This window comes from Adiantum capillus-veneris, chromosome 10 (assembly GCF_014529385.1).
Source record: "Adiantum capillus-veneris isolate H3 chromosome 10, ASM1452938v2, whole genome shotgun sequence".
NCBI classification, from domain to species: Eukaryota; Viridiplantae; Streptophyta; class Polypodiopsida; order Polypodiales; family Pteridaceae; genus Adiantum; species Adiantum capillus-veneris.
This window is the reverse complement of record NC_140940.1, coordinates 19,644,059-19,932,416: the sequence shown is the minus strand read 5'-3', so window position 1 is coordinate 19,932,416 and position 288,358 is coordinate 19,644,059. Positions and strand designations below refer to the sequence as shown.

Sequence of the window (288,358 nt, the reverse complement as noted above, 5' to 3'; positions counted from 1 at the left end):
GAGGACCTGACAATGCTATCAAAGGAAGAGAACACTCATGCTTGTTTCATTGGAAGCAAAGTTTGCACATTCACACCATGCAATAAGTGCATAAAAATTTCCAAGATGAGCACAAGAATATGTGTGAATTATGGCGATGTGCAAGGAGCAAGGAAAGAAGCAACCATTTTGTACAAGACTATATGAACTTGGTGGGCTTCTGGTAAAGTGTCCGACTGTAACTTGTCACAAATGGATTGTTGGTTAAGTTGATGGCATGTATGGTACCCTCGCTGGGGAAAACACTTTGTTGGGGTAAACATTGCCAATCAATTTTTTGAGGGAGTCCTATATTTTAGTGCTCGAATGCAATCCCTTAATAAAATATGTTGCAGGAAGTGCATGATCTGTTGTACATTTTGGCTACAAACCTTGCTGAAACAAAGCACACAAGTTGACTTTCTAACGAGGGAAACAAGAGCTTGTAAGATGCATGCATGTCTGATTAATCAAACACTTTGCTACAAAGTGTGAAGATGCTTTCTTTTGTTGAGGGTAAAGATCAAGGAGCTGGACCTTCTGCAAAAAAAACTTGCTCATTGGACACAACAAGACCGAGCACCATGCCAAGCTGCTATTGCTAGAGAGATTGAGGATGGGATCAAAGGTACACCACTCTATCAGCAACCGGCATTGGAGGGAGATAATATTATAGTAGCCAGAAAAGAAAAACCAGGCTGAGATAGTAAGTTTTGAGGAGGAGAATGTTTCACATTGACTTGAGTATCTCACATAAGACATCCCGTGAAATCGTAGAGGTCTCCAAGCAACTACCGGAGTGGCCGGTTAGGTAGTCAAAGAACATGAGGGTGGGCTAGTGGTTGAGGAGACATACATTCATAATACAATGTGGAAAATCTTTTGTATACCAAAGAGAAGCATGGTTCAATGTCAAGGTGGTTAGGATCTAAAGTTGATAAATGCAAAAAGAAAAAGAAGAACACGGGTGCAGGTGCTGTTGCACCATCCTTTTGGGGTATTCGTACACGGGAAAGAGGGGATGATAGTGCTCACAGTAACGATTCAAAGGCACAATTTATGTGGTTCTACAATGATAGTGTGTATCACACATGGAAGATGTGCAATACAATCACTCAATGACCTGCAAGAGTCCTGAGTATATGGCCATTGGAAAAGGGAACAAACATGATGGTTTTAGAGTTGCTAGAATTGGAGACATGCAACTTTTGAAACACAACTTATAACTTGTACATGTTGTCCTATTTTCCTATTGCAAATCTATACATGTTCTATGGTTAACACATTACCATCTGTCTAATTTTCTCAAAATATATTTTACTATGGAAGTTAGGGTCTTAATTGTGATGAGAAGGAGCCTTTTTCCACCACTTTGGTTCCATCACCTTTGTAGACTCCATGCAGAACAAGCATGGAGATTTTGCCATTGCACCCATTCCACAACTATACATACACTTTAGTGTTTTGAGGTCACATGTGAGATGACATTGAAATTGTAAGTCTTCCCTCCCATCCACATCTAGCACCTCTCCTCGATTCATGTCCTCGATTCATTTGTCGGTCAATAATGTCAGGAATAGGGATTTGATTGAAGATCCAAAATAAAATGTCATGGTCCTTTACCTGCAAGATTCATCCTAATGTGATGTGAAATGAAATGCATTATTTTAGCGCAAGAGGAGCTGGAAGAAAATGACTTACCTCAAAAGCATTGAGCCACCGTTTGTTGGTTTTTGACTGAACACTGAAGTATAAAGGATCATTGGTAGGGCATTTTAAAAGTGCCCTATTTATTAATGTGACTGTCAGTCACTCTAGCTTCTTTTCTTTAAGAATCTCCCACTCATCTAGCTTCAAGACAAAATGTAGCACACCGTCATACTCTTCAAATGTGAGAGTGTAGAACTCTACCATTCTAGTTTGCAACAAAGTAAGGTCCATGAAGATATTGTTGTACTCATCATAAGGTGTAGTCATTCCTTAGCCTTTGTAAGTTCTTTGAATATGAAAGGGACATCCAAGGAAGTTGTTCTGTGCGTTGTTGAGCTGAAGTCTTTCTTTTTAGACACTTGCAGTTGCTGGTAGTATATTAAACTTTATTCCCATCTTCTCAAACATTGAGGAGATAGATCGTTGAATATCTCAATACCCTCTCTTGATCAGGCCAACTGAGTCAAGTATGCCTTGTATCTCTATGGTTGGTACTGCATTCTTTGAAATAGAATGGTCCACAACATCGTGTTGCAAAACCTTAAACTTTTTGTCATGGACTACATATTTGGCAAGATTACTACTTATCAAGGGCTTCAACTACTTCCGTACATTGGATGTGGGATCAATGTTTTCCTTGTTCGGATAGATAGCATGTCTAAAAAGAAAACAATACATAAGTCAAACCAATACATAGATGGCATGTCTAGTTAAAATATGGAAGAAATATTGCACTCCTCACCTTAGTGCTTGGATTCTTTTTTTGAGACCACCAAATCCAATCTGCAAGGTTTCAATATTCCGTAGTTTCTTCTTTCACACACGATCACCCAAGCTCATATCTTTCTTTTGTAAGGTCTATATCTTTTCTTGGAGGACCTGTAATTCCTGTTTGTGCTACAATATGGTATTTTGGTCATTACAATGCAAATGAGAGAGTCATATAATCGCTTTTGCTTGAGCATGAAGCATGCATATGTGATTTTCAACTTGGCCAGTTAGAGCTTTGTAATAACCAAGCAATCCATTCTCTCCATCACTAGTAAAGGTCAATAAACCATTAGGATTTGTAGATGCAAGAGAGGCATTAGTCTTAGGATTATTAGGATAGAGTGAACCATGTGTCCAATTGTTTACATGTTTTGCTCCCTTTGCTTTGTGTCACTTGTGAGTTGGTTTTGCTTTGCTTACATAATGGTCATGTTGAGGATCCAAGTCAATGTGCATATGATATTTATAACGTTTGGCCAGGAGATTTGTGGGTGTGGAGCAGACGGCCATTAGTGGTTAGTGCAAGGAAGACATGAAAGCCATTAGTGTTTAGTGCAAGAAATGTTGTGAAGAGAAGAAAGCGGAGTCGTTCAATCTCTCTCTCCAAGATGATGAGGTGCATTAAATGTAATTGAGAAGAGGCATTCCCTCAATCATCACGGCCATTATGATGCTGTGGAAAGAATCTATGTGGAAGTACATTTTTGAACGGTTGTGCTGAGGACACCTTTCATTTTACCACACCTATTTTTTAAAGAGAGAACACCAAAATTTCTATTTTCTTAGAAGGCCCTCCAAATTACCTCTAAACTTTCCTAATGGGAGGTTCAACACAGAGTACAAGTGTTGGATTGCAAATATTTAATGCATGATTGCATGCAATACAATGAAAAGATGTTGGTCATTGTTCTAGTTTTAAACTTTGATGAATCTTTGAAGACAGTGTGCTTTTTTGTGTTGGATGTCAAATGTCAATCTTATATATAATTTTTTTTTGGGGCTAATACGGCTAAGGCTGCAAACCGCCTCAAAAAAAGGGTTGAAGGGATGTTGTGGACAAACCACGTAAAAAAGTAGATTCTAGTAGTCCCTGCAAAAAGAGCCTTTTCAGGCGTCCCACATGGTAAGAGCTTGTGAACATTGAGGCTCGACCAGGAGTACGCTGGGAGGGTGCCATAATGGTTGGATAAGGCAAACAATCAGCTGAGTGTGGTAGTGAGGAGTCCACAAAGAGAGAGAGAGAGAGAGAGAGAGAGAGAGAGAGAGAGAGAGAGAGAGAGAGAGAGAGAGAGAGAGAGAGAGAGAGAGAGAGAGAGAGAGAGAGAGAGAGAGAGAGAGAGAGAGAGAGAGAGAGAGAGAGACCATTGTTGTTGGAAAGCTTTTGTTCATCAAAGAAAGAGCACCTAGCTTGGAAGGAGCAGAGCACATAGTGGCACCTACAACTATCTGTCGAGGTAGCACCTCGCTGGACAAAAAGAGTAGAGTAGCAACACCAAAATCTACCAGGTATTAAGCCTCTCTCTCTCTCTCTCTCTCACACACACACACACACACACACACACACACACATGAACCTAACTCTACGGCTTGCTCTCTTGTGTCTATGCTCTACTGCATGACCCCCCTGGGCAAGGGCTTCCTTGTGGGGGGTGTTAGTCAAAAGCCATGCCCTCATCCCCTAATATACGACCATTGCACGCTTCTTAATGCTCTTGACCTTGTCAAGCGGTGTCCAAAATTTGACATTGGAACTACCACCTATACTCCAGCTGCACACCACGCTGTCCATGCGCTCCATGTGCTCAAGCTCTACCGCCTCTGCTCCAGTGTACTTGATGGCTGTCTTGACAACAACTCTATTGAAGAAGCATGTATTAAAGAAGCTTTCATTAAGCTCATCGAGAAATAGAGGGTCACACAGTGGATTTCTCGACCAACAAGGTGAAGATAATGGAAACCAAGGCAAAGACAATGTCACCAACTGCCAACTTCGATCACCCAGAACTTTATGCTTTGGACTTTGGTTAATGTGCAATCACTTCTTGCTAGCTTCACATGCTGCCCACTACCCTTGCCAACTCCATCGAGCGCCAAAAAACCTCTGGTGGCACACTTTCCAAAGCGAGAAAACTGACATACACTTGGCCCCCGTCACAACTTCAAAGCTTCGTATCTTGATACTTGTGACTCTGATTGTCAATATGAAAACACTAGCATGCTCCGTAATTCAAGCACTACGCACTGGATCTGCTAAAATTGACTTGGTCTACCTGGCACCATCTGCCCTGTCCGTCTTAGATCTGCAATGCATTGCACCTTCAAACTCAAATATCTTGGGCTCTGTAGCTCTGTTTGACGAGCTGTCTTGACTTCCTTATTTAGCACCTCAAGCTCTACATTTCCAAGCAAAAAACCATCCCTTCATAGAGTCTTCACTGGCAACCGAAACAATTCACTTTGAAGCACTTTTGGTCCAAAAAACCACATAAAGCATACATTCTCGTCAATCGGATGCCATAGCAAAATCCAGCCTAAATCATAAGTTTGGAAAAACCTTAAAAATGTAGGCAGATCCTATTCTTTCCCCCCGTGCCTGCAAAGTGGCACGACCATCCACCCCGTCTAACGTGCACATTCTCTGGTATGTGAAGAAAAAACCTGTAAACGTATAAGTAATGCACCAATGTTTACATGCTTTTAAAAAAACTTCCAACATGTGGCTTCATTTGAATATACCCTCCTCCAGGATCATATGGTAAACATAAGAATTTCCCAATAGTAGGACATAATTATGAATTGACCCATAAACCATAACGAACCCTAAATTGATCATATGGCATATAAGTCAACCGCTCTAGATCACAATCATATCGAACTCCATCTGGATAAAATGGCATATCCATCAATTGCCTTGAACCATGCATATGACCCTCTCCTCCTGGATCAAAAGCTAGCAGAAAATCCCCTACATCATAGAGGAACATCACCTCCCATAAAGCATTAGATATCATTAGATATACTGTGACATTCCTCGTGCAACATGCTCATTCAATTGTTGATCACCAATTACGGGTAGGAGCATTGGTAATGAAGCATTATCCCCTCGAGCAGTAGAATTTTGGTCCTACTGATTTGAGTCCGTGAGTGCCCTGGCAAAACTCTCTTCATGTGGATCTCGAGAATCATCAAGAAAAGTTTCCTTTTTGGTACATACCCAAAATCTAGTAGAGCCTCATCCATTAATTGCATAAGGTCCTCATCAGCTGCATCTAAATAAACTTGCTTATGCACGATATCAAATGTTACCATATACATGTGGTAGTGATGTGTGTAAACACACTAGGACCGTCGGGGCATTTTTTCCCTCTTTAGGAGGTTTTTTCCCCCGTGCATTGTATATACGCCCATCACTCTAGGGCTATCTATCTTTCCATTGCACACTAAGTAACACACTCTCTATTGTGTGCCTTGAGCTTCCTTCGTCTTCTCCAAGCTGTGTGTGTTTCTCTGCAACCCTAATTCCAACAATTGGTATCAGAGCAGGTCACGTCCTCCCGGGCTTAGTCGCCAGCTGCTCCAGCACACGCCTGCTTACTTTCTCCGATTTCAGTGAGCTTTGGCGACCGTTCGCAGGTCGACAAAAATTTTGGGAGAGCTCGAAAAGCTTGGTCTACTCAGAATTTTGATTTGGGCTCATTTCGGCCTCCGTTTCCACTACAGGCAGTACTGCACAGGCTATTTCGTCATTTTGTGCAGATTTTTTATGAGTGCCGTTTTTTGCATAGCAGGTGCCTTATAGTCTTCTACGGTTTGTGCTATAGAGCACAGGTTGTTTGCACTCCGTTTCTCCTATTTTCGGGCAGTGTTCACATCAGGTACAACATTTACCATGGCTGACAACAACAACACAGATGTGTTCAAGATGTTTGATGCTGAGGACAGGTTGGATGGGGACAACTACCCTATGTGGGCTTATATGATGCAACATGTTCTTGTGTCAAAGGGTGTCTGGAACATTGTGCAGGGCATTGATGTACGTCCTGGTTCTGAGGATGTAGGCGATGTTGAGGATGTTGCAGGTCTTGCTGCAAGGATTGCAGCTGTTAGAGTTGTTTTGCCTACGGCAAAACAAGCTCGTTGGGATGTTAACGATGCGTAGGCTCATGCATTGATTGCATTGTCTGTGAAGCGCACCATTGTTCCTCACATCCGTTCATCAAAATCTGCAAAACAGGCTTGGGATATTTTAGCAGGTCTTTATGCAAGCCGCAATGAGGCTAAAATTGCTTTGCTATGTAAAGAGCTGGAGTCGAAGATTATGCACGAGGAAGATGATATGGACACTTTCCTTGCTAGTGTCAAGGATATCAATGAGCAGCTTATTTCTGCAGGTGAAGTCATTTCAGACAGTTCCCTTGTGCAGACTGTTCTTGATGCCTTACCAGATTCCTACCAGACTTTTGCTAGTACTTGGAGACTTATGACCCAAGGAAATCCTGAAGTTGTCAAGTTTGATGCATTATGCACATTTCTGTTGAAAGAGTCACTTTCCAGAAAAAACAGGACTAGACAGTGTGAAGTTGAACAGGCTTTTATTGCTTCTCAAAGAAAGGGTGGTAACAGCAATGCAGCCACTTCTTATGGTTCTGCTGCGAGTGACAAAAATTCTGTTCCTAATGCTTGTGCTGGCAGCACTTTGTCTGGCAATTCTTGTGATAAGGGCAAAAAGAAGATGCGTTGCCATTATTGTAAAGCCAATGATCACTTGATCAAGTCCTGTCCTAAGTTGAAGGCCAAAGAGGCTAAGAAGAAAGAGGGTGGCTCCACTGCAAATGCTGGTTCCACTACAAATGCAGCCATTGTCGAGTCTTCTGTGAAAGGAGACTGTGTTGCTGATGTTGATGCAGAATGGGCTTTTAGCGCAGAGTGCACTTACAATCCTACTGTCCATGATGCATGCTTGTCAGTTGCTGCAGATTCACATGTGTGGTATTTCGATAGTGGTGCTACAAAGCACATTACCTCACATCGTGAATTGTTTACCTCTCTTGAGTCTGTCCCTCATGGGAATTCAGTCACTTGTGCCAACAACGCCTCTTATCCAGTTCAGGGAGTTGGAAAGATTGTGCTCACTGCTGCTAATGGCAGTTCCTTTACACTTGTTGATGCACTTTATGTACCTGGGATCAAGAAGAATCTCTTGTCTGTATCTGCACTTGCTAGACTTGGACTTGTAGTCAAATTTGTGGATGACAGATGTACAGTTCATGATCTCAGTTTTGGTGATGAAATTGTTGCATCTGGGCTTTTGTGCCGTGGGCTGTATAAGCTCACTTTGTATGACAAGTGTGGACAAAATTTTGCAAATGCTGTTGCAGATTCAAGGGCTATTTCAGATGCAAAACTTTGGCATGCACGTTTTGGTCATCTGAATTTTGCCAGTTTGCTGCGTTTGCAAAAAGCTGATATGGTTGCTTCTGTGCCGCCTCTTGATGCACCTGTCAAACATGTTTGTGAAGGCTGTATTTTGGGTAAGATGCAGCGTTCTAAATTTTCAAAGGATGGTTCAGTTCGGGCCACATGCAGGTTGCAGCTTGTGCATAGTGATGTTTGTGGGCCCATGCAAACTCCGTCCTTGGGCAATTACCTGTACTTCGTGACTTTCATTGATGATTACTCCAGGCATGCATGGGTATTTCTGCTTAAAGCGAAGTCCGAAGTTTTTATGTGCTTCAAACAATTTATGGCTATGGCTGAAAATGTCTCGAAATGTACTATGGGCACCCTCCGTTCTGATCGAGGGGGGGAGTATATGTCTCATGAATTTAATGCATTTCTGGCTAGTCGTGGGATAAAACACCAATGTACAATGCCTTATACACCTCAACAAAATGGTGTTGCTAAGAGGAAAAACAAGTCACTGACGGAAATGGCACGATGTATGGTCAAAAGTCAAGCTTTGCCGCATTCTTTTTGGCTTAAGGCCATTATGTGTGCCACTTATGTACTTAACAGGTGTCCTACGAAAGCTTTGCAGTCTATTACTCCATATGAAGCATGGCATGATAGAAAGCCTTCTATTGAGCACATGCGTGTTTTTGGCTATTTGGCATATGCTTTGGTGCCACAAGTGCAGCGCAGAAAATTGGATGATAAGGCTGTCAAATGTATTTTTGTTGGTTATAGTGTTGAAAGCAAAGGTTACAGGTTGTATCATCTTCAAACAAAACGTATTCTCGTTTCACGGGATGTAGTGTTTGTGGAAAATTATGTTCAACCCTTGCTGTCATGTACTAGAGACAGTAATGTAAGCTCACAGGACATTTATGACACTTTGTTGCCTCTTTTCAGTGGTTGAAATACGAATGTAAGTTCCAATGAGGCAAATGTACATCCTATGGGGGTTTCTGAAAATGTTTTAGATAAGCCTATTACTGATGTAGATGTACATGATGTACTTGATGAGGAAAGGGCTGAAAATGAGCAAGCTAGAGGTATGCCAAAATGGCTGGTGCACACTTTGCGTGACAGTAAATTGGATGCACCTTTGTCTAGTCGTACTCGTTCAGGCTCTCGCCATGCATCTTATGCATCAGATTGTTATGCTTTGGCTATGTCTAGCTTACATGATGTTGAGGAGCCTCTGACTTTTGCTAAAGCACAAAATTTAGAAAATTGGATGGCTGCCATGCAATCAGAATATCATGCACTTATAGAAAATGACACATGGACTTTATGTGATTTGCCTCCTGGCAAAAAGGCCATTGGTACGAAGTGGGTTTACAAGTTGAAACGCAAGCCCGATGGTGAGATCGATCGCCATAAGGCTCGACTTGTTGCAAAGGGTTATGCACATAAAAAAGGCATAGATTATGAAGAGACTTTTGCTCCCAGTTGTTGTATAACTACTGTACGTTTTCTATGTGCATTGGCAGCTCATTTTGGTTGGGATTTACATCAATCAGACATTGTTACTGCTTTCTTGAATGGTGACATATTTGAGGAAGTATATGTAACGCAGCCTCGCAGTTTTGTCATAAAAGGACAAGAGGACAAATTGTGCAGATGTAAGAAGGCTTTGTATGGGTTGAAGCAATCTCCTCGTGCTTGGTATGAGAAAGATGACACTCATTTGGTTAAACGAGGCTTTCGTAACAGTCCAACAAAAATCACATTGTATGTAAAGCGTGAGGGTGATGTACTTCTCATTGTGGTTCTTTATGTTGATGATTTGCTGATCACTGGACCAAATGCGAGACATATTGCTGAATTTAAGGCTGATTTGAATGCTACTTTCAAGATGAAAGATTTGGGGTTGTTGCATCATTATTTGGGCATACAGTTTAAGCAATGTGATGGTGGTATTGCCTTGTATCAGAAAAGTTACATAGAGACATTGCTATGTAAATTTGGACTTGAGGATTGCAAACCTATTGCCACTCCCATGGAAACAGGTTTGAAATTGAGTCTACATGATGCTAGCGATCCTTCTGATGTCACTCTTTACCAAACTGCTGTTGGATGCCTCATTTATGTATGGAACACGAGGCCGGATATTCAGTTTGCAGTCTCACAGGTCAGCAGATTTATGCATAGCCCAGGGTCTAAGCATTGGCAAGCTGTCAAGAGGATTTTCCGCTACCTTAGTGGCACTTTACATCTTGGCTTGTTTTATCCCAAGGGGGGATCATTGCCGCCAGACTACATGCTTTTTCGGACTCAGATTGGGCTCGTTGTTTTGACATGTGAGTGTCCACAAGTGGTTTTTGTTTCATGCTTGGCAGTTCATGTATATCATGGTTGAGCAAGAAGCAACCTACTATGGCCACTTCGAGTTGTGAGGCTGAGTACAGGGCAGTCTTCACAGCTACGGTAGATTGTGTATGGCTCATACGCCTTATGGCTGATTTGGGTGCTGGACAGGACACTGCCAACACTATCTACACTGACAGTCAGAGCGCATTGGCAGTTGCGAGGAACCCAGTTTTTCATGCTCGCACAAAGCACATTGAGGTGCATTACCACTATGTCAGGGAGAGTCTCTCAGCAGGAGAGATCAGCTTGGCTTATGTGCCAACACAAGACAACCTTGGAGATCTTTTCACAAAGGCATTGTTTCGTGAGAATCTTGAAGCTTTCCGCAAAGCTTTGGGCTTACTCCCCTTTGTGGACTGATCCTGTCCTCAGGGCATGGCACTTCCCATTACTCATGTGCCAGCTCTCGTTCACCGCATCACTCCAGGGGGGATTTGTTACCATATACATGTGGTAGTGATGTGTGTGAACACACTAGGACCGCCGGGGCATTTTTTCCCTCTTTAGGAGGTTTTTTCCCCCGTGCATTGTATATACGCCCATCACTCTAGGGCTATCTATCTTTCTATTGCACACTAAGTAACACACTCTCTATTGTGTGCCTTGAGCTTCCTTCGTCTTCTCCAAGCTGTGTGTGTTTCTCTGCAACCCTTATTCCAACATCAAACTGTTGGGAACCCTTAGCATCCATAAATCCTTCCAAATCTTTGTCCAATAAACACATAAGCTTTGGGTCCACCGCTTCAAAAGAATTTCATACCATGCACATCTCAGGCAGCAAACTTGGATTTGCACATATGGCATGCATAATACTAGCACTACCTACTATAGAATGATCTTGAATTTTCTCTTCCTCCTCCAAATATCTTTTAACTTCTATAGCATAAATCTCAGCATGCTTATGGAAAATAGCATCCACCACCCTATCCATATGATCAGCACAATGAACCCAATCATAGGAAACACCAAGAGATTGCCCTTGATCCTCCATTAACTCTGAATAGGCACCATCAAATTGAGGATCAATCTGCCACATTGTGACCTCTGCATCACCAAAGCTTGATAAAGAAGGAGTCCACACCCCTCTTAATTATCACCTTTTGGATCTTCAAGCACATTCTCTTGCACATTCAAGCCCTCAAAATCTAGTGTACCCAAGCCCTAGATGCTCATGCACATCCACACCCTGTGAACCCTCATGTGTGTACAAACCATGTGAATCCGCATACCTTTCTCGACCCGGTAAGTCTTCAGCTTCAACCTTCGTCATGAAATTTGCAATCCCAAGCTTTGCATAGATTGCCCAAACAACTTCTTCATCATCTTTATCCCTCAAGCAAGCACTCATCAATAGCAGTTTCAAGCTTAGCTTGAGTCTAATTGCAAACCTCCACATAAGTAGACACATTACCATAATCCTCATCATCTTCGTACATGCTTGGATCTCGTTGTTCATGGATAACGACAGCTTTGAACTTGCTCCAACTATGCAGATTTTGCTGTTGAAGCTCTTGGACTCGCTCAATAAAATTGAGGATCACAAACGTGTCAAACTTTAGAATCTGGTTCTCTTTTGGCATGCCATGCAGCTCTAGGTCCTCTTCATAGCACTACAAGTAACCTACAGGATCATAGCCATAAAAAATAATCTGCTGATAAAAAAACTTAGTGTTTGGCATTTTCAATGCTGATTGCTCCACCATCTCTCGCTTCCAACTTTCTTCCTCTTTGAATTCCCTTTTTTCTATTGTTGACTTTGATATTTGAAAAAATTATGTGTTGTTTTACTCTTGAAATCCACCTAGTTCACCTTTCGCAGACTGATGGAATTCCCAGTTCTCTCAATTTTCAAACCGGTACCCAAATTTTGGTTCATAAATTGCACTTGATTTGAATACTATTGCTACAACATAGCAGCCGTTGGCCCCATAATTTACTGCATCTCTTCCTTCTTCGCTTGTGCCATGGCTGGCTCTGTCTACTCGGTCAAGTTTGCATTGGGTTCACCAAATTTGTCAAAGTGCACGGTTCTCCACGATTGATCGGGAAAGCACCGGGCCTCTGGCTGTAGGCAAGAGCTTAATAGACGTTCAAACTAGGATAAACAAGTGTAGATAATCTTAATTAAGGTTTAATACATGTAATAATGGTGATTAGAGAGAGTTTAAGAGAAAACTACAAATAAGAACATTATTAATTGATATGATAATAAGAAACTTAGATTTGAGACTCAAGAGATGCTGTCAACTGACATGTGATACATTTTAAGATTTTTAATTGCTCTTTTACAATTCCATTGCATACGCTCGCTTTAGTATGCCCTTCGAATTGCAACCCTCGGATTCGAAAACTTCCCCGAGTAGCACCGCCATCGAGTCCTTGTAGCTCTTCTTTGGATTTTTCTTGCTACTCTCCAACTGCTCTTAAGAACAACAATTGGCTCTCTTAGTCGATTTCCCAAAAGCCCCTCCCAATAACCCTGAAAATGCCTAAAAAAGAAGTACTTCCAAAATGGCCAAAAAAATACCCTTGTAAATTTGTGTGCATCTCCTTTTATAGGAGTTATTAACCCCCCAAAAGAAAAAAATTGGCTTCCTCCTCTCGTGCAGTTTACTTTGAGCTCCTTTTAGTATTTTCTATGCCATACACACATTTGGCACTTAACATTGGGTAAACTTTTTGCGTGCGCCGCCACCTCGGCAAGTTTTCCCCACTCTCTCTCACTTGAACTACATGTGACCCTCCCCTTGTCCTTTGTTCGGTTCTTGGAATTTCCCTTGACCGCCCTTGTCTAGCTCCTTTGTCTCACTTTGAGTCACCCTTTGATCGGCTCTGATCTGCTTTGCACCTTTCTCATTACCCCTCTGCATTGCACTAGGGAGGTCGCTGGGGGGGGGTGGGGGGTGGGTGGGCTTAGCTTCAAAAAAGTCGACGGCCACTGGCCCGTGGGACAGAGCCCTCATGGGCTACCACATCATCAGTGTGCAACAGTGTCTTCCGACAGCACAACATTGCCTTCAGGCACTCGCCACCTTAACGCGTCACCACCTGGCTTAAAGCCATAGAGCAGTGCCGCTGCAGCACCCACAAGGCCCGCGACCATAGCCATGGAGAGAGCTATCTCTCCCTCTCGATTGATGTCCATGATGGGGCCATGATTTAGGTGATATACCCTTGCCATGTGGCATGCCTGCAAGCAATAGACCTCCAAGTTCAAAAAATGACTCACTAAAAATCCCAAAAAACCTTTTGAGTTTTTTGACTTGTTTGAACACCCTCCATTGCTTGCTTAGTTGCTTGCTCAATGCCCTATAAAATCTCATCAATAGCTTGCATACCAAGCTATGATCCCCTTAATCGGCTCCACATTTTGACACCTTGAGGGACTCTAATGATGAGTATTGAAACGGCAAAAAAGCATCAGATTCCTTACCATCGTCTCACCAACTGCCAACTTTGATCGACCAGAAGTTCATGCTCTAGGCTTCGCTTAATGCGTAGTCATTTCTTGCCAGCTTCACATGCTGTCCACTACCCTTGCCAACTCCACCGAGCTCCAAAAAACTCTGTTGGCACACTTCCCAAAGCGGGAAAACTAACATAGATCTGGCCCCTGACACAGCTTCAAAGCTTCGTATCTTGATACTTGTGACTTTGATTGCCAATCTGAAAAGACCAAGAGGCTCCATAATTGAAGCACTACGCATCTATCCATTGAAACTGGCTCAGAGTTGGCACCATTTGCCCTCTCCGTCTCAGATCTGCAATGCACTACACCTTCAAACTCAAATATCTTGGGCTTTGTAGCTCTGTTTATTGAGCCTTCTAGATCTACTCATTCAATGCCTCAAGCTTTACATTTCCAAGGCAAAAAAATGTCTTCACTTGTCAACCCAAACGGTCCACTTTGAAGCACTTTTGGTCCAAAAACCACATAAAGCATACATTCGTGTCAATTGGATGCCATACCAAAATCCGGGCTAAATCATAAGTTTGATAAAACCTTGAAAATGCAGACAGATCCTCTTCTTTCACCACATGCTCGCAAAGTGGCACGACAATGTGACATTACACCCACCCCCCCCCCCCCCACCCCCCACCCCCCCCACCCCCCACCCCCCCAAGAAGAGTTTTTTTCCTCAAAAACAAACTGAAAAAACATCCTAGCAATCACAATACAACATTCCCATTGCTTCCTTATCCACCTCTATCCATTTAATGAGTACCTCTTGGTACACCATATGTCAGGTTTGTTTATCTTGATACCCTAGAATCCGAAGACATAGGTTATCTTTGGCTAACATGGAAGTCAGGATTTACTTGAGAGCTCTCTGGTAACTCAAGTTTATACTCCATTTCCCCAATCTTCTTAAGGCTTCTGAAATGACCACAATATTTAGGAGAAAGTTTGTCATACTTTCCCATTTTTGCGAGAACCTTAAGGAAAGCAAATACAAAGGTCACTTTTTTGCGTCCTTTGTCTACATAACTTTTAGTGAGATCCCGTGCGCTACAAATGCTCTTGCATCCATTTTTGAGCATATCATTCAAGTGGAAAGATAGACTTGAGAAGGTGCCACTTGGGAAAACATTAGTGTTATTAAGAAGAAATTTCCCAGTTATTTATTGAGGATGAAAATGCTTCTCCGAGGGGGAGTAATGTCAGGTTAGTGGCCAGTCTGAACCAAGCTTAGGGGTGCCTATATAAAGGGTAGAGGTTGGGTAGAGAGATGGGTTCTAGACTTCCGCTAGTCTTAGAAGTATGGCCTATGTGTTGAATTTTTTTTAAATGGCACATCTTATTTAAGAATAAGAATGTGAAAAAAAAACGTTTGACTCTTTGACATCTCTAATGGAAACAACCTTTATGCAGTGACATGAAGAAGCCTTCACAGCATAGATACAAAACTAACATGTACATAGATACAAAACTAACATGCACATAGAGATTAGGTGACATTTGTTATGTCCAAGATAAAACATGTATAATATGAGCCACCCTAGGCCTTTCATAAAATTTTTACGCGTTTTTGATCCACTTGGATGTAAATAAATCATGCTTGTACAAAGTATATAGTGATGGTGTATGCAATTGTCTCTACACACGTGCTCCTATTGTGCCAAAATAAATAGTTTGGCTGTTTTTGCACATAGAAGTGCCGAGACTTCAAAGACTGTTTAACTACTCAAAAAATATGAAGAAAACATAAATTTTTATGATCTTGGGGTCATGAGTGAGCTGGGATTTCAGATGTGAAGAAGGAAGCTTTTGTTACTACAACTTGCGATGCTGCACAAGGGTTGTGTAGTCAAGGTAGTCGTGTGTGTGCGTGAGGGCCTGAAGCCTTGATTGAAGAGTTTATCTCTCATCAAGACCAAAAATAACATGGATGGTGACCTTTGTGCTTCCCCCATCTTCTTGTTTTTTGGTGATGGAACCTGCATGAAGCGGAGCTCCCTTGTACGCGTTGATAGACCGCTTTTGGCGTGTACAAAGTAGCCTTTATATGCATGGTCATATGTACAAAACAATGTAAATACATGCATTTGGGATCTTTCCAAAGTGGTTTCAAGTTCTAAAAAAGATGCAACATGTACACATTGTGAATGGGCAGGTTTGCGTGCTAGCAGTCGGACACATGTACATGCCCGAATAGGGTATCGGGGCCTTGGATATAGTTCTAGGTGGCTTATTTTGGCTCTAGAAAATGTGTTTGAGCTTTCTAGAATGTAAATAATGCAAGAAACAAGTTTGGGTACACTCATCCCGCTCGAGAAGTTTGGGACATGTAGTAACTGTCTCTTTATGGTGCCTGATCTGCGGTGATGCGTGCACCACCCTAGAAGTGGTAAAAAATAGAATGTGGGGATGTGGAAAAGTGATTTGGTTATTGAGGATCAAGAGTACAAAATTTGGTGAATTTTGGAGTCCGTTTGGGGTTTTTCCCGTGAAAAATGCCCGCTGGGGGTCAAAACTGGATAGAAAAGGATCAAAAAATGACCAAAAATGGTGTGAAAAGGCTTCAATTTTCCACATCAGTGATGGTGCCATGAGTGCTTGAGAAAAAGGAGCATTTTGGAAGCCAAGTCTTGGCACTTTCACCTCTCTCTGTGGGGAAAGAAGCCAGATTCCTACAGGTGGTCTAGTGCAGTCCCGTCGCGTTCGCGTCTTGTTTTTGAGTGTGTGGAGGAGTGAATGAGAGCTTTCTCTCTTCAATTTTTCACTTGGGAGAGTCTATGGAAGTTATGATGTTTCCATGGATGTGTGTGTGCAAGGAATTGAGGGAAGAAGGTGCGGTGTTCTGCAAGACTCTGTGACCCTGTATCGGTGCCATTAGGGTTGGCGCTACTCCAAAGTGTCCAACAGAGTGGAGTTTGGTGAAGCTTTTGCAATGGTTTGAGAGAGGCCTTTTGTGGCTGGATCTTTTGAGTTTTTTATGATTTTTCTTGTATATTTGGTTCACCATCAAGTGTGATTTCAAGTTTTGATCAACTCAACTCACCTTGTAGTGTCAGCGGGCAGGCAAGGGCTTGTAGGTCGAGGCGTTTGGAGTTTGAATTGAGCTTGTGGGTAGTATTTTTATTGACGTCTTGAGTGGTGGTGTGTGTGGGTTGGAATTTAAGCAAATTACTTGTGTGGTGTTGAGTTGTATGGGTGTGTGAGTGTGCGCACGACGTATTTTGCTCCATCATCCTTTGGCGATCCCGTTGGGGAGAGGAAATTTGCCGGTTGTGCACCCAGGTGAAGTGGTTTTGCTGTGAAGTTCCAGATTCATTGAAGAAAAGTGGTGGTTTTGATGAGGTGCAAGACTTCAACTTTGTGGGGTTACTCACGCAAGGGAGAAGTGGCTCTGAAGAGATGGCTTATAGTCGGCCAGTGTTCACAGGGAGGGAGGATGTGAAGGACTGGATTGCGGACTTTGAGTGGCATACGCTTGGTATGCACATTGTGAATGATGAAGAAAAGCTTCATGTATTTCCTCTTGCACTCAAAGGAGAAGCTTGCGAGTGGTTTGAAGGTTTAGAGGAAGACAAAAGCAAACATGGGAGCAGGTGAAGCTGGCAATTTTTGACAGATTTGGGAAGAAACTAACCGCAACAAAAGCGTCGACAAAATTCAGAGGTTTGCAGCAAGATGTTCATGCTAACTTTAAAGAGTTTTTGCAACACTTCAAAGGACTTTGGGTTCAATTAGAGGCGGCATCCCAAGTACCTCTAGGGGATTTCTTTAAAGTATGTCAATTTGTGGATTGTCTCCATCCAAGTGTAAGGGAGAAGGTCGATCAAGATGAGCCTGCTACATTCAAAAGAGCTATGGAAATTTCCAAGGCCAAGAGCAAGAAGATCAAGAGAAGGTGGGAGAAAGTCATGACACACGCTGAGCCAGTTGTGGTGCAACTAGTGGTCCCTGTGGCAACAGATGATAGAGTGGAGCGAGTGGTTCAAGGTCCAGATCCCGTTACGGCTCGGGGTTTGCATGATCTTGCCGGTCAATTGCAAGAATTAAGAATTAACATAATGAATAGGAACCAAAGAGAAGAGAGACCAGCTGGGAGAGGTAGGGGACGAAGGCTACAAGGTAGATGCTACAACTATGATGAAGAGGGTCACTATGCCCTTGATTGTCCTTAACCATCAAGAGAGAGAGAGGAGGGATATACCCCTTATATGGACGTGGTCGAGGGAGAATAGAAGAAAATCATCAAGAGATGGCACTAGAAGCACCGCCTCCACAACAACAACCGCAACCATTGCTTGGAAATGGAGAAGGCAGAGCTATTACCATCATTACCCTTGAGCATCAAGATGTGGATGTTTTGTCGAATAAGTGAGCTAGGAATGATAGGGAGAAAGAGACAGAAGAAGAGAGGGAAACAAGAGCAAGGAAAGGAAAGGCTAAGACAGAAGACAAACCAGAAAGTAGCAAGAGGTGGCGAAGAAGGAAAATTGGTCCAAAGGACTACCTTCTTGGCCAAGGTGTTGAAGACTATGATATTGTCGACGAAATACAAAATCAAAAGGCAAATATATCTTCTAGTCAGTTGGTGGCTTTGAATGCTAAATTGAGGAGGCAGTGGACCAAGTGTGTGAGTACGCGGCTTCCTTCCAAGAAGGAAAAGCATCAAAGCATGGTGTCATCCTTGAGGGTTGGTCACCCAGTGGATATGGTGCCAATAGTTGAAGCTATGCTGGGAAAGAAGACAGAAGTGCAAGCATATGTGGATGGTGGTGCCCAGGTGTGTGTCATGACCGAGGCTATCATGAAGGAAGTAGGCGTTAAGATGTCAGTAAATGCTTCGATCCGTATGAGGATGGCCAACCACAAAAAGGCAAGGTGTCTTGGAATAGTTGAAGATGTGAAGATAAAAGTCTTGGGGATTGAGTGCTTTGTTGATTGCTATGTCATGCAAGCGGGTGAGAATGCTTATCCAATCATTTTAGGGAGGCCATGGCTTATAACCCTTGGTGCTAAGTAGGATTGGGGCATGGGCTTGATCACCATCCCGACAAAGACAAAGGAAGGACCATTGTCTACAACATGAAGACACACGAGAGCCGTACACAGCCCCTATTGGAGATGCAGGATATAGATCCGACAAAAACCACGTCATACGATAGTGATGCTTCATCTACATCATCAGAAGAAAGTGTAGAGGAAGGCTTGATGCAATTATGTCCTGATCTTTTTGGGATAAGTGTTGAAAAGGAAGCATTGGTGCATGATGTGAAGGTCAAGGAGGAGGAGGATAGTCCAAAAGCAATTGTAGAGCCTGCCAAAGTGAACACAAGGAGCATGCTAGGAGAGGACTTGACAGAAAAAGAAAAGAAGGAGTATGAAGACATGTTCACGGAGTTTCCAAAGATATTTGCCACTGAACATACAGAGTTTCAAGGAGCTAAAGGAGTCGAGCATAGAATCAATCTAAAAGAAGGTGTCAAACCAAAGGTTCAAAAGCTTAGGAGGTTGGGGGTCATTCATGACTTTTCTAGAGCTTACGATCTTGATGAACCTGAAAGTAACAATGAGGCCGAGTATCTCACGATTTTCCTTGGGTTGAAGCAGTGTGTTGAGTTTGGATTGAAGAGGGTCATTGCAAAAGGGGATGCATTGTTAATCATGAATCAGTTCCTTGGTTTGTCGAATGTTAAGAAAGACAATTTGAAGAAGTGGTTCTATGGAATCAAGAAGATTTTGCATGAGTTTGAGAAGATACAGTTTAATCATGTTCCTCGTGAGCAAAATAAAGAAGCTGATGAGTTGGCTAGGGACAAGTTGGATACCTTGGTAGCTCCTTTAAAGGTCAAGGAATCCTTGTATGCAGGAAGGGAATCATTGCAAGATGTAGAAGTATTTCTTGGTAAAGGGCAATGTCCAGAGGGCATGTCAAAGGTTCGGCGTAAGAGAATAGTTGCAAAAGCAAGAAACTACACATTGGTAGGTGAGGATCTCATGCTTTATGGCAAGGATAGCATTTTGAGAAAAGTGCCGTACAAAGAAGAGATAGGCTTGATTTTGGAGCACTGCCATGAAGAAACAGGCCATCAAGGCAAGGATCAGGTTGTCTTTCGTGTTTTGAGCGTAGGTTACTGTTGGCCCTCTATGATGAGAGATGCTTATTTTTGGTGCAAGTCATGCCATGAATGCCGAGTGTTTGCAAATCGGAAGCTTTCGGCTGAGCCTCAAAAAGCGACAATGTCTTTTGATGCATTTGCAAAATGGGGAGTAGATGCTGTAGGTCCAATGCCAAGAACCAACAATGGAAAAAAGTATATCCTTGTGGCTGTGGACTATTTGACAAAATGGGTGGAGGCAAGAGCAATAAAAGATGTAACAACAGGAAGAGTGACCTCTTTTTTGTATGAACAGCTGTGTTGCAGGTTTGGATCTCCTATGGTTATCATTTCTAATTGTGGACCAGGGTTTAGGGGAAAACTTGTTGTTGCTCTCATGGAGAAATTGAAAATTCAGCATAGGAATTCTTCTCCTTACTACCCACAATGCAATGGATTGGTTGATAACTGCAATGGTCAAATTGTGAAGATGCTATCAAAATATGCTAGAGGTCATCCTAAAGAGTGGGACTTGGACTTGGAAAAGTGTTTCTGGGCTTATAGAACTGCGTATAGAGTGTCAACACAATTTACACCATATGAGCTTGTTTATGGGAAAGAAGCTCTTATGCCCATACAAGTGTAGTTGGATGCCTTGAAATTGTTGTGCAGAATGCAAGGTGAGCATAATGACAAGCTGCAAGAAAGAATTTTTTCTTTAGAGTTGTTGCAAATGAATAGAGAGAAAGCCAGTGATTATTATCTTCAACAAGCAGACACAAGGATGGGGAAAATGAATAAGAGGCTGCCAGAGAAAGAGATCAAAGAGGGAGATCTGGTGATGAAGTATGATTCTCGCTTGGATTTTACTTTTCAAAAGAAGTTGAGGGACAAATGGTTGGGTCCATACAGAGTGAAACATGTATTTCCTAATGGCACCTATGAGTTGGAGAAATTTTCTAGTGAACGTTTGCGCTACAGAATAAATGGGTATCGATTGAAGAAATATTTTGCGAGGGATGTGGTTCTAGATGCAAATAGTCTCTTGGTTGAGCATAAATGCTCTACCTAGAGGGTGGGCAATGATGATAGACCGCTTTTGGCATGTACAAAGTAGCGTTTATATGCATGGTCATATGTACAAAAAGACATAAATACATACATTTGGGAGCTTTGGAAAGTGGTTTCAATTTCTAAAAAAGATGCAACGTGTACACATTGTGAATGGGCAGGTTTGCGTGCTAGCAGTCGGACACATGTACATGCCCGGATAGGGTATCGAGGCCTTGGATATAGTTCTAGGTGTCTTATTTTGGCTCTAGAGAATGTGTTTGAGCTTTCTAGAATGTAAATAATGCAAGTGACAAGTGTGGGTACTCTCATCCTGCTCGAGAAGTTTGGGATATGTAGTAGCTGTCTATTTACGGTGCCTGATCTGTGGTGATGTGTGCACCACCCTAGAAGTGGTAAAAAATAGAATGTGGGGATGTGGAAACGTTCTTTGGATATTGAGGATCAAGTGTAAAAAATGTGGTGAATGTTGGAGTCCGTTTGGGGTTTTTCCCGCGAAAAATGCCCACCGGGGGTCAAAATTGTCCAAAACTGGGTCAAAACAGGTCAAAAAATGACCAAAAATGGTGTGAAAAGGCTTCAATTTGCCACATCAGTGACAGTTCCGTGAGTTCTTGAGAAAAAGGAGCATTTTGGAAGCCAGGTCTTGGCACTTTCACCTCTCTGTGTGGGGAAGGAAGCAGGGTTCCTACAGGTGGTCTGGTGCAGTCCCGTCGCGTTTGCGTCCTGTTTTCGAGTGTGTGGAGGAGTGAATGAGAGCTTTCTCTCTTCAATTTTGCACTTGGGAGAGTCTATGGAAGTTATGATGTTTCCATGGATGTGTGTGTGCAAGGATTTGAGGGAAGAAGGTGCGGCTTTCTGCAAGACTATGTGACCCTGTATCGGTGCCATTAGGATTGGCGCTACTCCAAAGAGTCCAACAGAGTGGAGTTTGGTGAAGCTTTTGCAATGGTTTGAGAGAGGCCTTTTGTGACTGGAGTTTTTGAGTTTTTGATGGTTTTTCTTGTATATTTTGGTCACCATCAAGTGTGATTTCAAGTGTTGATCAACTCGCCTTGTAGTATCTGCGGGTAGGCAAGGGCTTGTAGGTCGAGGTGTTTGGAGTTTGCATTGAGCTTGTGGGTAGTATTTTTATTGAGCTCTTGAGTGGTGGTGTGTGTGGGTCAGAATTTAAGCAAATTCCTTGTGTGATGTTGAGTTGTCTGGGTGTGTGAGTGTGCGCACGGCGTCTTTTGCTCCATCAGCGTGTGCTTGCTACTCAAGTTTTGGCAGTGAAAGCCCTTTGTTGTCATTGTGAATGTGAGAGTTTTTCTCCATGTTCACCATGTTTTTTTTTCTTGGCTAAACATCATGAGATTTTGTATAGATCATGATTGACATGGTTTTTGATGGGTTTATGTGCATGATTTGGAGTGGTTATGTGTCAAATCACAGGGGCCTTGCTATGCGTCGTGTTTGAGGCTACAAACACACAGATTGAATGCAACCAAGCTCAACAGGTGCAATTAGCATGTCACTCACATTTATGTAGCTATCAATGAAGGAATTTCACAATTGCAAAGAGAAAGAAGGTCGTCAATGCTGCTTGATTGCTTCTTCGCTACTATACAACCTCATTGCCAATCATCACGCCCTCTCTCTCAAGCTGATACCCGCATGATCAACTAATGCAATCGATAAGTTTCTGCCAAATCTCAATATCTGTAGCAACTCCTATACCTTGTGCAAACGTGGAAGCATTCACCTTGGGCACATTTACATCCCAAGTAAAAATTATGCCCACTTCTTTCCTTGCGCAACCAATCTTCCATTCTTCTTATGCTCTTTGACAAAAAGACCATCAGAGTTAAACTTGACTTGCAATCTTTGCTCAACCATCTGCACACCAAAAACCAAATTCTTTTTGATGTTGGGTACATGCACTACATCAGTTAGGTACTTTACTTTACCATCTACCATAGAAACAGGCACATTTCTTGTCTGCATAATGGGATGTGTATTATCATCCCCAGTCTCTACATAACCAAGACTTTGCAAAGTCTACATTTCCTTAAACCATTCATCATGACTGGTCATGTGATTTGAAGCACCAAAATCCACATACCAAAAATCATCACTGGATTTTCTCACATTTATAGACATAGTATTCAGCATGTGTTGCATTACAAATAGCCTCTCATGCTCATCTACATTTTTGCTAGTGGTTGCATATATTTTGATACCTCCTATCTGGACAATCACACTAAAAGTTACCATGTCTTCCGCAACTCTAACATACTACATCGTCGTGTTGACCTACATTATTGCACTACACATTTCGACAACCTCTTGGACTCCCCTTGCATCAAAATTTTCCTCCACCTCCTATGTTCTAACCCTAATTGTTGTTTTGTTGTTGTACTTGGTGATTGCCTCTTCTGCAACCTCATCCACCTGCACCACATCCTTTATTTGTGTTTTTGAGAAGAGCATGTTCATAATTGTTTCCACTTTGCGTAGACGAGTCTTCCTCAAGTTAGTTTTCTTTCACAATCAATAAGGACTCCAAATCTGTAAATGAGGGAATGTTCTCTCAAAGATAAATACCACTTTTTAACTGTTTTTATTTTGGACCCAAACCTCTCAGACATACTTCCATTTTATTATCATCATCAACTATAACACTAATTGATGCAAGTGACTCACATATGTTCTTTATCTTAAGTGAATATTCATTGATAGATAGGTTTTTCTTTTGTAGAGTATCCAGCTCAGCCTTCAATTGGAGCTTCCGTGCCTTTGTGTTGGTCACATCCAATGACATTAAAGTGTCCCAAGCCTCCTTAGGGGTATGAGTATCTTGTACGTGCCCAATCCTCGTTTCCTACAAACTCACAGAAAGCTAGTATATCACCTTCAAACTCCTTGGGTCTAATCTTTAAACGTGGTTATCTGTGCAAAACTTGCACCTTCCTATCGTAGCAATGGTGTTGTTAGGAGTTTTTTGGAAGAAGTGATTGTGCATATATACATACACATGCATGGTGCATCAAATAAAGAATTATCCATTTTCTAGAGCCAGGTGGTTACGTGGGGCCCACATGTGTACAGGTAGGACAACGTGTACATAGTACATTGATTTTCATCGTCATCAGTTTCAGTGTGTTTTTCTATAATAATGAGAATTTGGTAGAGCGTAAAATTCTCAAGGAAGCTATCAGCGGGCCGACGCCATGAGGTAAGCATGTGCGTCAAGTGGCATCCAATGGCGTCAGGAGGTCGAATGGGGTCAATCCTTGCATGTGGTAAGCGAGGACACAACGGGAATGTTTTCTTGTGATCAGTTATGCAAAAAGGTCATCATGACAACCTGGGGCAGTCACTTTTTAGAATGTGTATGCTATCACGTGAGTTAATCGGAGAGGATTATTAAAAGATCAAAATGTATCAAAATGTATACATACAGAGGGGGATGGGGGTTTTTTAAATAGGCACGTAGTGTAAATATAGTATGTATATTGAGGTATTATTAATAACCTCTTAAACGCACGTGATATAGGAAGCTTTTGATAAGTGACCGCCCCGGGCATGAGAACTGTATTTGGGGGCCACTTCACGTGATTGCAGTATGCATTATTGGGAAAATTGAGTGCCAGGTGTGCGGATGGATGTAGAAGGGTGACAAAAATGCACTCCATGCAGGCCATTTTTTGGCATGGTCAGGGTCCGTTTGAGTTCAATCAGAAGGCCAAAGGTGCCCAAGGGATAAAGTGAAGTATGGACATTGAAAATTTGAGAAAAAAAACCAGCAAAGTGTGGAGAGAAGAGGAGGAACAACTGCAATTGAGTTTTTGCTATTTTTGGGGCTTGTTTTGGCCATAAAATGCTAATTCGAGGTCGGATTTGAGCACTTTGATATTGTGGACTGGAGTTTTGGGCCGTTTCAAACGCAATGGCAGTGTCCATTTTGCCAAATTCCTCACTGTATTTCTACTATTTTGGCTGTGTAAGTTTCTCTTGTGAGCAAAGTGTCTGCTCAAGTTTGTAATTGTATCTGACATATTTCATCTATATTGTGTGAGCTATTTTCCCCATTGGTGTTGGCCCAAGCTCAATTGTATCTAAACATCAAAAATATTCCTCTTTTGAGCTGAGTTTTTTGGGTGTGTGTGTGTGTCTCTGTGTTGAGTGGGAAAATGGATAGTCTCTCTCCTCTCACTCCATTGGTGTGTTCCTTGTCTCGGCCAGGTGGGTTGTGTAAGCCGAGTGGTGCCCCATAGTGTATGTGTGTATCATCCCAAGAGTGGGTGTCGGGTGATTATAGAGGCGTTGTGTGTGTTTCCATCCCGCTCACATTCTTTTGGCGCCCCCATGGAGGATCTTCTTTGAGTACCTTCAGCTTCGAGGTTACAGGTTGCAGATTACAGGTACAGGTGATTCACACAGGTACATGTAGCTAGAGTAGAGTGATATACAGGCAAGTGGAAGTCACTTGAAATTGTCGTGGGTATGCATCATTTGGCGCATGTTTGAGCGCATTGTCTTGTATTGTATGCTACTTGGGGATACTACCATTATGCGTCCTTGTGGAGCCATACTTGGTTTTATTTGGCAGTCCCAGTCATTTCTGAGAATTGGTTTGGAAGATAGTCATTTTTGAGACTTGACTATACGAGGTTTGCATAAGTTTTCATGAGAGGGTCGATAGCGTGAGGTTTTATTGAGCAGGGGGATTCTCAAATGTGAGATCCTTTCGGTGATTGGAGCACCCTTTTCGTGACCTCGCCATAGGCTAGGTACTAGTGATTCCTACTTGATGCTCGGGTTCTAATGTTGGCAGGTTATGATACATATACAGTCTATATTTTGGGTTCTTACTGCTCTACTTCTGGGGAAACTCTGCCAAAAAATTTCCAAGTTGTGAGGGTTGGTTTTTTGGTCTTTTGAGCCATTTATGTTGTTATGCTGCTGAAATTTTGGCAAAATCATAGGATAAATCAGGTGTGTCTTCTTGGGACCTGCATGATTGGCTTTAATGGATGATCAAAATGGACCTCAATTCACTCCTTTTCATTTAACACAAAGAATCCAGATAAATGTTCATGTGTCCAGGAAGATTTTTTTCTAGCAGTACATAGTGTTTATGTTTGGGCCAAGAAGATTAAGAGAGATAATGGAATCCCCTTTTCCTGTTGTAATTCCGATGATTAACTATAAAAACTCATTTGATGTGCATGTGTTTGTCCTTATCTAAAGATGAGCTCCATTGAAGTTTCTAGGGATTGAGTCAGTAAAAAGTTTGGGTTCTTGCACGTGTGTTAGAAGGGGTTCTCAAAGTATCAAAACTTGGGTAACCATGGCTTTCTCTTATCCGGAATTTCATGGAAGAACTGACGAAGATGTCTTTTTGGAAAGATGGAGGTTGCCTGCATTAGCAATCAGATTCATGATCCGGCACATATGTTATGTCTTCTCCAGATTTGTTTGAAGAATGATGCACGAGTTTGGTGCAAAGCATTTGAAGAGGAGTTGCATGCGGCCGATTCACCTGTGTAATTAAGTTGGGACAATCTACAACATGGATTGGAAGTGGAGTTTGTGAAGACAGAAGATCCTGACAAAGTGTGGCAAGAAGTACAGGGTTTGGTGCAAAGGGAAGGTGAGCCAATAGATGCGTATTTACGTAAGTTTTCAATGGCATGGGAGTGGATGTGCAAGGCCTTAGCACCACAGGTACCCCCACCTGACATGATGAAGAAGGACAGGTTCTTAGCTGGTCTTTGGGAGAATATACGCTAGAGTGGAGCTAAAGAAGCCTAGGACATATGAAGATGCATTAGATGTAGCGAGGAACAAAGAGTGGAAACTGAGAAGAATAAATCAGCTAGGAGTAGAGTCTTTGCCGAGGAGGTCTGACTTTTAGCCTATGGATTCTTTGCAAGGTTGCATGCGAGGGGTTCATCATGAAATAGCGGTTTCTGTTACTCCTCAGATTCTGCCAGCAGTGGTCACTACAACAGTGCAAGATGATGGGCTAAGGCAAGACATGAGGCAAGTGGTAGATTTGATGAAGAATCTCAGCCTAAACATGCTAGGTAATGTGGGAAATAATCAAGGTCGAGGGAGGTTTGCAAATCAGCCAGGAGGTGAAGAAATACCCAGGAATGGTGTTGGACAAAGCAATGGTAGGTTCTGGAGGCAGACGCCCACGTGTTATAATTGTGGAGAGTTGGGCCACATCAGCCCGCAATGTGATAAGCCACCAAGGATAGGGGAGACATGTATCCATCGCCAAGAAAGGTGCTAACTAGGTCAAATGATTATGGCATTGAAATTAAGGGAGAAGAAGGAACCAATGGATTAACCCAAAAGGAAAAGGAAAAGACAAAAGTGATAAGTGTGGTCACCTTGGAGAAGGCAGCAAAGCTGGAGGATACATTAGTGATGCCTATTGGGAAGAGGACCACACAGGATAATGAAGGAAGAAATGCCCCAGGTCCTAGTAAGAAGAAGGGAAAGAGCCATGAAGGCGAGGATCTCAAGGCCATGAGCAAAAGAAGGGCTCGTCGCAAGTTTCATGTTTTAGATTTTCCACTAGGGGATGGGCAATTAAGCTATGACTTGAAGGAGGATTTGACAAGCAGGAAAGCAGATGTTACTTTTGGGCAGCTTATAGAGATGGTGCCTAAGCTAAACAGACAGTGGAAGAGGATGGTTAACCCAATGGAGAAAGAACCAGAGAGATGTTTAGTGAAGGCATTGGCAATGGATGAGCTACCATACATTTTCCCAATAGTAGATGTGTGGCACAAAATAAAAAATCTGGGACAAGGTTATGTTGATGGTGGAGCCCAAGTATGTGTCATAACACACTCATGCATTGAGAAGATGGGTCTTACAGTGATTGGGTGTCAGGCTTTCGGATCAGATTGGCAAACCATCAGAAAGTAAAATGTTTGAGTGTTGTAAAAATCTTAGAGGTGGAGGCATATGATGCAAAGGTGTGGTTGATTTTCATGTGATGCCAACAGGGTTGGGTGCATATCCTATTTTACTGGGCATACCATGGTTACGTCAGTGGGAGCTATTCAAGATTGGAGACATGGTACAATTAGCCTCTTGAAAGACAGGTGCCAAGAAGCTATATAATATGGACACAAGGAAAGTATTGAAGGAGCTTTATGAAGATGAGGATGAGTCTAGTGATGATGACTATTCTACAGTGACTGACAAGTACAGTGATAGTACTACCAGCAGTGACGAGGATCTTGATGTTGCATTTCTTCTGATGGACAAAGAAATCCATGAGTCTGGTTTAGTTGCCTTTGCAAATGAGATTGAAGATGAAAGTGAATGGGCCTAATGAAGTGATTGAAGGGCTGATGCAAACCAAGGTTGAATTGTCTAAGAAGCAGGAACTAATGACACAAATGATCAATGGAGACCTCTCAGCTATGGATAAGGAGATATATTTGCACATGCTGGCTAGTTTTCCTGATTTGTTCATTACTTCATATGAAGAGATTAGAGGGTTCAAGGGAGAAGAGATGCATATAGAGTTGAAGGAAGGTGCTAAGCCAATGCAGAAAAGGCTAAGAAGGATGGGTCAAGAGCAGATGGAAGCCTTGTGGGAAGAGGTGGACAAGTTATTGAAGGCATGGTTCATAGTCCCAGTGGAGACCACAGAATGACTGAGTCCAGTAGTAGTCAGCCCAAAGAAGGATGGAAAGTGGAGGATTTGTATAGATTTTAAACCCTTAAATGCAGCCACTAAGAAGAACCCATATCCTCTTCCATTCATCGAGAAAATATTGGATTCAGTGGCAGGTTATGAGAGGTACAGTGTGTGTGATGGTTTTTCAGGCTATTTTCAATTGAAGATTGCTCTTAAAGACCGAACAAAGACAACTTTCATTACGCCATGGGGTTGTTATTGCTACACGGTATTTCCATTTGGATTTTCAAATAAACCATCTTTCTATCAAGAGAGAGAAAATTGGGTATTGGCACCATTCATTGGTAGTTGTGTTAAAGCTTTTATGGACGACTGTGTCTACAGCAGTAGGGCTAAACACCATGAGAAGCTACAAATGGTATTGGCTCGATATGATGAAGTGGAGGACAACTAAATCCAAAGAAATGTCATCTAGCACAGCCAAGGGTGAAGTTATTGGGCCATATGGTGTCAAAAAATGGCATTGAGGCTGATCCAAACAAGGTTAAGTCTATTATTCTTCTTCCATCACCTATGAGTATGAAGCAATTGGCAACCTTTATACACAAAGTGAAGTACATGGTGTGGTTTATTCATTGTCTTCACAACTCATTTATCCATTACAACAAGTGGCAAAGCATGATCCATTGCAATGGGATGATAAGTGTGAAGAAGTGTTTCAAGAGGTGAAAGAGGTGTTAGGGGGGTTGTCAACCATGTAGGCTCCTGATTGGGAGCAAGTGTTTTATGTAAATCCATCAGTAGGGAATGATGCCATTAGAGCCATTCTATTGCAAAAGGGGAAGGGCAGCCATTATATGAGGCCACTGCATTGTGCAAGCCGAGTGAAGTTCGTAGCAGAGAGAAACTTCTTGGAAATAGAGCTAGTGATGGCCATAATAATATTTGCTTGTCGACAATTTTGTCACTACTTGCTACCATGAACTTTTGTTTTCTTAACAAGTTATGCCTTTTTGCCACAATTAATTAATGGCACTAACAAGTCAAATGTGGTCAAGAAATGGGTAATTGAGCTGCAAGAGTTTGAGTTCTCGTTTTTAGTGGAAGATAGTACAAGGGCTACCCTACCTGATTTGATGACTTACAAGGAGAATCCCCTCCTTGTTAAGGAAGAGGGGGTGAGAAGGGTAGTTGACGAAGTGCCACAGATCAGCAATGCATATGTGTTGTTCTTTGATAGCTCATATAGAAAGAGCCATGATGCGGCTTCAAGGGGTATAGCACTTCATGATCTAGGGGGGAAGCTAGTATGCAAGAGAGGGTTTAAATTGGATGCGCATAGTAACAATGAGGCTGAATATGCTACTTTGGAAGCCGGATTACACGTTTGTTTGAAGCATGGGATTAGAAGGTTGCGCATAAAAGGTGACGCCTTGTTAGTTGTGAAGCAAGTGTTGGGTGTGTGGAAGAGCAAGAACGCCTCATTGAAGGAAATTTGTTTCAGAATTAAAGGCCTAATAAAAAAGTTTGAAGCATGGAGCATCAAGCACATTGAACGTGCTCTAAATGGAGAGGCACATGACGCAGCTGAAAGCATGATTGGGGAGCTATTTGTGTTGAGGACCAATTTACCTCTTTATCATGGCCGGGGAAGTTTTGCTCAAGAAGAGGCGTTTTTGCTAAAAGGAATCATTCCGAAGGACATTCAGAAGTCTAAGAAGTATGGTTATGGTTTTGTGCGTAGAGCATCCAAGTAAAAATTGATTGATGATGTCTTATACATGAAAGGGACTGATTTCGTGTTGAGACGTGTACCTTGGCGGGAGGAGCTCTATAAAGTGTTGGAAGAGAATCATGAAGGCGCGTGTGGCGGGCATTTTTCTCTAAAGATCTCCTTGCATAAGATCTTGCAAGAGGGGTATGTGTGACCTAGTTTGCACAAGGATGTTCACCATTGGTGTAGGTCTTGCAATAGGTGTCAAGCTTTTGGGAAGAGAGTGTTGAAGCCAGAGCTACAAAAAACCATTATGGCATTTGATGTGTTTGAAAAGTGGGGGATTGATGCAATAGGTCCGTTACCTATCACAAGCAGGGGAAAAAGCTATATTTTGACTGTAGTGGACTATCTCTCTAGATGGACAGAGGCTATAGCAGTAAAACAAATCACTGCAAAGGATGTGGCAAAATTTGTGTACGATGAAATATGTTGCAAGTTTGGGGTGCCACTAGAGCTACTTTCGGACAAGGGGCCAGGATTTAGAGCTAAACTATTAGACTTTTAATGCGCAAAGATGAAGATTAGGCACCAGCATACCACTCCTTATTATCCACAATGTAATGGCTTAAATGAAAGATTCAATGATGAGTTGGTACAAATTCTTTTGAAAGTGACAGAGCACCAAGGAAAGAATTGGGATTTGGAATTCCCTAGTGCATTATGGGCTTACCATACTTCGGTAAAGACATGTACAGGGTTTACTCCATTTCATTTGGTATATGGAAAGGAAGCACTATTGCCTATGGAAGTAGAGTTTCCTACGGTCAAGATGTTTGAGAAGTTGCTTGGGTAGTCCAGTGATGCATTCAAAGAGAGGCTCTTACAATTACAAGCGGTTCAACTGGATAGGATGAGCGCGTTGGAGCATTATGGACAGATGCAAGATAAAGCTTTAGCAAAGATAAATGAAAAGGTCAAAAGTAAGGGAATCAAGAAACATGACTTGGTTTTGCGCTACAATAGTAAGCTGGACAAGACATTCCAAAAGAAGTTTCAAATTAAGTGGGAAGGCCCTTTCAAGGTAGTGGAGTGTTTTCCGAATGGAACATATCAGCTAGCTAACCTAGATGGGACTCTATATAAGTCAAGAGTAAATGGATGCGTCTTAAATTATATCATGCTACATCAATGATGGTGGAGCAAGATGAGTTGTTTGCAAAACAAGTAATGTCTGTGAGGGATGAGGAGACCTGTGACGCGGAGAGTCTCATATCTCTTTTTGCTGCTGCTAATCATAAGTGATCTAGCAGGCTAGGGGATGGGCAAATTATGTTAGGATTTTTTTTGGAAGAAGTGATTGTGCATATGTACATACACATGCATGGTGCATAAAATAAAAAAGAGCCAGGTGGTTATGTGTGGCCCACATGTGTACAGGTAGGATAATGTGTACATAGTACATTGATTTTCATCGTCACTAGTACCAGTGTGTTTTTCTATAATAATGAGGAGTTGGTAGAGAGTAAATTTTTTTGAGGAAGCTATCATTGGGCCGACGCCATGAGGTAAGCAAGTGCGTCAAGTGGCATCCAGTGGCGTCTTGAGGTCGAATGGGGTCAATACTTGCACATGGTAAGCGAGTACGCAACGGGAGTGTTTTATTGTGATCAATTATGTAAAAAGGTCATCATGAGAACTGTATTTGGGGGCCACTTCATGTGATTGCGGGATGCATTATTGGGAAAAGTTGAGTGCCAGGTGTGCGGATGGATGTAGAAGGGTGACAAAATGCACTGCGTGGCCATTTTTTGGCCTGTTCGGGGTCCGTTTGAGGTCAATCAAAAGGCCAAAGGTGCCCAAGGGATGAAGTGAAGTGTGGACACTCAAAAACCTGAGAAAAAAAACCAGAAAAGTGTGGAGAGAAGAGGAGGAATAGCCGCAACTGAGTTTTGTGAGGCGAAAACGTTTTTTTTATGGAGTGGGTGAACAAAGGATTAAAAACCATAAAAAGGGTAATGGTTTTATTTTTTTAATGAAGAAAATCGATTGGAGGTGGTCGGCAGTTCTAAACCGCTGCAAGGAGACTGAGAGCGTGGGGTCGCAAGGAGAGAGTACTTGCTAGAGTGTACCGCTAGAGGGTAGTTAGAGAGAGAGAGGGGGGACTAGCTGAGACCAGAGGAGGAGCCCATGAGGGCTGACCTCTGTTCATGAGTGGTCAGAACGGATCTCTCTCTCACACACACACAAAGAGAGAGAGAGAGAGAGAGAGAGAGAGAGAGAGAGAGAGAGAGAGAGAGAGAGAGAGAGAGAGAGAGAGAGAGAGAGAGAGAGAGAGAGAGAGAGAGAGAGAGAGAGAGAGAGAGAGAGAGAGAGAGAGAGAGAGAGAGAGAGAGAGAGAGAGTCCTTATTTGCCTGTGGTGTAGAAACTAGAGAGTACTCGCTAGGGAGTGTGAGGGTGTGCAAGCAAGGGGGAACCTGCTTGTGGGCTTGTAGCATGAATGAAGAGAGGGAGAGAGTAGCGTCGTAGGTGGCGAGCAAGAGACCAGGAGATTATGGGAGAGCGTCGTTGGGAGAACCCAAGAACAAGGGAGAGAGACAGAGAGGTTGTAGAGACTGCAGCTTTGAAATGCCGTGACCAAGAAGAAGAAGAATGAGTGCATGAGAGCCGGGGAGAGGCTGCACCTGTGTGTGTTTGTTGATTGCATAGAGATAGTATGTATATGTGCATGTATGAGAGAGAGAGAGAGAGAGAGAGAGAGAGAGAGAGAGAGAGAGAGAGAGAGAGAGAGAGAGCATTAGTGAGAGAAGAAGGGCTAGAGATTGAACACAGGAGAAAGCAAGGATAGTGTGTGTCATAAATGAGTAGAGAGAGAAAGATAGTATGTATGTATCCATGTAAGCAAGAAGAAGAGAGAGAAAGTAAGTTCTAGAGAGGGAGAACCTTATCATGTTTAGTCGAGAGTGAGGAGGAGGAATTAATGAGAGAGAATAGGCAAAAAAGTGTGAGAGTTTAGGTCTGCATCGTATGCATAAGTGAACATGAGAGTGGATGAGATCACAAGACTGATCCAAAACAAATCGTAAAGAAAAGATTCAAAGCAGTAAAAGGTTGGTCTATATTTTGAAATATAAAATAAATATGAACATACAATTATCCAATAAACAAAGAAATTTGAATGTTAAGCATGAAATTTGAAGCATAAATGGACTTCCACATGTTTATGATTCTGCATTATTTTGAATGCTTGCTAGAGATTCAAGCTAAGAAAATAATGCATATTAGAAGCATTGGGATTGGGGAGATTTACCAAGACTAGAACATTTGAATAAATAAATTACAATATTCACATATTTATTGTGTCAAGAGCAAGTGTATTGGGCAAGTGCGAATGAATTTTTTGTACAAAGTAAAAACATAATTTTTATTCATTATTGAGTTCATATGTTAGTTTGAAAGTGCAATCTAATGTGTATGATTGTTGTGTAAAGAAATGTTTCTGAAATTAGACATTCAAATAGAAATACATATGTGATTTTTCTGGTGCATATGTGAGAAGGAAATGCTTGTAAAAGTAGAGTTTCCACGGACTTCTTGTGTGTTTTGCACTTAGTTTTGATAGATTTGAGAACGCATATTGGGTTTTAGAGTATATATTAGTTATAATTGGATTACGTTAGTAAGACTTTGAAGGCTTAGTCACCAGGGAGGCATATCCAAAAGTGGTGGGTGCTTGAGATGCAAGAGTTTGAGTTTGAGTTCAAAATCGATCATACAAGAAAGTCGCATTGGGTAGGAATTCTAGTGAGCAAAGAGGCAAATCTACTAAAGTATCCAAAGAGGAAGTCGGAGAGGAGCCTGATTTGGAAAAAGCCTTCACTATGTGGTTCAACGGAGCTTACAAGAGGATAGTGCAGAAAGGGGGAGGAGGTTTGGTTATATGGGACCCACAACGTAAGGTGACATTTCTAGAGTTTATAACTTGGAACGTGTTTACACAAACAAGAAAGCAGAGTCCTTGACTCTTCATTTGGGACTAAAGTAGTGCATGGAGTTTGGGATCCCCATGCTTGTGATTAAAGGTGATGCTCCCTTAGTCATTAAGCAACACTTGGGTCAATGGCACATAAAGAGGGATTCTCTCAGGAACTAGTTTTTTCCATAAAGAAGATGTTCAAGTTTTTTGAAGCAGTGCAGTTTAAGCATGTTAGAAGGGAGAAGAATCAAGAAGCTTGTTGATTGGCTAGTAGTAATGTGCAGGGTCCGAGTAGCAAGATTATATGTTGCACCCACCACACATGCAGGTAGAAGATTGATGATTTTTTGAGCATAGATCAATATTCATAGGGCTTGTCTAAGCTATGAAAGAGGATGATTGTTTAAAAGGATTTCAAATGCACTTTGGTTAGCAAAGATTTGATGGTGTATGGTCGAGACGGAGTGCTACAGACAGTTCTCTACAAAGAGGAAATTGGTATGTTCTTAGAGTAGTGTCACAAGGAGAGTGGACATCAAGGCAAGGATCATGTAATTTTCCATGTTCTCAAGATGTGCACTATTGGTGCAAGACGTCCATGGGTATCAAATGATGGGTGAAAGATGACGGGTAGCCGCCAAAACACAAGGGGCTACCATAGCTTAGAATGCATTTGAGAAGTGGGGTTTGGATGCTATTGGTCCACTGCACAAAACGACAAGCCTCAAGAAGTACATGGTGGTGGCTATTGACTATCTTATCAGGTGGGTGGAAGCTAAAGCAATCAAGGAGGTAAATGCTCATAGTTTAGCTCAATTTGTCTTTGAGTGCACCTATTTGTTGGTTTACAGTGCCTTGGGTGCTCATACATGATCGTGGCCAAGGATTTTGGAGCAAGCTGGTGGGTGCACTACTGGTGTTGAAAGGTCAACCTTTCAACAACGCTTCCACAAAGATTCCATAAAGATCCCTCAAAGATTCTCTAAAGATTCCAAATAAAGATGCTGATGAAGTGATGAAGACGAAGATGGATGTTGTAATGTGAAGATACAAGCTCATGGACATCATCAAATATCCTGTTATTATCATTTTGAGCCATTACGGCCACTTTTGTAATGTTTACGGGAACTTCATATTTTAAGTCAGCAATTGTATTGAGGCCACAAATGCTTGTTGGATGAGCAAAGCCAGCTGACGGTGTTGTAATTAAGCTCTATAGATGCCTAGGGACAAATAAGGTCATTTTGGTCGGACATTAGGTTTTCTAAGGCTTAGTATATAAGCCAAAACCTAAAGCTTTGTAAGGAGACTTCTAATAAATCTGATCTTCTGTGTCGTTGGGAGACTGCGAGAGAGTGAGAGTGTGTGTGTGTGTGCTACAGGAGCTACGATGGTCGGAATCGCAAACGGAGAGCAACAGTGTGTTTCCCACGAGGAGAGCTATGCGTTGATGCTTACATCACGCACGTTCGTCTGTGTTTTGGTAGATTCACCCGCGAGCTACTTTTGGAGTTTCGGTGAGTAACTGTTGTCCATTTTTGCATTTGAGCATATCCACGCGATCAGAGCGAGTAGAGCTACACGTTAGGCACTTTAGTTTTTGGAAACGTCGACTTGCAACAACCGGCCAGACATCCTATGTGTTTTCTGCACGGAGGGTATTGAGTAGGTTTTCTTTGGTCACGGACCTTAGGGAGAGTGGCCTATTGGTGTTGATAGGATATCCCTCAAGTTTCGTCACGTTTCGAGAACGTCTAATGGGCTTTTGTCTTGCGGTAGCATCATAGGAGACTCTCACATTCACAGAACCGATGGCATGTAGATTTGATATCTCTGTAGGAAGTAGTCATTAGTCGGTCGAGTAGAGGTTGACACCCTTTGCTTGCTTCCACGCGCCTGCGGGTCGAGCTTCGTCCTCAGTTGACATTATATGTTAGGTGAGTTCTCGCTATGCTAACGTCCGTCACGGCGTATCCGTCCAACATTGGTGCCGCTGCAAGGGACGAGGGCCCTAAGTAGGTGATCGAGACTAGTCCTTGAGGATAGAGGTCCCTCTGGCTTGCCAAAGTATATTCATTCTTTTAGATAGGATCGGAGAGTGGTGGACTCTTTTGGTCTTAGAGGGAGTCTAGGGAGTGTGTGTCTGGCCTAGATCCTTCGTCTTAGGTAGTAGTTGGTTGTGGTGTAGAGAGTAGGAGTTGGAGTGGTAGATGTGGTGGTAGGTTGACTTGAGAGTCCGTGTGAGGCCAGGAAGCAACCAAGACATCAAAATCACCATCTCACATTGATGAGTAGGAGTAGGGTAAGTAGGATATCTTGATTGCTGATCTAGAGTACTTTATGCATGTCTTATTTGCTGTTAGGCTCATCAAAAAAGTGGAAAACGCTAAGTAGGAAAGACGGTAAATTGTGTTTGGAAGCTAATTTGAAGTCCAAAAGTTTCTGTGATTATTGCTGAGAGCTCTAGAGAGCATAGGGAATACTACTGTCAGAAAAAAATTGCATTTTAAGACAGTAGACATCCTACGCGTAGGATGTCTCTAGGGCACTTTTGGCAGGGAATTTGGGAAAACTGAGGTTACCAGTGTGTTTAGAAGGGGGGGTTTACCCTAAGTATTCATTGAAACTAAAGTTTTGACCAACTCTTGACACCCAAAAGACCAAAGACGGAGTGTCAAAAACGTGAAAACAAGAAACTTAAGATTCTGAGCACAATTTTGCATAAAAGCTGGTAGGAATGCTTGAAAAGTAGTACTCAAGACTTGGGGATGCCTGTGGATGAATTCTGCCACAAATTTCATTAGTAGACATCCTACGCGTAGGATGTCTAGAGAGTGATTCTGGAAGCAAAAATCAAGTTTTGGCATCATACCCATATTCTGCATGTTGTGTTGGACACACACACCAAAGCTCATGTCATTTGGACATATAGACTGAGAGTTAAGGGGATGTTCCTCTTTCAGAGAAATATTTTCCCAAAAGTGGTGATTCTGAGCAATTTTGACATCCAAAATTTGCTGTGATCACATATTCTTGTTATATGCATCAAGAAGCACCTTGGGTAGAAACAGAATTCCATTCTGAGAAAAAAAGACATCCTACGCGTAGGATGTCTACAGGGTGATCTGGTGGAAATTTTGAAATTCTGAATTGACCAGTGTGTTCAGAAGGTAGGTTTTACCCTATTTTCACCTGGAAGGGGGAACTTGACCATATCTTGACAGGATAAGGCCAGATAGACTGAAATTGCCAGACATCCTACCCAAATTGTGCCAAGGCATTATTCCAAGACCAAAACCATAGGATGGCTGCAGGAGCATGATCTGCATGATATATTGAGTGACTGAGAGAGTTTTCATCTCATTTGGGGAAGAAAAGGGGGGTCCTAAGCAGACTTTAGCACTTTTGACTGAAAAAGACTAGAACAGCTAAAATTGGGATCTTTTGAAATCCAAACCAAAATCTGAGCATAGCATTGGGTTGCTGACATCAAGGGGAAGCTGTGGGACAAGTCTGGGGTCAAACAGGCCAAAAAGACATCCTACGCGTAGGATGTCTTCTGTGTGATTTTGGACTCTAAACAAAATTCTGAGCATACCATAGTGATCAACACCTTAAGGAGAGTCTGTGGTTCAAATTTGGGTTCATTCTGAGCAAAAAGACATCCTACGCGTAGGATGTCTAATGCATGATTCTGAGACCAAAATTCTTCTGTGACCATACCATGCTATCATATAGCCTTAGATAAGCCTCCTAGGCAAATTTGGTCCAATTTGGAGTTGATTTGACTTGGGAATTCATCAGAACAGACATCAGGCTTTTGGAACAGATTCTTGATCATTTGACCAACCTATAGGTGTCAGAATCAAAAAAGTAAAAAGAGCTGTGAGTTTAGCACATCAAGGGGAAGCTCCAGTGCAAGTTTGAGTTGAAACAGAGCAAAAAGACATCCTACGCGTAGGATGTCTCGAGGGTCATAAAGTGGTCAAAATTCTACTTTGGCCATATAGGGAGGTTCCCAGTGTCTCAAGGATTCCAGAACTTCTTTCAAAAGTGAATTTGGACCTTGTTTGGTCTATTTACCAAGCAAAGACAAGAATTGTCAGACATGCTACTCTTGGAATGCACTAGAAGCTTATGCAGCCCAAATCTTGACCTATCGGCATTCAAATTCAAATCCAAGCATACCATTGGGTTGCTGAGCCCTAGGAGAATCTTGGGATCAAGTTTGGACAAAATCTGAGCACTTAGACATCATACGCGTAGTATGTCTTCAGCTTGATTTAGGACTCCAAACCAATTTATGAGCACACCACTGTGATGAGCACATCAAGGAGAAGCTGGGGTGAAAATTTCAAGTCATTCTGAGCAAAAAGACATCCTACGCGTAGGATGTCTCAAGGCCATTTTTAGGTCCAAATGAAATTCTGAGCATACCATTGTGTTGCTGGACTTAAGGGGAGTCTCTGGACCAAATTTTGTTAAATTCTGAGCATATAGACATCCTACGCGTAGGATGTCTCTAGGCTAGATTTAGGTTCCAGCTGTAATTTTGACCATACAGGAGTGTTCATAGTGTCACAAAGATCCCAAATCTTCTTTTCATTTTTGACCATTCTAAACTGCAATTCATTGTTTTGGCCATAACTTTCACAAATGGTATCAGATCGGAAAAGTTTTTATATCAAAACGTAGCCTGAGAGCGACTCTACAGATCTTAGAGCAGAACTTGAACTAAATGCATGCCAACGACAACCTTATAGTTCAACTTCGAAAAAAAACATCGTTTAAGGCCTCAAAATGCATCCGGAAGTAAGGGGTGTCTAAAACAGACAGTTCGAAAGAATTGTGAGAAAACGGTCACGGTTTTTGAAGACTGCTAAGTTAGCAGATTGAAATTATCTTTTGGGAAAACCATTGGTCACCCCGCTAGAAGGTGCTCAAGGAACAAGTGTGGCCGTTAAAGGTACATCAAGGATTTCTGCATTCATTGTGAAAAAGTTTTCCAGCTAAATAGAATTTTGTAGATTGTGTGCTAAAGTGAACACAGGTTAGCTCGACTCAAGAATCGCTACAAAGGGAGCAGTCGTTGCAGTATAGTGGTAAGTTGCATAACTTATCACAGTGCTTCCACTAGATCGAGGCCTGCTAAAAAGCTCTAGGAAAAGCAAGCAGCCAGACAAGACAGTATCACTCTTGGCAAGCAAGGGAGCTAAGAAGTTCAAGCAGTGCAAGCAAAGCCCAATTCAGAAAACTCAGAGATTAAGGCATCCACAAAAGCTGAAGGACGTCAAGCGAAAAAGACTGACACAAGGGTGCTAATAATTTTTATTAGCATTGAGGCAAGCAATTAGAGCTATCACTAAACAGGTACAACAAGGGAGTCAAGACGAAAGCAATGGCGTCTCAAAGGAATTAGACTAGTCAGGAAGAAGCTTCAAGTACATCCACAGATATTACAAGAGAGAAAATTCGGATCTATCTGATTGGATACTACAAAGGACTGCCATGCTATGAGGATGTCAATCGGAATTTGTACATCAAGACAAAGAAAGATACAGAGGAAACTCGGACATCTCAATATGTGGAAGTTGAAACAACGAAGAATGTACTACACCCACATCCAAATTTCATGGAAGACTGTCTGGGATCAATTTACATGAGGCACGGAAAATATATCGACAATGAGATAGAAATGTTGTAAAAGGATCAACTTACAGAACTCTACGCATATCCTCCAAGTATTTTTCTGTACAAAGCACAAGATGGAAAACAGAAATTTGGTACCCTCTATGGAGATGAAGACGATCGATACTACAGGGCTGTCACAAGTCATGAAGTTACTGTAGGAAACAATCATTACTTTATAGCAGAAGCGTTTGGCTCAAGAGGAGAAGACTACATGTCTAAACGTGGTAATGTATACCATCTCGTCATGGGTTTACCTCTAACTACGCACTTGGAAGAACTGACACCTACGGCTGTCACTACACAAATGAGTGACACACCACATGACACACAACAAGGCACAACACAAGACACCACACGGAAAGACACGACACAAGTCTCGTGCACCGCACCAGCACAAGACAAAGCTCAAACACACCAAATTGCACAAACAGGGAATACGCCGAAAGTATCACCTATGAAGATAGCACAACTTCAAAAAGAACTAGCTCGGTCTCAAGAGCTACTTAACAAAGCACAAGAAGTCATATCATCAGGCATTGAACAGATGCTAACATCAGATATGGAACACTCTCGGATGGGGGGAGTTCAAACTCAACAAAGAGACCCTATATCTTCAAGAGTGGGATTAAGAAGTCCAGTTTTACAAGAAGCAGTGTCCTTTTCAGGAGTCCAAGTGGAATTTCAAGAAGCATTGGAAGATGCCGAGCCGGAGGAGAGACCACTAGAAATTCACAATGCCCAATGTAGAAGGTCAGGTCAAGATGTCATTGTGGTCGACAAATACGATAGGCACTATGAAATAGCCGATGTGAAAAATATGGATGAGTTTAGCAATTGTGGACAACCTGTAAGTCACATACTTGGACCCCGTCCAAAAGCACCATCAAGGGAAACGGAAAACAAAGATTCAGTTCAATCTTCACCCTCGGTGCAGAACTCGCCAAAATCAACTCGGAAACATAGCCCTAAGGCTATGCAGAAGCCCACGTCAAAGACCATATACTGATGGAAGAATTAGCATCACAACTGCTAGAAAGCATGGATAGTGATTTGATCTTGTATGCAAGCAATAATGGAAGCTATTTTCAGCTTCTCAAGGACAAGTCGACGATGAAAGATAAAGAGACAAAGCCAGTGGATACACCTAAGTCAGTCGTAATCTACAGGTTTATGCATGCAAAGAAGAGGTCATATCTGTATCTAGATACCACAGGAAACCATTATCAGCAGTATTATGGAAAGCTTCCTCGTCCAAAGGGTGCACATGTTGAGATAACAACATATTGCAACCAATGTGCCATTGGTCATTTAGTGAAGGACTGCCCAGTAAATCTCTACATGGAAAAGAAGAAGCAACAAGCCAAAAGCAAAGTTCAGACAGTGACAACAAGGGAACGGAAGAAAGAATCCCCAACAAGATCTCCGAAAAAGAAGCAGATCTTGTCGCAGAGCACAAAAGATAGGCTCAAGACAGTTGCTTGAAGTCAAGGGTGTCAACGACATTATCATAGAGAATCAGGCTTTCAAAAAAGATCAATTGAATCAGCTGATTCAAGATTGTTTAAGGAACCTTAGTGAGGACAAGTCAAAGCATCCACAAGGTGATGAAGATGAAGCTCGTAGTTCAAGGTTCGAGAGCAAAAGAAGCCAAGATTCTGACGATAGTGAGCCAACGCAAGAAGAGGTGGCAAAGGCAACAAAAAATCTTAGTGCCACATCACAAGTGGAAGACATGCATATAGAGTCAATGGATGAAGCTGAAAGTCTACCAAATAAATTTTCTATTGTGGACTCTTCATTGGTGATTGAACAAATCAAAGAGTATGAGAAGCTAAAAGAAGATGTAAGTGAATGCACTCACCTCCCTGCGCTTGTCGCCGTGAAGGATTCCTCGCCGCAAAGAAGAGGGAGCCGCCGCCGTACTGTGCTGAACCGCCTCGCCGCCGCCGCAGGTGCCGTCGCAATGCTCGATCACACATACACACTCTCTCCCTCTCTCCCTCAAGCGCACACACACACACACACACACACACACACACACACACACACACACACACACACACACACACACACACACACCTGTGAGCACACAATGGAGATGGGGATGGAGATAGGACAACAGCACTTCTTCTATTGCACACTGAGAGAATAGGTCAATTTTAGGTTTAGGTGACTTTTATATGAGCTCACCCCATTCACATTTGGGCGCCCATGCTTAGCCAACTAACCCTTGCGTGTTCCAGTTAGAGTGCGCCTCTCATCAGCGATCACTCTACCCTTTTCCTATTGGACCGGCAAGCCCGGTGCTTGACTCTACTAAATAAATAATACGACGTCCGTCGTAGGTGATAGGGTGTCTGTGAGCCACGAGGGTTAACAGTATTCTACTTACATGATATTTGTCGGTGCATGGGTCAAGGGCAACTTGGATGCTTTGTATTATAATATGACAAAGGAGGGGCTCAGTCTTGGATGCATTGTACAAATTCAACAAAGGAGGGGGCCACTAAAAGACTTTTGCAGGCATAAAAAACAGGCTTTTTGGTGAGAATTTTGGCACCTATCTCCACTTCAAATTTGGAGCGGTGGTCAAAAGAGAAAATGTAGCCCACGCTCTGAATAATCACCTCAAATTTTTTCATGATTTTTGGAGCTACCAGCGGTGAGCTATGATTTTTTGAGTGGACCCCAGTCTGCCCACTTTTCTCACAAGTAGCCCTTAGTCTTCTCTCACCCTTCCACACACCTACTCACTCTTACACATCCCTCCCTCTCCTTCCCTCACTCAAACCTGCAATTTCCATGGCTTCTCCCACCCTCCTCACCATTACCCTTCTCTCTCATCCCTATAGTTCTTTTATGAACCTCTACATACATACACCCTCTCCATGTGTCTCTCTATTGCTTCTATGTTACAATTTCATTTACCTCTCCTAAAAATATCTAAAATTCAGCATCTTAACCATGATAACTTCTGCAAATTGAGGATTTTTCATCAACAAATCCTCTTTTCATCGTGGTGGTCAACCGTGGCGGCGGCGTAAAGAAGCGAAGAAGAAGAAGAAGACCAGCGGTCATTTTTTCCACAATCTACACAAGGGTGAGTTCAAGCTTCTTCAAAGATTCACCACCTCAATGATTCTCTTTTAATTCACCCCTCTTCCTTCATCAAATCAACTCACTCTACCCATTGTAAATGTAACATTAACTTTCTAGTGATTACTAACGACTAACATACTAACACAAAATAGCATTGACCTAACCATAAAAGACACCTCACCTCAAGACATGTGTATAGTAACACTCTCTCTCTCTCTCCTTACTTACTTTCACCTTATCTACCATCAATAATGCTCTCTTTTGAGCCCACACCCATGACTCAAGCAGACAAAGAAGGCCCGCAATGTTTTGATATTCAAAAAAATCATAATCCTGATTTGTTAGCTTGTAAATTAGGATTTCCAATAATCTTTATGAGGGGTCTCCAACCTATAAATAGACCCCTCTCCTTCTTGTAAAACAATCTCCAACATCTCACATAGCACCCCAACACTCTATGCGTGAGGAGAGACTTAGGTGTAGCAACCACTTGTGAGCTTCACTCTTGGTGTGAGAGAAGCCTTCAAGCTACACATTGCAAGTGAGATAGAGAGCATGAGTTCCACAAATCTCAAAACCACTATTGTACATGCTCCTTCATCATCAATAAATTGAGGTTTGGTGCATCAAAGACGTGATTCGACGTTCAAATCTTTGTCCTTCCATTTGTGCAATACGGTTTGGTGAATTTAAGGTGACTTGTGTATTTTGAGTTTTTATCGGTTGATCTTGATTTTAGAAAGTGTTTTAGTGTGTTTTTCATTGTCAGTTTTGTGCCCATTGTAAGAGGGTATTGTGGTGAGAGGTCTCCCACACCCTAAGACAGTGTGTGTGTGTTTTGGCAATGATTAGCAATCACTAAGCATTGAGTGAGTTTTTGTACAAGCTCTACGATAGCATCATAACAAACCATCTCTATTTGCAAGTCACAAATAAGGGATTACGCAAGATCCTTTTCTCTCTCTCTTCCCTTTGCTCTAGCTCTCTCTGGTCCATTTTGTGTGTGTCTTGGTGTGAGGTTGCTTGTGTGTGTTGTGTGGTGCATCTTCTTGGTTGTACCAAAATCTCTCTTGCGTCCTAGTTCGCATACCATAACTAGGTGGTGCCCCTATCTTGTTTGGGTTTGGTTGTGGGTTTGCTGTTTTGTTGTGCTTGTGGTTGCCCCAGCCCCAATTGAGCAGCACGGGAGCCTTGAGGGGTGTTTAGAGGTCGCCTCTCTTGTTGCCCACCCCGGACCGCCTCAATTTTGGTGCCCCCACGGAGGAACAGGCTTGTGTATGTTTTGTGAAGGCTCAACCTTTAGCATAATCAAGTAGCTTGCATGAATCGCGAGAATTTGTATGATCCCTTCATTCCCATTGCAAGGCAAAAGGTACACATAATTGTTAGTACTAAGTTGCAAATTTCAGCGAGTAATTCATAGAATTTTAGGTCCTCTTAGGTTGGTAGAGATAGACGCATCAGTAAATCCTTTTATTTTGCCTCTCATTAGGTACGACCTTAGTTTGGACGTCTATATTTTTGTTTTGTTTTAAGAATTAGGTCATGCATAGACCATGGATAATGGCCCAGGAATACAGGTTTTTCCCTTTCATTTCACTCCACACATTAGAGTAAACCTTGCAATCAGTAGAAAGATCCATTTTCAACAACGTATGGTATTCATGTTTGGTGCCCAAAGAGTAGGAGAAATTCTCGCGTCACCAAACCCTGTCATTCTACCTCTTATTGATTATCATAGGTCATTTGATGTGAATATTTTTATTTTGTTGTAGAATAGATTGCAATTTAGAAAATATTATTGTGTAAATCTTTTAAAGAAAGAAAAAACAAAAACGCGTCACTTTGAAATCAATTCAATGGAGAGCCAACGCCAAATGTCTGGATATCCTCTTTTCTTTGGAGAGCCTGGAGAGGATGCAGAATTATTTCTAGCGAATTTCAAGATGTCTTGCCGTATCAAGAGGATAGTAACTGATCAAGAACGTGTAGAAATGTTTGAGGTGGTCCTTAGGAAAGATGCTAGCACTTGGTTTGACTCTTTGCCTGAGGAAGTTAAAGGGAATTACACGGAAGTTTTGAATCGTTTCAAGAAATACTTCTTTGATCCCCAAAACACTCAGAAATTATGGCAAGACATTGTTTCTCATAAGCAAAAAGACTTAGATGACTACTACTTGTACAAGCAAGAGTTCCTACGTCTTTGGGCTCTATGGATACGAAATGTTGCTAACCTTGGTGATGGTGCAGAATTTCTAAAGAAGGAGAGGTTCATAGCCGGACTCTTTCCTGACCTTAAGGTAAAAGTTGAGGCGGGTGCACCTGCTACCTTTGATGCAGCTGAAACTAGGGCTGCTGAGAAATATAGGAAACTCAAGTTCTTAAGGGGGGAGGTTCCAATAGAAGGTCTTAGACCCAAAGGTAAGTCACAAGCATCAACATCTAAGGAGCTTCCTGAGGTAACGGCGGAAGTGATTGAGAAGTTAAATGAATCTTTAAGCAGCTTGTCAATTCACCTTGCACAAGCCGTAGGTCCAAAGGGACAAGCAAAGAAGTCTGAAGAGCAAGACCCACGACCTAGGAGAGTCTTGCAATGTTGGAATTGCGGTGAGTCTGGACATGGGATGTATAATTGTCCTTGGCCCCGTGGGGAACCAGGGAGACCTAACTTGAATTACCCAGTGATGAATGCAGGTGAAGGAACTAGTCAGCAACCACGGCTTATACAAAGGCCAAATGGAGCAAGACCACCTCCACAAGGAGTGGAAGGAGTTCCACCTTTGCCAGACCCAAACGTGCATGTGATAGAGGTGACAAATTCAAGAGAGGTTGACATGGAAGCAAATGGCATTAAGCGTGGCCGAGGGAAGGTAAGGAGAAAGAAGGAGTTACATCACAAAGTGACCATGGACGAGAAAAGAAGGCAAAGGAGACCAAGGAAGCTAAGAGGACTCGACATCATATCAACCTCCAAGACTTTCCTCTTGGACATGGAATGGCTCCATACAACCTGTTGGAAGACATGAGAGGTAAGGGTCCTGATATCTCATGGCCTCAATTTCTTGCATTATGTCCACAAGTTAGGAGGGATTTAACAAGGGCAGTTAGCACTAGGAGAAAGGTAAAAGAGAGTGTGTCTGTTGTAAAAATTGCACAAGCTGAAATGAATGAGGACATTACAACTGTGCTAGATTGTTACATAAAAGGGAGATTGGTTAGGAAAGGTCTAGTGGATGGGGGTGCACAAATTTGCATCATGACAGAGGGACTCATGCAAAAACTAGGCATGCACATCCATGAGACACCTGGAATTAAGGTCAAGATGGCAAACAATAGCAAGGCTAGGTGCGTAGGCATTTGTAAAAATGTTTTTGTGGAGGCCTTTGGCATTAAGAAGGCAGTGGATTTCTATGTCATGTCTACCAAAGGAAATGGTTAGATCCCAGTTTGCCCACACTTTCACATAGAGGAGTCATCCTAGTTTCTTTCACTCCTTACACACTTCCATATACACACACTCTCTCATCCTCTCCATCCCTCACTCAAATGTGAAAATTTAATTTTCCTTCTCACCTCCTTCACCATTCCCCTCCCCTCCTCACTTCCATAGCTTCCAAATTAGTGTCTTTACACACATAAAGACTCACATATCTCTTTACAACAACTTTCATATTACCATTCTCTCTTCATCCATTCCAAAACCACAAAAAAAAGATTGACAGAGTTAATCTCTACAAAGAGAGGATTTTCAACACTGAGCACTCCAAATTTTTTACTTGAACGGGACTTCAATGTCGTAACTATGTATGAGTTATCTACACTTACCGCTTCATCGACCGTTGTATAAATAAAAAATTTCCCAGTTTTTCATAGCTTTCACACACTACACCTGATTGCTCATCCCTCTTCAAGATTGACCCATTGTATATTCCCATGTAATGCACTTTTCGTGCATATCTTAGTTATCTCTCAAGCTACTAACCTACTAACACAAATATCCATTGACATAACATTAAAAGGCACCTGACCTCAAGAAGTGTACAAAGTGAAAATGCATCTCTCTTTCTCTCATTATCTCTCTAATTTATCTTTTTCTACCTTCAACATTTCCCTTCTCTTGAGCCTACATCCATGACTCAAGCAACCAAAAGATGCCTGCCAAATTTTGATATTCAAAAAATACTAATATTGGTTTATAAGATTGTAAACTAGGATTATCAATGACCTTAACGTTAGTTGGGTAATCTAACAAGACATTGATAGCCGTTTTTCGGCTCTCCGTAATTGCCATAGTGAGTTAACCCACCCTACCAAAATCATCCAAACACTATGGCTATCCCTACCATTTCACTGTATATAGGTGTGTGTGAGTTAGAGGACTTTTCCCATATCTTCTTAAAAACCCTTAATTAGCTAGTCACTGGGCTAGTTGAGCCAAAAAAATAAAAAATATAAGTATATTATGGCCCATTTGTGTGTAAATATTTCATTGTATATAGGGCCTAAATAAAAGGATTTTTCATAATTATTTTGGTATTTATTTAAATATTTCTACCTATGGTGTGTTATTTATGCTATGTACATTGACTCACCATTACCATATTTTTTCTTACCATTTTGCATACTCTTTATTCCATATAAAAATAATTTCATGCAAGCTTCCCTTATTTTTGGTGTAACTCCATCCCAACAAAAATCCAAAAAACCTAGTTCTATTTATGTGTATATTTTTTCACTATTGTGATTTTTTTCTTCCTACATCTATTCTCTATTACTCTCATAAATTAGACCACCAAAAATATTCATCTTTTTATGGTAGACTTATAATGAGAGAGATTTATTTTGACCCCTTTATATTTTTTCCACCTATATTATTTATATTTGACATGTACATATTTTTTTAAACCCCTCAATATTTGATTTTCTTAGTTGTACTATTCACTTATATCATGATCTCAACAATATCTTCAATGATAGACCTATCAAATAAGGTCAAGGGTATGTGGCATGCATGCATGCACCATGGGGAGCTCACTCTTGGAGGTATTCAAAAGAATCATCCAAAGAAAGACCTCACAAGAATTTTGTACAGTGGAAAAAATAGTCGATTTTGCTGAATTTTTAAAGATCACATGCTCCCCGAATTTGAAAAGGTGATACAAACAAAAGTTGTAGCTCGTGAGCTGAACTTTTACCTCAAATTTTTTCATATTTTTTTGAGCTACGAGCCGTGAGCTATGATTTTATTGGTGGACCCCAGTTTGCCCATGCTATGCAGCCACACTCTCTCTTCCACTTTATCATTTTCCTCTTTCACACACACACTTCTCCACTCATCATCCCTACCTCTCTCACCACTCCTCTCTGCACCCTACTCACCTTCTTCTCAACCTTGAAGAATAAGAGAAACCATGGTGAACTCATGTCTCCTATACACACTTTCATTCCAAAATTGACCACCTAGTCTCATTTTACATCATCCATATTACCCGTATCTATAAAAAAAACCACAAAATTCAGCCTCTTCTCTTGAAAGACAGCATCATGGTGATTGATTACTCATGTTCACTTACCTTGGCTTCCAAGGAAGGTCAAGAGTGGAGAAAAAACGTACCGTCAAAGATAGTGGACCGTCAACAAGCGTCAAAATTGACCCTACTCAAGACACTTGGAGCATCAACATTGTAAGAAATCCATGTTTTCTTACCTATTAAGAGTTTTTTCTTCCTTATTTGTATCCTACATGGATACTCCCATTGCAAATATCCAATTCCATTTGTAAATCAATAAAAATACTAACTCTACTAATTTACTAACGCTAACCTACTATGAAAAGTCCTATCACCTCCACTTCTCTCCTCTCTCTCTTCTTCATCTATCCACACCAACTTCTTGATAATTCCAAGAAAAAGAAATTAGATAAGTGCTGAAAATCTAACCCAACCATGGTTAGAGGAGTAATCCTAGCCTTCAAAATTGCTATAAAAGGAAGGTGTAGCTAGCACAAAAGGGGGGAGCCATAAGCAAGAGCACTATGCTATAGCTTGAGAAGCCAAGCTCAACCTCTCTAGAAGGAGCTCTTGAGTGGAAGCTCATTGTCTTATGCATATGCATGTGTTGTATTAGGGGTGATTAGCAAGGGAACTCTATGCCATTGTAAGAGAGAGTGATCATTCAATTGAGAGTAGGAAATCTATCATTTCTCCTACTACTGTAAGCCCAACATTTGTTGAATCAAGGAGGGTGGATTTGGACTAAGCTTAGATACTTTGTCTCTCTTCCAACGTGAAGTAATGGACATCAATGATGTGTACGTGTCTTGGTGTTTTTTGTAAAGTTCTTGATAGCTTGTCTCTGGGTGTTGTCATCAATTTAGCCATAAATTGATGTTTGGCGTAGCTCTAAGAGCTGTCTCCATATCTCCTCTGGAGGCTCATGGCGGCGAAATTCTTCGATGAAGGCCATCTTTAAGGACTCCCAGTCTCTTCTTTCTTCAGGTGCCAAAGTTTGATACCATAATTTTGCACCTTCCCTCAAGACCAAAGGAAAGGCCCTTAACTTAGTAGCTTCGTCATCCCTTCCCGATACCAGAAAGGCCATTTCCAAATTATCCAAAAAGTCTGGAGCAACCTCCCCAGGCTTACCATAAAAATTAGGGAAGGCCATAAGTGAGAGAGTAAACAGCTCCAATTTATTTTAAAATAGAGTATGGTAATTACAATTTGGAGCTTTAGCACAACTTAGCTCAAAATAGGATGAAGATCGACACATCAAAGGAATGGTAATAGTCTAGTAAGGGTAGAATGACAGGATGAGGAGAGTGCAAGATTTCCCCAAGTCTCTCGGCTCCAAACAACAGGGCTATTCTTTGCTAATAAAAGATTTTTCTATCAATACAAATATTCACACTGATATGACGCACAAAATGGAAAGGAAACATGTGGGGATCATCATTCTCATTATTGGCATCCATACTTACACACAAGAGCTTAGCTTAGTTGCACCACCTTGGGACCAATGAGCTTGATCAGCCACAGAAGGTCAGCACCTCGGATCACTTCGACTCTTCCTGATGCATCTGTGAAGACGTAAGGCGTGATGGCAACACTTTGTACAATGCTGAGCCTTTTAGCAAGCAACAATTGGATGCTATTACCATAATCAGCATGACAAATGAAAGTGACACCATTAATGTGTAGCACATCATCAACTAAGATAGTTTCCTTAGATTGAGATAACTTCTTGAAAATTAGCAGCAAAGGTAGGGCAGGGAGGCTTTTCACCCGGTCTCCAAAGCACTTTGGACAATATCCAAAGTGATCTTCACGCGGACAGGAGGTTGGCTTGGGATTGGTGGTGTCTGGATTCACAAAGTGCACTGGGAGCACTCGCAGACGGGCGGCAATCTTGTAGGCAAGCCTTCGCCTCTTTGCTTCAGGAGGATTTAGGGGTGAGAGTCGTGGTTGCAAGTTGGAGGTTGAAGTTGGTTGCTCACTAGCCTTTTTCTTGCCTGTAGTGGTCATGTAATCCCTTATTAATGAGATTAAGCCAAATGTTACCTTACGCTTGAGCACGCGCTGCGGCCTTGGGCCACTTAGGTGTAGAGGTGATCTTCCTCCTCTTAGTCGGCTCCTCAGGAAAGAGAGGTCTGGTGATGCTTTCTCTTCCCTTAATGTGTGTCACAGTACCTTCGTGTATGTTGATGTAGAATATTTCAAGCTCGTGTGCGTTGGAGGTTTCTGCAGCACTCATAGGTTGAGAGGAGAGGTATATCAAGCTCTTCTTCTTACTCTCCTTCGTTGGCGACGATCACGAACAAGGCATGTAGAAGAACTTACTTCTTGAATTTCAATGACACTGCAACCTAGTAACAAGACCTCGATGAAAGCTTTTAAGGCCTCTAAAGCCTCCTCCTCTTCTGTTCTCCAATTTGCAAACTCCTCACGCCATTCGTCCATGTTGTAGATTGCACATCTTCATTGCTTGTGGACTGAAGGTCTGTGTAACCGTCCTCAGTGGGGGCACCAAAATGATAGCGGGAAAAAGAGCAGTGCAATTGGGTGGCCTCTGTACTCGTGCACACTCCACAAACCACGCCTCATGCAAACAAGCAAAGAACAAAACAAAGGGGGCACCACCCTAAATTAAGAGGTTTAGGGACCTCACACATAGTGCACATAGGCAAGTGAGACTTCTGGCATTATGATGGCATCAAAACATATGGAAAAACACATAGAAACGAAGCTTAGGGACCTTATGTAGCATATATATACACAAGAAATCAGCTTAACAATACAACGGCATCTGATCATACATAACAAGGATATAGAGAAGCAAGCCAAGGATGGCATAATCCCTTGTCAAAAACAATCAACCCAGCAAGTAGGTACTGGGCCTCCTAGCAACACATCAATACCTTAGAGAATGATGGCGAGGATGGTGGCCATGGAGCATGAGAGAAGACTCCTTATTTAGGTTTTAGGGCTAGTAATGTAGCATACTAGAGGGAGAGAGAGAGAGGGAGAGAGAGTAGAGCTCCATCCATAGCTCCTCGTTGTGAGCAATGTCGTCATAGCTTCATTGCTTGGTGAAGGGGGTGAAGTGTTGGTTTTGAGTGAGAGAAGGCCTCCTTATATAGGTTTTTGAGAGGGTTTAGCATTAGGGATAAACATGCTTAAATCCGCTGATTGGGGTTACTTTTTGCTTAGGGTGGTCAACAGATTGAGGTCACCTGATATGTCACCATCAAGATATTCTCTAGAGTGATGTGAGAGGGGAGGGTGAATGCTGATTTTTTTGATTGTGACACATGGGGATAAGGCCTTGACCAGCATTTAAGAGCAGGTAAGGTGGCTGTTGAAACTGGAGGTTCTGCACATGTCAGGGGGGGACCTGTTGGGTCCTCCTGAATATCAAATTCTCAAAAAATCCTCAACCATGGCTTCTTTTGACATGTGTTCTTTGAAAAAATCAGCATGTCTCTTTTCAACTCAAAAGTCTTTATCCCTGTTGACTCACCTTTACCATAAGATTTTCCCATTTTCTCCTCCTGTAACTGCATTGTTGATGCCCAATCACTGCTTCTAGTAACAGTGAACTGTTACCTACCAAATACTTATGGTGCAGTAAAATATATTTACCATGGGTAAAAAAAGTTACTGTAGGTAAAAAGTGATTTGTATTTACCATGTAGGTGAAAAATATTTACTGTAGGTAAAAAATATTTACTGTCGGTAAAAAAGTGAAAACGGAGTATGTTGTGCTGTGAGTCCACACGAACATCCTCGTGTAAATTTCACTAGAAATTCACACCTAGAATGGGCTATTCTGTAAGATATAGGTTGTAGGCATGCAGAAGAGCTCGTTCCCACGTATCTTCTGTCCATGGCACTTTTTACTCTTTGGTGCTTGTGAAGTAGATTTTTCTTCTTTTTCGAGATCCCTTGGACTAGAGTATCCTCATCTCCCCAACAACTGATTGTGCCTTTATTGCATCTTCAGAAGGGGTCCTAAAAACCATGCATCAGCACCCATAAATATTCATGAAGAATCCTTCTAGCATGAATCACACTTGTAATTAGGAGAAACCAAGGACATAAATATGTAGCTTGTCTCAAGTAGATGTCTGTAGAGCATCCATATGCTAAAACTAGATAAAAGATGAGAGAGATATGGTTATTCAAACTTGGGAGTGTACTCTCTTATGCTAAAAAATGAGCTCTCTCTAAAGTTTGCAAGTGTTGCGGAGAATTGCTGTCTTTTATCCCAAGAGGTATTTTTTCTCTCCTCAACCAATAGGGCCCTCTTTGAAGGCTTCATTTAATTGGTCTATTTTTTGCTATATTTGGGTATGAAAATGGAAGTCAGTGTCTTTTGGCCCAAGGGAAGGGGCAAGGCTTGTGTCCAGGGGACCAAAAAGTAGGGGAATCACTTGGCCAGCCCGGTGTGAACTCCAAAATGCGGCCCCATCTCCCAAGAGTCCACGAGCCCAACAAGCCAAGCTCCCCTCAAGCGATACAACTTAAATGGGCTCCCAATTTTCCGTATATACCCCCTATTTCCTCCTCACCCCTTCCCATGTGGGATTTGATCTCAGTGCCACATGCCACAAGCTATAAAGCACGGCTAAAAATACTTATTGAAAATCATCTTTTGGGGACTCAAACAGCCCTAAGCTCCAGTAAAAAAGTCCGAAAAAATCAAACCTTTGTACATGAATTTTTACTTGGTCACTCCCAAGACTTGAAGCATTGTGTACACATATATACATGAGGCTAGTTAGCAAGCTTCTTGGCATGATTTACTGGATTTATGCTCATCCAAAAAATGCCTAACAATGTGGATTGGCCAAACCCCTCAATCAACACTTGATGCACAACTGGCACCAACTTCCTTTCAAAATAGAGCTGAAAACACACACCATTCACCCTTTATTGTAGAAGTTGGTCATTCATCCTCATCAACAGGTAAATACCGTTGGGAAAAGCTTGATGTACCTTGTACATCCCTATTCACTTCTCCTTGAACTTCTATTGGAATGTGAAGTCATGGTATCTCTCATACTTCATCACCTAATCACCTTTCTCTATTTGCTTCTTTGGCAAGTGCTGATTGAACTTTTAACTCCTTCTCTCTCTGCTTCACATAGAAATCTGTTGTTGCTTCTCTATCCATCTTTAAGGATTTAAGGTTGGTGATCTTGTTGTACAAACATCTCAATGAGTTCTATCAATTGGTCACATACCTTTCAATGCATCGAACTGAACATGTACAAGCAACACCGCCTCTTTTCCATAGACCAACTCATATGGGGTAAAGTTGGTAGCAACCTTGTAAGAAGTTATGTTAGCCTATAAACACTTGTCAAGATTAACTTCCCACTCTTCTAGCTGTTTGCACACGTATTTGGTGAGCATCTTGATTATCTGTCAATCAGTGCTCTCAACTAAGCTGCAAAGAAAACATGTACTGAATACCCAATTTCTTCAGTTGTTGGACGGATACGCCGCGACGGACGTCAGCATAGCGAGAACTCCCCTAACATATAATGTCAACTGAGGACAAAGCTCGACCCGTAGGCGCATGGAAGCAAGCGAAGGGTGTCAACCTCTACTCGACCGACTAATGACTACTTCCTACAGAGATATCAAATCTACATGCCATCGGTTCTGTGAATGTGAGAGTCTCCTATGATGCTACCGCAAGCCAAAAGCCCATTAGACGTTCTCGAAACGTGACGAAACTTGAGGGATATCCTATCAACACCAATAGGCCACTCTCCCTAAGGTCCGTGACCAAAAAAAACCTACTCAATACCCTCCGTACAGAAAACGTGTAGGATGTCTGGCCGGTTTTTGCAGGTCAACGTTTCCGAAAACTAAAGTGCCTAATGTGTAGCTCTACTCGCTCTAATCGCGTGGATATGCTGAAATGCAAAAACGGACAACAGTTACTCACTGAAACTCCAAAAGTAGCTCGTGGGTGAATCTACCAAAACACATACGAGCGCGTGTGATGTAAGCATCAACGCGTAGCTCTCCTCGTGGGCAACACATTGCTGCTCTCCGTTTGCGATTCCGACCACCGTAGTTCCTGTAGCACACACACACACTCTCTCACTCTCTCGCAGTCTCCCAACGACACAGAAGATCAGATTTATTAGAAGTCTTCTTACAAAGCTTTAGGTTTTGGCTTATATACTAAGCCTTAGAAAACCTAATGTCCGACCAAAATGACCTTATTTGTCCCTAGGCTTCTATAGAGTTTAATTACAACACCGTGAGTTGGCTTTGCTCATCCAACAAGCATATGTGGCCTGAATACAATTGCTGACTTAAAATATGAAGTTCCCATAAACATTACAAAAGTGACCGTAATGGCTCAAAATGATAATAACGAGATATTTGATGATGTCCATGAGCTTGTATCTTCACATTACAACATCCATCTTCGTCTTCATCACTTCATCAGCATCTTTATTTGGAATCTTTAGAGAATCTTTGAGGGATCTTTATGGAAGCGTTGTTGAAAGGTTGACCTTTCAAGACTCTCCCCCTCCGAAGTCTTGTCGTCCCCGACAAGACCCTATGTCTGCAGTGGCCTTGGCGAGTGGTCCATGTTTTGGTGTTGGTTGAATCTTTTGTTGTTGCAGTTGCTTCTACCAGATACTTTGTATGTTGTAGAGTTACCTTTTTCTTGTACATGTAGTGTAGTTGAAGCCATAGCTCTCCCCCTCCGATTGGTTGTTGTAGGGTGAATAGGTTGAGTGAGGTTTGTTGTTGCAGTAAGTCTTTATCTTGGGAGCTCTGCATTGTTTGTTCTTTGGGTGTCATCCTGCATGTGTACCTGTAATCTTGAAGCCTTTTTGAATTGTTTCTGGGCCGCTCCCCTTGGATCCTATAGATGATGAGCATGTAGTTGTTTAGGGATGTCGTTGGTCTGCTTTTCTGTGTTTTTATAAGAAAATTAAAATATTAAAAATAATATGTGGCGTATATTACAAAATGAAGGTCTTGGATACCTGGATACGATTAGAGGGAAAAACCCAGTGGGAAAGAAATGCCTTTAGTCACCATTAAATGTGAGGCTATATGTACTTATGTTTGATGTAACTATTGAATTAAAGTACTTATGGCCGTATGGCTACTATTACTGGATATATAGTGGATAAGTGTTAGTAGCTTGAAGTCAGAGTCATTGTTGTTGAGCAAATGCTTATGAAAACTGTTACCACTTCGTCATCGTCATTTTGTTGTGTAAGTGCATGGGCGGAACACAAATCGTGTCAAATGCAAATGTCCAATGATGGGACATTATATATGCTTGCACAGATAGATGCATGGGAAACAATATGTGGTGCGAGAGGAGTTTGAATGGGTGCTTCTAGGAGTGAACGTAGCTAGAGAGGCAAAAAAATATATTTGACTTCAAGAGCTGCCGTTACTCACAAGAAGGGTTTTTGTCGACGAGGTTTTTTCCACTCTCCTCACTGTGTTCATGTGTGTGAGTGTTTTTTGGACTACTCCGCCACTCCACCATTTAAAATAGTAGACTTTGACTCTTATGCTCACCTCTTCCAGCATGAGTGACATGACTTTATGTATGCTCAACTCTCCAGCTTGAGCTTTAATCTAAATATCTAGACTCATAGACCACAAAGAATATCAAGACATGAAGCTTGGGTTTGACGCTTGCTCATTTCGTGGCTTAGCTGCTCGACTCTTAACTCTTATGCTGAGGCGGTCCGGGGCGGGCAACAAGAGAGGCGACCTCTAAACACCCCTCAAGGCTCCCGTGCTGCTCAATTTAGGGCTGGGGCAACCACAAGCACAACAAAACAGCAAACCCACAGCCAAACCCAAACAAGATAGGGGCACCACCTAGTTATGGTATGCGAACTAGGACGCAAGAGAGATTTTGGTACAACCAAGAAGATGCACCACACAACACACACAAGCAACCTCACACCAAGACACACACAAAATGGACCAGAGAGAGCTAGAGCAAAGGGAAGAGAGAGAGAAAAGGATCTTGCGTAATACCTTATTTGTGACTTGCAAATAGAGATGGTTTGTTATGATGCTATCGTAGAGCTTGTACAAAAACTCACTCAATGCTTAGTGATTGCTAATCATTGCCAAAACACACACACACTGTCTTAGGGTGTGGGAGACCTCTCACTACAATACCCTCTTACAATGGGCACAAAACTGACAATGAAAAACACACTAAAACACTTTCTAAAATCAAGATCAACCGATAAAAACTCAAAATACACAAGTCACCTTAAATTCACCAAACCGTATTGCACAAATGGAAGGACAAAAATTTGAACGTCGAATCACGTCTTTGATGCACCAAACCTCAATTTATTGATGATGAAGGAGCATGTAAAATAGTGGTTTTGAGATTTGTGGAACTCACGCTCTCTATCTCACTTGCAATGTGTAGCTTGAAGGCTTCTCTCACACCAAGAGTGAAGCTCACAAGTGGTTGCTACACCTAAGTCTCTCCTCACGCATAGAGTGTTGGGGTGCTATGTGAGATGTTGGAGATTGTTTTACAAGAAGGAGAGGGGTCTATTTATAGGTTGGAGACCCCTCATAAAGATTATTGGAAATCCTAATTTACAAGCTAACAAATCAGGATTATGATTTTTTTGAATATCAAAACATTGCGGGCCTTCTTTGTCTGCTTGAGTCATGGGTGTGGGCTCAAAAGAGAGCATTATTGATGGTAGATAAGGTGAAAGTAAGTAAGGAGAGAGAGAGAGAGAGAGTGTTACTATACACATGTCTTGAGGTGAGGTGTCTTTTATGGTTAGGTCAATGCTATTTTGTGTTAGTATGTTAGTCGTTAGTAATCACTAGAAAGTTAATGTTACATTTACAATGGGTAGAGTGAGTTGATTTGATGAAGGAAGAGGAGTGAATTAAAAGAGAATCATTGAGGTGGTGAAGCTTTGAAGAAGCTTGAACTCACCCTTGTGTAGATTGTGGAAAAAATGACCGCTGGTCTTCTTCTTCTTCTTCGCTTCTTTACGCCGCCGCCACGGTTGACCACCACGATGAAAAGAGGATTTGTTGATGAAAAATCCTCAATTTGCAGAAGTTATCATGGTTAAGATGCTGAATTTTAGATATTTTTAGGAGAGGTAAATGAAATTGTAACATAGAAGCAATAGAGAGACACATGGAGAGGGTGTATGTATGTAGAGGTTCATAAAAGAACTATAGAGATGAGAGAGAAGGGTAATGGTGAAGAGGGTGGGAGAAGCCATGGAAATTGCAGGTTTGAGTGAGGGAAGGAGAGGGAGGGATGTGTAAGAGTGAGTAGGTGTGTGGAAGGGTGAGAGAAGACTAAGGGCTACTTGTGAGAAAAGTGGGTAGACTGGGGTCCACTCAAAAAATCATAGCTCACCGCTGGTAGCTCCAAAAATCATGAAAAAATTTGAGGTGATTATTCAGAGCGTGGGATACATTTTCTCTTTTGACCACCGCTCCAAATTTGAAGTGGAGATAGGAGCCAAAATTCTCACCAAAAAGCCTGTTTTTTATGCCTGCAAAAGTCTTTTAGTGGCCCCCTCCTTTGTTGAATTTGTACAATGCATCCAAGAGTGAGCCTCTCCTTTGTCATATTATAATACAAAGCATCCAAGTTGCCCTTGATCCATGCATGGAGGAGGATTATTGGTGAATAAAGAAATATATACATGGTGGGACTAGTGTATGGACTATTCATGGACTTTAGCTCAATGAGCACATGGTGTTAGAATAATGAGTAAAAATAATAATAAAAATATGGAGGAGTTATGGATATGGAAAGGTATTGGAATCATATGATATGGTCCCTCCTTGAATTATTTTGGGTGAAAGAGGAAAAGGTATGCAAGTAAATAATATAATAAACGTAACCAATGAGTAGAAATCAATTTTTTGTTTTCACGAGGATGAGGGTGAAAATGTGGGAGTGATTTGTATAAAGGAAAAACATGAGGTTAGAGTATGTACATATTGGCAAAAAATATAATTATGGTGTAAGAGGATAAAAGAAGGTGTACATAGGTATAATAAAACACACACCTAAGTAGAAATATTTAAATAAAATACCAAAATAATTATAAAAAATCCCTATATTTAGGCCATATATGCAATGAAATATTTACACACAAAGAGGCCATAATATACTTTTATTTTTTTATTATTTTTATTTTTTTGGCTCAACTAGCCCAGTGACTAGCTAGCTGAGGGTTTTTAAGAAGATATGGGAAAAGCCCCCTAACTCACACACGCCTATGTACAGTGAAATAGTAGGGATAGCCATAGCGTTTGGGTGAATTTGGTAGGGTGGAGTAACTTAGTATGGCAATTATGGAGAGCCGAAAAATGGCTATCATTAGCCCTCCCCCCAGGATGATGGTATATTCATGTACCATCATAGAGCATCTTTTCCAAAGAGAGTGCTTCAGAGTCCTTGGCGAGATCTTCATTGTTTGGCCCCTCAGAATTTTGGTTGGAGTTACACTCATGCTTCATGTAACAATACTTACATGAGACCGCGGCCTTTGGGCGGATCTTTGGTAGATCCTTTGGTAGAAGGCGACTCAAATAGGGCTTCAAGCGATACCCGTTTACCTTCCTGGAGTGCTCTTTACCATTCAAGTCCATAAGCTGATAGTAACTAGAATTGAAAGCCTTCTTGACTATGTATGGCCCTTGCCATCTAGTTTCAAACTTGGCATCAAAACGATTGTCAAGTCGATTGTCATACCTTAGCACAAGCTCTCCTTCCTTGATGCCTTTGTCCTTCAGTTTCTTGTCGTGTGTTTCTTTCGCTTGTGTGGCTTTCCTCTTGTAGCACTCGTATGCTGCTTCTCTTTTCCACTCAAGCTCCACTAACGTAAGAAGTCGATCCATCCATACCTCTTGATCATCTTGTGCTCCTTTGCCATGAAGTCGCATTGTTGGAATGTTGAGCTCGATAGGCTGCAAAGCCTCTTGACCATAGACCAAGTGAAATGGTGTGAACTCCGTGGCTTCCCTATATGTGGTTCGATATGCCCACAAGGCACCATCCAAGAAGTCATCCCATAATTTTGTCTTGTTTTGCACCATCTTTCTAATGATTCCTGCAATGACACCATTAGCCTTCTCCACCAAACCATTTGACTGTGGGTAGTATGGTGTGCTATGACGATGTAGAATGTGAAGCTCTTCACAAACTTCTGTGAGCAAGCCCTTCCTAAACCCTGGACCATTATCAGAAACAATCTCCAAAGGTGTGCCAAATCTGCAACAAATGTGAGTGTACACAAACTTGCTAACTGTCCTCTCATTCACTCTTGCCACACTTTGAGCTTCCACCCACCTAGTCATATAGTCTACAGCCACTAGAATGTAGAGTTTACCATTTTTTGTCCTAGGCAGAGGACCCATAGCATCAATGCCCCACTTTTCAAAGGGTCCATTTGCAAGCACTATTTGCCTCGGGCCATGCACCAACCTTCTATTTCCATTTATCTGACAATTGTGACAGCTTTTACACCAATGTTGAACATCCACATGCAAGCTTGGCCAAACATACCCCGCAAGCAAAATCTTCTTCACAGTTGATTCTTGGGCAAAATGACCACCACATGCCTCTTCATGCAAACCTTTTAGAATGGCTGGAATTTCCTCGATAGTTGGTACTCTTCTGCACACTTGATCTTTCCCTCTTTGATAGAGGGAGCCTTCTAGGAAGAGATAGAAACTTGCCTTCTTCATGAGTTTCCTCTTCTGAGCCTTCGTGAAGTCTTGTGGAAACTCACCCTCCAAAATGTAGCCAATAATGGGAGCCAATGACTCCAATCCCTGGTATCTCGGTTGCTTGACAGCTGCTGCCACCATGATGACCTGCACTTCTCTCTCAACACATGTAACTGCTTGTTGTGCAAGTAAATCGGCATCTTCATTTTGTTTCCTCGGAATATGATATAGTTGCACTTCTTCAAACTGATTAAACATCCTATGAATGGCATGAACTTTTGTCCTTAAGCTTTCATTTTTGCATGCCCAAATGCCTAAAATCTGTTTAACAATGAGAAGTGCATCTCCTTTTACCATGAGACGTTTTATCCCTTGGCCAATGCACATCTTCAAACCATGAAGTAGTGTGTCGTATTCTGCTTCATTGTTGCTAGTTGAACCTGGTAGATTGACCTTCTCTTTCATGACCACCTCTCCACTTGGGTTGAGCAACACTAGCCCTCCCCCTGCTTTCCCTGTGGCTCGTCGAAAAGCTCCATCAAAGAACAAGGTAAAAGCATTGGGAATACTTTTTGGTGGTGGCAATGGTAGGGTATTTACTTGAGGCACCTTAATTTCCTTCTCATGTACCCTATAAGTGAGAATCCCTGCCAATTGTGCACGCACACTATCTTCTACCTTGAAAGAGTATTGGAACTCTTGCAACTCCATAATCCACTTTGAGATCCTAGTACTAAGATTCATTTGAGATGACACCCAAGGGAACAAATTTTCTGCAGTGAGAATTACAAAAGGTTTTGGTAGTAGGTAGGATCTAAACTTTCTCACCGCAAACATGAGAGAAAGCATCATGAGTTCTGCTTCTGTGTAGTCTCTCTCCAAAGCATTCATGACCCTACTAGCAAAGTAGATGGGTCGCATCCTTGTACTGTGGGGATCTTGTTGTAGCAACACAGCACCAATTGTTTCTCTTCCAACACTAGAGCTAACAAAGAATGTGTACTCCCAACAAGGAGGCATGAGTGCTGGTAGCTCTGACAAAATGACTTTAATGTTACAAAAATACTCTTCAAGCTCACCAGACCATGCAAATTCTACTTGTTGTGTCAACTTTTGCAAAGGATGAAGCAACTCCGAGGCTAAGTGAATGAAGCGTGACATATACTTCACCTTCTGAATGAAAGAGATGACCTCCTTAAGACTCTTCGGTGATGGGAGCTCAATAAGAGCCTTTGGTTTTGAAGGATCCACCTCAATGCCTTTATAGGAAACCTTGTGACCGAGCAAGATCACTTCATCCTCACCTATGTGGCACTTGTCGGGGTTGAGTTGACCTCCCATGTCGTAGAGCTTCTTTAAACCTTCTTCTACCCTTTGTAGATGCAATGATTTTGAGCTATAAATGCAGAAATCATCAATGAACACCCTAATTGACTTTCCAAAGAATGCTTGAAACACCATGTTCATGAAACGTTGGAATGTTGCAGGAGCATTTGTCAGACCAAATGGCATGACTCTAAAAGCATAACAACCCCAAGGAGTGATAAAGGTTATTTTCAATTGATCTTCCAATGCGATACCTATTTGAAAGTAGCCTGAGTAGCCATCACACACAATGTACTTCTCATGACCAGCTACCTCATTTAGTATCTCATCCTGAAATGGGAGGGAAAAGTGATCTCTTTTTGTTGCCTCATTGAGTGGACGGTAATCCACACACACCCTCCACTTTCCGTTTTTCTTAGGAGTAACAACAACGGGAGAGACCCACTCTGAATTCTCCACTGGATAAATGAAACCTGCTGCTAGAAGCTTTCTTACCTCCTTGAGTAAAGCCTGCTCCTTGATGACTCCTAGCCTTCGTAGCTTTTGAGCCTTAGGTGTGGCCTCTGGCTTCAACTCAATTTTGTGTTGAACAACATCTACTCCACGCACAAGGGAGAAGGATAGGAAGTTAAAATTCCAAGTTCAACTACAAGGGGGAATGGAGCCTCCACCGCTAGCTCAACCTATGGCAAGGGTAGTAGCAGGGACAGGAGCAACAGACCAAGAGTCCTCTCAACAAGAATTACTTCAACAAATCACCAATCAACTAGAGAGCCTGTCCATCAATCTGGTTCAAGGTGTAAGGGCTCCCCAGCCAGGAAATGAACGAAATAGACAAGAAGGACAAAGGCAGCACGTGAGTACATTTGCTACAACTGTGGAGAGGTAGGTCACGGCATGTATTATTGCCCCCATCCACGACGCTATCAAGGAAATGGTAATCAAAGACGGCCTCCTTGCCAGCAAGTCACTCCTCTTCGAGCTAGGCCACTAAATGGACAAAATACACACGTGGCTCCACCAATCCAAATATTGAGACCCCCTCCTCCACCACCACAAGCACCAACAGAGATCCCTCCACTACCATCGGGAGGGGAGGACAGGGCTTTCTCTGTCATAAGTCTTGACAATGGTAAGTATAAAGGGAAAGAAAAAATGGAGGAAGCTGTTGCCATGTCAATAAAGAGAGTTAGGAGACAAAGAACTGATGAAATGGAAGCTTCAGAGCCGGATAAAGGGAATGAGGGTTCCTCCCAAGTGATAGGAGACAAGAAAAGGAAGAGTAGGTCAAGGAGGCACATAGGAGTAGAAGACTTTCCACTTGGGGTAGGATCCATACCTTACGACCTGGTAGCAGATGTGAGTAAGAAAGGACCAAAGATTTCATGGCAGCAACTCCTCCACCTTTCCCCAAAGATGCGTAGAACCTGGTCTAAGATGGTCAGCACCAGGAGGGCTAAGGCAAAGGCAGTTGGATCTATTAGTGCAAGAGGCATGAAGGATATCGTGCCAGTCATTGATGCAGAGATTAAGAGTCAGCGAGTCTCCAATGTGTACGTAGATGGTGGAGCTGAGATTTGTGTTATGACAGAGAAATTAATGCACAGGTTGGGTTTGGAAGTAAACGAGCAAACTTCCTTACAAGCTAAGATGGCAAATAATGTAAGGGTGGCTTGTGTGGGAAAGGTTAATGGAGTGAAGGTTTCAGCTTTTGGTGTGGCAATCTCAATTGATGCTTATGTGATCCCAACTAAGGGGGAGGGCTATCTGCTAATCCTTGGAAGACCTTGGCTTATGGCTATGAAAGCTAGGCAAGATTGGGAGACAGGTTCCCTTGAGTTACGACCAAATCATAAGGTAGGTGGCAAGCAACAAAAAATTGTGTATGACATGAAGCAGGGTAGACAACAAGACCTAGAGATGGAGACTTCTATGGATGAATGGAGCACAAGCAGCTGCTCTTCATCTGAGAATGAGTCATCTGAGGAGGATGCTAGCTCTTTGGAAGTCATGGGTATAATACTGCGAAACCTAGAAGGAGAAGGTGGTCAAGACTCTCTAAACGAGGAAGAAGCCACAGGCTTAGAGGAGATGCTAGCTAAGGACCTACTAGAAGAAGAGAGAGAACCCTATTTGCAGGTACTAAAGAAGCATGCTGGCCTCTTTATAACTGCTTACGAGCACATTAAAGGAGTGACGGTAACCCAACACCATATCCAATTAAAGGAAGGTGCCAAACCAGTGGTGCAAAGGCTAAGGAGATTAGGGCTAGTGCAACAAGATGCACTCTTAAAAGAAGTAAAAAGATTACTCAAGGCAGGATTTATCTACCCAGTGGAAGATTCTGAGTGGGTGTCTCCAGTTGTGGTAGCACCAAAGAAAAATGGGAAGTGGAGGGTATGTGTGGATTACAAGCCTCTAAACCCAGCCACAAAAAGGGACCATTTTCCTTTGCCTTTTCAAGATGAAATACTAAATGAAGTGGCTGGTCATGAAAGGTACACAGTGTGTGATGGGTACTCAGGCTACTTCCAAATCAGAATTGCAGATGAAGACCAAAGAAAGACTACCTTGATAACACCTTGGGGGTGTTTTGCTTATAGAGTTATGCCTTTTGGTTTAACTAATGCCCCAGCTACTTTCCAGAGGTTTATGAACTTGGTGTTTCAACCTTACTTTGGTAAGTCCATACGAGTCTTCATTGATGATTTTTGCATGTACAGCTCTAGGGAAGTACATCTGTCCAAGGTTGATGAAGGTTTCACCCGTCTGGCCCAATTGGGTGGGCAATTGAATAAAGACAAGTGCCACATAGGTGAGAGCAAGGTCACTCTACTAGGCCATGTTGTGTCTCAAGATGGTATTGAGGCTGACCGTGAAAAGGTAAAGACATTGTTAGCTTTACCTACTCCTTCAAACGTGAAGCAACTAGTCTCCTTCATTCAAAAGGTTCGCTACATGGGACGATTCATACATCTCCTTTCTCAGGCAATCTATCCTTTGTAGCAGCTCACTAAACACACTACATTGACATGGAGTGAGGAGGGTGAAAGGTGCTTTCAAGAAGTTAAAACCATTTTGAGCTCATTGCCTGTCGTCCTACAACCCACATGGGGTGAATTATTCTATGTAAATCCTAGTGTAGGTCCAGAAGCTCTAGGAGCTGTCTTGATGCAAAAAGACCCAAAGACATCTCTCATGAGACCAGTCTACTTCTCTAGTAGAGTGATGACAGCTGCTGAAAAGGGTTTCAGCGCAACTGAGCTATTGGTGCTAGCTCTTAAGTTTGCAGTGGAGAAGTTTCAGGCTTACTTACTTCCGAGACAATTTGTGGTGATCACAACTGAGGAGGTTTTTCCATATGCCCTACAACACATGGAATTGTCTCAAAGAATAGCAAAGTGGGTGGTGCAGCTTCAAGAGTTTGACTACACACTACAAGTAGAGTATTCCACCCGTGCTTGTTTGGCAGATGTCCTCACACAAAGGTGTTATGAGAAGGCGAAGAAAGAGGCACCTAGTAAGGTACCGCCTATCCCGGAGCCTGAAGTTCTACTGGGAGCACACAGTCTGTATTTTGATGGGGCTTACAAGAGGACCAAAGACAAGGCATCAGCAGGCATAGTAATATTAGGTCCAGAGAAGGAGAAGATCTTTGCAAAAGGGTTTCATCTAAAAGAGGTTCATTCTAACAATGAGGCAGAGTACCATGCCCTTGTTTTAGGGTTGCAATGTTGTCTTTCTCAGGGCATCACAAAGCTAAATGTTTTTGGTGACTCCATGTTGATTGTTAAGAAAATGGTTGGTGTATGGGCTTGTAAAAATGACAAATTGTCTGTTAAGATGAGGGAAGCAAAGGCCTTGTTGAAGGGTTTTAAAGAAGTTCGAGTGCACTTTGTACCTAGAGATCAAAATCGAGAAGCAGATGCCTTAGCAGGTGAAGAACTACAAACTCTCATAGTAGGTGCTATCTTTGTGAAAAGTCCTTTATACCAGGGAAAGGAGGAGCTGCATGATTTACTTTACTTTCTTGAGCATTGTGAAGCACCCTCTGGTATGAGTAAAAGTGAACGTAGGTGGTTGGCAAAAAAGGCTACTAGCTATAGCTTAGTGAATGAGGACTTGTATTGTAGAGGGAAAGATGCTGTCTTAAGGAGAGTTCCTGCATCCCAAGAGATAAAGGATATTTTGTTTAGTTGTCATGAAGGTGTGTGTGGTGGCCACTTTGCACAAGAGATTACTAGCAGAAAGATTTTACAAGCAGGGTTCACGTGGCCAAGCCTCCATCGAGATGTACAACATTGGTGCCGCACATGTGAGGTTTGCCAAAAAGCTGGACCAAGGCGTCTTACCCATGAAAATCAGCATCCAATCAAAACCTATGGGCCATTTGAAAAATGGGGGATAGATGCAATAGGGCCACTACCTTGCACTCAATCAGGGAAGGAATACATCATTATGGGGGTGGAGTACATGACCAGATGGGCAGAAGCTCGTCCCTCAAAGCGCATCACAGCCAAGGACGTGAGTGATTTCATTTTTGAATGCCTTTGTTGCCGTTTAGGCACACCTTTGGAGATTCTCTCGGATAGGGGACCGGGATTTCAAGCTGATTTAGTCGGGCAATTGATGAGCAAGTTAAAAATCAAGCGCAGGCACTCTACACCATACTACCCTCAATGCAATGGTCTTGTGGAAAAGGTAAATGGTCTTATATGTAAAATCATCACTAAGCAAGTGCATTTACATCCTAAGGCATGGGACAAACACCTAGATGCAGCACTTTGGGCCTACAAAACATCCTTGGGGTATACACCTTTTCACTTGGTTTATGGGCAAGAGGCACTATTGCCTATAGAAGTGGAGCTAGCGAGCCTCCGAGTTCTAAAAGCACATCAAGAGGATAGTCAAGAGAAGCAGGTGGAAGGAAGAATGATCGATTTGGAGAGGTTAGGGCTAGATCGAGAGTCAGCAGTGAAGTACTATGCAGCCCAGGCAGAGAAGAAACGAAAGAAGTTCAATCGCAACCTTGTCAAGAAAGGTATCAAGGAAGGTTCTTTAGTGCTCAGATACGACAATCGCTTTGATCGCAGGAAGGATGGTAAGTTCTTGATTAAGTGGGAAGGCCCTTTTGTAGTGATACAGAGGTTCTCAAATGGTAGTTACCAACTAGGTGACCTAGATGGTAAGGTACATCAGACCCCGGTAAATGGTTGGCGATTGAAGGCCTACCAATGTCGTCTTTCACAGCCATATGTTGGTGAAATCAATGCTAAGGATGGTTCAGAGGAGAGCTCATCATATTCGAGCTCCAACTAAGGTAACAATCATGTACATAGTCGTTTCAAAAAAAAAAAAAAAGAGAAGACAAAAAGAAAAATGAAAAAAGAAAAAGGTAAAAAAGAGAAGAAAAAAAGAAAAAAAGAGAATGCTACCAGTGAAAGCAGATATTGACAATGGATGGGGTATGGCTTCAAGGGTCTAGGAGACCAGTTGTTAGTCATGGATGGATACAATTATTCATCAGAAAGGACTAAACAGGGTGCATCAGCCAAGAAAGCAGTAACATGGCAAATTCAATTGGTACCAAGTGGGTAAGTATTCAAGAGAACCCTATTGTAGCACAACCTACAGCTAGAGGCATCAAATACCTCTAGCTTAAGGGGGAGGGCTATATGATGCATGGTTTTTAGGACCCCTTCTAAAGATGCAATAAAGGCACAGTCAGTTGTTGGCGAGATGAGGATACTCTAGTCCAAGGGATCTCGAAAGAGAAGAAAAATCTACTTCACAAGCACCAAAGAGTAAAAAGTGCCATGGACAGAAGATGGACAGAAGATACATGGGAACGAGCTCTTATGCATGCCTACAACCTATATCTTACAGAATAGCCCATTCTAGGTGTGAATTTCTAGTGAAAGTTACACGAGGATGTTCGTGTGGACTCACAGCACAACATACTCCGTTTTCACTTTTTTACCGACGATAAATATTTTTTACCTACAGTAAATATTTTTCACCTACATGGTAAATACAAATCACTTTTTACCTACAGTAACTTTTTTTTACCCATGGTAAATATATTTTACTGCACCATAAGTATCTGGTAGGTAACAGTTCACTGTTACTAGAAGCAGTGATTGGGCATCAACAATGCAGTTACAGGAGGAGAAAAGGGGAAAATCTTATGGTAAAGGTGAGTCAACAGGGATAAAGACTTTTGAGTTGAAAAGAGACATGCTGATTTTTTCAAAGAACACATGTCAAAAGAAGCCATGGTTGAGGATTTTTTGAGAATTTGATATTCAGGAGGACCCAACAGGTCCCCCCCTGACATGTGCAGAACCTCCAGTTTCAACAGCCACCTTACCTGCTCTTAAATGCTGGTCAAGGCCTTATCCCCATGTGTCACAATCAAAAAAATCAGCATTCACCCTCCCCTCTCACATCACTCTAGAGAATATCTTGATGGTGACATATCAGGTGACCTCAATGTGTTGACCACCCTAAGCAAAAAGTAACCCCAATCAGCGGATTTAAGCATGTTTATCCCTAATCCTAAACCCTATCAGAAACCTATATAAGGAGGCCTTCTCTCACTCAAAACCAACACTTCACCCCCTTCACCAAGCAATGAAGCTATGACGACATTGCTCACAACGAGGAGCTATGGATGGAGCTCTACTCTCTCTCCCTCTCTCTCTCTCCCTCTAGTATGCTACATTACTAGCCCTAAAACCTAAATAAGGAGTCTTCTCTCATGCTCCATGGCCACCATCCTCGCCATCATTATCTAAGGTATTGATGTGTTGCTAGTAGGCGCAGTACCTACTTGCTGGGTTGATTGTTTTTGACAAGGGATTATGCCATCCTTGGCTTGCTTCTATATATCCTTGTTATGTATGATCAGATGCCGTTGTATTGTTAAGCTGATGTCTTGTGTATATATATGCTACATAAGGTCCCTAAGCTTCGTTTCTATGTGTTTTGCCATATGTTTTGATGCCATCATAATGCCAGAAGTCTCACTTGCCTATGTGCACTATGTGTGAGGTCCCTAAACCTCTTAATTTAGGGTGGTGCCCCCTTTGTTTTGTTCTTTGCTTATTTGCATGAGGCGTGGTTTGTGGAGTGTGCACGAGCACAGAGGCCACCCGATTGCACTGCTCTTTTTCCCGCTATCAGGTGCTTATCACAGGTGGTTTCGACGGTGCAATATTTCTTCTTTTCGATTATGTGACTCGTGAAAGGCTATACAGGCACTTGTTTTTCTTGTGGTTTGCACGCTAACATCATTTTGGTGCCCCCATAGAGGGGCAAGTGCTCACGTGCTCCAATTCTTGTGAAATATGTCTATTTGGCAGATAGAGAATGTAAAGGAGATGTGGGTCCTTATGGACAACTGCCTATGTATGTGCAAATTGTGGACAACACTTGAAGCAGTCGTGCAATTGGATTGCACCCTTTGGAGGGTCATGAGGTTTTGAGAAGACAAGCACTGGGGGCTGGGTTACCCAATTTGAGGTGGATTAGGTACTGGAGCAATCCATCGACGATCCCTTGAACTTAGGACATCACATGTAAGCGCTTTTTTTTAGCAATCAAACATGGCGGACGAGTTCCCACAATTTCATGGATTGCCTAATGAGAATGCATGGTCTTTTATTGAGAAATTGGAAGTTAATTTTTTAATTTTGGAATATACTAGATCAAGCTATATTAATGTGGTTACTGCAATATAGTTTACAGGATGAGGCAAAAGTTTGGCTACAAAATTATGAAGAGGTGGTACAGGCACAAACTCCAAGGGTGCATTTGGAGTACAATTATGTGAAGCAAGCTATTCTGGCACCATACAGATCCATTGAAGTACATGATGAAGTTCGACATGAGATTTTGGGGTACACTTAGAAGGCTAATCAAAGTGTTGATGATTTTGTCATGCAGTTTACTCGTTTATGGGATAAGTGGGCCCGAGCTTTAGGAAATGAAATTCCTCCAGCCATGTTAAAAAAGGACCGTTTTGTGGCAAAATTAAAGGAAAGTTTGAAGTTCAAAGTTGAGCTGAAAAGACCCGCTACTTTCGAGGAAGTAGTCACCATCGTCAGGGAGAAAGAATGGAAAGCTCAAAGAATTAATGAGTATGGGAGAGCGGTCCATGTGCAGGGTATTGGTGGACAAAATGAGGAAAATCAGGCAGAGGATGAAGCCCAACCTGCTCAAAGGGTTGCAAACACTGAATAGTTACAACAAAATATGTAAGACATGATGACCATGATGCAGGAATTATGGCTAAATGTTCTTGGAGGTGGTCGTGGTCGTGGTAGAGAAATGGCCCAGCCATATGAAGGTCAACTTAATGCTAATGTGGGTCTTGGAAAAGGTGTCTTTGAGCCACAAAGGAGGTTCATCCCTACCTGTTATAATTGTGGTGAACTTGGTCATATATGAACTTAGTGTCCAAGGTCAATAAACATGGGAGGTGTTATGTTTCCACTTCCTCAACAGATTCCTAAGAGGGTTAATGATTATGCATTGGATATATGGGTAGATCAGGGTATTGAACATGAAAATCAAGCTTCAACCTTTGATAGTCATGTGGGTATTTTGCGAGTTGAAAGGAAAGATCCAGATATGATGCCCTTAGGCAAAAGAGAGAGGGAAGGCTATGCGGCTCTAGGTCTCAATAAGAAGAAAGAGAAAGAGAAAGAGAAAGAGAAAGAGGGCGAAGATGCGAAAGTTAAGAGAAAGAGAAGACCTCGTAGATGGTTTGAAGTGACAAATTTACCTTTGGGAGAAGGTCAAACAGCTTACAGTTTAAAGGAAGACTTGATTGGGAGGAAAGTAGATTGTACTTTTGGATAGTTGATGAATATGGTGCCCAAACTTAAGAGGAAGTAGAAGTCATCAGTGAATTCAGAGAAAGAGCCGAAGCATGGACACATCAGAGTGTTGGCCATGGGAGAGGGAGAGTTACCTGACATTTGTCATGTGGCAAATGCTTGGCACATAGGTGTGGACATGGGAGAGGCCTACATTGATGGAGGTGCTCAAGTTTGTGTAACCACACAGTCATGTTGAGAGATTGGGTCTAATTATATTGTACATGCGGAAGCTCAGGGTTCAGGATTCAACTAGCAAACCATGCCAAAGTGAAGTGTTTGGGGTTGATTAAGAATTTTGAGGTTGAGGTCTTTAACGTGAAGGTTATGGTAAACTTTCATGTTATGCCAGTAGGGCTGGGAGCTTTTTCCCTCATTTTGAGAAGGCCTTGGTTGAGAGCTGTTGGTGTTGTGCAAGATTGGGGCATGGACACAATCTATGTGTATGGCAAGAAGGGTGAAAAGAGGGTGTTTGATATGACTACCAAGCAACCTTTGGCACTAGAAGATGTGAGTGAAAATGATGAATCCGAGGTTACTAGTGAAGACAGTTTTGAAGATTCAGAAAGTAGCACTACTTCTAGTTCCAGTGATGAGGGTGAAGTGTCATTGTTATTGTTGGACGAGGAGAAGAGAGAAATTGGTGAAGTATTGCAAGTGTTAAGGGATATAAATGCTTCAAGCCATTTAGAACAACGTGAGGAGTTGATGCAACCTAAATAGGAATTGTCAGTGAAGAAGGGGTTGATTCAAAACATGCCGAGTACTGATTTGACACAAGGAGAAAGAAGGGAGTACTTAAGAATGTTGGATAGGTTTTTAAATCTTTTAATCACTTCATATCAAGAAATAAGGGGTATTGTTGGAGACCCTGTGAAGATTGAACTAATTGAAGGGATACAACCAATAATACAAAAATTAAGAAGGATGGGTAAGGAGAAAATGGATGCTTTAAAGGAAGAATTGGATAAACTTTTGGATGTAGGGTTCATTGTGCCAGTTGATAATGATGGATGGGTGAGCCCTGTAGTGGTCACTCCAAAGAAAGATGGGTATTGTGGTTCATTGTGCCAATTATAATGTTGAATGAGTGAGCCCTGTAGTGGTCACTCCAAAGAAAGATGGGCGTTGGAGAGTTTGCATTGATTATAAGCCATTAAATGAACTGACAAAAAAAGGTCCTTATCCCTTACCTTTTATTGATCAACTTTTGGATGCAGTGGTAGGCTTTGAAAGATACAATGTTTGTGATGGCTATTCAGGGTATTTCCAACTTATCCTTGCTTCTGAAGATCAAAAGAAGACTACTTTTATCACTCCATGGGGTTGTTTTTTCTTTTGATGCCTTCCTTTTGGGTTAACAAATGGGTCTGGAGCTTTTGAAAGAAGAGTGGATTGGGTCCTTACACCATTTCTTGAGAAGTTTGTCAAAGGGTTTATAAATGATTTTTGTGTATAGAGTTCACGAAAAGAACATGTTCATAATTTTGAAATGACTTTTGCAAGGTACGATGAATGTGGGGTTCAGTTGAACCCTAAGAAATGTCATTCGGCACAACCAAGAGTGAAGCTTCTTGAGCATGTAATTTCTAAAAATGGGATTGAGGCAGATCCAGAGAAAGTGGGAACTCTGTTATTGTTGTCATCTCAAAAGGATACAAGATAGTTGGCCACTTTCATATAGAAGGTTAAATATTTGTCTCGATTTATACCTTTAGAATCACAATTCTTGTATCCCTTGTAGCAAGCGGTTAAGAATGATCCATTGGAGTGGACACATAACTGTGAAGATTTTTTTGACAGGGTTAGAGAAGTTTTGAGTACACTACCTATTATACAAGCTCCTGATTGGAAAAAGGGATTCTATATCAACCCATTTGTTGGAGACAATGCCATTGGGGCTATGTTATTGCAAAGAGGGAAGGAATATCAGTATATGAAACCTGTTCATTATGCTAGTAGGGTGAAGACTCCTCATGAAAGAGATTACTCAAAAGTTGAATTGGTGATGACCAGTACGGTTCATGCTTGCAGATGATTCAAACATTATTTGCTACAAAAGTCTTTCATTTTTCTCACCAGTTATTCATTACTTCCTTAGTTGTTTAATAACTCAAATATATAAAAAACAATGACGAAACGGGTTATCAAACTGCACGAGTTTCAATCCACTTTCTGATGGAAGAGAGTACTCGGGCTACCCTCGCAGATTTACTCACTTATAGAGAGACTCTTGTTTTGGTTAAGGAAGAGGTGGTACAAAAGAAGAAGGTGGAACCTCTTGCCATATCCAATGCTTCAATGTTATATTTTGATGGCTCTTATCAAAGAAGTCATCATGCTGCCTCTGGAGGAATTGTGATCTATGATGCACAAGATAAACTTGTAAGGAAACAAGGGCTGAAACTTGATGCAAAAAGTAACAATGAAGCAGAGTACATGGCTCTTGAAGGTGGCTTGCACATTTGTTTACACTTGGTAATTAGACGGCTACAAATCAAAGGAGATGCCTTGTTGGTTGTGAAGCAAGTATTGGGAGTATGGAAGAATAAGAATCCTAAACTGAAATTTTTTTGCTTCAAGGTGAAATTATTACTCAAAAAGTTTAAAGCATGGAGTTTGTAGTATACTGAAAGGCTCAAAATGAAGAATCTCATGAGGCTGCTCAAGAAAATCACTTGTGTGTTTGTGCTGAAGGCTAATGCCCCTTTATATCATGGAAGGGAAATGTTATCAAAGGAGGTGGATTTTATGTTGACAGGTGTTTTACCTGAGGGTCTACCATCATCCAAAAGTATGCTCTTATGAGAAAAGCCAAAAGGTACAAAATGCTTGATGATGTGCTTTACATGAAGGGAAGTGATCTGGTATTGCGCAGTGTACCTTGGAAGGAGGAAATCTATAAGATTTTTGGAAGAAAATCATGAGGGATCTTGTGGAGGCCATTTCATCATGAAGATTATGTTACATAAGATTTTGCAAGAAGGCTATGTGTGGCCAAATATTCAGCAGGATGTTAACCAATGGTGCAGATCTTGTTTATCTTGTCAGAAAATGTGGAAATTTTTTTTGAAGCCTGAATTATGAAAGACAATTCTAGCTTTTGATGTGTTTGAAAAATGGGGTCTTGATGTTGTTGGACCATTACCCATGACTGGTAAAAGAAATGCTTACATTTTGACATGAGTGGATTATTTGTCACATTGGACATAAACTAAAGTTGTCAAACAGATTACCAGTAAGGAAATGGGAAAATTTGTATATGAACATATATGCTGCAAATTTGGTGTGCCATTGGAACTACTTTCTGATAGGGGACCGGGATTTAAAGGAGAGATGTTTGATTTCCTGAGCAAAAAGCTCAATATGTAGCACATGTACATGTCTCCTTATTATCCACAATGCAATGGTCTTAATGAAAGGTTCAATGGAGAGTTAGTGAGAATCTTAACAAAGATGACCCAGACACATGGAAAAACTTGTGATTTAGAGTTGCCTTGTGCAGACGGCTATCAAAACGAGCACATGGTTTTCTCCATACCACTTGGTTTATGGCAAGGAAGCTTTGTTACCAATTGAAGTGGATATTCCTGCATTTAAATTGTTGTCATTGGGGGATGAAGAGCAAAGAGATACTTGGTAGAAAAGGTTGTTGGATTTACAATGTTTGCAATTGAACAGAGTCTTGGCTTTGAGATACTATGAAGAAGTGTCAAAGAAATCTTAGATAAAGGCTAATAAGTGTGTGAAGGATAAGGGAATTGAAAAAGGTGATCTTGTTTTGTAATACAATAGTAAGTTGGACAATACTTTTTAGAAAAAGTTTCAAATTAAGTGGGAAGGTCCTTTTACTGTTGTGAACAAGTTTGACAGTGGAACGTACCAGTTAGCATATTTGGGTGGTGCAAAGCATAAGTATCTTGTGAATGGCTATAGACTAAAGAAATATCTAGCACGTTTGATGACAATTTGATAAATGAGATGCTATCAATGGAAGAAGAAAATGCGAAGATATCTGAAGATGTGAATGAGGTTTCTGGGAATGAGCTACATTAATTGTTCACCCTAGAGACCTCTGCTTGTCATGAATGATCAAGTAGACTAGAGGGGGTTGGCAAGCTGTATCAAGCATTTTTTGGATGAGCATAAAGCCAGTAAATCATACCAAGAAGCTTGCTAACTAGCTTCATGTATATATGTGTACACAATGCTTCGAGTCTTGGGTGTGACCATGTAAAAAATCATGTACAAAGGATTGATTTTGCTGGGATTTTTAATCATATTTTTGAGCTATTTGAGTCCCCAAAAGATGGTTTTCAATAAGCATTTTCAGCCGTGCTTTATAGCTTGTGAATCGGACTTGTACATCATGAGTTATGTGTGTTCGAAGTGGGCGGTCTCAACTTAGAAAGTGGTTGCAGATGCATGCGACAAAGGCAATTGGGCCAACTTGATAATTTAAAATAGAAATGCTGAAATTTTAAATTTTTGGAAGTAGCTGAAGTAATGGGCTCTGAGTCGTGCTTTACGGCGTGGCATTTGGTGGCCGGAGCAGTGCACTATGCTCCTGGGAAGTTGGTCCTAAAAGGAGGTTGAGCTGAGAATTCTCTGTGGGGAGAGAAGGAGGTTGGAGAAGTGTGGGAGGAGGATGCCATGTGGCACTGAGAAATCTCACATGTGAAGGGGTGAGGAGGAAATGGGGGGTATATAGGGCAAGTTGGGAGCCCATTTGAGTTGTATCACTTGAGGGGAGCTTGGCTTGTTCGGATCGTGGACTCTTGGGAGATGGGGGTGCATTTTTTGAGTTCATACTGGGCTGGCCAAGCACTTCCTCTCCTTTTTGGTCCCCTGGACACAAGCCCCGCCCCTTCCCTTGGGCCAAAAGGCAGCAACTTCCCATTTCATACCCAAATAGAGCCAAAAATAGACCAATTTAATGAAGCCTTCAAAGAGAGACCTGTCGGTTGAGGAGAGAGAAAATACCTCTTAAAAATAAAAGATAGAAATAGGCCCCATGTTTATAGCTGCAATTCTCTGCAACACCTGCAAAATTTCCAGAGAGCTCATTTTTTAGCATAAGAGAGTACACCCCCAAGTTCGAATGGCCATATCTCTCTCATCTTTTATTTGTTTTTAGCATATGGATGCTCTATGGATATTTTCTCAAGATGAGCTACATATTTATGTCATTGGTTTCTCCTAATTACAAGTGTGCTTCATGATAGAAGGGTTCTTCATAAATCTTTATGGGTGCTTATCACAGGTGGTTTCGACGGTGCAATAATTCTTCTTTCCGACGATGTGACTCGTGCAAGGCTATAGAGGAACTCATTTTTCTTGTGGTTTGCACGCTAACAACATGAACATAAGTTAGTTACTTCAAAAATAAAACCTTGTACATACAGTAGTGGTTTTTTGCTTAGCTCATAGTGTTTCCTAGTTTTACAGTGTTGGACATGTTTTTGGTTGAGCATAAATGTTCAACAAGGGGGGTGCAACAATGATTGTGCAACTAAAGCCGGTTGATTCCACAAAGTGTGCAAGGCAAAGCTTTGTGTGTTTACAGGTACATGCTAAAGAGGAAAAGTAGGTATGAAAGTCAAGGGTAGACAAAGGGCAGTGAATGTGTATGCTCTATGTGGTTTTTTGGCTGATGTACCTTGCCAAGGTACCTTTCGGTGGTGGCTAGTTGAAAGGTGCAAACTGAAAAAATGAAATTCCTAGAGGTGGTTCTCAAAGTGTTCTTTGAGTTGGTCTATAAGAAAGCTCCTCATTCGGAGCTACGGGGTGCAATTTATGGCTGTTTGAAGGAAAAAGGGATTTGTAGATCCCTGTTGGATTGGATAGTTACAAACAGTTGGTCAGAGGCGGTTTGAGTGCATGGGCCTAAAGTCCTCAATCTATGGTGCATAGCAATCCTTTTGGATTGACAATTGGAGTTTGGATGGCCGAGTTATGGGCAGTTGAAGTTTATCGAGGGACAGTTATATGTGAGTTTGGCTGCCTCAATAAATGTGCTATTAGGTGGTGTTTTTGGGCTTGCTTGGGTTTGGAAAAATGGGGTACAATACACAAAGCCAACTAGAAGTGATGGCTCACTAATCAAAGTCCTCAGCGCCAAGATATACCCATTCAAAGTTGACATATGCAACCATTGTGCAAGAGAAACATATGGTTTTTTTCCAAGTTGGGGGCACGTAGTTTGAGGCCAAGGAGGAACCAAAATACATAGCAAGAGGGTGGAATTGGAGCTCCGATGATAGCTTTTGGTAGCACTTTATCGTCTGAGCTTTGGATCAATGAGGACTTGGGAGCAAATGGTAGGTGGTCAAAGGAGGGACAATTTTTTTTTGGAATTAAGTTGGGAGGGAATTTGGAGCTGGGTTCTTTGGAGCCACCACATGGCAAGCAAATATCCCATATGTGAGATGGAAAGCTAGTTGGCCATGGTATATATAAATAGAAGTGATACAATTTCTTCTGCATCAAAGAGAGAGAGAGAGAGAGAGAGAGAGAGAGAGAGAGAGAGAGAGAGAGAGAGAGAGAGAGAGAGAGAGAAGATCTCCCTCTACGTGGCTATGGTGGTGCCATCGTCTCCCTCACGCTCGGTGCTACTGATGCTATTCGATGGTGCTCTCGCATCCGTGGGTAGCATCTGTGTGATGTTAGTGTTGATGGTTGTGCCATTAGGCATTGTAGGATGGCGTTGATGATATGGCATTGCGGTTGGTTGACCGGACGGGTGCCCACAAAGCCCTCCCCTTTTTGTTAGAGATAAGAGGGTGTTTCCTTGAGGCCCAAGCTATCGTAAACCACCCTCCCAAAATAGGAGGCCCTACCTACCTGCAACATTACCCACCTGCAGCGATAAGAAAAGTCGAGATCTAAAAGCAGAGGTTCATGTGCAACATGCAAAGAATTGGATGCGTGTTTGGAGGAGAAGAGAAGTCCTAAAAGAGGGATTTTTTTCCTCCTATAAGGGGCCCCACTTTTGCCATTTTGGAGAAGCAGCTGTGCAAGTACAAGGGATGAGAAAAAAAAACATTGTACATATTGCTTTGGTGGAGAAATAAATTACTAGTTGCTCCTATTGTCAATCTACCCATCCCCCTTTTTCCTCTTTACTATCTATGTGCTTTGTGTTGGTTTCACAATGTGTGTGTGTGGTTCCCAAACTATGTGTAGTGGTATAGAGAGGGAGAGAAGTGTGTTGAGCGACGATGGTGTGTTTGTGGTATAGAGAGGGAGAGAAGTGTGTTGAGCGATGATGGTGTTATTGTGGGTATTGTGCAAGTGTGGATCTCTCAAGGGGTGTTTATGCTTGTTAATGTGTAGCATAAGGTGTGTATTTTGAAAAAACGTGTCGTTCCAGAGGTGTTATTGAGTGGATTGGGGTGTTGTGATTATCTTGGGCCATAGAGAGGCAACCATTGAGTGTTTCTAGTTGTATTTGCATTTCCCCTCTCCAACATGGTTTTTAGACCAGTCATGCACCATTTTTGCTTCCCTCAGATCATCCCCATATGACATGGGATGCTTGGAAAAATCCATAACAATGAAGGTATGCCTTACCTTGTGCCCAAGGACTTTGATCTTGAGATCTTTTAGCATTCCAATATATTTTACAATAGTTCCATTGGCCATTTCTACCACTATGTTGGTGACTTTGAGGTGAGGTCTTCCCATACATTCCCAAACACCACCATCAAGTTTTCTCTTCACTGTCAATCCTTTAATAGTGATTGATAGGGTTGTATTCAATTCATTATGTTCAAAGTATTGACCCAAATTGCTAACATATTTCAACAATATAGCTTTTATTGGTTTGGTTTGTGTATCTAAGGGTTCCTCCTTAGTTGGAACTTGATTGGGCATATCTATTCGTGAAAGTTGTGGTAACCCAACTTTCAGTTTTCCATTGAGAAATTCCCAAAGAGAGAGAAATAACTCAAGATCTTTGTAAAACTTAGACATGACATTGGTTCTTACTTCAGAATCCATGAAATTGGCTAATTTGGCAATAGTCAATGTCACTTTTTCAAGTTCTAGCATGTCACCCAAGGCTGGTGAACATGGGATCTCTACCTATTCAAGTCAAGCATTCCCTTGCTAAACACTCTCTCAAATAGATAATGTGTATGCCCAGTTTGGAATGTCTTACACTTAGTTTCTTCTTGAATGATATCGATACTGGGTATGGCTAATGGTTTATGGTCTTTGAGAGGTTGAGATTGCGTGAGAAACACTGTGTTTGTAATCCCAATTCCTGGCTCTAGCTCCCTTTGGGTCTTCTCTACTAGGTTCCTTAAGTGCTTGACATGCTTAATATCCTCTATAGGGTTTGGGTAGGTCCCAGATTCCTCATGTTTTCCTTGGGTTTTTGCCACCCTCGTGGAGGAGTTATAGGTATAACTCTTGTATGGGGAGGTTGAGGTCTCAACACTGGAAGTGACAATCGTGTGGTCTAGAGAATTTTTGGCTCTAGGGACTAGGTGTTGCAATGGTTGCTCAACAGCTAAGATACATTTTTCTCTTTACCGATAGGCTCTATTGTCATCAAGTCATGCTTAAATTCTTTTGAGCTAGTAGACTTTAGTTCAAAACACATTCTTTTTCTTGCAATCATTAAACTGTCTTCTAATTGGATTGCATTGATTTCCAAAAGTTGTTAAAGAAAATTGTAAACAAATCCAAATTAACAGCAAATAGAATAATAATTTATAGTAATAGATTTGTGAAAACTAGAATTGCCAACAAACAAAACAAGAACTACCGCATAACCAATTCCAACAGGTAAAAACAATAGATCTGAACTTCCCACCCCACAGATATGTGAAAACCACAATAAAAAATGACAGATATGTGCTTTTGACCATAGATTTGTGTAGACAAAAAAAATGCAAATCAAACATGAACACAAAGATGTACAGTATCAAAAGCTAAATACAATGCAAGCCTCTTAAATCTATAGCTATTCAATTGCAATACAAACATTGAACACTTTACCTCTTCCAAGAGTAGGTATTAAATTTGAACATTGTTCAATTTAGACCAATCCATATTGTGACCTACATTGCTGAAATGCAATGGAGTCAAGTTTTCCAAGCCATTGACTAGAAAATTACAAACAAAAATTATGGAGGTACTAGTACCAGTTTCTAATGTTGTTGAATATATTAGAAGTTGCTAAAACAAGAGATGATTAATAAAGCATCCTTCTAATTTCAAAACGAAGGAGCCCCAATAAGTCATTCATGGGAAAAATACACTAACCACATATGCTTTGCAAGATTTGACACTTATCTCAGGATCCTTTGCCAACATTGAAAATTTGTGACCCTTGATAAGCCTTACCTACACCCATTGCATTGACACCATGTACAATAAATTTCTACTCCATTGTAATCCTTTGGTAGCTATGATCAAACAAACCATGTAAATAGATCTTTATATTGTAATCTTTTGGTATCTATGAGCCTTACATACAACCCTTGCATTGACACCATATACAACTATAGATGGAAATGGTGCAAAATGCTCTCTAGTGGTGGGATGCTCTAGATGCAGTATGCATGTGCATGCACAAGCTAGCTCAAGCAACCGACAATGTGAAACCATGAAAATTGAAACACTGCGACCAACTTTGCCTAGTCCACAACTACCACAACAAGGTACCATGGGGAAGTAGAGACTGAGGTGCAATGAAGAGTGCAGTGAGCAACTTGAAATATCTAGACAAGGCAACCCATGGAAACTGGAAGCCCCTGGTGAGTATGGTCACTAGCTGCCTGGACGGACACCGGTGGATAGCCACTAGTCCTAGCACATACTACTCTTGGTCCAACCAAAGGACTGATGTCTGGTAGCTCTTGAATGCTTTGAAAAGGGTGGCCATATGGGAGCACGTCCACCAAGATGGCCATGCAAGTTGAGCCATGTGTAGCCTATAGCTCAACTACATTTGCCCGCCACTATTTCACTCATCATCCCCATGAGTGGCTCGTTGAGCCGGATAGCATGGGAAGAACCTCTAAAAAGAGCTGCTACAAAGTAGAACTACACTGGACTAGAAAAGAAAACCACTGCAAAGATGAATGGGCAAAGTAGAGACTGAACCTGAGAATGAAGCAATTGCAAAGTGGTATGTACATTGGGCCTAAAAAGGGTGGTGAGGTCATAAGTGTGTTGTTGTGGGTGATTGAAGAACTGTGAGGATGAGGGGCCTGAAGTTGATCTCGTAGTGGGTACATGGAGTATGGCGGAAAAGGGTATGGTGGTGGAAAATGGAGAGGGTACGATGGAAAATATATAGGGTAATCAGTAGGCAAAATTGGGTAGTAGGAGGGTATTGAGGATGGTGTGGGTGAACCGTATGGACGGTAAGCCAGAGGAAAAGGTTCTATACATTGATACAAGTTGTAAAAACTTGACCCACACATGCTACCTCAAGAAAAATGAAATATGGAATTTCCATCAAATCACCTAAACCAAGCATGCATCCACAAATCTGTACTACAACATTGTCAATTTTGGACGAATGTTGCTAGCTACAAGTGCCCCCACAATTTTATCTTCACTGTCAGAGAGAGAGAGAGAGAGAGAGAGAGAGAGAGAGAGAGAGAGAGAGAGTTTGCCACAAAAGAAAGGAAACCATAGTTCACCACAAGATTAAGAGAACGGAAAGTAAAGTACACCCCATGAGTTTGAGGAAACAAGGAGAGAGATGACTGAACAAGAGATGAGCAAAAATTAAGAGAGAAGGAGAGGGGGAGAAAGAACCATAAGTCTCCTCCATCATAGAGATACTTGAGAAAGAGAGATAGAGAAAGAACTCGGGAGGTCACTACAATGGAAAAATTCCTAACATTGTTCTTGACGATTGCTTCTTTGAGAGTGTCCTCGTTGGTGCACCATGGTGCATGAAGTCCTCCATTCCTGACCTTAAGGCTAAGCGATTCTTTTAGTCTCCATTCTTGGAAAGCTACTTGTACCTTGTTGTCAATCTTTTTATCTGTCGCTTTTTGGACTTCCTTCATTGCCTTGACAGTTTTGGTAAGGGAGGCTTTGACACCTTAGGCTTTTGCGAGGAAAGCTTGGCTGTCTTATTTCTTCATCTCCTCTTGCTTAAGCATGCATTGCTTGAGTTTCTCATTCTCTCCCATGAGTTCTTGGATCTGAGCCTCGAGGGCGAAAATCTTTGCTTCTTAGCTCCCAGAGGGATCTTTTCTTGGTGCAGCTGCCACCGAGGAAATGTGAGAGTGAGAGAACCACATATCCCTGCACACAACAAAGATAAATTATATATATATATATAGAGAGAGAGAGAGAGAGAGAGAGAGAGAGAGAACAACATGAATGTGAGTGTTGTCGTGTCGTAGGTGTAATGGCGAGTGTTTTCTTTCAGTAGGTGTGGAATCCACCACTCCCAGCCATCAAATTGATGCGGCACACATTTTTGGCTTTCCCAAAACTACCACAACCTAGAAACGGTAAACTGATCTACAACCAGCTAGAAAGCTTTGTGTTGGTTGTTAAAGACCTTGCAATATGGCAATCATGCAATCGTTTTGCCGCGGATGTAGTGCTTCCTACCACACGTTAGTGCTAGGTGCCAAAAGCCGCAAGTAGTGTAAGTGCAATATTTAAGGAGTGGCAACACAAGCTGTCGGGGTACAATACTACAAGGTCTCACAAGGCGTGTGAAGTGGATAGTGGAATTTTATGGAAGGTCTGGCTGATGGAGCACTCGCCAAGGAAAGCGCCCATGCAAAGCTCAATGATGGAAGGAGGAGATGCTAGGCCGCTGTAATAGCTTCTAACCAGTTGCTGAAGGGAGGAGAATCCAGGCCCCATCCACTGATACTTAACTGTAGCTCTCGCTCCAGCTTTTACATGTGGCCCTATCCACCGGCCGATTGTGATACAATCCGATGCATACAAGGCCCTTGGCATTTATGCCCATGACAATGAGCACCTGCGCATCTCTAAGACTACATCCACCCGCTAGATAATTGTATCCACCTTGCATCAGCCCCATAAATTGACCATCGTAAATTCATGGGAAGCAAAGAGAGAGAGAGGGAGGGAGGGATGGGAAGTTGGGAAGCATGATGGGTGCGGGCAAGTGAGGTTTGCAACAAGGGCTAGGGAGGGAAGGAATATTTGGGGAGTACAAGGTGAGAGGGCATGGGTAGGGTAGCAGTGAATGAAAGAATGGGGAGCGGGTGAGGACGAGAGTAGGAACGGGTCAAGAGAGGAGATGGCTCGATGATGGGTGCACATGGATGGAGCTAGGTATGGACTCGGGGGGATGCATTTTGTAATCATGTTAATGTACCACGTGAGTTCAAAAGGAAGGGTTTTAAAATGCAAAAAATTTAGGCAATTTAGCAGAGATACATTAAAATAAAAGGTTTTTATATTCAATTTTGATCAAACATGTAAAAAAAGAAATTATTCATTCAAACATGTAAAAAAAGAAATTATTTGATTACCTCGTGAACACACGTTATATAGGGGGTAGTAAAGGTGGCGAGCGGTAGAGGGTTAGAGGGGAGGGTGGAGGGTTGGTGAGTGTAGGTCAGCTGGGCATGCTAGAAGCACTTCAGAGTGATTGGGCGATCGGGTGAGCAGGGCCTTGAGAGCAGTGCAAGGGAGACTACTGGGAGAGCGGGCAAGATCGCGAGGCAATGAGGTGCAGTGAGCCATGCAACCAGCGAGCAGGTCATGCAGACGATGGTGAGAGAATTGGCGATAGGAGAGTTTGAAGAGAGAGAGAGAGAGAGAGAGAGAGAGAGAGAGAGAGAGAGAGAGAGAGAGAGGCTGGCAAGGATTGGTGTCGGGCGAGCAATGATGTGGCTAGGTTGGTTGAAGGGGTGATAGGACGAGGCGAGTAAGAAGCAAGCGAAGGTAAGAAAGGGTGAAGAGCGATGGGCAAGGGTGTGGACGGAAGGCGAGAGGAGGAGGATGACATGGTCAAGGTTAGGTGAAAGGGATAGGGATTTGGCAAGGGTGAGTGCGGGTTAACAATGGCTACTCGCTAGAGCAATAGCAAGGCCAAAAGATAAGAGGGCAAGTGCTTGGCAGGTTGGCAAACAGGGTAGGGGCCGGGCGCGGCAAGCAACATGCATGTGCATGGGAGAATAACACAAAGTGAGAGAGAGGGTTGGGTTAGGCAAGATGTATTGAGAGGGTGAGAGGCAGTGTTAGGCAAGGGTGATCCGACGAGTACCTCACAGGGCAAGTGCTACAACAAGGGTTGAGAGAGGGGAGGATGGTGGAGATAGGGGAGGTGGTTAAGAGGATAAGGGTTTGGTGGGCTAGGAGCGAGTGGGGTGAGGGAGACAAGGCAAGAGAAGGAGAGAGGGGGTAGGGAAGGGGGCTGGTGGGTGAACACGCGCGCGCTCGCGCACACACACACACACACACACACACACACACACACACACACACACACACACACACACACAGAGAGAGAGAGAGAGAAGAGAGAGAGAGAGAGAGAGAGAGAGAGAGAGAGAGAGAGAGGTATGGAAGCGAAACGAGTGTGGGTGGGTGATCAATAGGGGGGGGGGGGAGAGAGAGAGAGAGAGAGAGAGAGAGAGAGAGAGAGAGAGAGAGAGGGAGAGAGAGAGAGAGAGAGAGGGAGGGAGAGGTATGGAAGCGAAACGAGTGTGGGTGGGTGATCAATAGGGGGAGAGAGAGAGAGAGAGAGAGAGAGAGAGAGAGAGAGAGAGGGAGGGAGGGAGAGGTATGGAAGCGAAACGAGTGTGGGTGGGTGATCAATAGGGGGGGGGAGAGAGAGAGAGAGAGAGAGAAAGAGAGAGAGAGAGAGAGAGAGAGAGAGAGAGAGAGAGAGAGAGAGAGAGAGAGAGAGAGAGAGAGAGAGAGAGAGAGGGAGGGAGGGAGAGGTATGGAAGCGAAACGAGTGTGGGTGGGTGATCAATAGAGAGAGAGAGAGAGAGAGAGAGAGAGAGAGAGAGAGAGAGGGGGGGGGGGGGGGGGGGGGGGGGGGGGGGGGGGGGGGACCGAGGGCAGGCAAGTCTAGGGGAAAGAGAGCGTATGGGCGAGCACTAGGAGAGAGAGAGTACATGGAAGGAAGTGGGTGATTGAGCCATAGTAGAGAGAGAAGGAATGGACGGGCATGTACAGGGGAGATATGGTAGGGTGGTGAGGCAACAAAATGTGTCAACTAGGAGTCCAGGTGGAGGGGAAGGGTTTAGAGAGAGTAGACGGGGTTAGATACCCTAAATTGAGATGATAGAGTTAGGGTGGGGTGAGGGGATGAGATATAGCACAATTAAGTGAGAGATAGTTGAATGGGCAAGAGGATGGGCGAGCGGTTGAGATAGGGAGGCGAGTAAGAGGCAGGGTGAAGCAAAGCATGGGTAGGTATTAGCAAGCGATATGTAGGGGTTGCTAGAGGCAAGGGACGTGGCTAGGATGGTGTGAGAGCGATTAGCAAGAAAACCAAAAAGAAAGAGATAGAGGTGCAAGAGTGAGATACCAATGCGATAGAGAGATAGAAAGAAGGGCATGAGAGAGAGCTAGAATATGAAAAATCAACTGAGGCGAGACCGGTAATAGAAGTGTCATTTAAGGGAACCAAAAAAAGAGAGACAAGAGAATGCATTCCATAGACAAAGTCAAAATGGAAATGCAAAGCCACTGCTCAAAGGCTTGGAAAATCTTGGTGAAAATTAAAAGCAGATGCAAACTATATGCTAGGAAAAGATGATGCAACAGTAAAACTGGGTTGGGTTCTTCTTCAGTACCTAGGTTGACTTTTTTAACTAGATCTTGATAGTTGTTTGGGTTCCACTGCTCAACTACATCCTGCCCAACTTTAGTCAATGCTTCCATATCATGAGTAGGATTTTGATCAATGGGAATTCTTGTGCTTGCTCTTGTAACCATCCTCGAGGAAGTTCATCCACATGAAATCCTTGGAGTTGGTCTACTGATTCACTGGTGGGGCGGGATCAGACCTAGCCTTGCCCACCTTGGACTGGGAAGAATCATTTATGTCTGCTTCATGCTGTGAATCCTCTTCTTGTTGCACCTATAGGGAAAACTTCTTACCACACCTGTGATAAGTGATGGGCTCACCCAGACCAAGATACACTACTTCTTCATTTCTTGGTGTTGGCTTCTCCACGCTTGTGTCTTTGTCAATTCCTATGAGGATTGCAAAATAGTGAGGGTCAGGTGCTACTTCTATCCATTTGAGGAGCTCACTTTCTTTAGTGGCCACTATGGGCAAGACCACTTCCTCCTGGGGGGACTTGTTCAGATTCTTTAGCTTCTTCCTTCTGGTCGTCATGCTGTGCAATGCTGAGGGAAGACCTTCTATTGGATGGGTTGGCTCCACTCTCTAGTTGGATATGTCTATGCCATGTGCCTGCTGTGGTGATCCACATGGTATCATTACCCCAATCATGAAGCGTGAGGGTATGTTGTAGCCAAGGCCTACCAATAGGCAGAGGGAAGCCGCCATCCACTTTTGGTACATGTACCACCACAAAATCTAGCTAGAAAGTGAAGTCTTGTACCACCATTGGTACTTGTTCCACCACTCCTACTAGGTGAACTTTGTGTTGGTCGGCCAAAGTGACAGTAAAATTGGCGGTCTTTGTGGGCACCAAGCCAAGTTTTCGCATGGTGAGCTATGGCATGAGGTTAATACCTAAGCCACCATCCACGATGACACTTGTAAACTGCTAATCATAAATGGACAATGTCAGATGAGGGATTTTATAGTCAGTAAGTGGGGATGGTGGGTAGAAAATCATGTATGACTCTTAAGAGGTAAGAGCGGGCAAGTGCCCACCACTATTTGGGCATGAGGGGTAGAGAGCTTGGACTACCCTGAGAAGGTCACCCCTAAAGTCCCTAAAGTTGAGCTCTATTTGGAGAAGTTCGTACAGGAAGACGCTTTTGTAGATGGTCTTTAAAATCTGCTCAATTGGCAATGTTGTTAGTATGTGTAGTCTTGTTGGGTGTACCATTGTAGCATAGCGCCAATGACCAACAATAATGGTCAATCTAGAGAGATGAGTTACCCAGCTAGGGCATGGAAACACTCACCAATTAGTGAGCTAATCATGGCAACACGAATGGGTTTTTAAGCCCCATCCTTTCCAAAAAAAATTCATCTAGCTCCATAGATGCGGTCTAATCTACAAAAGTTCTAAGAGAGTGATGGTACACCGTAAAGGAGACGCTGGGGGGGTTCACCTCTTGGACATGTAAGTTAACACGTGAGTTCAAATGAATGGGTATATTAATTGCCAAAATTGTATAATTTTAACAAGATTATATTAAGAGAAGGGGTTTTTTAATCTATTTTAGAGAAAAACCCGTAAGTTTTTGAAGAAAAAGGGGTCATTTTATTACCTTAATCATGTAATTAAAGGGGTTTTTTTAATGCCCTTTGAACAGACATTATATGAATAATTTCTAAAAGGTGTACACCCTGAGAGGAGACGACATCAATTCATGGAGGCTCTTTGTAGGCATCATCTTTGGAACTGGATTCCATTGAGAGGCCTGTTTCGTGCTCCCCTATAAAAGAAGATAAACCTTTAATGTTTGAGCCTTGCTCTCTATAGATACTTTATCATATAATGATTGTATTTCCCTCCGATAAAACTCATGATCCATGTTAATTTTTGTGATAGGTGCAGACTTACCATCTTTGTAGTTTTTGATTGTCTCCCACAAGGATTGTGGCCATGGCTCTTCCACTTCTGGAATGAGCATCACTCCTTGTGACTTGGCATCGCCCACTTTGTTTGCAAATACCCTTGTATCCAATGGTTTTTTATTTCCAAGTATCATTAGATCAATAGTTTTGTTCTCATTGTGCTCATTTTTCCTATCATTTTGATGCGTCATAACTTCCTATTTGGGAATATTTGTATTTTCTAGTTGCATTAGAGCTTGAGTGGTCTCTATGAGCCATTTGCACATTTCCAATCTTTTTTGTTTCAAATTCAGGATGTGAGTACATCAACCATAGTTTCTCTAAATTCTGGTTGTTTTTCAGTCTTGCCTTGTAAGCTTGCAACAAAGCTTGAGTGGTCTCTATGAGCCGTTTGCATTAGAGCTCGAGTGGTCTTTTGTCACGTTATATAGGGGGGTACTGAATGGTGAACCCCCCGAGCCTTTGTCATAGATTTCCTAGATTGAATAAAGATACTAATTTCTCTTTTAGATTTTAAGGATACAGATAGGCCAACAACATTTTGTGGAATGACTCTATGAAAATATGTGCATTGAATTGGATTTTTTAAAGAATTGAACATGTTCTTTCATGTGTGTATGTTAGAGTATGTGTTGGAAAGATGAAATGTTTGCAACGTTTTATCTCATGAATGATTTGCATCTAGAAAACTATTACAGATCAATGATCAATGAGATTTGGATATGATGCCTAAGTAAATAAATAAGAAATGTCACTCTAGCGCATCAAGGTTTCTATCTTGATGAGATGATTGGATATTGTTGTGAGTGCATCAAGAGTTCTTGACTAGATAAACTGTCTAGATTGAATGATTGAAACATGGTGTTCAGTGTGAACTAAGTGTATGATTCTATGAATTCCATGCTGAGTGAATGTAATGTCTTGTGGGGGTGGTCAAGGGCGTGGTTTGCTTGAAATGGAAAAAGAAAGAATATGAAGCTGATAGTAACAACGAGATTTAGTTCATCAAGACATCCGTGAGAAAAAATCGGCGCAGCCTTGATTTGATTGCTAAATATATTACAAGGATCATGATCCGTATCTGAGACCCTCGACATAAATTCAATTTCATGAGTGACTAACATCTTTGTAAAAGTGCTTTTATGGAGTCTAGTGCATGGGTACATAAGAGTCAGTGTCTGCTAAAGAAAGTTTATGTCCTTTGGTCGTTTGGTAGGTGTAATTGAGGGCAATTACAATTCTCTTAAGAGGGGGGTATGCCACAAAGTGATGATGTGATGTGCCCAACTAGAAGGAACTGGCCAAGAAGTCAAGAAGAATAGAACTCAGAAGGTGTGACAGAGGGGCCTAGTCACAAGGGGTTACAAATTTTAAATAAAAAATTAACCTAGCCAACTTATGGGCTGGGGGTCCAAAACCATAGAAAGATAGAGAGCAAGGGCTGAGGCTGATTTTCATGATTTGTGCTAACATGCTGATGTGGCAAGCTATATGGATTTTTGCGATTTGAGGCTTGCTATTTTGGCCTTTTTTTTGCAAGCTTTTGGAAGAAAACTCTTTTGATGCCAAGTGCTTTTAGAACTGATTCTTTTGGGGCTCTGCTTTTGGGCATCCCTTGTACTGCTTATAAGGATCCTTGGAGCCTCACTTTGGAGAGCATCTAGACACAGCCTCGAAGAAGAGGACCCTCGATGATTGTACCTTTGCGAAGCACTAACAAAAAAATGCCGGAAGGGGTTTCGGTCTTTGGAGACAGTGCATCTAGGGACAGACCTCTATCATTCCGTGTTGACTCTCCTCCTCCTTCTCGTCCACCTCCTCTCTCTCTCTCTCTCTCTCTCTCTCTCTCTCTCTCTCTCTATTTGAGTTCACTTATTTGCAAATTTTGTTCACATGTTGCTATTAATTTCTCGCTTTGAGTGTCCAAGCCTGTAAAAATTTAATCCACCTTCGTAGGTGCTTATTTGTACAAAAAGCAAAGTAGATCACCATGTCTATGCATTTCCCTTCAAATAAGATGCCGCCCTTTTTACCTTGGAGCGTTTTGAGAAACAAACTCCCGAGAAGGAGATGACAAGCTGCTGTATGAATTCAAGGGCTATATGGGTGACCTGATAGCCTAAAAATGTGTCAAACTTGACTGCTTGACCTTCCATCCTTGAACTCCTTGGTATTCTTTCTCTCTTTCTCACTATTTATACCGTAATAGGACGAGATCTCCTCCTCTAAACTCCTAGATTTCTTTTTGTGCATTGTAGACTTTTTCTTAGATCTGCTTTTCTTGCTTTTTTTCTCCTTCTTTTGCTTTTTCTCATCCTCACTAGACCTAGATGAACACGAGCTAGTGGAACTCTTAGAAGAGGAAAAAAAATTTGGGTCATCCGTAAAACGAACACGCTTCTTGGATCTTCTTGTCACCTCGAAAGTCGATTTCTTGCTCAAAGAATTGAGGATATTTGCTGATCTTTTTTTCAAGCGTACTTCATGCTTTTCATCAAATGGTTTTTCTTCTTTTCAAGAGCTTTGTCAAACTCTTTCTATGAGTACATTCTCTCTTTCTATACTCGGCTTTGCTTTCTACTTCATTACTTGAGAGAAGAATGGACGACCTCTCGTCATCTGGAGTGAATCTTGTCAAGCGGGTAATCCTTCAGGTGATTCACATATTTTGGGTCCTTGGAGTACTTGACCAATGTTTTCATGCACATGTCAACCTCCGATTGACATCTGTACTCAGCTCTATCCTTATTCCCCGCTAGAAATTTGCCAAAATCTCCTGGCTCTAGGGAAAAAGGCTTACTCCCGTTGAAATCTCCATTGGTTTTCTCTATTCCCTAGCTGGAATTTTGCATTTTTCATCTCCCCATAGACTAATAGTTAGAGGGGTGTTGTCTCTATTGGATTCTCCATGAGAACCTAGGTGTGCTATAGAAAGGATAGCATCCTCTATAAAAGAAGAATGTCTACACTCTAATACCACTATTACATAGTTGAATGTTCACTCCAAGTGAGAAATCAATAGCAACACACAAACAAAATTGCTATGTCTTGGATGCTCTTAAGGCATAAGCACTTGTCTGTCGTACCTTTTAGATATCTCAAAGATACGACAGACAAGTGCTTATGCCTTCCCAAAGCTTTCTACCAAGATTTACCATAAACATCCTAACCACTCCCATTGCAAAAACAATGTCCGATCTTGTGGCTACCATGGCGTACATAAGACTACAATTAGTAAAGAATATGGCACCTTGGCCATTTTTGCTTTCTTAGCATCAGATTTAGGAGCATCAATCTTGCTGGTATTGTAAGTTCTTGGTTGATTAGCACATCAAGTATTCTCTGCTTCCATATAGTGAAATTTGTGCCATGAAATTTCTTATTGTAGTAATCTTCTTTCTCAGAAGATTCATCCATACTGACAAGAGCTGATTGCAAGAGAGTAACACTAAGAACTTATGAAAAAAAATTTGACAAAAAATTCGGTAAAGTCTCTCTGCACAACTAGAAACTTAGCAAAATCACTGCAATGTCAATGCAAAAGACTGATGTAAGCTAGAGGACTCACGAGAAAAATCTGGCAGAGTCTCTCTATACAGAGATCAAAATCTCATGCGAAACTCAGCAAATCAAAGCATAAACTATAAACAAAGGTCTAACATGGCATAAACTGGCATCTACTACTCAAAAGAACTGTCAGAGACTGTAAACTTGACGTCGAAGCACTTATACCCATCTATACATGTCCTATTGTCGAGGCCACGAATGGGGATCTCCAACAACGTAATCCACCTTTCACTAGGTAACTTGGCTCCCAGTGCTCGACTTCAAAAGACCTCATGCAACGACCCTCACAAAAAGTTAATAGACATGACTAGCCACAGTTTCGGAAAGGGCTCTTCTAGATCGAGTCTCAAAAACGATCGGGACTACAAAACAAGCCAAAATCGGCTCCACAATGACATAGAATGGTAGTATCCACAACACAACATGCATACAATATGTAGAATTATCACTGCAAGACCATATGACACACGCTCCAACAGGTGCCACTAAAATGTAAGCAAAGCCACAAAACTCAGGTCCTTGTGGAGAGTAAAACGCTCTCAACAGAGTACAAGCACTCTCAAGTGTTGGTCACGCATTAACCATATGCATCCAAACTCCCATCGAACTAAATGCCAATAAATACCTATTACTGTAAAAAATCTTGTGTCAAGAGAACCTATGATTGTCCCTCTGCATATAAATCTATATCTGAGAACCCACCAATGGTTCTACATGGGCAATACCACAGAGAACATACATCATGGCCAAAAGCATATGGCAATTCAAAAAACTGCTCTATAAAACGCATAGAACTCTTGGTACCGGCAATCTATAACCTGCAGACCTCTCACAGTCAACAAGCTGTCTCTCTATCTCGCTCTTTACAATGCTAGAGAGCGTGTAAAAATGTACAGTCAATGTCACCGAAGTCGATGCCGATGCCAGGTATCACTCCTCTATAGAAGAGGCACCTCACCCATGCACGTCGATATCAGAGGAGAAGTCAATGCCACAAGCCGGAAAAACAGGTTGTTGATGCCGAGAAAATTGGATGTCAATGTCGACTTTCACCGCCGGACGGAACTGTCTCGCTTGCTCGAAGATGTTGGAGTCGCAGAAGCGGAAAACCAGAACCAGAGTCTGTGTGTGTATCCAATATGGAGAGGAGAACTCATGAATATTGAGAGAGTGTGAGTGTATCGAAAAGCACACACCGTGCTTCTCTTTCTCTGATGCTAGAGAAGAAGCACCTAATCTCCCTATATCGTTGAAGCCGATGTCGAATGTCGGAGAAGATCAAGAGTCGAATCTGATGTCGAAAATGTCGATTGAAAAGTATCTTTTGCTGTGCTGCTCAAATGGAGTTTTTGAGCGCATAAATGGCAAGGTTAAACCCGAGGACACCCGATGGAAATACTCCAAGGACGAGGAAGAAGTTGCAACAACAGCTGGAACCGAAATCTAGCTTGAAATTTTGCGCACGCGGATGCAAATTTTGAGCGCTCTCTCTCTTTCTCTCTCTCTCTCTCTCTCTGTAAGCTCTCCACTTCGCTATCACGTGCCAAGCTTTGAAGCTCCTCCTACGATGGAGGCTCCCGAAACGAAGTTGAGAACAGAATGCCATTCCAAAACAAGGTGCAACCAAAATAGTGGTCTGGAATGGGGCGGAGTGGGGGTCGGAACCATCAAAAGTAGCCATTTGGGGGCATATTTGGGGTTGTCTTAAGGGAGATTTGGGGTTGTTTGAGGAAAGATTTGGGTGCAGTTTTAGGGTTGTTCGAGAGCAGATTTCAGGCTAAGCTAAATGGAGGTAATTCAAGCGTTTCTTTGGTCGACCGATTTGGGCCCGTTCCGTTCCAGTCCAGGTAACTTTTCTCTTAAGTGGGTATGCATCTATGACCGGCCTGATCATGAATGTCCTAGAAGGCTACATCCTAAGCTATAAACTAATTAAGAGGGATGTTGACTTGTAACAGTAGCTTGTCCACGTGGCTCAAGTGCAATGCACATGTGACAGACCATTATGTGGCTCCTCGACATGCAAACTTAACCTGAATACGCTTAATATGACATGTCTACTACATTCTTTGCAATACATTGAATCCAGAATGAAAGTACATGTTTGCAATGTCCTAAACTGCATTCAAACCAAATTGCTAATACACTTTTTCATATTATCTTTGCCTTGAACCATGAGTTTTTGACCTTACGTTGATGATTAAGCTCATGAACACAAAAAACAGCAAGAGCAATAAAGGTAAACATGCCTTAACTAAGAAATGTGCAGGCATTTTTTCTCCCTCTTCTAGACACATGTATGGAAAAAGCCTCACACCTCCAATGGCTCGCCGAGACAAAGCTATGTTTCCAAAGCCATTTTACAAAGCCAAGAACCTCCCGCTTCAGTTGAAGAGACTTCACACAAAGCAGGGAAGAAAGCAAGAATGAAGGTACATTACCATGGACTGAAGAGGACATGGTCAAGGCATTCAAAGACCGTGACAAAGGTCTATCCTCAAGACAATTTGGCACTAGCAAATCAGCTATTACCTCTTGGGAAGAAGGAAGAACACTGTCATAGCACAAAGGATTTTCTACAACTCACATTTTTGATATGCCGAGTCCGGACATGTCATAACTGTGAAGCTGAAAGAGGCTGAAAATTATCAAACAAGACATGCCCTCTTCACAAATGGAATTGTTTTTGAAAGCATCAACCAAATCTAGACTTTCAAGTCTCGGAGGGGTTGGAGCAGTCAAGGGCTCTCAGATTTAGAGCTGAAATCATCGAGACTCTTCATGATAACTTGGAAATGCTCTATGCTCATGAGAGTCCTCGCTTGCAGCAGGGCAAAGGCAGTCTATGGCATCACTTACGTCTCGCGAATGGATGACAATATAATGTTGTGCGAATGCAACTGGCAAGTCAATCCCTGGCTACTATATTTGCAAATGCAAGCACATAGGTGCAGATTACATTCAAGATTGTGAAGATGGTGCTACCATGGCCATGCAAAGAAAAGCTTGTATGATAGGATAGCTATTTCCAGCTTAGTTAGATCACTTCAAGAGATCGATCATGGTGTACATGGGCTTCCAAAGTTGTCCTCTACGTATTCTTGATGGGCATGGCAGTCATGTCTCGTTAGAAGTGTTGGAAGGGCTCATGAAAGTGGAATAGACATAGTTACTTTCTTTGAAACTTTCGTAAAGAGAGGGAGATTTGGCAGCAACAAAGAACAATAAAGAACAAAGAGAGGGCAATTTGGCAGCAACAAAGAACAATAAGTTCACAAGCAAGCAAGACCAAGTTGACATTCAGTGCAATGAAGGCTCTAAAGTCATCATTGACAGAAGCTAACATCACAGCAGGGTTTCAAGCTATAGGGATCTGGTCACTCAATGGAAGCATCATCAAATTTGAGGATGTAAACATAAGGGAGGAGACAATAGCTCAAACTGATAAACAAGTTCTGTGCACGCAGCTAGATAACATGGAAAAGAGTGAGGCTATCCATGCCTTGAACATTATGGATAATCAGACCAAAGCACCTACAAGAAGTGACATAGAACGGCATTGGAGCACCTTACACAAGTTTTAGAGGAGGATACACATCGCTTTTATATAGATGAAGAAAGAGGAGCTGACAATATTCTCAGCAATGCAGCCATCTTACACAAAACACCAACAGAGACACAGGCCGATTGAATGATGAAAGCAACCCATCACCAAATTCACATGTTGTCTGCTACCAACAAAATCAATCTTCAAGTGAAGGTAAAAAAATTGTTGATTTCCTCAGTTCTTGTAGCTGAGGTTTGTGTGTGACGAGCAGCACGCGTGGATTACACCAACAGTTTGGTACTCACCTCAAGCCAATACATTGAAGGCATGAAAGCTAAGAACACAAACTGATACTCACCTCGAGCCAATATATTCAAAGCATGAAAGCTAAGAACATGAAGAAAAAGGAGGTTGCAAAAGCTAGAGAAGATTGGAAGGCCCAAACTCGAGGGGTAATTTGGGATTTTTTCAAATGAAGGGTATTTTGGCAAATTTGAAGGGTATTTCAATAATTTTCCCTAAATTCAACTTCAAGTACAGGGAACATTTTGTGGACTGATGTGTAATACTGTTGTAGCTGTGATCTTGAGACTCAATGTAATTGAAGTTCAACAAATTTGTAGCTTTCAAACAATATAAGCTCTCTTTAGTTTACACCAAGTTTCAATACTCTGAAATTCATATTCACTCATACATTGCTGTGTTTGTGTCTTTCTAGATCCGCATATATGACCATTCTCAACCCACACAAAGCAAACGGAAAATATCTGAAGGTGGTTTGAATAATTACTGAATGAGTGGTCACCTGAGTATGATGATGATGATGATGGGCACCAAATCACATGTATTGTTATCTCTATGCATGGCAGAAGATGCACATCATGTCTCTTTGTGTGGCAGAAGATACATAACGCCTCTTGGTGATCCACGACATCATGCAAGGGGCATTGTCTGAAATCTGCCCCTTTGCACTCTATCTTTGCCTCCTGCAAACCAGTTGCATGTTTCCACCAGCTGCGTGTTTGATTGAACTCATATAGAATCCCAGCACCGACTCCAATCGTGCATACATCCCCGTATGATTCTTATGGTTTCCCCACAATACCAAAACCTGCTCATACACTGTGAGGGCCCATCTACTATATCCACAGTGTAATGCCAAGTGCTTGGTTCTTCTCGGACCCAATGCTCCATTACATTAGCACACATTTGTTTGTCCTATCCACCCTCCCAATCAGATATGGTGGCGACTGTGTGGTCCCGTTGAGGCATACTTCTCCATCCCTGGCATTTTGGGAGCATTGCAGGGACTGTCAGTGTTTGACTTTCCCACAACAGACAGCTGCCATTTTGGGAGCATTGCAGGGACTCAGTATTTGAACTTTCCCACAACAGACAGCTGCCATTTCAGCTGGGATCTTTGTTTCAGCTGCAGAATTGCGTGCTCCAGCAACAACCTTTGTGGTTATCGGCCACACTCAAAAAGCGCACAGACCAACTCCTATAGTAGTAGATCAGCCCTACGTCTCCTCCTTGTGGTTTTCCAGGTGGTTGCTCCAACGCTTCTGACACCCTACTCTTGGAGCCTCTACTACCAACACTTCCCCTCTGTACCCTAGTGTCCTTCTCCATTGGCCCACCTTTCCACTAGTTTTTATCATCTAATTCGGCTGCATCAGCCCAAAGGCTGGCATATCAAGTAGACATGTCCCTTTTGAACCCCCTTCAAACCTCAGTGCATCATGGAAATTAGAGAGCATGTGATAGCTGCTAGTGATGCTACCATTCAATATCGTCTTTTGTAAGGTTCCCATTGCCAACACAATGCTTTGATCATGCCAGCAGTGTCGTTGAAGGCTCCTACAGTGAGCTACGAGCTTCTATCATTCTGGATGCTTCTTCTCATTGTGCTGCCCCTCTGGTTTTAGAGCATGAGAAATGGAGAACGGTATGTAAAGCCCTGTATGACCATCAGTATCCTGGTGAGTGATGCTATAACGACAAACGACTCTTCTTTTGACAATAACCTTCACAAAGGTTTTGCTCCCTTTTTAGGACTCCTTCAATGAGATCTCTCTAGGAGAAGAACATGATACCACCAACAAATCCTCAATCCTCAATGCTATCCCAGACCCCGCTCTCATTGTATTAAGAAAGATGGCAAAAGCGGAAATGTACTTGTACTCACAAGACGTTTAAGACAGAATCCCACAGTGATTGCCGCATTGTAACTTACCACAAATCATGACCTTCTATGAAAGAGGCACAACATACCCAGCCAGGTGCGGTTGGGGACAGGGAATGCCAGCTAACTAGTGTATCAATTGCAATTGCAATTGCAAGCATTCATACACCAGAATAAACTTTGTTGAATTGTCAAAGTCATTCATGACCTTTCTTTGAGTTTTGAAAGACATGAGCTGATCAAGATCAACCCTGACAGGCACCTTATAAGCAGTTTATAACAGAAGCGCAGGATTTTAATTAGTGTCATGGAACAGTAAGAGCTTCACATGACCAGTTATTTTTTCATTGAGTGTGAGGCAGACAATAGTCATGGGGCCTTCTTTAGACCATAGCCTAACTATAAGGATAAGTGTTATTTACACTAATCTTAAATGAATGCCATACATGTCTCTGACGCTACCTTCACTAGATAATGCAATCACTCAACGAATAAAAATTGTGACAATGAAGCCAGCAAAAGAGAAGTTTTTTGAATATCACCACACGTAGACCTCAAAATGTTGCCGAAACTTGAAGAACATTGGTTTATCACGCAATTTGCAATAAGTATTAATCTTCAAGGTTGACTGCAAACAGTCTTGCCTTGAAAATCCTTGTGGATTCATACTGCAAAAAGGGAAAAACTCACCGCCAAAGTGAATATCCAAACGACGCAATCCACATAATTTACATGTATATTGCATTACATAACTGCACATGTATCGATAAGTTGCTGAAAAAGTCCCGGATTATCAAACTCGACATAAATACAGCCGTCGTTCGGTTTACCAACAGTGACAGAAAGACTGTATTTCTGAATGAACTTCTCAACGATCGGCTTGAGAATAGCATTTCCATCCCTACTGTGATTACCTTTACCGACGATGACGACAAGATCCTTTCGACCCATCTCCTTGCAGAGTGCAATTCGTTGCTCAACTTTCTCAATGGCCTCCTTGACAAAGAGTCCATGCAGATCTAATTCGCCCACATCCCTGGTGGCGTTGTGCTTGTTGAAAAGAGCCTCGGCCGCCTTCTTGTTGGCCTCAGCCATCAGTTGGGCTTGCGCTTTGGCTGCGTTGGACAAGGACTTTGCCTCTGCCTTTTTGCCTGATCGCCATGCCTCTTGTGATCTGGTGAGAAACTCATTCCGCCTGTGAGCAAATAGGGTTGCCTCTGCTCTATAGTCATCAGCCGAAGGCTCATCAACAGAAGAGGATAGCCAGTTCCCCATTTCTCAGAAAACCCCCAAAATCGCGAGCTGCACTCTTTCGTTCAACTTACATGAAACCCGCACACGTTAATCTCATCATTCTCTCTTCAAAGTTAGATTTGCACTTGAGAAAAATCCAGGAGTCAACAGTCATGTCGTTATTGCCATTTCAATACTGAGATTCCCCAACACTCATATCTTTATTGCCATATCAATACTGAGATCCCCTGAGCGGCTGAGCCTCATCACTATATCACACGGGCAGGCTCAAATGGGATCAATGGTGGAGGAGGAAAATGCAGGGTGCGTCAATCATGGACCGTTAGATCTGACGTTGCCCCAAATTTATTAGTTTCTCCAAATTTACAAATTTGTCTCGAGTTTGCTAATCGCCCACATTTATAATATGACAAACTCAAATCCCCTATATTTCAATGTACACATGAGGACGTAGTGGTTAGTGCACATGCCTCGTGGTGGGAAGGTCGGGGTTTCAAGACATGGGGTGCGGATTGACCCGAATTTACAAGCCTACCCGAATGTACTTTTTTGTCCGAATTTGCCAAATGCTCCAAATTTACAAATGTGCATCTGATAACCCAAATCACATAAGCCGTCGATCCCATTTGAGCATGCTCGTGCGAGATAGTGTGGAAGTTCAAGCATGCCAATTATCGACTCAAATTCATAAATATCGGGAGCACGCGATTAGTTATGTCCGAATTGCGACAATGTCCTGTGAAATTAATCGTGATGTAGGTAAAGAATGCCTTTGTAAATTGTTTAAAACCTCAAGGGTTTGATGGAGGAGGTTTATGTAAAGCAGCCACCTGGGTTTGAGTCACCCCCCCCCCCTCTTGAAAAACAAAGGTTTGTAAGTTGAAAAAGGTTTTATATGGCCTAAAGCTGTCACCAAGAGCATGATATGTCAGGATGGATAGGCATTTCAAAAATCTTGGCTTAAAAAGGAGTGCTTTTGATGCAAATTTGTATGTACTAAGAGAGAATGGAAAGAAAATCATTGTTATCTTCTTGTAGATGACTTAATTATTACAGTGATTACAAAGAGCTCATTCCACAAACTAGGAAGAGTTTGAGCTCTGAGTTCCAAATGACAAACTTGGGACTTTTACATTATTGCTTGGGGATTGAGGTTTGGCAATTCACAAAGAGCACCTTCATCTCTTAACGTATGCGACAAAAATTATAAAATCATTTGGGATGTTAGATTGTAAAGCTGTGAATCCAATGGAGGTGAATATGATAGAGGATTCTTCTTCCTTAGAAGACATCAAGAACTACAAGAAGCTTGTGGGAAGCTTGATTTTCTTGTGTGATACTAAAAATTCTAAAGCATTTGGGATGTTGGATTGTAAAATTGTGACCGCAATCCAAAGGAGGTAAATTGATGGAGGATTTCTTAGTCGACATCAAGAAGTATAGAAAGCTTGTGGAAAGTTTGATTTTCTTGTGTAATACTAGACCAGACACTTGTTTTGCAATTGGTGTTTTGAGCAGGTTTTCCAACCAACCTAGGGGATCTCATTGGAAGGTGAGCAAGGATTTAATATTTACATAATCACGTAAAATTTCTTGTGATTACTAAGTGCTATTATCATATTAACATAACGACAGTTAGCATGATCACATTGAAGCTGGTTAGGGACGACTTGATAATCCACAAAAAGCCCACTGGGAACATTAAAATACCAGTAGGCTCGCTGAGAAATACAAAAAGCCCGACGGGCCCGCAACTTGATAAATAGGCAGGCTTGCTTGGTTACATTTTTGGAGCCTTGGAGAGAGACAGAGCTTCACACACACACACACACACACAAACAGAGAGAGAGAGAGAGAGAGAGAGAGAGCGAGAGAGAGAGAGAGAGAGAGAGAGAGAGAGAGAGAGAGAGAGAGAGAGAGAGAGAGAGATGACGACCTTTGCAGGTACCTCACATGTACGTAGAAGAGTGAGTGAGTGAGGGGGTCGTGTGGAAGCATGCTATGTGTCGCAGTGCATGGCAATAGTTGTACGGCAATAACAAGGTACCTTACCACACAATGTGGTTGTGTGCATTAGCTGTTCTATGAAACATGGCTTACCATGGGGCATAACCTCGGTTACATGGGGCATATGATGTCCTTGTGGTAAGTATTGGCTCATAGTATGGGTACTACGTCGATAACATGGTGATATTAGTGCGAACTATTATGAATCAATGTTTTATGATTTGAGATAGTTTTTTTGAAGTTTTTTAGCCCGATATTTTGATAGTTTAACATGTGTGAGACCATCAATGCGCTATGCAGTTGTATTTAAATAGTTTTTGTATTGTCCAATGCAAAATTGACGCCTGAACAATGAAAAAATTTCATGCGGGCTATTCAGAAGGAGTGCATACATGCAATTTCCTTGTGTGTAGATGCCTGAATCCAACAAATAAATGAGAGTGACATCTTTATTAAAGATTTTATTAGCACTATTTGGTAGAACACAGAGCACAGATTGCGTGAAGAAGGTCAGTACGAGTTACTAGTGCCAACAGGGGATCAAAGAATTTGACCCCCACCATAAAATTAGGATGGTGCTTGGTAGTATGAAGGTGTGTTGCAGAGACTGGAAAGAAGACCTCCCTCTCACTTGTAATATGACCAAATTAGAGTTGTGGGACAAACAATGGGAGGAGAAGAAGGTGAAGATGAAGCGCATAAAATTCCAAGATCAATCCACTTTGCCAAAGCGAATCAAGATGATGCAAGATGCATAAGGGGCCATCGATGGCCAATCAAATGCCAATGGCATCGGCACATTCATGCGCACATCATTAAATGCCAAGTGTGTACATTTAATAGGCATTCCTCACAAATCCCTAGTAGAAGGTGCCAGGATCGGAGCAGGCTCGCCATGCTCCCAAGTTTCAAAAGGAAGTACAACACTGGGTTGCACATTCCTATTTGCTTGAGGGACTTGTCTCCTCCTTGGGCACATTTTATTCATGAGAGATCTCCTTGTTTTTCTTATTCCTCTCCTCATATGCCTTGCAACACAGATTTTTTTTCTTAATAGTATGATCTTCACATACAAAATATTTTTTATCCCTCAAATAGATCCAACTATTGTCACAGATAATCTTTCATTTGGTCTTATCCGGCATGGTGCATATAATCGATCGTTCTCTCGAGCGAGGAGCTCCTTGTTTACCCACTTTATGTGCTCCATAAACCATTACTTCTGACATGCCAAAGTGGGGTTTGAAGAAATCTTCGATAACAATGGCAAGAGAAGGAGGTGTCTTTAACTTCTCTTCCGGAATTCCACGAAGAGCAATGTTCTTGGAACGTTGCTCTTGTTCCTTCAACTCCTCTTCATCCACATTCTCAATATTATTTGTTTGAGCCATAGCTTGCATGAGGGAGGAATTAGAAAGCACATTGTAACCACATACATCAGCCCAAAACTTGTTTGTACATACATTTTTCATGTCGCGTACATCCCAGCTCATGGTGTCAAATTTCTCCTCTTTTAATACATGGTCATGCTAGAGAGAGAGAGAGAGAGAGAGAGAGAGAGAGAGAGAGAGAGAGAGAGAGAGAGAGAGGGGGTGGGGGGGAAGTGGGAGCTACTCTTTGGATGCTACAATTAATGTGACACTTGGAAGAGGGATGCCCCATCTTTCCATAGTATGCACAATATTAATGTCTCTAGCAATCGATTTCTTGATATCTTTGTTGAATGCAAAACTAGATGCAATGATGGGGAATGGAAAACTAAATGCAAGGTTGGTTAATGGCGATGCTGCTCCTCCCCTTGAATATTTTTTCTCTCTCTCATGGTTCTAGATGGAGCGGTCTTACCACTTGAAGACTTTTCAAGGACAATGTCTATCTCCTCCTAAGAGTAGCACAATATCAAACCGTCCCTGTAAATAACTTCGAGTGCATACATTGCAAAAAGTTGTGCTTGGATGCAAATTTTGGCTTTAAATTAGAAGAGTTTAGCGAGAAAAAATCTTTTGAAGCTCTCCTTTGGTGCTTTATAAACTTTCCTTGAAGTGTGAAGCATTATCTTACATAGAGATAATGCTCTAGTACATGTCCTAATTGCAACCTAAAGAAAATGAATGCCTCCTAATCAAGCTCGCCTAAGCCATGGAGATAGTGGCCTCTTGGGTCTATCAAGGACATGCAACCCACTCGTAGATAAGCTAGAGCTCAATTAGTAAGAGATGCAATTAGCTAAGAGAGAATTATCTTGGACTTAATGAAAATGAAGAGATATTAATCACCCCAATATCTTTGATACCAGAGAAAAGCATAGGGGATATCAGCAAGTGTAGCATTCATACTAGCATAATTGATTAGCACACAAAAAACTCAATGCAAGAGATGAAGAGAGAGAGTGTAGAATCTTGGGGGGTCCACTTTTCAGAAATACCTATAACACATGCATTCAAAAGGTATTTATAAAAGAGTTATAAAACCCCTCTACACATATAATTCACCATGAATTGGAAGACCCCTCTTTCTTGATTAACCTTTAATCTTTTTTTTTTCAGTTTTGTATTTTTCAAACCCTCTTATATATGTAGTTTTGTAGCTTTTTATAATGTAAGAAATCCCTTTAGGTGAACTCACGTGCTACACTTTCATATTTTGAGGTGGATTCCCCAAGTGTGTACTCAAAGAAAACTTGATCAATAAAGAACTAGCAACATATTTTATGTGTACAAGAATTAGCTACTCATATAGTAGTTGCATATGACTAGGTGCACCTCTCAAGGGTCACATAAGAATCTTTCCCAAGGGTCAAGGGGAAACTTGAAAAGGGCAATATTGAATCCACAAAATGGGGACAGGGGGTGACTAAGAATAGATTTTGGAATCTTGTGCAACTCGCCATGCCATGTATGCTAGGCCATATGTCCTAAACTGCTCACTACAGAAGAGATGATTCACACACTAGTTGTCGTTACAAGCCAAGGCCACAATTCTCAATAATCAAAACATGTTTTAAAACATTGATCATTTGGATCATTAGTTTTTGCACATGTTGACAAGGAGAAGAAACTCTAGATAAACAAAGCTATTTGTTTGCAATACCAAAGTTCTATGTGATACTGCTTTGCCCAACAATTGTCTGAAGTGTGACCATTTCTATCACAATAAGAGAAATAGTAGGAAATCTAAGACAAGAGAAGTTACCACCACGACAACCCCTGCAATTGAAGCGAAAAAAGGGACTCCTTCGAGAAAGTATAAATTTCTTTGAGGTTGTGTTCTCTTGTGAGATCATTACTGTTTCTTGATTTTCATGACATCGTTCATATCCTGTATGACATTGAGGATACTCAATCAATGACATACAAGATTGATCAAAATTAATCACATCCTTGCTAGATAGAATTGTAACAATATTATCACAAGAAGTTTCTAGATTCTTTATCATATCAAGAAGTTGTGTAACCAACTACTTTCATGGAATAGCATCACTAGCATCAATGAATTGATTGACGATTTTTTTGAAGCATTTGGTATGTTTTGTCCTAGGAGTTCCAATGTTGGTTGTGTTGTAATGTGATAAGTTTACAAAGATAAAGTACTTTAATTGATATCTTTTCAAATTTTGTTCACATATTCCCATACAACTTTTGATGTTGGAAAATGACAGACATCAAGCATATATGAAACTTTTGAAGAGTAGAAAGAATATACTAAGGAGCAACTTCATCATTTCAAACCCAATCGTTATAGTCAATTTACCATTTGTTGAAGATAGCTCTTTCAATCACAAGAATGTTATCTTCGTGTGTATAAAGAGGTTGAGACGGGCATTCATAATTACACCAAGAAAACATCAAAAGTCTCATCTCCCTCAAGGATCAATAACATCTTTACTTTCCATCCAAGAAATCCAGTTCTTGAAAGTGAGGAAGAAATCTTTGTCCAAAAAAAAACCCATAGATGATTATAGAATTTGACATCTTTGGGTGAGACAATATGCACAGTATAAGACCATAGAGTTTTCACACTATACACAAGATGATGAGATTGTAGCACAATAGAGTCGTTCACAAAAAGAGTACCACAAACGCAAATATCGATGCCTCAAATAAAGAATAGTCAAGTTCTAACGAAACGCATATGGCCCAAACGATATAAAAAGCTCACAAAAAGTTAGAGCTAAGAATAAAGTAGCCAAAAATAGACGAAACATATGAGGTATAAACAAAATCTGTTGCCTTGCTTTTTATGCCCAAAAATTGGATGAAAATCGTGCTATAGAAGTTTGCGCAAAAAATAGCGTAACTTACAACTCCAAACTCTATTTTCTATAACCCCGGAATCAAATCAAAGAGAATGAGCGGCTCTAGAATTTTTGGTAAATTTTGAGTAGAAGAATGTCAAAAAGTAATCGATAGTTAGAGGTGTCAAAAAGTCATTATGTATCTACAATGATGATACACCATGACTACAATCTAATCATAACAATCACCAAGTAGAGTTATACATAGTTTGAAAATCATGATATAATACCCAAAACATGTACAACATACACAATACACCAAACATAGACATCGGAATCACAGAAATCATGAGCATGATAACCATTATTCCTGCATAATTCTTTTCATTTTCATGGAGTGGTTTTCCATAGTGAAATTGTGGTAGCTATGATACTTTGTTGAGACACAGAGGCATCTAGAAGATGTAGAGACAACCAAGACACCATGTATGCTCCCAAAGGTTGAATCATATTCATCACAAGTTATGTATATATAAGTGAGGCCCATTCTAGCTAGGGTGAGCTATACATAGCTCCAACATAAAAACCGATCTTGCTAAACTCATGTGATAGATTAACACGATTACATAGTAAACTCCCCAATAATACACCGTAAATACGTATTATTATTTACTTTCAACTAAACTCTACATTTTTTCAAATTTGTTATTGATGAAAAATGATGGTACGTTACATATCTAGTTACAAAACTTTCAAATATTTTCATCAAACACGCTTTGAATTTTGGGTGCATGGAGGATATATTGAAGATGCATACATCAGTAGAGATTTATTCATAACTTGACAATGAAGTTTTCCTTTTTGTCCCCAAAATAGTATTCAAATGCATTCCTAAACTCTATAATAATAAAATATAAGTTTCTTTTATAATGAGAGAGATAGAGAGAGAGAGGGAATGATAGAGCCTTTATGTACCACTCATATCTTCCCCCCAGAGAGAGAGAGAGAGAGAGAGAGAGAGAGAGAGAGAGAGATGCTACATACACTTGTCGAATAGACATTTTTGACCTACATACTACCTCAGCACGACATTTATGGGCCAACTTTTATATTAGTGTCGCAAGAAAAGTTAATAAGGACACTACAAGGGTGCTTTCTAAGTAGGGACACCCAGGAAACCTACGGGCATTGCTTACCGGATGCCAAAATTTTTTCCCCAAAAAATTACTATAGCGTCGCTAAGTGCGTCGTTATGTGCATCGCAAATTTGCAATGTGCATAGCAACGTTTGTAAATTGTATCACGGGAGCCATTTTTTCTCCCGTGACATTTTGCAGATAGAGAAGCAAGCAGTGACGGAGAGTGTGCCACCCATCCACGTCTTCCCCTTCCGGTGGGAATTTTCTTCCTTGCGCCACTCATGCCACCCGTCCCTCTCTTCCAAAGGAGGGCTGCTAGGTACACACACACACACACACACACACACACACACACACACATGCGTGCATGTGCACACATACACACACACACACATACACATGCACACACACATGCACGTGCGCGCACGCGCGCGTGCGCACAGAGAGAGAGAGAGAGAGAGAGAGAGAGAGAGAGAGAGAGAGAGAGAGAGAGAGAGAGAGAGAGAGAGAGATGATGAAATGAAATGATATATTAAGACTTACACACGCGGTACCCTCATTGTATTGGATCTAGGGAGATCAAGACGCCCATGATTGAGAAGAGGAGCTCCACAACATCGATGGAGACTACAACAGAGGATTCGAGTCATACTATCTTGACATCCTGTGATGGAGCCTTCATTGATGTCGTGGTTGCCCTAGTAGACTTGGGAATCTAGATCTCCCAAGCTCAATGTCTCTGTCAACTAATATACATATGGTATAGGTGAGCTCTGAAGTTTGCTGTGAAGCATGCTCATCTTGCTGTCGAGTCTCTGCTCTAAAATGATCTCCCTCTGAGAATTTCTCCCTCTACCTGATCTCCTCAAGAGACTCTCCCTGTGTCTTTGCAGCTCTAGAAAAAACAATCCGAGGCATCTCTGATCTTGATATCTCATGACTCTAGGCAACGGTCCAAATCCTCTCTAAATAGACAATGAAAGCGGTCTCGTATGTCATAGTATACCGAACAATGAGAAATGTTATGTAACCCTATCTTTGGATCTATATGGCATAAATGGCACATCTTGGCCTCTGTCGGTACTCTCCTAAATTTGCTCACCTCAATCTCTAGTTGATGCAAGGATGTGCGCATCTGACCAATAAACATCGTATCCCATAGGATAAATGAGCATCCATATAGGCCGGTGTGATCACATATCCATCCTCTATTATTTGGAGAAGATGCTCTCTATAGGAATCCATCTTCATGCACAACTCTTCTACCAGCTCTATCCATGCGCTTTTGGTATCCAATTGAATCAAATCCTGACGTATAAGTCTAGTGATCTTTGTCCCTATGAGAGAAAGGGAGAGCGCATCCAAGGAGTATTGGAATGGGGGAAATCTATCCATGCCAAAACTATGTGTGTGAAACCATGATGTCACTTGCCCATAACAACATGATGTGTCCCCTTATAGCGTGCGCTATTGGGATGACTCAAGGGTTGGCCGAGCATATCTATCTCTGGGGAGGTCCCATACATTCTATATGAAGGAAACTGATCTAGTAAGGGCCTCGACTATGAGAGCGGGGGGGGCCGGGGGGGGGGGGGGGGGGCAGCTAGCTCGGCTTGGATAATCCCATGTGGCATTGAGCCATACATTCTATATGAAGGAAATTGATCTAGTAAGGGCCTCGACTATGAGAGGGGGGGCAGTTAGCTCGGCTTGGATAATCCAATGTGGCATTGAGCCCTTAGCCCGAATCAACCAAGAGATCATAAAGACTAGAGGCCTCTCCGTACATCTCCATCCATTAATGTTACCAGATCTTCTACGGTGGTCTACTGAGGGTCCCCATATATGAACCCCATAAAGCATAGCTAAAGCAACTAGACTTCCAAACAACCACAACTTTGTTCGAGGATTTTGAAATTGAACCGGCGAACACATCTTGTCTAATCCTCCAAGGCTACATGAGCTCTCGTTAATCTAGTCTCTACTACTCTCCTCAATGGAAACACTGGTCCACTGAAGACTGGTGTATGCATCTATATACTCCACCGTCTCCTGGCAATATGTAAAAGTGGGTGCTCACCTCCTGACACATTGTGGTGTGGTGTTAAATGGCACAACCTTGGATTTCCTTAGGTCAACAGACAATCCACTATTGTGGGCAAATTGTACAAAGCATCTAAGTGACACTGTATCCCCTCTAGTGAGTCAAAAATCAACACAATATCATTAGCATATAGCAATTATGAAATCCATGTCTCCGCCAACTATGCTCCTTTATCAACATCCCTATCACAAATTGATGGCATGGCATGAACAACTACTAAGTTGTTTTGACTTATGGACAACTGCCTAGGGGCCTAAGGGACACCTAAGCATTATAAATAATGTGAAATAACTGTTGATGTGGCTATTGTACAAACGCCTGCGATTCATGTTGCATATGTGGCAAGCTGTATGGACGTCCGTAATTCATGCTGTTGATGTGGCATTATTGTACGGATTTTTGTGAACATCGTTGGCTTCTTTTAGGCCCACTGCTTTTGAGTTAAAACTTTTGTGCTACTGCTTTTGGGGCTTTGCTTTTAGCATCCCTTTGTATCAATAAATGAGCCCAAGGGGGTCTCACTTCTTAGAGCATCTAGACGCAGAGTCTGAGAGCGAGCACCTGCAGGAGTTGTACTTTGTTCAAAGATTAATATAGAAAGAAATACAAAAAAGGGTGTCAGTGTCATAATAATCAATATCTAATTCTCCTAAATGATTTTCTCATATTAAACTGATCATTTAATGTGGGGAAGTCCCAAGGGAGAAAAAGCTAGAATATTGGTTAAGTTAGCAGACCGGCCACAGTAGGGATCCAAAGGGGGGGCCATCTGCAAAAGAGCTATGTGAAACAACGGGCTAAAAAGACCCTAAGGTTCAGCCCATTAAGACTTCCAAAATGCTAAGGTTCCAAAATTCAAAGGTTGTGTCCAAAGGTCAACCTTAGGGAAAATTGGATGCTTAGTGTGTGCCCAAAAAGTCTTTCTACATCCCTACATGGGAGGGGGCGAGCCCCAAAGCTAGGGGATGAGAGAGAAAGCCACACACACACACACAGGCTCCCTTTACACAAAGGGAATGAGGGACACATGTCAGCTCCCTAGGCCAGATGCCCACAAGGTATGCCCAATTCCTATTGGAAGACCCTTGAAGTGGACCAATGAGAATTAGGCTAGAGTAAATCTAGTTTAATTAATTTAAAAACATTTAATAAAAGAAACCAATAAGAATTAAGTGTCCTAGAAGACTATTGGGCAGTCTCCCAAGGGGTCCAATGAGCATTCAGGAGCCCCATGGCTTGCCTGATTCCTATTGGCCAGGAGGCAAAGGGGTCCAATGAGAGTTTAGTTTAATTATTTAATTATCTAAAGCTCTCACAAAAGGGGAAAGGGGGACACATGTCAGAAGGCTATCACTTATGCTGCTTAATCCCTATTGGCTTGACCTGGGGAGGTCCAATGAGGCAAAAGCCAGACTAACTTAGCAGCTAGGGCTCGCCCAAGAGAGAGAGGGGGCTGATTTTTGCTTGGATTGGCACTCACACTCTCACACTTGACCATGTGTGAAGGGAAAATACTCTATCTCCTCCCAAGCTTTAATGGAGAGCTCATCACCTACTCCAAGCTTGTGAGATAGAAGCCTACATCAACACTCTCTTGGCATGTGGATGCAAATCCAACCAAGAGCCAAGCTTCAATGCATGCTCATCTTCTCTACCAAGCTAATTACTAAGCTAAGCTATGCTAATATGAGTGATTATGTGAGGAGATGTACTTCTTTCTCGTAAGATACTTCTTTTTCCTCTCAATCTACTCTCATACCCTGCTAGCTCTCACCATCTTCGAAGGTGTGTGAGGTCTTGGGTCTGAGAACGGGGATAATTCAAGTTGTGTTTGATTAAGTGTTTTGCTTGGTGTATGAAGCTTCCATCTTCATTGCACTAGCTAGTCTTGAAGGAACACAAAGAATTGTATTGTACAATGTCTCTCTTGATGGGAGAAACCATAATACAAAGCCTTTTGGAGGGGGGACCGGCTCCATGCAAATCCGGTCCTCAACTGTTGTCAATAGCTTAATTGCTCTCTCTTTTGAAAGTATTGTCGATGCTATCTAACTAGGTGTTATGCTTTTTGTTGCTCTCTCCACCCAAGCACTCTTGTAATTCTCATTAGGAATCTATTCTAATGAAATGCCCACTATGTTCATGCTAATTTCCGCTACAAATAAGATTTTAGGCCATTAAATGTTACATTGGTATCAGAGCTCAAGGTTTCTCTTTTCTTGCTCAAGAAGGGAGGTCCTCAAGCTAGCTACAAATGGTTGGTATTATTAATTGCCTGTGAGTAAGTAGAATAGGGATTTTTCAGCCTTTTAGTGCGCCTACCTTTGTGCAGTTAACGGGGCATCACCGTCGAGAGCTATGGTCTTAATAGTGGAGTCCTATGGGGCTTGCCTACGGCTTAACCACTATTGAGCTATTAGAAGCTTGACAGGAGCCGGTGCTGTTTTGGTGTCGAAAGACCCTCTCTTCTATTCCTTGCAATTAATGGTATTCGAGCCGCGGGTACAGTAGCTTGAGTGCTTTTTCTAAAGGGGTAAAGAGGAGTAGCAACTAGGGCTTGAAGTGCCAAAGTACACCTAAAAAGTTTACACCTAAAAGTTGTTAGAATGGCTGACAATATTAAAGAGAGTGAAATTAATGTTGATAACTTTGATTTTGCTCATGAGCAAGCTACTAATGATGCTTCGATGCTTGTTAATTATCTTGTTTCTAGGCTTCAACAAGCCATGGGCAATCCATCTCTCCAAAGTGAAGTGCAACGGCAGCTCCGTGCTCACGGGATTCTCCAAGTCATCACCATGACGAGAGAACACCTAGGAAGCCTCCTTGTGAGACTACCAAAAGAGGTCTCTCTCCGATTCGGGAAGAAGAAGAGAATCCATATGAAGGGCTCAAGAACTTACTTCTTGATGATGCATCTCCTTCCCAAAGGAGAACTCAAGAGCCTCCACCGAAGGAACGAGAAAGAAGCGAGTCTCCCGCCACCTCGGCGGAGATGGCTCCACGAAGACGGCGGGCTAAACGCTCTCCATCACCACCAAAGCGGAGAAGACCATCACACTCTTCTCCACGCCATAATTCAAAGAGGGATGATAAAAAGCAAGAGAAGAAAAAGGCGAGAAAGAGGACACCCTCTTCTCCATCTTCTTCATCCTCTTCCTCTTATGAAAGCTATGGTGAAGACGACAAAGATCAAGACAAGAAAAAGGCGAGAAAGAGGTCACCCTCTTCTCCACCTTCTTCAAATTCTTCATCTTCTGAAGAAAGTGATGGTGCAACTTTTGAACCATCAAAAAGAAGAGGCCATAGGAAATCCTATGCCGCATGGAAGAGGTCGTCCAAGCTGAAGAAATTCAAAGAGGGAGGGAAGAGCATCTCTTTCCTTACCTATGATGGCACCTTCGGTGCTACAGACAAAGTTTTGGCCTTTATCCAGCAATTCGATGCGGCGTTTGGAGATGAGGGCTTCACGGAGTCCTCTAAGCTACGCCATGTAGCTATGCACTTTCAAAAGTCCGCCAGACAATGGTGGTCTAGCCTACGAGCCAACGGTGAAGCTCCACGAACATGGAAGGCTTTAAGAGCTTCCATTATGAAGCAGTTTTTGGCCACCGATGCCAAAGACAAAGTACTCACCGAATGGCGAAGCTTAAAGCTCTCTCCCAATGAATCCATCCACAAATATGTAGACAAGTTTTGGGACCTACAACTCAAAGCCACTGTCTTCAAAAAGTTGGATTTTGGAGAGCAAAAGCAACAATTTTGTGCGGGCTTAACCGAAGAAATGGCGGAGTATGTCAACTCCCAAAGGCCACGTACCATATCGGCGGTAATACACCATACTATGGTGGCCTCGCGAATCAATTTCCAAACGGGGGGTAAAAGAAATAATAAACCCCCGGAAAACAAAGGTTCCAATGAGCCTAAGGGGAAGGACAATGTCCAAAAGTCTCCTAAGGGCAATTCCAACAAAGCTAAAGAGAAGGGAGTTTACAAAGGAAAGAATAAACTCTCTCCTGAAGAGCTTGAGCGTTATCGTAAAGATAACCGGTGTTTCAAGTGCGGCGAACAAGGGCATGCGTACCGCGCTTGTCCCCAAAAGAACAACCGCCAAGATCCTCCTAGAGCTTCTTTGGTTGAAATCCAAGAGGAGGAGATTCACCAAACTCACCACAAAGGATCTCCTCTATGCCATGCTTGGGGAAAGGTAAGAGAACATGATGCTTTTATTCTCTTTGACCCTGGTTCTACTCACAATTTCATATCTATGGAGTTAGCCACCAAGCTAGGCATACAATCCTACGAGATGGGAGATATCCTACCCGCAGACAGTGCCTTCAAGGGGCAAGAAGCTTCAGTCACTCCCTTAATCGGGAAATTGAGGCTTCATGTCCAAGGCTATGTGGACAAAGAGGATTTCTTTATCTCTCCTCTCAAGCATGAGGATGTAATCCTAGGGGCACCATGGTTTGACCGTCTGGCTGCCCATGTTAAATTTCCTGAAAGAAGAATCTCCTTTAAGTTCAGGGAAAAGGACATGTATATAGATGCTAGGGAGATGGGTAACACCATCCCCATTGTACATACACCAGCTTTCAACAAGTCAATAAAGAGCTCTATTTCCGTGTACATGATTTTTGTTAAAGATTCTCAAAATGAACCTAATGCTTTAGCAAAAGAAAATAAAAGCAACCAAAAGGAATTAGAGTTATCCAATTTTCTCAAGGGGTTTCAAGATGTCTTTATTGACGACATCCCTTCTGAGCTACCTCCTAAACGAGGTAATGACGACCATGCAATTGAACTTCTCCAGGAAGTTCACCGCCTAACAAACCTCCTTATAGAGTTTCTCAAGCTCAACAAGAGGAGATTATGCGGCAAGTGCATGAGTTAATTGAGAAGGGCATGGTTAGGCCTAGCTCATCTCCATTTTGCTCACCTGTGCTATTAGTGCAAAAGAAAGACGGCACATATCGTATGTGTGTCGACTATAGAGCACTAAATAGGATCACTATCAAGAATAGGTTTCCCGTTCCACGGGTAGAAGACCTATTTGATAAGCTACAAGGATCGACCTACTTCAGTAGGATTGACCTAAAAAGTGGCTATCATCAAATAAGGATAGTTGATCAAGACATTGTAAAGACCGCATTTCGTACTACATTTGGTCTTTACGAATACATTGTCATGCCTTTTGGCTTGACTAATGCACCAGCCACATTTAACCGCTTGATGGAGAAGCTGTTCAGACCTCATCGAACCTTCACTGGAGTGTTCTTTGATGATATTATCATCTACTCTAATTCATTAGAGGAACACAAGCAACACCTCCAGGTAATATTTCAAGTTTTAAGAGAGAATAAACTTTATGTTAATCGAAAGAAAAGTGAATTTTTCTTGCAAGAGATTCAATATTTAGGTCACATTATCTCTCAAGATGGAATCCAAATGGATCCATCCAAGTTAGAGGTAATAAAAGGATGGCCTAAACCAAGGAATCTTCATGAACTAAGAAGCTTTATAGGTATGTGTGCATACTATAGACGCTTCATAGAAAAGTTCTCACAAATTGCGGGACCATTACATGACCTAACAAAGAAAAATGTTAGGTATACGTGGTCTGCTAAGGAGAACAATGCTTTCGAAAAGCTTAAAGAAAAGCTTATCTCTCAACCTGTGCTTACACTACCGGATCTCTCAAAACCATTTGAGGTCCAATGTGATGCTTGTGGTGATTGCCTTGGGGCTGTTTTGCTCCAAGAAGGGCACGCCATAGGCTATGAGAGTCGAAGGCTCGACCCTGTTGAGCAAGCTCTAGGCATATACGAAAAAGAACTCCTTGCAGTTCTACATGCCTTAGACTCATGGAAGCACTATTTATTGGGGACTCCTTTCATTCTGCGAACGGATCACCAAAGTCTTAAGTACTTCATGACGCAGACCAAGCTCTCCGACAAACAAATGAGGTGGGCAAATTTCCTTTCGCAATTTCATTTTCATATTGCTCACATTGCTGGCAAGCATAATCAAGTAGCCGATGCACTCTCAAGACGACCGAGAGTGAATGCGGTTTCCATAGCAACTCACAATGATCTATCTTCAATGATAGATGAGTATGCTATTGATCCCGATTTTAGAGATGTGATTTCAGCCCTTGCATTAGGGAAGAAAGAAGAACCATTTACTTTACAAGATGGTTATCTTCTCTATGGCAATAGACTATGCGTTACTAACTCACTACGTGAGAAAGTAATGTATGAATCTCATGCTCCCCCATATGCGGGGCATAGAGGGATTCAGTCTACCCTAAAGGGAATTGAAACATATTTCTATTGGCCTACCATGAAAGTGAACATACATGAGTATGTTTCCAAATGTGTGGTATGTCAAAAGACAAAATTTGATAGAGGGAAGCAACTTGGATTGCTTCAACCCTCCAATCCCTAATTCACCGTGGGAGAGCATATCCATGGATTTTATCTTTGGATTGCCTAAGTCTATCCATGGGAATACGGGAATATGGACGATAGTAGACAGGTTCAGTAAACAAGCTCATTTTATACCTGTCAAAAAGACTATCAAAGCCCATCAAATGGCAACCCTCTTCATTTCACAAATTTTCAAGTACCATGGCTTGCCAATGTCCATAGTGTCGGATAGAGATCCTAGAATGACCAGTAATTTCTGGAAGGGTCTCTTTGAGAATTTAGGAACAAGGCTAAACTTCTCTTCGGCCTATCATCCACAAACTGATGGCCAAAGTGAAATAGCTAACCTAACTATTCTCGATCTACTAAAAGCCTATGTAACGGAAGTAGATCAAAGATCCCAATGGGAGAAGTACTTACCCTTAGTAGAGTATGCTTACAATAACACTGTACATACTTCTACAGGAAAAGCACCTTTCGAGGTAATTGAGGGAAGATCAAAAAGTCCCTTGCTACTTAAGGTACATGGGAAGATCTTCGCTGCAGATGAGTATAGCCGAGACCTACAAGAATCTTTCCAAAAGATTAAGGATGCTATCTCTATCTCACAGCAAAGGCAAAAGGCTGCTGCTGACAAGCACAGAAGAGCCCAAGCCTTTAAAGAAAACGATTGGGTCTTGTTAAAATTTCCCAAGGCTCGATTAAGGCACACGACGGGCAAGAATCCTACGGGCCACCAAAAGTACTATGCTAAACTAGCAAAAAGGTACTATGGTCCCTTCCAGATTATTAGGCCAATCAATGAGATGGCCTATCAACTTAAGTTGCCCAATCATTGGCTCATACACAATGCTTTTCATGTGAGCCTCTTGAAGCCTTACAAAGGAGAGCCACCTCAAGAACCAACTATTGAAGACCCACCGGAGATCGTGGACCACGAGGAGGTGCTGCAGCCCGAGTCCATTCTCCGACATGAAGACAAGGTATTAAGAGGCGGTAAGACTATCCGACGATATCTTATTAAGTTTAAGAATTATCCTTTTGAAGATGCTAGATGGATGCAAGGCATACAATTAAAGGATAACCTAAACCTTGTCAATGCTTACAATGCTTCCCAAGAGTAAGCAAATGTACAAAATGTTAAAAATGAACAAAAATTTTTGTCTTATAAGACTCTCTTTTTCTTTATTTGTGCACAAAAATGAAGTAGTATGCATGCTTAGATCAAGTTTGCGGAGACGACGTCTCCCGAACACCAAGTAGAGCTTGTCACTCTACTATGGAAGACTGATAGGACTAATGTGCAGACATGCTTGCGGCAGCCTCAGGCTCTCAAGCGCCAAATGGACTAGTCATCCATTATGGAATGATGTCGTAGGGTAACACAGGGATCCTCTACCCGCTAAGAAAAGGACTCATGCATATGCTTTATCTTCTCTACACCATAGTCGAGGACGACTATGATTTCAAGAGAGAGGTAATGTCATAATAATCAATATCTAATTCTCCTAAATGATTTTCTCATATTAAACTGATCATTTAATGTGGGGAAGTGCCAAGGGAGAAAAAGCTAGAATATTGGTTAAGTTAGCAGACCGGCCACAGTAGGGATCCAAAGGGGGGGCCATCTGCAAAAGAGCTATGTGAAACAACGGGCTAAAAAGACCCTAAGGTTCAGCCCATTAAGACTTCCAAAATGCTAAGGTTCCAAAATTCAAAGGTTGTGTCCAAAGGTCAACCTTAGGGAAAATTGGATGCTTAGTGTGTGCCCAAAAAGTCTTTCTACATCCCTACATGGGAGGGGGCGAGCCCCAAAGCTAGGGGATGAGAGAGAAAGCCACACACACACACACAGGCTCCCTTTACACAAAGGGAATGAGGGACACATGTCAGCTCCCTAGGCCAGATGCCCACAAGGTATGCCCAATTCCTATTGGAAGACCCTTGAAGTGGACCAATGAGAATTAGGCTAGAGTAAATCTAGTTTAATTAATTTAAAAACATTTAATAAAAGAAACCAATAAGAATTAAGTGTCCTAGAAGACTATTGGGCAGTCTCCCAAGGGGTCCAATGAGCATTCAGGAGCCCCATGGCTTGCCTGATTCCTATTGGCCAGGAGGCAAAGGGGTCCAATGAGAGTTTAGTTTAATTATTTAATTATCTAAAGCTCTCACAAAAGGGGAAAGGGGGACACATGTCAGAAGGCTATCACTTATGCTGCTTAATCCCTATTGGCTTGACCTGGGGAGGTCCAATGAGGCAAAAGCCAGACTAACTTAGCAGCTAGGGCTCGCCCAAGAGAGAGAGGGGGCTGATTTTTGCTTGGATTGGCACTCACACTCTCACACTTGACCATGTGTGAAGGGAAAATACTCTATCTCCTCCCAAGCTTTAATGGAGAGCTCATCACCTACTCCAAGCTTGTGAGATAGAAGCCTACATCAACACTCTCTTGGCATGTGGATGCAAATCCAACCAAGAGCCAAGCTTCAATGCATGCTCATCTTCTCTACCAAGCTAATTACTAAGCTAAGCTATGCTAATATGAGTGATTATGTGAGGAGATGTACTTCTTTCTCGTAAGATACTTCTTTTTCCTCTCAATCTACTCTCATACCCTGCTAGCTCTCACCATCTTCGAAGGTGTGTGAGGTCTTGGGTCTGAGAACGGGGATAATTCAAGTTGTGTTTGATTAAGTGTTTTGCTTGGTGTATGAAGCTTCCATCTTCATTGCACTAGCTAGTCTTGAAGGAACACAAAGAATTGTATTGTACAATGTCTCTCTTGATGGGAGAAACCATAATACAAAGCCTTTTGGAGGGGGGACCGGCTCCATGCAAATCCGGTCCTCAACTGTTGTCAATAGCTTAATTGCTCTCTCTTTTGAAAGTATTGTCGATGCTATCTAACTAGGTGTTATGCTTTTTGTTGCTCTCTCCACCCAAGCACTCTTGTAATTCTCATTAGGAATCTATTCTAATGAAATGCCCACTATGTTCATGCTAATTTCCGCTACAAATAAGATTTTAGGCCATTAAATGTTACAGTCAGTATTTGGGGCCAATCTCTCTTTGCAGAAACTACGCCGGGCCGTGTTGACTCTTTATTTGTGAAGTATTTGAAGTGATTCTCTATTGTGTCGCAAATAAGTCTAGACTTGGGGTGTCCAAGGTTGTTACAAAGGTATCAGAGCATGGCCGATTTCTCTTTTATCGAGAAATCCTATCCTTCTTCTTGTGTCACCCATGGATTCTGAAAAGAATCAATCGACCCCTTTTGCCACCGCTGAGGTGTGAGGAGGCAATACAGAAAATTCAAGCGACTTAGCAGAGAATGAGTATGGGCCATGTCTATAGTATCTGTATTGAGCATGACTATAGAAACTTTGATGATAGGTCCGCAGATATGTAAAATGAAAATGTTTAAAACCTATTTCTTTGCCCCCCAAAAAAAAAGTGAGGCAAAAGTTACCATATGTTTTGACCACCAACCCATTGAAGTTAATGGGGAATTTTATCTCATGTCCTACAAAAATTCCCACTCTTATTTATACGCAATTAACTATAAGAAATGGTTGCTTTGGGCAAAATGCACCGGTCCATCAAATTCGGATGCTTGTTGTGAGCAAGACATGAGAAATTTTACAAATTTATCATTTTTTCCATATGTAGTAGTCTTTGAACTATAAGCTCACGAAAGAATTTTTCAAAATGAGTGGATCTACTATGGTTTTGAATTTGTTTTTTAAGATCCTGAAAGGACACTTTTATGTTATGTTAGGTTACCAGACTAGTGTTAACCATTCTTGAGATACGAGCAAGCTCAACATGAACCATAATCAACCGAGAAATGTTAGACCCTCTCCACTAGTATTTGCAATCAATAGTGTCTAAACCGCGGGTGTGGCTGCTCGAGAACTCATTTTCAAAGTTAAAGAAGAGTAGCAAGTAAGGTTTTTGAGGGTACCAAAGCACAAAGTAATCTATACATAAGTATAATTAGCATGGTCACTGACAATAACCAAGAGAGTAGAACATTGGTAACTTTGATTTTTCACATGAAGGTGCTAATGATGATGCCCCCATGTTTGCCAATTAACTTGTTACTAGGTTGCAGCAAGCTATGGGCATCCCTGCTTTGCAAGCAAAAGTTACTCAACAACTTCATGCTTATGGGATTTCCCTTCCTCTCCAAGAGGAGAGAGAGCTTAGGAGGCCTCTTGATGAGACCCCCAAAAGAAAACTCTCTCCCATAATAGAGGAGGAATCCAAAGAACTAGAAAGAAGCGAATCCCTAAGTTCCTCTGACGATGTGGCTCCACGAAGATGGCGGTCTAGACGATAGCCAACTCCTCCCAAGAGGAAATGGTCCACCCACCCACAATCCTTCTCCTCGTCACTTTTAAAAGGGAAGAGAGGAAACAAAGGAAGAAAAGGGTAAGAAAGAGGTCACCCTCTTCTCCCTCTTCTTCACCTTCCTCCTCTTTCGACAAAAGCAATAGCTATTCTTCTGGAGAATACAATAGCTAGGAGGACATCATAAATCTTACCCTGCATGGCAAAGGTCTAAAAAACTCAAGAAGTTCAAAGAGGGAGGAAAGAGTATCTCTTTTCTCACGTATGATAGCACCTTTGGTGCCACCAGAAAAGTATTGGCCTTCATCTAGTAGTTTGATGTGGCCTTTTGAGACGAGGGCTTCACAAAGTCCTCCAAGCTACGCCATGTAGCTATGCACTTCCACAAATCTTTTCCTCAATGGTGGACTAACCTTCATGGCAATGGCAAAGCACCAAAGACATGGAAAACTCTATGAGTTTCCATCATGAAGCAATTCCTTTCAAGCGTTGCAAAGGACAAAGTGCTTACGGAATGGTAGAGTTTGAAGCTTCTCTCTCATGAGACTATCCACAAATATGTGGACAAGTTTTAGGATTTACATCTCAAGGCTACTATCTTTCAAAAAATAGACTTTGACGAGCAAAAGCAAAACTTTTGTGTGGGATTACTAAAGAGATGGCCGAGTACATCAACTCCCAACCGCTTGGTTTTATCACGGAAGTAATCCACCACAGTATGGTTGCTTCGTGCATCAATTTCCAACAAGGGGCTAGAAGGAATGTCAAGCCCATGGAAAGAAAAGAAAAAAGTGATACAAAGGGGAAAACCAATGCCCAAAATTCTTTCCAAAGAAATTCCAATAACAACAACAACAACTATCGGTCCAAGGAAAAGTGAGTTTACAAAGGTAAAAATAAACTCTCTCCTTAAGATCTTGAAGCTTTTTGCAAGGACCACAAATGTTTTAAGTGTGGGAGCAAGGATATAGCTATCGTTCTTGCCCCAAGAGAAATGCCCGCAATGAGAGTCCTAGAGCTTCCACTATTGAATCTCCAAAAGAGGATGTTCATTGCAAAGGATCACCTCTCTCGTATGCTTGGGGAATGATTAGGGAACATGATGCCTTCATCTTATTTGACCCTGGCTCCACTCACAAATTCATATCAATGGAGTTAGCCACCAAGTTGGGCATTCAAGCTTTTGAGATGTGAGATGCCGATACAGCTTTCAAGGGAGAGAAAGCCTCCACTTATCCCTTGATTGTGAAGTTGAGGCTTCATGTCCAAAGCTATGTCAACAAAGAAGACTTTTTCCTCTCTCCTCTCCAACATGAGGATGCTATCCTAGGGGCACCATGGTTCAACCGCATAACTGCCAACACTTACAGAAGTAGATTCAGTAGCTCCCACAGAAAATACAACATGTATATAGATGCTACTGAATCTGGTTGTACTATACCATTTTCAAATTTCTCCTGCTTTTGACAAATCAATGAAAAGCTCAGGTTCTGCGTACATGATTCTTGTCAAGAAGTCCCTAAAAGGTCCTAATGTTTCATCAAATGTAAATGGTAAAAATCAAGAAAAGTTAGACTTGTCCAATTTTGTAAAAGGATTCCAAGATGTATTCATTGATGATATCCCTATGGACTTACCTCCAAAACAAGGGATGATGACCATCGAATTGAGCTCCTACCAGGAAGCTCACCGCCTAACAACGCCTCCTTATTGAGTTTTCCAAGGTCAACAAGAGGAGATCATGAGGCAAGTACAAAAATTAGTAGACAAAGGGATGGTGAGGCCTAGCTCCTCTCCCTTTTGTTCTCCAGTCCTTTTAGTACAAAAGAAAGATGGTACATACCGCATGTGTGTGGACTATCACGCACTAAACCATATTACTATCAAAAACAAATTTACCATACCTTGGGTAGAAGGTCTATTTGATAAGCTACTGGGATCTACCTACTTCAGTAGGATTGACCTTAAAAGTGGCTATCATTAAATAAGGATAGTGAATGAAGATATCCTAAAGACCACGTTTTGTACAACGTTTGGTCTTTATGAATATCTAGTTATTCCTTTTGGCTTGACTAATGCACCAGCTATGTTCAATCGTTTAATGGAGAAAATCTTTAGACCGTATCACAAATCTACTAGAGTGTTCGTTGATGATATCATCATCTACTCGAAGTCCTTGGAGGAACACAAGGAACATATCCATGTGATTTTTCAAGCATTGAGGGAAAATAAGTTTTTTTATCAAACTACAGAAAAGAATTTTTTTCCTTCAAGAGATTCAATACTTATGTCATATTATCTGTCAAGATGATATCCGTATGGATCCATTAAATTTGGAGGTAATACAAGCATGGCCTAACCCAAGGAATTTACATGAGCTAAGAAGCTTTATTGGTATGTGTATGGGATGTAAAAAATTACAGACATCTTGGCAAGTTTTTCCAATTTGTATGCTAATAGCATATTCCAAACTGTGGAAACCTCTTGCTAGAAATTGGATCGAGCTAGCTAGGGTGGATGAAAGAGAAACATAGCTTCAATGTGTGAGCGTGTGTGTAAGCAAGGTTATCACTCAAGTGAATTAGGTTCCAAGATAGAATTAGCTTGGACTCATAAACACAATCTTGAGTATTGACTTAACTTAGCACAAGCTCACCATAGACAAGCATGTAGTGCAAAATGAAGTTGTTGTTTATTCATTCATGAAATAAGATTTAAGTAGCTCTACAGCTTTGCTCCACAGTATGTGGGATAAATCCACTCTCCTCTCCTTGACTCACACCTTAGGACAAAGCTCACACTTTACAATCCTCCCCTTGATGTTTGGACTATGACAAGATACTGAAGATGCATGATCCACATAGGCTAACAAAATCCACATAGGATGGTGATATCCACACAGGAAAATAAAGTCCACAAAGGATGGTGATATCCACACAGGATGATAAGATCCACACAGGAAAAATCCACAAAGGATGGTGATGTCCACACAGGATGATAAGCTGGTATCCACACAGGAAAAAGTCCTCCCCTACAAGTAGAGAGTCTGCATCTTCAAAATGGGTCTTCATAAAAGACAACGTTTCTCTCGTCTTCATCCTTTTTGTCTTCTACTATGTGAGTTGATCCTCTGTCAGGTCTCTTGCCTTCGTTGCTTCTGCTGTTGCTTTCAACTGCTTCATGGTCTGACTTCGTATCCTCCCCTCGAACGAGTGCTTCTGTCCCCCTTTTTGTTGTGCAACCAGGCTTTATTCCCTGCGTCATAATGACATGCAACAATATGCTAAAATATCCTATGAAAAGGTTTATGCAAAAAAATTAATGCTTTCTCTTCCATCTTGGTCATACTCCGAGAGCCCAAGCATGCGGAGTTTCTCATACAATTTGTCACAAAGTCTTCACACATGGAGAGATTTTAGCAATTTGGAGACTCTCCAATGCCATTCTCTATCCCATTACAAAAGCACATAATGTCATCCATGTAGACAAATACAATTACATACATTGCAAGCAGTTGTTGTGCTTGGCTACAAGATTTGAAAATTTAATGTCTTCTTAATGAAATGTGAAGTACCTCTTCACTCGAGGTGAAGTCACCCTTCACATACACCTTTGAGTTCTTGATGACTGGAATGAGCCTTCGAAGTTGGCTTTGGATACCTTTGGAGCTCCCCTTTTAGAAGCTTTGTATGCTCGAAGAAGCCTCCTTTGAATGCCGGTGTAGAAGATTTGCAAAACTTTTGAGGCTTGATGCCCTTGGGCTTAAGTGCCTTGCTGCAGTTTGGTGGGAGCAAGGCCTTGAGCTTGGAAGCTTTGGACCTCTTGTGATTGCTTACTCCGTGGGAGCGGGATCTTAAAAAGCTCTCAGAAACTTGAGGCTCGTGGGAAGATTGAGGCTCGGGCAGTCACGCAGGCGGGATCCGATGCTAGGGCCAGTGGGCAGCTTTTCAGACAGTCAAGGCAGAAAAGGGCAAGGCGGGCACGGTCGGGCAGGCGGGCAGGAGCGCGGGCAGACGGGCAAAAAGCCAAGGCGCACGCGCGATCGTGGGATCTCCCCCTTGTGGACCCAAAATTTGGATTTCAAAAGAGCTTGGCGCCGATGTGAGGTCCGCGCAGTGGGCGCCGAAAATGGGTATGGCCGCCTTCAAAAAAAAAGGTCAATGGCCCCTAAAAATTGGAGGTTCCCACGTGCTGCTTTCAGGACTTTTGAAAAATCTTCCAAAAAAGTTCGTTTGTGCATTAAATGCTTCCCTCACACACACACACAACTCTTGAGTTGCTGCACGACATAAATTCTAAAGAGCAAATGGAACTACTAATCTTGCAAAATTAAGTGGACAATTAGGTACAAATTAGAAACCCGATTAGAGCGAACAAATAGTCGTCGGATAGCTCGAGAGAGAGACTACGCACACACACCAATGGTGAATGCCAATTTTGCTAAAATGAGGAGAAGATTTTGAATGCAAAATGCAAGTTTCTAATGGCAAATTAATGAAATCTTATGCTAATTAATGCTTCCAATTAGCTAGTGAGTACTGGCTCAAGAGTCTTTAGCTCAAGAACATGCTCATGCTAGCCAATGGAATACTAATTAGGTATGCATTGTGCAATTGCTCATGCTAGCCAATGGAATACTAATTAGGTATGCATTATGCAATAAAAGAGCAAGCCTAATGGATCTATCTAATGATGATCAATGAATGCTAATTGTACAAACATGCCAATGCATAATAGCAAGCGTAGCTAGCATACCATGGCTCTGATACCAAATGTTAGGAATTGGATCGAGCTAGCTAGGGTGGATGAAAGAGAAACATAGTGTGAGCGTGTGTGTAAGCAAGGTTATCACTCAAGTGAATTAGGTTCCAAGATAGGATTAGCTTGGACTCATAAGCACAATCTTCAGTATTGACTTAGCTTAGCACAAGCTCACCATAGACAAGCATGTAGTGCAAAATGAATTTGTTGTTTATTCATTCATGAAATGAGCTTTAAGTATCTCTACAGCCTTGCTCCACAGTATGTGGGATAAATCCACTCTCCTCTCCTTGACTCACACCTTAGCACAAAGCTCACACTTTACACCGCGATGCCAAATGCCAAAAGGGAAGACTTGCTTCACATAAGTACTCATGGAGTTCTAATGCACATAGCTAATAGGTACTCTTGCCAATTTACAATGGCATAGCAAAATAAAGTCGACCTTGTCAAGCATTTCCAAATAGTCGACCTTGTCGACTCTTCAAATGATGAGCAATTGTCAACCTTGTCGACCATTGGCCGATATGTTCCAGCTTCCTTGATTGTGAAACTGGTCATCAAAATCGTCTTGCTTAGGATCCTTGCCCCATCCAAAGTTAAAATTCCTAAGGTAAGCAGCCATGCCAAGTATCTGTATACTCTAGCTCAAGGCGACCAATAGGCCTTTTCCTCAAGTAGCTAGAGTACGCCGTAAGTCGTGAATTCCTTCCCACTTGCTGAGGAAGATGTTCACTTCATCCTTATGGTGGCCCTTCCCCTAATCGGCTACATGATCATGCATGTGTGTATCAACAGGGCCCTTGGATTGCTATTGCAAAACCTGCACCACTAAAAGAAAAGTTCTTTTCTATCACCGACATACGTGCTTGAAGTGCTCAAAATTTATGAATATTAAGAAATTTATAAGCAAACCCTTGCCAAAAACCTTCACTACCCCGATGAGACAAGAGGGAAAAATCCATGGGCACTTGCCCTAAACTATAATTTGATATTGCCCCAATGCCAAAAGCCTTTGGGCACTTAGGGTGAAAAAACAACGAGCTCAGGGTATGGCGATGGCGTCGTAGAGTGCAACGAGAGAGAGAGAGAGAGAGAGAGAGAGAGAGAGAGAGAGAGAGAGAGAGAGAGAGAGAGAGAGAGAGAGAGAGAGAGAGAGAGAGAGAGAGAGAATTCTACTTGTTGTGGTGCGGCTCGGCACTCGCCGCTATGACGTAAAATGCCCCCCACAACCTCGCACTCAAGATGAGCCCATCCTCGTGGTGTTTGGCGGTGGTCCCGGTTCTCTTCCCCCTCGTCGATAATCGGCCTTGCACACGCGCCAAGCTCGGCTTTGACGTGCCCGCATGAGTAGAGCTCTTCTCCACAGCTTGCATATGCAAACTCGCAAAAAAGATGAGGTCCATGACCCCGTGGTCCAAATTATCCTAAGCTCTGATACCGGTGTGAGACATTGGGACTGCCCAACCTTGATCCTCTGCCCAACCTCCCATTATAGGCCTTGCCCCTAGGATCTTGTCTCCATTGGCAGTCGGCCCTTGACCTCCAGGGTGGTCCTTGGCCTGAAATATATAGATGCTACTGAGTCTGGCCGTACTATACCACTTTTAAATTCTCATGATTTTGACAAATCAATGAAAAGCTCAGTTTTTGCGTACATGATTTTTGTCAAGGACTCCCTAAAAGGTCCTAATGTTTCATCAAATGTAAATGGTAGAAATCAAGAAGAGTTAGACTTGTCTAAATTTCTAAAAGGATTCCAAGGTGTGCTCATCAATGATATCCCTATGGACTTACCTCCAAAACGAGGGGATGATGACCATTGAATTGAGCTCCTACCAAAAAGCTCACCGCCTAACAATGCCTTCTTATCGAGTTTTCCAAGATCAACAAGAGGAGATCATGAGGCAAGTACAAGAATTAGTAGACTAAGGGATGGTGAGGCCTAGATCCTCTCCCTTTTGTTATCCAGTCCTTTTAGTGCAAAAGAAAGATGGTACATACCACATGTGTGTGGACTATCGCGCACTAAACCATATCACTATCAAAAAGTAATTTACCGTACCTCGGGTAGAAGATCTGTTTGATAAGCTACAAGGCTCTACCTACTTCAGTAGGATTGAACTTAAAAGTGGATATCATCAAATAAGGATAGTGAATGAAGATTTCCTAAAGACCACGTTTTGTACAACATTTGGTCTTTATGAATATCTAGTCATGCCTTTTGGCTGACTAATGCACCAGCTATGTTCAATCGTTTAATGGAGAAAATATTTAGACCCTACTGCAAATTCACTCGAGTGTTCTTTGATAATGTCATCATCTACTCCAAGTCCTTGGAGGAACACAAGCAACATCTCCAAGTGATTTTTCAAGCATTGAGGAAAACTAAGCTTTTTATCAATCAAAAGAAAAGCAAATTTTTCCTTCAAGAGATTCAATACTTATGTCATATTATCTCTCAAGATGGTATGCATATGGATCCATCAAAGTTGGAGTTAATAAAAGCATGGCCTAACCCAAGGAATCACATGAGCTAAGAAGCTTTATTGGTATGTGTGCATACTATAGACGCTTCATAGAAAAATTCTCTCAAATAGGAATACCATTACATGACTTAACAAAGAAGAACGTTAAGTACTCATGGATTGCTAAGGAGCAAAATGCTTTTGGAAAGCTAAAAAAGAAGCTTACCTCCCAACCAGTCCTTATGCTTCCGGATCTCTCAAAGCCATTTCAAGTCCAATTTGATGCTTGGTGATTGCCTTGGAGTAGTCTTGCTTCAAGAAGGGCATGCCATACCATATGAGAAGTGAAGTCTCAATGCCAATGAGGGAGTCTTTGTCATACACAAAAAAAGAGTTTTAGTTGTTCTACATGCCCTAGACACATGGAAGCACTATCTAGTGGGGACTCCATTTATCTTACAAACAAACCACCAAAGTCTCAAGTACTTCATGATGCAAACCAAGCTTTTCAACAAATAAATGAGGTGGGAATTTTTCTTTTCTCAATTTTAGTTTCATATTGCTCACATTGTTGGTAAGCACAATCAAGTGGCTGATACACTTTCACAATGACCAAAAGCTAATGCAGTCTCTACAGCAACTCACGATGATCTATCTTCTATGATAGATGAGTATGCTACTGACCCTGACTTTAAAGACATAATGTCCGCCCTGAGTATGTTCCAAAATGTGTGGTTTGCTAAAAGAATAAGTATGATACATGGAAGCAACCTAGATTACTCCAGCAATTTCCTATTCCTAATTCACCAAGTAAGAGTATATTCATGGATTTTATCTTTGGATCTCCCAAGTCTATCCATGGAAATACGGGAATATGGACAATAGTCGATAGGTTTAGCAAGCAAGCACACTTTATTCCTGTCATAAAGACTATTAAGGAACACCAAATGGCAACTCTCTTCATATCTCAGATTTACAAACACCATGGATTACCAACATCCATCATGTTAGATAGAGATCCTAGAATGACTAGTAATTTTTGGAAAGGTCTCTTTGAAAATCTAGGTACAAAATTGAATTTCTCTTTGTTCTATCACCCACAAACGGATGGCCAAAGTGAGATAGCCAATCTTACGATACTCGATCTACTAAAGACTTATGCTATAAAAGTAGATCAATGCTCACAATGGGAAAAGTACTTACCCCTTGTAGAGTATGCATACAATAATATTGTCCATACTTCCAGGGGAAAAGCACCATTTATAATCATAGAGGGAAGACTTAAAAGTCCCTTGCTACTTAAAGTACATGAGAAGATCTTCGTTGTCGATGAGTATAGATGTGATTTACAAGAATCTTTCCAAAAGATTAAGGAGGCTATATCCATCTCTCAACAAAGGCAAAAAGTTACTCCTGACAAGCACAAAAGGGCCTTAACATTTAAAGAAAATGATTGCGTCCTACTTAAATTTCCCAAGGCTCGATTGAGGCAAACTATGGGCAAAAATCCTACGGGCCATCAAAAGTATTATGCTAAACTAGCAAAAAGATAGTATGGTCTTTTTCAATCGTGCAGCCAATCAATGAGATGGCTAATCAACTCTAGTTGTCCAACCATTGGATCTTACAAAGTTCTTTTCATGTGAGCCTACTTAAGCCCTACAAAGGAGAGCCACCAAGTAAACCAATTATTGAAGACCCTCCCAAAAGTGAAGACCTAAAAGAGGTGCTACAACCCGAAGCTATCCCTCCGCATGAAGACAAGGTACTATGACATAATGTCATAAAATCTAATATCTAACCAACGCAAATTATTTTATCATATTAAATTGATCATTTAATGTGGGAGAATAAACGGGAACAAGGGACACCCTCACACAAGGCAAGCCTAAACCAAGGAGGCAACAAGGACACATATCAAGCTCCTCTTCATGTTGCCCTCATAATGTGCCTAAAGTCTATTGGTTGGCTTCCCAAGGGGTCCAATGATGATTTAGTTAATTCAATTATTTTTTAATGCATTTATCAAGTCCTCTCTCTCAAAGGGGAAAGGGGGACACTTGTCCCAAGGCTAGCATACTTGCTTGATATGCACTAATCATGTGATTGGCTAGACTTGAAGAGGTCCATTCAAGTGCAAGATAGTGCTACCAAAGCAAGAGGGGGCTAGCTTGGGGGGTACACACACACACACACACACACACACACACACACACACACACACACACACTCATTGTGTGGGGTGGAAAGTGCAAGAGCTCCATCTCCTTCTCCAAAGCTTGTAGAAAAGTTGAGAGCCTACACCATCACTCTTGGCTATGGAATGCAAATCCAACCAGGAGCCATGCTCCAATGCTTAAGCTTCCCATCTTCTCCATCTTCATTACTATGCTATTATGTATGCTAAACAAGAAGAGTGATGACAAGGGAGGAACTACTTCTTTCTTATATGAATGTTTCTTCTTCCTCTTACCTACGCTCATTCCCCGCTAGCTCTCTCCACCTTTGAAGGTGTTTGAGGCCTTGGGACTGAGGCCGGGGATGGTTAATGCTCTTTACAAAGTCTATGATATGTTCGTGATGCATGAATCTTTCCATCTTTATTGCATCACCTAGGTCACAAGGAACGCAAAGATTGTATTGTACCAAGTCTCTCTTGATGGGGGAATCTATAATACAAAATCCTGTGGGAGGGGGGATCGGCTCCACATACATCCGGTCCTCAAATGTTGTCAAGTTCTCTAAACTCTCTCTCCTCCAAAAGTATTCATGGCAAGTTAATTAAGTATTATGGTTATGTTGCTACCGCAAATTATGTTCACCCTTTATGTTCTCAAATCTCAAAGTTCATAGGCCATTTCCATTAAATTGGTATGAGAGCTATTGGTTTTTCTTTTCTTGCTTAAGAAGAGACTTCCTTAAGTTGTTCATGAAAGGTTGGGTATGTTTATTGAAATAGGGCAAATGGGAGATCGGTCTATTATCTTGGTTGAGAAGGACTTAGTCTGAGGTACACCATTCAGAACTGTAGTCTTAATAATGGAGCCTCTCGGGGCTTGCCTTTGGCTTAACACTAGACTGGTAACATGACACTTTTGTGTCTTGTTAAGTGACCATTTGTTTGAATTATTTGAAGAGTATGAAAATGAATTTCTAGATGCTATATATAAATAAATTTTCCTTATGACAAAAAAAAACCTTGACATTTTGTTTGGAATATCGAAATCACCATTAACCTTACTCTTGTACAACATTTTTAAACCTAAACTGTGTGGAAAATTGGGTCCTGTTTTTTCCTTTTTTTTTCTCAAATTTTTGCAACCATACCACTCTAAACTGCATGTTTTTGAGGTTTAGATTGCTAGAGGATAAGCCTTTGTAGTTCTCAACATGTTTTGATGCTTCTAGGGAGAACTAGTTGTTAAAATTTAAAGTTATGACGGAGTTACAAGAATTGCTTAATCCTGTTTTTTGAGCAAAGCTAACACTTTTATGATTTTTATGGTGGCTTTTTTGATATTCAAATGCAATTTGGATTGTGTACGTGTCATGTAAAACATAAAACTAATCTTTCTTGAGTTTTGGGGGACCTGATATTCTATATAGCATAGTATATGATGATTTTTTGATTGTTGAAGAATACGAGACATTTTAGTGTAGCACGTGTACCTTTCTGAATATTACTAGTTTCTTAGGCTAATTGTGTGTATTTTGTAGGTAGTAACCATATCTATTCATAATATGCTATAAATTTGGCTAGATACTGAGTAGTTTCTATGGGATTCTAGAGGCCATAATGCTAAAACCAGTTTTGTTGTGCTAATGTGTGCACTTTGCATAGCCTTTAGCTCAAGATTACACTTGTAATCTGCCTACCCTCTTTTGGTAACGGACAATCCTGAGGTGTGTTTCCCCATGGTTTACAGACAGTCTTCCGAAATGATTGATAAACGGGGATCACAATGTCGTACAATATTTTTGAGGAACCAACAATGACATGCATAACCATCTTGGTTAACTAGAAAGATCCACAAGCACTCAAACCAAGCCATGACCTCTATTGGTGATTGGTAGATCCAAAATTAATCATATAGAGATACTGCACATAGAGTGAACAATGCTTCATAGCACTAATGTGAAGAATATGCATGCCGCTCCAAATCAGCCTTTGCTAAACACTAGGGCCCATAATACCTAGTGTGCATGCATTTAGCAAAAACAGATCTGAACTTGTATATCTATGATCATACTTGCCAATACTTATGGAGAATGTGATGCTCCTAGCACACATGAAAGAGAAGTGTAAATAGTTTTGAAAAGAAACTAAATACTTTCTATTGCAATCATTTGCAAGCTTTGTTTAAACGGTTGAACCATAATAGAAGGTGAAGCAGAAGTCACTTCTAGGTACAAACAATGAAATTTTTTCTTTAACAAAGCATAGCCTTGCTATATGTATAAACAACCATCTGTAATGTTGTTTAGCAACACTTGTACCTTAACAAGTCATTCTTATAAGTATCCAACAATTTTAGGCCACTAAAATTGTTCTTGACACGTCGTGAAGAAAATGGTCTAGAAAACATATTTGACCAGCACCTAGGGACATCGTCGCTACACATAATGGAAGTAGCGGTGTCAGTGTCTATCCCAGAGATTCATATTCTCCACATGTGGAATATGTCTCAGATAAGGATGTCTATAAAAAAAACATCCTTCAAGTACGAGATTTACTTGGGTGTGGAGGTAACTATAAACATGCATGCGACGTGCATGAGAGAGACCCTCATTATCCATGCTCCACTGGCTAAACCAAACTCCTTGAGTTCCTAAACCATGTTGTACGTATCCCATGTGACAACATGTGCCAAATCAAACCCTACAAGTGGGTCCATAACTGCGGAATGCAGAAGTTTATTGTGGACACTGAAGCCCAAATTTCTTAGCTCTTACATGACATTGTTATCTCACTGAAGAGCAAAAATGGATCAAAACATAGAAGTTTATTCATCCAACTTGAAAATGTCAAGCAAAGCATATGCAAAAATGGAAAGAAATCATATACGTACATGGAGGTTTAACATAGTGTTCACTTACCTGTAGTCAAAGGCACTTGCCTAAATTTCTCACGTGCAAAGACCGAGGAACCCTGGTGTTCCCTTTGCAATCCAAACTCCTTGGTTAAAATTGTCATTGTCAAACCCCTTGGTTAAACTGCTCAAGTAGTAGCCATGGTCCTTGGCCTGTGTCCGTGACCCCCTTTGGGTTTGCCCTTATGACTTCGAAAGCTGCAAATGATCCACTACCCCTTGGAAGTTGGTGGACTTCTTTCCTTGAAAGCGCAAGTGTGAAGGTTCCAAGAATTGACCATCAACACTTTAATAAGTGATTTAGTAATCACTCACGAGTTGGGTCTTACCCAAAAACTGTACTCATATAGACACTCTTAGTGCGATAGGAGATCCATGAAAAATGGAACCGTATGCACAACTAGATCTTTTTCCGGACCTTAAAATCCATAATCTTTGGTTTTGGTGAACAGGCGTGTTGTAAAAAATGGTGGCTTCATCTATACACCTTGGTAGAGATAAGCCCTTATGAGTTTAAGACGTTCAAAAAGTCAACTTGATTTTCACACTTAAAGTGCTTGCCGTGCTTGATGATTGAGATGCTTGAGGTGCTTGTCACACTTGAGATGCTAGGGTTGTACTTGAGGTGGGAGGCCAGCCCAAGCTTGAGGGGCTTAAAGAACGAGCTTGTGGTTGGAACTGGGCCCAAGGTTGAGGGGCTTGAGGTGTCACAAAAGTCAACAAGGATCCCTACAAGGAGGGGGCGAGCCCTACACATAGGGGCATGAGAGAGAACACACACACCCTCACACACACCCTTACACAAGGCAAGCCTAGACCAAGGAAGCAACAAGGACACATGTCAAGCTCCTCATAATGTGCCTAAAGCCTATTGGTTGGCTTCCCAAGGGGTCCAATGATAATTTAGTTAATTCAATTAATTATTTATGCATTTATCACGTCCTCTCTCTCAAATGGGAAAGGGGGACACTTGTCCCAAGGCTAGCATACTTTCTTGATATGCACTAAGCATGTGATTGGCCAGGCTTGAGTAGGTCTAATCAAGTGCAAGAGAGTGCTAGAAGAGGGGGTCGACCAAAGCAAGGAGGGGGCTAGCTTGGGGGGTATACTCTCTCTCTATCACACACATAGACACAGACTCATTGTGTGGGGTGCAAAGTGCAAGAGCTCCATTTCCTTCTCCAAAGCTTGTAGAGAAGTCGAGAGTCTACACCAACACTCTTGGCTATGGAATGAAAATTCAATCAGGAGCCATATTCCAATGCTTAAGTTTTCCATATTCTCCATCTTTATTATTATGCTATTATGTATGCTAAGCAAGAAGAGTGACGATAAGTGAGGAACTATTTCTTTCTCCTATGTATGTTTCCAATCTTTCTCTTCCCTACCCTCATTCCCCACTAGCTCTCTGCACCTTTAAAGGCGTTTGAGGCCTTGGGATTGAGGCCGGGGATGGTTAATGCTTTTTACAAAGTCTATGTTATGCTCGTGATGCATGAAGCTTTCCATCTTCATTGCATCACTTAGGTCACAAGGAACACAAAGATTGTCTTGTACCAAGTCTCTCTTGATAGGAGAATCTATAATACAAAAGCCTATTGGAGGGGGGACCGACTCCACATAAATCCGGTCCTCAACTGTTGTCAAGTTCTCTTAACTCTCTTGCTTGCAAAAGTATTGTTCATGCCAAGTTAATTAAGTATTATGGTTATAATGCTACAACTAATCAAGTTCACCCTCTTTGTTCTCAAAGTAGTCTCACAAAAATGCTCACTCTAATTCTTCTAATTCTGCTATTCTCAAAGTTCATAGGCCATTTCCATTACATAACTACCTCTGAGGGAGAGAGAGAGAGAGAGAGAGAGAGAGGAGAGAGAGAGAGAGAGAGAGAGAGAGAGAGAGAGAGAGAGAGAGAGAGAGCATGAGCTGCCACCATGCGAGATCAGTGGGAACTTCTTGATGACAGTTTTTGATATTGTATTGTTGGGGTCTAATGTAGTTTTGGGTATCCGTGGCTCCTTATGAGCACGGAGTGTCATGTAATTTTTTTTTGGTTAATACTGAGGCGGTCCGGGGCGGGCAACAAGAACAGTGGCCTCTAAGCACCCTTCTAGGCTCCCGTGCTGCTCAATTGGGTTGGGGTTGGAAAAAACAACAAACACACACACAAACCCGCAACCTACCCCTACACAAATTTGGGGCACCACCTAGTTTTGGATGCGAACTAAGCCGCGTAAAGAGAGAGAGAGAGAGAGAGAGAGAGAGAGAGAGAGAGAGAGAGAGAGAGAGAGAGAGTGCTCGGGTTGCTTTGAAATGTATCGGCCGTGATCAAGCAAACACAATTATATATGTAAGAAAGAGAGAGAAGGGGGAGGGGATGCTTGTTGCATTTATACCTTCTTACAAATCTGTCACGACCAATCAAAGTGAGATTAGTATTTGTTCACATAGCTTGAGTAAATTACACCACAACACATCACAAGAAAAGACCCCAATCACTGTCTTAAGGCCAGGGAGTCCTCTCCGCCTGTTGCCCTCTTACAATATGTGGAATTTATGGCTGAATTGATGACACACCCAGAGAAAGCTATCAAGGAACTTAAAAAAACACCAAGACACTTACACATCATTGTTGTCCATTACTTCAGGTTGGAAGAGAGACAAAGTATCCAGGCTTAGTTCAAATCCACCCTCCTTGATTCAGCAAATGTTGGGCTTGCACTAGTAGGAGAAATGATAGATTTACTCTCAATTGAATGATCACTCTCTCTTACAATGGCATAGAGTTCCCTTGCTAATCACCCCTAATACAACACATGCATATGCATAATACAATGAGCTTCCACCAAGAGATCCTTCTAGAGAGGTTGAGCTTGGTTCTCAAGCTATAGCATAGTGCTCTTGCTTATGGCTCCCTTTTGTGCTAGCCACACCCTCCTTTTATAGCAATTTTGAGGGCTAGGGTTACTCCTCTAACCATGGTTGGGTTAGATTTTTCAGCACTTATCTAAATTTTTTGCTTGGAATTATCAAGAAGTTGGTGGGGATAGATGAAGAAGAGAGAGAGGAGAGAAGTGGAGGTGATATGACTTTTCATAGTAGGTTAGTGCCACACCCTCCTTTTATAGCAATTTTGAGGGCTAGGGTTACTCCTCTAACCATGGTTGGGTTAGATTTTCAGCACTTATCTAAAATTTTTTGCTTGGAATTATCAAGAAGTTGGTGGGGATAGATGAAGAAGAGAGAGAGGAGAGAAGTGGAGGTGATATGACTTTTCATAGTAGGTTAGTGTTAGTAAATTAGTAGAGTTAGTATTATTATTGATTTACAAATGGAATTGGATATTTACAATGGGAGTATCCATGTAAAATACAAATAAGGAAGAAAAAACTCTTAATAGGTAAGAAAATATGGATTTCTTACAATGTTGATGCTCCAAGTGTCCTGAGTAGAGTCAATTTTGATGCTTGTTGACGGTCCATTAGCTTTGACGGTACGTTTTTTCCACTCTTGACCTTCCTTGAGAGCCAAGGTGATTGAATATGAGTAATCAATCAACATGGTGCTGTCTTTCAAGAGAAGAGGCTAAATTTTGTGGTTTTTTGATAGATATGGGTAATATGGATGAGGAAAAATGAGACTAGGTGGTCAATTTTGGAATGGAAGTGTGTGTAGGAGACATGAGTTCACCATGGTTTCTCTTATTCTTCAAGGTTGAGAAGAAGGTGAGTAGGGTGCAGAGAGGAGTGATGAGAGAGGTGGGGATGATGAGTGGAGAAGTGTGTGTGAAAGAGGAAAAAGATAAAGTGGAAGAGGGAGTGTGGTTGCATAGCATGGGCAAACTGGGGTCCACCAATAAAATCATAGCTCACAGCTCGTAGCTCAAAAAAATATGAAAACATTTGAGGTAAAAGTTCAGGCCATGAGCTACAACTTTTGTTTGTATCACCTTTTCAAATTCGGGGAGCATGTGATCTTTGAAAATTCAGCAAAACCGACTGTTTTTTTCCACTGCACAAAGTCCTTGTGAGGTCCTTCTTTGGATGATTCTTTTGAATACCTCTAAGAGTGAGTCCCCCATGGTGCATGCATGCATGCCACATATCCTTGACCTTATTAGGTCTATAATTGAAGATATTAATTGTTGAGATCATGATATAAGTGAATAGTACAACTAAGAAAATCAAATATTGAAGGGTTTAAAAAAATATGTACATGTTAAATATAAATAATATAGGTGGAAAAAATATAAAGGGGTCAAAATAAATATCTCTCATTATAAGTCTACCATAAAAAGATGAATATTCTTGGTGGTCTAATTTATGAGAGTAATAGAGAATGGATGTAGGAAGGAAAAAATCACAATAGTGAAAAACTATACACATAAATAGAACTAGTTTTTTTGGATGGAGTTACACCAAAATAAAGAGAAGCTTGCATGAAATTATTTTTATATGGAATAAAGAGTATGCAAAATAGTAAGAAAAAATATGGTAATGGTGAGTCAATGTACATAGCATAAATAACACGCCATAAGTAGAAAAATTTAAATAAATACCAAAATAATCATGAAAAATCCTTTTATTTAGGCCTTATATACAATGAAATATTTATACACAAATGGGCCATAATATACTTATACTTTTTATTTTTTATTTTTTTGGCTCAACTAACCCAGTGATTAGCTAATTGAGGGTTTTTAAGAAAATATAGGGAAAGTCCCCTAACTCACACACGCCTATGTACAATGAAATGGTAGGGATAGCCACAGTGTTTGAATGATTTGATAGGGTGAGGTAGCTTACTATGGCAATTATAGAAAGCCGAAAAACGGCTATCAATACTATATATCCACCCACATATTGTGGGTTCTGCTACAAAAAACAGAGAGAGAGAGAGAGAGAGAGAGAGAGAGAGAGAGAGAGAGAGAGAAGAAATAAAATGTTGTATTAACGTCTGCAAAAGGTCAAAATAATCTATGAGACCAAAAGGTATTACGTCTGCAAAAGGTCAAAAAAATGAGCTATGATGACCAGAAGGAATTACATGGCATTGTGTAACGTCTTCAAGAGGCATAGAGGAGACAGAGAGAGAGAGAGAGAGAGAGAGAGAGAGAGAGAGAGAGAGAGAGAGGGAATGCCCATCAATGCTAGCATGGATGCAACATAGGGGCAAGGTCCAAATGACCATAGAGAAAAAAACCATAAATAAATTGCACGTTTATATGCACGTGCAACTACTTGCTTGGTAACTACGTTTACATTCGGGAATCGGGACTTTAGAAACGAGGAAAGAGCAGCAGCCAGCGTGACGCCACCATTGCAGAGTTGGCAACTACCACAAAAGTGCTCGCAGAAGCCACGCTTTCCTCCAACTGCACCACCGGCATTCTCACGTGCACAACAAAAACATTAGCACAGATTTTGGCGTCTCTCTCTCTCTCTCATGCAGCAGCCAGTCAAACTAAGCAAGTAATGTTGGATTATGATCTCTCTCTCTCTCTCTCTCTCTCTCTCTCTCTCTCTCTCTCATGCAGCAGCCACTCAAACTAAGCAAGTAATGTTGGATTATGATCTCTCTCTCTCATGCAGCAGCCAATCAAACTAAGCAAGTAATGTTGGATTATGATGTCAATATGGATATTGCAAATCAGACGCCAAAATCTGTGCTAATGTTTGTGTTGTGCGCGTGAGAATGCCGGTGGTGCAGTTGGAGGAAAACGTGGCTTCTGCGAGCACTTTTGTGGTAGTTGCCAACTCTGCAATGGTGGCGTCACGCTGTGTTGCAACTGCATGGTGCAGGGAAGGGGGTAATTGAGGCTCCATGATTAGAGATCAAATGTCAAAGGCATCCCTCTCTCCAAGCCTGATGGTTTTTGCGAGGCCGCACGAGATATTGATGTAGCGCTGCTTGAGGCACCGCACCTTTTCGCGCAGTTGCTGATGGGTGAGGCAGCCATGAAAGCTATTGAAGCAAGCTTCCCAGAAAAACTTGTCGGCTCCAATAGGAAGCCGCCCATTTTTGAGCTTGAAACCCAGAACAAGCATGGACAGCTCCATTGCTTGCGCTGGCGGCCTCTTCTTAACCTGAGACGACGACGTATAACTCCTGCATCCACGCGTGCGCTTCACATTATCTCTCGTATAATGCGAGCCGGCCGTTGCATGAGCTCGGGCTCTTGCTGCTCTAGCTGTCGCTCTTAACGTCCTCCTACTCGCCTCATCTGAGGTCAAGCTGCCGCAGCTGGCTGCCATCTTTCTCACTCTCTCTCTCTCTTTCTCTTTGGCTTCTTCGATCGTATAGTAAGAAAACCCACAGTACGTAAAATTAAAGATCATTGCTTTTTCTCTCTCTTTCTCTCTTTTTTTCTTTTTCTTTTTGGAAGCTCTCTCTCTCACTCTCACACACACACACACACACACACACACACACACACACGCACACGCAAAACAGTACAATGGGCTCAGTGCACTAGCTAGTTGGAATGCTGCAGCTGCTCATCATGTTACCACAGTGGCCTAATGATTCTCTACGAATCTTGGAATAATGAAAAAATACAAGTTATAATATTTTCCTTAGGCTCTACACTATGGGAGAATCTCATTGAATCAATTCCAGTTTCAAGCAGGGCTAGAAAAATACATTTTTCCTAAGCAGTCTAAATAAGGCCAAACTTGAAATTCTTGCAGCTTCTGTTCGTAATTACACTAAAACTTGTGTAAATTTACCGGTTTTACAAAAGGCAAGCTCAAAATCTAATCGGGATTTTATCATTCGAGTCGGTTAAAATACACTGGACCCTAGTTTTTCTCTAACATTGGTAATAAGCCTTATGTAGCTTTTTCCTTTCTTGAGCCTTGAGGTGGCCGCAATGGCATGAGCCTTGAGCAATGAGCCTTGAGGTGGCTCCACCCAAATCGCACGGCTATTAACACTAGAATGGTAACCTAACAGGACATAAAAGTGTCCTTACAGGGTTTTGGGAAAATTTTCCAAAACCATAGTAGATCCACTCATTTTGAAAAATCCTTTCATGAGCTTATAGTTCAATAACTACTACATATGGAAAAAATGAGAAACTTGTAATTTTTCTCATCCCTTGGTCACTACAAGTCTCCAAAGTTGATGGACCAGTGCATTTTGCCCAAAACAACAATTTCTTACGGTTGATTGCATATAAATAAGAGTGGAGATTTTTGTAGGACATGAGATAAAATGCCCCGTTAACTTCAATGGGTTGGTGACCAAAACATATGGTTGCTTTTACCTCACAGACTTTTTTTTGGACAAAAAAAATAGGTACAAAAAAGTTGCATTTTTGCCATTCTGCGGACCTATCATCAAAGTTTCTATAGTCACGCTCAATACAGATACTATATACATGTTTTCTTAGTTCCCTTTGGGCCTCTGGATTCAAAAGGAGCCATGGAGCATGTCAAAAGGATAATGGATCTCTTACAATTGGAACCTTGGGGACAATGATAAAGTTCTAAATATAGCAAACATGAAAAAACTCGGTTTAGCATTATGACCTCTAGAAACCCATAGAAACTACTCAATATCTAGCCAAGTTTGTAGTCTATGATTAGATATGGTTACTACCTACAAAATACACACAATTGGCCTAGGAAACTAGCAATATTGAGAAAGTTATACTTGCTACTCTAAAATGTATCGTATTCTTCAGCAATCAAAAAACTCAACCATCATCATATACTATGCTGTATAGCATATTAGGTCCCCCAAAACTCAAGGAAGATTAGATTTATGTTATACATTACACTTACACAATCAAAATTGAATTTGGATATCAAGAAAGCCACCAAAAAAATCATAAAAGTGCTAATTTTGGCCAAAAAAAACAGGATCATGCAATTCTTGTAAATTGGTCATAACTTTCAATTTTAACACTTAGCTCTCTCTACAAGCATCAAAACATGTTGAGAACTATGAAGGCCTAACCTCTAGCCATCTAAACCTCACAAACATGAAGTTTAGAGTGGTATAGTTGCCAAAAGTTGAAAAAAAGCCCAAAACAGACCCATTTTTTCACATAGTTTAGGTTCAAAAATGTTGTGCAAGAGTAAGGTTAATGGTGAGATCGATACTCAAAAAAAAATGCTAAGTTTTTTTCAGATCATAGGGCAACTTTGTGGATATATAGCACCTAGAAATTCATTTTCATACTCTTCAAATAATTCAAGCAAAATGGTCACTTAACAGGACACAAAAGTGTCCAAGGACATAAAAGTGTCCTGTTACCATTCTAGTGTTAAGGTTTAGCAAAAACATGAACCGCTATTAAGGTTTAGCAAAAACACATTCGTGTTTGTAGGATAAAACCCCCAGGCCCGAAACTTAAGGACAACTAAAATGAATCCGCTCATTATCGTGTGATGCATCAACAAAGGTGTTTGAGGGAAAAAAATGGGAGCCCATGCCTTAGGTACGAGGCCATAGTAGTGGTTTTGCATAGTGCAGATGGTCCCCATGACTATCTAACGTTTGATAGTGACAAGTAAGTTTTGATGGCATCCAAGGTACACAAGAAAAGTGGGGCATGAAAAGCAAGGGGATCTTGCTCGTCCACATGGCAGGGGTCTTTTCAACATGGGAAGAGGGGTTGTCCACGTGCATGCCGCCACGATGTAACTCGAGTAAGTTACACAAGTGATGATCAAGCAACTCACATTGGACTCACCAAATGCTTAATGGGGTAGTGGGTAAAGAAGATGGTCCTCTCATGAGAGAAGAGCATTATGAAATTTGAATTTGTTGCATTCTTCGTGATGGTTGCTCCCTCCTTTCCCAAGAATCCCCTCCTCACCATGGCTATGGTTGCTCCCTTGTAAAGCCCCTGGAAATTGAGTCAAAGAATCGTCCTCCCTACCTCCCTTCTTATAGACCCTTGGCGTTCTGGGATTCCCTACCCACTAGCAGTCGGCCCTTGGTCTAGGTCCTTGACCCCCCCAAGTTTCCCTTGGCATGACATTACTCCCCCTTGGAGAAGTGTTTTCGTCCTTCAAAACAAAAGTGTGGAACTTCTTCTTGAAAACACTGATGTTTTCCCAAGTGACACCTTCTTCAGGTCAATCTTTTCACTTGACTAAAGCTTGTCGATGTTTCTCATTAGCGTACTTCCTATATCAATCCTGCGCTTGTAACCTTTTAACGAGCCAATTTTAGCATATACATATGGTCTTGAATAAAATCCTTAACACTATAAGAGGAGTAGTCTATAACCGCTAGTATTGCTGCAAAAAAACAAAGGAAAATGGATAGAGAAAAAATTACGTACGTGGCAATAACCGCGGCTATGAACGTGGTAGTGGTTTGAAAGCAATAAGCGCGATAATATTTACGGTAATATATCTGCTAATATTATCACGTTGTTGCCACTGCTATTACCGCGCTTAAAACGACCATTCAAAAATAAATGTGCTCATTTGGGCCACCCAAAATTGGGTGGCCTAAATGAGCACCCTTATTTTTTACCTGCATAAAACAATGAAACGTTAATTTTGTTTTGGAAGAGTATACAAAAAAACCAAAGAATTGAAATTTAATTTACTTTACCTTGACAAAAAAATTAGAGAAGATCAACTATTTAAAAAAGTTACAATAAAATATAAATAGTTGTATATACATTGTGCCACATTGGGACTTTACGAAAGTTTGGATAAATAATCCTCCTTGATCTCGTCGTCGTCCAGAGGCACCTACGTTTGATCACCTTGACTCTACATAAATCCAAACCAAATTAAACAATTATCAATAGCTCAAAACAATTGATACAAAATAACTTGTTTAAACTTACCACTTGTAGTGATCCAATCGCCGCGTCGAATTGCTCGCGAGAGATGTGGTTGTTCTCGAACAACCATCGCCAAGTATCAAATCCTGTATGTCGCTCCCAATACTTGACCATCTCTTTGGTTGGTTGAGTAAGAGTGATATTTTTCTAAGTTAGCAATAACAATAACAAATCATCAACTACAATCTTTAAAATCACCAATCTATGTTATAATTTAATCAATCTTACATATTTGTCCTGCCATGCTGCCTTGTCTCCTGAGCCATAGTGCGTGGGAGTTTGTCTGGCATGAGCTTCGCGTTGTTGTTTGTAGGATGAGCCCGTGGTTGCCTGATCGTTCTTTTCGTGCATTACCCACTCCCACTCTGCGTCTACCATGTTTTCACCGTGATAGATCCTATCTGGATCTCTAACTTGGTTGGCTGGTGTGCGTCGCACATTGGACTGCTTGTTTTTTAGAAATTTTTATGTAGCCCTCCAACCATTGTTGTGAAAAACGTTGATCGAGGGCATTTGAAAATCGAGCTAGCGGTGTGTCCTCAATGTAGTATGCATGAGCAGACAATTGGTCTCTAAACCTTACAAAACAATTCTTATATGTTGAATGTATAAGAATTTGTAGATGGCGTCAAAATACCCTGGCTTGTGCTGTGCTGAAGTCCACCTCGCTGCCATATTTAACCCTGTAGTAGCACACATGCGTGTCTGGCATGGGTGCTTCAATATCCTTGTCCTCTGCATGAAGGACATCATGCTCTGAAAGTGGAGGCTTCGTTCCTCCGCCACTACCAAAATAGACGAAGCCACAAGATCCACCACCACTTCGTCTCTCACGGCACTGGCTGCCTTGAGACAAGCATCGACGTGCGCTGCTAGAGGAAGTTCATCGACGATGTTCTCGCAAAGCAAGAGTGGAATGGAGTGGCGTAGGACCCTGTGGTGTGATGGGACCCTATGATGGAAGGGGAGTAGGAACCTACAATGGAAGGGGAGTAGGACAATAAGAAGGGGCCGTAGATTGAGATGCCATCGCTGCGAAGCTCTGTAGGTAAGGAGTCCCTCCCTAACTCCCCCATGGTGTGGTTTGCAGAGAAATACCGTAGGTCGCTAGCTCTTGCGGAGTGTAGCAGCCAAATAAATCCCCCGTCGAACGGAGGTACTGCTCTCTTAAAGAGATAGCCCAATGTAGGTCTGAATCTACGACCGATGAAGGACCCTGAGTAGAGTAGGTGTAGGATGGCCATGCCTGCAAGTAACAAAAATAAACCTATGACACTCATGATTTAGGGTTAACTAGCCAGAAAGAATCTTTATTTCTTTGCTTGTTCTCACCGCCTCCAAACTCGGGTCCACTAGAGGCGATGTCCACCACGGGTGGGAGCCCACCTAGGACGTGAATAAACCAAAAAGAAGAGCGAGATGGCTGCTCCCCACCAGGTGGTCTCTCGTCTGACATCTACATTATAAAGAGCAAGGTAAGATTTAGATTTCCTCCCTACTCGCTCATCTATAAATATGTATACAAGTATATTAGCACACAAACACGTAGATACATATGCATACTAGTAGACCTAAGTAGAGGCTACTAGTGCCAAAGTTCAAGTGCACCTCTTTAAATATCATCACAGTCTCAACCGTGTTAAAACCAAAAATACATTGCAGTAATCCATGCATAAGTGGATCAATGACCGCAACGCCATAATTAAAAAAGGACTATACCCAAGCGGAAGCATCTAACCTTCGGGCGCTATGCTCTCGTACTTACTGTTTACATACATGCATAAAAAAATATTATGTACACACAAATATATATACAATTACGTAATGTAGCCATCATTTTGAGTAGAGATAAAGAGTTATGGTTGTAAATGTAGCCATCGTTTTGTGTTGTGCGCAGTGTGAGAGTGCTCTTGCTTCTGTAGAGTGCTATGAAGAAGAGATTCTTTATTGTGCTTTTTGCGCATCATCTCTTCACATCACTCGAGGGATTACTTTGCACATTGCATGTCTGCTTCCATTCCTAATGCCTATTCAGGGGGGAGAAAGAGATAGAAAGAGAGATAGAGAGAAAGATAGAGAAGTTAATCGACGTCACGTAAAGAATGTCTTTTTCATAGCACTCTACAAAAACAGGAGCATACACACAGTGCGCCTATAACCATTGCTCTTTATCTCCCTATTTCTTTATCTTTCTCTCTCTATCTATCTCTTTCTCCCAATGGATATCTCTATTTCTCTCTCTCCCACTCTTTCCCTATCTCTCTCTCTCCCTTCTCTCCTCCCTCTTTTCCTATATCTCTGTATCTCCCTCTCTCTCTCTCTCTCTCTCTCTCTCTCTCTCTTTCTCTACCTCTTTTCCTCTCTTTCTATATTTATATATATATTTCTCTCTCTCTATCCCTCTCTTTTTCTCTTCTATCTCTCCCTCTCTATCCCTCCCTTTATCTCTCTCTCTCTCTCTCTCTCTCTCTCTCTCTCTCTCTCTCTCTTTCTTCTTTCTCTATTTATCTCTATTTCTTTATCTCTCTCTCTCTCTCTCTCTCTCTCTCTCTCTCTTTCTTCTTTCTCTATTTATCTCTATTTCTTTATCTATCTCTCTCTCTCTCTCTCTCTCTCTCTCTCTCTCTCTTTGTGTATTTCTCTCCCTCTTTCCTCTCTCTTTGTCTATCTCTCCCTCCCTCGTTCCCCTCTTTCCCTAACTCTCTCTCTTGCTCTCTCTCTCTCTCTCTCTCTCTCTCTCTCTCTCTCTCTCTCTACCTCTTTCCTCTATCCCTCTCTTTTCCTCTTCTATCTCTCCCTCTCTATCCCTCTCTCTCTCTCTCTCTCTCTCTCTCTCTCTCTTTCTGTATCCCTATCTATCCCCTCTCTCTCTCTCTCTCTCTCTCTCTCTCTCTCCCCCATTTTTTGACTTAGTAGACAATAGTTCACTCTTTTGATCATAACTCCCTCATTTGAACTCCGATCTAGGTTATCTATAGCCTCAATCAAAGAGCATGAAGCTCTTTACGCATTGATGTAAAGACAAAAATTTTCTGAGCAATGAGAGACTTTGTTGTAATAGCATCTCATAATTGAAAAAACTATCAAAACTTTGCATTTTTGTTGCCGATTTGAAGGCAATGTCGGACAAAACTTGCAAGGGTGGAAAATCCACACTTGCCATGGAGAATGATGCAAAATCTCCACGGAATTTGGATGCTAATCTAACCACATCATCTACAACTGCGAAAATAATGATCATGGCTTACTTGGTCTCATTACAAGAAACCATCAACAAGCAAGGTGAAGAGTTGCACGCACTTGCAATGGAGAATGGCACTTTAAAAGTTCTCATTGTGGAGAATGAGCACCTCAAGAAGGTCCTTGAAATGCAAACAACACGCTTGATGCATCTTGAGAATGAAGTTCAAGAATGTAAGCGCTCTCTTGTGGACATGAATGTATTGAAAGGGCGCTTGAGCAAAGTTGAGAGTGATCATGTATTGAAAGAGGAAATGATAGATACAATATGACATGATGTATGTGAGATGAGAAATGCATCTAAATCATGGACTGATATATGTAAGGATAATGTGGTTTCTACATCTCCTATCACATAAGCCATTGTCCAAGCAAATAATGTAGAGAATGTGGACACTCAAGAAATGCAAGAACGGTAAAAATTCTCATCAAAGAACATCATCATTCGTGGAATCAAGGAGGAAAGCATGGAAACACCCCAATCTCTTGAGGTTGCTATTGAAGAGTTTTTTGCTATATACTTTGGCATGTATGGAATCATGGCTTATGGTGCACATCGAGGTGGAAAAGAAGAAGTCCCTCGCTCATGAGAAAAACCTATTGTATGTACCATGGATGATGAGGTAAAGAGAAAGATCATCCTTGACAATAGTTGGATCTACCTCATAGGAACGGGTTGTAATGCATCTGAGGATCGCACTCTTATGCAACAAAATGTATGTCGCAAAGCATATGCGGAAAGAAGCAAGAAGGTTAAGGTGTCATCTCAAGAAGAAAGTCACTTGAGGAGGATGCAAGTCCACCCAACAAATAGGGACACATGATCTATGAGACCAACTCACGCTTGCGAATAAGCTTTTGGAATTGTAACAGGTATCCATGCAATGCGAGAATTGGCATTGATGAGCTTACCAATGACTCCGATGTGATACTTCTTGTTGAGACATGGGAGCATGATGCGCAATGAATTCTTGGATTTGACAAATACGATGTACATTCTTTGATGTGGGCCAAAAAATGCAAAGCAACGTAGAGGCCAAGGAGGCGTAGCATGTATGACCAAAAAGGGTTTGAAAGATGTTTCCATTGTCAAAGAAGATAAGTATAAACACTACTTATGGCTGAAAATTAGCCCACCAAATGGTCAAGTCATGTTTGTGGCTGGTTGCTACATTCCTCACTATGACTCCGGCTTTTATGCTTGCTTGGATATGGATAGAGAGCAGCCCTTTGTTGAACTAGAGGAAGACACTTCTCATTACAAGGACCATGGTGAGTCATTGTCTTTGGAGACATGAATGCTTGCACAAATACATTACAACACGACACACAACAAGTCCACATGCTGCATGTCTCAAGAAGAATGGATGACTCATACATGTATAATCGAAGTTCTAATGATGCAAAAAAACTAGATCACTATGGAAAGTCACTTCTACATATGTGCAATAGTACCAGAATGCTCATTGCAAATGGTGTATCTCTATGGAAAGGCACTTATGACTTTACATGTAGAAAGCACAATGGTGATAGCGTGATTGACTATATATTGTTTTCAGAAGCCACTCTAGAATGCATACAAAGCTTTACATTTGGTGAATGGAATCTGGAATAGAATCATAGGATGTTATGTATTGACCTCAAGTATGGTAAAAGACCCGAGCATGTAGCCTCCAATCATGATGTGAATCATTTGTACCTACGTCTAGACTTCAAACGAGCACTTATATATACTGATATGGTAGACCAAATTTTAAGCATGACAGAGCATCAAGAGAGCCCAACATTAGAATGCAAGTGGAAAGTTTGCAAGTAAATAATTTGCTCTTGTGCGAAGGAATGCTTTTCGATGAAACACATGTCTTGCAAAAGGTCTAAGAAGGGTAGCACCAAGAAGGAGTAGTTTGACCTGGAATGTAGTCAAGCCCGAAAACACTTGCTAAGGTTGGATGCAAGCAAATACAAGGAAATTTACTTAGAACGTTCACACACATACAAAGCACTTGTTCAAAAAAAGAGGAGAAGGTGGAAAGTAAAAAAAAAACTTCTTTTAGCGCAAGAGAAAGCACATGCATGTGGCAAGTTTTGGCAAAATCTAAACGGAAAGCGTGTTGAGAGCTTTGGTGACTTGAGTTCTAAGGATATGTATACGCATTGCAAGAACCTCTATGAGAAACCCAATGTTGATAAGATGGAGTGTTGTAGCTCCCTTTCGTTTATGCCTCCCTTCTTTACCATTAAAGATGTATGCCACGTGCTTGAGAAACTTGCTACTCGCAAGGCAGGGGACCTTCAAGGTGTCAAGGCTGAAATGATTAAATGGACAAGCAAGAAAACACGATATTGGATACGTGATATGTTTAACCTTGCACTTCAGCATGGCATGCCTCATGATTGGAGTGCAAATTGGATCAAACCTTTGCACAAAGGAGGAGATGTAAACAATGTGAACAACTATCGCACTATAATGGTTGGCTCTTTGATGGCAAAGTTATTTGGATGTATCATGGATATGAAGATAAGTGAATGGGCTGAAAAGAACAGCAAAAGTGCGCTTGGCCAAGAAGGTTTTTGAAAGCATCATACACTATTGATCACCTTGTCACTCTTCGAGTTCTTATGGAAGCATCTCGATGGAAAGGATAAAAGGTTGTATTGTTGCTTTTTGGATTTCAAGAAAGCTTTTGACATGGTACCGCGAGGAAATCTTCGGAGACGTATGCAAAGACTTCAAGTGCCGAGAGAATTTATGCATGCAGTCTTTTGCATCTACCAAAAAGTGATATGTCGACTACGTATGGGAGATGGAATTTCAGAATTTTTTGCAAGCACCATTGGTGTCAAACAAGGATGTCCACTTTCCCTAGTCCTCTTTGGGCTACTCATTGATGAATTGGAATGCATGGTTTTTGATTTTATGCAACAAGAAGAGGTTAAGATCGGAAATGCGATGATCATACTTTTGCTTTATGCCGATGATGTAGTGCTCTTGGCACATACCTTAGAAGATGCACAAAAGCTTATGAGTGTCTTGGAATGCTTTTACCTACATAGCGGACTAATTGTGAATGGATCCAAAACCAAGGTTATGCTTATAAAGACCCTCAATGACGAACATCCATGCATTGTATAAAACAATGAGCCACTTGAAGTTGTAGGAGCTTCAAGTAGCTTGGCCTTGAGGATTGTGTAATGCCTCACTTGGAAGCTAGAAAGAGGGCTTATTATGCATTTGACAACATGTGCAAGGCTGGAGAGATCAAGTGTTGGGCTCTCAAAAAGTACTTCTTTGACACATTTATGACGCCAGTGCTTCTTTATGGAATGGAGGTGTGGGGTGGTAGCATTGGCAAGTCTACTTGGAAAGAGTTTGATAATGTCCAAAAGTGTTTTCTCACCAACTTTCTCCAAGTCAAGACACAAACACCCTACACACTCTTACTTCTTGAGTCCGGATTGCTTCCCATTGAGGTCTTGGGCATGCAAGGGGTTGTGGAGTACATGCTTAAGACACAACGTAGCCCTTTGTATTGACTTCCTAGAATCGCATATGAAGCAAGTCAAAAGGTCGAAAAGACATGCAAGAGAAAAATACTAAGCTTTGGGTGGATGCTTGACATCGAAATGGTTTGGAAGATGGGATGCATGTCACTTGGTCAAGGATGTGTTGATCGACTCCCAAGTTAATGAGGCCTTCTTACAATGCCAATGTATCATGACTGGGGAGAAATCCGGAGGTTTTCGCTTCAGCCATTACACCACACACATTGGCCCAAACTACAAATCTCTCTTCTTCTCCGAACGAGGTAGATGAACCCATTCCGACATCCTTGAGCCCATCCCATTGAGTGAGATCCGCACCATTGCCTCCATTCGTGTTAGCTCCCATTCTCTACGCTGAGAGACAGGACGTTGGGGCATTGGCGAGGAGTCTCGTCGACTTTGCACCTTATGCCCTCATCAAGTGCGAGAGAGTGAGTACCACACACTACTTGAGTGCTCATATTTTGACCACATTAGGTCCTCTTTTCCCCATATATTCAGCCATGAGCTCTCCCTACATACCTTCCTCTCCCAACCACGATGTGGACTCTATATTGTGATGCTCATTTCAACCATTTTTGAGCATCGAGAGTCACTTATGACCTCCACTCACACCACATGACATGTTCATTTGTTCCCATAGGTCATATTTGACCTCCGAGGACAATAATAGAACTATCTATCTCTCTCTCTCTCTCTCCCTCCCTCTACCTCTCTCTCTATTTGTCTTCCTCTTTCTCTATCCCTATCTCTCTCTCTCTCTCTCTCTCTCTCTCTATCTCTCTCTCTCTCTCTCTCTCTCTCTCTCTCCCTCCCTCTATCTCTATCTCTATCTCTATTTCTCTCCCTCTCTCTCTCTCTCTCTCTCTCTCTCTCTCTCTCTCTCTCTCTCTATTTCTCTCTCTCAAGTCTAACACGAAGATCCCTTAACATATCTAACATTTGCAAATAAGCGGATATTTCCTACCACGCACAAAGAGACATTTCAACAACGCAGCCATTTCTCAAAAAAACGAGGTATTTCATGATATCTCTATCTTTCTCATCAATTTTTACAGTTTATGCATGTATGTGTGTGTGTGTGTGTTACTATGTGTGTGTTTGTGGAGTAGAAAACAGTAGGGAAAGAGGGGGGGAGCAATGTTTTGTGAATACCTTTGGTTGTAGCGTGGTTTCTGGTTAGGTTGAGCTTCCAATGATGAGTGCGGATAACCCCCTTCGAGCGTCTCCTCGATCCGAACGTGCGTGTGGGTTTGTGTGTGTGTATATGTGTTGTTGTTATGTTTGAGATGGAGTAGGGAGAGAGGGAGGAGGGAGAGAGGGAAGAGTGGTGTGGGAGGTGGAGAGGGGAGGAGGAGGGGGTGGGAGCTTGAGATGTAGCGACCGGGGAGAGGAAAGAGGGAAGGGTATGTAGCCAAAACACGGCATACTCTACCCTCCTTCTCTATTTTAGATGCCAAGTATTACCATGGATATTACTAATGCACACACGCTTCACACAATCAACAGACAACAATCACCCCAATTTTTCCCGATTCTAGCACTTCCACAACTCCTCAACACCTCTCTCTCTCTCTCTCTCTCTCTCTCACCCAAACGGTTTGAGGGGCGCACACCGTTCACACACCAACATCACACACACTTGAGTAAAGAAAAGAAGAAAAGGGGGGAAAGAAGACACCAATATCTGGCAATGTTGACTTCTGTTTGCTTCAAAAACACCATACACAATCATTGTATCCGCTATGCAAGAGGGGCACACCACCCTTGGCTCAAACCCATTGGCATGCACTTGAGAAAAAATATTTTTTGGCAGCCTTCGGCTTTTCTTCTGTCTTGGAGCTTTCCTCCTCCGCTCTCTTCGTTGAGAACTCGCCAAAAAATGAAAAACATTTGGCCTTATAGGACATTCTCTCTCTTTTTTTTCCTTTGATTCTTGTTGACATCCTTTTTTAGCTCGCATGCATGAAAAAAACCATTTCAAATCGACTTTCCTTTGCATGCCCACCGATGTGAGCCCTCCCCCTGGGGGGATGTCACAGCGCCATGAAAACCCTCTGTGGGACTAGTTCTCCAATTGGGGGGGGGGGGGGGGGCTACTTGGGACCCCATGGGAACAGGCCTGCAATGATCCATGTCATCAACTTCATCATCAAAAGCGCCATGTAGTGGCTACCGCACGCCACCACCATCACCAATGCAGCACCACATAGTATCACCCGACGGGACGCCATGGATCATGATGAAAGGAGATCCCCTCTCTCTCTCTCTCTCTCTCTCTCTCTTTGTGTTCATCAAGGAGCTTGTGCTCCTCTATATATACCCCATTGTTCCTTTCAATGCCCTATCATGTGGGATAATTGAGTAGTGCCACATGGCATCGCCCCACTATCTTGGCCCTGCAAGGCTACCCTTGAACCTCACCAAAAACTCAAAAAAATCTTTTTTTTTCCCACCCCCTTCATAGCTTTGCCAGTTTCGGCTCAATGCTCTAGTGTCCGAGCTGCAAAAACTTGATGAAAGATCTGGCTCCTGACTTCAACCCGTACAAACCCCATTGCACTTGGATTAGGCCAAGCTGGCAAACCAAGGTCTCCAAGACTGATAAAATTCATGTGGCATGTCATAGAATCTAATATCTAGCTTTATCCATACGATTTTTTCATATTAAATTGATCATTTAATGTGGGAAGGTAAAAGGGAAAACAAGAGCTAGGACATGGATATGTGTTGCTAGACCTAACTTAGCACGGGGCCAAAAAGTAGATGGTTACATCTCGACAGGGGCTCAAAAGGAGATGGTCTACTGAAGAGCAATGTGTAAATAATGGAGCTTAAAAGATCTTAGGGATAGCTTTATTAATAACCTCCAAATGTTAGTGTTAAAAGTCCTTAGGCCTTAGGATAAGCTAGGCCTATGCTTGAGGTGCTTATCATGATTGAGCTCACTAAGGTGCTTGTCGTGCTTGATGAATAAGGTGTTTGAGGTGCTTGTCATGTTTGAAGCCCAAGCTACTTAAGGTGTGCAAATCAACCATGATCCCTACAAGGAGGTAGGTGTTAGCAGCAAGCTAAAACGAATACCATTTTTCGGAGTTCTCATTGTAAAACACTTATTAATTATTGTGATAGATCGGGAATATTATAACACCTATATTCTCGAATAAACTCTGTAATTAATGAGCTGGGGCTACAAGCTTCTAGATTGTTTCAACCTGTCATTACCCATCTTTGGTAGAACTCCCAGATTATTAGTTTTGACCACTAAGGTATAAAAGCCAATTTTTGTAAGTTATTTTCAAGTTTTGGATAATGAAATATATAGTGTGAGCTAACGACGCTCACTCCTCTCCTTCTCGTGCTTCCTACTCCCTCCCCGGTTGTCATATTGCAGTCGCGTTTGTTGCATCGCAACCGTAGAAAAGAGCTCTACGCATTGACGTAAACCCATCACTGTATTTTGTAGCTTTTGGCGTCATCGACCCGCAACCTAACTTTATTATAATTAGAAATTTACACTTTCAAATAAAAAACTAAGCATAGGTGGGATATTGGGGCATCATTGCTAAGCATATATATGCATTCTGGGTCGAAAACGACTAGGTCAAAAATCCACTACTGTTAATAATCGCGATCTTGGCACTTGACCTAAAGTAGGGTTTGATACCATAAGCATGTGTGCTTAGATCTTATAAACATGTCCTAGAAGTTTTGTTATGTTTGGATGTCATCTGATGCTATAACTTAACGAAGAAGATGTCCCTAAGGATAACCAAAGCAAGAAAACAACATCCACTAAACCAGTACAAGTGGGAATGGCTGCTGCAGCACCACTTCCAGCCATAGAAGATATGCTTAAAAGGATGAGCGACATGATGAACAACATGCAAAAAGCACCTATGAGGGGACTATGACAAGGGAAACCTCAATAGGGACAACCAATTAGGCCACAAAAATAGTGTGAAATTGAGGGTAAATGGACCAACCATGAAACCCACAAGTGCTACTTCCAACCAAAGTATGATGGGAATGTTCAGTATTATTATAGAATTAATATTTTATTATCTATTGCAGCTCACAGGTGGCAAAAACATCAGCAGATAATGGATTATGCAGAAGGATATTACATTTTATGTATATTTGATTATTCAAGTGCTCTTTATGAGCTTTGGCCAATTATGTCCGACCGGCCAGTTTGTACTCACAGTTTGTACTCACAATTGACCATTTAAAAAATCTATAAAACAAATACGTGCAAGAGGGAAATGGTCACTCTTGCACGGGGAGAGATTGCACCGAGTGCTTGCATTGTTCTTCTCTTCCTTCCCTCTTCTCTCTCACCGTGCCGGCGTAGCACTCCGCTCTAGGAGGTGCGCCTCCAGGCTTTCTTTATCTCTCTCCCGCTCTCTATCTCTCTTTGTTCGCGTATATAGTCGATTATGTGCTCGTGGATACGCCAAGTATGGAGATTTGTCCGTTTTACGGCTTGTAGTATATTATTTTCGGTATTTTGCAAGACAACCACGCATCCCGTTGTAGCAGTGGTATTAGAGCACAGGCTAGGCTCCTGCAATTCATTTAAAATAAGCATCTCCAAACAAGGCTCGGATAAGGATACAAATAATGGCCAAGAGAGGAAATATCACTTTCATGTATCAAAGTTAAGTACACCTTTATTCCGTATTAGAATTTTGTTTTTCTCTCTTAGCTATGTTGCATCTCTCCTTAAACTTACTCAAACTTGAGTTGCATGTGTCTTTGGTGCTTGTGCTTATATGAAGATTTTGCATATAATAGAGAAAATAATTTATGCAATAGTATTGTTATTTGTATAGATAGATTAAATGGACTCATAGAGAATTTTCCCTAAGAAATGTACATGAAAGAAAATCAATCACGTTCGTATGTGATCAACTAAAGGAAACTAAATGATTTTAATATAAAAGTAAGTGCACAACTGTTTAGCGAGAAAAATTAGCATAACGGTCCCAAGAGACTTGGCCTTGAGCTAGCTCTAAAATTTCCTCTCCGTGTTCGCTGAAGAAAAAGAGGAGAAGAGAGATCTTTATTGTCATCTACACATTACCGTATACGAAGAAAAGCGATCTATTGACCCGAAGCTCAAGAGGATGTCATCAAAGCAAGGTTAAGACCATGCCCACACAAGATTTCAAGTGGTTCATGGGAACGAGGCTTAATTTTTTCTCTCTCTCTATATATATATATAATACAGCCGAATTAATGATTATCATCTTCAGACGGCGGCTTAATTGCTTTATCTGTGGGCAGCACCATGAAGTCGATCGCACGGCACAGTTGGTATCGCAGGGCCGGAAACGTTGCAGTTCTAGGTTGACATGCCACCTCCATATTGTGGCGAGTCTCTCTCTCTCTCTCTCTCTCTCTCTCTCTCTCTCTCTCTCTCTCTCTCTCTCTCTCTCTCTCCCCTCTCGTGATCTTTCTCTATCTCTATCTGGCTGCCAACCACCTTCGCTTTGTCTCTCTCTCTCCTTTGCAGCCGCCAATTCCACTACCTCTCTCTCAACTCTCGCATGGCCCACGGCGGCCAACCACTAAGCTCTCTCTCTCTCTCTCTCTCTCTCTCTTTCACTCCCCTTCACACGCAACCAACCTTCTTGGTCGCCTTCCAATCATCTTGGCCATTTTTTTTTCGTGGTGTGCATGGCGTCGCCCAGCCCCACACACACACCGCATGTCAATTCCCACTTGCCAACCACAGACCACACAACTATTTGACTCCCCTTGCAAACCCTCAGCCGCCATCGACCCCTCGTTTACAACCACCCTCCCCCATTTCTCTTGCTTTCGGCATGCAAGTGCTGTCCACGCTTTTGCCCCCACTCATCAACGTTTGCATGGTAGTGCACAACAATACCTGTTTACATGACGCCGGGTCCCTCCCTTTGGACTACAGTTTGCTCCCCCTCCTATAGCCGCCTTGATTAGCCTTCGATCAGTACCAATGGCTCATGCAAAATCCACCAACCGTTACTTCCGCGCTCTAAACTCTTAGCTGCCATAACGGCGCACCCCCTCCCAAACTAGAGTTCTCTCTACCTCTCTTTCCTGGGACGCTCCACCAATTACCCACTCCAACTGATTGTTTCTCTCTCTCTCTCTCTCTCCCCTACTCATCTGCAATGGACACCGTCTCTTTCTCCCTCTCCCTTTAGTTGGCAGCCACCCTTTTGGTGGTATACCACCCACCAACCCACTGCAACGTTCTGTGCCGCCATCCTTCTTTCTCGTTTCCTCTCTCTGCCCCTCGTTGTTGCAGAACAGTTGCGCACACACAGACTCCAATTACCACCACCAACTTGCATGCATTAACAACGCTTTGGCCCCTTCTGCAGCGCTATGAGAGCATGTGGCTCTTCTTGTCGCACTTGCACGCTGCGATCTCCCCTCTATACGGAGATGAACCTAAAACTGTGGATCATATTTTCCCCTGACACTGACGTTTCTCCAGGCAAGAGTTGGCTAGAATGTAGATGGTATAGATGTGCTGCTTTACAACTGACCTTTGGAGTTATGGCACCAATTTGACGCGAAGTTTAAACGGGATCTGTAGCTGTAGTTTCTGCCTTCAGTATTGCATGATTGCAGAGAAGGTTTCATTTTTGTAAGATGTTGTAATTCAAGTTGTCCTTATAAGGTTGAGATTGTATTTAAAATGGCGCTACAAATCATGCTTTGGCAGCTGTTTATTCTGATACTCATGATTTTCCGTCTTGCTTTCGCATTGCTGTGTGCTCTCGAATGCAAGGTTGTGGATAAGAATAAGAGTAAATGCATCAACTATCTGGATTTTGGATCAGAACTCCTTGTGTAGGGTTTGCACTAGTAGTTTTTTGTTCTCTGCATTGTGTGGGTGTAGTGTGCTTATGAAAGCACAACAGGTGCTTGACAAGTCCATTTCCTCCCACCCCCCCTAGCGCTGCCCCTTCCTTTTTTATTTTTCTCCTTGCCTAGCTCGAGGCTTCCAGTACAGACCTGACACCGAATTAATGACTAATGGAAATTTCTCGATCGACAACAATTGCTTTGCTATTGCCACACTAGTACAGCTGACAACCTACTTGGTCATGGCAACACTCTTTAGCGAATGATACAATACTTTGACGATTTTATTTTTATTTTATTTTTTTAGTCTCTTTTATTGCACTTCATTTTTGTACCCAGATATTGCCGTGGTTCCACAAGAGCTTGATCCCATGGCCTTTTGAAGACTAGTAATGTAACATTTTATTTCATTTTGCTATTACCCTTTCCCCTCCCAGTACTTCCACATACAACGGTGGACATTGATGAAATTCTTCAGCAAGCAGTGCAATACTTTCTCTGGAAATGTCGAGCAGTTATGATGATATGATGGTTTACTCCAATGAGACTTTTCGTTTCAATCTTTCACTTTACTTTATCGGAATAGATACACAAGGATTGTATCAGTTTGCTTTCATACATAATTTTCGCACTCTCAAGACGGTTAATATAACATTTCATTTCATTTTCTCTCTCTCTTTCCACCCTCAACCAAACTGCGGACCCTACCTTTGTATTCGATTACCCCCAACCTCGCAAGTCGATGACCTCTTGTCCTCCATACACACTCACTCGTCAATTCCGATGATATACGCATACACACTCACACAACCACACACACACACATACCGTAAGTGTTCTATATGGTCTTTCATAGCTTGAAGTTAATGTTCGTGGCTACGCGGTGTGAGATTTGTGTGTCTATATTTAAGGTGGCGATAAGCGGTGTGAGATTTGTGTGTCTATATTTAAGGTGGCGATAAGGGCTCCTCTGTCTCCTGGTATTTTAGTGTTTTTTGTATCCATTTGAAGATGACCATCAAAAGTAGTTCCTACGAAATTTTTCTCTCTTTGGATCAGAGTACTCATAGCAATGTTTGTTGATCGAGTTAGGGCTTGCCAAAAACATTTTTCCTAACTGCAAACAATAAGGGCACACCTAAAGCTCTTTTGTTTTTAGATCAAACTTCAAAGATTTTCAGGTATTCACACTAAAACTTATAAAACTTTGCCGATTTACGTGAAGGAAAGTATGGAATCTAGCCGATTTTTTGCTATTTTAACTACTTTCAATAACGCTGGTGAAATTTTACTAGCTTCTAATTTTCTTGCGAAAAAAATCAATGGTTTAAACACTTACTCACATATACAGTCCACCTCACCGATATATATCTGACACCCATCTGTACAACTTGAACTTTATGGCATTTGTACCTTGGTTTGTTCTAACTTGCATAACATTACTCACATGATGAACTTTTCTGTTGACCTTTGTTTTCAAGAATTTGTTTAGCATTTGCCAATTGGATACTAGTCACTTCTGCAAACCACCTCGAGGTACGTAATTTATCGTTGTTTTCCATGATATTTTTCTCCTTAATGAATCCATTCCTACATATATCTACGGCTATCATATTTCTTAAGATCACATCACTTACGCAACATATCACGTCTGCCTATACTGCAATGACATCCCTTAACATATTCCTACAATAATACTCACTTTCTCTACTTGCTTGGAAGTTTATATTGTTGGTGCATATACTTAAGGACACAACGGCAAGCAGTTTGTAATAAGGATAATACCACTGGACAATTTGAAAGCAAAAATATCTTTTACTTCCTTGCATTTTCTTATGGCATATGAAATTAAGAATCCATAAAGTTCTGGCTTGTGCTTGCACTGCATGTAATTTCTGTTGAGAGGATTTGGCATTAATCTATGCAGCTACTCATATGAGTTGCGGTGTTTTGAGTTAGTGAACAAAAATTCGTAAGTACTCTGCTACTTAACTACACTCCAATGTGGTGTCACAGAGGTAGTACATGTTTTGTCTTTTTATGTCTTGTCTAGTCCATATGTCACATGCACACAGATCCGCCGATTTAAGCAGTGTGTAAATGCTCATCTTGATGTAAATTCGCCGATTTAGGCAACACCAGTTATCTATGCAGATCCGCCCATTTAGGCAACACACTGAAAAATTACAGATTCATAATGGTAAATACAGATTTGCCGATTTAGGTAGCATTAGTGCAGATTCGCCGATTTAGGCAGCACGTTGGAGAGGGGGAATGGGGAACACACCCGACACACACGCAATGGCCCCTATATAGCTGAGGGTATTCACAGCACCCCTGCCCTCTTGAAAACACCTTCAAAATAAGCAACTCACACTAGCACGGCCTCGCCTGCACTTAGCCCAACGCACACACGCTTTGCACAATCCTCAGACAACTACCACACCGATCTTGCCCGCTTCCAGCTCTTCCACAACTCAACACCTCTCTCTCTTTCTCTCTCACACACACAGGGGGCTCGGGGGGCGCACACGCTCACACACACCGGCACCATACACCTTGGAGACAATCAAAGAAGAAAGGGGGGGCAAACGACGTCAAAATCGACAATGACAACTTCTCCTTCAAACCAGAAACCATGTACAAACTCCATGAACCGTGCTCAAGGCTACACCATGGCCATCGCCGCTTCATAGAGAGGGGAACACACCTCCTTCGACAAACTGAATCCGTCGACACACGCCTCGATAGAAAAATTCACCACTTGCTTCGCATCAGCGACAACTTTGCGTTTCGATAGCCCTTGCTGGCCGCCTTCTCCGCAAGGCGCTCACCTTTCAAGCCGCTTCACAAGCGACGCATGTCGGCTTCGACTGTCGAACGCATGAAGATTCTCCCTTTGCTCCTTCTCAATTCCTTCCTCCAAGCAAGAAGAAAAACTCTTCTTCTCCCCCTTCTTAAAAAAAACGCTCCGCCCTTTTCTTTCCTCCCTCTTTTTCCCAAGGAAAAGAAAAAACATGCTTTATTTGGCAATGAAGCCCGGCGCTACTGTCAAGGCTTAGTCTTCAAAGACTTTTTTCCTTTTTTCCTACTCCCCTTAACTTTTGAACTTACATTTCTCTTATGAAAAACCCTCCAGTCTTCCTTTCGCTTTCCATTTATAAGAAAGAGGATTTAAGAATTTGATTCGTACGTCGCGGGTGCTCGGACTTGTCGCATGATTTTTTTAGTTATACCACGTGGGAGGTCCACCTGTCAGCTTCGCATCATGACACCTCGACGGTCTCAAACAACGTGTCCCAAACATAGAAAAAAACATCCGACCATCCACGTTCGCTACGAACTGTCGACCTCGACCAAGCATATCTCCATGCTGCGAACTCCGATTCAGTCCGATTCAGGTGCCGTCGACTCCGACTAGCATCACATGCTGCATGCTACCCATCAGACACCTGGCGAGCTTGAGAAAACACCAAATGGTGCGTTTCCCAATGCGGCCTCCAACCGCCTTGAAACTGGTCCTTGTCAAACTTTGATTGTCCATAACTTTCCATCCAGAAGCCCGATTCTCAATCCGAAAAGACCGGCGTGCCCCACAACTCTAGCACTTCGCGTGTATCATTTCACACCCGCCTTGACCAACCACATGTCCCCGCCCAATCCGGCGAGGATCTGAAAACGCATCCCACTTCAACTTGCCATATCTCGCACATCTGGGCCCCGTTTGACGAGCCGTCTGGACTAGCTTCTAGAGCACATCAAGCATCACATTTTGGCACACAAAACCATCACTTCGGACACATGAGGACACCATCCAATTTAGCACCTGGCAGCATACCATCGGCCTAAAAGGCCACATCAAACATACATTTCCACATCCACCTCGCTGCAGCCACACTTCATAGCCGCACTACCACCATACCATGCACCAACTTGCATATATATCACTGCATGGGCCATCTTCTACCGTCGACAGCATTTGGCTATACCAACGTCTTATTGGTGTAGATTCGCCAATTTAGGCAATACCAATCACAAAATCATGTTGCAGTGGCTGGCCACCACTGTAATAACTGGTATGATTTTGTTACCCGGGTATATAATGAAAATGATTTTGGATTGGGATTTGAAACGGATATATGTTGGCACATATTGGACTTGAATTTTTGTGGGTTGTCGCGACAGTATGCGAAATGATTATGATGAGTGTGAGCAATGATATCCGGATTCATTAGGGTATGACATATACTACTTATTCTAGTGGTATGGGACACTAAAATAGGTAGTATGTGGATGACGGCAGGCATAACCAATGTGTCTAATTTTATGGATTTTTCTTTTACTATTTGATACAGATTTCTAATCATTGCTTTTGACAAGTATTGTTTGCAGATTTTCATCTTCGCAAAACTGAGGACAATTGCTTTCCAATGGAGAGGTATGTTATAGAATTGATATTTTATTATCTATTGCAGCTGACAGGTGGCAAAAGCATCAGCAGATAATGGATTATGCAGAAGGATATTACATTTTATGTATATTTGATTATTCAAGTGCTCTTTATGAGCTTTGGCCAATTATGTCCGGCCAGCCAATTTGTACTCACAATTGACCATTTAAGAAATCTATAAAACAAATACGTGCAAGAGGGAAATGGTCACTCTTGCACGGGGGGAGATTGCACCCAGTGCTTGCATTGTTCTTCTCTCCTCTTCCCTCTTCTCTCTCGTCATGCCGACGTAGCACTCCGCTCTAGGAGGTGCGCCTCCAGACTTCCTTTCTCTCTCTCCCGCTCTCTATCTCTCTTTGTTCGCGTATATCGTCGATTATGTGCTCGTGGATTCGCCAGGTATGGAGATTTGTCCGTTTTACGGCTTGTAGTATATTGTTTGTGGTATTTTACAGGGCAGCCACACATCCCGTTGTAGCAAGTATGTGCCTATGAGGCCACAAGGACAACTCATGTACAGATATCAGCCTAATATGGCCCAAGCTCAAAGACCACCAATGGGTATGGAAAGACCTCAACTTGTGTTGGGTCAACAACCTCCATACCTAGGACATAATGTAGTGCCTGTAAAGTACATGCACTCCGAAGGAGTCATAGATGAACAAGCATTATTGCCTGTTACACCCTATGCAGAGCCTAGTCCATCTACAGTAATGGTAGAAGGAGGTTGGTATAATTCACATCCACCACCAATGGAAGAAACCATGACTTTTGCTCCACCAGAGCTCGCACCAATGTATTATGTAGCTAATCAAGGTGTCAGACCTCCCATGGTAAGACCCATGATTAAGACAAGAACGGGAAACTTTCGCAATTGTGGTGCAGATGATCATTGGAAAAATGAATGTCCAGAGCCTGACAAAAACCTCAAGCCATTTGAAGCCTATTGCATACAATGTTGCAAAAAGGGAGGACACTTTCTAGAGGATTATCCTAAAAAATCCTTTAAACAAGGATAAAATAGTAGTAAACGTAGTCCAAGTGATACCTAGTAGCTCATCAGAGAGTGAACCAATTGTTCCAATCAAGGTAATCACTAGAGCCCAGGCTAAGAAAAAAGAACACAACTCCTCTGATGATTCGGAAAATACAAAATTTTCCTCTCAAAGGATCAAAAGAAGCAGAAGCAAAATATATGAGATGAGAGAACAAAAACAACGGGTTGAAATTGAGGAGAAAGCAAAAAAGCTATTCCAAGAAAAGGTGAAAGAAATTCGAAGTGAAATCAAGGAAACAACCGTGAAATCTGGAGGATCCATTTTGGTTGATAAAATTTTTGAGCCTATTAATGCATCCTTGGAAGCCTACACAGGACAAAACATGGAAAACAAATGGAAAAACTATCCTTCTCCAGACATGGAAGCAGCTAAGCTAGAAGCTTATCAAAATTTGGTAAGAATCATGCAAGAAATGCTAGAAAAACAAAAACCCAATCTTGAAAGTATTGCAAAACCTGAAGAGCTTGTGGTAAGAGACACTAAAGAAAAACCCAATGTGGTGGTAGAACCCCACCTTGAAACAAAAGAACCACAACTTATAATGTCAACAGTGAGGATGCCTTAGAAGGAATTCCATTCGTAGAGGAAGACTGGCCATAACACTTCTGGGAAAAGTTAGAGACATCAATGATGGGAGCTTAACTCTAAAGTAAGCTCCTATAGAGGAAGTTTGGTTGGATAACCTACCTTCTGATATGAATATGGATGTACAATCCTTGTATGGGGATTGCTGATCTGAAGCTTCAAGAATTTTGAAACCATTGACCTTGAAAACATTACCCTCTTACTTGGGAGATAACAAAGATGAATCCATAGTGTGTAATACCACTCAAGTAAAAAGAGATGAACAAACCCTAGAAGTAGACAACATTCATTCAATCATGTCTACACCCATCCAATGCACTCTTACCTTGGGAGAACTGTTAAAACTCAAACCATATTTATGGAACGATCTACAAAAAACCCTAGAGAGGTGGGGGTAACGGGGCTAATCTCAAAAAAATTGGAAAAATTGAAAAACAAAATGGACAACAAAGAGATTCGATAATGAACAAAGTCGGAGAATATTACGAAGGGGAAGAAGGAAACACCACCCTTCTCTAGTGAAATATAATGACATTGAAACCATGGAAATACTGTTGGAATTAGGGTTGCAGAGAAACACACACAGCTTGGAGAAGACGAAGGAAGCTCAAGGCACACAATAGAGAGTGTGTTACTTAGTGTGCAATGGAAAGATGGATAGCCCTAGAGTGATGGGCGTATATACAATGCACGGGGGAAAAAACCTCCTAAAGAGGGAAAAAATGCCCCGGCGGTCCTAGTGTGTTCACACACATCACTACCACATGTATATGGTAACAAATCCCCCCTGGAGTGATGCGGTGAACGAGAGCTGGCACATGAGTAAAGGGAAGTGCCATGCCCTGAGGACAGGATCAGTCCACAAAGGGGAGTAAGCCCAAAGCTTTGCGGAAAGCTTCAAGCTTCTCACGAGACAATGCCTTTGTGAAAAGATCTGCAAGGTTGTCCTGTGTTGGCACATAAGCCAAGCTGATCTCTCCTGCTGAGAGCCTCTCCCTGACATAGTGGTAATGCACCTCAATGTGCTTTGTGCGAGCATGAAAAACTGGGTTCCTCGCAACTGCCAATGCGCTCTGACTGTCAGTGTAGATAGTGTTGGCAGTGTCCTGTCCAACACCCAAGTCAGCCATAAGGCGTCTGAGCCATACACACTCAACCGTAGCTGTGAAGACTGCCCTGTACTCAGCCTCACAACTCGAAGTGGCCACAGTAGGTTGCTTCTTGCTCAACCATGATATACATGAACTGCCAAGCATGAAACAAAAACCACTTGTGGACACTCGCGTGTCAAAACAACCAGCCCAATCTGAGTCCGAAAAAGCATGTAAGTCTGGCGGCAATGATCCCCCCTTGGGATAAAACAAGCCAAGATGTAAAGTGCCACTAAGGTAGCGGAAAATCCTCTTGACAGCCTGCCAATGCTTAGACCCTGGGCTATGCATAAATCTGCTGACCTGCGAGACTGCAAACTGAATATCTGGCCTCGTGTTGCATACATAAATGAGGCAGCCAACAGCAGTTTGGTAAAGAGTGACATCAGCAGGATCGCCAGCATCATGTAGACTCAACTTCAAACCTGTTTCCATGGGAGTGGCAATAGGTTTGCAATCCTCAAGTCCAAACTTACATAGCAATGTCTCTATGTAACTTTTCTGACACAAGGCAATACCACCATCACACTGCTTAAACTGTATACCCAAGTAATGATGCAACAGCCCCAAATCTTTCATCTTGAAAGTAGCATTCAAATCAGCCTTAAATTCAGCAATATGTCTCTCATTTGGTCCAGTGATCAGCAAATCATCAACATAAAGAACCACAATGAGAAATACATCATCCTCACGCTTTACATACAATGTGCTTTCTGTTGGACTGTTACGAAAGCCTCGTTTAACCAAATGAGTGTCAGCTTTCTCATACCAAGCACGAGGAGATTGCTTCAACCCATACAAAGCCTTCTTACATTTGCACACTTTGTCCTCTTGTCCTTTTATGACAAAACCGCGAGGCTGCGTTACATAAACTTCCTCAAATATGTCACCATTCAAGAAAGCAGTAACAATGTCTGATTGATGTACATCCCAACCAAAATGAGCTGCCAATGCACATAGAAAACGCACAGTAGTCATACGACAAGTGGGAGCAAAAGTCTCTTCATAATCTATGCCTTTTTGTTGTGCATAACCCTTTGCAACAAGTCGAGCCTTATGGCGATCGATCTCACCATCTGGCTTGCGTTTCAACTTGTAAACCCACTTCGTACCAATGGCCTTTTTGCCAGGAGGCAAATCACATAAAGTCCATGTGTCATTCTCTATAAGTGCATCATATTCTGATTTCATGGCAGCAATCCAATTTTCTGAATTCTGTGCTTCATCAAAAGACAGAGGCTCCTCAACATCATGTAAACTAGACACAGCCAAAGCATAACAATCTGATGCATAAGATGCATGGCGAGAGCCTGAACGAGTACGACTAGATAAAGGTGCATCCAATTTACTGTCACGCAAAGTGTGCACCAGCCATTTTGGCATACCTCTAGCCTGCTCATTTTCAGCCCTTTCCTCATCAAGTACATCATGTACATCTGCATCAGTAATAGGCTGTTCTAAAACATTTTCAGAAACCCCCATAGGCTGTACATTTGCCTCATTGGAACTTACATTCGTATTTCCACCACTGAAAAGAGGCAACAAAGTGTCATAAATGTCCTGTGAGCTTACATTACTGTCTCTAGTACATGACAGCAAGGGTTGAACAGAATCTTCCACAAACACTACATCCCGTGAAACCAAAATACGTTTTGTTTGCGGATGATACAACCTGTAACCTTTGCTTTCAGCACTATAACCAACAAAAATACATTTGACAGCCTTATCATCCAATTTTCTGCGCTGCACTTGTGGCACCAAAGCATATGCCAAACAGCCAAAAACACGCATGTGCTCAATAGAAGGTTTTCTATCATGCCATGCTTCATATGGAGTAATAGACTGCAAAGCTTTCGTAGGACACCTGTTAAGTACATAAGTGGCACACATGATGGCCTCAAGCCAAAAAGAATGCGGCAAAGCTTGACTTTTGACCATACATCGTGCCATTTCCGTTAGTGACCTGTTTTTCCTCTCAGCAACACCATTTTGCTGAGGTGTATAAGGCACTGTACATTGGTGTTTTATCCCACGACTAGCCAGAAATGCATTAAATTCATGAGACATATACTCCCCCCCTCGATCGGAACGGAGGGTGCCCATAGTACATTTTGAGACATTTTCAGCCATAGCCAAAAATTGTTTGAAGCACATAAAAACTTCGGACTTCGCTTTAAGCGGAAATACCCACGCATGCCTGGAGTAATCATCAATGAAAGTCACGAAGTACAGGTAATTGCCCAAGGACGGAGTTTGCATGGGCCCACAAACGTCACTATGCACAAGCTGCAACCTGCATGTGGCCCTAACTGAACCATCCTTTGGAAACTTAGAACGCTGCATTTTACCCAGAATACAGCCTTCACAAACATGTTTGATAGGTGCTTCAAGAGGCGGCAAAGAAGCAACCATATCAGATTTCTGCAAACGCAGCAAACTGGCAAAATTCAGATGACCAAAACGTGCATGCCAAAGTTTTGCATCTGAAATAGCCCTTGAATCTGCAACAGCATTTGCAAAATTTTGTCCACACTTGTCATACAAAGTGAGCTTATACAGCCCACGGCACAAAAGCCCAGATGCAACAATTTCATCACCAAAACTGAGATCATGAACTGTACATCTGTCATCCACAAATTTGACTACAAGTCCAAGTCTAGCAAGTGCGGATACAGACAATAGATTCTTCTTGATTCCAGGTACATAAAGTGCATCAACAAGTGTGAAGGAACTGCCATTAGCAGCAGTGAGCACAATCTTTCCAACTCCCTGAACTGGATAAGAGGCGTTGTTGGCACAAGTGACTGAATTCCCATGAGGGACAGACTCGAGAGAGGTAAACAATTCACGATGTGAGGTAATGTGCTTTGTAGCACCACTGTCGAAATACCACACATGTGAATCTGCAGCAACTGACAAGCATGCATCATGGACAGCAGGATTGTAAGTGCACTCTGCGCTAAAAGCCCATTCTGCATCAACATCAGCATCAAAATCTCCTTTCACGGAAGACTCAACAATGGCTGCATTTGTAGTGGAACCAGCATTTGCAGTGGAACCACCCTCTTTCTTCTTAGCCTCTTTGGCCTTCAACTTAGGACACGACTTGATCAAGTGATCATTGGCTTTACAATAATGGCAACGCATCTTCTTTTTGCCCTTATCACCAGAATTTCCAGACGAAGTGCTGCCAGCAGAAGCATTAGGAACAGAATTTTTGCCACTCGCAGCAGAACCATAAGAAGTGGCTGCATTACTGTTACCACCCTTTCTTTGAGAAGCAATAAAAGCCTGTTCAACTGCACGCTGCCTAGTCCTGTTTTTTCTAGAAAGTGACTCTTGCAACAGCAATGTGCATAATGCATCAAACTTGACAACTTCAGGATTTCCTTGGGTCATCAGTCTCCAAGTACTAGCAAAAGTCTGGTAGGAATCTGGTAAGGCATCAAGAACAGTCTGCACAAGGGAACTGTCAGAAATGACTTCACCTGCAGAAATGAGTTGCTCATTGATATCCTTGACACTAGCAAGGAAAGTGTCCATATCATCCTCCTCATGCATAATCTTCGACTCTAGCTCTTTACGCAGCAAAGCAATTTTAGCCTCATTGCGGCTTGCATAAAGACCTGCTAGAATATCCCAAGCCTGTTTTGCAGATTTTGCTGAACGGATGTGAGGAATAATGGTGCGCTTCACAGACAACGCAATCAATGCATGAGCCTGCGCATCCTTAACATCCCAACGAGCTTGTTCTGCTGTAGGCAAAACAACTCTAACAGCTGCAATCCTTGCAGCAAGACCTGCAACATCCTCAACATCGCCTACATCTTCAGAACCAGGACGTACATCAATGCCCTGCACAATGTTCCAGACACCTTTTGACACAAGAACATGTTGCATCATATAAGCCCACATAGGGTAGTTGTCCCCATCCAACCTGTCCTCAGCAGCAAACATCTTGAACACATCTGTGTTGTTGTTGTCAGCCATGGTAAATGCTGCACCTGATGTGAAAACTGCCCGAAAATAGGAGAAATGGAGCGGGAACAACTTGTGCTATATAGCACAAACCGTAGAAGACTATAAGGCACCTGTTATGCAGAAAACGGCACTGACAGAAAATCTGCACAAAATGACGAAATAGCCTGTGCAGTACTGCTCGTAGTGGAAACGGAGGCCGAAATGAGCCCAAATCAAAATTCTGAGCAGACCAAGCTCGAAGAGCTTCCCCAAAATATTTGTCGACCTGCGAACGCTTGCCAAAGCTCACTGAAATCGGAGAAAGTGAGCAGGCGTGTGCTGGAGCAGCTGGCGACTAAGCCCGGGAGGACGTGACCTGCTCTGATACCAATTGTTGGAATTAGGGTTGCAGAGAAACACACACAGCTTGGAGAAGACGAAGGAAGCTCAAGGCACACAATAGAGAGTGTGTTACTTAGTGTGCAATGGAAAGATGGATAGCCCTAGAGTGATGGGCGTATATACAATGCACGGGGGAAAAAACCTCCTAAAGAGGGAAAAAATGCCCCGGCGGTCCTAGTGTGTTCACACACATCACTACCACATGTATATGGTAACAAATACTGGATAGTGGAGCAGACATAGCCATACCCATGAAAGCAGTATGGGAATCCTGGGGACAACCATCCATTAGACAAACTCAAATGAAATTGCAATTGGCTGACGGATACATTGAGAGACCATTACGGCTGCTTAAAAAAGTGATAGTCAATTCTTGTGAAATTGACTATCAACACATAGTAGACTTTGGGAAAAAACTCAATTATGAAATCATATTGGGAAGACCTATCATGCGACAGGTACAGCTTATCCAAGATTGGAGAAACAATTATTTGTACTTGAAGCAAGTGGGATCTATAACAAGGGTAAATCTAAAAGATCACACTTATAGAGATGTCTTGAAAACACCCATACAAGAGTTTGATTCAGTCTCTTCAGCTAAAACTAAGCTTCCATCTTGGTTAAACAAAGACACTCTTGTTTGGATGCGTGGAGCTTCAAAAAATGGGAGTTTAAAACGAAAATAATGTATTCTAGAAAGGGATTGCATAGACGAAGCCTATGTACCCGAATCATTTCCAGAGCATTTTTTTGAGCCATTCGAGTAGACTCAAATTTTAGTGACAATGGATGTATGTGTGAATATGTCTATGCCTACTCAATTTTGTAATGAGGATGACTACAACATAATTCCCATCCAAATGATTTCAACCCTTAACATTGAAGATGAAGATGAGGAACCCAAGGACTTGATGAAAGCTCAACAAATCTTTTTAGACCTCTACTACGATGCAACAGATGAGTTAGATGAACACTCAGCTACCTTAGAAGATTTGGGGTCAGAAAAAGAACATGTGAGAGCTAAGCTACTCTTGAAAGGAGGGGAGGAAAAGTTTTTTGACTTTCCTAACCAGAAATCAAGAAGACAAAAATGGTATAAGCGAAAAAGAGACACCAAAAACGTGAAAACACGACCTATGCCATCAGTCTCCAGTAGAACACAATTCCTGATGCAAATGATTGTGTCAAGGAAAAAATCACTGGCAGATATCCTTCAAACAAAAATCCAAAAATGTCCAAAACATCGAGAAAAACAAGGAAGGATACTCAAGCAAACAAACAGGATAAGAATCTAATCATGACACGAGTTGAGCGGAAAAAGAAATATTAAGAGTTGAAAAAAGCTCTAAAGGAGATATATACAACCGAACTGGAAACCACGGTAGAGGATGGTAAGGATGTAATGAGTGCTCCATCCCATTAAAAAAGTATACTCTCCAAGATCTAAAAATCATAGTCGAACAACCTGTTAGGGAACTACAAAAACAAGGCGAGTCCTATGAAGGGCCTGAAAACGTAAAAAAAGCCTAGATATGCTTACATTGCAGACGACCTAACAGAGAAAGAAGAAGAGCTCTTGCTAAGCTTGCTAAAAGAATACCGAGATACCTTCGCTTGGTCTTACAAGGATCTCAAGGGTGTCAATCCAAAAATCTGTCAACATACCATACCCATGAGAGATGATGCAAAACCAAGTAGACAAAGGCCATACACGTATAATGAAACATTTTCCAAGAAGATAAAAGAAGATATTGAAAAACTAAAGGAACCCGAATTCATTTACAAAATTGAACACACAGATTGGGTGTCTTCAATTGTGCTAGTACCCAAGAAGAATGGAAAATTACGAGTGTGTGAAAATCTCAAAAAAGTGACTTCTGCAGCTATCATTAGAGACAACTTTTCTCTTCCAATCAATGAGCATGTTTTAGAACGAGTTGCAAGAGAATAAGCTTACAACTTCTTAGATGGATTTTCGGGATACAATCAACTTTTGGTTGACCCAAAAGATCAGTATAAAACTGGGTATTTTTGCCTATCGGGTTATGCCGTTTGGGTTAAGTAATGCTCCAGCCACATTTCAAAGGTTGACGAGCAATAAGTTTTAAAAAATATCTTAGGAAATTCTTAGAAGTATATATGGATGATCTATGTGTACATTCATCAATCCGGGATGATCATTTTCAACACCTCAAAAAGGTATTCGAAAAATGTAGACTTTATAAGATTTTCTTAAATCTTGAAAAGTGCACATTCATGGGTAGACAAGGAAAAATTCTTGGATATATAGTGTCTAAAAATGGCATAGCTACTCATATTGAAAACATTCTTGTCATTGCTAATTTGCTTAGACCAACAACAATCAAGGGAGTACAAGCCTTCATGGGGCATTGTGGATATTACAGACGATTCATCTACATGTACGCTATAATTACAAAACCCATGTATAGCTTGATTACACACTTTGAGTGGACCGAGGCATGTGAAGAATCTTTCATGAAGCTTAAGCAAGCTCTCACCTCAGCTCTAATATTGAAAGCACCAGATTGGAATAAGATATTCCACATACATGTAGATGCTTCCAATTTTGCTATCGATTGTATACTAGCTCAATTAGGAGACGGGAAAATTGACTTTCCTATTTCTTATGCTAGTCGAAAATTGAACATGGTGAAAAAGAATTACACCACCACCAAAAGGGGAGGATTAGGAATGATCTCTGTCGTTAAAAAGTATAGACAATACCTATTAGCCAACAAGTTTGTGTTCTTTGTGGACCACCAAGCTTTGTTGTACTTGGTCGACAAGCCATGCAGCACAGGAAGAATAGTGAGATGGTTCATCATTCTTCTGGAATTTGATTTCACTGTGGTTGTAAAAAAGGGCACTACACATCAACAAGCAGATCATTTGTCAAGGATTGTTTCAGGAGAATCACCTAAAGGGGTAGACGATGAGTTACTAAATTCTGATTTGTTCTCCGTGGGAATGATACCTTGATGGTCGGAAAACATGGTGTCATTGATGAAAATAGCTCAAGTGGATTCACAAATACCACTTTCTATTACAATCGGATTAATCGAGCAATTGGCCATGTATCAATTACTAGCTGGTAGGCTATACAAAAGAAATCGAGATGGAATATTTCTCTTATGCATTAATCCTGAAGAAAAAAAATAGTAACCAAGTCAAGCACATGTTACCATAGTAGGACTTCACTTTGCAGAAGACCAAACTATGCAACGAATCTTGAGATATGGAGTATTTTGGCCGACTATGAGGAGTGATGTTCGATCTTTTGTAAAGGATTGTCCTCAATGTCAAAAAAAAACACCCATACCTCATGTAACATTGTTTGAAATGTCACATGTTCCTAAGTGGAGTAATTATCTGTTTACTTACTTATCAAGCCTAACATTTCCTAAGGATATGAGTAAACACCATCAAAGAGAAATTGAAACTGAAGCAAGAGACTATGCTCTTATTGGGAACCAATTGTATCGGAGAGGTAAGATCAACATTTGCGTCTTTGTGCAAATGAAGATGAGTATGTTCCAATTATAGAATAAGCACATGTTGGATTAGCTGGAGGTCACTTTTCTAGTGAGACCACCGCAAGAGCAATCTTGATGGCAGGCATATGGTGGCCAACACTTTTTGCAGATGCCAAAGAATATGTTTGAAGGTGTGATGCTTGTCAACGATAAAAAATGCCAACACATGTAGATAGCATGCCCTTAAGACCAATGATGGAGGCTAGAGCTTTCGCGAAATGGGGTATAGATTTTGTTGGGCCGATACAACCACCTACTTATAGAACCCAGGCTCAACATATAATTGTAGCTACGGACTATTTGACCAAGTGGGCCGAGGCTAAAGCAACTCAAAATAATGATGCCAGAACCACTGTCGCATTCTTATATGAGTATGTATTCATATGTTATGGATTGCCAATAGAAAGTATCAGTGATCGGGGAACTCATTTCCTCAATGAGGTAATTGAGTATCTGCTTAATGAGTTTATAGTCATCCATATCAAATCAGCTCCCTATCACCCACAAGCAAACGGACAAGCTGAGCATACGAACAAAATTATTAGCTCGGTGCCGACTAAAGTGGTTAGTTCAGGAAGGACGGACTGGGAAATGAATCTCCATGCTGCTCTATGGGATTATCGAGTTTTATTCAAAATAGCTTTAAATGCTACATCCTTTAACCTTGTTTAAGGTCTTGATGCCATACTGCCGATAGAATTTCTATTGTCGACATTAAGGGTAGTAAGGAATCTTGAGTGGACTGGACATGAATTGTCAGAAAGACTTGAAGATTTGGAAAATCTAGATGAGCAAAGGCTAACTACTATAGCTCACATCTATGCACAAAAGCGGAAACAAAAACAGTTTTTTGATTCCCACTTAATCACAAAAATCTTCAAGAAAGGGGACTTAGTTTTAGTCTATTCCCTTAAGCAACACATTTCCAAGTTTAAGAAAAAGGGAAACGGACCGTGTATCATTGAAGATATATCTCCAAGTGGAGCAGTAAAATTGTCCACCCTAGATGGTGAACCACTAGCTAATTGGATTAGCGGATGCCGTTTAAAGAAATACAATTTACCGCTAACCAATGAATTGCTAGAAAGAATGCATGCAGCCACGCAAAGGAGGATTAAACGATAGCATGTTATTGATGAAGCCCAAGAGTAAGCTCGGCTTTGAGTACTCAAACGGAAAGTTTCTCTCAGGAATCAACAGATACCGATTCCCATCAACACTCTGGAAATAGATAACCGACAATGTGAATTACCTAAAGATGCAGTTTCAACAGATGATGACTAGTTAGACTGAATGGACCTATGCATCAAAGTACAACTCAACAATCACAGCACCAATGCTTTGGTCGACACAGGAGCTAGAGTAAATGCTGTCAATTATTCCACGTACAAGAAGGCAACAAGTCAAGCATTGACAACAAGAATAGCAACAATCAAAAGATGTAATAAGAACCCAACTCCAACATTGGGAGTAGTCAACTTGAACGTGATAGTACATGGATGTTCATGTTCTCATTAGTTTGTATGCTTACCAGATGAACACATGAATGAGACGATGATTCTTGGAATTCCTTGGATGTAGACATACAAAGCAATACCAGATTAGGATACAAATCAACTCAATCTATCACCTAAAGGCAGGCAACTCATTGTTCCAATTGCAGCAAGCAAGGAAGAATGGAAAGGAAGCAATCAGCAGACCAAACCATGAAGTAATCAATCTTCTCTATCCCCTCGATAAGCAAATGCTATAAGTAGCATGCAAGGAGTCAGGAAAATTTGGGTACCAAAAGCACAGCTTAAGGATAAGTCGATTCAAATATGGGCCCAAAACATCACCGAAAAAGAAAAAGAAGGTTCCAAGGGTAAAAACATAGAGACGAGCATCTCCGAGTAAGGAACCTAACTTGAAATAGATTTGGAAGAAAAAGGAGCACTTATCTTCTCCACAAATCGTAAAACCAATCAAGCAATGGTGAGTTCAGTCTCAAAAGACTCTACCACACCATACAGCACCAAGCAAACCAACCTACCAATGGCGAGAAAAAGCTCGACAACAGTCAAAAGTGCTACCAACAGCTCAAGAAATCAATGTGTTGAAGCATTCTGATGGTACAATCAAACAGAGAGCACACAAGCTACAAGATTTTTTCTTTGGAAGACAGCATCAGAAAGCCTCGACATCAGAAACCCTTGAGTTAATTACTCAAGACCCAGCTCTTGCACATCATAGTGGTTTGAATTGCATTGATCTTCAAAGCATGATAGAGCCAACCATGCCTATGCATACACACGATTGTTCCACCCATGCACACAGTCGTCCCGAAGTACGCCATCTAGGAGGGGTGGAAGGGCACTAAGTAATTAAGGGCAATGTTTGAAGAGGGAGGAAAAAGTTCGATGTTAACGTGTAATTTTTTGCAAAATTATCTAATAATGCACTTATAATTCATCATCAAGGGAAAATTCACTGATAATATCTTCCCGATGAGTGTAAATTGTGTATATACTATCAGAAAATCATTAAAAAATAGCCCTTTTTGGTTATTTTTCATCATTTTTATTGATAAGGAGACTTAAAAATAGAGAAATCCAACAAAGAACAATAAAGCTGTGTTTTTCAATGGATTTTCTTAATTATTGAATTTTCACTTTACTTTTTTAGAGCATTTTGTTATTTTCTTTGATTTTTCAATAAATAGGTTAAAATTTAATAATAAATAGCAAAGAAGCTCAGATGGAAAAACAAAAGACACGATGGTGATCAGAAATACAAGGCAGACAAACAAAAAAATTTTCAATGAAATCAGAAGATAGAGGCGGGAAGCCTAAATTAGGCGGCCATACCTACTTTTGCAAAATTCTTGCAGAATGAGCTACAGGAATCCGATCAAGGAAATTTTTGAGTCTAACATAGATTTCACGGCCTAGTAGGACTAACGAGGGAATCTGGGGAAAATTGGTTCTAGAAGTCCGGGTATAGATATCCAAGGTAGGCTAAAACCACCTCATCTTCACTGGTCGCATTTGCAGAGAGAGCTTTTCGACCTCTTTCGCGCATCTTTTCCGGAGTATACAGTTGTCTGTTTTCAGCGCCGTCTCACATGAGACATGAGGGGTAAGTTCTTTACTCATCAATGATCCATTTTGTACGGCCGATAGCTAGTCTAAAACCCTATCAAAAACCCTAGAAATCGAGTAGTGCACGAAAACCTACGACCAAAAACTGGCCATAGCGGCCTGTCAGCTCGACCAAATCGAATGAGATTTGAATTGTAGCATGCCCTAACATAATAGAACCTTTCTATATCATCAGTTGACCATTCGGTAGGGGTCGAGGGGGTCCCCAGTAGAAAAGCTAGGTTTTTGGCAGATGCCAGAATTTCGATCTGACTCCACAGATAGCTTGCCTACAAGGTTCATATACAATGTATATGATTGGTTTTGTGAAATCAATCAAGCAAAGCCTTTGAAAAGCAGAAAATGGTTCGAAGGTTACAAAGCGTCAAATTCGACATACGGGGTCAAACTGACTCTGAATGAACCAGAATTGGACGAGTTGCTTCACAACCATGTTATGGACAAGTCCAAAGCCCCCAAAATTGACTGACCAACTGAACAGGTAGTATAGTCATAGAAATCAGATATTTCAGAGTCGACAAATCACAAAGTGATGCCGGTAAGACCAAACTTGACCAAATTCAATTTAGGACTTGCTTTAGTTATCTACAGGGATTTAATATTTACATAATTACGTCAAATTTTGTGTGATCACAAGGTCTTATTGACACATTTACATGATTACACTAAACATAATCACACAGAACCCGGTTAAGGGCGACATGCAAACCCACTAAATTCCCAACGGGCATTTCAGTATTCTCGACGGGCCCGCCGGGGTTTATCATTTTCCCTGCAGGCCAGCCGAGAATACTGAAAAGCCCAGCGGGCTCACACAATTATATATACGCGGGCCCGATCGGGCTCGCCAGGTGTTATTGCGTCTTGCTTTCATCTTCTGTGTGTGTATGTGTGTGTGTGTGTGTGTGTGTATGAGAGAGAGAGAGAGAGAGAGAGAGAGAGAGAGAGAGAGAGAGAGAGAGAGTGCGTGGTCGACCACCTTTGTAGGTACGTCGAGAGGATAGAGGAGAGAGGAGAGAGGGGGTCGTGTGGGAGCGTTCTCTGCGTTGTAGTGCACGGCAGCAGTACAGTACCTGACCACACGATCCGGGTATGTGTTGTGTGTGTATGCGTTGTGTGGTAGCGTGCCTTTTGTCGTATTGCGCAGCAGTAATAAGGTACCTTACCACACAATGAGAGTGTGTGTGTGTAAGCTGTTCTACGGAATAGTGCTTATCACGGGGGCATCACCTCAGTGACGCGGGGAAGATGGTGTCTTTGTGGTAAGTATTGGCTTACTGTCTGGGTACTACGTCGGTAACGCGGCGAATCTAGTATCCTTATGGTAAGTCAACTTCCCTTCCCCTTTCCCAAAAAACATATGGGCATCGATCGGTAACGCGGCTATATGATGTATGCAAGCCATTGTTTTTCCTTAGATTCAGGCGGCACTCGATCGGTAACGCCGCTAATAGAGTGTCGTTTCTTAGAAGCATCTGTTTTTGCATAAATGTGGCATTCAAGTCGTTAACCCGGCCGTATGAGTGTCATATAATTTGTATGTGCATGTGCAGTTATTTTTCTAAGTATTAAGTATACGAAATACTTGGTCGGTAACGCGGCTGTGAAGAGTATTTCATATACAAAATGTATGAATTGTTGTTTTTAACTGTCCATTTGAAATTATATACTAGCTAATCATATTCAAAAGAATACTTTATTCATCAATCATCGCTATTTTAAATGTTCCATTTATATAAATTATATGTAAAAAAGTATTTGCACACAAATTGCATATTTAATATTCTTTTTTAATCTTTTTAAAGGACTCTCAAGCATTGTCGCTATTTTTAATGCTTCATTTATTAAAATTCCCTGTAAAAAATCTAAATGCACACAATTTGCATGTTAAATATTCTTTTGTATCTTTTTAAAGAGCATCAATTATGATCGCTTTTTGATTGCTACATTTACATAAATTCTATGTAAAAAAGAGTGTGAACACAATTTGCTAGTCAAATTTATATACTTCCAATGTTTTAAATGTTTTTGAAGTTTTTAAGTCAGTGTGCACTTTGTTTGAATTAGTATGTGCACACGGAGAAAAATATAATTAAAAAAATCAATATATACTGAAATGTGCGAGACTGTTAACATGTATTGTTTGATCTAAATTAAGTTCATATAAACCACTTGTTTGAGCTGCATTTTACACGTGTAACAGATTGCAATTTTAAGTGAAGATTATTTTCAATTTTTATCAATATTTCCTTGCACATTTGTTAAAGTCTTCAAGTGGTGGTTAAGAGTTTACCTGAGATAGTGTGAGAGTGTTAGTGTCATTTGCAACCATGAATTTGTATTTGATATGCTGTTTTTTTATTGCCTAGTGCAAATATGACACTAGATCAAAAGAAATGTATTATGCGTGTCATTCGTAAAGAATGTATTTTGGCAATCTCATCATGTGCAGCTAATCGCATACAGCAGATTAGTGAAAGCGATGTCTACATCAAAGACATCACTAGGGCTATATGGGAGAACACAGAGCGGAGGTTGCGACTTAAAGGCCAATATGAGTTGTTGCTTTCAGCAAGGATACGAGAATTTGACCCCCACCACAGGGTCAGGACAGTGTTGGGCAATATGAAAGTATGTTTTAGAGACTTAAAGGAAGATATCCCACCTGCCTGCTACATGTCAAAATTAGAGCTCTGGGATAAATTGTGGGAAGAACATAAGGTAAAGATGAAGCGTGTGAAAGCGCAGGACCAGCAACCTTACCCAAGAGATTGAAGATGGCCCAAGATGCCCAAGCAGGTTCCTCTAGCTTTTCTTTTCCTATGACAGCTGCAAGAGCTTCAAACTTCATGGCAACTTTGGCAATCCTTAATATTTGGGAACACATCGCCAAGTAGTAGAACATATCTTCTAGGCCTAGCCATATTCTGAGTTGAAGTAGTCTGAGAGTCACAAACCAATCTCTTGGATTGTCGTCAATATAGATAAAGAATTGACGGAAAGGTTCCTGGTGGTGGGTAAGGTAACTACGGTCAACACTCTTCCAACAAGTTGTGCTTCCTGGTATGCCAAAGACTTTGGTCACAAATTCTAAGTAAAAGAGTTCTCGTTCATCCCTGGACAATCATGTCGTCATGTTGTTGAACACTATGGCCAAAACCTCATTCCCTTGGCTAAAGCATTCAGACGTCACTCTGGGATCCATTGGTTACTACAAAACAAACATTCAAATAAAATTACATCGTCGTTGTTGAACACTTCAATCACTTTACCATAACCATACTATTCATCAACCTCAAAAAACCTTTTGTGTGTAGAAGAGGCCTCCTTTTATAGGCCAAAAGGGCTGCCCTCCCTAATGAGAGGTAGTTGTGTGTAGCCACCCTTTTGTAGACAAGTCCGAGTTGAACTCTCTGCACCCATGTGTGGCCGCCCTTAAGAATATAAGTCTGTCTAGGAATCAAATACTGGCCATTGAATTCGGTGCCGGCCAAAGACTTTCACCCACCAGCCATCAGCCATTGACTACCGGTCATCGGCCAATGGACCAGCTGATCAGCCATTTTTTGACCAGTTTTGGTCGCCGTCCAACCATAATATTTTGAAAAAAAATGAATTTTTTGATGACAAATGTGCGTTATTAAGACTAAAAATTACAAATGATGAATCAAGCTCCATACCTAATAATCTCCCACTTGGAGACTGATATCCACACCAAACCTGTGACTGCTTTCTATCCTAGCTTCTTATCCTTGAATGCTGATTGAATATGAGAAGCTCAACTTCTCCTTGTTGACTACCTTTGTAAACATGTCCTGCAGGATTCTTGCTTGTATGCACCTTTTGTAGCTCTAGTTGTCCTTCGTCTGAAAGAGTACATATGAAGTGATATCTCACCTCAATGTGCTTTGTCCTTGAGTGAAAGGCTCAATTCTTTTCAAGATGAATGTGCTTTGACTATAACTGTACAAGACAAAATTGTCTTTCTTGTATCCAAGCTCCTCCAAGGATCTACAAAGCCATAGAATCTCTTTGCTTTCCTCCATCATTGCTACATATTTTGCTTCCGTGGTAGAAAGTGAGGCCCCTTTTTGTAATTTCGAACCCCAACTTATTGTTGTGCCTCCAACTCTGAAGACATAGCCAGTAGTGCTCCTTTAAGTATCTTTGCTACCTGCATATCTGTATCACCATACCCTTGCAAGAATATATTAGTGCCTCCAATTTGTTGTTGTCCTTATAGATACATAAGTATCTATTTCATAGCTTGCCATTGCTCTTTACCTGCATTATCCATGAACCTACTTACAACTTCCACTACATGAGCAATATCTAGCCTTGTCTAAACCATAGAATATATTAGAGAACCTATCCTTGTAACTTATGGAACTTTATACATATAGGCTATCTCCTCTTGTGTCTTTGGACACAGATCCTTGGTTAGTTTAAAGTGACTAGCCAAAGGTGTAGAAATTAATTTTGCATCTTGCATTGCAAACCTTTCTAGTATCTTCTTGATGTAACCCTGTTGATATAGCTTTACTGTCTTATTTGTCCTGTCCCTTGATATCTTCATACCGAGTATCCGCTTTGCACCACCTAAATCTTTCATTAAAAAAGATTTAGATAGCTCCTCTTTTAGGTCTTTGATATCTTGCATGTTAGCACTTACAATCAGCATATCATCAACATATAACATTAGGATGTGTTAGCAACAAGCTAGCTCGGATAACATTTTTCGGAGCTTTTGTTGTAAAAACACTTATCATTTTGATGAATCAGGAATGTTGTAACTCCTATTTTCTAGATAAACAGTGTAATTGATGAGACGGGGCTACAAGCTTCCAAATTGTATCAACCTGTCTTCCAAATTGTATCAAATTTCTCTCCTTCTCGTGCTACCTACTCCCTTCCCGGTTGTCACATTGCAGTGCCGTCTGTTGCGTTGCAACTGCAGATAAGAGCTCTACGCATTGACGTAATCATTTCATGGTAATCCGTAGCTTTTGACATCGCCGATCTGCGGCCTAAATTCATCATAAGTAGAAATTTAAACTTCAAAGTCAGAAACTAAGTATAGGCGGTGTATTGGGGCATCATTGCTAAGCATTTAGATGCATTCTGGGTCGAAAATGACTAGGTCAAAAACTCAATGTTGTTAGTAATGCTGATTTTTTCACTTGACCTAAAGTGAAATTTGAGACCATAATCATGTGTGCTTAGGTCTTATAAACATGTCGTAGAAGTTTCATAATGTTTGGATGTCGTTTGATGTTGTAAGGATTGTGATTTGTTTGCCAATCATTAGCTTTTGGTGATTTTTGTCGTTTGACTGTAGCTTGAGTTAGATGCGAGTTGTCTGTTGTTTTCCAAGATATTGACAACCTCTTGTAGCCTCTATGCACTAGTCAAGTCAGCTTCATCCCATGGATTGACAATTATATTCTTGGTTCTTGCTATGTCTGCAATAAGATAGGAGTGAGGTTAGACACCCATCCCACATTTGGCGCCGTTGTCGGGGATCGAAGAGACCTAAACTAGGGAAGAACACGAGCGTCTTGTGAAGTTATCCTTTACTTCCTCTAGGATCTCCTAGAGTCAAAAAATTATTTTTAGGACCGCATAGCTTAAGATTGTCGCCTTTTGTCGTGTAGAGATAGCTTAGAAGTAGGTTGTACTTGCTAAGTACCTTCTAGGAATGTAGAACTGTAGAATTAGATTAGTATTTTGAGAATGATTGATGGACAAGACAAGTCTTAAGATCAAGGCTCAGAAAACCATTAAAAACAAGAAAACGAGTGTTTGTGGACACTTTCCACAACCCCATTGCAGTAGAACCTAGGAGTAGGGTAAGTAGAATCAGAGGTGGAATCTCAAAACATTGCTCTATCAAAAAGAATCTATTGTAGGTTGTTTATATGAAGTTGCAAAATTTCAGGTCTACGGCTATAAATAGCACCAAAAGGATGTCCACCATTGAATCAGACTAGAAACTATGCTTTAAATGTTGTATAAACTAGTGGGTAAGGTTAAGGACGCATTTGAGGTAAAATTTCAAGAGTTTGCAAAAACTCAAATTATTTACTTTTACTTGACATTTTAGGCCAAATTAAGTTTTGACTTGACTCAAAGGCTTAAAATAGATCATAAGAAGATTGTCAAGTGAAAAAACTAAAAAAAGTACTCATTTTAGGCATAAAGTAAATAATCATGATTATTTACTTTCAGCTCAAAAGTGACCAAGGTTGATATCAAAGACTCTATGCATGTGTACAAACATCTTTTGTAAAGGTCCATAGAATTTGGATCACCAAACTGACCAAAAACTTGGTAGAAACTAAATTCCAAACTGATTGTCGAGAAAATGAGTGTAATTTGGAAAAAGTTTGTTCAAACTCATTGAAACTTGACTCATAGGCTTATATTGACGTGTTAAACAACTGTACATGCTTAGATGACCAAAAAGATGCAAAAATTTGCCAGAAGTATATAATCGTAATTATTTACTTTTGTCCCATTTTTCAACTTTTTTTACCAACCCAACATACCACTAGTTTTAGCATGTTATATTAAGCCCACAAATCAAATTTGGTAAGATTTGAATCATTGGAGTGAAAATTGGGGCCAAATTTGTAAAGTCAATCTGCAGACACAAAACTGTTGACCATTTGAACAAGAATTATCCAAACTTGATGAAACTTGGCTAGGGAGCTTAACTTAAGCTGATTAACAAATTTGTGTCTAGATAGTGACAAAAATTTGAGAAAATTAGCAAGAATAAAAAGTTGGAAAATAGGACAAAAGTATAATTGCGATTATTTACTTCTGGCAAATTTTCTAGCTTTTTTTATCAACCCACATAGACATGAAACAGTTGATAACTTGAACAAATTTTGTTCAAACTAAGTGAAACTTGACCAGAGACCTTAACAAGTTGAGTACAAATCAAGCCAAAAAGTGTAAAAATTTTGATACACAGAGACACCATTTTGGACTATTGAGCTTGTACAATATTAGACCAACATAATACAAGGCCACCGGGCAATTTTGGGCTCAATCGATCCCAATTAGTACATGTTCACTCAGTTTGCAGGCTGCAGATTATTCCTTTGGCTTTTTGCAAAAGTAGAATCTGAAAGTCTCAAGTGCTAACTCTCTTAGCTCAGTTTGAAGAGATACACATAGACCAGTCACAATAGTTAACAAAAATTGTACAGTCTTTGTGAAAGATTAGCTAACTTGATTAAAACTGATACAAGAATCACATTGCAAACAAGTAATTGAAAGCTTGACAGAAGTTGCAATCAAGTCAGGTGGAAGAAGCTGATAACAAGTCAATTCGACAGTAAGTACTCTATCCACGGTTTCACAAGTCTATATGAACCTAAGATCTGGTTGTATACTAGCAAACCAAGGCATATTTGGAGAGACCACTAGTAGAGTATCCATCGAAGAGAGTGTGATCCAAGGCAATCACTTGGACACTATCTTTGAAGAAGTCTCAGATACTTTTTCAGAATCAACATCTGAAATGTCTTCCTATTTGACTCATTCAGCAACCGGAATGATAGTGCGTTATAAGCACATACTCACCTTTTATAAAACTAATCGCCATGGAGCTCAAGTTTACCTAGATCCTAATGAAGAGTATGCTATTGCATTGACGACCATGAAATGGAATTTGAAGAGGAAATCAGGGCAAACAAACAAGGAGAAATGTATATGGATAAAAACAGAACTCAATATTTACAAGTTGAAAACCCTGATGTGATAGACAAATGGGGGTTAGAAGTAAATGTTTTAATTCTAGATATGGCAGCAAAAGAAGGACCACTGACTTTAGAATTTAAGGGATACGATCAAGTTGATTCGAAGACTTTTAAACGGCTAAGTACGGATAATCCTAGGATCAGAATCTACTGTTGGGAGGATAGAAACGTCAAAGATCTTCTATGGACTTCTCATGCCAAATTAGGACAATTAACACCCATGAAGATCATCTATATCTTCAAAATCAAAGACAAGGGTTCAACATATCTACCAACCTACCTATTTAGGGATTGTTATAACAATAACTTTGTTATGATGAGTCTTGAGGAGGTGAAAAAAACCAAATACCAAGAGTACTCCATAAGGGATTGGACATTGGGCCAAGGACCAGAAACTATTCCAAGAGATGAACTCCGCGAGAGATATTTTGAGAGTAATGTTAAAAAACCAAAAACTACCTCATCATGAAGAAAACCGGGTGACACTAAAGCCAGTCCAAGGCTACATGAGTCACTATTTCCAACAGAGTGGTTTGAAGGACTCGAAATAGGACCAGCTACCAGGAGACCGGGAGTTGAACCAAATAGATGTGTCAGACCATCTGATTTTCAAAAATGGATCAAAAAATACAGTGGATCTGGAGATCCATATGACCACTTAGCAGGCTTTAAACAAGTGCTAAGAGCAGAACACATATTTGATTTCCATACTCAATTTGATGGATTTGGAATGACATTAGGAGGAAATGCACTGACATGGTTCCAAAACATTCCACCAAGGTCAATCATGGACTTAAATACATTAGCTCAAGGATTTGTAGCTGCATGTTTCAAAACGGGGATCAAACATAATACGGTAGCTCAAATTTATAGCTTCAAACAGAAACAAGGTGAGTCTGTTAGGGATTGTGCAGCTAGAATGAAACAATACATTGCAAGATGCCTAGAACTAGAGATACAAGTAGAAGAAATATTAGTATCATTGTTTCTAGAGAGACTGCTAAACAAAGAACTTCATGCTATACTGTATAGCAAGAAGCATATGACCCTAGAAGAGTGTGTGTCAGATGCTATTGTCAGATGCGATATTTTCAATGAAGAAGATGTCCCTAAGGATAATCAAAGTGAGAAAAAAACATCCACCAAACCAGTACAAGTGGGAACAGCTGCTGCAACACCACTTACATCCATAGAAGACATGCTCAAAAGAATGAATGACATGATGAATAACATGCAAAAAGCACCTATGACGGGACCAGGGCAAGGGATACCTCAACAAGGACAACCAATTAGGCCGTAAAAATGGTGTGGAATCGAGGATAAATGAACCAACCATGAGACCAATGAGTGCTATTATCGATCGAAGTCTAATGGGAATGTTCAATACGTGCCTATGAAGCCTAATATGGCCCCAACTCAAAGACCACCGATGGGTATGGAACGACCTCAACCCATGTTGGGTCAACAACCTCCATATCTTGGACATAATTCAGTTCCTATAAAGTACATGTATTAAGAGGGAGTCATAGATGGACAAGCACTAGTGCCTGCTACACCCTATGCTGAGCCTAGTCCATGTACACTAATGATAGGTATAATTCACATCCACCACCAAAGGAAGAACCTGTGACTTATACTACACCAGAGCTTGCACCGATATAGTATGTAGCTAATCAAGGTGTTAGACCTTCGATGGTAAGACACATGATTAAGTCAAGAATTGGAAACTGTCATAATTGTGGTGCAGATGATTATTGGAAAAATGAATGCCTAGAACCTGACAAAAACATTAAGCCAGTTGAAGCTTTTTGTATGCAATGTTGCAAAAAGGGAGGACATTTTCCTAAAGATTCTCCAAAAAATCCTTTAAACAAGGGTAAAACAATAGTGAACATAGTTCAAGTGATACCTAGTAGCTCATCGCAGAGTGAACCTATTGTTCCAATCAAGGTAATCACGAGAGACCAAGCTAAGAAAAAGAAACATAATTCCTCTGATGATTTGGAGAATACTAAAATCTCCTCTCAAAAGACCAAGAGAAGCAGAAGCAAAAGGTATCAGATGACAAAAGAGAAACAAAGGGCTGAAATTGAGGAGAAAGCAAAGAAAATATTTGAGGAAAAAATGAAAGAAATTGAAAGTGAGACAAAATTTTGGCAGAGAAATTTTTTGAGCCAATCAATGCAGTCTTGGAAGCTTACCAAGCGGGACTTAAAGCAGGCCAGAGCATGGAAAACAAATGGAAAAAATTATCCTTCTCCAGATATGGAAGTAGCTAAGCTTGAAGCTTATCAAAATTTGGTAAGACTTATTCAAGAGATGCTAGAAAAACAAAAACCCAAGCTCGAGAGTATGGCATTACCTGAGGAGCTTGTGGAAGGAACATGTAAAGAAAAATCCAAAGTGGTGGTAGAACCCCACCTTAAAACAAAAGATCCAGAACTCATAGTGACTGACAATGAAGATGTCTTAGATGGAATTCCATTTGTAGAAGAAGGCTGGCCAGGACACTTCTTGGAAAACGTTAGAGAGATTAATGATGGGAGCCTAACTCTGAAGTCAGCTCCTATAGAGGAGGTTTGGCTAGACAATCTACCTCTTGATATGGACATGCATGTAAAATCCTTGTATGGCAATTGCAGCTCTGAAGCTTTAAGAATGTCTAAACCAATGACTCTGAAAACACTACCCTGTTACTTGGGAGATAACGAAGATGAATCCATAGTGTGTAAAACCACCCAAGTAAAAAGAGCAGAACAAACCATAGAGGTAGACAACATCCATTCAATCATGTCTATAACCATGCAATGCACTCTTACTTTAGGAGAACTGTAAAAAATCAGACCATATCTATGGAATGATCTACAAAAAACTCTAGAGAAGGTGAGGATAACAGGGCTAATCGTGAAAATTTTAGAAAATTTGAAACACAAAATGGATAACAAAGAGATTTGATCCATTCCAATGAACAAAGTCAGAGAATACTATGAAGGGGAAGAAGGAAACACAACCCTTCCAATGTGATACAATGATATAGGAACCATGAAAATACTGGATAGTGGGGCATGCATAGCCATAGCCATGAAAGCAATCATGGGGAAGACCAACCATTAGACAAACTAGAATGAAATTGTATTTGGCTGATGGGGACACATCGAAAAACCCTTAGGACTACTTGAAAAAGTGATAGTTAGTTCTTGTGGAATTGATTATGAATACACTTTTGCAATAGTGGACTTTGGAAAGAAACTCAATTATGAAATCATCTTGGGAAGACCTTTCATGCGACAAGTACAAATTATCCAAGATTGGGGAAACAATTACCTATACTTGAAGCAAGTGGGATCAATAACAAGGGTTAATTTAAAAGATCACGCTTATAAAGATGTCATGAAAACGCCCATACAAAAACTTGACTCATTCTCTCCGGCTGAAACTAAGCTTCCATATTGGTTGAACAAAGACACACCTATTTGGGTGTGCAGAGCCTCAGAAAACGGGAGCTTAAAATGAGAAGAATGTATCTTAGAAAGGGATTGCATAGATGAAGCCTATGTACCTGAACCCTTTCCATAGCATTTGTTTGAGCCATTTTAGTGGACTCAAATTTTAGCAACAATGGATGTATGTGTGAATACGTCTATGCCTACTCAATTTTGCAATAAGGACGGCTATGAAATGATTCCCATACAAATAATCTCAACCCTTCACATTGATGAAGACGAAAGTCAAGAATCCAAGGACTTAATGAAGGCTCAACAAGTCTTTTTAGACCTCTATTATGATGCAACAAATAAGTTAGAAGAACATTCAGATACCTCAGATGATTCGGGGTAAGAAAAAGAACATGTGAGAGCTAAATACTCATGAAAGGAGGGAAGAAAAAGTTTTTTGACTTTCCATACCAGAAACCGAGAAGACAGAAATGGTATAGAAGAAAAAGAGACACGAGAAACTTGAAATCTAGACCTATGCCATGAGTCTCCAGTAGAACACAGTTTCTGATGCAAATAGACACACATGATTGTGTTAAAGACAAAATCACTCGTAGACATCCTTTAAACAAACAGTAGTAAATATTAAAAACATTGAGAAAAGTGAGAAAGGAAACTCAAGAAAAACCTAAATACCAGGACAAGGATTCAACCATGACATGAGTTGAACAAAGAAAGAAGTATCAAGAGTTGAAGAAAGATCTAAGGGAGATATATACAATTGAAATGGAAACCACTGAGGAGGAAGTTAAATATGTAATGAGTGATCCATCCCATTACAAGATATATTCTCTCCAAGACCAAAAAATCATAGTCGAACAACCTGTCCAAGGAACTATAAAAATAGGGCAAGTCCTACGAAGGGACCTAAAAATGCAAAGAAGATAGATCTGAGCCAGAAGAGGAGCCTAGACCTGCCTACATTGCAAACAAGATTTTGTTAAGCTTACTGAAAGAGTACCGAGATATCTTTGCTTGGTCTTATAAGGATCTCAAGGGTGTTGATCCAGAAATCTGTCAGCATACCATAGCTATGAGAGATGATGTAGAACCAAGCAGAGAAAGGCCATACACTTATAATGAGAAATTTGCCAGAAAGATCAAAGAAAAGATAGAAAAGTTAAAGGGAGGCCGAATTCATTTATGAAATTGAACACACAGATTGGGTGTCTCCAATTGTGGTAGTACCCAAGAAAAATGGAAAACTAAGGGTGTGTGTTAATCATCAAGAAAATGAATGCAGCTTCCATTAGAGACAACTTTCCTCTTCCAATCACTTAGCATGTTTTAGAACGAGTTGCAAGAAAAGAAGCTTACAGCTTTTTGGATGGCTTTTTGGAACAATCAACTTTTGGTTGACCCCAAAGATCAACATAAAACTACCTTTGCAACTGAATGGGGTATTTTTGCCTATTGGGTTATGCCTTTTGGGTGAACTAATGCTTCTGTCACCTTTCAAAGAGTGATGAGCCATGCTTTTAAGGAATACCTTCAGAATTTCTTGGAAGTATATATGGATGATCCCTGTATACATTTATCAATCCGGGCTGATCATTTTGAACACCTCAAAAAGGTATTTGAAAAATTTAGGCTTTATAGGATTTGCTTAAGTCCTGAAAAGTGCACGTTTATCGACAGACAAGGAAAAATTCTTGGACATATAGTGTCTAAAAATGACATAGCTACTGATATGGATAAAATTTATGTTATTGCTGAATTGCTTAGACTAACAACAATGAAAACGGTTCAAGCTTTCATGGGACATTGTGGATATTACAAACAATTTATTTACATGTACGCTATAATTGTAAATTCCATGTACATCTTGATTACACTCTTTGAATGGATGGATGAGTGTGAAAAATCCTTCATGAAGCTTAAGCAAGCTCTCACTTCAGCTCCAGTATTGAAAGCACCTGATTGGAATAAGATGTTTCACATACATGTAGATGCTTCCAATTTTACCATTGGGTGTATCCTAGCTCAACCAAGAAACGAGAAATTGATTTTCCTATTTCTTATGCTAGTAGACAATTGAATATGGCAGAGAAAAACTATACAACCATAGAAAGGAAAGGATTAGGAATGATCTATGCCGTAAAAAAGTGTAGACATTACCTATTAGCTAACAAATCTGTGTTCTTTGTGGACCACCAAGCTTTATTGTACTTGGTCAACAAGACATGCAACACAAGAAGAATAGTGACATGGTTCATCATGGAATTTGATTTCATTGTAGTTGTGAAAAAGGGCACCACGCACCAAAGAGCACATAATTTGTCAAGGATTATATCAAGAGAACCACCAAAGGGAGTAGACAATGATCTACCGGATGCATATCTGTTCTCTGTGGAAATGATACCTCGATGGTCGGAAAATATGGTATCCTTGATGAACATAGCTCAAGTGGATCCACAAATTCCACTTCCTATTATAACAGGATTAATTGAGCAATCGGCTATGTATCAATTACTAGCTGGAAGGCTATACAAAAGAAATCGAGATGGAATATTGCTTTTGTGCATTAATCCTAAGGAGAAAACCCAATACCTAAATCAAGCACATATTACCATAGTGGGGCTTCACTTTTCAAGAGACCAGACTATGCAACGAATCTTGAGACTTGGAGTATTTTGGACAACTATGAGGAGTGATGTTTACTCGTTTGTAAAAAAAAAAACGCAATGCTAGAAACAAGCACCCATACCTCATGTGACATTGTTCTGAATATTACTTGTTCCTAAGTGGAGTAACTATCTAGTTGCTTACTTATCAAGTCGAGCATTTCCTGAGTATATGAGAAAACGCCACCAAAGAGCAATTGAACTGAAGCAAGGGAGCATGCTCTAATTGGAAACCAATTGTATCAAAGAGGAAAGGATCTACATCAGCGTCTTTGTGCAAATGAAGACGAATATATTCCCATTATAGAACAAGCATATGCTGGATTACTGGAGGTCACTTTTCAAGTGAAACCACTGCAAGCGCAATCTTAATGGCAGGCATATGGTGGCCAATACGTTTTGCAGATGCCAAGGAATATGTTTGTAGGTGTGATGCATGTCAATGAGCAAAAATGCCAACCCGTGTAGATAGCATGCTTTTAAGACCAATGATGGGGGCTAAAGTTTTTGCAAAATGGGGTATAGACTTTGTTGGACCAATACAGTCACCTGCTTATAGAACCCAAGCTCAATATATCATTATAGCTATGGACTATCTGACCAAGTGGGCAAAGGCTAAAGAAACCAAAAAGAATGATGCCATAACCACAGCCACAATCTTGTATGAGAATGTATTCACAAGATATGGACTGTCAATAGAAATTGTCAGTGATAGGGGAACTCATTTCCTCAATGAGGTAATTGAGTATCTGTTTAATGAATTTATGGTCATCCATAACAAATCAGGTCCCTATCACCCACAATCAAATGGACAAGCTGAGCATACGAATAAAATTTTTAGCTCAATATTGACTAAAGTGGTTAGTTTAGGATGGATAGATTGGGAAATGAATCTCCATGCCCCTTTATGGGCTTATAGACTTTCATGCAAAACAGTTTTAAATGCTACACCCTTTAACCTTGTTTATGGTCTTGATGCCATACTGCCAATAGAATTTCTATTGCCAACACTAAGGGTAGCTAAGGAGCTTGATTGGACTGGACATGAATTGTCAAAGAGACTTGAAGATTTAGAAAAGCTTGATGAGCAAACGCTAACGGTTTTAGCTCACATCTATGCACAATAGTGGAAACAAAAACAGTTTTTTGATTCCCATCTACTTACAAAAATCTTCAAAAACGAGGACTTAGTTTTAGTCTATTCCCTTAAGCAACACATTCCCAAGTTTAAGAAAAAGAGAAACGGACCGTTTATCATTGAAGATGTATCTCCAAGTGGTGCAGTTAAGTTGTCCACCCTAGATGCTGAACCAATGGCTAATTGGATTAGTGAATGTCGTTTAACACTAGAATGGTAACCTAACAGGACATAAAAGTGTCCTTTCAGGGTTTTGGGAAAAAATTCAAAAACCATATTAGATCCACTCATTTTGAAAAATCCTTTCATGAGCTTATAGTTCAATAACTACTACCTATGGAAAAAATGAGAAACTTGTAATTTTTCTCATCCCTTGGTCACTACAAGCCTCCAAAGTTGATGGACCAACGCATTTTGCCCAAAACAGCAATTTCTTACGGTTGATTGCATATAAATAAGAGTGGGGATTTTTGTAGGACATGAGATAAAATGCCCCGTTAACTTCAATGGGTTGGTGACCAAAACATATGGTTGCTTTTACCTCACTAATTTTTTTTTGGGCAAAAAAAATAGGTACAAAAAAGTTACATTTTTGCCATTTTGCGGACCTATCATCAAAGTTTCTATAGTCACGCTCAATACAGATACTATATACATGTCTTCTTAGTTCCCTTTGGGCCTTTGGATTCAAAAGGAGCCATGGAGCATGTCAAAAGGATAATGGATCTCTTACAATTGGAACCTTGGGGACAATGATAAAGTTCTAAATACAGCAAACATGAAAAAACTGGGTTTAGCATTATGACCTCTAGAAACCCATAGAAACTACTCAATATCTAGCCAAGTTTGTAGTCTATGATTAGATATAGTTACTACCTACAAAATACACACAATTGGCCTAAGAAACTAGCAATATTGAGAAAGTTATACTTGCTACTCTAAAATGTATCGTATTTTTCAGCAATCAAAAAACTCAACCATCATCATATACTATGCTATATAGAATATTAGGTCCCCCAAAACTCAAGGAAGATTAGCTTTATGTTATATATTACACTTACACAATCAAAATTGAATTTGGATATCAAGAAAGCCCCAAAAAATCATAAAAGTGCTAATTTTGGCCAAAAAACAGGATTATGCAATTCTTGTAAATTGGTCATAACTTTCAATTTTAACACTTAGCTCTCCCTACAAGCATCAAAACATGTTGAGAACTATGAAGGCCTAACCTCTAGCCATCTAAACCTCACAAACATGAAGTTTAGAGTGGTATAGTTTCCAAAAATTGGAAAAAAAGCCAAAAACAGGACCCGTTTTTTCACACAGTTTAGGTTCAAAAATGTTGTGCAAGAGTAAGGTTAATGGTGAGATCGATACTCCCAAAAAAATGCTAAGTTTTTTTCAGCTCATAAGGCAACTTTGTGGATATATAGCACCTAGAAATCCATTCTCATACTCTTCAAATAATTCAAGCAAAATGGTCACTTAACAGGACACAAAAGTGTCCTTGGACACAAAAGTGTCCTGTTATCATTCTAGTGTTAATTAAAGAAGTACAATTTGCAACTAACCAATGAATTGCTAGAAAAGATGCATGCAGCAAAGAAAAGAAAGATAAAACGTCAGCAGGTTATTGATGAATCCCAAGAGGAAGCTCGGTTTTGAGTACTCAAAAGGAAATCTGCTCTCAAAAATCAGCAAATACTTATTTCCATCAACACTCTGGAACTAGATGACTGACTATGGGAATTACAAAAAGATGTAGCGTCAACAGATGATGAATGGTTAGATGGAATGGACGTTCGTATCAAAGTACAACTAAACAATCATAGCACAAATACATTGGTTGATACAGGAGCTCGAGTATGCATTCAGTTATTCCACGTACAAGAAAGAAGCAAATTAGTCTTTAACAATAGGAATATCGACTATTAAAGGATGCAACAAGAACCCAACACCGACACTGGGAGTAGTCAACTTAAATGTGATAGTACATGGATTTTCATGCCCTCATCAGTTTATATGCTTACCAGATGAACACATGAATGAAACAATGATTCTTCGAATCTCATGGATGCGGACATACAAGGCAGTACCAGATCGAGATACCAATCAGCTCAAGCTATCACCTAAAGGCGAACAACTCATTGTTCCAATTGCACCAACCAAGGAGGAATGGAAAGGAGATTACCAGCAGAGCAAGCCACAAAGAAATCAACCTTCTCCATCCTATAGACAAGCAAATGCTACAAGTAGCATGCAAGGAGTCAGGAAAATCTGGGTACCAAAAGCACAACTTAAGGACAAGCCATGTCAGGTCTGGGTGCCCAAAACATCATCGACTATACCAAAGATGGTTCCAAGGTTCAAAACGCAAAGAGGTGCATCTTCGAGTAGAGAACCTAAAACAAAATGGATTTGGAGGAAAAAGGAGCACTTATCTTCTCCACAAACTGTAAAACCAATGAAGCAGTGGAGAGTTACGTCTCAAAACACTCGACCACAACATTTCATTGATGAAAAACCAAGATATCAATGGCGGGTAAAAGCTCAACAACCATCATTATTGATACCGACAGCTTAGGAAATTAGTGTGCCAAAGCATCCTGACGATACAATAAAGTAAAGAGCACACAAGCTACAAGATTTTCTCTTTGGGAGACAACAAAAGAAAACCTCCACCTCAGAAACCCTTGAGTTAATTACTCAAGACCCAACTCTCGCACAGCATAATAGTTTGAATTGCATTGATCTTCAAAGCATGGTAGAGCCAACAAAGGCTATGCATAGACACAATTGTTCAACCCATGCATATAGATGTCCCAGAGTACGCCATCTAGGAGGGGTGGAAGGGAACTAAGTAATTAAGGGCACTGTTTGAAGAGGGAGGAAAAAGTTTGATGTTAACGTGTGTTTTTTTGCAAAATTACCTAATAGTGCCCTTACAAAATCATCAACAGGCAAAATTTAACTGATAAAATCTCCCTGATGAGTGTAAATAGTGTATATACTATCAAAAAATCATCAAAAAATGGTTTTTTTGTTTTTTTCATCATTTCTTCTTGATATTGGGACTTAAAAATGGAAAAATCCATCAAAAAACAATAAAGCAGTGTTTCTCAATGGATTTTTCTAATCATTGATCTTTTAATTTTCTTTTTCTAGTACATTTTATTATTTTCTTTGATTTTTTTATAAACAGGTCAAAATTAATAATAAATAACAAATGAGCTCAGATGGAGAAAATAAAGATACATTGATGATCATAAGGACAAGGCGGATAAGCACAAAAAATTTCAATCGAATCGGCAGATGGAAGCGGGAAGCCTAAATTAAGCTGTCAAGGCCTACTTTCACAAATTCTTGCAGAATGAGCTACCGAAATTCGATTGGAGAAATTTTTGGGTCTAACATAGATTTCACGCCCTAGTATGACTAATAGGGGAATTAGGGAAAAATTATTTGGGAAGTCCGAGTATAGATATCCAATGTAGCCCAAAATCACCTCATTTTCACTAATCACTCTTAGAGGAGAGAGCTCTCGACCTTCTTCGCGTGTGATTTCTAGAGTCCACAGTCGCACGTTTACAGCACCGTCTCACACGAGACATGAGGGGTAAGTTCTAAGCTTATCAATGATCAATTCTATATGGCCGGATAGCAAGTCTAGGCTCAAAAAAAAACCCTAGAAACCCAGCAGTGCACAAAGTCCTACGACCCAAAATTGACCATAGTGGCTTGTCAGCTCAACCAAATTCAGCGAGACTTGAACCGTAACATGCCCCTATATAATAGAACATTTCTATATCATGAGATGACCATTCGACAGGGGTCGGGGGGTCCCAAGTAGAACATCTAGGTTTTTGCCAGATGCCAAAATTGGATTCTGACTCCACAGACAGCTTATAGACCGGGTCTATACACAATGTACATGGATGGTTTCATGAAAACAATCAAGGCAAGCTCTCAAAAAGCAAAAAACAGCTTGAAGGCTACAAAGCGTCAAATTTGACATATGAAGGCAAATTGACTCCAAATGGGCCAAAACTGGATGGGTAGGATCAGGACTATGTAGCGGACAAGTCCATAGCTTCAAAAGTGACTAACCAACTCCATATGCCATCTAGTCACAAAAATTGGTGATTTCATAGTCAACAAAGCACAAAATGATGCCGACACGACAAAACTTTACCAAATTCAATTTAGGACTTGTTTTAGATGTATTGAATCTGTCAAGGTCATCAAATTGTCAAGTCTTGCAAAAAAATTAAGTGTTGTAAATAATCGCGATTATTTACTTTTGTGCTTGTTTGGCTTGAAAATGATCCCTTCACTTCACCTATCACTTGTACACATCTAATACATGCCACATTTCAAGTATGAGCCAAAATGATCAAGAAAAACTTGGAAATTATCAAAAAATGCAAAGAAGTTTTTCCAATCCAATTTTTGAGTTATCTTTCACATTTTTTGATCCAAATCACCCCATATCTCATACACAGAGTCTACATCATGCCTAGAACCAAGTTGCAACAAAAACATTAGGAATAGAATGGGGTCTAGGAGGGCCTCTTTATTTGGCATTTTGAGGAAATCAAACCTGTAATATTAAGAAAGTAACCAAAGGACACGTTTTAAATTCAAATAGGCAAAACGGCTAGTTTATTTAAATTTAAATTTCCTCCCAAAATGGAATTTAAAATCTAGTAGGTAAAACCATATCAAGTAGCATATCTATGGAAAGAGCTCGATGCGTAGATTTCAGATCTATAATCTCCACTCAAATTGGAGATCATATGTGGGAGTTATATAAGGCCAAAAATCATAAAATTATCCACCTATTTTTTGGGGAAAAAAGTGCAACCTTTGACTATTCTTACACATCTCTTACACACCCACCATTCTTGCACACATGGCGTACACCTATTTGTCAAAATTTTAATCACTTCCTTAAGCTCATGGCAAATAAAGAGGCCCTCCTAGACCACATGCTCTTCCTAATGATGTGCATTTTGATGAAAAAATTAATTATTGCGATTATTTACTTTCTTGCCAAAATGGATGAAATTTGCAACTTTGACCTTATGGGACCAAAGAACATGATATCCCAAGTCCACTAGCCAAATTTGAGCAAATTTGGATCTCAAAAACTCAAAATCTCAGTATATCTACTGTTTCAGAGACTGAAAGCCTATATCTGGCATCATTTCCACCCAGTGCACTCAAATGAGCCCACACTTCACTCAGAGCACCTAAATGCCATAGAGTTCAAGCCTATCATGTCAAAAATGCAAAGAGTTGGAAAAAATCCCCAGTTGTAAATAATTGCGATTATTTACTTTTGTTGCAAATTTTTGCCTGAATTGTATGAATTTGATCCTTACATGTTTTTATGCATCTATGCTTGCTCCAAAATTGATTAGAAGCAAAATGGGCATCATTTGTCAGCAATTCAGACTTAGGGCTTTTCAGAGAAGAATTTGCAGAATTTTCTAACTTTGGCACTGTATTCACTTAACAGGAGCAATGCAAGCTACCAAGAAGGCCAAGAAAAGGGTGTCACAAAAAGAAAAGTTGCAAGAGCTGCCACCCTACCAACTGGACCCAACTTCAGTAAAGACGACCAAGGCAACGTACTTGTCAAAAGAACAGTTGGAAGAAAACAACACCACAATTTTCACTGGAAGGTTCAAGAGAAAAGATGGACACCAAGTGGAACTGCAAATGCTTCCAAAAGAGATATATGATGTAGCTGCCAAGTCAGACACCAAAGAAGCCAACAAAAGACTAGGCTTAAGGGACATCTACGACCAAGAACCATGCAGCGTAGATTTCCATAAATCATATGGACTACTGTCCACAATCAAGAAGATGGGTCAGCCCAAATCACCGACCAACAAGAGCAGAAGGTAGAAGTAGTATTCACAAAAGAGATTGTGGCCAAGAGACTGAAGCTACCAATTGAAGGTATGGCGATATGGGCCCAAGATAGAAAGACAACATGCACATTCACGAAAGAGACTGTTGCTGCCACATTTTCTGACCTCATCCAAAGGCAAGTGGAAGAGTCATCTTGCCTATACCATCAACACTTCTACTTCTTATCAAAGAGACCACCACGGTACACCACCCCAAACCATGCGGTTGTGACCACCTTCACTCAGGTCTTGAAGTCGACAACCAAGCAACCAACTGATCATGCATAGTATGTGCTGACAACGCTAAAAGGCATGAAGAAAGAAGGCAAAATCACATATTTGGGCACCCCTAAAGTGCTGACAATAATAGCATATCATGCTATTGGCATCGTCGATAATTTTCTGCCAGCCCCAGATTAGAACACATGGATTGGTTCCTCACAACCTTCTCCCAGAACCACACGTTCATCAAAGAGAGTATATAAGTCAGATGAAGAATCTGCAAAAAGCTCTCATGAAGCTCATAGCGGTGAGAGCTTGAACAACAAGAAGAGGTGGGCAATAATTGAAGAGATGAAGAAGAAAGCAGTAGCCACACAGCAGGAAGAACCTCAACAAAAGAAGGCGAGGTTTGAAAGAGAAAAACAGCCTTATGAAAGGAGCCGCCAAGCTGTAGGTGAGGACCCCAAAAGATGGGTTCCAAGAGACATAAGGGGACCCAGAACCAAGAACCCTGTAAGGAAAGGAACAAAGGATCCCACTGAATTTCTTAATGCATGTATGCAGAGGTAGAAGCCTTAAAGTTGAAAGAAGCTCAAGAAGTTGAAAGGAAAGCAAGGGAAGATGAAGCCAAGCAACAGAGACAAACTGACGCTATGAAACAAAGTGAGACACATCAAGACTAGGGGGAGATGTCTCCAAATCCCACTTCACCTGCCACGGAGCAAGAAGACACCCAATGCCAAGCTCAAACCATTCACCAACAGCTAAACCCAAGGAGGGCGAGGAAGCCAAGGAAAAAGAGCTTGAGCAACAGGCAGCAGCAAGTTTTGAACAACCAAAAGCAACAGAATAAACTGAGGTAGACCCTTTGACGACCACCCAACAAGAAACAGCTGAGGCATCTACTAAACCTCAAGAATCAGAAGCAGCCGAGGTAGTCGCAACGCCTCAAGGAGAAGTACAACCCCCACCGCAACCACAAGTAGCCACCACAAAACCACCCAAGGAGCCACACACTGAAACGGCTGAAACTTCTAGACAGCCTACAGAGCCTGAAGATTGGGAAACAAATGATGAAGTAATCATACAGGTTAATGAGTATGCCAAGTAGATGTAGTTGATGACAAACAAAATACGAACAATAGTACTTAGCTGCAGTGCTAAGGCCAAAGAACTTGAGCTAGTCATTGATGCTCTACAAGGAGAGTTAGATGACAGGATGAGTATAATTTCAGATCTACAAAGACAGATCAAAGAGATAAAAGATAAAGCAGAACAACACCAGGTTGCAAAAGAGAAGAAGCAGAAAGAAATGGAAGTGCTAGGAGAGCTTCTAATCAAGTTATCCGATGCATGCAAGACCAAAGATCAACAGCTGATATAAGTAACAAATAAACTCATAACCACTACTCTGTCAGTCAAAAAGATCCAAGTGCAGCTTGATGTAGCAAATGCTTCTTTGCAGTACTCTGAGCAAAACTCAATGATCAGGCAGCCTTTTTAATATAGATAAGAGAAAATCCTATTGTCGTCTCGATCAAAGGAACAGATGAAGTCTATAAGACTTTGGAAAAGAGAAACAAGGATCTCAAGTTAGAGCTGAGCTAGAGCAATCACAAAGAAGACCTTGCATTTATGCGTGTCCAAAGAGAAGAGCAACTGATCAAAGAGATAGACGAATTAATAAGAGTTAATCAGCTACTGAGAAAGGCACAACCAAAGACTCAAGATGAAGCAGGTACTTTTAAGCAACCAATTGTTGACATACCCTCAGTCTCATTTACTGAGATGGAAACACAGTCGTCACAAGGGTTGGAAGGAGAAGCAGATTTTCAGGTACCACTCACTGAAGCTGAGCAAGTGCCATGGTCCAGCTTTCAAAATCTGAGAAAGATGCACTCAAAGAGTAGATTGCCCAGGAAACAGATGTTGAATGGAAAGCAGATGGATTGGGAGTTGAGAATTCTTCACTCAGTCAATGTAACTCAACTCACTCCCAACAAAATCAATGCTCATTGGTGATGCCGGATTTCGAAACCGTGACCGGGAGAACCACACCCTAAGGAAGGAAGGTTTGTTACCAAAAGAGAAAAACAAAAAGCAAAAAAAAAGCCCTTACCATTCATCATACCCCCCCCCCCCCCCCCCCCCACAGGTTAACCAGTAGTGGGGCGCCGCCAATTTGGCCACACCCCTCCATTATCCCCAAAAGACAACCTCTCTCTCTCTTACTGCCCGGCTCCGCCAATATTCTCTCTCTCTCCTACTCTCCCGTTGCATCACCCGGCCCGGTAGGTGCATTGGTGCCTCTGTCACACTCCAGCCCCGGCGGGCCACCACAGATATTATTCTCTCTCTCTCTCTCTCTTCCAAATATTCTCCCCCCCCCCCTCTCTTCCACACTCCCTTCGGCCTTACACCCCCCCCCCCCCCCCCATCCTCAACTAGCCCTAACTCTAATTCTCCCTCTCTCTCTCTCTCTCTCTCTCTCTCTCTCTCTCTCTTGGGAGCGGCCCCGCGGGCCTTAGGGAAAGCTCTCTCTCTCACTCCCTCTATCTCTCTCACCCTCTCTTCCTCTATCCTCACAACCCCCTATCTCCCTCTCTTCCCTTGGTGGGAACCACCGCTAAGCCACATAATTTCTCTCTCTCTCTCTCTCTCTCTCTCTCTCTCTCTCTCTCTCTCTCTCTCTCTCTCTCTCTCTCTCTCTCTCTCTCTCTCTCTCTCTCTCTCTCTCTCTCTCTCTCTCTCTCTCGTTGACTATACCTCACCCCCCCCCCTCCTTGTCTCGCCCTCTTTCGGCTACCCCATCCCGGGCCTCGCGCTCGTCCACACCCGCCCATGCGCTCTCTGCCATACACAGCCCTCACAACCCCCCTATCCCCTCTCCCCTCCCTCACCACCTCACCCCACCCTCACTCTCCCTCTCGCGCTCTGTACCAGCCCACAAGCGGCGCCCGTTTTTCACTCTCTCTCTCTCTCACTGTACAGCCTGCAGGCGCTGTGCTTTCACCGCCAACACACACACACACACACACACACACACACACACACACACACACACACACACACCACACCTCACCAACACACACATGCGCACCCACCTACCAGTCCACTTGGACAATCCTGAAAAAGAAGTGGTAAGAAGATTCCCATGTCCTAGGGAAGAGTGGTTCGGCTACTACTCTTGCTGTTTTGGAGGATGGGTAGAGGGTCTTTCTCCTCTCCCTGTACAACTTATCGTGAAGAATCTCTCCACCATGGGTGAAACCCAATGGGCAGGAGAGGAGTTGCAGCTAAATGGAGTGGAATTTATGCAACAAGCTGACTATGGAAATTATCTTCAATTGCTACTAGCCAAGAGGCTAGGAGTGGTCAGACGCGTCGCCATCACCCCGTACGTGCTGAGCAACGAAGGAAAGGTAGAGCCCATGAAAGGCGACGACCTCTTGTGGATGTTCCGACTCATCAACACTGGCACGGTAAGAGTATAATTAAGTAATCCACCCTCTGCGCATGATGGAAAACGGGCCGATAGCATTCCCGTTCAGATTCCTGCAGCATATGCATGTGAATATCTATGTAGATAAAAAATCCTTCTACCAACAAAAGATCGTGTACCTATTCGGTGGGGCGGTACTAGGAGAAATCCTTAATTCCCCAAACCCTATCATTCTCCCCATATTGGATTACCATCATTCCTTTAATGTTTCTATCTTTATTCTGTTTTAACCTATCCACCCAACCCTGTAAAAAGCCGCTATGAGCCGCTATTGTCATTAATCTTTTTATAAAAAACAAGGTTTTTAAGTTCCTGAGTCACTACCATGGCAAGTGTTTCTTTCCCCATGTTCAGTGGAAAGAAGGGAGAAGATCTCACCATCGACTTTTTGGATGATTTCGACATTGCTTATGTCGTCTCCAATAAAGATGACGACGCTTCACAACTTCGAATTTTTCCTCTACTGATGAAAGTAGAGGCCAAGTCCTCGTATAATGCATTGCCTCAGGCTACCAAGAATGCATGGGATGTGTTAAGGGATGCTTTTGTAAAGAGGTTTGGTGAAGGCACAACCTCGGAGAAGCTATGGCAGCTACTACTGACGGAATTGAAGCAGGGAAGTCTGCTAGAGTATGCCACCTACGAGTCCAAATTTGTGGACTTATGGGAGAGATGGGTTGCCTCACTGGAGGAAGGCGAAGGAGCACCTAATTTCCTCAAGAAGGATCGTTTCATTGCTGGTCTATGGTCGCCGCTTAGAGAGAACGTGAAGGGAAGGTTTCCTGCAACATATGTGTTGGCAGTAGAAGTAGCCCGCCTTAAAGACAAGAAGATGTGCATGAAAGCAAGAGTAAACGAGTCAGAGGAAACAAGCTCGGCCCGACCAACCCCAGTGGCTGCAGCAGCCAGTCATAGAGCCCAACCGCAAGAGGCATCAGAGGAGCAGCAAGACCTGCTAAATCGCATCACCACCCAACTAGAGAGTTTATCCGTGCATCTGGTGCAGCAAGGGCATGCACCTGTCAGGAATCTAGAAGAAGGGAGAGGACAACGAAGGCAGAACCAAGAGTACCACTGCTACAATTGCGGGGAAGACGGCCATGGAATGTACTACTGCCCACATCCAAGGAGGAAAAATTTCAATAGAGGAGGGAGACAGAATTAGATCTCTCCGCCAAGAGCAAGACCACCACCACCTAGGCAACCAGGGCCAATCCCACCGGTCCAGATCCTTCGACCACTTTTACAACAACAACCCCCACCACAACCCCTCATTCCACCACTACCCCCACCACCTGCTGTGAACCAAGCGGTGAGCGTTATTAGCTTGGAAGCTAAATGGAAGGCAAAGGTAGAAGAATCAATTCGAGAGAAGCACAAATGGAAAGCGAAGGTAGAAGAAGTGGATGCTATGGGAGTGAAACGTGCTAGGCACGGGGAAGCCTCTCAAAGAGAAGAGAAAATGAAAGGGAAGGCCGAGTCTCGCAAGCAAGCAGGTAAACCGCGACGGAAGATAGACATCGTGGACTTCTCACTAGGTGAGTATGCAAAACCCTATGACTTAGTTCAGGATGTGTTAATGTAGGGCCCGAAGATAACTTGGTCCCAATTACTCCACCTTGCACCAAGAATGAGGAGACAATGGACAAAAATGGTGAGTACTAGCAAATCAAGGCCCAGAATAGCTGGGGCTATCTCTGGAAGGGATCTCGACGACATCCTAGCAACTATGGATGCCCACATCAAGGGGCAACGAATCTCAAACATCTACATAGATGGTGGCACGCAAATATGCATCATGAGTGAAAAGATGATGCACCATCTAGGACTAAAGGTAAGTAGGCTGGCACCTTGCCAAGCCAAAATGGCAAACAATGTAAGAGTGAAATGCGTGGGCATTGTGAATGCGGTCAAGTAAAAGCATTCAATACAAAAGTGGAGGTAGACATATTTGTCATGCCTCAGAAAAGGGAGGGCTACCCCATCATTCTTGGGAGGTCTTGGCTTATGGATATGGAAGCTAAACAAAACTGGAGCACCGGAATATTCAGATGAAGGACACTAAAGGGAAGTCCATATTCTACGACATGAGGATTGGGAAGCAACGCAACATGATCTTGGAGGCTTCAGAAGATGAGTCCACCAGCGACTATTTGTCCACCTTAGGAGAAGAGACAACCACCACCGACGGAAGTGACAGTAGCATCGAAGTGATGGGGGTCATTCTTAAAGACCCGAAAAGATTGACACAATCTGAAACACCCCCGACAAACCAAGAGGAACCGTCAGGTACGCATTCGTTAGAGGATGCAGGTAAATTACAAAAGATTCTCTCAAATGAGTTAACCGATGAAGAAAGGAAGGAATATGTCTCCATGCTAGGTAACTTCACTACTTTGTTCATTGATGGCTATGATAAGATCACAGGAATTACAGTAGTGCAACACCACATAAAACTCAAGGAATCCAACAAGAGGCACTACTTAAAGAAGTGAGAAGTTTGCTACAAGCGGGTTTCATCTACCATGTTGAAGACTCAGAATGGGTCTCCCCAGTAGTAGTCACACCAAAAAAGAATGGTAAGTGAAGAGTCTGTGTGGACTATAAACCTCTCAATGAAGCCACGAAGAGGGATCACTTTCCCATCCATTCCAGGATGAAATTCTCAATGAAGTGGTGAGTCACGAAAGATACACAGTATGCGATGGATACTCAGGATACTTCCAGATTAGCATTGCAAAAGAAGATCAGAAGAAGACAACCTTCATCACACCTTGGGGATGCTTTGCTTATAGGGTGATACCTTTTGGCCTCACTAACGCCTCGGTCACATTTCAGCGCTATGTGACCTTTGTTTTCCAACCCTACTTTGGAACATCAATACGGGTTTTCATAGATGATTTTTGCATCTATAGTTCACGAGCCCTTCATTTAAGCAAAGTCTATGATGGCTTAACCAGGCTGCAAACCTTGGGTGGCCAGCTCAACGTGGATAAGTGTCACATTGGTGAAAGCAAAGTCACTCTCCTTGGCCATGTAATTTCAGCAAAAGGGATTGAGGTTGACCCTAGCAAGATTCAAGCCCTGGTATCTTTATCGTCTCCCACCACCGCTAAGTAGTTGGTTTCTTTCCTTCACAAGGTAAGATACTTAAGCAGGTTCATTCACTTACTATCTCAAGTGGTCCTCCCCCTACAACAAATCACCCAGAGAGATGTCTTCTCATGGAGTGAAGAAAATGATCAGCAATTTACCGAGGTAAAGCAAATCCTAGCTAAGCTTCCCATCATTTCACCCCTAAGTGGGATGAGCCATTTTATGTGAACCCTAGTGTAGGAAGTGATACACTTGGGGCCGTGCTAATGCAAAAGGACCCCCAAAATTCTTTCATGCATCCTATTTACTTCTCTAGTTGTGTCATGACCCCGTCAAAAAAGAGATTTACCGAAGTAGAACACATGGTTTAGGCACTAATGTTTGCGACCACAAAGTTCCGCTCCTATCTCCTGCCTAGACCCTTTGTAATCCTTACAATGGAGGATGTTTTCCCATATGTAATGCAACACATGGATGTCTCATCTAGGATCTCTAAGTGGCTAATTAAATTACAAGAGTTTGACTACACCATGCAAGTAGAAAACTCCACCAGGGCTAGTTTAGCGGGAATTCTCACTCATCGCCACTATGAGAAGAAGTTGAAGGTCAACACGGAAGCAAAGGAAGAAACACCAATGGTAGAGAGTCCTAGGCTAGAAATAGCTCACTCTTTTTTCTTTGACGGAGCATACAAGAGAACAATGGACCAGTCTGCAGCTGGCATAGTCATTTTCAATGAGCAACAAGAAAGAGTATTCACAGTTATTACACTCCGACTCCAACAATGAAGCAGAATATGCAGCCCCAATTCTTGGGTTGGAACAATGTATTTCACAAGGAATTCAACACCTAAATGTGTTTGGCGATGCTTTACTTTTGATAAGACAGATAAATGGCACTTGGGTTTGTAAAAATCAGATTTTACTTGGTCAACTACGCCAAGTTAAGGATCTTCTAAGGAAATTTGAAGCAGTGAAACTATTTCATGTCCTCATAGCAAAAAATCAGGAGGCAGATGCTCTAGCCAAAGAAAGAATACAAGACGTTCCCATAGGAGCAATCAAACTGAAGCTACCCCTCTTTCAAGGTAGTGATGCTATGCCTGATATCGTCAGCTTTCTAGATACAGGAGAATGTTCGAAAGGGTACACCAAAGGCCAGAAGCAGTGGCTGGTAAGGCAAGCTACCAGATACCGCCTTGTAAAGAACCACTTGTATTGTAAGGGCAAGGATCAGATTCTCAGGCGGGTGCCAACCTCCAGTGAGATCACAGAGGTAATTTCAAGTTGCCATGGTGGCAACTGCGGCAGTCATTTTGCTCTAGATATCACCAGTAGGAAGATTCTACAAGCAGGATACTCTTGGCCTAGCTTGAACAGGGATGTACACCATTGGTGTAAAACATGCAAGGCATGTCAAGTGGCCAGTGATCGCACATTAACCTACAATCCACAAACTCCTATCATCTCATATGGTCCATTTGAGAAATGGGGAATAGATGCAATCGGTCCTTTACCAAGGGCCCAATCGTACATATAGTGGGTGTAGACTACATGACTCGATGGGCAGAAGCAATAGCCACCACCCGCATTACAGCCCAAGAAGTAGCAAAGTTCATTTTTGAGCATATCTGTTGCCGTTTTGGCACTCGTCTAGAGATAATATCAGATAGAGGACTAGGTTTCAGAGGCGATCTGGGGGGAGAACTAATGAGGAAGTTAGGAATCACACGCCGACATTCCACACCATACTATCCACAATGCAATGGTCTGGTAGAGAAGGTAAATGGAATGATTTGTAAAATCATCACAAAGCAGGTGAACAATCACACGGGAGACTGGGATAAACATCTCATGGCAGCTCTTTGGGCCTATAGAACGACGTTCCAAACATCACTAGGTTTCACCCCTTTCCATCTAGTTTATGGGAACGAGGCAATTCTACCCATTGAGGTACAGATAGCCAGCTTACGAGTCTTGGCTAGCCAGATACAGTGCCAAGTTGTAAATCTCCAAAACCATATCCTGGATGTGGAGAGGCTCCAACTAGATAGGGAAGAAGCAATCAACCACTATGCAGCGTAGGCAGAACGACGTTGGCTCACTTTCAATCAAGGGCTTAAGCAGAAGGGCCTAGAAAAAGGTATGTTAGTGCTAAGATACGACAACAGATTTGACACCAGGAAGGACAAGAAATTTCAACCCAGATGGGAAGGACCATTCATTGTTAAGAAACACTATGACAACGGCAACTATAAGCTGATGGAAGCAGATGGGAGAATTCACAAGACTAGAGTCAATGGATGGAGGCTGAAAAGGTATTTTCTTAGGTTTGATCCAGAATTCATGCTAGACATTCCAGAAGAGGGAGAACCCTCTAACTCCACAACTAAAGATGCAAAGGAAGGGCTAGAAGCATGAATGTCTCTAGCCAGATGGGAGGGCTAATGATGGCCGGCTTTTGAAATCGTGACCGTGAGAACCACACCCTAAGGAAGGGAAGGTTTGTTACCAAAAGAAAATACAAAAAACAAAAAAAAAGCCCTTACCATTCACCATACCCCCCCCCCAGGTTAACCACTAGTGGGGCGCCGCCAATTTGGCCACACCCCTCCATTATCGCCAAAAGACAACCTCTCTCTCTCTTACTACCCAGCTCGGCCAATATTATCTCTCTCTCCTACTCTGTCGCTGTATCACCCGGCCCAGTAGGTGCATTGGTGCCTCTGTCACACTCCAGCCCCGGCGGGCCGCCACAGATATTATTCTCTCTCTCTCTCTCTTCCAAATATTCTCCCCCCCTCTCGTCCACACTCCCTTCGGCCTTACACCCCCCCCCCCCCCAAACTTTGGCGGACCACTAGCCTAACACCTCCCCCCCCCCTTCCTCACCTAGCCCTAACTCTAACTCTCCCACTCTCTCTCCATGGAGCGGTCCCACGGGCCTTAGGGCAAGCTCTATCTCTCACTCCCTCTATCTCTCACTCCCTCTATCTCTCTCACCCTCTCTTCGTCTATCCTCACAACCCCCTATCTCCCTCTCTTCCCTTGGTGGGAACATCCCCTAAGCCACATAATTTCTCTCTCTCTCTCTCTCTCTCTCTCTCTCTCTCTCTCTCTCTCTCTCTCTCTCTCTCTCTCTCTCTCTCTCTCTCTCTCTCTCTCTCTCTCTGAATACCTCACCCCCCCCCTCCTTGTCTTGCCCTCTGTCGGCTACCCCATCCCATGCCTTGCGCTCGTCCACACCCGTCCGTGCACTCTCTGCCATACACAGCCCTCACAACCCCCCTATCCCCTCTCCCCTCCCTCACCACGTCACCCCACCCTCACTCTCCCTCTCGTGCTCTGTACCAGCCCGCAGGGGGCGCCCGTTTCTCTCTCTCTCTCTCTCTCTCTCTCTCTCTCTCTCTCTCTCTCTCTCTCTCTCTCTCTCTCTCTCTCTCTCTCTCTCTCTCTCTCTCTCTCTCTCTCTCTCTCTCTCTCTCTCTCTGTACAGCCTACAGGCGCTGCACTTTCATCGCCAATACACACACATACACACCACACCTCACTCACACACACATGCGCACCCACCCCCTCTCTCACCCCATCCATCTTCATCCCCTCGCCTCTGCATCGCCACAGCGTCGTCGAAGATCAAAGAAATATTATATATATATATATACTAATACACACACACACACACACCGTTCCCACCTACACACTCGCACACACACATATACACATACAAATACACGCACGCACGCACACTCACGCTTACGCACTCACACTTATACATACTCACGCACGGTACCCATACATACACACACACATATACGCACCACACATAAAATTTAAAAAACCCGAAGGAATTCTACACCATCGACATCGACAAAAAGAAGACGGCCCGAATGACGCGACACCGACAACAAAAACAACAAATGCGCCGAAGGCATGTCCCTGCCGACCCCGAAAAGACATACGCGCTACATCTATGCACCGGCAACACACCATTTGCCGGCATCACGCAACCACGACAATGTTAGTAGCTGGACACACCCTACGGAGAATGATTGCTCGACGGAATATTATTTTTTGTAATGATTCTTTAATTGAGAGAACCCGTCATTTCCGCTTTGTAAATAGTGGGGCTTGCAGAAGCTTCTAGATTGTATCCCATTTTTGACATTTAGATTGAGTAGATGGTTAAATTGGAACCTTATGGTTTGAGATTTTAAGGTATTTATACCACTTTTGAGCTTAATGAAAAAAACCTTTTGTCATTTTTAAAAAAGTTATGTCTGTGAGTGAGCGTACTATGTACGAGAGAGAGTGAGAGTTTCATCTTAACGCTACGCGCGCACCGGTGGTCAGAATCGAGTGTCGAGAAGTACAGCGTGTTGCCCTCGACGAGAGCTACACGCCAATACCTACATTGCAGGTGTACGGTCTAGTTTTGCGAACTCAACCCACGAGCTACATCTGGTGATTCGGTGAGCATACGTTGTTTGTTTTTGCATTTCAGCATATCCACGCATTGGCATTGAGTAGAGCTACACATTAGGCACTTTAGTTTTTGGAAACGACGACCTGCAAATTTAGACCAGACATCCTACGTGATTTTGCACTAGGTGTTTAGGGTTGGGATTTTGGTTCATGGGCCTTAGGGAGAGTGACCTATTGGTGTTAGTAGGGTCTCCTTCAAGTTCTATGGCATTTCGAGAACTTTTGATGGGTATTCGACTCTTGAAAGCGTTGTAGGAAATCTCCTCTTATGGACTCCTGAAGGCTGTAGCTTAGACATTGGGTAGAGACCTCTGTAGGAATTAGTCGAGTGTAGATTCACACCCTATGCTTGCTTCCACGCGCCTGTGGGTCGAGCTTCATCCTTAGCTGACAAATCTTGTTAGGTGAGTTCTCGTTGTGTTGACGTCCGTCGCGGCGTATCCGCCAACATTGGCGTCGCTGCCGGGGATGAAAACCCTAGGTAGGTGACCGAGACTAGTCCTTGAGGATAGAGATTCTTTGGCTTTCCAGAGTCTCGTTTTACATTTAGATAGTATCAGAGGGTGGAGGAATCTCTAGGTCTTAGGAGGAGTCTAGGGAGCGAGTGTCTGGCCTAGATTCTTCAACTTAGGTAGACTTAGGTAGTTTTAGGTATTAGTTGAGTTGTGGTGTAGAGAGTAGGAGTTGGAGTGGTAGAGGCGGTGAAAGGAGAGCTTGAGAGTCCAGAGAGGCCAGGAAGCAACCGAAGCACCAATCACCATCTCACATGACAAGTAGGAGTAGGGTAAGTAGGACATCATGATTTATGATATGGAGCACTTCATGCATGTTATATTTGTTGTTATACTCATCACAAGGTTGTAAAAGACGCAAAAGAGTGTTTGAAAGTTGAAGTGAAGTTCAAAAGTTTCTGTGAGTATTTTTTATAGAGCTGCAAAGCATAAGGAACATTTCCGTCATGAAAAAATTAAATTTTAAGCCAGGAGACATACTATGCGTAGGATGTCTACAGGGTGATTTGGTGGAAATTTTGAAATTCTGAGTTGACCAGTGTGCTTAGAAGGTATGTTTTACCCTATTTTCACCTGGAAAGTGGAAGTTTGATCATATCTTGATAGGATAAGGCCAGATAGAAAGGAAATTGCCAGACATCCTACCCAAATTGTGCCAAGGTATTATTTTAAGACCAAAACCATAGGATGGTTGCATGAGCATGAATTATTGAGTGCCTAAGAAAGGTTTCATCTCAATTGGGTGAAGTTTTAAGTAGACTTTAGCATTTTTAACTAAAAAAGGCTAGGACAGCTAAAATTGGGGTCTTTTGAAATCCAAACCAAAATGTAAGCTTAGCAATGGGTTGCTAACATCAAGGGGAAGCTGTGGCTCAAGTTTGGGGTCAAATAGACCAAATAGACATCCTACGCGTAGGATGCGTTCTGTGTGATTTAGCACTCCAAATTCAACTTTGAGCATACCAAAGTGATCAGCACCTTAAGAGGAGTCTATGCTTTGAATTTGAAGCCATTTTGAGCAGTTAGACATGCTATGTGTAGAATGTCTAATGCATGGAATTGAAGCCAAAAACTGACTGTAGGCATAGTAGGGTGTTGTATAGCCTAAGGCAAGCCTCCTAGTCAATTTTGGTTCAAATTGGAGTTGATTTGATTGATCAGACCAACATCACGCTGCTGGAACAGATTTCTTATCATATGACCAGCTTATAGGTGTCCAAATCAAAAAGTAAAAACAAATGTGGACTCAGCACATCAAGGAAAATCTATAGTGCAAAATCCAGGCAAAACAGTGCAAGAGACATCCTACGCGAAGGATGTCTACTGGGGCTTAGTGAAGTGAAAAGCTGACCGAGGACATAGAGTGATGTTCCAATTGACTTAAGAGTTCCAAAACTTCTTTCGGAAGTGAAATTTGGGGCACAGCCAACCAGACTTGCTAAAAACTCTACCCTCTTACCTAGGGGAGTATGAAGACAAGTTTGAGGTGAGAGCAATCCCATCTCAAAGACTTTCTCTCAACAGAGTGATGGATTCACAAGGGTTGATTGAGTTATTGTCCACTCCTATGGCATGCACAATCACATTAGATGAACTCCTAAGGTTACGACCGAACATGTGGACCACCGTAGGCAAATGCTTAGAAAAATTTGGAGTGAAAGACCCCACCTTGAAGCTTCAAGAAGGGATCAAAGAATTGGACAAGCCTCAACTAAACATTAGGCCAGTACCTTTGAACAAGGTTGGAGAATATTGTGAGAAAGAAGATGGAAATACCACACTACTAGTAGAATTCCAAGGAGTAGTTTCCAAAGCTATTCTTGACAGTGGAGCAGGAGTCGCTATCACCACCAAGAAAATCTAGAAAAAATGGGGAAAACTGTTGGAATTAGGGTTGCAGAGAAACACACGCAGCTTGGAGAAGACAAAGGAAGCTCAAGGCACGCAATAGAGAGTGTGTTACTTAGTGTGCAATGGAAAGATAGGTAGCCCTAGAGTGATGGGCGTATATACAATGCACGGGGGGGAAAAACTCCTAAAGAGGGAAAAAAGGCCCCGGCAGTCCTAGTGTGTTTACACACATCACTACCCATGTATATGGTAACAAATCCCCCCTAGAGTGATGCGGTGAATGAGAGATGGCACATAATTCAAGGGAAGTGCCATGCCGTGAGGACAGGATCAGTCCACAAAGGGGAGTAGGCCCAAAGCTTTGCGGAAAGCTTCGAGCTTCTCACGAGACAATGCCTATGTGAAAAGGTCTGCAAGGTTTTCCTGTGTTGGCACATAAGCCAAGCTGATCTCTCCTGCTGAGAGCCTCTCCCTGACATAGTTGTAATGCACCTCAATGTGCTTTGTGCGAGCATGAAAAACTGGGTTCCTCGCAACTGCCAATGCGCTCTGACTGTCAATGTAGATAGTGTTGGCAGTGTCCTGTCCAACACCCAAATCAGCAATAGGGCGTCTGAGCCATACACACTCAACCGTAGATGTGAAGACTGCCCTGTACTCAACCTCACAACTCGAAGTGGCCACAATAGCTTGTTTCTTGCTCAACCATGATATACATGATCTGCCAAGCATGAAACAAAAACCACTTGTGGACACTCGCGTGTCAAAACAACTAGCCCAATATGAGTCCGAAAAAGCATGTAAGTCTCGTGGCAATGATCCCCCTTGGGATAAAACAAGCCAAGATGTAAAGTGCCACCAAGGTAGCGGAAAATCCTCTTGACAGCCTGCCAATGCTTAGACCCTAGGCTATGCATAAATCTGTTGACCTGTGAGACTGCAAACTGAATATCCGGCCTCGTGTTGCATACATAAATGAGGCAGCCAACGACAGTTTGGTAAAGAGTGACATCAGCAAGATCGCCAGCATCATGTAGACTCAACTTCAAACATGTTTCCATGGGAGTGGCAATAGGTTTTCAATCCTCAAGTCCAAACTTACATAGCAATGTCTCTATGTAACTTTTCTGACACAAGGCAATACCACCATCACATTGCTTAAACTGTATACCCAAGTAATGATGCAACAGCCCCAAATCTTTCATCTTGAAGTAGCATTCAAATCAGCCTTAAATTCAGCAATATGTCTCTCATTTGGTCCAGTGATCAACAAATCATCAACATAAAGACCAATAAGAAGTACATCACCCTCACGCTTTACATACAATGTGCTTTCTGTTGGACTGTTACGAAAGCCTCGTTTAACCAAATGAGTGTCAGCTTTCTCATACCAAGCACGAGGAGATTGCTTCAACCCATACAAAGCCTTCTTACATCTGCACACTTTGTCCTCCTATCCTTTTATGACAAAACCGCGAGGCTGCGTTATATAAACTTCCTCAAATATGTCACCATTCAAGAAAGCAATAACACTGTCTGATTGATGTACATCCCAACCAAAATGAGCTGCCAATGCACATAGAAAACGTACAGTAGTCATACGACAAGTGGGAGAAAAAGTCTCTTCATAATCTATTCCTTTTTGCTGTGCATAACCTTTTGCAACAAGTCGAGCCTTATGGCGATCGATCTCACCATCCGTCTTGCGTTTCAACTTGTAAACCCACTTCGTACCAATGGCCTTTTTGCCAGGAGGCAAATCACATAAAGTCCATGTGTCATTTTCTATAAGTGCATCATATTCTGATTGCATGGCAGCCATCCAATTTTTTGAATTCTGTGCTTCATCAAAAGACAGAGGCTCCTCAACATCATGTAAGCTAGACACAGCCAAAGCATAAAAATCTGATGCATAAGATGCATGGCGAGAGCCTAAAAAAGTACGACTAGACAAAGGTGCATCCAGTTTACTGTCACGCAAAGTGTGCACCAGCCATTTTGTCATACCTCTAGCCTGCTCATTTTCAGCCCTTTCCTCATCAAGTACATCATGTACATCTGCATCAGTAATAGGCTGATCTAAAACATTTTCAGAAACCCCCATAGGCTGTACATTTGCCTCATTGGAACTTACATTTGTATTTCCACCACTGAAAAGAGGCAACAAAGTGTCATAAATGTCTTGTGAGCTTACATTATTGTCTCTAGTACATGACAGCAAGGGCTGAACAGAATCTTCCACAAACACTACATCCCAAGAAACCAGAATACGTTTTGTTTTCGGATGATACAACTTGTAACCTTTGCTTTCAGCACCATAACCAACAAAAATACATTTGACAGCCTTATCATCCAATTTTCTGCGCTGCACGTGTAGAACCAAAGCATATGCCAAACAGCCAAAAACACGCATGTGCTCAATAGAAGGATTTCTGTCATGCCATGCTTCATATGGAGTAATAGACTGCAGAGCTTTCATAGGATACATGTTAAGTACATAAGTGGCACACATGATGGCCTCAAGCCAAAAAGAATGCGACAAAGCTTGACTTTTGACCATACATCGTGCCATTTCCGTTAGTGACCTGTATTTCCTCTCAACAACACCATTTTGTTGAGGTGTATAAGGCACTGTACATTGGTGTTTTATCCCACGACTAGCCAGAAATGCATTAAATTCATGAGACATATACTCCCCCCCTCGATCAGAACAGAGGGTGCCCATAGTACATTTCGAGACATTTTCAGCCATAGCCAAAAATTGTTTGAAGCACATAAAAACTTTGGACTTCACTTTAAGCGGAAATACCCATGCATGCCTGGAGTAATCATCAATGAAAGTCACAAAGTACAGGTAATTGCCCAAGGAAGGAGTTTGCATGGGCCCACAAACATCACTATGCACAAGCTGCAACCTGCATGTGGCCCGACCTGAACCATCCTTTTGAAATTTAGAACGCTACATCTTACCCAAAATACAGCCTTCACAAACATGTTTGACAGGTGCTTCAAGAGGCGGCAAAGAAGCAACCATATCAGATTTCTGCAAACGTAGCAAACTGGCAAAATTCAGATGACCAAAACGTGCATGCCAAAGTTTTGCATCTAAAATAGCCCTTGAATCTGCAACAACATTTGCAAAATTTTGTCCACACTTTTCATACAAAGTGAGCTTATACAGCCCATGGCACAAAAGCCCAGATGCAACAATTTCATCACCAAAACTGAGATCATGAATTGTACATTTGTCATCCACAAATTTGACTACAAGTCCAAGTCTAGCAAGTGCAGATACAGACAAGAGATTCTTCTTGATCCCAGGCACATAAAGTGCATCAACAAGTGTGAAGGAACTTCCATTAGCATCAGTGAGCACAATCTTTTCAACTCCCTGAACTAGATAAGAGGCGTTGTTGTCACAAGTGATTGAATTCTCATGAGGGACAGACTCAAGAGAGGTAAAAAATTCACGATGTGAGGTAATGTGCTTTGTAGCACCACTGTCAAAATACCACACATATGAATCTGTAGCAACCGACAAGCATGCATCATGGACAGTAGGATTGTAAGTGCACTCTGTGCTAAAAGCCCATTCTGCATCAACATCAGCAACACAGTCTCCTTTCATAGAAGACTCAACAATGGCTGCATTTGTAGTGGAACCAGCATTTGCAATGGAACCACCCTCTTTCTTCTTAGCCTCTTTGGCCTTCAACTTAGGACACGACTTGATCAAGTGATCATTGGCTTTACAATAATGGCAATGCATCTTCCTAATTTCCAGAAAAATTGCTGCCAGCAGAAGCATTAGGAATAGAATTTTTGCCACTCGCAGCAGAACCATAAGAAGTGGCTGCATTGCTGTTACCACCCTTTCTTTGAGAAGCAATAAAATCATGTTCAACTGCACGCTGTCTAGTCCTGTTTTTTTTGGAAAGTGGCTCTTGCAACAGCAATGTGCATAATGCATCAAACTTGACAACTTCTGGATTTCCTTGGGTCATAAGTCTCCAAGTACTAGCAAAAGTCTGGTAAGAATCTGGTAAGGCATCAAGCACAGTCTGCACAAGGGAACTGTCTGAAATAACTTCACCTGAAAAAATAAGTTGCTCATTGATATCCTTGACACTAGAAAGGAAAGTGTCCATATCATCTTCCTCATGCATAATCTTCGACTCCAGATCTTTATGCAGCAAAGCAATTTTAGCCTCATTGCGGCTTGCATAAAGACCTGCTAGAATATCCCAAGCCTGTTTTGCAGATTTTGTTGAACGGATGTGCGGAACAACGGTGCGCTTCTCAGACAACACAATCAATGCATGAGCCTGTGTATCCTTAGCATCCCAACGAGCTTGTTCTGCCGTAGGCAAAACAACTCTAACAACTGCAATCCTTGCAGAAAGACCTACAACATCGCCTACATCCTCAGAACCAGGACGTACATCAATGCCCTGCACAATGTTCCAAACACCCTTTGACACAAGAACATGTTGCATCATATAAGCCCACATAGGGTAGTTGTCCCCATCCAACCTGTCCTCAGCAACAAACATCTTGAACACATCTGTGTTGTTGTTGTCATCCATGGTAAATGCTGCACGTGATGTGAAAATTGCCCGAAAATAGGAGAAACGGAGGGGGAACAACCTGTGCTATATAGCACAAACCATAGAAGACTATAAGGCACATGTTATGCAGAAAACGGCACTGACAGAAATTCTGCACAAAATGACGAAATAGCCTGTGCAATACTGCCTGTAGTGGAAACGGAGGCCGAAATGAGCCCAAATCAAAATTTTGAGCAGACCGAGCGCTACGAGCTTAGCCCAAAAATATTTTTCAACCTGAGAACGCTTGCACAAAGCTCACTGAAATCGGAGAAAGTGAGCAGGCGTGTGTTGGAGCAACTGGAGACTAAGCCCGGGAGGACGTGACCTACTCTGATACCAATTGTTGGAATTAGGGTTGCAGAGAAACACACACAGCTTGGAGAAGACGAAGGAAGCTCAAGGCACACAATAGAGAGTGTGTTACTTAGTGTGCAATGGAAAGATAGATAGCCCTAGAGTGATGGGCGTATATACAATGCACGTGGGAAAAAACCTCCTAAAGAGGGAAAAAATGCCCCTACGGTCCTAGTGTGTTCACACACATCACTACCACATGTATATGGTAACAAAAACCGGCTTTGAGAGCTACCAGAATGAAATTGCAACTAGCAGATGGGTTCATGGAAAAGCCTCTAGGAATCTTAGAAAAAGTAATTGTCACCTCGTGCGGAATCAAGTATGAGCATACATTTGCAATAGTCGATTTCGACCCAAAAAAAAAAATATGAGATCATCTTGGGAAGACCATTCATGAGACAATTAAAGATGGTCCAGGATTGGGGTTACGACCACACATACCTCAGACATGGCAAGACTACAACCAAAATACACCTAAAAGACCATAGTTACAAAGATGTGAACCAGACACTAGTGGAAGAGTTTGATTCAGCTACATTGGTAGGGTCCGAACTCCCAGCATGGTTAGGGCAAAAAAAAACTATGGATGTGCGGAGCTTCACATTGTGGGAGCTTAAAAAGAGAGGAATGTGTCTTAAAAAGAGCTATTGAGGACAAGGATAACCTTTTCCCAAAGATGCATTAGAACCTTTGGAATGGGAACACATACTAGCAACATTGGATGTCTGTATCGTTACAGATAGCCCAACGACAAAATTTTGCGATAAGGACGGCTATGATGTGCTACCCTATTACATGGTAAGCCTCATACCAGCAGGAGATGGGAATGTAGAACCACCAGAATAGGAAGAGTTTTATAACTCCTCTGAGCATCTGGAGGTAAATAACGATTCGGATAATGAGTGTTCAAACAGCTCAAGCGAGCGTGGGGAGAAAACAGCTAATATCAAGTTTATGATTTTGCCAATCAGCACCCTAAACGCCAGGAACGATATAGAAAAAAACGAGCAAAAAACAAAATAAGAGAGAACTCTATGCCGAGGATCAAAGATAAAACTCACTATCTAATGCTTGTCAAAGCAGAGGACTGTGTAAAAGACCAAATATCAGACAGATTCTCAAAAGTTCTAAGGGAAGAACGCAAGAGTAAATAAAACAAGTATGAAAGACTAAAACAAAAACAAAATCAAAAAAATATCAAAGAAAAAACAAAAGACCCAAAGTGGACCAAATTGGAGCGTAAAAAGAAATACCAAGAACTAAAACGGTCACTACGAGAGGTATGGACTACTGAGGGAGAAAGTGATGGGAAGGAGGAGTCAGAAAAAGGAAACATGAATGTATCATACCACTATCGAAAATTCACCATCTAGGACCAAAAAATCATAATGACACCACCAGTCATCAGGGAAAGAATAGACCAGGAATCTTACGATGGGCCGAAAAATGCAAAATGGATAGACCTCGTTGAGCCATGGAAAAAGCCTCAGCCGATCTATATCGCAACTGATTTAGAGCCTGAAGAAGAAGAACTGCTAACACAACTTCTTAAGAAGTATAAAGATGTGTTTGCATGGTCCTACAAAGACCTCAAAGGAGTTGATCCATCGATATGCCAACATACAATACCATTGAAATTAGATGCCAAACCTAGCAAACAGCGTCCTTACACATATAATGACACATTTACTAAACGAATCAAAAAGGAGATTGACAAGCTGATGGATACTAAATTCATCTACGAAATCGAACATATAGATTGGGTGTCACCCATTGTGGTTGTCTCCAAAAAGAACGGAAATTCGCGAGTGTGTGTGAACCTCAAAAAGGTAGATTCAGCCACCATAAGGAATAATTATCCCTTGCCGATCACAGAACATGTACTTGAGAGGGTGGCTGGGAAACCGGCTTATTCCTTTCTAGATGGGTTTTCAGGGTATAACCAAGTTACTGGCAATTGCAATAGAGTATCAACACAAAACAGTGTTTGCCACAGAATGGTAAATATATGCGTACACAGTTATGCCTTTTGGCTTGACCACTGCCCCAGCTACCTTTCAAAGATTAATGACTCATGCGTTCAAAGAATGCCTGAGAATATTCTTAGAAAAATATATGGATGATCTCTGTGTCCACTCTCTTCTACAAGAAGAACATATTGACCATTTACAAAAGGTATTTGAGAAGTGCAGAACATATCGAATCTGTCTCAACCCAAAAAAGTGCATTTTTATGGTTAGGCAGGGCCGCATCTTAGGACATATTGTCTCAAGAAATGGCATAACCACTGACATAGCCAAAATTAGAGTCATAGTAGACTTGTCCAATCCTACTAATGTCAAACAAGTACAATCCTTCATGGGACACTGCGGATATTATCGCAGATTCATATATATGTAAGCAGTCATTGCACAACCTCTGTATCGCTTATTATTCAGTTTTGACTGGACTGAGGAGTGTGAAACTTCATTCCAAAAGCTTAAGGAAAACCTTGTATCAGCACCTGTACTTAAAGCACTAGATTGGGAAAAGATATTCCATATTCACATCTATGCATCGGCATATGCAATTGGGAGTATTCTGGCTCAACCTGGAGACGGAACAATGGATTTGCCAGTTTGTTATGCAAGCCGACAGCTAAATAGTGCAGAAAAAAACTACACAACCACGGAAAGAGAGGGGTTAGGAATGATTTATGATGTAAAGAAATTTCGGCATTATTTGCTCGCAAACAAATTTGTGTTCTTCACAGATCATCAAGCTCTTTTGTACCTAGTAAATAAACCATGCAATACTGGGAGAATTGTACGTTGGTTTATTATATTTCTAGAGTTTGATTTCACAGTGGTGGTCAAAAAGGGTAAAACTCATCTACGGGCGGATCATCTTTCAAGGCTACAAAACGGGGAAGCTCCTGAAGGATTAGATGATGACATACCTGATGCGTATCTTTTCAATATTGAAATGATACCCAAATGGTCTCAGGAAATTGTTAGCATTCTTTCCTTTGGAGGTAGATTTGATAACAAGGAAGATAGATCCAAACAACAAACAATTCGACAAACAAAAAACTTCTAGTTGATTGCAGGATGACTGTATCATCTAGGCTCGGACCAAATTCTACGATTATGTATAAACCTGGAGAAATTCGAGTGTTATCTTGAAGAAGCACATGTCCAGGATTGTGCATTTCATTGTTCAACAATGAAAACACACCAGAGACTAAAACAATAGGGGTTTATTGGCCAACTATGCATGCTAACACACATGCTTATGTTAACAATTGTACTATATGTAGTGCCAAAGGACCCGTGGATCACGCGACATTGTTTCAGGTAAACATTGCACCTGCATGGAGTCAATATATCATTGATTTCTTAACCACAAGGACATTTCCTCAAAACATAACAAAAGCACGGAAAAGGGCTATAGAGCTGGAGGCTTGCGACTTCAATTTAATTGGGAATAAACTCTATAAGCGAGGAAAGGACAATCAACTTAGAATTTGTGCAAGTGAAAGTGAATACCTGCTGATTCTAGAACACGCACATGGAGGCATAAGTGGAGGCCATTTTTCAGGCGCGATAAGACGGCAAAAATTGTCTTAACCGCAGGAATATGGTGGCCTACATTGAATATGGATGTTGAGGAGTTTGTAAAGCATTGTGACGCATGTCAGCGCACCAAGGTGCCGATAAAGAGAGATGAGATGCCACTACGGCCAATGATGGGAGCAAGGGCATTTGCAAAATGGGACATTGATTTTGTGGGGCCTATTTCACCCCCTGCATATCACACCCATACCCAATATATCATTGTGGCTACGGACTATCTCACAAAATGGGCAGAAGCCAAAGCAACACAAAAAGCAGACGCACGAACCACTGCACAATTTTTGTATGAGAATGTCTTTGTAAGATACGGATTACCAATAGAAATTTTCAGTGATCGAGGAACACATTTTCTTAATGAAATCATTGAATATCTGCTAGAGGAATTCATGATCATACATAGGAAATCTGCTCCATATCATCCACAGGCAAATGGACAAGCTAAGGCCACAAATAAAACACTATGCACTGTTCTGACTAAAATTGTATCAGAGTCAAGGACAGACTGGGATCAGCAGTTACACTCAACACTATGGGCATACAGGGTAGCTTACAAAACATCAATAGGAACAACACCGTACAACATAGTGTTTGGTCTGAACGCTATATTACCCATAGAGTTTTTAATTCCAACTCTACGAGTAACGAAATGCTTAGAATGGATAGAGCATGAGCTCTCTTCAAGAGTGGATGATCTTGAAAAGCTAGATGAACTTTGATTAAGAGCTGTAGCTTCGATCTATGCTAAAAAGAGAAGACAAAAAGAGTTTTTTGACAAGCATGTGCGCACGAAAGAGTTCAAAACGGGTGATTATGTACTTGTTTATACCCTTGAAGCAACATGCCAAGAAACTTCAAAAGTGAGGGATGGGACCCTTTGTGATTAGTGACTTATCACAAAGTGGAGTTGTCAAGCTTGCTACATTAGCAGGTGAAGAAATGCCAAATTGGATTAGTGGGTGTTGATTAAAAAAATATCATTTACCACCAACACAGGATATGCTTCAACAAATCCATCAAGAAAAACAACGGATGAAGGAAAAACAGAGGATACGAGAAGAGGCCCAAGCAGAAGCAAAAGAACGCATTGCAAAAAGAAGGCTTCTACGACAACTAGATGTGACATGGCAAACAAACCACAATACAACAGAAGAAGTCAACAGAAGCACACAGTTCAACCAAAAAACAAGGGAATAAAAAAGATATGGATCCCAAAAAGAATGCTGAGTAACAACTTTAGTGCGACTCGCATTTGGATCCCGAAACCAAAGCAACTGGAAATCCCTTCAGTACAAGCAACATCGGCATGCAGACATACACTACATAGGAAACCGGCAAACCGATCTATGTGGATGCCAATCAGCAGCACAACAATAACAACCGCTGAAGTAGCAATAAACATACAAAAACTTGCAAAACAAAGCTACAAATGGAAAGCAAAAGAGACCAAGACTATGGCCAATTCCGCCACAACAATTCTCTCCAAGGAGACGACCATGGCCATTTCGACAGTAGTGGCAAACCAAACACCTTTTGCAAGAAAGATGATCAAACAGAGAGCGGTAGAGTTACAACTTCTACTTGAAAAGAAAATCCACCCACCAAATCAACAACAAACAGGAAACCTCGAAGGCGAATGCCAATAAGCATCTTGCTTATACCCTCCTCTAGCACAGCATTAATTTTTCCATGCATTGACCGAGTATGCATTATATAGGGCCACATTACATGGCCAAGCATTAGCAAAATTTTTAACCCATGCACGGCACATACACCGAGGCGATACTTTGTCGTCCGGGAGGACTCCGGCTAGGAGGGGGGGAGGCATTCTCAAATGCGGACCCAATGGCAGAAAGAGCAAAAAAGGGCATGTTTTTCGACTATTTTAGAGGGTTGTCATTTGATTGAAAAATTTTCTGGACTAACCTAAGTACATATGCCCTTATACAGCATAAATCTACAAGTATATGGGGCGAAACGCCAAATCAAGCCCCTAGGTGTGTGTATATAAGTAAAAATAGCTATTTTTTTTGTAAAATATTGGTAAAATGGAGAAATCCGACCATAAAAATTGCATGTGAGTGTATATAGTGTTTTGAGGTGATGTTTTTGAGTTTTTATGATTTTTGGGAATTTTTTGGGTTTAATTTTCCATTTTCTTTTTAATTTTACTAATTATCGGCAGAAAAATTTCAAAAATACGAAAAACAGGTGAAACACGGTCGTAATGAAAAACAAAAAATATGGGAATAATCAGTGACTATAGGACAACCTATGGTACAATGAAGGTGCAATTATGTGAAGGAGCGGAAAGCGTGTTTTGGCCAGATTTTGACCGAAACGTCAAATTTCTCAAAAACTGGGCAAATGGAGTCCAAATCAAGAATTTTTTGAGCGTAAACCGCATCTCGCAAGAAGTTGGGAGCACATGTCAAATTTCATCGAAAGTGGTTCGGGGACCCCCATTATAATATGTTTTCACTTCATTTAAAGCTCATTTCTACTATTGCCTTTTGAGAGACAGCTCCTGCCACCTAGAGCGAACTGGACATCCAGCGGCTTCTACGACGCGCACGACCACCCAACAGAATCCAGACATGAGAGGTAGGCTCACCACCTTGAGCTTTTCGCGTATGTTCGATGTTTTGTCGCGAAAACTAGCGTAGGGTTCACACGGGAAGCGAGCGGTAGAGACCTACAAGTAGAAGTGGCCACCTAACGGCTAACCCAAAAGCAATGAGACTTCATCGGCGGCTTACCCTAGCATAGGAGACCACTCTTGGATGCCCAAAGGCAGTAGAAAACCATCGAAAAAAACCCTAACTTCTAGAGCCCTACAAGAGGCCGCCAAATGGTAAATCGGTAGAAACGCACCCAAATGCTACCAAAACTCATGGGTAGGAGCATCTCAACATGCTCTACAAGTCTATATAGCCCACATGGCCATACGGTAACCCGAAGCGGCACTAAGCTTCAGAAACGGCATCAGACACACAAAGCGTCAAAAAGCTCTCGCGGCCAAATCGCATGTCCGTTTGCCACCAAACTTCACGAGCGGGTTTCCTAGACCATCAACAACCAATTCTTATGGTGGTAGACCACCACAAGTCATTTACGATATGTAAACACAACCACGGGTGCTTCCAGAGCGACAAATTGCAAAACAGAGCCCGGTGAAGCCAAAGTCGACAAAAACCATATGGGGAGGATCCCCAAGGGACCGTGAAGCTATGGAGACCAACATCAAGAAATTGCATCGCCGAAAAGCACTCCAAGAGTCAGAAAACGGCTCAAAGGATCTGAAATCCACACAGGGAGTTTCTTTCTATCTATTTGACTTTTTTGTTGAAATAGGGCTTAAAAGGGACTCAGGGGGGCTCAGGGCAGGCACCAGTAGAACCTCCGATGTCTCAAGGCCAAATCTGGGCACCAATCTCAACATCTCTCATCACACACAGCTTCTGTCTTCTGAATAGCCTGTACATGCTAGCCACCAAGTTTCATCACATTTGGACAAAAATTGACCTCATATGCATCAAAAAACGCAAAGTCGGAGCATAGAGGCAATAATGGACCATAGACCTACCAAAACTAGTCCAAATCACATGAAGCTTTCACAATATACTCATGAGCACATTGCCAAGCTATCTGTGGGGTCAGATGTGAAAATTGATGAAATAAATGACCAATTTGACCCCCAGATGGTATTTTTGAGTTCCAGATCTCTTTATAACACCTTCATAGGCTCATATATCAAGTTTCAAGCCATTCTCATCACATTTGGCCCCCAACACCTCCAAGATGCACTTTTTGAGCCTAAAAACACTACACATGCTCTTACCAACACCAATTCTTGTCCAAATCACAATCCAAGAGCAGGGCCATGTTCCACATGCCAAGAGCTAACCCTAGAATCAACTTCAAGTCATTTTGATGAAATAGACATCCTACGCGTAGGATGTCTCCAGTGTGAGTTTGACCTTCTGTGCAAGAACTGACTTCATGAGAGCCAATAACATGGTGCAAGAAGCCTATATATCAACTTTCAACCCATTTGAATATCATTTGCCACCTGTTGAGGACATCCTATCCAATTTGTGAGCCTAAAGCTTAAATCTGCCTAGAATTGCACATTTTGATGCCGAAACCCAATTCCAATCACATAGCCATGTTGCACAGGTCAAGGACCACCAGCCTGCCAAGTTTCACCAAAAACAGGCAAGGTAGACATCCTACGCGTGTCTAAACGATAATTTTTAGCCAGAAAGCTACTGTGAGCACATGCAGATTTTTCCTAGTTCCTTTTGAGCTTTATTTTCAATTTTCAAGTCATCTGGATAGTTAGAACTCAGTTTATCAGCTAATATGGAAAAAACGCTAACTTTGGACTACTGAGTGCAACAGGATCTATGGCAGCTGCAAAATCACCTGCAAAGAAGAAGAGGATGACAATAAAAGACTACTTAAAAGAAGTGGAGCCATTTGTGATCCCAGAAGGAGCTCTGAAGCCCACAAGCACATGGATTCAGGATGATTTGCTAGAGTCCAATGATTTGAGAATCTACCAAGGCGTATTCAAAGATCATGAAGGAAATGCAGTGGAGCTACCCATGATACCACGGGAGCTCAATGAATTTGTCAGAAGCAAGATGGGGGATTACCTGGAGAAGCTGGATCTACATAACTACTTTGAAGCTTTGCCAACGGGGATTGACATCAAAAGAGTGTGGGAATTTGTAACCACAATCAAAGAAGATGGAGTGGCCCGAGTCACTGATCTGCAAGGCAAGCCAGATACCATAATTGTCATCACGGAGAGGGTGGGGGCAACCACCCTTGACATCTCAAACAAAGGAGATAGTGTGACAAAGAGGAGAGATAAGTCAAAGTCTAGTCGAAAAAGAAGAACAACTACACTTTTGAAGATATTGCAAACCCAAAAGTGGCTATCATGAGCGAGCTCTACAATCAATACGTCCACATGTGTACAAAGCGGCCATAAAAATATAGGATGCCACCTGGATCCATTGCTACCACCTTCACTTGGGCAATGTAGAAGAGCAAACCAAAAGTGATCAATTATGTTGCTTACATTCATGACAACCTGGTGAAGATGGGGAATAGAAATCCCACCTATATTGTACCTGGTGAGCTGATAACAAAAGTGGTCTATGGAGCATTGCACGCCAAAGGAAACTGGCCCGAAGCTCCCTCACAGAATGATTGGCTAAAGCTGAAAGAAGATAAAGAAGAAGAACCTCCAAGGGCACCCAGAGTAGCCACACGTTTGAAGCGCATGTTAGAGACCGTGCTAGAAGAGCCGCCAGAGTCGAAGAAAGGAAAGAAAGAAAGTCTACAAGTGCCGATCAAAGAAACCAAGTCACAAAAAGCGGCGCGGCTAGAACGACTAATGGAAAGCTTCAAAGCCGAGAGAGCACTCAAAGGAGATTTGAGCGAGTTGTGGAAGCCATCCCTGGAAGCCATTTTGGGATCATCTCGAAGGGTGCATTGAGATCGGTTTGAAGACTACATCAAAAACTTTGAGATTTTAGATGCTACAACGGAAAATATCCCGAATGTCCCTTTAACAGAAGAAGAAGTGGACGAAGTACGGCGACAGCTGCTAGAAGAGCAGGAAGACCAAGAAAGAGAGAGAAAAACCAAGGCGGACAAAGATTTCAAGAAGAAGCCAGCAACTCCACCGTCAAGCAGGGAATCCAGCCCACCACCATCACCACCTCCCCTTAGCCCTCCACAAACCCAACAAAAGGAGGATGAACAAGAAGATTCCAAGCAATAGAAGACCCAAGAGGAAGAGTAGAAAGAAGAAGCTGAACCAAAAGAGGAGAAGCTAGATCCATAAGAAAATAATTTCAGAATATTTCTTAATCTACTAGCTACGGGTTACTCTAGAGAAGAGACAGCTACAGTAGCCTTTGAGTTGACAAGCACAAGGCCCAAGGAACGAATGCAGAGCCTTCGGTTAGTGGAATTAAAAGAGATGGCCACTAATACAGTGGACCTACAGCCATCGACCAATGATTGGGATGTGGTAATGCAAAAGCTAACCGGGCTCAGAGCAAGATCAATGGCCACCGAGAGTGAGATTGATAATCTCAAAACCAATGAAGTTCAGATCAAGGCTGAAGTCGACTCACTACAAAAACAGGGCCAAGAGCATATAGAGAAACAAACAGAGCTGCAAGCCAGTCTGGACACGGCATTACAAAGATGCCAGGAGATGGAACGACAAAATCAAGCAGCCGAACACAAGCTTCAAAGAGCAAAGGAAGAATACAAGAAAATCAGCAAGTCATTGACAGATGCAGAGAAAGGGACAACCTGACTCTACAACTTGCTGAAGAGTCCAAAGAGGTGGAAACCTTAAGAAATTCCAAGGAAAAGTCCGACATATAGCATGAGTCAAGCCAAGATGAAGTGATCAAGCTGAAAGATTAGATGAACTTAAAAGATCAGACCATCCAAAGACTAAGAGCATCTCCGGCCAGAGTCCGAGCTGCTAGCACGAGTGATGAAGAACAAATGAAGGAACTTCAAAAGGAGTTGACATTAGAAAAAAGGAAAAGGCAGATGCTAGCCGAGGGGTCTCTGGTAATGCAAAACCGCCTAGAAGAAGAGAACAAAGCCATGCAAAATGAGCTAGAATCCGTGAAGAAGAAGATGGACGAAGAGTTTCAAAGATGGCAAGCAAAAAACGAAGACATCAAGAGAAAGCTCGAGGAGGCGGAGAAAATCAATGCCGATCTGAACGACCTCCTAATGAATATGGAAGATCAAGCGGAAGAAGCAAAGAAAATATTTCAACAGCAGATAGATGAGCTGAAAGGCTAGCAGCAAACGGAAGAGCAAGTGTTTAGCACCAGGCTAGCCACAATGGAGGGGATCGACATAGAGAATATGTCAGATCCAGTGGACACCACCATGCAAGAGAACATCCTGGTGGGACCCTCACAAGAGCCCCAGCATCTGACACAAGAAGAGGAAGAAAAGCTGCAGAAGGCCATAGAAGCGGCAGTAAAAGACACAACCAGAGAAGCATTGGAGTGGGAGCAGAGAGTGTTTAAATCAATGACTATTTAGAAGATAAATGCCAATGTCCTTCAGCGTGAATGGCTACAGCCATCTCTCCCATATCCTCTGCTAAAGTATTAAGCTGCTACAATCAACAAGCAGATAAAAGAGGAGCCAACAGTGCCATTGTACAAAGCAGATATCTCCAAACCTGAAGGAGTCAAGCTGATAGTGGATTCTCAACCCAGGTGAAGAAAGGCATGGCTCACAAAATATCCGCAATATCTAATCCATCTGGTAGAGGCACCTAAAGTGATCAAAGACAATCTCAGTTTCTGCCCTCTACCAAGGATGAGGACATGGAAGGCCCAAGACCTATTGCAGAGAAGCCAACCCACTTGGCTCAATTACCCGAAGCTGCCAGGCTTGAAGGCAGGCGAAAGAATAAGTGAGCAATACATGGTGAAAACCCTAGCGGGCGCCATCAAATTGTTCACTGGCTTGCCTGACCTACCTTGCATCATGATGAGAAAAATATGTAAAACCCTTCTTGCAGTCTTCGAAACCATCAAACCAGGCCAGGCAATAGACAATATATTTTTCTTTCAAGATACATACAGATGTGCATACGATCTGTCTGCTCAGCCTTCTCACGAGGTGATCCATGCACTATATCAGAGGATTATGTTTTTGCCTTCTTATCACCTCCACGCCTTTGAAGAAGCCTTCTACACCGGCTTCTTCACCATCAACACAGATATATTCGGCCTGACACTACTGGCTCAGCATGCGCGATATGAGTCCCTTCTAAAGATGCACGAAAGCCTACATTAAAGAAGCAGCTCAACTGCCATGTCGGGGACGACATGAACTAGGAGGGGGGGAGTGTTAACAGCTAGACACACCCTACGGAAAATGATTGCTCAGCGGAATATTATTTTTTGTAATTATTCTTTAATTGAGAAAACCTGTCATTTCACCTTTGTAAATAGTGGGGCTTGCAGAAGCTTCCAGCTTGTATCCCATTTTTGACATTTAGATTGAGTAGATGGTTAAATTGGAACCTTAGGGTTTGAGATTGTAAGGTATTTATACCACTTTTGACCTTAATGAGAAAAACCTTTTGTCATTTTTTTAAAAGTTATGTCTGTGAGTGAGCGTACTGTGTACGAGAGAGAGTGAGAGTTTCATCTTGACGCTACGCGCGCATCGGTGGTCGGAATCGAGTGCGGAGAAGTGCAAAGTGTTGCCCCCGACGAGAGCTACACACCAATACCTACATTGCGGGTGTACGGTCTGGTTTTGCGAACTCGACCCACGAGCTACATCTGGTGATTCGGTGAGCATACATTGTTTGTTTTCGCATTTCAGCATATCCACGCATTTGCATTGAGTAGAGCTACACATTAGGCACTTTAGTTTTTGAAAACGACGACCTACAAATTTTGACCAGACATCCTACGTGATTTTGCACCAAGTGTTTAGGGTTGAGATTTTGGTTCATGGGCCTTAGGGAGAGCGACCTATTGGTGTTAGTAGGGTCTCCTTCAAGTTCTATGGCGTTCGAGAACGTTTGATGGGTATTCGGCTCTTGAAAGCGTTGTAGGAAATCTCCACTTATGCACTCCTGAAGGCTATAGCTTAGACATTGGGTAGAGACCTCTGTAGGAATTATTCGAGAGTCGGTCGAGTTTAGATTGACACCCTATGCTTGCTTCCACGCGTCTGCGGGTCGAGCTTCGTCCCTAGCTGACAAATCTTGTTAGGTGAGTTCTCGTTGTGCTGACGTCCGTCGCGACGTATCCGCCAATAGACACCATTTTCAGTAATTCGTAGGTTATCATCATCATTTTACTTCAGTTTTCACCCAAGCCTTGTAAAATTCCCAATTTGTAAATTCCCTCTCTCTAGATGATGGTCACAAAGGCCCACCTAGAGGTTTTCAATTTTAATAACTCCCAAGACAAAGCAAGGGTCAACCACACCGGGCCCGCCACCTTGCTTTGTCTCCCCGATTAGCTGACCCTAATCAAACCGGGATTACCCTAATCCAAGCAACCAACACCTATTAAAAGGCACTGAGGGGTCACTATCGGGGGGTGCAGTTCATGAGAGGCCAGCACTTGGTAGAGTTTTAGTGGGAAGAGTTGACACTATTGGCATCACGGAGAGGGGGCTTGTGTGATGGTTTTCTTTGGGAATTGCACCATGTGAAGGGAGCCACGCCCACCTCTCGACTCCAATAGTCGATTCATACACACATACACGTTCTTGGTAGCAAGTTTCACAATCATTGAGTCGTCTTTAGAGAACGCACCAAGTAGCTTCACCATCTTTTCTCCCAACCTCTCTATCACCACGGTGTGCCTCCTCGCTGGAAGGATGGTCATTGTAAATACTGCAGAAATAATTCTCCCTCACACCCCCGAGGGTTTTCATCATTTGTCAATCTGTGTGTGTGTGTGTGTGTGTGTGTGTGTGTGTGTGTGTGTGTGTGTGTGTGTGTGTGTGTGTGTGTGTGTGTGTGTGTGTGTGTGTGTGTGTGTGTGTGTGTAAGTTTGCGGTGTTCATATCACCGTGGTCTACGTCCTAGGCGCTCAAAGCTAGGTGGTTCCCCATGTTCGCTTTACCGTGACAGGCTCAAGGCGTGCCATCGGCCCCCGGCGTTTTAGGGGCCGTCAGGGTTCGGGTGTCACTTTGCTCCCGTCACTGGCATCAGCAATCATTTCCATACCCCTTGATCAAAGTGCAGCTATTACAGGTAAAGGAAAGAATATAAAAATATATGCAAGCAGAAGGCTCAGAGGATATCCACCCCAAGTGGAGAAAAAGCTGGTTAAACAGGAATTCAAGATATCTAATCATGTTCCCAAGAGCACATGCAGCCCTTAAGAAAGACCCAACATTCTGTCATGTACCAAGGGTAAGGACATGGAAGTCATATGATGCATTTAAAAAGAAGAGGCCTACATGGCTGAACTATCCACGTCTACCAGCTCCAGAGCAGGGATTGGCAATAGAGGAATACATGGTGAAAACCGTGATGGGTGCCATGACTTCAAGAGCCTCCTTTACCTCTCATGTGCCATGTTGTATAAGATTTGCAGAATGCTACTCACATGTATTCAAGATTTTCACGAGCCAGAGCAAGCCGGAGCGCCATGGACGTCTTTTCTTGAAGGCAATAAGGGTCTGTGGTAAGAGCTAAGTGGCCAGCCTTCCAAAGAAGTCCTTTACGGCTTCTACGCCTGATGCATGTTTTTGCCATCTAGCAATATGTTGGCGTTTGAGGAAGCATTCTATACAAGTTTATTCACTTGGAGAACGAAGATATTTGGGCCAGTGATAAGCAACCTTACATCCAAATTTGTTGGCTATTCAGCCGTTGAGCTTAAAAACAGATTCACCATGCAGTTCTTGCAAGTTCTTGACAAAGAAGAAGACTCAAATATGAGAAATCACTCCATGCACTTAAAGAACACCTCGCCAGCCGTCAACCCGAAGACTACTTCAGTCCATGAAGTTGTGTCAAGGGACGACACAGTCGAGGAGGGGAGGAATGTTAGCAGCAAGATAACTCGAATAACATTTTTTGGAGATTTTTGTAAAAACACTTATCCTTTTGATGAATCGAGAATGTTGTAACTCCTACTTTCTAGATAAATAGTGTAATTGATGAGACGGGGCTACAAGCTTCCAGATTGCACCAACATGTCTTTAGTTAGAGCTCCCAGATTATTAGTTTTGACCACAAAAACATTGGCGAAGGTATAAAATTCAATTTTTGTATGTATTTTATAAGTTTTGGATAATAGAAACACAACGTGAGCTAACGGGGCTCATTTCTCTCCTTCTTGTGCTTCCTACTCCCTTCTCAGTTGTCACATTGCAGTGCCGTCTGTTTTGTTGCAACCGGAGGTAAGAGCTCGATTTATTGATGTAAGCATTTCATGGTAAACCATAGCTTTTGGCATCGTCTACCCGTGGCCTAATTTCATCATAAGTAGAAATTTAAGCTTCAAAATCATAAACTAAGTATAGGTGGGATATTGGGGCATCATTGCTAAGCATTTAGACACATTCTGGTTCGAAAACGACTAGGTCAAAAACTCGCTGTTGTTAATAATTGTGATTTTTTCACTTGACCTAAAGTGAAATTTGAGACCATAAGCATGTGTGCTTAGGTCTTAGAAACATGTCCTAGAAGTTTTGTAACATCGAAATGTCATTTGATGCTATAATGATTGTGATTTGTTTGCCAATGAGCAATTAGCTTTTGGTGATTTCTGTCATTTGAGTGTAGCTTGAGTTAGATGCGAGTTGTTTGTTGTTTTCTAGGAGATTGAAAACCTCTTGTAGCTTCTATGCACTAGTCGAGTCAGCTTCGTCCCATGGATTGATAATTATATTTGTGGTTCTCGCTATGTCTGCAATAAGATAGGAGTGAGGTTAGACACCCGTCCCACAGGACGATGAGCTTCCCATCTCCCAAATTCTTCATGTAGATGCACTGATTTGAGTTGCATATTTTCATTTTTTTGATCCAACATCCATCAATCAAACTTCAAGTACCATTGTCTAAATTGAATTCTCCATGCGCCCATGTGTGGCCGCCCTTGAGAAGACAAGTCCGCCTAGAAATCAGCCACCAACCAAAGACTTTTGCCCATCGGCCACCGGCCATTGACTATCCGGCCAACCGATAGGCCACTTTTAATCATCATCTGACTATAATATTTCAAAAAAAAAGGAATATTCTGATGACAAATGTGTGTTTTTAAGACCAAAAATTACAAGGGGTGAATCAGGCTCCATACTTAACATGTACAATGTTTGCTTGTTTCTATAACAATGATGAAGCTGATCAAAACTAAATGCTTTTACAATAACAATTTTCAAGTTCAAATTATGATGGAACAATTTGTTCAATAACTATGTGTGATAACTCATGGCCTTGGTTAGGTGTCTTTGTCTTTGATTATTTCTCTCATTTTGACATGCCTACTTTGATATCCACCATAATCTATTGTGCTTTTCTTTTGCATCCAATAACAAGGTTTCAAAGAGGGCTATCCAAGTTAAGTACCCAAAGATTACGTGGGTACCATGTGTAGCACATACTCTTAATTTCTATTAAAAGACATTGGTAAAATGGCCGTCATAAAACAAACACTACTCGTTGCAAATCATGTGGTGAAATTTATTAGAGAGCATCAATTTTTGGAACAAAATCACCCAATAAAACTTTACATATATTTTGTGCAACAAGGTTTGCAATCGAATACTATGTTCTTGCCACCTTGCAAGAAGTGAAGCTTGCTTTGATTGAAATGGTAGCCAATAGACGATGGGGTGCTTGGCTCAACAAGTATCCTAGCTACCAAGTGGCAGCTACAAGATGTGCACAGCTTGTGAACTCACCAATTTTTTGGCGCAATGTAGAGAGAAGTGTCATCCTGGCCAACCATTTGTAGATATTTTTCAAATATTCAACAAAGACTCTTTCGTCTTTAGTCAAGTTTATTGGTATATGTCAGAGGCATTATGCAAAGTAATAGAGCATGTTGGCTTTGGTGCAAAGGATAAAGCTACCATAATCACAACTACCAACAAGCGATGGGTGCAATTGCATACGCCGGTGCATGGTCTTGCATTTGTATTGGATCCCAAATTCCAAATTCATCAACAATTAGCCAATAAATAAGTCATGATCGATCGACTTCAATACAATGTGCTCTCAATTATTGGGACAGGTGGATGGGAAAACTACTTTTCATCAACGAGTTGATTATGCTAATAGAATTTGCATGCTCCAAGATTCATGGCATATAGATGCCATTGTACACACAAGTGCGCCTCTATGGTGGAAGGAGTATGGTGGGGAGAAAGTGGAGCTGCAACACATTGTAGCTAGGGTTCTATCTCTTGCAGCATCAAGTGGAAGCTGTGGGAGAAATTGATCAGCATTTGACTTTGTGCATACCAAGAAACAAAACCGTCTTCACCCTAAATGGGCTATTGATTTGGGCCATATTTTTTGAAACATGAGACATATCCATAAGCTTAACTAACATGAGACATATCCATAAGCTTAACTAACATTGCAACAAGAGCAACACAAAAGCACTACAATGTCTTTCAAACCCATGAAGCTATAGCTGTGAAAATTGACGATGATGATGATATGGAATGGGAGATAGGTTCAAAATTCTTTGATATGCATGAAGTAGATGATATGGTTGGTGCGTTTGATGGACACAAAGAGGTGTGATAGAAGTCCTATAAGTTTTACCCGGTGTGATCACTAGAAAATTATGAAAGAGCTCCATGCTACACTACTTGATATTCATCTCTCTCTCTCTCTCTCTCTCTCTCTCTCTCTCTCTCTCTCTCTCTCTCTCTCTCTCTCTCTCTCTCTCTCTCTCTCTCTCTCAATAAGAGTCATAATTACAGTTAGATACAATACAATTTCAAATTGCAAATACAAAAAGAGCCAGTTGAGGGGGTAAATGAGGTGCTGTGATTACAAAAAATTGTAGCACTTTGCATTCTCTTCTTGAGAAAATAGATAGGGGTAAAATGAGTGAAGTGATCAAACCAAATATTGAGTCAGCTTGTTGAGTAGTTTGTCTATGTTGAACTTAGTACTTTCAGGCACTGGAGATGGGTCTGCAAGTCCTTATTGCAAAGGATCCGTCTCTTGCAATGGTCTGTACAGTGATGCATACTATTGCAGCTTGGATTGGACCTCTAATAACTATATCTCAAGCTCAAGGATTCTACCATGTAAAATGTCAAGTGTCATTCCTTGGCTTGTTAATGCAACGAGCATCTGTGATTCTTTGGGAAGAAAAACTATGGGACATTTTCATGCACGCATTCAGTTATTGGCATTACTTATTGCTGGAACTTTCTCTACAACATGACATTGCCCGATGCTTGAATTCTTTGGGCGGTCTGAACAATCTACATGCCTCCCAAGGATTTAGCACTTCTGTATAAAGTAGAGTGCCATATGGTTATTGTTTTACATAGATCTTTTTTGAATAGTCAACAAAGACTCTTTTGTCTTTGGACGAGTTTATTGGTATATATCAGGGCATTACGCAAAGTAAGAGAGCATTTTGGCTTTGGTGCAAAGGACAAAGCTTCCATAATCATAGCTACCAACAAGCGATGGGTGCAATTGCATACACCGTTGCATGGTGCTTCAATTTTATTGGATCCCAACTTCCAAATGCATCAACAATCAGCCAATACAAAATTCATGACCAACCTCAAAATAGTATGCTCTCAACTATTGGGACAGAAAGATGGGAAAACTGCTTTTCATCAGCGCGTTGATTATGCTAATAGAACTGGCATGTTCTAGGATCCATGGTATATAGATGCCATTATACACACAAGAGCACCTCTATGGTGGAAGGAGTATGGTGGGGAGAGAGTGGAGTTGCAACACATTGTAGCTAGGGTTCTATCTGTTGCAGCAGTAAGTGGAAGTTGTGAGAGAAATTGGTTGGCATTTGACTTTGTGCATACCAAGAAACAAAATTTTCTTCACCCTAAATGAGCTACTGAATTGGACCATGTTTTTTGAAACGTGAGACATATCCATAAGCCAATTAACATTGCAACAAGAGCAACACAAAAGCACTACGATGACTTTAAAACCCATGAAGCTATAGGTGCAGAAGTTGACAATGATAATGATATGGAATGGGAGATAGCTTCAGAATGCTTTGATATGGATGAAGTAGATGATATGGTTGGTGTGTTTGATGGAGACAAAGATGTGTGACAGAAGTCCTATAAATTTTACCTAGTGTGATCACTAGAAAATTATGAAAGAGCTCCATGCTACACTACTTGATGTTCACCTCTCTCTCTCTCTCTCTCTCTCTCTCTCTCTCTCTCTCTCTCTCTCTCTCTCTCTCTCTCTCTCTCTCTCTCTCTCTCTCTCTCTCTCTCTCTCTCTCACACACACACACACACACACACACACACACAGACCGGCAATGTTTCTGCCCTAGACTAGCTTCATTTCTGCGTGTCCCCCTTGGGCGAGGGTAGCCTTGTGGGGGGTGTTAACACACAAGCTAAGCCCCCTTGCCCAGCCTGACTCTGTTGCAACCTTCGACCTGCTACTATGAGTTTTGTTGCGTTTCCACTATGACTCTGTTGCATTTTTGTTGCGACCTCCTACTGTGGTTTTGCTGTGACCTCCTGCTACCTGCTCATCATCACACCAAGGGCTCGAGTTCAAGAGACTCTCTCTCTCTCTCTCCCCATCTCTCAGCTCGTTCGACAAGCTTACTTCTCTTCTATCCCGCCTAGAGAGAGCTTGGATTAAGGCTTCTATTTCAAAAAAATAAAACCCAAGTAAGCCCTCGATCTCACACAGTTTCAACAGAAATCGCTTTCTTAGCTCAATGGCTTCCTTTGGTACCCCTACTACGCGGAAAAGCTTTCTTGAGGTGGCAGCGGCACCAAGGAAGGACCCCGCCACCCGCTAGGAAGCACAAATCACAGCCCTTGAGGCTCATATTCAAGAACTCATCGAGGAGAATGAGAGACTCAAAGAACGTTTACGAAAGCTTGAAGATGCAAAGGCTGAAAGCAAAGGATGGTGGTACAAAAAAAGGGCCAATTTTTTTTCCACCTTTTTGGTCCTTTGGAGGGAAATTTTTGAGGCCCCAAAGTTTTGGAATTTGTATTTTTTAGCTATAATTGTATCTTAAAAATACAAGTCGTGCAGTTTCACAATGAGCCATCCCGTGTGAGAGTAGTGGTGTAATTAGTGGATTGAGTGGTCCGAACTGCGTCAATTACAACAACAGATGGCCCTTTTTGATAGCTAGTGATGGTGGAAGATTATAATTAACCAAGCAAATAGTCCATGTGCTCCATGACGAACTCCTTAATCCAAATGGGTTTACTCCGTCCATTGCCATAACAAAGAGGATACATCGAGGCCCATCCTTAAATGTAGGCAAACTTTTCTTTATGTGCTTCCATGCACGAGAGTCTGCAAGTACCTGCATCACATCATCTATCTATCTAGTATTTGATTGCCATGTCATCAAAGAGGCTATAGGCTTGTACCTGAACATGCTCTTTATTCTTGAAATGATAGGAAAGTGTTGGACCTTTGCAGGGATAAATTTTCCTTGTGTGTCCTCTTGATACCTGTAGGATCCACAATTGGGACACTATTCCAAATTTTCATACTCATTGCGAAAGAGTATACAATCATTAGGGCATGCATGTATTTTGTGATAATCCAAGCCCAAGTAAGTAAAAAACTTTTTAGTGGCTAGATGGGTAGGGGGCATGTGATTGCCTTCCAACAAGATTTGCTCGTTGAGCAATCTATCTCACCACATCAACAAGTGAACACAGCGATCATATTATTGAATTAAAATTTGCACTTTGGCATGCTTAGGAGACAATGTATTTACCTAAAAACCTCTGTGATGGAGGCGTCAGACCACCCGTAGATAGACTGCAAATTAAGCATTGCCAAAGCGGTATAGAGAACTAAGGATTTTGCACCATTGTAAAGAAAAATACATGCAGGAATTTGCATCATCATGCCCTCTTTATCGTTGTTATCATGCCATCGATATGGAGGGGATGACTGAGGTTGGTTCGCATTATTGCCTTGAATGTTGTCCCCTTCTATGTTTTCAATGATGGGATCCATGTCAAAGAAGTCATCTAACATCTGCTCCATCTCTACTTCTTAAAATGTGGAATCAGGTATTGGCTGGGTCGATTTAGTCGATGGCTGTTTGTTTTTGTTTGTTTGAAAATCGTCTTCTCTGGGATGAAGTTGGAGCAATATCTACTTGTAGAGATTGATCTACTACGTTCGGTCCATGAGATTGATAACGCAGATCTTGTAGTTTCTCTTTGGGAAAGAGATCATTATTGCGTATGTGCTAGTCACAGATTTTTCATTTTCAAAAGATCTAATGCTTGCAATGCGCACAAGGACATGCCATCCTATCGTCCATACTTTATCTACCAATGATGCAAAAAATAATTAAATCACTCTTGTTATAAGTACACACCACTAACTACATGACAATACATGAGAACCTCACATTCTCTAGCCATGCCCGATCCCCGCACACCTCGGTCTAGAGGTGCACGGAGATCAAGACCACAAGGTAATAATCTCGTCTTTATTGATCAATGCCTATATATTAGGGTTTGACATAAGTTTGTTTTTGAAATCTTTATGCGTTTTTGTAGTCTGTGTGCGCTATTGAAGTTCAGTTGTGTTAGTTTACTTTGTTTGTCGAAGTTCTTTTGCGGCTAACACTGAGCGGCTAGCCCTAAGCGTGTAGCCTTCAACGGCCTAAATACGGAGTATTCCTTTCTGAGCGGTACGCCACTAAATACCTAAGCCGTTACCTATAAGCAACAAGCCCTAATAAATTGTTTGGATACCAAGTAAACCTACAAGAATAGCCCTAAGTTGCTAAGTGACTAAATAACAAAACTAGCCGAGCCACGTGTAAGACTAAGCGGGCTCGGCTAAACGATTCAATACATAAGCAACTACAACGCTCTAACTAAGCAACTAAATCTTAACCTTCATTGATCTAACTACGGATTAGTCCTAAGCACTAAAACCACTTATAACTTAAATGGTTAGTGTTGAAGGACTAAACCTAATTAAGCGAATAGCCTACGATAAGTCACAATTAGAAAATTAACAATATATTTTTTTAACTTTTAAATTTATTTACACAAAAACAACAAAACTAATTATAAAATAACATAAATCAAAATAAATCTTTCTTTTAATGATAAAATGTACTTATCTTTAGCTAATAATGATTTTTTATTAATATGACTTATAAAATAACATTTTATTTTTTTTAATTGATAAATATGTATGTGCATCATATATAGTGTGTTTATATTGTTTAGTGTGCATTTTTATTTACTTGAGTGCATGTTTATGTGAATGTGTGTGTGTATGTGTGTATGCAACAAAAAAGAATGTTAGAGCACTCACATACGGCCTATTTGAGCAAGAAAGAGTTGGAAAAATGTCCTCAAACTTGCAAAATCACACACACACACACACACTATGTTACACACATACACTAAAGTGCACAAATCTACAAGGAAACTTGAAAAGAAGCTCACCTTGTTGATGGTGGGGAGTAGCCTACGAGTGAAGATCTCAACCTCTGGCAAGTTGTAGGGCAGTAGATCTGCAGCAACTGAGGAGGAGGAGGAGGACAAGAGAGGAAGAGAATAAAGGAGGGAAAATGTCCAAGAAAGACCCGCGGTTTTGTTTTTTACAGAGTCCACCGATACAAGTGCCGATATGTGTGCCGGTACAGGTGTCGGTATGCTCATCGATGTATGCACCAGTATGAGCGTTGAAATTTAAAATTTATTTGTAAAAAGAAACTTGATCTCCCTCCAGATTTACCTATACATATACCGACGTCCGCCATTGATTCCGGTAATCTGATGTCGAAATTTAAGCGATCTCTTGTAGTGAGAGGTTCTCATGCTTCTCGACTCAACAACCCTTGATTGCAACGAAAGGATATGGGGGCAAGGCAAAATCGACACCAATAAATTGATCAATACTTCTAAAACTTTATAACTTTTGGATTTAATTTAATAAAATATAATATCTTGCATATGCCTCTTATTGTATTCAAAGCTATCCAAGCGACAAAGTTGCTAAATTTTTACGCTATTTGTTGTAGAGGCTTCACCTCATTAGTGCATCGTCGTGGCCATGAGTGCATCTTCCAAATCATGCACGACCTATAAATTCGATTGTCTCACTAAAAAAAATTCTCTTGGGCAAAATGCATGTAATTATTCTGTGTTCATGAAGAACTTTAGGATGATGTAAATGGAACCACTCCATGCTCAGCTTCAAAAATGATCTTAAGGTGTTTCAAGAAAATATAGGTAAGAAATTACATGCCAAGAAGCGTAGCTCGGTTTGTAAGACATTAGGTATGTAAACTCAAGGTCTAGAGTTCGAGGTTCATGGGTTGTGTTCTCTTGGTTGTCTCCTCCTCGTGCATTGGGGATGTTGTTCCCACTATTGTCTCACGAGGGTGCAATGTACAACAATATGAAGTTGCAAATACATGGATGAGTATAAAGTTTTTCCCTTCCCGTGCTCAATGGTTTCTTTGTTAAAAGGTAGCTAAAAAAGTACTAATGATAGACAAAGATAATCATTGCTTAAGGGGGTGGGCAAAAACATACCAAACATTATATGCATTAATAGCTCATAAGTGGTGTTAATGTAAGGTAGTTTCATTGGGTCTATATTATAATGTTTTTAAAGGATACTATAACAAGTATGGAACATCTTGTGGGCCACCATATCAACTGGGGTTGACACAAGTTGTAAGGGACGCATTTGTTCCAGAATGGTACTTACTAGAAGCACTATTTCTACCCTTGATCAGCTATGCTAACCACCTTCCAAGGGGTGAGAAAATTAAGTGAGCCCTTCTCACACTTTGGGGAAAAAAATTATCAACCATACACTATACCAAAATTTTCCGATTCTTACACTATTCTCGTCAGACTCTGAGGTCTTTGCCACTGACTCTTTGGGTGGTTGGAGGGAGCGGGGGTGCGTTTCCTCTTGCTATCAACCGGCATTTTAATATCAATTGCAAGCCTTAGAGAAGCCGAGGACACTATTTCCAGGTTTGGATCAACTAGTGTTTCCTTCATTAAGGCACACACAATTTTACAAAGTGTGCATTTGTAATCAATTATGTTTCTTACAGTAGTTCACACGAGCAGGGGGTAATTGTTTGGAGCTCACAATTTTACTCGTGAAGTTAGCAGCATGTGGGTTTCCTTCGGATTAAAAGAAAAGATCCTTCAACGAGCTAAATCTTATGTGCTTTGTGTCCCTTCTGGCTGACCTTCTAGAGAGGGCAATCTTACATCCAAAGAGCATTGATCTACTTCATTTATGACATATGGTCCCTTGGTCATCACTTCTTTTTATACCTATGGTGCACAGTCAAAATAGTGTCATCTTCAGTTTTCAAATGAACTTGATCATTCAACTGTCTCAAAGTCACACTATTGGTGAGACATGGTATGATGTATTAGCAGTATATGGGGACGATAAAAATGGGCGATAATGATGATGAGGAGTACATTGTGAGTTTAGTGGGAGAGGCTCCACTGTAAGAGCTCTCGGTGGTGATTTGGGTGCTCCTAAAGAGTGCCTGGAAGCAACTTGCCTTGCTAAGCCTAGGTCAACCTCTTGATCGTGTCAAAATCTTCTGCATGAAGAGGTGGACTACAGTCGGGACTATTATGGAGTCTATTGTAGAGAGAAAAAGAGTCAGAGAGCAAATGACGACACTTAGACACTTCGATAGCCAACATAGAGAGAGATCATTAGACACTTAGAGAGTGAACATAGATAGAGAGCGATAATTACATATTACAGAGACTTCCACTTACCTTATAATTGCAGGTATATTGACAAAAAAATGTAAAAATTTAAAAAGATAAAAAAGAAGAGTATTAGCCAAATGAGAGGCAACCCTCCTTCTGCCCCTACATTCATAAATTGAAAGGAGCTCTAACATTTTTACCCTCGCAAAGGACATTTTTTAATGACAAGCGGCTTCCCCTTATCACACCATGTGATGAGATGTTGCATGCCCTGTGTGCGGTTTCCACTTGCCAAATTTACCAATTTATACTATCTATCTACACTATATATTAAGCGGATAAGGATTTGAGCCTTCCACTTGGAAAAAGAAGACCCATTGTGAAGGGCATAGCTAGTAAATGAGCAATCGCCGATGCAGCTTGCCTAACTTGTCATAAAATATAAATATCTAACCAACCCAAATGATTTTCTCATATTAAAGTGATCATTTAATGTGGGAGAATAAATGGGAACAAGGGTTAGAATATAGACATGTGCTTATGGGTCTATCTCAACACGGGGCCAAGGTTAAAGGGGTCCACAAATGATAGATGATCTATCAAAGAGCAAAGCTATCTAATAGAGCTTAAAAGACCTTAGGGTAACTTCATTAAAGACCTCCAATAGTTAGTGCGAAAAGCCTTGGACCTTAGGTAAGCTAGGGCAGTGCTTTAGGTGGGAACTCGGCTCAAGCTTGAGGTGCTTGATGACTGAGATGCTTGAGGTGCTTGTCATGCTTGAGATGCTAGGGTTGTACTTGAGGTGGGAACCTAGCCCAAGCTTGAGGGGCTTAAGGGCCGAGCTTGTGGTGGGAACCAGGTCCAAGGTTGAGGGGCTTGAGGTGTCACAAAAGTCAACAAGGATACCTACAAGGACGGGAGCGAGCCCTACAAGTAGGGGCATGAGAGAGAACACACACATCCTCACACAAGGCAAGCCTAGACCAAGGAGGCAACAAAACATCTATTTAGGTAAATAGGGAAAAATTCACACATTTGGGACGATTCTTTGTGTCTCATGGACTTGAGGTAAGGTTGTATTGTACTAGGTTGTTGCACATATGAAAACTGAGATACAATGTTTAGTGGATTCTTATGAGTCTGCAAGATCCAATATGGTCCGTTTTCAACAATAATACTATACACTAGAGTGTTTTTGCACATGTTAGTTTACAAATACACACACACTTACGCGCACGTGCACACACACACATGCTCATGCACCAAAACTTTTCTTCCCACACATGCTTCATTTGATAAAACAATTAAAATGTAAGTTGCAAGAAAAACTTGGGTGACTAATGTGAAAAAAAAACACCATTCATATTGAATAAGATTTCTTGAAGATTACAAAGGTGGGATGCCATTATCAATGTTGATAATGACCATAGCTATAGGTAGACTAATTGGACCCATTGCTAGAAGATTACAAAGTTGAAAGGCAAATGCTAAGAGATCATTCCTCTTCATTTGCATTGACATTTGATGGTGCCTCATGTTCATCAAGTTTCAACTGACTCTCTTTGGCCTTGAGGATTATTGCCTTTGGAATCTTGATTTTTTCAGGAATTCGTCCACCCTTGGGTTTCCATGCCCAAATGATGCAGCTAGTGTCTTCCCAATGTTGGGGATCATTGATGTTCTCTCTCCAATACTTGTTCCAACAATCCTTGTAAACCTCCACATCACTTGCATTCTTCTTCTTTGAAATTGGTGCCCAGTATTGTATCTTCACTTGAAGATAGGTTGTCGAGTCATTGTTCTGATCAATATCTGTTGCTGCCACTCCTAACCAAATTGTGTAATTTTCATCACAAGGTTGCACAAGTACAAAGTCTCCCTTTGCCACATCAAGAGTTGGGTTGAACTCCTCAACAAGTTTGTTGCGCATTGGACCACAATAGTGGCCCTCTATTATGTCAAGTGCTTCATCTAGACCATCTTCCAATGGAACTTCAAGAGGATGATCTTGTTCACGCATACTCCTTGGCCAAAATTCATCAAATAAAGTGTTTTCACTTTGTCCAGGGTTTTGCATAGCTTGCATGAGATTCTCCCAGTACATAAGAACTGGGTTGATCCACCTAGCATACTCACTTTCATCTCCTTTCTCTTGCAAGTGATCTTTCCACCAACTAACATACTTCTTTATTCCTTCCATAACTTTCTCACTATCTTTAACATACTCAAAGGGTGGTAATACTTTTGGAACACCTTCAGGAAGCTTGGCTCCTCCTTGGTCATTTCTCTTCCATAAATCTATACCATTTTTGGGTAACCAATCCAATATTTTTAGGGTGCACTTTGTATTGCATCAAAGGTATTCCATCACTCATATAGAACCTAAATTGCAATGGCTTTGAATGACCCACTAAGCTATGTGCTCCATCATGTAAGAACCCCTTTACAAATCCTTTAAAGTCTGCCACCTTTTGTAGGAGAAAAGGTGTTGGATGCATGCTAACACACTCACTGAAGATCTTCATCAAATGTGGAAATGTAAAAATGGCTTGTTTTCTAAGATTCTCAGAAAAGCAACTGAACAATGCATCGATGTCTTCATGAATGTGACCAACCATAAGAAATCCAAGTTGTACATTGTCAAAGACTCCTCGTGCAACCAACAATGATAGGTATGCAAACACATATCGATTCTTATTTTCTGAACCACAATTGTCAAGTTGCACCAACAATGTTCTTGGCAACCTCTTGAACCCAAATACATTGCCATCCTCCTGTACATGTGCATTAGTACCAAAGATTGATTGCATCCTTGGACAATCATTTCCCTGTCTAGAAGCAAAATCCTCAGTGTCCACATTCACATTTTTTATTAGATCAGTCTCTACCTCTTCATTCTGAGCACTCTGTTCCTTGCAGTACTGGTTTTTCTCCTTAATCACTTTCATATGGTGATAGAGAGAAGCTGTAGACAAAACACAATCAAAAATATTTGTTCGTGGCTCTACACTTGAGTTTTCTAAGCTCAAGTCACCAAACATATGTTTATCTCTTCTTTCTAAGTTTCTTAGACATTTTGAGAGAGATGCAATTGTGAAGTTGGGATCACTCGGCCATAATCCCAATGCAAAGTGACCATAAGCTGTTTGTCCATGTCCATGAGTGAGAATTCCTGTCAAGGATACTGGAAGCCTCTCAACTCCATTGAGAGATTTTGGAACTAGTTTAATTTGTGGTATAGCAGTCTTACTCTGGTCCATCTTGTCATGTATAATGCACAAGAACTTGGTTGGATTCATTTCTGAAGAGCTCCTCCAAGCATAGTACAGATTTCTACAACTCATTTGTTGCAACATGTGTGATCTCCTCTGTGCCATGTATCTAGCACGCTCCACCTGATTTTTGGTAGACTCCAGCTTGACCTTTATGGATGTGAAAATGTCACATTTAGAGAATGTGCTTGATTTTGATAAAGTGACTGTCTTGAAGACTGTGTTCCACAACCTTGAGAATGTTGGCTGTGACAACGTTTTGTATTCCATTGTGACAAGTGTGTCGTTTACTTCCCGCAAAATGTCCACTTGTTTGTACATCGTTGGTAGAACACGTTGAGTTTCCCGAGTGCCATGCATGGTTGTCCTCGACTTATGTGGCATTTGATCATCATTATTATCTATGAAGCCTTGTATGAGTGCTTTTGCCATCTCAACATGTGTCAAGCTCTTCCTTATTATTCTAGTGTTTCCATCATTGCCATTGCATGCTCCATCCAAGAATTTTTTACGCAGTCTGTAAAATGTTGACTTTCCTATTCCATGCATTACATACCATGATTTACTACATACCTTCTTTCCATCAAAAGTAAACTCAAAGCATTCCTCTTCTTGATCTTTTCTATGAGCCATGCTCATACAATCCAATACAAATGTGCATCGACTAGTGTAGCTTTGTCCCCAAAAGTCTACCCTCGCTTGCATGATTTTGGATCTGTTTCCAATCTGGCAGCATCGCATCTCACAACAATCAATTGTTGCAACTTTGTGAATTTTTTCAGCATCACATTGTTTGTTGAAAGCATGAGCATTACCTTTTTTTTTCTAGGCCTAACTTTATGTACATAACTTCTTTTCTTACCTGTCCCATCTCTTATATCATAGTCACCGGCAATGGCATCCTGCTCTCTATCATTTTGAGTATGAAGAAGAAGACCTAGTTCTCTACTGGTGGTACCTTCTTCAAAACTAGTTTCAGTGTTGTTATGTATGCCATCATCCTCATAGTCATCACTGGAAGCATATAAGCTGTCAAGGGAATCTCCCGTTTCTTCCATGAGGAAATCTTGAATACCCTCAATGGCAGAAGAGGATCCAGTGTCTTTGATCAAGGGCTCACCATTCTCAAATGTGAGCTGCCTAATAGGCCAGCTTACCAAATTCAAACTTGAAATATCACTTTGATGTGGATGCATCGACCCTTCCACAATGACACCCAAGCTACTCTCACCTAGTTATGTACAGTTTATAGCCTCATATGGGTGGACTCCATTACCAAGTTTTGTAGATCTATTGTTAGCCCAAAGGATGACTCTTTTCTCTTTCCAACTCGCTCTATCTATCAAGCCATCTTCTTGACCAACAAGAAAATCCTCATCTATTGTGTGATATTTTCCTCTATCCATAACAATATTATGCAATGGCCATTTGATGATGCTTCAAACTGCTTGAGACATAGTTCTTGCATCCATTGTGACGAATGGAATCAAGAAGGTGTCATCAAAACTTTCTAGCACATGTATCGCCACACATGTTGTGCCAATCAATTCAAAACCACAACGTTGAGATGCATCAGTGGAATGAATAACCCCACAAGCTTTCCTTGTGGAACCATCAACAAGAAACACTGAATCACCTTGTTTTGGACCCTGCAATTTTTGAGAAAATCAAGAGATATCAGTAAAATTGTATGTCTGAACATATAACTCAAAATTTAATGCATTCCCAAGATACACTCACAATTTTGGCAAAATCTTGCATCCCATTCAATTAAGAAAATCTACACTGATTCAATCCATGGAGGATGGTAGGAGGCTCGAGCTCAAGTTTGAGCCTGTATGTACATCCAAGTGCTAGAAATATAAAGATGACATGAGTTGCAAGGTAGGGACTATGTTACATTGCAGAGGCACCCATGGAATTTGATAGGAGGATGGATCCTTTATGCACATCCAAGTGCTAGAAATATATAGCTCACAAGAGTTACAAGATGGATCTCGAGTTATACTGAATCAACCCATTGGGGATGGTAGGAGGCTCGAGCTCAAGTTTGAGCCTAAATGTACATCTAAGTGCTAGAAATCTAAAGCTGAAAATAGGTCCAATATGGTGCCTAAGTTACAATGCCGGAGCATAGATGGAGCCTAAATGTAGGTCTAAGTGCTAAAATCTTTAGCTTAAAATAGTTGCAAGATGGATCTCAAGCTATAAGTCAACCCACGCACGACGGTAGGAGGCTTAAGCTCAAGTTTGATCCTAGATGTACATCTAAGTGCTATAAATACCTAGATAAAAAGAGTTTCACAAAGCCAAAGTTTCATAGAGGCAAGCATGGAATTTTGTTGGTGGCTCGATCTCAAGTTTGATCCTAAATGTACATCCAAGTGTTAGAAATCTATACTTGTCACATGGGTTGCAAGATGTAGCCCAAGTTACATGGAGGCACCCATGGAATTTGGTAGAAGGCTCAAACTCAAGTTTGAGCATAGATGCACATTCAAGTGTTAGAAATCTACGAGCAACAATAGGTGTGAGAAAAAACCCAAGCTATGTTGAAGTAGCCTTGAATTTGGAAGGAGACTCAAATTGAAGTTCGAGCTATATTATACATTTAAAGAGTTGTAAGGTGGAGCCAAGGTAATGATGAGCTTTACATCAAACCCAAGTTTCCTTGAATGACCTATCAAAAGAGTCGGAGCTTACAAGAAGGTGAGGCTTCAAAGTAGTTGCATGAGTGGTTCAAACTTAAGTTTGAGCCTACTTAGTCATATAGTTTTCTTTTAGGATAGGACATTAGTTCAAGTATAGTTGGAGATTATGCTATGACAATTGAGCGTTGATGGACATTCAAAATACAATGAGGTTTTTTTCTCAGTTGTTTATGTGTAAATCGATTCTTGGTGATTATAGTCCTGGTGTTTTATGTGTTGTAGCAGGACAATTTTACATGCAAAAAGGTGCAATGAAATCGGTTAAGGAAGAGGGTTGGTGGAGGTGGGTCCCTCATGCATTGATCCTAAGAGGTTTTAGCCAAGGGAAGTCAAAACTATGTCCAACTTGTGAGTATTATTTTCCCAAAAATCTCAAAAAACTAGTTCTAGAGCCGCTCTCAAGCTACAGGCTCATAAAAAAAGTTTTGCAATCGGACTCCGTATGTGAAAGTTATGTTGATTTTCGTGAAAAGTTTTTTTTCACTTCTTTTAACCATCATGAAAACCATTAGTTTTGGTCCACGCATGTGAGTTTTCTAGTATAACCTTGGTAGGGTTGGTGGAAAAAGCTATTAAAGGCTTTTTAATGCTTTTAAAACCTTCTATATTATAGTAGGTTTGGATTTTTCTACAGACTGTGACAAATTCGACGACGGCACGACAGGTGAGATTCTTTACTCCCGCATCTCCTTGCCCTCTGCGAATCTGCTCGCGGCCCCATAAGGCTCTTTTTCACAACTCTAGATTAATTCTCTATCTCTCCCTCTCTCTCTTCTACATTAAAACAGGGTTTCGGTTTTTGTGCAAACAGTGAAAAAATTGACGACGACGTGACAGGTATGGCTCTTTCCTTTCCTATCTCCCTCTCCTCTATGAATCTTTTTGCAGTCCCAAAACACTCTACATTAACTCTGTGTGTGTGTGTGTGTGTGTGTGTGTGTGTGTGTGTGTGTGTGTGTGTGTGTGTGTGTGTGTGTGTGTGTGTGTGTGTGTGTGTGTGTGTGTGCATATCTTTCTCTTTTTGATTACAGGTGAAGATCTGATTGCAGTTTAGATTTGAAATTTGAATTTCAAATTCGAAAGGCTTATCCAGGTGCACTTCTTTGTCTCTCTCTCTCTCTCTCTCTCTCTCTCTCTCTCTCTCTCTCTCTCTCTCTCTCTCTCTCTCGTGTGTGTGTGTATGTGTGTGATATCTTCTTCTAATCTTTCTGTGTAATTACCATCAGCTCCTCTTAATCACTCCCTAATCTCTCTGTGTAATCTCCCTTGCCTCCTCTTAATCACTCCCTAATCTCTCTATGTAATCTCCTTTTCCTCCTCTTAATCACTCCCTAATCTCTTCTAATCTCTCTATGTAATCTCCCTTGCCTCCTCTTAATCACTCCCTAATCTCTTCTAATCTCTCTATGTAATCTCCCTTGCCTCCTCTTAATCACTCCCTCCCTTCCTCTTAATCTCTCCTAAACCTCCATCTCAAAAGTTCAGTCTTCAATATCATTCTATTAGTTTCTAATCTCTATTTAATCTACTTCTAATGACTACTTATACTCATTATTGTTTGCTACCGTCTCCTTGATACACCTTTTAAACTCTATCATTAAGTTAATCAAACTACAACTACGTCTAAAATCACGCTCTATAAATTGAAAGTAAGTGGCTATTCTTTAATTAGAGTACTTAATCAATAAGTACTTTAATTAACTTTTTTTTAAAACTGTAATTAAGTAATTAATCTACTTAAAGAAAAAGATAGATAACAACACTTACTTGGTTGGGTACTGAGTGTGACATTTCCACTTGACGTAGATTCTTTGCTTTTGATATTTAGCTCGTTTTTGGTGCCTTGTTTCCTTGTTGAGAAACTAGAACAATGAGCTGATGTAGCTTAAACCTCACCTTCTAATGCTCTCAAAGCACTAGCATATTCCACTCTAGTGTGACCTCATGAGCTTATTGTGGATATTTTAGCATGATAGTGTTGCCTCATGCAAGTGCTTGAGACTTAACTAGGGCTAGAGTATAATAGCTCTAGGGAAAGCGGCTCAAATTTAAGTTCGAACCTCGCCTACATATGCTATTGTAGCAAGTCTGGCTTAATGGCATCCTTGTGGCTACTTAGGGAAAGAGGCTCGAGCTTAAGTTCGAACCTTGCCTACATATGCTAATATAGCAAGTCTGCCTTGAACTTAAGTTTGAGCCTCAACTGTATATGTTACTTTAGCACTAGGGTGTAAGGTTAGCCTCATGACATCTATGTGGCTACCAATGCCAGTAGTCTCAAACTTAAGTTCGATCCTCACTTGCATATAGTAGCGTAGCACCATCATGTAGACCTTGCCTACAAATGTCAGTATAGCACTACGATGCATGTATAGCTTCATGACATCCATGTGGATATCAAAGGAAAATGAAAACACTTTGAGGCTCGAGCTTAAGTTCGAGCCTCAATTGTATAAGCTATTGTAGCACTAGGGAGTATGTCTAGACTCATCCTTTAGAGATATTAATTCCAAGAGGCTCGAACTTAAGTTTGATCCTCACTTGCATAGGCTAGTGTAGCACTAGAATGCAAGCCTAATGCCATCCTTGTGGCTACCATGGGTATAGAATAGCACCTTAAGTTCAAGCCTCATTTTCATATGCTAGTGTAGCACTAGGATGCAAGGCTTTCCTCATGACATCCTTGTGTCTACTAAGGGCAAGAGGCTCGAACTTAAGTTTGAGCCTTGCCTACATATGCTAGTATAGCACTAGCATGAAAGTCTAGCTTCATGACATCCTTGTGGATACCAAGGGAACATAACAACACCTTTACATTCAAACTTAAGTTTTAGCCTCAATTGCATATGATATTGTAGCACCAATGTGTAAGGCTAGCCTAGGGATATCCTTGTGGCTACTTAGGGAAAGAGGCTCGAACTTAAGTTCGAACCTCGCCTACATATGCTAGTATAGCAAGTCTAACCTAATGACATCCTTGTGAATACTTAGGGGAAGTGGCTCAAATTTAAGTTCGAACCTTGCCTGCATATGCTATTGTAGGCTATCTTAATGACATCCTTGTGGCTACTTAAGGAAAGAGGCTCAAACTTAAGTTTGAACCTTGCCTACTTATGCTTAACATAGCAAGTCTAACTTAATGTCATCCTTGTGTCTACTTAGGGAAAGCGGCTCAAATTTAAGTTCGAACCTTGCCTACATATGCTATTGTAGCAAGACTGGCATAATGACATCCTTGTGGCTACTTAGGGAAAGAGGCTCGAGCTTAAGTTCGAACCTTGCCTACATATGCTAATATAGCAAGTCTGCCTTGAACTTAAGTTTGAGCATCAACTGTATATGTTACTTTAGCACTAGGGTGTAAGGTTAGCCTCATGACATCTGTGTGGCTACCAATGCCAGTAGGCTCAAACTTAAGTTCGATCGTCACTTGCATATACTAGAGTAGCACCAGCATGTAGGGCTTGTTGCTACCAAGGGCATAGAAGAACACCTTTAGGCTCGATCTTAAGTTCGAGCCTCAAGTGCATATTCTTTAGCACTAGGATGCAAGGCTTGCCTCATGACATCCTTGTGGCTAGCCTTATTTTTATATGCTATTGTAGCACTAGGGTGTAAGGCTAGCCGAGGGACATCCTTGTGGCTACCAGAGGCAAGAGGCGCGAGCTTAAGTTCAAGCCTCACCTAGATATGTTAGTATAGCACTATCATGAAATGTTAGTATAGATATGTTAGTATACCAAAGGCATGAGGCTCGATCTTAAGTTCGAGCCTCAAGTGCATATTCTTTAGCACTAGGATGCAAGGCTTGCCTCATGAAATCCTTGTGGCTAGCCTTATTTTCATATGCTATTGTAGCACTAGGGTGTAAGGCTAGCCGAGGGACATCCTTGTGGCTACCAGAGGCAAGAGGCTCGAGCTTAAGTTCGAGGCTCACCTAGATATGTTACTATATCACTATCATGAAAATCTAGATTCACTAAGTCCTTTTAGGATTCATGCAAGAATAGAAAAACACTTAGGATTGAACTTAAGTCTAGCCTCATGGCATCCTTTTGGTTACCAATGACAAGAGGCTCAAACTTAAGTTTGATCCCCACTTGCATATTTGAGTGTAGCACTAGCATGGAAGGCTAGCTTGATGACATATTTTTGGCTATCAAGGGCATAGAATAGCACCTTTAGGCTCGATCTTAAGTTCGAACCTCAAGTTCATCAGGGAATAAAAAATCACTTTTAGGCTCAAACTTAAGTTTGAGCTTCCTCTCCATATGCTATTGTAGCACTAGGGTGCATGCCTAGCCTCGTGACATCCTTCTAACTAGAAAAATCATAGAGCTTCACTTTTAGGCTCAAATTTAATGTAGCACTAACTTGCAAGACTACTCTCATGACATCCTTGTGGCTAGCAAGGGTACAAAACAACATCTTTTGGCTCAAACTTAAGTTCGAGCCTCGCCTACACATGCTAGTGTTTTTATTTTAATGTACTATTTAACTTAAAAATATGCTCCTTGTTTAGGTTCTAACATTGTTCTTTTTGGTTGTTTCAGGAATGGAGGCTTCCAATGTACCAAGTATACCAGAGCAGGGTGCACAAGTCTTCACACTTGATGTTCTTGGAATGTCCACTCACGCCAAAACTATTGCTCCAAGAATAAAGGTTGACAAGACCTTTGAGTTAACAAAATAAGAAGGAGTGAAATGGTTTGTGGATACCTACAATACAGATGCAAACTACAAAGGTGGCATCCATCTATATTTGTCACAAGGTGATATGAAATATGGAGACATGGGGATTGTTGTGGGTGTCAAAGATGATGTGGATGCAACAACAATGCCATGCTTTGCATGTAATGTGCTACCTATTGGAGAGACCATAAAGGCAAACAAGTTTTTTTTATCATTGGGCACTTTTCATGTAGGAGACATGAATGGTAGCAAACTAGGAAAAGAAAATTCTATTGTAAAATTAGGATTGAAGATCTCCAGCTTCACTAATCAAGAAGACTCGGGTGTGGACTGTGTGGAAGACCCGGTGAAGGCAGTGAAACATGCAAAGCGAGTCTTGAGCTTACCAAAGAAGATTGTACCTGCAAAGAAACCAATAGGGGCACTACCTAAGAAAGTTGTGGAGAAGACAGGGAAAGCCATAGTTAGGAGTGCACTTGCAGCATCAAGAGGTGCCCGTGCAAGCGCTTCAACACATGTAGAGAAGATCATTGCCACCATTAATTTAGAGGAGCAAGAAGGTTCACAAGGGCAAGATGCACAAGGACTCAGAAGAAAAAGAAAGGCAAAGGATGATTCTACTCTTGAGGAAGATCGACAAAAACTAGCAAAGAGGAAGATGAAAAAGAGTGCAGAAGAAAAAGAGGTTTCGGAAGAGGAGTTGATGGACATGGAAACTCTATCCGAAGATAACAAGGCACTGACCTCTTTAGAAATCAAGAAGGGATTCTATCCTTTTGGGATCAATGAAGTATTTAGCATTGACGTGACAAGGTGTTTTCCTGCTCCATCAAACTATGTGTACAGAAGATTAAATCTAGATTGGGTCAGGATTTTGACTTTAGACTTCATTCAAGAACCAAATCAAGAGGAGATACTAGCAATTTTGATGCCTTGTGATCCTTCCAAAAAACATCCTCTTGACAAACTTGCCAAAGAGGATGTTCGCAATGTTGATTAGTGGATCATCTCTGGACAACACTCCATTAGTGCTGCAAAACGTTTGCAAGGTGCAAATGTTGCAAAGGTTACCCCTCAATTGCGTCAACAATTCAAATATAGACGATCAAAGATTATTCTCAATTGCCCACCAAAGATCTCTCGTGAAATCTCCAAAGATGCGAATCTATCTGTTGCAATGTCAATGCAAAAGGAGCCATTTCTTGACCAACTTATGCAAGCACGAGCACAGTGGCATGCAAATGGTTGTCCTTCTAAGACACCACCTGGTGTCAACCAAACCAAGAAGGACTTTGAGGCTTGGAAGGTACTTGTTTGATTTTTTGAAAACATGGATGTGAGTCTTTTTAATCAATATCTATTTGTAAACTAGAGTCTATCATAGGCTCAAGCAAGACCTCCATGTGCTCATTTAGAACTTAAATTGAGGTTTTAAGTTAAGATTTAGTGTCACTTGCATATGAGGCTAAGCGAGGCTCGAACTTAAGTTTGAGCCCCACTTACATATACCCATGTATTTTGGACTTTGCATAGATGTATGTGAGCATATAAAGAAACAATTCAATCTAGCTAGGCTTGAACTTATTAAGTATACGTCTCAATCCCACAAGTTAGAGCCTTGTTAATATTGATGTTGGAATTTTCAATTTTGCAGACCTTTGTTGAGACAACAGAGCACACACTTCAAAAGGGATTTGTCAAGACCGACTTGCATTTGCTTCTATGTGATGAGAAGATATGGAAGAATTGGGTCAAGATCATGAGACAATATGCTCGAGGCTTGCTACCAAATACAAAGGGAGAAACAATTGACGAAGGTTCCAACGAAAATCCTAAATTTCTAACTATGAAGGGTGGTCAGATTCAACCAGCACCTGGCACAGCAACACTGGCACCTACATTGTTCAGGTGCATTTTAGGCCTCGAGAATAAAGAAGTTCTTGAACTACAAAATGCAATCCTGGACAAAACCATCTTGCTAAAGAAGAGCAAGCGTACCCCTCATAGAATGGACATGGATGAGATGGCTTGGAAGCTAAAAACAGATCGAGTGTTGAAAGAAGCAATAATATCATTCTTCTTTGATTTGACAAGGGAAAATTTATCTTGGGAGCAAGTTTGTGAGAAGCACAAGCTAGGAGAGCATGAGTACAATCAAATTAGGAGCTATAGCCAGTACTATGTCAAGGACTCCCTCAATAGAGCAAAGAAGACTCCACCCTCACTTCCAAAAAGTGTAATAACTCTCCTCAATCATCTTTATAGAGCTAATATGGGCATTATATCTCAAGATGAGTCTATTCCATGGAGAATCAAGGGGGTGGGCTTTGATATGGGGAAGATCAAAGACTTTTGCAATATAGAGCACGTACCATTTCAATTGGTTGTCTTGGATCTTCATGGTACTAAAGAAAAGCTCTCTATAGATTTTTTTGCAAATTTGGCACTCAATCTAAACACATTGAATGCACAATACGAATATGTGCTAGTGTGTTTCATTGATTTCATCAATATCGGAATGCTTGTTGAAGGGGTTTCTAGCCAGTCAACTAAGGTCCATATTGAATATGGAAATATCCAACCAACAAGAGATGACTCATGGATAGATGGAACTGTGGACTCTGCAATGGTTGCTCTTTTTGTTAGCAAGGTTGATAGATTTGAGGCTATTGACAAAGCTCATACAAAAAGAGTCTTTTTCTCAGGCTCTTGTGGCAAGGATCATGAATTTATTGATAGAAACTTCATTGATGGACTTATCACAGGGTTTTGTCCTGAGCAAAGCTATGTGTTGGAAATTTTTTGCGGTGGAGTTGTGTTGGAGCAAAGCTTGTCGAAGAAGAGAAGGGCAATTGCTCTATGTAGAGATGATTTTGAAGCAATGGAGTTAGAATCTCAATGCTCTAGTCTTTTGGAGAGCAATCCGTCCTTGCAGGAGTGGTGTGGTGCAAGTCAAGCATCACTTGCGAGACAAACAGTGGAGCTGGATGATAAAGAAAAAGAAGACCTTAACAATCTTGACATCGATGAGCAACAAAGCAGTGGAGAGGATGTTGATGGAAATGAAGACAACGATAACGTAGACAACACGGATGATAGTGAAGTTCAAGAAGCTACGAATTTTGATCATCAAGGGGGGGCAGACAATGTTGGAGAAATGAGTCCAGTTGTGGATATTGAGTGTGCAAAAGAAAATGATGAAGATAAAGAGGATGATGATGCAGGCAATAAGGATGCACAAGAGGATGATAGAGCCCCTCAAGACATTGTAGTAGCTGATGAAAAAGGTGCGAATGCTTCTTAGAGTATTTTTGATACTAGGTTTAATGATGCATGCCATTATCATGTACCAACAGACTCCTAAAGTATAAAAAGGAAAGATAGTGTATTGAATTGATCAATTGTGATACTTTAGGTCCTTCAAACACTATTTTCTTAATACTATCTTGTGTCTTTATCTAAAAGTATGTCATTTTAATTAGATTTAATTGTTGTTGTTTTAAAAAATGATGGGGGGATCAAACTTGAGTTTGAGCCATGACAAAGCACATGTCTTTATTTAAAGTGTCAATTCACAAAGCATAGCTAACATACAGATGTGTTTTAAGAGTAAGAAATTTTGGTTTTGGTGAGACAATAATGAAGCATTACCAAACACTAATGAGGCTCAAACTTAAGTTCAAGCCTAACAAGGAGAGATAGTGAAGCACTTGTGTATGAACTTCAATCAAAAAAGTCATGGCTGAGTTGTTCTAAGTGAGACTTGAACTTCCTTATCCTAGTGTAGCACTTGCATATGTTATGTGAAACTCATAATGTCTTTGTACCTAACAAGGCATTGAAATTTAGTTTGTAGGCTCGAACTTAAGTTTGAACCTTGCCTCCACATGTTAGTGTAGCACTACCATGTGAGGCCGAGCTCATGAGCACTACCATGTTATGCCAATCTCAAGAGCATTGTAGTAATATAATCTTCCAAATAGCAATACTTACAAATCATGAAGTAAAAAGGATCATACCTTGAAAAATTCATAGTTAAGAGGTTTTTTGAATAGGCCCTATATGTGCACAATATAATAATTTTATACATCGTGAATGCATTGCGACTAGACATGGCTTGAGATTTAAGCCTTACACTTGAAACATAAGCTTAAGGTTAAGACTTAAGCCTTAGGCATGAAATTAAGTTTGAGCCTCAAAAGTCCTTGTCATAGAATCCTACCTCAACAACAAAAGTCATTGTCATAGAATCCTACCTCAGTACTTCCAAGTGAAGCTCACAATTTCATATCCTATTGTAGCGATTACATATGTTAAGAAAGAGAAAGAGTCATAATCTATAACAAGAAACTGAAATTTATTTTGTAGGATCGAACTTAAGTTCGAGCCTTGCCTTTGTATGTTAGTGTAGCACTACCATATGAGTCCAGTCTCATGAGCATTGTAGCAAAAAAATGTTACAAATAACAAAATACTTATAGATTATGAAAAAAATTGGATGATACCTTGAAAAATTCATAGATAAGGGGTTTTATAAATAGGTCTTCAGTGCACATAGTATAAAAGGTTTTCACATAGTGAATGATGAAGACTAAAAAGGGCTTAGGACTTACATTTTAAACTTCAAACATAAGCATAAATTTTGAGACTTAAGTTTTAGGCTTGAAACAAAAGCCTAAACTTTGAGATTTAAGCCTTAGGCTGGAGCTTAAGATTAAGCCTCACTTTCAAATGTGCTTTAGGTATCATTCTAGGTTAGCATTTTTGTGTTAATGTGCTAAATGGAGCCTTTCTAGCATAAAACGTCTGGGTAGATGATAGAAATGAAATGGATTCTTTGGTTATTGAAAATCCACTAGACTATTTTCTAAATTGGTAAAAATTTTGCTTTTTTCATCTTTCAGATGAAGACAACAAAATAGAAGACGGAGATAACATATCTCAAGCAGCACAAGTGCTACCCACCATTGTTGGAGAGACCGAGTTTCATAAAGGTGATCTTGTAGAGCACAAAAGTGATCTTGTAGAACAAACCTCTCAAAAAACTTCAAATGACATGACTAAAGAGAGCGAGAACATGCTACCTACAATTGGAGAGACCCAAATTCATGAAAGTGACATTAGGAATAGTGAAGAGGAGATGGTGGTTGTAGAGCATCAAAGTGATTTTGTTGTGCAAAATTCTCCAAAACCTTCACACGACACTAACAACATGCCTCAAAGAGATGAGGATGCAGAGGGTAGTGAGAAGAAGGGTGAAGCCAATGAAGAGCTCCAAGCGACTCTTGCAACCAAGGACATACAAGAAAAAATTGACAAAGGGACAGGAAAAGCGACACCAAATACAAACAAAGTCCAGAGCATTCAAGAAAGGGAGCAAGGGATAGAAGTTGGTGAGAAAAACAAAGGTACTTATTTGTCCAATGTGATTAGTATAGATATGGCCCTTTTTGGAAGATAATACAAAATTCTATTATGTTGTCTTTGCAGGTGAAATTGACATTCAAAATCAAGGATCCAGTGTTCCACAAGTAGACATCAATATTGAGGAGCTACGTCCTGATGCACGAAAACGTAGGCCACTTGGAAGCTTATATTCTTTTGAGAGAGATGGAGATAAACTAGTCTTTCAATCTTCCCACATCAATAGAGAAATGCAATCACTTTTAGGAGACATCATTATAGATGAGTATGGGAGTATGAGACGTAAATAAACGTGTGCAATTTACAATTGTGTGCTGCAAATATATGGTCCCTTGTTTTGAGATTTATAAGTGAAAAAACTTAAATTGTTATCATTATTTTGTATCGTATGCAGAAAATATTGCTCATGCAATCAGCATGAAGAAACATGCACTCATTCTTGATCTTAATGGAGTTTTACTCAGCAAAGAAGACAAGAGGCATCCATGTACAGATTGTGTCAAAATTAACCTTGGTCACACCACAATTTTTGTTCGCCTGGGTTGTTTTGAATTTTTGGATGAGATATGTCAGTACTTTCATGTTGGTATTTGGTCCACCATGCTACAAAAGAATGTTTGCACTTATGTGAACACTCTTGAAAAGCATGCACATAAAAAATATCATTTCTTTATGGTATGGGGACAAGAAGATTGCTACATCCAGAATCTTCGAAAAGTGTATAGACCGGATAAGCCTAATGTTGAGGCTATGTTTAAGCCTTTGTAGAGGGTTTGGTATCAGTGCAGGAATTTATGCAGTACAAAGAATACATTGCTCATTGATGATAGCCCTTTCAAGGGATGTATTAACCCAAATGATAACTGCTTATATCCTGAAAGTTTTCAAGGGAGTCCTGACTATCTTCTTTGCAATGAGATTCTACCATACCTTTTAAATCTAAATAATACAGATGACATTCGATCTGTTATTTCACTCAATCGGCTAGGACAATCTCCAATCACAGAGGTTCATGAACTATTTACAAAGTTTCAAGACATTATGGAAGAATGGGGCATGTTCAATGTCCAAGTTCTAAGGGAAGAACTTGACAACAATTCAGTCGAAGTGGAAAGCTCATCTTGTGCATCTTCACAACTACCATTGTGCAATAACAAGTTATGTTCAAGAAAGTAGAGGCAAGAAAGTGGTAAACTCCTTAAGCAAGGATCCAGCTATGTTGTCATCCAAGTTTGGTGTGCCACTATTATCTTCAAACCAGCTGAACTTGTTAAAATTGTCTCACAAAACAAAAAATTTGAGTGATCAACATGCTATTGCTTATGCTACTAGCTTGAGGTATGGTCGTGGTCATTTCATTAGCGGAGTTGCAGCAAAAGCATACATATCAAAGCTACAAAAGGCCTACTTAAGCTTATGGGTAAAACTCACTTTAGATTTATCAAAAAATATAAAAAATAAAATCAAATTTTTATCTAATCTAGCATATTTGTTATTGCAGGTGGAAGAAAACAACCAGTAAGGGCTTGGCGTGCACGTTGACTCAATCACCTGGAATGTTCACATACATCCAGAGTGGTGGAAATGTGTTAAGAAGATTTTGACCAAAACAATATGTTGGGCTCTAGTATTCTGGCCAAAACAATGTGTTGGGTCCAATTATTTGAACATGAACCAAATATGTACACTTTTATATTTCATCAACTAGATGTTATTCAACCTTGGAAAAGAAGTCTCTCTTTTATCTTTGTGTTTGGAGCTCTTTGTACAAGATTTCTTCTGTGTATTGAAGAAAAATATTTTCTTTTGTTGTCTTCTCAAGGTTTAAGTCTATATATATCATGGATAAAATAAATAATGTTGGTGCACAGTGTGTTAATTGAAAATAATATCTCTTCCATTGACCATCATGACTTTTTTTTGGAACAGGAGATTCTGAAGCATATAAATTTGATTTCAAATGTACAAAGCATTTACTATTGAGGTGGCACATGTCATTGAGGACTCATAGGCGTAGAAGGAAATTGATTCCACCACCCTCAGATACTATACGGAAACAAAGAAGAGTATTGATCCTTGAACTCAATGGTGTTTTACTTAAGACCATTGAAATGCAACATGGTGATGTATGCCCAGATTGGGGAAAACATATGCATCTCGTTGAAGAGAGTACAAATGTGTGGCATTTTATTCGCAAAGATGCATTCACTTTCCTTGATTTTTGCATGCAATGGTTTGAGGTGTGGATTTGGAGCAATAATAGATTGCAAAGGACTCGTCGTATTCTTGAATTATGCTTTCCACAACACCATCAAAAATTTAATGTCATAGCAGGACAGGTAGCATGCCAAAAGACAGATCTTCTAATTGGATATCGATTTGTATACCACAAGAACTTGGATGTAGCATGGAGAATTTTTCATGATCTGGATGGAAATAATACCTTAATTTTTGAAGAGGCCCTTTACAGTGTAATGTGGAATATGCCCAGAACCTACTTGATTTTTCCAAAAATGTGGAATCAATCAAATGAAGAGCTTGAAAGTTTTTTGGAGAGAACAATCACTGCATGGTTACTTGGTTGGATCTATGCAAGGGACAAACGAGAGTATACTTGCAATATGTTGGTAAATGAAGCAGCTTGTGATAGAGAAACCTTGTACGTATTGGAGCAATACATGAGAAAACGCAAAGTTTAATGATGTATTTATAGTCATTGAGCCTCTTGACATAGTATCATTTCCTCATATGAGTTGTACAATACTTGGATCCATGTAAATATGTGAATTGGATTTTATTTTTTATCTTGGTGTTTCTAAACACCACACTATTTTGAGGTCCCTTCAATTCTAAGATTTGTTTTTTATTATTGTAGATTCTTTTTATGAGTATTGATATAGCCAATTCTTTAACGTTAATGTCTCAAATCTGAGCTACTGATTCAAAGAACTTTTTCTACATGAATAATGTAGTATAATGCAAATTGAGTTAGTGCCATGCTTCCCTCATTCTTTTAATATCATTGTAGTTGATTCATATAAGTATGTATATAAATACACATATCCCTATAGATATGTGTTAAGGGGTATATGAAACATAAAGTGTAACCGTGAATAGATGATAGCTCAAACTACACAAAAATACTAAGTTTTGTAATAGATTTATAAGAAATGGGACTTGAATAATTACCAAAATTCCTAAATAGGTCTTACAAGGAAACATGTCAAGCTCCTCTTCATGTGTAATGTGCCTAAAGCCTATTGGTTGGCCTCCAAAGGGGTCCAATGATAATTTAGTTAATTCAATTAATTGTTTATGCATTTATCAAGTATTCTCTCTCAAAGGGGAAAGGGGGACACTTGTCCCAAGGCTAGCATACTTTCTTGATATGCACTAAGCATGTGATTGGCCAGGGCTTGAGGAGGTCCAATCAAGCGCAAGATAGTGCTAGAAGAGGGGGTTGACCAAAGCAAGGAGGCGGCTAGCTTGGGGGGTATACTCTCCCCCCCCCCCCCCATACACACACACACACACACACACTCATTGTGTGGGATGCAAAGTGCAAGAGCTCCCTATCCTTCTCCAAAGCTTGTAGAGAAGTTGAGAGACTACACCAACAGTCTTGGCTATGGAATGCAAATCCAACCAGGAGCCATGCTCGAATGCTTAAGCTTGCCATCTACTCCATGTTCATTACTATGCTATTATGTATGCTATCAAGAAGAGTGATTATAAGTGAGGAACTATTTCTTTCTCCTATGAATGTTTCCTCTTCCTCTAATCCACCTAATCCTCATTGTTACAGAACATTTGTTCCCTTGGGTGTCATCTCAAATGAATCTTAGTACTAGGATCTCTAAGTGGATCATAGACTTGCAAGAGATCCAACACTCTTTCAAGGTAGAAGATAGTGTGCGTGCACAATTGAAAGGGATTCTCACTTATAGGGTGCATGAAAAGGAGATTAAGGTTCCTGAAGTAAAGACCTACCATTGCCACCACCAAAAAGTATTCCTAATGCTTTTACCTTGTTCTTTGATGGAGCTTTTCAATGACCCACAAGAAAAACAAGGGGAGGGCTAGTGTTGCTCAACCCAAGTGCAGACGTGGTCATGAAAGAGAAGGTCAATCTACCAAGTTCAGCTAGCAACAATGAAGCAGAATATGACACACTTCTTCATGGTTTGAAGATGTGCATTGGCCAAGGTATGCAACATCTCATGGTAAAGGGAGATGCACTTCTCATTGTAAAGCAGATGTTAGGCATTTGGGCATGCAAGAACAAAAGCTTAAGGACGAAGGTTCATATCATCCATAGGTTGTTTAATCAATTTGAAGAAGTACAATTATATCATATTCCTAGCAAACAGAATGAAGATGTTGATTTACTTACACAACAAGCAGTTACATGTCTTGAGAAAGAAGTGCAGGTCATCATGGCGGCGGCGGCTATCAAGCAACCAAGATACCAGGGATTGTAGTCATTGGCTCCCATTATTGGCTACATTTTGGAGGGCAAGTTTCCAAAAGACTTCACAAAATCTGAGAGGACTAGATATCATAGAGGACTCAGAAGCACTCTCTTGGGGAAAGATGCTTTATGATAGTATATGAATATACCTGGGAAGGGCTAATGATAGCCATTTTTTGGCTCTCCATAATTGACATAGTGAGCACCTCACCATACCAAAATCACCCAAATATTGTGGTTATCTTCACTCTTTCACTGTACATAGGCGTGCGTGAGTTATGGGACTTTTCCTATACCTCCTTAAAAAACCCTCAGCTAGCTAGTCATTGGTTTAGTGAGCCAAAAAAGTAAAAAAAATAAAAGTAAAAAATATTATGGTCCATTTGTGTGTAAACATTTCATTGTATATAGAGCCTAAATATAAGGAATTGTCATAATTCTTTTGGTATTTATTTAAATACTTCTACCTAAGTGTGCGCTAATCGCCTATGTATGCTATGTACATTGACTCACCATTACCACAATTTTTCTTACTATTTTGCATACTCTTTATTCCATATAGAATTATTTTCATGCAAGCTTCTCTTATTTTTGGTGTGAATCCACTCCAAGGTAAAACCTCAAAAAAATACCTTTCACCATCAGTCATTGCCTTTCACTAAATTTCTATTTTCTATAGGTATTTTTTTTAACCTCTTGTAAATAAATATACATCAATAAAATCTATTTGATTCCCTATATTTTCATATATTTATTTATTTTTTATATAACTCACTCTATTCTAGATTCCATTAATTGTTTATATATACTAGCTTGTTTTTTCATCATATCCATACATTATATTTATGCATCATCCACAACCATGCATATTTTCAAACCCCTAATAATATGTTAGGTCATGCTCTCATGCAAGGAGGGGCTCACCACCACTGAAGACTTTTTTGTGAAGAAAAGGAGGCCTTTTGGTGGGATTTTTTATATCCATCTCCACTTCAAATTTGAAGTGCTGGTTACACAACAAAATGGGTATCAAGAGCTGAATAATCACCTCAAAAAGTTTGATAATTTTTTAAGCTACCATCGGTGAGATAGGATTTCTTAAGTGGACCCCAGTCTACCCACGTTTCTCACAAAGTAACCCATAGTCTTCTCTCACCTCCTTTCCTACTTCCACACACACACACAATCATTCCTCTCCATACCTCACTTGAACCTACAACTTTCATGGCTTCTTTCATCTTCTTCACCATTCCCATCTCTCCCTTACTCCATAGCTCAAAATTATCATCTCTACACACATATACATCAATTTCTCTATCTAAAATCAAACTCATACTACCAGAACCTCTTCATCCTTTCACAAAAAGAGAAAAAATCAGATACTAACCAAGTTCAAGATCTACAAAAGGAAGAGTTTGATCATGGAAAATTAAACTTTTTTATGGTCACAAGACCTACACCGACAGAGTTCTAGAACCGCTCATTCGCTGGAGGAGATAGTGAAAGATTCCCTTTCCATCTTGTGGTTTCCATCAAATTGTGTATATTCTAATCCTTCTCTTACTTTTTATCATTATATAAATCATATAATGCACCTTGAGTACATATGCCATGTAATTTTATTCTATGCTACTCAATACAAACTACTAACACCAACCACTAACATACTAACACAAAATAGCCATTAACCTAACCATAAAAGACACCTCACCTCAAGCCTACATGTGCATAGTAACACTCTCTCTCTCTCTCTCTCTCTCTCTCTCTCTCTCTCTCTCTCTCTCTCTCTCTCTCTCTCTCCTTCATTAAAACTCTACTTTCACCTTATCTACCATCAATAATGCTCTCTTTTGAGCCCACATCAATGACTCAAGTAGACAAAGAAGGCCCGCAATGTTTTAAAAAATCATAGTCTTGATTTGTTAGCTTGTAGATTAGGATTTTCAATAATCTTAATTAGAGGTCTCCAACCTATAAATAGGCCCCTCTCATTCTTGTAAATCATCTCCAATATCTCACATTTTACCCCAACACTCTATACGTGAGGAGAGACTTAGGTGTAGCAACAACCACTTTGTGAGCTTCACTTCTGGTGTGAGAGAAGCTTTCAAGCTACACATTGCAAGTGAGAGAGCGTGAGTTCAAAAATCTCAAAACCACTATTGTATATGTTCCTCCATAATCAATAAATTGAGTTTTGGTGCATCAAAGGCGTGATTCAACGTTCAAATCTCCGTCCTCCCACTTGTGCAATACGGTTTGGTGAATTCAAGGCGACTTGTGTATTTTAAGTTTCTATCATTTGATCTTGTTTTAGAAAGTGTTTTAGTGTATTTTCATTGCCAATTTTGTGTCCATTCTAAGAGGGTATTGTGATGTGAGGTCTCCCACACCCTAAGACAATGTGTGTGTGTTGGCAATGTTTAGAAATTACTAATCATGAGTTAGTTTTGTACAAGCTCTACGATAGCATCATAACGAACCATCTCCATCTACAAGTCACAAACAAGGTATTATGCAAGTTCCATTACTCTCTCTCTCCCTCTTCCCTTTACTCTATCTCTCTCTGCTCCATTTGGTGTGAGATTGCTTGTGTGTGTTTTGTGGCGCATCTTCTTGGGTGTGACAAAATCTCTCTTGTGTCCTAGTTCGCAAACCATAACTAGGTGGTTCCCCTTCACTTGTTTGGATGTGGGTTTGTTTTTGTTCCTTGCTTGTGGTTTTCCCAACCCCAATTGAGCAGCAGGAGATCCTTGAGCGGTATTTAGAGGTCACTTCTCCTGTTGCCCACCCCGAACCGCCTCTATTTTGGTGCCCACACGGAGAAGGGCTTGTGTATGTTGTTGTGAATACTCAACCTTAGAATAGTCAAGTAGTTTGCATGAATCAGGAGAGTTTGTATGATCCTTTCATGCCCATTGCAAGGCAAAAGATACACATATTAGTACTAAGTTGCTTTCAACGTGTAATTTGTAGGATTTTAGGTCCTCTTAGGCTGATCGAGATAAACGCTTCAGTAAATTCTTTTATTTTGCCTCTCATTAGGTAAGATGCTATTTTGGACGTCTATATTTTTGTTTTGTTTTAAGCATATGGTCATACATAGACCATGGATAATGGCCCAAGAATAGATTTTTTTCCCTTCCATTTCAATTCACACATTAGAATAAACGTTGCAATTAGTAGAAAGATCCATTTTCAACAACGTATGGTGTTCACGTTTGGTGCCCAAAGAGCAGGAGATATTCTCATGTCACCAAACCCTGTCATCCTGTCTCTTATTGACTATCATAGATCATTTGATGTGCATATTTTTATTTTGTTGTAGAATAGATTGCAATTTAGAAACGTTATTGTGTAATTTTTTTAAGAAAGAAAAAAGTGTGTTGTCACTTTGAAAGGGATTCAATAGAGGCCCAACGCCAAATATCAGAATATCCTCTCTTTTTTGGAGAGCCTGGCAAGGATGCTGATCTATTTCTAGCAAATTTCAAAATGGCTTGCCCCATAAAAAGAGTGTTAGGAGATGAGGAAAGCTTATAAATGTTTGAGGTAGCTATAAGGAAGGATGCTAGCACTTGGTTTGACTCTCTATCTTAGGAGGTTAAGGGAAACTATAACAAAGTCATTGATCATTTCAAGTGATACTTCTTTGACACCAAAACACTCAAAAGACATGGCAAGACATCGTTTCTCACAAGCAAAAAAACTTAGAAGACTACTACATGTATAAACAAGAGTTTCTACGTCTTTGGGTTGTATGGGTGAAAAATGTTGCTAACCCTAGTGATGGTGCAGAGTTCCTAAAGAAAGAAAGGTTCATAGCTTTCCCACACCCAAAATAAAAGTCGAGGCGAGTGCACCTGCTACCTTTGATGCAACTGAAAATAGGGTTGTTTGAGAAGTATAGAAAACTCAAGTGCCTAAGGGGAGAGTTCCAATAGAGGGTCCAAGACCCAAGGGAAAATCAACATCTAGAGAGATTCCTGAGGTAACAGTGGAGGTAATTGAAAATTTAAATGAATCTTTCAGTCCACCTTGCACAAAAGTTGTAGATCCCAAGGGACAAACAAAGAAAGCAGAAGAGCGAGAGCCATGACCTAGGAGACTTTTGCAATGTTGGAATTGCAGAGAGTCTGGACATGGGATGTATAATTGTCCTTCACCCCATGGGGAGCCAAGGAAACCTAACTTGAATTAGCTAGTGATGAATGCATGTGAAGGAACTAGTCAACAAACATGGCTTCTACAAAGGCCCAATGGAGCAAGAACACCTCCACGAGGCCTTTGTAGTTCCACCTTTGCCAGATCCAAATGTGCATGTGATAGAGGTGACAAACTCAAAAGAGGTTGACATGAAATCAAATGGAATTAAGTGTGGCCGAGGAAAAGTTAAGGAGAAAGAAGAAGTTACCTCACAAAGTGACCATGGACAAGAAAAGAAGGTGAAGGAGACCAAAAAGTCTAAGAGGACTCGACATCGTATCAATCTCCAAGACTTCCATCTTGGACATGGTATGGCTCCATACAACTTGTTGGAAGACATGAGAGTTAAGGGTCCTAATATCTCATGGCCTCAGTTTCTTGCATTATGTTGACAAGTTAGAAGGGATTTAACAAAGGTAGTCGGCACTAGGAGAAAGGTAAAAGAGAGTGTGCATGTTGTAAAAATTGCACAAGCTGAAATGAATGAGGATAGTACACCTATGGTAGATTGTTACATCAAAGGAAGATTGGTTAAAAAAGGTCTAGTGGATGGGGGTTGCACAAATTTGCATCATGACAGAGGGACTCACACAAAGACTAGACATGCACATCCCTGAGACACCTGAAATCAAATTCAAGGTGGCAAACAATAGCAAGGCTAGGTGTGTAGGCATTTGTAAAAATGTTTTTGTGGAGGCCTTTGGCATTAAGAAGGTAGTGGGATTTTTATGTTATGTCAACCAAGGGAAGTGGCTATCCATTTATCCTAGGAAGACCATGGCTAATGAAAATGAGAGCTTTGCAAGATTGGAAAAGTGGAAAGTTGATATGTAGGAATAACAATCATAAGAAGGTTGTCTTTGACATGAAGGAGCAACATCAAGAGGAGCTCCATGAAGAATCATCGCAAAGTAAAACGGAGAAAGACTGGACTGATAGCATTTCAGAAGAAGAAGATAGTGGTAGCACTATGAAAGAGGAGTCTTCCATTGAAGTCATGTGGGTAAGGTTTAAGCCAAGCAACCAAGAAACCTCTTGCCCAGGCTTGGAGGAGGTAGGTCCTAAAGAGAACTAAAATGTGAAAGATGAAGGAATGTTAGAAGGTATATTGTCTACCACACTTACAAAAGATGAAAGAGAGGAGTTCAAATGTGTGCTAAGAAAGTTTCCTAATTTTTTTGCGAAAGACTACACCGACGTGCATGGAGTAGATGATGTTCTACACAAGATCGAGCTAAAGCCAGAGGCCACACCTAAGGCTACAAAGGCTAGGAGTCATCAAGGAGTAGTCTTTACTCAAGGAGGTAAGAAAGGTTCTAGCAGCAGGTTTCATTTATCCAATGGATAATTCAGAGGGGGTCTCTCTTGTTATTTTCACTCCCAAGAAAAACGGCAAGTGAAGGGTGTGTGTGGATTACCATCCACTAAATGAGGCAACAAAAAGAGATCACTTTTCCCTCCCATTTCAAGATAGGATACTAAATGAGGTATTCGGTGATGAGAAGTACACCGTGTGATGGCTAATCAGGTTACTTTCAAATAGGGATTGCATTGGAGGATCAATTGAAAACAACCTTCATCACTTCCTAGGGTTGTTATGATTTTAGAGTCATGTCTTTTGGCCTGAAAAATGCTCCTGCAACTTTCTAACGTTTCATAAACATGGTGTTTCAAGCATTCTTTGAAAAGTCCATTAGGGTTTTTATTGATGATTTTTGCATTTATAGCTCAAAATCATTGCACCTAAAAAAGGTAGAAGAAGGTTTGAAAAAATTATGACATGGGAGGTTAGCTCAATCCCGACAAATGCCACATAGGTAAGGATGAAGTGATCTTGCTCGATCACAAGGTTTACTATAAAGGCATTGAGGTGGATCCTTCAAAGGCAAAGGCTCTTATTGAGCTCCCATCAACCAAGAATATCAACGAGGTCATCTCATTCATTCAAAAGGTGAAGTATACGTCACGCTTCATTCACTTAGTTTGAGAGTTACTTCACCCTTTGCAAAAGTTGACACAACAAGTAGAATTTGCATGGTCTGATGATCTTGAAGAGTACTTTTGTAACATTAAAGTCATTCTATCACAGCTACCAACACTCATGCCTCCTTGTTAGGAGTACACATTCTCTGTTAGCTCTAGTGTTGGGAAGGAAACAATCGGTGCAATTTTATTACAACAAGATCCCCACAGTACCAGGATGCAACCCATCTACTTTTCTAGTAGGTTCATGAATGCTTTGGAGAGAGGCTGCACGGAGGTAGAACTCATGATGATTCTCTCATGTTTATGGTGACAAATTTTAGATCATTCTTGCTACCAAAACCTTTTGTTATTCTCACTGCAGAAAATTTGTTCCCTTGGGTGTCATCTCAAATGAATCTTAGTACTAGGATCTCTAAGTGGATTATGGAGTTGCAAGAGTTCCAATACTCTTTCAAGGTAGAAGATAGTGTGCATGCACAATTGAAAGGGATTCTCACTTATAGGTGCATGATAAGGAGATTAAGGTTCTTGAAGTAAAGACCCTACCATTGCCACCACCAAAAAGTATTCCTAATGCTTTTAACTTGTTCTTTGATGGATCTTTTCGGCGAGCCACAAGAAAAACAAGGGGAGGGCTAGTGTTGCTCAACCCAAGTGCAGAGGTGGTCATGAAAGAGAAGGTCAATCTACTAGGTTCATCTAGCAACAATGAAGCAGAATATGACAAACTTCTTCATGGTTTAAAGATGTGCATTGGCCAAGGTATACAACGTCTCATGGTAAAGGGAGATGCACTTCTCATTGTGAAGCAGATGTTAGGCATTTGGGCATGCAAGCACAAAAGCTTAAGGACAAAGGTTCATATCATCCATAGGTTGTTTAATCAATTTGAAGAAGTGCAACTGTATCATATTCCTAGGAAACAGAATGAAGATGTTGATTTACTTGCACAACAAGCAGTTACATGTGTTGAGAAAGAAGTGCAGGTCATCATGGTGACAATAGTTGTAAGGCAACCAAGATACTAGGGATTGGATTCATTGGCTCCTATTATTGGCTACATTTTGGAGGGCGAGTTTCCACAAGACTTCACAAAAGCTGAGAGGACTAGATATCATAGAGGTCATTGAAGCTTTATGGTGGTACATGAATATACACATCATCTTGGGGGAGGGTTATTGATAGCCATTTTTTGGCTCTCCGTAATTGCCATAGTGAGTTACCCTACCCTACCAAAATCACCCAAACATTGTGGTTATCTTCACCCTTTCACTGTACATAGGCGTGTGTGAGTTAGGGTACTTTTCCTTTAAAAACCCTCAGCTAGCTAGTCATTGGGTTAGTTGAGCCAAAAAAGTAAATAAAATAAAAAAAATAAAATATATTATGGTCCATTTGTGTGTAAATATTTCATTGTCTATAGGGCCTAAATATAAGGAATTTTCATAATTATTTTGATATTTATTTAAATATTTCTACCTAAGTGTGTTTTATTTGCCTATGTATAATATGTACATTGACTCACCATTACAACAATTTTTCTTACCATTTTGCATACTCTTTATTCCATATAGAAATATTCTGATGCAAGCTTCTCTTATTTTTGGTGTTAATCCACTCCAAGGAAAAACCTCAAAAAAATACCTTCTACCATCAGTCATTGCCTTTCACTAAATTCTTATTTTCTACAGGTGTTTTTTTAAACCTCTTGAAAAAAAATATACATCAATAAAATCCATTTGATTCCCTATATTTTTATATATTTAGTTTTTATATATATAGCTCACACTATTCTAAATTCCATAAATTGTTTATATATACTAACTTGTATTTTTTCATCATATCCATATATTATATTTATGCATAATCCACAAGCATGAATATTTTCAAATCCCTAAGAACCTATTAGGTCATGCTCTCATGCAAGGAGGGGCTCACCTTTGGGGCCTTATGCAAATTCAACAAAAGAGGGGCCACTGAAGACTTTTTTGTGAAGAAAAAGAGGCATTTTGGTGGGATTTTTTATATCCATCTCCACTGCAAATTTGAAGTGGTGGTTACACAAACAAATGTGGACCGAGAGCTGAATAATCACCTCAAAGATTTTGATAATTTTTGGAGCTACCACCAATGAGATAAGATTTTTTGTGTGGAGCCCAGTCTGCCCACTTTTTTCACAAAGTAACCCATAGTCTTCTCTCACCTCCTTTCCTACTTCCACACAGATAGACACAGTCATTCCTCTCCATACCTCACTCAAACTTGCAACCTTCATGGCTTCTTTCATCTTCTTCACCATTCCCATCTCTCCCTCACTCCATAGCTCAAAATTATCATCTCTACTCAGATACAGCTCAATTCCTCTCTCTAGAATCAAACTCATATTACCATAACCTCTTCATCCTTTGACAAAAAGAGAAAAAATTAAAAAACTAACCAAGCTCAAGATCTATACAAGGAGGAGTTCGATCCTAGAAAATTCAACTTTTTTATGGTCACAAGAACTATACCGATAGAGTTCTACAACCGCTCATTCGCTGGAGGAGATAAACGGAAAATTCCCTTTCCATCTTGTGGTTTCCATCAGATTGTGTATATTCTAATCCTTCTCTTACTTTTTATCATTGTATAAATCATATAATATGTTTTGAGTGCATATGCTATGTAATTTCACTCCATCCTACTAACTACAAACTACTAGCACCAACCAATACCATACTAACACAAAATAGCCATTGACCTAACCATAAAAGACACCTCACCTCAAGCCTATATGTGCATAGTAACTCTCTCTCTCTCTCTCTCTCTCTCTCTCTCTCTCTCTCTCTCTCTCTCTCTCTCTCTCTCCTTCCTTAAAACTCTACTTTCACCTTGTCTACCATCAATAATGCTCTCTTTTGAGCCCACATCCATGACTCAAGCATAAAAAGAAGGACTGCAATGTTTTGATATTAAAAAAAAATCATAATCTTGATTAGTTAGCTTGTAGATTAGTATTTTCAATAATCTTAATGAGAGGTCTCCAACCTCTAAATAGGACCCTCTTCTTCTTGTAAATCTCATCTCTAATATCTCACATAGCACCCCAACACTCTATGCGTGAGGAGAGACTTAGGCGTAGCAACAACCACTTTGTGAGCTTCACTTCTGGTGTGAGAGAAGCTTTTAAGCTACACATTGCAAGTGAGAGAGCGTGAGCTCAAAAATCTCAAAACCACTATTGTATATGTTCCTCCATCATCAATAAATTCAGGTTTGGTGCGTCAAAGGCGTGATTCGACATTCAAATCTCCGTCCTTCCACTTGTGCAATAGGGTTTGGACATGAATTGAAGGTGACTTGTGTATTTTAAGTGTCTATCATTTGATCTTGTTTTAGAAAGTGTTTTAGTATGTTTTCATTGCCAGTTTGTGTCCATTGTAAGAGGGCACTGTGGTGTGAGGTCTCCCACACCCTAAGACAATGTGTGTGTGTGTTGGCAATGTTTAGCAATTACTAAGCATGAGATAGTTTTGTACAATCTTACGATAGCATCATAAGGAACCATCTCCATCTACAAGTCACAAACAAGGTATTATGCAAGTTCCATTACTCTCTCTCTCTCTTCCCTTTGATGTAGCTCTCTCTGCTCCATTTGGTGTGAGATTGCTTATGTTTGTTTTGTGGCGCATCTTCTTGGGCGTGAAAAAATCTCTCTTGTGTCCTAGTTTGCATACTATAACTAAGTGGTGCCCTTTCACTTGTTTGGATGTGGGTTTGTTTTTGTTCCTTTCTCGTGGTTGTCCCAGCCCCAATTGAGCAGCAAGAGAGCCTTGAGGGGTGTTTAGAGGTTGCTTCTCTTGTTGCCGCCCCGGACCGCCTCAATTTTGGTGCCCCCATGGAGGAGGGCTTGTGTATATATTTGTGAATACTCAACCTTAGAATAGTCAAGTAGTTTGCATGAATCAGGAGAGTTTGTATGATCCTTTCATTGCCATTGCAAGGCAAAAGATACACATAATTGTTAGTACTAACTTGCAATTTCAACATGTGATTCATAGGATTTTAGCTGAGATAAAATGCTTTGGTAAATCCTTTTATTTTGCCTCTCATTAGGTATGACCCTAGTTTGGACATCTATATTTTTGTTTTATTTTAAGCATATGGTCATGCATAGACCATGGATAATGGCCCAGGAATATAGTTTTTTTCCTTCTGTTTCACTCCACACATTAGAATAAACGTTGCAATTAGTAGAAAGATCCATTTTCAACAACGTATGGTATTCATGTTTGGTCCCCAAAGAGTAGGAGAAATTCTCACGTCACCAAACCCTGTCATCTTGCCTCTCATTGACTATCATAGATCATTTGATGTGCTTATTTTTATTTTACTCAAGCTGGGTTGTTCACATGTACACTCCAATTGTTTAAGTGTATTCTATAACGCACATAGTAGGGTCCAATTCTTGTGATGAGCGTCCCTCACACTCTTGGCCTGTCCACCTCTCTCTATATCTCTCTTTGTGTGTGCTTTGTTTTTTCTTAAATTTTCAATCATTTATTGTACAGTGTATGGTTTGAAATCATAATATATCGTTGTTTGCTATAAATTATGTCAGTTGTGTTGATGGTTTAGGTTCATGACACAATTTTGATAGTTTTCCCTCTCATCTTATAATGTTTATGTTTTAAAATTATATCTTATAGCTATGACGAACACCAAGATGACAAAACATCAATGAGAGTTTTCCTTCAAAAGTTATAGTACGTCACTTTCATCACATGTCAGAGCTTAAACTTTGTCATTGCCTAAACCCTTCTGCTCCAGAGCATTATTACTAGTTCACATAGGCCTTAGCAAAGTCTACATTTGAGTAGCTCCAGCTCGTATTTATGCCCGCTACTTTTGACATATCTCTAAGGACATCGGGTTCATTATTGAACATGGTCGAGCAGTCTATTGGACAGATTGCAAAAAAAAAATAGGATCTAAAAAATACCAAAATCATTACTTTGCTAGGCATGGCTACTTGCATACAACTTGTGCAACATTTCTATGCTAAGTTCAAGAGCAAGTAGAAGCCAAAAAGATCAATAAAACAAACAAGAGTGGAAGACAACTCCTTTGATTCTACAGAAGAGCTAAGAGCTACCCTTAGAATAGAGTTTGCTGCTAGTGCCACTCTTGCTCTAGATCAGTCTTAGCTCCCCCCAATATTGCATCTTTTACTAGAAACTGCAATCTCCAACATATAGGCTCTAGAGCTGGGAGAAGGGAGATAGGCACATGTGAAGCGTGTAGGTGTCACCCATCCTACATTTAGAGATCCAATGTATGCGGAAAAGATCTTCAAAGTCCACTTGCATGGACCCACAATGGATCTGCAAGTTAAAGATGAAGCTACAATTTTGGACATCGCTCATCATGGCATTATTTATCCACTTGCGGTGGTCCATCACACATAGAGCGTCCAATGCTCATTTCATATTTTTGGAATGGCGGCCATGTAGAGAAGTGGATAAAAGAGTGCAATGCAGATGATAGTCAACCTGCCATTTGCAATTATGTGACCACTGAAGGAACATTAAAGTGGTTTCAAAATAACATTTTTTAGATAATAAACGCTCTTTTTCAGACCCTGAAGTATCTATATGCGCAGGACTATCTCCACAATGACCTGCACTCTCGCAACATGATGCTTCATTTTGGACAGAAGGGGGTCTATGCAGGCATTGTGGATTGGGGGTCATGTACAAAGACCAAAACAACGACATGCTTTCCTCCTCTCTATGACTTGAAAATAGAAACGAGAAAGCACGCCGAGAGAGAGTTATGCCAAACAATAACCATATGGCACTCTACTTTATGTAATAGTGCTATGTTTACAAAATCCTTGGGAGGCGTGTAGATTGGTCAAACCACCCAAAGAATTTTGGAATTGGGCATGGTCGGATCATAGAGAAAGTGGAAACAAGTAATGCCAATAACCAGCAATGCCTCCATGCAAACGTCCCATGGTTTTGATTCCCAAAGAATTAGAGATGCTCGTTGCATTAGCATGCCAAGGAGAGACACCTAACATTTTACATGGAAAAATCCTTGAGCTTGAGATAGAGCTATTAGAGGTCCAAGCGAAGATGCAACAGTATGCATCACTGTACGGACCATTGCAACAGACTGGTCCTCTGCAATAAGGACTTGCAGACCCATCTCTCCTGCCTAAAATTACTGAGTCCAACAAAGATAAACTACTCAATGAGCTGACTCAATCTTTGTCTTGAGAACTTCACTCATTTTACCCTAGCTATTTTCTCAAGAAGAGAATGCTAATGTTTTTGTAATCATAGCATGTCATTTACCCCCTCAGCTGTCCCTTTTTGTATTCACAATTTGAAATTGTATTGTATCTAACTGTAATTATGACTCTTATTGCAAAAGTAGCTTGAGAGAGAGAGAGAGAGAGAGAGAGAGAGAGAGAGAGAGAGAGAGAGAGGTGAACATCAAGTAGTGAAGCATGGTAATCTTTCATAATTTTCACGTAATCACACCGGGTAAAACTTATAGGGACTTTATCACACATCTTTGTCTCCATCAAACACACCAACCATATCATCTACTTCATCCATATCAGAGCATTATGAATCTAACTCCCATTCCACTTTCGCAGATATAGCTTCATGGGTTTGAATGACACCATGGTGCTTTTGTGCTGCCCTTGTTGCAATGTTAATTGGCTTATGGATATGTCTCATGTTTCAAAAAAATGGACCAAATCAATAGCCCATTTAGGGTGAGGATGGTTTTGTTTCTTGGTATGCACAAAGTCAAATGCCGACCAATTTCTCTCACAGCTTTTACTTTCTACTGTGGCAATTATAACCCTAGCTATAATGTGTTGCAACACCACTTTCTCCCCACCACACTCCTTCCACCATAGAGACGCACTTGTGTGTACAATGACATCTATATGCCATGGATCTTGGAACATGTCAGTTCTATTAGCATAATCAACTCGTTGATGAAAAGAAGTTTTCCCATCCTCATGTGCCAATAATTCAGAGCACACTATTTTGAAGTTGGTCATGACTTCTTTATTGGCTGATTATTGATGCATTTGGAATTTGGGATCCAATACAATTGCAGCACCATGCAATGTTGTATGCAATTGCACCCATCACTTGTTGGTAGCTGTGATTAGGGCAGCTTTGTCCTTTGCACCAAAGCCAACATGCTCTATTACCTTGCATAATGCCTCTGACATATACCAATAAACTCAAACAAAGACGAAAGAGTCTTTGTTGACTATTCACAAAAGATCTACAAAACAATAACCATATGGCACTCTACTTTATCTTGAAGTCCTATGTTTACAAAATCCTTGGGAGGCATGTAGATTGGTCAGACCGCCCAAAGAATTCTGGCATTGGGCAATGTCATATTATAGAGAAAGTACCAGCAAGTAATGCCAATAACCGAATGCCTTCATGCAAACATCCAATAGTTCTGATTCCCAAATAATCAAAGATGCTCATTGCATTAACAAGCCAAGGAGAGACACCTGACATTTTACGCGGCAAAATCCTTGAGCTTGAGATATAACTATTAGAGGACCAAGCCAAGCTGCAAGAATATGCATCACTATATGGACCATTGCAACAAACTGGTCCTTCACAATAAGCACTTGCAGACCCATATCACGTGCCTGTAAGTACTGAGTTCAACATAGACAAACTACTCAACAAGCTTACTCAATCTTTGGCTTGAGCACATCACTCATTTTACCCCTATCTATTTTCTCAAGAAAAGAATGCGAAGTGCTACAATTTTTGTAATCACAGCACTTCATTTACCTCTTCAGCTAGCCCTTTTTGTATTCTCAATTTGAAATTTTATTGTATGTATCTGTAATTACGACTCTTATTGAAAAAGTAACTTGAGAGAGAGAGAGAGAGAGAGAGAGAGAGAGAGAGAGAGAGAGAGAGAGAGAGAGAGAGAGAGAGAGAGAGAGAGAGAGAGAGATTGATTGATTGATAGATTGAATTATCATCCATGGAGGTCATATATGACCCATGGGATCAAAAAGCACAACATTACAACAATTTCTTCTCAGTCGGGATGATACATATTAGTTAGGGACTGAGGGTCCATCAAGAGGGTAGAGTAGGGGAAAAGGGAGAACAAAAACCTAAGAAGGGTCGGCTGAGGGGGGAGCCGGTTTGGGATTTCAAAACTCCTAGATGATCGCTTTGCCACCTCGGTAGACTGCCCATTTTCCTTGCTTACGTGCTTCATGCATCTTCTTGAGCTCACTCGCTTTACTCTTGAGTTGATACATGGTCAAATCTTTAGCAATCCAAAGCTTTTTTCCCTTGAGAAGTTGCGATTGACATAGCAGCTTCATACGCTCATCTTTGTCCTTGAAAGTGAGTATGCAATGCTCGAGTGACACATGTCTACGTGTATCGTTGATCCAAGCAACAATTTTGAGCTTGATGTAGACAGGTTGAAGAATGTCATTGAGCTTGTTGATTGCTTCCTCAAGGGTGTCCTACGTGGTACACCACGATGTGTGTAGGCCCCCCAATCCTGCCTTGAGGCCAAGAGATTCTTGTAACCGGAATTCTTGTAAGGCTGCCTGTATCTTGGTGCCAATCTTCTTATGTGTTGCTTCATGTGATTCTTTCTGCACTGCCATGACAGTTTTGGTGAGTGATGCTTCGACTGCGTGGGATTTTTCAAGAAGAGCTTGGCTCTCTACTTCCTTTGGGCTGAAAGCAAGGGATGGTGGTACACAATTGGTTGTCCTTGACACCACCTAGGCTTGGTGGGTGTGGTAAGGAGAATCAGACCCAAGTAAAAGATGCAAAATTGAACAAAAAGGAGAAAAAATAAAATCAATTTCTTGGAGGCTTTATAATTTACTCTACTTTATTCTTTTTTCCCGAAACGTGTTATAACAGATAAACGACGTGGGTGCAAGAAGTGGGGAAGGAGATTCGGCTGGCTCGCTCTCTCTCTCTCTCTCACACACACACACACTCACACACACATTCTCTATTTTGTTCTCTGTGGAGCACCCACCTTCCCGCCCACCCTCTCTCTCTCTCTCTCTCTCTCTCTCTCTCTCTCTCTCTCTCTCTCTCTCTCTCTCTCTCTCTCTCTCTCTCTCTCTCTCTCTCTCTCTCTCTCTCTCTCTCTCTCTCTCACACACACACACACACACACACACACACACACACACACACACACACACACACCATACAGCCATGGTAGCTTAGGCCAGTACCATATCTTCAGAGAGGACGATGGATACTGAGCATGATTCCTTCACCTATCTCGAGTCAGGGGTACCTGCAAATACAGAGGGTGCTATGATGGAAACCACGATCATTCATGAACCTGTCAGCAACCAAGTATTTTTGCGGGACTATTGGGCACAAAAGAAGTGTGATCAACAACACAAGGAGTGGAACCTTGCTAAGAGATGAACTTGCTACAACCAGATCAAGGAACAATATATGCAAAGCCATGGCTAGATGTTGGCATTGGGAGACCCAAGGACTAACAACGCTAGAACACCAAGAAAATCTAGAGTAGCTCATGCATCATCAGCCATTTTCCAAATTGAGGAGTTTGGATGTGCAATCGAGTCTTCTTTCCGGCGTTTGCAACACATTGACTCAGCTGAAAGTGCCGCACTCTTCAACTAAGATTTTTGTGAAGAGAACCTCTTTGACGATGATACTGAGCAATGGTGATCAGAGCATAACCACTGTGAACCAGTCCAAAATTGCTGCTGCCTTGGGTGTTCATCGACGTAATATAGCGGAAGCAAGCAGTTGACTCGGAATGAAAGATGAGGATGAAGTGTTGCCACTTAGTGCTTGTCACAGACAGTTGCCTCTGCATACAAGTATCACAATCGAAACTAGAGATTTGGTGGCCGCTTTCTCGGAATCCGAGACAAGAGTTTCTCCTAACAAAAAGGATATCTGTAAGAACAGGATCGAGGCAAAATGTATCATCAAATATCCCATACATCTTCTAGATGATTCTCAAGTAATATGTGTTGCCCACACTGCAATCCTTGCTCGCCTTTTTACTCTTGGATTAACACAGAATACCACAACTTGTTAGCCAACAATCATTGTACGAATACTCAGCTCCATAGTACCATTTCCAACATGCCAAAATTTGACCAATTCCCAGCATGCCAAACCTGGTATCATTCTGGTACCAATTCCTACCTCAGTAGTACCCAATTTGAAGCTTCTCTAGATTTTGAATAGTACCAAACAGATGCATAGTACCATTGTTTGGTAGAAATGCTCCAAAGTAAAGATGCACAGTCCCAATTAGGTACTTTTTTGTATCTGGAAAGTTGTTATTTAGGAACTATGGATCCATTTTGTAGCTTTGCAGTATACAAAAAAGTACCCAAATTGGTACTAAGTTTCCAAATTGGTACTATGCAAGGTACAGACATGCACCCACTTTGGCACTAGGAATCCTGTTTGATACTGTGAATTTAGACTGGTACTATGCAATGTAGAAAATTTGGTACTAGGGATATTGTTTGATACTATGAATTCAGACTGGTACTATGCAATGTATAGGATTTGGTACTAGGGATCCTTTTTGGTACTATGAATTCAAGCTAGTACTATGCAATGTACAGGATTTGGTACTAGGGATCCTTTTTGGTACTATGAATTCAAGCTAGTACTATGCAATGTACAGGATTTGGTACTAAGGATCCTTTTTGGTACTATGAATTCAAGCTAGTACTATGCAATGTACAGTATTTGGTACTAATGATCCTTTTGGGTACTATGAATTTAGGCTGGTACCATGCAATGTAGAGAATTTGGTACTGGGGATCATGTTTGGTACTATGAATTCAGGCTGGTACCATGCAATGTACAGAATTTGGTATTAGGGATCCTGTTTGGTACTAGGTTTGGTACTATGAATTCAGGCTGGTACCATGCAACGTATAGAATTTGGTACTAGAGATCCTGCTTGGTACTATGAACTCGGGTACCATGCAATGTATGAAACTTGGTACTAGGGATCTTGTTTGGTACTCTGAATTCAGGCTGATACCATGCAATGTATAGAATTTGGTACTAGAGATCTTGCTTGGTACTATGAACTCAGGCTAGTACCATGCAATGTACGAAACTTGGTACTAGGGATCCTGTTTGGTACTCTGAATTCAGGCTGGTAGAATTTGGTAGTAGGGACCCTGTTTTGTACTATGGATTTGGTTGGTACTATGCAATGTACATAATTTGGTACTATGGACCCTGCTTGGTCCTATGAATACATGCTGGTTCTATGCAATGTACAGAAATGTACCCACTTCGGTACTATGAATCCAGTTTGGTACTATCAATCCAGTTTGGTGCTTTTCTGCACTTAATTTGGTACTATAGCCTGAAATCTGGCAATACAATGCCAAATTTGGTATTTAAGAATGAATTGGTGGTTTACATTGTTACTTTTGGTACTGTAAACTACTTTGGTGCTTTGTTGTTTTATAGTAATATTCTGAGCTCTGATGTGGATCAAATTTTGTATATAGGTGGAGCTCTACAGAAGATTCAAAAGCACGTATCCTGCGGTGGAGTTGTCACTTAGGTCCTTTGAGACACTCAAGCCATTCTTTGTGCAAAAATTAAAGGAGCGCTATACTTGCTGTTGTATTTACCATATCTAGATGGTATACTTCAGGGATGCTTTCAATCAAATGCACCAGAACAAGTTTGGGCATTACGCAAAGGAACATCCATGTACATGCTCCATTTGTGGTACACAGTGTAAAGTAGGTGAGTGTTTTGCAAACCAGGCAGTTTTTCAGCACATAAGTATCTTGCTGGATTTCATATTATGCCCTCGCCCTAAGGATCATGAATATCATGCACAGAGATGCTTGCTGGGAGAGTGCCCTAGATGTGGTGTAAGGAAGTTATCATTCTTCCTAGACGAGATTGCAGCAGATAGTAGGCAGGTGATTGTTAAGATATTTAAGGATGTGGGTATTGGACAGTTTAATGCTGAAGGAAACGAGAAGAAGAGAAAGGAGTTAGTCGTGGAAAGAATGAAAAGTGAAACTTTCATTCATCTTTTTTCAGATCATGTGAAAATCTTTGTCAAGCACAACTTTGTTTTTAGATGGAAGGCCCAATAATTTAAAGACTGCTTGCTAAAGTTTCCAAGCGACGTTGTGGTTTCTATTGTTGATTTTGCAGAGAATTACAGCTTTAAGTGCAAAATGAGATTCAGTCAATGCATTGGTGGTCAACACAGGTCACAATACTGGTGCACATCTCTTATATCAGAAATTCAGTAGGAGCCATTGAGAAGACTCTGCATTTTTACATATCAGATGATAAGCTCCATGACACGCTCTTTGTTCAGCATTGTTTTCTCTTGCATGACAGTTGAAAGAAACAACAAGGACAGTGTTTCCATTATCATTGGGTTTGGTCAGATGGTGCCGCTTCATAGTTCAAGGCACGATGACCATACTATTTTGTAGCCAGGTATTATCAGTTGACAGGATTGCATATGACGCACAACTTCTCCACTTCAGGACATGGAAAAGGAGAGCATGATGGTGCAGGTGCTGTTATCAAGAGAACCTTGACGCATGAGGAGCTAAAGCCCGATGGCTGGCCCATCAAGTGTGCGGCTGATGTGGTCAATTTTCTAAATGCGAGGTTTAACACAACGAGGGAAGGTGGGGGTGCCAGCACAAGAAGGGTCTTCTGGTTGGTTTCATCGAATGATGTGTTGCGTTCTCCACTATGGGACTGCAAACCACTTGCAGGGTCTCGCTCATTCCATTGTGTTAACGGCTACTCAACACACAATCCATGTGATGTGTGTTTTCGGACGTTGTCTTGCTTTTGTGATCCTTGTGTGCATGGACAATGGAGGAGATGCAATAATCAACAGCGCACTGAAGAATGGAAATATCTCTCCATTGAGCCATTGACAGAGTCTGTACAAGTAGGTAGTGATGAGGACGAGGATGATGAGGAGAACTACAATGATCTGCTTTCCTCCCAAGTGAGTGTGGATTTAACCATGCCTATGTATGAAGGAGACCCTAAGGTACTAAGCCAATTACTGTCCATTGGGGATAACTTTGCAGTGAAAGCAGCCAAGGAGAAAGAGGACTTCTACCTTCTAAAGTGCACCAAAACCATGTACCAGGCACCAAGAGTACTGAAGGACCTTTGGCATAACAAGATCGTAAAGGGTGGAATTTTGGTTGAGGGTTTGTACTATGCCCTGGTTGAGGGAAAAGTTGATACTTATACCCTATTGAATGAGAAACCACCGGTCATGATCTACTCCCATCTTGTTAGAGCCATACGGTTCCCCATGGAGGTCAAACTGGGCCTGCATAACCATTTTAAACTATCCTCAGAGATATGTGAAAATATCTACAAGAGTATGCCATATGACGAAGGGAGTGACCACGAGGGGATCCATACAGCGTAAACCCCAATTACAAGTCTAGCCACTGGCAGCAACAGTTGTAATTCTCTTGAATAGAATCTTACTTGTGATCAGTAGTGTGTACTTGCTAATTTGTTTTCAGCTGACTCTTGTAGTACCAAATTTGATAGCCAAACTACCTAATCCTTGTTTGATAGTAGGATACTTTAATATGGTTGAAAATATCTTAGGCAAGTGCAAGAATCCGGGTTTAGTTATCAATGGGACAGAAATTAAAGTGGGAAGGAGTAATCAATGCTCATGGGTTATTTGACATTTCTATTGATTCAGGCTTCACATGCAAATAGCAACAGAAAAATTACCAAAGAAGTGGTAAGAAAAAGATCATGAAAAATTAAGTGAATGTGTAAAACTTTTGCAGACGAAGGTTCATGCCCAACAATAATTTCTTATTCCACGAAAATGCCAGTCTTTTACATAATCTTTTACACTTAAGGGGGATCAAACCGGTACGAGTACCCTTCCAAAGATACAAAGTAGTCAGCAACATACAGGGAGATGTCGTCCTCTACATCAAACAGGGGTGTGCGCCGACTATAAGTGGTGGGGAATTTCTCATCTAGCCATCCTGTGATCCATGGCAGAATGACATCCATGAGATACTTCGGCTTCGGATCGTAATAGTTTGGCTCATATGTCTGAATGCAACAGCACGACTCACAATCGTTCTTCAATGATTTGTATCTTGTGTCGTCCACAAGGAGCGTGCTAGCTTCATTTTGTTGAGGATGCTTGCGCCAAACTGTTCGCAGGAGCTTCAGGAAAATGGTCTTGTCGCCGAACTGCCCCAAAAGGCCTGCCACATCCTTCATAGAGGAAGCCCATTTTTCACAATGGGACTGGTCAAAAATATATGTGTCAAGTAAACTAAGTTGTTAGAGCAGGTATACAGTTCAGAGTACCAAAGTCTGAAAAACAGCAACAAGTTCTGTACATAACAGTACCAAAGTACCAAAAGTACCAAAGGACTTAATCACCAAAGTCTAAAAAACAGCAAGTTTTGTACATAACAGTACCAAAGTACCAAAGGACTTAAACCACCAAAAAAAGAAAAACAGCAAGTTCTATACATATCAGTACCAAAGTACCAAAGTACCAAAGGACTTAAATCACCACAGTCTAAAAAATAGCAAGTTCTGTACATAACAGTACCAAAGTACCAAAGGACTTAAATCACCAAAAAAAGAAAAACAACAAGTTCTGTACATAACAGTACCAAAGTACCAAAGTAAGTTGTGCAAATAGTACCAGGTTGTATGGACAGTATCAAGTTGTGCAAACAGTACCAAATGTACCAAAGGACCAAAATGAATAAAAATAACCAAAAAGAACCAAAAGAAACAAATAGTACCCAATTGTGCAAACAGTACCAAATTGTGCTAACATTACCAAAATTGTGTGGACAGTATCAATTTGTACAAACAGTACCAAATCCTATACACGATAGTACCAAACAGTACGAAATCCTATACACGATAGTACCAAATAGTATAAAAAGAACCAATAGTACCAAAATATGTACATATCAGTAGCAAAGGTAGATACAAACCAAAAGCATCCAAACCAGTTTGTAAGTTAAGGGATTCATACCTAAAAAGAGACTTTGCATCTTCATCAACTTAGGGAAGCAAGCATGCAGTATGGTCATCAGATCGTGTCTTTGGCTACAGGACCAAAGCATCACGTAGCATCGCCTCCTCAGGCTAAGGATGAAATCCTCCACATCAAGTCTGACCACGCAGTATTTGTGCCGGGAGACCTGCACGCATCGGGGCCTACATCCCTCTGGAAATGGGATACACCACAAATCTTCGGGTTCTTCATGGCAATCCTTCAACAGAACTCCATTCACATCGAGAATGACAAGGCGCTTAGTGCTCGCCTTTACGTCCAGCGGCATTGATGTATCCGATCGCTTTTCATTCAGCCACCACCTGTCCCTCACTAAAGTACCACGAAGCAAAATGAGTAAAGGAACACCCAGCCTTTTGGCAATAGAAAGTGTGGACATTTAGCACCATTAAAGGTTACCAATTGTTGACAGCATGACATAACAAGACACATTAACCTCTGACTGACATGACACCAAACATTGACAAACGCAAAATGGGATCGTATTTCATGATAAGCCAGAAGCAAGTACAAAATGCTGTTAAATAGCTAATTCTTGGAGGTTCGCGGCTTGAGACCACGACCTTTGGGGTGCTTTTTACATTTCATAAGGAAGAGTTCGGAGAGTGTGGCACAGTCAATGTTATAACCTATTTCTAAGGTTGCCATTTGCCCCGCACCTTCAGCCTCCTCCATGGCTTTCATCTCCTCTGCAAAATAAGCTGCCTCCTCCGTGCCATACTCTTTCGTCGCCTCTTTTGCACCCTCAGCAGGTTCCGCCTCCTTCGCACTGTCAGCAAGTTCTGCCTCACTCTTTGCCTGATGCCTCGTCTTTGTGCCTGCCTTCTCCTCTACATACTTTGGAGTTGCATCCAAACACTCGGCCGCCGCCGAGGGAACTTCCACTGCCATCTCCTCATCAGCCTGAATTTTTGCGTTGTTCTTCTTGCCTAGCTCTATCTCTATGTCATCAACTTCCTCAATCGGTTCTCTTTCCTGTTTGTCCTTCTCCTGCACTTCAGTTTTCAGTTTAGCTTCTGCCATACCAGAGCCCACACCAACCTCAGACCCTTTCCCTTCCATTGTGCTGGCATTAGGGCCTTGCTGGCTTTCCTATGCTTTGGCTTTAGTGTTATCTTCCTCCAAACTGGAGTCTAGAGCAGGCTCACCCTTTTTGCCTTCCATCGTGTTGGCACCAATGTCATGCAGTACTTCATGCACTGACTTATAAGGATCTTCCTAGAACATGTGACTGGCATCTAACTTGCCGTATCCAGGAAGATCCTTCCAATCCACAGGGGTGTTGGTGTTGTCATGGGTGTCCGCATAAAAAGATCTTCTCCCTACATATACGCAAAGATGAAAGAGAAATTAGATCATAAATTCAACTGATATTATAAGCATGTAGTGTCCAACACAAACACCCCACTTACTCTTCAATAATGACCTCCCTGAAATCCAGGCCTTTGCCTCTGAAGGGATTGCAGTGTTTCAAAGTGCCTTCACGCACGTATCTTCCATTCTCAATACACCTACAAAACACAGTGGATGGTACTGATGCCTGTAGGGAATCATGAAGGTACCAACCACGTAAGAAGCCTCCAAAGCCTCCCCACAGGCAACACAAGAACCAAACACATGTATTGTGTTTTTAAGGTCCACAACATGAGGCCTTTGGAGTCAACGTGTGAGTCATCCCTCTCTTCACATCAGCAGAGAGCTTGCTTACAAATTCGTACTGATCTTGGGTTTCCAGGGACACGTTGTAGAGCCTGGCATACTCTCTCTGCAAAACAAAATTCTCTCGTAATTTACTTACCAAAACAACCAAGATGCATGGAAGAACACATGCAATAGCAAAACATTATTGAAAGAGTACCAAAATAGAACAAAACAGTACCCAACAGGCACCAAAATAGTACCAAAATTGACTGCTAGCAAGGAATAACACATGCAGTACCAAAATATTATTGCAACAGTTACAAAATAGAACCAAGACACTACCAAATCAAACAATTAGCAAAGAAAACATTATTAGAAGAAAATACCAATGTAGTATCAAGGTACTACAAATACCAAAAGTTTCAACAGTACCAGAGCAGTTTCAAGCACCAAAAGTACCCAAGTCATACTCAACATTACAGTATAAGACAGTAACTAGAAAGTACCAAAATAAGTAATCAGACTACCCAAAGAGCAGATAAATACCCAGAGTACCAAGGATTGTGCCACATAGCACCCAAGGCAAATCTGTAAACTATATGAGTACCAAAATTCTCAAGGCAGTGCCAAAATGGTCAAAGAGAAAACCAAATAAAATAAATAAGCACAAAAGGTTACAAGGAAAGTACCAAAAGTACCAAAATAGGTTGAAGTACCAAATGTTTCAACAGTACCAAATCAGTATCAAGCACCAAAAGTACCCAAGTCATACTCACCATTACAGTATAAGACTATAACTAGAAAGTACCAAAATAAGTAATCAGACTACCCAATGAATAGATAAGCACCCAGAGTACCAAAGATTGTTCCACATAGCACCCAAGGCAAATCTGTAGACTATATGAGTACCAAAAATTCTCAAGGCAGTACCAAAATGGTCAAAGAGACAACCAAATAAAATAAAGAAGCATAAAAGGTTACAAGGGAAGTACCAAAATAGGTTGAAGTATTAAATGTTTCAAGAGTACCAAAGCAGTATCAAGCACCAAAAGTATCCAAGTCAAACTCAACATTACACTATAAGACTGTAACTAGAAAGTTCCAAAATAAGTAATAAGAGTACCCAATGAACAGAAAAGCACCCAGAGTACCAAAGATTGTGCCACATAGCATCCAAGACAATATCTGTAAACTATATGAGTACCAAAAATTCTCAAGCCAATACCAGAATGACGAAGAGAGAACCAATTAAAATAACTAAGCACCAAAAGGTTACAACGGAAGTACGAACATAGCAGTTAGTGTTCGATTAAATACCCAAATCAATTTAAAAAGTACCAAAACAATCCAAAAATAATCAAACCACTTTCAAAAAAAAAATGGAAAGTACCAAGACATTTAAAGAAGATACCAAAGCACTAAGCAGCATGAACCATAGCAGTCCCAAAATAGAATTGAAATAGACCAAATGATCAAAAAAGCACCAAAAGTACCATGGATTGTGCCATTATAGAATCCAAAACAAAACAAATAGTACAGTGTAAGACTCAAAAATTAGAAACAAGGAAGTACCAAGTAGTTCAAATGAGTACCAAATGAAATGAAGCAGCAGCATAAAGTACTAAGGAAAGTTCCAGCACTGCCCTTAGTGTTAAATAAAAGTACCAAAACAGTTAGAGAGAGTACCAAACCAATCCAAGATAGTACTAAAACCCATAAAAATGTCAGCAAATAAACCAGTCCAGAAGTGAAACATGCCAAATCACCAAACCTTGTGCAAAATAAAAACTTCCAGCAGTCGTACACAATGCAATAAGCCAGAAATACAATACCTCCTGTTGTTCAACCTCAGCTTGGATCTTCTTGCTATTTTCAAAAACCCCATGCCGTCGTCACAAGCACTGGCTTGCTCCCAGCTCAGCCTCCACCTCTCTGATCTCTTCATCAGGGATAGGTATTTGCTGCTGCAGCACATCGATGCGCGCCTCCAGGGTATCAATATCCTCCATCAAACTTTTCTCCACACCCTCTTTACCCTCATATACCAGTAGAGGCCACTGGTCCTTGTTTACTTGAATAGAGGCCTTCAGGTCTGCTAGTTTTGAGGACCCTCGATGTGAAACCTGCTTTTGGAGTCTTTGGAGCAATGCCTCTAAGTCAGGTAGGTAGTCAGCCACTGCCCCTCTGACACCTTTCTTTGGTTCTGTGCAGATGTTGCTACCACTTTGAGTCATGCGGGCCTTCTTAACTGACTGCGGGACAGTTCCAGGGGAGGAGGCGTTTTGCTTCCTCCATGTCTCAACTTTACGGTCAAGACCGCCAGTCCTAAATGATATCATCTGCAACACTCCTTCCCAAAACCGGGCCCATGCTATTCTATGCCCTGTTGGGTCTTTTCTCGCTGCATCACATTTCTCGAACGCATAACCCTTAGCAAATTTGGTGGTCAGTTCAACGCATGAAGGGGGTCCCTGATAAACTTTGGAGAATAGAAATCTGCAGTCATCCACCAGATGTGGCTGCAAATGATTTAAATAAATTTTGCTGTTCTTTTGGAACTTGTACTTGAAAACAGATAACCACTGCTTGGATGGAAAGTCCTCATCAGTCAGGTCCTTAGGGAGGTTTCCTTCTAGACTAAGGCCATACTCCTCATGCAAGTCCTCTTCTGTATAACAAAACCTGGTTTGTTGAGGGTAATCCTCCATTTTATTCTTACCTGAAATGTCAAACAAATCAAAAATTATTGTGAAACAAATCCAAAGTACCACATTTGTTAATGTACATTTAATAACTAATAGCTAATGTGTTTACAATATGATTTATCCATACTCTATTTCCACAAAACTTCAACAATAGTCTTCAATAACTACAGTTTAATCCTTAGCATATGATATACAAAGCTCTAACATAAAGCAGGGAAACTATAGAATCGTGTACATTGTCTCAACTAAACCTTTCTATCCACAAACATTGAAGCTCCACAACCACTTTTCTAGAATATCCTAGAAAAATACACTTAATACTATAGAGCAAGCTAGATAATTAGCATGGTCCATGTCAATTTTCTAATTTTTCTCTCATATGCATATGGATTACAAATGCGATGCTCCAAGGTATCAAATTTTACACTGAACATTTAAATTCAAAATTTTACACCATCTAATTAACACAAGCCTGATTCCAATGAATAGCTTACCACGTCTTGACTTGTTGGCAGATTTTGATTCATCCTCATCGACACGGTGTTTGATGTTTTTATCTTTGATGTCAAGTGGTTGAAAGTTATTAACAGCGGCCCTAACGAAACTATGCACAAAGATAAGAGTGGATTGATTCAAGTGAACTCTAGGCGAGTGTGGACAGATGTGCAGGCCGATACATTCATACTTCCACATCATTGTGAACAAGTTGTGTTCACACTACATCCACTATGGAGAGAAAATGATGAAAAAGATCTGTCTAAACTACACAGGCTCTATGTTGTTCAAGTTGCTCCATGGAGCAAGCAAGTCTATTAAGGATTGGAAGTTGAGGTTAAAGAGCTTCATGAACAAAGTGGAGGGCCGACTGATGATGTAATTTTGGATTTTGATCTGGAGGTCAGTGGTGAGCAGATGCCTGAACCTAGAAATGAGCTTTTAAATACTGAAGTTGATGCGAAGAGCGACGAAGAAGTGGAGTTTGATGACAAAGATGTAGAAGTACAGATTGAGATAGACATCTTTGGTGCATCATCTCTCATAGAAGATGAGAGATTGACTATTGCTTTTTGCTAGGAACTCTTTTGTAAAACTCTTTTTATTAGTCTACAATACTGATTCATTAAGTTGTGTTGTAGCTTTGTTTTTTTGTTATTTGCATTGCTTAAGTGTTTCTTTTGTAAACTACCATTTTGTATCTATATTATTTGTGTATCAATAGCCATGGCCAATGATGACAATACATACTCTACTAGTTTTAGTTTTCTTGCCATTCCGGTCGGCATGTCACCCAAGCAGATGGGCTTCTTTTTGTCATAGTTCACACCAAAGCAGGTTAGCTACACATAGAACCTTTGGGCAGCTGGTTCCTCTAGACCTACTATGGCTGCCCCTAAGCCTAGCACTAGTGTGCCCGCTACACCGACCGGCCCCACACCTCAGTTGAGTGTGCCCCCTACAGCAACGGGTGGTTCATCTTTGAGATGACGTAGGTGTCACTTTGGAGGTGGTGATTGTTGTGGTAGCGGTTCTACTGATGCATCCACACCACCGAGAGATAATCCACCACTCTCTTCAGCAGATAGTTCATCAATTGGCATACCACATACACCTTGGGGATGACATGAGCATGATCCTAGCAAGGTGTACAAGAGCAGGTATGGGGCTGTTGTGGCAGATAGGGTAGGAAAGGCCATGCGATAGAGGATTTGGCAGCTCTATTCAATTCAATTTGATCACTCTATGATGGAGATTTGAGATAATCAAGATGATGAAAGAAAGAGTTACATCGTCGATGCAATTCACAGAGAGTACAGGCGGGTAGAGGGGTATGATCTAGTCTCGAATGACTGTAATTTGAGCGTGGTGAGGGCCACAATGTCACATCGTCGGTCAGAGGCAAGAGACAGGTACAAGGACAGCAATCCAAACCCGGCATGGTTGGATGCAGAGGAGTGGCGGGGATTGCACGAGAGACACAAGACAATCCTGAGAGATTCAGTAGCAGAGAGTTGTTGAATCCTGAGAGATTCAGCAACAGAGAGTTGCAGCCAGAGCACGCTCAAAAAGAAATTACAATGACCTAAAATAAGTGTTTGGAGTCTGTTGGAGCATCACATCTTGGGAGTGGAGGCTATGGCACACTTTGGCATGAGTTTGTAAGTATTATAGTATGCTTTAAATTGTCAAAAAATGTATATGTTATTTGAAGATTTATTTTAGGATTAAACCATAATTTTGCAGGAAATTGCCATGAAGCACCCTCCGACACATTGAAAGGAGAAGTATGGGTACAAGCATGGACTTGTGTCCCTTTTGACCCAGGTGCAAGAGGAGGGAGAGGCCGTTGACTGGAAGGCATTACCATGAGGGTAACATCCTCCGTATATGTTTTTTTTGTAGTTGTGGTCTTCTTGATACAGTTGTACTCATTCATTGTATACATGTATAGTTTCACGCTTATGTTTATGGTTTTGCATTCCGTTTACGATTATGCTTGTGGTATGGCCATCAGGTTATGGTTATGGTTTTGCAATTATGGTATGGCACAGAGGTTATGGTTATGGTATGGCATAGAGGTTATGGTTATGGTTTAAAAATCAAGTTATGGTTATGGTTATGGTTATGGTTATGGTTATGGTTATGGTTATGGTTATGGTTATGGTTATGGTTATGGTTATGGTTATGGTTATGGTTATGGTTATGGTTTTGCAATGATGATATGGCAGTCATGTTATGGTTAGGGTTTGGCAATCAGGTTATGGTTATGGTTTTGCAATGATGGTATGGCAATCATGTTATGGTTATGGTTTGGCAATCAGGTTACGGTTATGGTTATGGTTTTGCAATGATGGTATGGCTGCTATGGTTATGGTATAACAAGGAGGTTGTGGTCATGGTTATGGTATGGTAAGTGAGTTATGTTTATGGGTTAGCGGTTTTCAAGTCATGTTTTAATTATGGCCATAAAATCTTCATGTTGTGCCTATGATTTGGGAGTCAACGTTACGGTTATGCTTTTGGAAACTTGTCATGATTAAGCTTTTGATTTTGTGGTTTTGTTCTTCTTACAATTTTGCTAATCTGTATACACTTGCTCTTTAGCATCAAACTGTAGGTGGAGTGAGGTTGCTTGTGCACTCTTCCTTTGGGCAGAGAGGGCTATTTTCTGCTACTACACTACATGCAGCATCAGTTCCCAGCCCTCTCTGTCGAAAAAAAGAAATTGCAGGTTTTGCTGCCGATACAGGTGTCGATATACGTGTTGTTATTCCGACGCTTATTCCAAGGCGTTTTACTTTTAAAACAAGATTTGAATCGTTGGTATCCACGTCGATTTTTGGGCGGCTTGTTGTAGTGTCTTCTTATGTAAACTGTGGTATAATAATGTAATAATACATAAGAGGTAGTGCATGGTCCATCTTCACACTTACGTGAGGCAAAAAAGGGTAGCAAAGAAGTAATAGGCACAGTGGGAGGAAGGAATGTAACTTAAGCGAATGATATCATGTGGTAATTTAAAGAGGGTGTTAAGCTGTTACTTTAATATGTGTGCGAGACTTATAGAGAGAGAGAGATGGTAACGGCATACAATAGTATGTATCATCTCATGAGTTGCATCAGCACGAGACATCTAGCTCTCTTGGTTTTTTCTACATAGCTTATGTAAACAGCTAGTCCCATGAGGAGCATGAGATGTAGAGTTGAATGTAAACCCATCTACTTCATGGATTTTAGACCATGGAGATTTCAATTTTGAATCGTCTAATCCCATTGAAACGTGTTGATTAAAATTATGTAGTAGGATAGTGTCCACTACCTAGTCATAATGGCATATATAAGGTGATGAATAGTTCATGACTTGCTTGAAACTTAAAGGAATAATACATATTTTTATCACTACTATGCGCTTTTTAATTAGGGACGGGCTTTTACATCTATAAGCAACAAAAATTGTGTCGCTATCAATGTTATTACAGAGATGTCGTATAAGCAACACTCTTAGCGACACATTAATGTCGCATAAGCAACTAAATTTGACGTCGCTTAAGTGACGCTCGTCATCACTTAAGCGACGCAAAATGTTTCTATTAGTTTGCATCGCTTAAGCAATGACAAGTTTAAGTGATGCTTGTCATCGCTTAAGGCGGCGCAAAATTTTACTATTAGTTTGCATCACTTAAGTGATGACAATTTTCAATGACACTCATCATCGCTTAAGCGATGCAAAATTTTTCTATTAATTTGCATCACTTAAGTGATGACAAGTTCAATAGCATGCTTAAGCGACGCTAAGCCGTTTTTTTTTCATATTTGAAGAGCCTCGACCATTCCAAGCGAGGCTCTCTCTCTCTCTCTCTCTCTCTCTCTCTCACACACACACACACACACACACACACACACAAAGCTCTCTATCTCTCTCTCTTACACAAAGCTCTCTTTGATCTCTCTCGTTGTGAACCTCTTGCATTCATAAAAGTTAAGTTAAATTGCTTGAAAAATAAAAACTATTTTGAAAATAATTTTAGCATAAAAAGATAACTCAAAGTTACAAATATTGCTCACAAAAGGGCATGCTGGTGGAAGGATGCACTATAAGGCTCTGTATCCTTGGTATGTTGCCATCTCAATCTCTACTTAAGTTAGAGGTCGACCGTAGTATTTGGTTTATACAAAAAAAATCTAGAGTTTAGGATTATTTGTATTCACATCATTCTAAAAACTATGGTATGAAAATCTATAAATATATACTTACAAAGTGGCTATGAAGCCGGTCTTGCCCATGCGACCTAAGTGGGACGTGTGGTTGCTCACAACTCTAGTCTGTGCTACCTCCAACATTACATTCTTTGAAAATAAAATGATATTACATTTACATTATTGATGAACACATAAATAGTTTAATTAAAATTTTGAATTGTAAATTGACGTACATTTTGCTATGGGAATGCTACCCGTAATCACATCTGTCGTTGAAAGTGGATCCATGACTCCTCATGGAATCCTGGAGGTCTCTTATTTTTAGGTACGATAATATACTTCCTATTTATGTTAACAACAAGAGGAAACACTATATGTTTGTATGTATAAATGTATGTATATATGTATGTATACATGTATATATGTATCTCAGTATGTATGTGTGTATGTACACACATACTAGTACTTTAGTGTGTATATATATGTATCTGAGTATGTATGTGTGTACGTACACACACACTAGTACTTTAGTCAAATTAAATTTACCTTCCTTTATTTATACAGATTCAGATTCCTCTCGTACTCCATCGCCTCCATATTATAGTCATGGAGACCACTCTCATACAATGGGACATGAAGAAGAGCCTTCAGAGAGAGTGCCTTCAGTTTATTATGAAGGGGAGCGAATTCCATGTTGGTGCAATAGATGTCGAGGCTTACTTCAAAGGCCGCGATGCTACGAAGGCCGTGACGTCAATGTCGTACACATGAGTTGGATTGGGGTGTTTATGCTCATGCACCAATGCTCGCACACCGATATGAACCTATGGTTAGTATTCTTTACTCTAATTTATATTTATTTAATTTCTTATAGTTAATTATGTCAATAATATAAATGATATTTCACATGTAAGGACATGCATCTCTATTGATGATGAGGATGCCATCTATGATCAAGATGCTCGTCATTCTCACACACGACATGGTCATGCAATCCAAAAATTTCAAAATGGATGTCTTGCGACAACCTTTGCCTCCCGGCCTTGAGAGAGAGGCTCATGGAGATTATGCATTGTCCAATCATCTATTATCTTTAGTGCATACATATAATTGCAGCCATTATGGGGAATGGCATTTAAATCTCTTCCTAGAAATGGAGAGGTTATTAGCTTTTGGGGTGTTTGTTACATGATAGCTTCTTCTAGCCTTCCGAATGGAGATGTGGCCTATTCATTGCAAAAAATCTACAAGTCCCACCACATTTAGAGGTGACCCTTATGTGCTTTTGTGGACCTATATATGGATGGGGCTCTTGACATCCATTGGCACGCTACATCCATAGCATGACCACTTATGGTTTGTTTCTTAATGCAGCATTCCTTTCAGCTAGAGGTATTTCCTATGCAGAAAGTCAAAGACCTTATGTAGATGGTAGACCATATATACATGGAAATATAGCCGCCTTAATTAATAGTAGTTGGAGAAGGAATGCAAGAACCATTTTCACATTTGTGGAATGCAAAAATGGACATGAACCGGAGTACATGAGCAGAGATGTTCCAAGATACATTCTTGTAAATATCATTAGATCATTACATGTCGGTGATGAACTATTAGTGAACTACAG

The 288,358-nt window shown here is 41.2% G+C and overlaps 1 protein-coding gene across 1 annotated transcript; it reads right to left on the bottom strand.

Annotated features, from left to right (window-relative positions):
- Positions 1-97,080: 97,080 nt before the first annotated feature.
- LOC147448520 (endonuclease NBR9-like) lies at positions 97,081-97,958 on the bottom strand. Its single transcript, XM_086522402.1, has one exon. The coding sequence runs from the start codon at positions 97,803-97,805 to the stop codon at positions 97,275-97,277; it is 531 nt and encodes a 176-aa protein (XP_086378528.1). The 5' UTR covers positions 97,806-97,958; the 3' UTR covers positions 97,081-97,274.
- Between the last annotated feature and the right edge of the window lie 190,400 nt (positions 97,959-288,358).

Excerpts from the sequence above, each read along its gene's own strand:
- LOC147448520 (XM_086522402.1), bottom strand. The coding sequence starts at position 97,805 with ATGGGGAACTGGCTATCCTCTTCTGTTGATGAGCCTTCGGCTGATGAC.